The 288,358-nt window shown below is 39.0% G+C and overlaps 10 protein-coding genes and 1 long non-coding RNA gene across 14 annotated transcripts in view; 5 read left to right on the top strand and 6 right to left on the bottom strand.

Moving 5' to 3' along the window:
• Positions 1-21,204: 21,204 nt before the first annotated feature.
• aldh1a2 (aldehyde dehydrogenase 1 family, member A2) lies at positions 21,205-51,298 on the bottom strand. The gene is made up of 13 exons (XM_061743591.1): positions 50,923-51,298; positions 43,563-43,667; positions 42,808-42,948; positions 42,282-42,411; positions 38,571-38,632; positions 37,762-37,890; positions 34,799-34,912; positions 27,938-28,040; positions 27,157-27,341; positions 26,873-27,037; positions 23,695-23,852; positions 22,904-22,978; positions 21,205-22,669 (listed from the first exon to the last, which is right to left on the bottom strand). The coding sequence occupies exons 1-13, from the start codon at positions 51,037-51,039 to the stop codon at positions 22,597-22,599; spliced, it is 1,557 nt and encodes a 518-aa protein (XP_061599575.1). The 5' UTR covers positions 51,040-51,298; the 3' UTR covers positions 21,205-22,596.
• A 2,840-nt stretch (positions 51,299-54,138) lies between these two features.
• aqp9b (aquaporin 9b) lies at positions 54,139-65,731 on the top strand. The gene is made up of 6 exons (XM_061743604.1): positions 54,139-54,380; positions 55,145-55,271; positions 57,271-57,408; positions 57,611-57,729; positions 58,848-59,065; positions 63,057-65,731. The coding sequence occupies exons 1-6, from the start codon at positions 54,279-54,281 to the stop codon at positions 63,217-63,219; spliced, it is 867 nt and encodes a 288-aa protein (XP_061599588.1). The 5' UTR covers positions 54,139-54,278; the 3' UTR covers positions 63,220-65,731.
• Positions 65,732-67,742: 2,011 nt separating this feature from the next.
• lipca (lipase, hepatic a) lies at positions 67,743-76,719 on the top strand. The gene is made up of 9 exons (XM_061743572.1): positions 67,743-67,963; positions 69,815-69,999; positions 70,177-70,356; positions 70,512-70,629; positions 71,588-71,821; positions 73,045-73,287; positions 74,216-74,330; positions 74,808-75,026; positions 76,197-76,719. Exons 1-9 carry the CDS (start codon positions 67,882-67,884, stop codon positions 76,309-76,311), a joined length of 1,491 nt encoding a protein of 496 aa, XP_061599556.1. The 5' UTR covers positions 67,743-67,881; the 3' UTR covers positions 76,312-76,719.
• Positions 76,720-77,296: 577 nt separating this feature from the next.
• On the bottom strand, positions 77,297-101,921 carry adam10a (ADAM metallopeptidase domain 10a). Its single transcript, XM_061743549.1, has 16 exons — positions 101,718-101,921; positions 98,625-98,775; positions 90,640-90,758; positions 89,379-89,537; positions 87,788-87,888; positions 87,328-87,486; positions 85,523-85,615; positions 85,148-85,331; positions 82,336-82,499; positions 82,023-82,206; positions 81,779-81,929; positions 81,459-81,642; positions 81,235-81,346; positions 80,373-80,593; positions 80,098-80,224; positions 77,297-80,016 (listed from the first exon to the last, which is right to left on the bottom strand). Exons 1-16 carry the CDS (start codon positions 101,767-101,769, stop codon positions 79,910-79,912), a joined length of 2,268 nt encoding a protein of 755 aa, XP_061599533.1. The 5' UTR covers positions 101,770-101,921; the 3' UTR covers positions 77,297-79,909.
• A 1,475-nt stretch (positions 101,922-103,396) lies between these two features.
• LOC133462365 (uncharacterized) lies at positions 103,397-112,589 on the bottom strand. Its single transcript, XR_009784250.1, has 3 exons — positions 112,468-112,589; positions 104,256-104,330; positions 103,397-103,965 (listed from the first exon to the last, which is right to left on the bottom strand). It is a non-coding gene; the product is annotated as an uncharacterized LOC133462365 (long non-coding RNA).
• Positions 111,929-136,743, top strand: mindy2 (MINDY lysine 48 deubiquitinase 2). The gene is made up of 9 exons (XM_061743560.1): positions 111,929-112,919; positions 115,919-115,976; positions 118,449-118,513; positions 126,190-126,348; positions 127,629-127,731; positions 129,270-129,412; positions 130,288-130,461; positions 131,366-131,551; positions 132,513-136,743. Exons 1-9 carry the CDS (start codon positions 112,017-112,019, stop codon positions 132,696-132,698), a joined length of 1,977 nt encoding a protein of 658 aa, XP_061599544.1. The 5' UTR covers positions 111,929-112,016; the 3' UTR covers positions 132,699-136,743.
• A 450-nt stretch (positions 136,744-137,193) lies between these two features.
• sltm (SAFB-like, transcription modulator) lies at positions 137,194-157,150 on the bottom strand. Of its 2 annotated transcripts, none has more exons than XM_061743530.1 (20): positions 157,010-157,150; positions 154,476-154,563; positions 154,323-154,378; positions 149,702-149,729; positions 147,867-148,446; positions 147,243-147,286; positions 147,056-147,159; positions 146,734-146,883; positions 146,506-146,618; positions 146,261-146,421; positions 146,063-146,163; positions 145,883-145,939; positions 145,630-145,784; positions 145,338-145,518; positions 144,632-144,756; positions 141,797-141,970; positions 140,474-140,788; positions 140,255-140,390; positions 138,437-138,588; positions 137,194-138,353 (listed from the first exon to the last, which is right to left on the bottom strand). In XM_061743530.1, exons 1-20 carry the CDS (start codon positions 157,142-157,144, stop codon positions 138,245-138,247), a joined length of 2,964 nt encoding a protein of 987 aa, XP_061599514.1. In that variant the 5' UTR covers positions 157,145-157,150; the 3' UTR covers positions 137,194-138,244. The 2 variants fall into 2 exon arrangements, with proteins under 2 accessions (XP_061599514.1, XP_061599522.1); XM_061743538.1 differs by having other exon boundaries at positions 147,056-147,156.
• Positions 157,151-167,972: 10,822 nt separating this feature from the next.
• On the top strand, positions 167,973-204,010 carry rnf111 (ring finger protein 111). Of its 2 annotated transcripts, XM_061743508.1 has the most exons (15): positions 167,973-168,061; positions 171,502-172,455; positions 176,566-176,695; positions 188,915-189,069; positions 192,061-192,255; positions 192,455-192,822; positions 193,760-194,006; positions 194,736-195,093; positions 195,178-195,303; positions 195,487-195,604; positions 196,111-196,191; positions 199,182-199,277; positions 199,558-199,644; positions 200,099-200,202; positions 201,972-204,010. In XM_061743508.1, the coding sequence occupies exons 2-15, from the start codon at positions 171,585-171,587 to the stop codon at positions 202,087-202,089; spliced, it is 3,054 nt and encodes a 1,017-aa protein (XP_061599492.1). In that variant the 5' UTR covers positions 167,973-168,061; positions 171,502-171,584; the 3' UTR covers positions 202,090-204,010. The 2 variants fall into 2 exon arrangements, with proteins under 2 accessions (XP_061599492.1, XP_061599500.1); XM_061743516.1 differs by lacking the exon at positions 199,558-199,644.
• A 2,460-nt stretch (positions 204,011-206,470) lies between these two features.
• Positions 206,471-209,577, bottom strand: LOC133420770 (tubulin beta chain-like). The gene is given in 2 exon segments (XM_061710580.1): positions 206,471-206,847; positions 209,269-209,577. Coding segments are annotated over 2 exon segments (417 nt in total). The 5' UTR covers positions 209,309-209,577.
• Positions 209,578-214,797: 5,220 nt separating this feature from the next.
• On the bottom strand, positions 214,798-268,758 carry myo1ea (myosin IEa). 2 transcript variants are annotated; one of them, XM_061743484.1, is made up of 29 exons: positions 268,471-268,758; positions 248,751-248,894; positions 247,701-247,790; positions 246,869-246,963; positions 241,541-241,628; positions 238,705-238,794; positions 237,728-237,859; positions 237,263-237,397; positions 236,875-237,007; positions 233,140-233,336; positions 232,942-233,022; positions 232,283-232,369; positions 232,115-232,198; positions 230,471-230,638; positions 229,527-229,612; positions 227,956-228,037; positions 227,718-227,824; positions 226,815-226,913; positions 226,490-226,634; positions 222,256-222,370; positions 222,000-222,169; positions 221,756-221,901; positions 220,218-220,364; positions 219,954-220,111; positions 219,225-219,314; positions 218,933-219,140; positions 218,186-218,221; positions 216,426-216,595; positions 214,798-216,344 (listed from the first exon to the last, which is right to left on the bottom strand). In XM_061743484.1, the coding sequence occupies exons 1-29, from the start codon at positions 268,471-268,473 to the stop codon at positions 216,268-216,270; spliced, it is 3,363 nt and encodes a 1,120-aa protein (XP_061599468.1). In that variant the 5' UTR covers positions 268,474-268,758; the 3' UTR covers positions 214,798-216,267. The 2 variants fall into 2 exon arrangements, with proteins under 2 accessions (XP_061599468.1, XP_061599478.1); XM_061743494.1 differs by lacking the exon at positions 218,186-218,221.
• A 3,730-nt stretch (positions 268,759-272,488) lies between these two features.
• mtmr10 (myotubularin related protein 10) overlaps positions 272,489-288,358 on the top strand; it is a 28,903-nt gene continuing 13,033 nt past the window's right edge. The window contains exons 1-6 of the mRNA XM_061743471.1: positions 272,489-272,941; positions 277,893-277,953; positions 283,101-283,237; positions 283,657-283,729; positions 286,741-286,883; positions 288,262-288,355. Coding sequence (XP_061599455.1) covers positions 272,888-272,941; positions 277,893-277,953; positions 283,101-283,237; positions 283,657-283,729; positions 286,741-286,883; positions 288,262-288,355 — 562 coding nt within the window. The 5' untranslated portion in view covers positions 272,489-272,887. The remainder of the gene's footprint in view (positions 272,942-277,892; positions 277,954-283,100; positions 283,238-283,656; positions 283,730-286,740; positions 286,884-288,261; positions 288,356-288,358) is intronic.

Here is a 288,358-nt window from a genome sequence, read left to right as displayed (position 1 = left end):
ACCATAATGAAGCTCTGAGCACCTGCAGTCGCATTACTCGAGTCTCAATTGGGCTTGGGCCCGACTGTTGTACACGTGTCAGTATTCAACTGCATGATGGAGTACAGCACAGAATATATAATAGTAACACCTCTGACTGTGTGGCTTATTTCGAATTGTTGTTTTAGTTTTTTTATTGTTTGAAAAGGCCGTCTCACATTTTTTTAACTTCTGCACTATTCTGCCATGTTGTTTAAATAATTGTCATGTGGAGCTGTCACATCCAGATCTAGCCCTTATTCATGTAAGTGTGCAGCTGTATTGTGTCCAAGGTCACCTTTTCCAACCATACCAGAGAGTGTGAATTGTGCCATGTGTGATCATGGAACGGAGTGCTCACAGGAGCCAAGTGAACCAGATTTTGGGTGTCAGTAGAGACAAGACGTGAACGAGCATCCTTATACTGTACGTGGTACAGCTCCTGCTGATGAAAACCACAGCTGGAACTGGTGGCACTGATGGAGCTGGCAGTATGTTTCATCAAGACATCTTTTAAAAAAAATGATTTTTTTTATCTTCTATTCCTGGAAAATGCATATCTACGGAAATATATTGAGAAGCAACATTATTTCTACCCCCCTGACTCTACCGGCCTAAATGAGATAAAGGTTTACAAAATGTGCATGCTGGGAGGGATGTCTCTTTTTGTTTCTAAACAAATTTAGACTCTTGTTAAAACTTGTTTTAAGTTTAAAACAGCACAAAAGAACTTTGGGTTTCCCCTCTAGCCATGGGGGTTAAGTCACGTGTACAGTACAGTATAACATTTGCTTTTCTTTGGTCATTGTCTCACTTTTCCTTCTGTGATTATTTTTTTGATCAGGTTGCCTCTTCCACGATGTCTACTGTAACTCTATGAGCTAACGTCATCGCTATTGAAGCATAACATAGCGTGGTAAAAAGATATGCAATTGTCCCACTGGGACATTAGCATGAAGTTACTTTGGCTGTGTTTGTCAATAGCAGGAAAAGAAGATCGCTGCAGCTAAACAACACTTTATAATAGTAAATACATATTCCTTCAAAGGAAGTTGAAAGCAAACAAAAAAGAGACATCCAGTAGTTCATGTGATATTTTTTCAAGACAGTATTTGAGCTCAAACTTACCATCAGCAGCAGGTTAAACCTCATCCTTGACTGTGAGGCTGCTCAGTATTAAACTTCTCCTAGAGTTCTTCACTTTTCATTTCAAAATTGAAAATAAGGAAATTGAAAGAGCAACATTAAGTAACCGAAGAGCTTTCATCTCTCACCTTTAACTCCAAACTGTTACACCAACTCCTTCAGGATTGCACAGATGAACATGTCACATGCATAACCTTTTGACTGCTTCATCTAAACCAGAGGTGTGGATACAAGAATGATCTGAAGGTGAGATCCTCTCAACCCACCGGCATCACCACCTGTTGAGTGCACATTGTGTGTTCTTTCTCATTACAGCTCCTTCAAACTCGTCTGCTCCAGAAACCAACACTTCTACAGCTCTGAAAAAGTCACACTTGGTAGTGTTTAGGAATTACGGTCTACCGCATTTATTAAGACCTCCTGAAAAGGATATTCTTTGCACTAGAGTGAGCACAAGAAAAGGAAGTACTGTTTATCTCCATTGTCTTGGCACAAAAATATTACAGATTTTTTTTCTTAAAAGCCTAAACTGTCTTGATGACTGCTTACTAAACTGTGATAGATAGAAGTGACTTTTCCCTTTGTTTGAGTTAACCGTTTTAAGGTCTTTTATTTCTTCCACACTTCAAGAAGAATCACACCACAGCTTCATCTCACAAACACAAGTCTCACCTCCAACTATAGTGAATGAACCCTGCGAATCCTAGACTAAACGTCTTCAAAATCAGCCTCTAACAGCTCCTCATCACATCCGCGTACATGTACGCTCATGACCTGGCCCATGTGAGATGTAAAAACATCAGAAACTTTGCTATGACTGTGAGTCATTTCATAACAGTGACCCAGCTTGCTGTTATTGAATGTGCTCCAAATTTTTCATTTTTAAATTGAAATGGAAATTAAGGACAAAGGATGTTGTCTATTTTCTCCTGAATCCTAAAATGATGCCCCCCGGATGTTCCCCTGTGCCCTCATATCAGTGGGTGGCTATGTGGAAATGAATCTACAGTCAAGTCTGATAAATTTACTGTGTTTTAATGCAGTCGTATGCCAGGGTACGACGTCACCTTAGCTCCCACAATCATATTGTCACTATTTGTCCCAGATTATGACAAAATTCCTAAATGAGACATACTTGAATGAGTTTTTGGTCAAACAGCTCCCTTTTCAATCATGTCCGCTGAAGATGCTTTTACTGGGTGGATTGAGCCACTCTACTTCTCTTTCTATCCATGACTGGTGAACTGTGAGAGTTTTATCTTTCATTATTGTTTTACAAGCTTTTTTGACATCCCTCTTAATTTGTCTTACTCATATTGAAAGTCCATCTGTTATTGTTACCTACTTATGCCACATCAGGATCACAGGGATTTGCGGGAGCCTATCCCAGCTCTTTTCAAGTGAAAGGCAGGGTTACACCTTGGACAGGTTGCTTGTCTATGTTTGAATCAACCTTATTTTAAAGTAAATACAGTTACTATACACATACCTACACTCACCTGCAGGGTTGTAAGTGTGTACATTTCACTTCTCATCCCAAAAGCTTCTTCAGTTCAAACACAACTTCAGTTTTAACCGGTGTGGACTTTAAAATTATAAGGCATTCATTCTTGTGAGTTGTTGAAGTTACATGTGAATCAGCGATCCACCTGACCCTGTCATTGTTTACCTGGCCAGCATGTGAGATGTTTGGCTACATGGTGTGAATGGATGTGAAGCCACCTGTGGAGGAGAGATCAAGGCTGCATTGTAAATGTTGGATTGGTGAAACCTGAAACCACTTCCTGTGTTTGATGTTAGTTTTCCCGTTCAACAGAGTTGGTTTCTTTTACTTCTCTCTCAAACCACCTCTCTTGTCCTTCCAGGATGTATACATTGCTGTCCTCAAGAGTGTCCTTTATCCTTGAGATGCAGGTGGACCGCTGAGTCCTGTAAGGAGCTGGCTCACCTGTGTTCCTGTGATTTGTTGTATAGTTTCCCCCATGTAAAGGCCTAGGCACTCCTCACTGCACCGTTCAGTGTATACTGAACTTGTTGGTTGTTTAGTCTTTAGGGTGAACTCTTTTTGTCTGATGGTAGTGTTCGATTTTAAGTGCGCTGGGTTCTTGTGTTTGGAGAAGATCTTTAGTTTCTCAGACACCCTGACACATTTGGAATGATAACATTTTGCGGGTGTTTTTCTTTTCTTCTGTTTGATAATGTTTGTTACAGATATCCTAACGGACTTGAGGAGGGCCCATTTCCTATCTGCAGGTTTGAGACATGTTTTGAAGTGTTTGTCTTCCTTTTCTCTTCCCTATCCCTTAAGGGGAACATCCTTGGTCCAATGGTGAGTTCTGATGACGGACAGTTTGTGTTACAGTGGGTGGTGTGAGTCAAAATGCAGATAATGGCCTGTGTGTATAAGTTTCCGGTATTTCCTACTGTTGAGACTTCAGTCTTCCTCGATTTGGACTGTACAATCCAAAAAAGGCAGCTTGTTATATTTCACATATTCTGTCGGTGCAACTGTTTGATATGAAAGTAATGAGGTGAAAAAGTACACAGCTCACAATAGACGCAACAAGGTTGGATTATTGATAACTCTCTTCAGAGAATGGGTGATTGCAGCAGTAGCAGCCCTGATGTCCATCTTGTCTCTGGTCCCAGGCGTTACTCCATTAAAGACAGGTGACGACCCAACTGGACGCAGCTCACGTTGTTCCTTGAGCCACAGTTCCCCTTACAGCTGAGCTGAAACCACACCCCACCAGGACATTGCTCCCGCTGCAACAGTTTCCAACTAAGGTATAGTGCGGGGCGGGTGGTCAACCTGCCTCAGAGACTCCAAAGCTATGGCCACCTGGTGCAATTGTTCCACCCATGTTACTGTGGATGACAACGTCGTCCAAGCAGGTGGCCACACATGCAGTGTTTAAACCAGGGAAGTCCAAAGTCGGTCCTCGAGGGCCAGTGTCCTGCAGGTTTGAGATGTTTCTCTGCTTCACCACACTGTGATAAAAGTAGCTGTGTCATCAAAAGAGTTGTCCAGACCTTGATGACAAGCTAATGATGAGCATTAATTAGAATCAGGTGTGTAGAAACCGGGAAACATCTGAAACGAGCAGGACAGCGGCCCTCGAGGACCAACTTTAGACACCCCTGGTGTAGACACAGCAACCGGCTCATGAGATGTTGGAAGGTGGCCGGGGCACCAGACAAGCAGAACAAATGTGTTACCAATTGGTAGAAACCATACAGTGTTGAGAAAGCCATAAGCTACAAGGGAATATGCGCGTAGCCCTTGGTCAAATCCATGGTTGTGAAAAAAGAGAGCTCTATCGAATCGGTCCAGGAGTTTGTCAGCATTTGACTGGTGATCTTAATACATCATATTCATAAATCAAATAAATCTTTCTTGGTTGTTGTTGAAAATCTGTAAAATTAGCTTCTCAATTTGTTGATAGCTCAATATAAACATGAGTTTCCTTATATGAGACAGTTCAGCTCTCCTCTCCTTTCTTAAAATAAATGAATATTAGGGAAACAAAAATAAAAGGAAGTAGAATTATTTTAATTCCCACTTATCAATTTATTTGGGATTAATATCTGCCAATTACTATTATTAATTAACGGTGGCCAGTAGATCAAAGCCGCCTCACTGCATACTACCAGATGTACTTGTTCAGTGTCAGATTGTCAAGGTTGTTTTGTCAGACCAGTTCTGTTTTCCTACTTGCCCTGCTCTTTTTTCAAATCTTTTTTTTTAATTCCCTCCCACGGCAAAGCTTTTGATAAATATTTATTTTAGTTCTTCATCTTCTTTTCTCTTGTCTTTGAGTATGCGCCTGTGTTCTCCAGCACTACCAAACCTGACATTTATAAGGTGTAAAATTCTTTACTGTGAGATCATTTTGTGGCTGCTATTGTGACAACAGAAGGTGTGAAGGGAGGACATGTCTGCTGTTTTATCAATTAATGAAGCTGTTCATTTCAAACAAGCTGGTGCTTTTAATAAGTGTAGATAAAAATGACAGTAATATGCATCAGACTGGAACTGCTTTGTTGGGGAAAATGGGTATTTATTTATTTCATCAATATTATCCCAACATATGGCTTCTCCCCCTGTGACTTTTTCATTACATGTCAAGATTCAACCCATATTATCAACTGTTTTTGCTTAAACCCTTTGGAGAGATTGCCAAGGCAGCTCATAGTCTGCACATTGATTTGGCACTGGATGCCCTTCCTGCCACAACTCATAAAGTAAGACAAACATACACGTTTTTTTGGACTGCGGGAGGAAACCCACGCAAGTACGGGGAGCAGATGCAACCTCCACACAGAAAAACTCCTGCTGGACCCAGGAATCAAACCAGGAACCTTCTTTCTGTAAGGCAACAGTGCTAACCACTAATCCACCATGCTGCCTGCAAGTTCAACCTGTGTCACTTGTAAAAAAAATAGCCTGCATTTTAAAATAAGTATTTGGTTTGACATTAATCATTTACCCAGAGTACCTCAGTTGTAAAAATAGGAGAAAAGATTTCCATTACAACATTGCAGCCCAGATATTCAGACAATCTAAATGCCCTGCAGATCATTTGTTTCCACCACTTTCCATACTTTATTGTAGTGTTGCATAAATCATGGAGGAGGCCTGTTTCAGCCCCCCAATACACTTCCCAAACACAAAAAATGCTCAGGACATTTGATATCCATCATCTGACCTAAAGATCTTTATCTTGTAAATTCCAAATGAGCCTGATGGCTGTGAAGGCTATTTAATATCCATCAACTGACTCATATATCAACTCTCATTAACAATAAAAGACAAGAAAATGCACTGGACCGCTGCAAGGCTGTGGTCACTTTCTGCATTTTGAGACAATTAGTGATTGTAAATCTGTTGTACCATGTTCTATTTATTCTCTGACAGCAATTTTATAGTTTTGTTGTAAAGTTTTAGGGGATTCTTTGTTATTCTTTGGCTCAGAATAACAATAAAGTCATGATTAATAACAATTGCATAAGTGCAACTGGTTGCTGTTTTTGGCATATAGAAACTTTTATTGGAGCATAACTTTTCAGTTGCCTTTGTTTGGCTTAAAAGCTAAATTTGATTACTTATTTCACCGGCACGTATAAGTTTATATTTTTCTGTTATGTTTTTTATATTGTATTTTTGGAGCATTTACTTTTCTATGTCTTGTTAATGGGCCAAGGAGGGGCAGTAATAGTCATATCTGGTTAAAAATCATCAGGGAAAGTAAAATAAATAAAATGTAACACCTCTAGAAAAACCATATAATTTGCTCTTGGTTAGGTACTAACTGGAAATCACCTTACTGCACCACTAAACTTAGCTAAAATAGACTGCGATTTTGTTAATTTGCTTTTTTCATTCCAGGCCTCCCCTCCTCCTCCCGAAGCTCCATTCCCAGAGATGACACTGTCATATTTAAAAACATCTCTCTCTTAGTTGGCATCATTATGCTTCCTCTGTCTCTCTGTTTCTATTTTGTGAAGGACCACACAGAGGGATGACATGTTGGAGCCACATCCAGGCTGGGTGGCCCGGCTGTTGGAAAGATGTGGGTGACAGGATCAGCCTTCAACAGACTATGGGAGTAATGCGTGTAGACAGTGTATAACCAGTCTTTTGGAGACCTGTAGAAAGAGCAACGCTGGCAATTCTGAATAAATGCACTTAAAAAAAGAAGAAGGGAGAGGGGGTGGGGGGGAGTTCTTTGGGAGCCTTGTTTTAACTGCAGTTTCATACACTGGACTCCCATAAACTAAATGTCTTTAAGGATCCTAAGCAATAAAATAAGCTATAATCTAACTCACATTTCCCAACTTTTAGATATAGAAAAAAAAATCCAGATTTCAAAACTAAATAAATCAATAAACTCTAATCAAAACAGTATTTTTAAGGATTTGGATGTCAAATTTAGGCTTAAAAAATCTCTTGAAGATATTGAATTTTAATGAATTGAATTAATTAATTTTTTTTTTATGATGTTTTAATTAGATTTTTTTTCTGATGTCTGTGGCACCTAGATTTAAAGCAATTTTCTGATTTTGCAGTTTGCTCATTAACACTGATAAACTTTCACAAAGCTGGCAGGGTGCTGAGAAGTCCTCGAGCTGAGGCGTTTGCTTTTTGAACTCTTTGTTTAGCAAAAAAAAAAAAAAAAATCACCCCTTTTCTGATAATCGGGTTGTTGCGTTTAGCAAGTACTTAAGAAAACAAATGGCCTGAGTGTGAGTTTGTGTGTATTTGTCAGTAAGGGAGAGAGAAATCCACTGATGCTGGACTTTGTCAAGACTGAGAAGCTGCAGAGAAAATAGAGCGCGAGTGTCATCACGAACAGGCCCCTGGATCCCATCAGCCCCCACAGCTTCTGCATTCTTGTTCTGGATGAAGAATGGTGCAACTGGTGGATGTTTATTTTGTTTCTCTATCTTGTCTTAGCAACCTAGTTTTAATGAGAATGAGCAGTTGCCCCTTTAAGCCCGGTCTCTCTTTATCTGTCGTTAACTGGGCTATGAGAGAAACGCAAACATCACGCAGCCTTTGGTTTTTGTATCGCCGCAGCTGCAGAAATGTGGGAAGCTGGGAATCTCGTGCAATAAAGAAGAAAATAAAATTGGAAAAAAAACAATACTTTATTAAAATCGCTGAGTTCATTACTCGGTCCAAAAGTTTCCGCTTTGCACCTGAAAATTTGTTTTAATGTTATTCTTCACCGCAGAGATAACATGAGTCATGACGATCCCAAGTGTAAACAAATCAATATGAAACTTCTACACCCACAGTCGTCCTATCTGACATACAGTATATTACCAACCCGCAAAACATTTAGAAATTACAATAACATGCCCAGATGAGCTGGATGGAAATACAGGGTGGATAGTTTTACAAATGGAAAAAGAAGTACATTTCATGAATGTGAAGACTTAATAATGGATAACAGCTTTAACATTTCAAACAAAACTTGGAGAGAAGTCTGAACGTTAGTGTTACAATTAATCCTCTAAGCAGGGAGCAGCGAGGTTGGACATGCTAGAGCCTATTAAACATTATAGTGTACGTGGTTTTGCATGTCAAAGTGGAATAAAGCATGTTAACTTGCTCTATAGTGCGAGGAGGAGAAATAAAGAAACCTCCAGACAAATCTCCTGTCAGCGTACAAATAGAGACGCAATCAGCAGTGTGTGTCTGCTTTCCCGGGCACCAGTAGGTGGTCAGGTGGTCTTCTGTGCTCTCCGGTCAAGCGCCTCACCACCCCTCCAGGCTCCCCAGTGCCATTGTGCGACAAAGAAGCCGCATGACTGATGCAACAAAAGAGAAGACGTTAAACTTCCAAGACAAGCTCTATTCCCAGTACGCTGTGCTGTGTGCTAAATGAACTGAGCTGATCTCTTTGAGCGGTGAACCACCAGGCTTTGCCTTTAACCATAGTAGCAGGTAATCTACAGGCACAGAAGGAGAAAAAAACTCAAGAGCAAACTAAGTTTGTATAACAGGCCATGCAGGATCCAAGAAGGCTGTGATAAAAGTTTAAGACCGTATAAAGAAATCCCTAGATTTTCCAAACTATAGTAAATTCAGGAAACTGGAATATAAAACCGACAGACCAACTTTTATGTTAAATAAAGATAATTTACTTGCGGCAAGGACCTAATGTTTCTTAGCTTGACAGGTGTAGCATTTCTAGTGTACCCTTGAGCATGGTACTTCAGCTTACTTATCACTGCTTAATTCAATTGCTCCAATAAAATTATCCAGCTGCATAAACACATTACAGAATGTGTGAAATCTAAAGCAGAGAGAGTCTTTAAAGCTCCCTGGATAACGCTGTCTGATGCAGGGGCCAATAAATCATTTTATTCAGTAACTTAATGATTTAAGGGCTCAGTATTTGTCACATTGTCAGGTGGCAGCATGCTGGGCCAAGGTGTCGCTCTCTTAAGTGTCCATTATTGTTAGAGTCCTCTTGCCCAAATGGTTGAACGGGAGGCCCCATTTGGGGCTGCTTGATGCTGTGAGAGCATGAATCCGTGCTGAAGGCCCAGGCTTTTACACCTGTGTGTGACACAAGGGAGGTTCAGCGGTGAGTGGGTGTGTCAGCCAGCTGTGCTCTCTTGTGGTAGCTGTGGGAATAGAAAAATGGAAAATGGCAAAGATAAGATCATTTTCGCTCTTTTGAAACTTCTTCAAGTTACTATTTTTTCTTTAAAAGGGCTTAACAACCTCTTAAACACATGTTGTTGTCACATTGCTGTCGTGTTTCAGACCCATTTTAATACATTGTGCACAAGATAACATTTGCTACTACAGTTTAGTTAATTTCATTGTTTTAAGTTTTTTTTGTGTTAGAGATTTGTGAATACAGTCATATGAGGAACAGAGTACATCATCTTTCAATTCTGAAGTTTTGACATAACAGAATATATATATATACATATATACATATATATATACATATTCTTTTTTTATATTTTGATGTTAAATGCAAATTAAAATGAACAAAAATGTTACCAAACCTAAACCAAAATGCAAAAGGAGTGTATGAAAAACTAAACCCTTACTGTCGTAATTGTGGGTGAGTATCCACAAAGACTGGGAAACAACATCCAAACACCATCCAAAGTTTGGGTTGCTGATAAAATGTTCTTCTCTGTTCATCTTGAACAAAGGAACTGATTTGCATAGTTCTTATTCTTAATCAGTATAATACAACCTATGCAAGGAATCTGGAGGAATTTAACTGTGTAAATGGTGAGTAAGCTGGACATCTGTGATCTCTCATCCCTCAGACGACACTGTGTCAAGAGCCGTCAGTCATCTGTCACTGATATGACCACACAAGGAGAGGATTACTGTGGCAAACCTTTGTCAAACACTACAATATATCACTCCATATACTGTATAAATGCCACTTAAAACTTTATTGCGTAAAAAATAGACTTTATGTTGACCTTGCGCAGAGATAACAGTGACACGTTGGGGCTCAGAGGCATCTGGAATGGACCACCACAGAGTGGAAAAATGAAAAGTGGTCAAACAAGACAGCTCTGCAGATCTGTCTTTTGGAGAAAATGGGCACCATGTGGTCTGGAATGGACCATCCAGACAGGCCTGACCTGTCCTCAACTGAGAATTAATGGAAACGAAGAGGACTCATACTGCTGAACACCTTAAGACATGTTTGCAGGAAAAATGGGACAAAATAACAACTAAAACTCTTCAATGCCAAAAACACCTTTAGAGTGTTATGAAAATGGTGACAGAAGTGTTTTAAGCATTACTATCTAAGCTTTTTTGGGAGTGTGCAGGCCTGAAATATGTGGAAAAGAAAGAAAAGAAAACTGGAATTTCTCCGATACTTATTGCAAATAAATAAAAGTCTAAGTAAATACTATCACCATTTTTTTTTAAATTCTTTTTGGTTTTTTAAATGTTCAGATTAGGGGTTATACAATATATCCTTATAGATGAAAGTTTGATATTCCTAAAATGTCAATGCCCCTTTCTTAAGTGCACATATGTCTAAGGCACCTAACCAACTAAATGAAAATAGTACCATCTCTATGTTCAGAGACTTCTTGATTTAAACATTACACATTAAAAACTGAGAGATTTGAAATAAATTTGACCTACAAAAAGAGCATATTTGCAATATTTTCAAGACATTAACACCATGTGTTCAGGAGACCCCAGTGTCTTTGGGGTATCTAGAACTTTGGGGAGATCTCCTTATGTACAGAAGTTAAAATCCCTATAAACAGCATTTTAAACTTTTACAGATACAGATACATACAAAACTTTGGCCTGTTTCAAATATAGCAATGTGCTCTTCTCATGGTCAGTCTCCATCTGTATATTTCGTAATCTCTGCTCAGTTGTTTTGTTTGGCTGATCCAGTCATGAAAACATGTTGCATATTTGTTTCTTCTGTGCAGTCGGGAAAAAAGTACTGAGACTTTCCTTCTGTTGTGCAACAATCAAAATCTGTGACTGAATCAATCAAATGCACATTGTGGCCAGTTGCAGAAGAGCAGGGCTTTGAAATTTATGTTTGGTCTGGCCACTCCTGGGGTCTCTACAGATCACTTTTGAGTACTTAACATGAAAATGTCACTTCCTGAGGCAAGGTCACAAGATTAACAGTGTTGCTGTTTTTTTTCTTTTCTTTTTTGGGGTGGGGGGTTTGGGGGGTTGGGGGCGTTGGGTGGGACGATCATTGCTTCTTTCAGTACTATGAGGCATAATTACCTACTAAATAACCATTTCTCAGGGGTGGTGAGCCTGCCATTCAACTCTGGTCTGCACAGTGTCGTCTTCCTCAACGAGGCCAGTGCAGCACATACAGTGGCTTTCCTCCGTCTCCCAGGACGGCTCTGACAACTGCTTCATCAGTGTTGATTGCCAAAGACATTCTTCTCCCAGCGATATATTTACCTGATGTGAAGCAGACCTTGGTACTGCATATTTACTAAGATACGGCAAGAAGAGAAGAAGCTGTGGAGTCCAATTTGGTGAAAAAGCAACGAGACTATTGCGAGAAAAATCATACAATAACTACACTCCAAGTGCACTATAAACTTACAGACACTAAGAAAATGTTGTTGTTGTTTTTTTCTTCAGCTCTTTGTGAGGCCTCCTTTTTGTTTACACAGCACTTAAAGTTGCTGTAGTGTTATTTATACCAAATTTATTTCATCACAGGGAAAAAAAAATCTTTATTTATGACCCCGGCAGTGACACAAGAATAGGTTCAAGCTTCTCTACATCTGTTTGCAATCCCATTGCAATGCTATCATCACCTGTTTCCATGGTCCCAGCCACATCTGGCTTGCATTACAACAGAGGAGGGGGAAAAAAAATCACACAAGGTGCATTTTTTTTCCTTTCCTCTTTGTGTGTGCTTTATTTTAGTATTTGGCTCATAATTCTAAACTAGCCTACAACAACAAATAAGAATCTATGGCATGGAAAAAGAAGAGGGGGAAAAAACATATCAAATTCAGAACCAGAGTCAGTGGGATCTGAACATATTAAATGTGAGTGTTTAAATGCTCTGTAAGGTTTATTGGAACGTAAAGCCAGTTTACAAAGATAACAGAGTTCAGATCTGAAAGTTGGCAAGGAATACATTCAATTTGTTTGCAGTTAAATCTATTGGATTGTAAAGGCACAATACTTTCCAATAAATGTCGCATTTGAAGGTAAAGCTGTACTGTAAATAGAAGACCCAATAAATGTGTCCAGAAAAACAAGAATACATTGAAAAAGCCAAAGGAGAAACTTGCTTGATTTAAATATTCATTTCCATTGTTTTTGTCTGTGTTATTCTATTGGGACGAAATCACTCAGCAGAGAAAACCTCTTGTAATAGGTTTCAAAACATTGCACTGCATTTTGCACATGTTCATCTACAAAGTCATGCACGTGTTTGATGGATCGCGTTGTACTGTTTTCATATTTTTGGTGTAGGAGGGGGTACCACTTGAGATAACACCATAGGGTTGTACACAGTTAGAAGAGAAAAAAATCATACCCAAGGAAATGTATTTCCCTGCCTCATAACAGTGTGGAATTTGTGTATCCGCTCTGTCTCTCCCATAGACACCAGCTGTGCAGCTGGTGCTTGCTGGAAACTGCTCTTAGCCTGTAGCCGTGTGGGATTTTAACTCAATTCTCCCACGTGCATTGAAGGAAGCAGTAATGTCATGCAATCGGGGCTGTGTTATCATTGTGTGGATCCCGGAGAGTGATGTCAGAGGAAAAAGGAAACTAGCTAACTCCCAAACCAAAAGAGCAAAGGTTAGAGGCAGGTTGGCAGTGACCCAGATTGGCTTAAAGATCTTCCTTACTCTCTTTTCATTTTTCTCTCCCTAAAAGCATATTCACTCCATCCAAATGGCTCAAATGGACAGGATGCCGCTTCCTTTGGCATCTCTGGTTATGAGCAGAGATTTATCAGTATAAAGTAATAGCTGTCATTTTGGGGTTAAATGTTACAGCTTTATTAAATGAAACTTCCTCTGAGATGGCTTTGCATTGATGAAACACATTGTTGAAAATGGATGAAGCTGGATCAAATGGTTGGATGGACACAAACCAATTCATGTGCTGCATTAATGTGAGCTTTTAATCATCAGTAATGAAAAATCAACACCACCTAATGTATTGTTTGAGAGCTCATTTCGTGTCCCTCATGATCCTCTTTGAATAACTGAAATAAGGGTCAAATAGCACAACTAAAAAAAAACCTCTGATTGTTAGAAAACTTTACCTATTAGATCTTTCATCGTTTATGTTTGAAGGCATAACTATTTTGTTCTTTTACTGAAGTAGTGCAGCAATTTAACGCTTTTCTTAAATTACTTATTTACAGCTGTATGTCAGAAGATATTTGTGCCACTCCTCCATCGTCTGAGTGTAAATAAGAAAAGGTGTCCTACTTTTAGTTGCTGAGCTCTGGACATTTTGTCTTGCCTTGCATCACACATCAAAATCTACTTTTTCTTCTTCTAGAGGTTTTATGAAATCTACACAGATACTTGTGCAGAATCTTCCTACCTCAGGCCAGAAAAACTTGACCATGAGTGTGTGTGATTGCTGGACCTGTCCCGGCTGTACCTCACCTCGCACCTGATGGCAACCAGGACCGACTCCTGCCTCGCTGTAACCTGGAACAGGGTGAAGCAGGAAATAGAAAACGAATCCATGGATTTGAATAAGTTCCTGTGAGTGCCCTTTTTCACAGTTGTGGACTTTAACTGATAAATGTGTGGCTGTTTGAAGCTTTTGATGTTCTGCTGCTCTGTAAATGAAAACTAAAACAACTTTGATATGCTATTCTGATTAATCTTGTTAATTCAAAATCCCTCTTTAACTCAACATTGGCCATCTAGCTGAAAGAATATGCTTTTTCACATGCTTAGTTTCAGTAGAAATTCACCATTGTTTACAACTGCAACAAAGACTCTCAAGAGTAAAAGCATTACTTAAGATACACTGTTGCCATAGCTACTGTTTCTTCTTCAGAAAGAAAGAAAATGCGGCTCAAATGGTGTCTGTGAGGCATTGGAAAGACAGTTACCAACAACATGAACTGCAACTCGCTTTCCTAAGCTTTGCCACTAGTGGCACATTATCAAACAAATACTTTTGTGGTACATAAGGCAGATCAGTTCCAACATCCAGCCTGTTGCAACATCCAAACACACAGTTGTTGTAAACATTTTGAAATTTTCATAGTTAAGTGTTTGTATGCTTTAGTCTGAGGAGTCATTTGTTGGATGAAAGATTTGTTTCTCTCACTTTGAGAATTTAAAACATAAACACATCTTCCCAGAGTCTCTTCAGGGTTTTAAATATTGCAGCGAATTCTGAACATTTTTTTCACAGTAAGGGAGCTTGCAGCCAAAGTATTTATTTATAAAACATGAAGTTTAAATCAGTCTATTGACTCATGGTTTCTATTGCAGAAAGGCATGAAGGCCAATAAATGCTAATCCAGAATGTTTCTTTTGAAGTGATCACATGAAATAGCATATACAGTGTAGTTTATTTCAAGGTTGTTTATATAAGCAGGTAAACACCTATGTACATGTATATGTACACTCTGATTTTTTTAAATCTTTAATCAAACATGTTATAGACACATACACAGTGAATGGTGAGTAGTGTAGCTCACACCCATACATCCGCCTCTGAAACAGTCAGCTGGACAGATGGAAACTATTTCAACATCATCATTGACTGTGAACATTATGTCCATAACTCTGACATCATACTGGATGCAGGCTCAAGGTTATTTTTAGTATTCCTTTGTGAACAAATTAACACCACTCCCAACTTTTACAAATAGTTCTTGACGATATAAAATACAATACATATTATATACGGTATTTGTCAATGGGAAAGCATGTTTGAAAAACAAGCCAAACTATGCTGTTGGACATCTTTCCCTCGAGGAGCGAAGAAATGAAAACGCCCTTTGGGTCTTTCGGATAGGTGTCATTCTGCAACCATCTGCCCCCAATATATCCCGAAACAGACATGTCAAGCACAAATTGTATTATGACATTAAGAGCCACAATGTCACTATCTCATTAAAGTCCTTATGGTTTAAATGAATCAATTTATTAGTCCAAGAATGAATTTGGCACACCATGGAAAACCCATTGATCACTTGGTCTATTCTGTTCTTGAGGAAGTTATATCTCAAAGGTTAAAACTGAGAAACTGTTGAACCTTTGAGGCTGTTGAACAAATGGGGAGATTAGCATGCAAATGGTTTCCATAGATCATCCTTCTGAGCATAGGGTAATGGCTGGTGAATGATACTTATCAAGCTCCATAAGTGCTCCTTCCAATAAATACATAGTCCAGGTCAATGGTATCGGGATTCAAGTGTTGATGGATATGGGATTACCACTTAACCTTGGAGTAATTCCAAGACATCTCCTGAATCATCCAAGACATTATTTATCCCATAAAGGCTTGACCAGTATTTAAGGATATCACTTCATAATGCAAAATATGTTTTATGGGATGGATTAGACTGAAGGTGTTAGTCACTTATTAATCACCTAGATGTACTCACGACAGGGAAACCACCAACCTTTCATTTTAAAAGGTTGCTGCTCTATCTTTTCTGTGTATCTTTTGTGGTCTTATTACTGTTTTTATTATCATTGTTTTAATAACTTGATGTGGTACAAACTGCACACAGGATTGAGTGCAGTGCAGCAGTGAATCCAATACTTGTGAGAAGCTTCCGAGACACATTTGATTTTTCTCAAGTTAAGCAGGTTTGAATCTAACGTCTTACAAATATCATGTGCTTTGTGTTCAAGGCTGGCTCTTGTTTCCCAACATACACGTGACCTTGACCCTGCCTGCTGCACTTACATTTGAAGACATTCACTCCTCACAGTCCACAGTCAACATAACTGTTCTTCAAGTAAACATTTAAACTCACATGCTTTGCCGTGAAGTTCCCCTGAAATCAAACTCACCGTTTTGATGTGTTATCATTTCTTATACTGTATATCAGTAGCCCTTATTTGACAGTGCATATGATAATGTGAAAGAAAAAGGCTCATCAGACATTAAGTGGGTTCAAATTAAATTAAATACCTTTTTTTTCAACAGTTAAGTCAAGTCAAGTTAACAGGGAAAAAACCTTTTTTGTCAAAGCTTCTTCTTGAATCTTTTCTTTGAAAAAACTCAGCAAATAACATTTTCCATGAAAACAGAAAAAAAGGTGCTGGGAGCAAATGCAGCATTATGAATGACTTGGAATTGCCCAGCTTCATGTTTCATTATAAAGACTGCGGCTGCAGTCCCTGGTGACTGCAACCAGAAACCAGTGGGTTTTCAGCTCTCACGCTGTGACTGGTTTGGTTAAAGTGTCACCGGGTATGTGGGGAGGCGGGTGGTTAGTGGTGGTGACTCAGTGGTTTCAGGGTTACATTGGAAACGTACACACTACAAAATCTTACTGACAACATTAGAGAAACTATAACTGTAATAAGAAGACAACAGACCCAAGCTAAACAGACTACTGCACTATAAATGGACTTCTAAAAGCAGCTAGGAGCTAGTGTGGATCTGCTGAACTGTTTTTTTAATGTGCAAAAATTACAAATATGGTGTTTTTGCCAAATGAAAGAGAAAATACAATTGTGAAGAAATATGAGCAGAACAGTTTTTAATAGTGACATTAAACAGAAATTGATGCAATGTTACAAAATACACAGCCAGTCACAGTTTCCTCACAATACTTATTAACTTACTGAAAAGTGAAGATGTTACAAAAGGTACAGAAGACTGAAAAATATACACTATTTTGGGAAGAAGTTTGTTAGTTTCCTTCTTTGCTTCGGTGATTAACACATGTAGCAATGGATAAAAATACAAAAATACTTTTCTGAAACATGTTTTCATCCAAGGACACTGATCTGCTTAAGAGAGAAACGGGTTTTGTGGAGGTGTGTGTGTGTGTGTGTGTGTGTGTGTGTTCTCATGTGCCATGAACCCTGCAGTTATGAATCAATAGTTGATAAGATCTTATTCCTCAAATCCTGTAAATACAGCTTGAATTCTGCCACTTGGGGAGTTTGGCAGGCGGAGCCAAGTCAAAGCGCTGTGTTTGCAGTTTTATACTTAAAGGCAGGGTAAGCGATTAATGGATGACTTCAGCTATTCGTCTGTTGATATTAGAAAAGAAAAAAAGTGCCAGCTCCACCTTCCCCCTCCCGCCCGTGCTCCCCAAGAAAATACATCCCAACGTGAACTATCCCAAGTAGGCTGCCAATACTCTGTTTCCAGTTTATAGAATAAGTGTCGCGAATGAACACCAATTTTTTTCAGCCTACACAAGAGATGGTGTTACTCACCTTGCCTTTGCGTTGTGTCTGCTGATCAGTAACATTCAACTATGTTCCTTCAGTGTGGTTCAAAAACGTACTTCAACTGTCTTGCCAATCTATTGATTAGTGGTCAGATTGTTTAAATAAAAACTATCAATATGAGTCTTGTATTTATAGTGAATGAAAGTATTTAGGAAAAGTCTTTTGAGGACAATAAATGTCCACACAAAACTGGGAATGTTTGGTTGTATGAAACACTGGACAGACTTCTGTAGAGTCAGTCCACCGATAGAAACTTGACTTATATGACTGAGACCGGAATTTTGATATACTTTTGCACTCAGTAAGTTTATAATCATCCTGAGCAGGGGTTACAACACGCAGTCTTTCAGCGTACACATGTGCCTGTGAGTGATTTATCATGACAGACTTGGAAACCGCGGTGGGTATTTTTTAAATGAAAATAGCTGAGATGTTTTCATAGTAGTTTGTTTGTCTGTTGGCAGGGATACTTTAAAAGCTACAAAACTGATTCTTATTAACAATGGAGAAATGGATCATGGGCAAAGGAAGAACTCATGCTCCACTCTCCTGAACCTCGTCATTTCACCACCAAGACTCCTCATTTTCCTTCCTCAGTCCAGAGGACTCACAAAGCACCTTCCTACCTTCAGCATCTCCCTTACAACATCAGCTGATAGTGAAGTTTTATTTATATATATATATAAACATATATATATATATATATATATATATATATATATATATATATATATATATATATATATATATATATATATATATATATATATATATATGTATATATATATATATATATATATATATATATATATATATATATATATATATATATATATATATATATATATATATATATATATATATATAACCTGAATGGTGAATTATGTTCTACCTCTTCTTTTGATTGTATTTACTCAGTTTCAGTTTCAGCTTTAGACAAAATCAAGTAAATGCTACATATTGATGTACAGTATATTTTATTTTCTTTACAGTTAAAGCAGTCATGTCACCTTCCTGCTCATGCAGTATGAACTTGTCACAGCACCAGTGCGTTACAGGAGTCTGCACTTCCCAGATCTGTCCAGTCTACGAGCCCTGACTCACGCTACGCAGGGACCAGGAGCATGAGCAGAAAAACCTTGCACAGCATTTTAATGGGAAGAGTCAGACCTGTCACAAGCACGCACGCACTCTCTCCCTCTCTCTCTCTCTCTCTCTCTCACAGATGCACATTTTAGCGTTAAAATGCAATCGCTATGCAACGCTGTGTCTGAAGAAAGTGATTTCATTGAAAAATGAAGAATCCCAGACATCATTTACTAGCCAGACGCTGGAAGACATCCCTGTGTGGGAGAAAATATCATAAAAGAACAGAATATATGAAAAACAGTGCTGTCTTGCTGGAATATTAACAGAAGCTATAAACAAGGCTTTTGAAGGATAAGAGCGCATCTGGACAAAGGGTGAATGTCCCAGTCAGTATGTGATTGGTTTCCAAGTCAATGTCCTTGACTTTAGGGTTATTCACGCACACTCTAAGAAAGTAAGGTAGTTTAAATGGTACTTTCTGTGGCACTATCTGACGAAAGTCAGATCTTTTTTGTCATCTTGTATTAGTCATCATGTATTAGCTTACTTACAGAAGTCTAACTGTGATGTTGCTGATGCCACACAAAGTTTGTGTGTAAGAAGTGACAAACACTCAGAAATCAAAACATTGCAGATTCATTTTACTTCCCTCTATCCCAGACTTTGAACATTTTTTGGATCATGCTGATGTAAAATATAATTCTGAGCGACCCACAACACCAATGGGTTCATGAATGTACTTTTAACTTGAGAGCGTGCATCTGTAGTCTGGTGTTCCCCGTTGTGTTAACAAAGTGCTACAATAAGAGGATCAATTTTTCACCTTCACTTTGGAAAGGTTAGGGATTCCAGCTGTGGAGGGAATTGTGGGAAACTGTTCCCTGATCACTTAAATTTGTTGGCCAAAGAAAAAGCTCAAGTGAACTGTCATCACATCCATTCACCAGCAACACGAACACCAACCATGGTCATGTCCTCAGTTCCTTTTTATTAAACATGACACTGAAAGAAATATTTGTGTTCACAAGGAAGTCATATGTAACTTATAGCTATAGAGAGCCTTACTGTTCAGAATGAAAGAACTGCTTTTCACTGTTATCATGCAGGGAAAAGGCTCCTGTTTCAAATCTCATCTGAGATTCTTTTTTTTAGGAGTTTATTCTTTTACATGGGTTTCCTCTAGGGTAATCCAAATTCATCTCCTAGTCTAAAAACATGCATATATATGTGAATTAATTATTGTACATTTGTCTGTCGAAGTGAGTTGTTTATTTCGTTTGTCTCTGTGTGGCTCAGTGATGGACTGGTGACCTGTCCAGGGTGTACCCCACCTCTTGTCCAATGACAGATGGAACAGGCCCTGGGACCTTTGTGACCCTGAACAGGATGAGGAGGGTATAGAAAGTGGATGGATGGCTTTAGAGACGGCTTTTACCGCCCTTCTCCCTTTCTATAGGTCATGACTGTCTCCTGTCTGAAGTATATGGCAACCCACAGACTCCTAAAGAGATCAAAAACCTACATAAAGAAAGCATCTTTGGTTCTGTGTGCGTACAAAGATGTAATATGTATATAATGCATGACTTTGCTTCATATTTTAATTCATTAATGCTTTCGGCGTTAACCCTTGAAACCCTTAAAACATGATGACTTCTGCATTTCTAACTGTGACGGATCAAATGTCTTCTGTGATTAAAAGATATAAAACTTCTAAACCCGAGGTAGTCATGAATCTACCTGTCCAGTAGGTGGCGCTGACAGAATACTAAACAACAAAGAGGAACACTGGAAAAATACCGGAACCCCTTTGTTTCAATGATACATTATGTGATACATTAAGATGTGTTTAAAAATAATTAATTGAGGTTCTTAAAAGAACATACTGTCCAGTGTTATTAAAAAAAAAACCTTTAATCTTTGACTATGTAAATAATTCTCAAAGTATTTGAATAAGATTTGTCAGATTTTTCCATTTCATAAGTTTCACATTTAATGAATAGTTCCTTTAGGACTATACCTTGTGACAGCATACATCATATTGCCTCTATTCATTCACTATTAAAACTTAAAACATGAGAACAACTGAGAATTTTAGTGTCAGACTCTATAAGTGTGTATCTTTCTTGTAAATACTTTTTTTTTAGGCAACTGTAGTGCCTCCACGTTTACGCTAATTTCCTCCGTACTACCTTTTGAAGTCAGTCTAACAAACAGTATTTGAAACACGTGCAAGACCAGATCTTCTTTTTTTAAACATTTATTTCAAAAGATATACAAGTTAGAGTCAGAAATTTTAGTTACTCAATCAAAAAACTGTTGTTTCAAACATTTCTGTTTTCAAAACTAAACTGATCTGTTGGCAGAACAAATAGAGAAATGTTTTGAGAGTTTATGAATTGTATTTTATATTATAATACACACATATATATATATATATATATATATATATATATATATATATATATATATATATATATATATATATATATATATATATATATATATATATATATATATATATATATGTGTATGTGTATGTAGAGCATGTGACCAGTTGAGTACACAAGACTAGGCCTGGTGTTGTGAAAAAAATATACCAGTGTACTTTAGTGTTGATGTAACTTCTTAGAACGAGCCAGTGGTTTATTCATAATTTAATTATTTTTCTTTCCGTCTTCAGCCAAACAGGCCTAAAACAAATGTTTGGAGATGTGGGATTGTAGGAGTGGAAAGGTCACCCCCAAAGCCAGATGGAGGGCTGGAGTGGGACGACCCCCAACTGAGAGAGCGACTGTACAGAAGCAGTCGTCTGTTGCAGCAGGAGAGTGAACGCAGGTTCTGCTGTTGGCAAAACACATATGGTACATTATGTCAGTGGTGACAAGTATTTTGTGGAGAACTTTGAACTAAATCAGATTAAATTTTAACTTGTATGACATGACCAATGTATTTAGCATACAGTTCAACAAATGATGTCTAGATGATGGATATATCTGCTATGTTGACTGGTGCTAGAGCTATACTGGGAAAGGGACGTTTGTAAATCTGTGATAGCAGACAGCTGGGCCGTTGATACTGAACTCTGATAATGAAGTGAACACTCAAACATTATCAAGGGAACAAAAATGTTTTACTGAAAAAAAAAAACTACAGTCATTTTATATTTTTATAGCATATGATTGTATAAACATAAACATTAACATAGATGGACATCAATGAAAATCAGTTACATAAAGTTTAAAATACATCTACTCCTCTTTTAGCAGGTGAGAGTAAAAAGCTTTAAGAGTTTAAATCTTTCACGTTCATGGCGGTCAGAGGTTTACATACAGTGTTAGGTCATATAAGCTAAAATATAAACACAGACAATAAGAAATCAATTTTAATTCTGAATTAACATTTTATCCATTCATGTCTGAGGGCGACAACATCAGTGGTCTTGAATGAAACAATGACACATGAGGTTTTGACAATCATACCGCACAATACAAAGAAGAACTGGCTCCAAAAACATGTTAGGTCGCTAGAAAAGGGCTTATTGCAAGTGCGGCGACTGAGTCTCTGAGCGTCCAGCATCTGGGGAGAAGATCGTGTGATGAATGGTAACGGGTGTTGATATTCGGGGGCAGCCTGACTCATCGTCTCTGAGTGCTTTCGTGTATTTAGTGGAGGAGGTATACAGAGTGGGTGCTTGTTCAGTGGTTGTCAGTTGAGACCTGGAGATAGCTGGACAGGAAAAGGCTGACTGCTGGGCCGAGTTGACGGGGGGTGTGGGGCGGGGGCTGCAGGCAGCGAAGGAGAACAGCCTGTAGTTACCATGAAGATAGCTAGTTTTGATGGTTGCTGTGGTTTGCCGAGGTGGACGGTCTGACAGGAGGCAGGGATGAGGAAGACACTGCCTTCTCTCAGAAAAGCGTAGCTGCCTTAAGAGTTCTTGGCGACCATCTTCATGGTGATGGTCTTAATTTCTGTGTACTCCTTCAGGCCGCTTTCTCCCCTGAAACACAAAATAAGAACAATGCTCATTTTGTTGAAAACTGTCATGTTGACAGGAGCGATTAGATATGCTTTACACACTGCTGGAGATTCTTAGAGCAAAAAATATAGCAATATCCTCTCAGATAATGATTGATGCAACGTTAAGCAACTTTGGAAAGTAAACACAAAACACAAAGTGATATTGCGGTTAATTTGTGTATACTTAATGGGCAGACGGCCAAGTGCTACTCACAATTCACGTCCATTGCCAGACATTTTGTATCCTCCAAATGGACACTGCGTGCTCAGAGCGTTGAAGCAGTTTATCCTGGGAAATACACAACACATTGATCACTCTCATGCCGTTGACTCTTGTGGTTTGCCGTAACTTAAGCCGCATTTAGGAAGATGTAAAAATGTGCTGCCATAATTGCAGCTATTTTTGTAACCCTCTGAACTTGATCATATAATTCTGTTGCTGTTTAGCAAGCACAGCTGAACGCTGTCGGGCTATTTGTAAATTAATTAAATTACAGCTGCATGGGAAAGACTACTAAGATGAACCAGAAACAAAAGCAGTGGACGTCAAAGAGAAGAAACATTACTAACAAAGTGCCCAGCAGTAACTTTATGTTCTGTGTATGCAGTGGATGGAGGTGGGATGATGACTGATGTCATCAAAGATGAAAAACATAGGGGAAAGTAAATGTTTGGTCAGAGACAGACATCTCGGCCCTTACTAAGAATCATTTGTATATAATTAACAGCACATTAAACAAAACATCATACTGATTTCAAGTATCCATTCATCCATTTCATTCCAAAAAAATGTATCACATCAGGTGCTCATTTACGTTTACAGTTTAATGTTTGAGGTTGTGCCCTGCACTGGCTCAATACTTCTGATGTTTCAACATCTCCAATGTCTTGGTTATGGGAACCAATGGGGTATGCATAATAATAGCTAAGTGGCAGTTTTAGGATGACTAAAATGCTTGACACATATGGCTGACTGTAGTGAAGGAAGCAGCAGCCGGATCTCACCAGACGGTGCCGGCCTGCATGGCTGTGGAAATGGTCATGGCTTTGTTGATGTTGTTGGTGAATACAGCAGCAACCAAACCATAGTCTGTGTTGTTGGCTCTTTCTATCACTTCTTCAATTGTTTTGAACTTCATGATCTGCTGGACTGGTCCAAAAATCTGCAAGCACATGAGAAAGAAAAACACTGATGTCTAAAATTAGAGTTTCTGGACATTTTTAACTTTTAAGAGGTAAAAAAAAACAACCTATGCTTGATTGTGAAATGGAGTTTAAATGTAAGGGAATCAAAATGGCATGAATTGAAGCAGTTGAGTGAGAAAGTGTATGATTTTTTGCAATATACAAATCTGTATAACTCAATTACGGATGTGTTACAAACTGAGGCCATGAATCCTCCTCCACACTGGTAGTTCAGTATTTTTTATGCACTTTCTGTACACTTAAAACATTAAAATTACTTTCAGTTGTCTTTAATTCATTTAAATTTTATTTACACAGCTGTCTCAAGGCACTTTCCGGAGACCCAGCACAAAGAGACCCAAAATAGCTATTTATTTTGGCATAGGTTGATTGCCCCAAGTGTTAATAAATTAAAACATATTGTATTCAATTCCAATTCAAAACTGTTTTCAACAAATGAAAAAATATAATCACAATAAGTTTTATAATTAATACTGTATAAATGTAAAGACAGACTCAGATTTTCTTCATGACACCATATCAGTTGACTGAAACAAATACATTTTGAGAAATCCACATATATTCTTTTATTTCTCTTTTGACTTCCACTCTTTTATTTATTCCTTTTTCATAATGTTTTTGCTTTTGACACTCTTATCATCCACTATATATACTTAAATACTTCACTGTAGCGCTTAGTACTTTTTATATTTATTATGCACTGAGTTTTTTGTAATTCTGCAATACAAATTAAATTAACTGAACTAAATAAAAAGTTAAAATTGAATCCACACTGCAATTATACATTTATTGCGCTGATACATCAATGATAATGAGTCACTATCATTATATAGTTTGTGCTTGTGACAGTTTTTACTTTACATAATTACTGCTGTTGCTTCTTTTTTGTTTATTTTTTGTTTTCCCTTGTCTGCATATATATCAGTGGTTTATACCAAGTTTGCAAAAACCTGAAGCAACATACTGTAATTATGCAATTTGATCTTGCAACAGGGTTTTTTTTTTGTTGTTGTGGTTTGTTTTGTGCATGAGTGTGTGTGTCCTTCACCAGGCGTCTAGACAGCCATATTTATTGACCCCCTGAAACAAAAATCAAACCTGATTCTGTCAAAGAGGAATACGATCACCAATAGTGGGATATAAAAGAGCAGGAAAGGAAAGACAAGACAGTGATGGGTGCACCTTGGTGACGGTGTGGTGTGTTGTAGTGTATGTGAGTGAGTGTATAATAGGTTGTGTGAGGATGATATATATCGATTACATGAAAGTAACATATACATACTATCTCTGTATAGAAATATATGTACATGTTTCTTTAAATACTTTCATATATGTAAATATAACAATATGAAATCATATTCACGCAGTCAACTATACAGTAAATGATACATACACAATGTGTATACTGTATACATATTAATTATTGGTTAGAAGTTCTCAATGAAACAAATGTGTAAACACTTATTTGAGCGTACACACGTCATAAGTTTATCATCTATTAAGATATTATATGTTGCGTGCTGTGTACTTTATAATGATTCAAGGTTAACACACTAGTATAAAGTATAGATAACTATGTTTATACATAAATACGAAATATATACACACACATATAGATATACAAATACATACCTGAATAAACATATACATATATGCATATATTTACACATATATATACTGTACATACACACACGCGCGCATATATATATATATATATATATATATATATATATATATATATATATATATATATATATATATATATATATATATATAGCCCTTGACCACCCCGGTGTATGTGTGTGTGTGTATGTGTTTATATGTGTGGAGAACTGGGCCTGGAGGGGGTGTCTGTAGCTGCAGGGCCGCCCATGAGGCCCAGGCCGGGCCCCAGAGTCAAGGGCTGCAACACGGCCGCCCCAGTCCCTGGTCGCCCAACCCAATCCAACGGCACCTCTATCTACGGCGACAGCACCACAAACCAGCAGCCCACCCCACGCAGTTCGGCAGCAGCACCACTCCCCCTGCCCATCCACCGCCAATCAGCCACATGGCAACCCCAGAAAGCCCCCCCCCCTACGGAGGATTGCTCCTGCACCAAATCCATCAGCTTCAGTCTTGCCCAAGCCCTGGAGGGTGCAGGTCCCCTGGAAGTCCCAACAATCAGGGACTGACCAAACCCAGACGGGCACACAGCCACGGAGCAGGTACACAGTACGAACCCAAGGGAAGCCGCCGGGCAGAGCCGTGCAGGACCACAGGGGGTAGGGACACCCAAGAGATACGCCCCAGCACCACCCCCCATGCCATGAGAAATTGGGATGTGAAGCATCCCAATTTAAGGAAGGGGAAAATATAGCACCATGATAACAATAATGATAATAACAGCCCTTACATTCTAAATTGTTTTCCCCAAGCTAAAATTATTCCATTGGAGCTGCTATCCAGTGTTATTGTAGAGAAGTGCACGTGACAGTAAGACATGGGTTGTTGGGAGAGTATCTGTGATGTTAAGCCAGAAAGTTTTGACTGGTGTGCAGTTCCATATAGCATGCAAGTAGGTGTCTGTAAAAGTTTGTGTGCACTGTATACACATTTTAAACATTTTTCCCCAGTTAAGTGCACTCTGTGAATTACTTTGTATAGTACAACTTGTAAGTTTGCATTGGTTGTAGACATTAATATATTTTTACAGGGCCAGAAGTCAGCATTAGAGGTAAACTCTAGATTCTGTTCCCATATCGATGATGAAATGGATATTTTTTACATTATTCATAGAAATTAATTTGTAAATTTTAGATAACATTTTACAGTGAATAGAAATTTGAATTCATTCTGAAATCAATAGAGGAAGATTGAGATTGGGCGTTTTGCTGTTTATCTTTGTCTGAACAAAGGGTTTGATCTAAAAGTATGAATCAGGTATGAACACTTTAACTGTGCTGGAATTACAAATTCCTGCTCTTGGAAGTCATACCTCCTCTCTGGCGATGCGCATGTCATCCCTCACATTAGAGAAAACCGTGGGCTCAATGAAGAACCCTTTCAAGCCTGCAGCTTTGCCTCCACACTCCAGCTTTGCTCCCTGACTGATGCCACTCTGGATGTACTCCAACACACGGTTCTGCTGCTCCCGGCTGATCTGTGGAGTTGGCGGACGGATAAGAAGGAAGACATTAATGAGCAGACAATGATATTAAGATAAAAGTGGTAACACAAAGACAAGCTCTGCTTGAGCACAGGCGGATGTGTTCATCTCACCTGTGGGCCTTGCTCAGTTGTGGGGTCAAAAGGACTGCCGACTATCCTCCTTTTGGCCCGCTCCACGCTCCTCCGCACAAACTCATCGTATATGGGCTCCTCCACGTAGATGCGAGAGCCTGCAGTGCAGCACTGGCCCGCATTAAAAAATACACCCTGGTGCGCCTGCTCCACTGCTAGATCCACTGGGGACAACAAAGGAGAGTTTAGTATTTAGATTTGAGCTAATCATTCATTAGAAACCTGCTTGTCAAATTCTAAGCAAAAATGGTTCATTTGGTATATTTCAAGCAAAGTAATTCAGGACTTAATGCCGACTTAATCCACGTAAGCGCAAAAACATTCATCTGATTAGAAAAAGCTCTGTGTGGTTTTATTGAAGCTTTCCTCTGCAAATCTGATACCCAACACCTGAGAGACAGGATCCTGCTGTTGCACACAAAGGGTTAACGCACCCCTGTGATTTATGGGTCTCGGCTGAAGCACCCGACTGAGTCAGGGTCCATTCTCCTGATTTACAGGCCTCAGTGAGCACCTCTCACTGCTGTTGAAAGCATCTGAAAGCACCCCCCACCCTCAATTTGGTGAGCCACTTAGAGTTTATAAGAAATGCATCCATCCAGAGCTTTTCAAAGCACAAGTAAACTTTTGAGGATTTTAAGGATTTCAGTCTAATCGTGCCTTTAAATCACAGATGAAAGGCCTTACGAATAAGTAACTGCAACAATATAGGGAGGGTGACAGCCAAACAAAGTAACTAAAAAATGACTTGTTAACTTACAATCTGCATCTGCAAATATGATGTTGGGATTTTTTCCTCCCAACTCCAGTGTTATTCTCTTCAGGTTACTCTTCCCCGCCGCCTCCTGGATCAGCTTGCCTACCTAGCAGAGGAAAAAAAAGAAATCAGAGGTTTACTCAGGCCTGATACGGGCCTTCAGCCAAATCATTAAATCAGCTGGAGCCATAAAATATCTTAAAGAGGTTGCTTAGCTCCAAACAAGGAATGCATTGGCAGGCCAGCTGAAACACGAGCTCTGTATACACACTGAATGCATATCCATTACATGTTTTTGGAAACTGTAACAGGAAAACAAAATGTTTCAGCCTGGAACAGCATCTGATATGTAGTGGAAGGCAGGAAGAGGCGACCACAAGGTGTGTGGGTGGTGTCCTGTGACACGACCGACTGTGAGACTTTATGTCTGCTATGAAACAAGTCCTGTGTGCTGATATGGAAAATGACAAGGGATTTGCCTGTGGCTTGTCCTTATCTTCTTATTATCCCTATTTCCCCTTCACTCCTTATCAAGATTGATTATATTATATAACCAAAATGAAGAACAATAAATAATACATTTAAGAGCAGCATTACTGATAAGATTTGGGAAACTTTTCTGTTGCTCAAGAGAATCACATGTGTAATTCAATACGAAGCACTAGGTTTTACTTTTACAGATTTAAATTGAGAAATATTCATTTATTTATCACTCTATGAAGGGAAAATTGACTTTATACTAAATGTTCGGCAACTCAAACATGATTAAAGTACCCAAAAAAGGTTTGAACAACTTGAATACATGTATGGCAAACAAAAGGGATTGAAGAGAATTAAAACTATAGGCCCAGAGTTTGTATAATGGTTAGTTGTGGTGTATGGTAGGCTTAATCAGTGTTTGCAGATAGGCAAAAATTGCAGAACAACTAGCATTGTTCTTTAAGGAAATAGATTGTCATATTTGAATAAATTTGCTACCGTGCAAAGATACCAAACCAGATTTGTGGCTGCAGCCAGCAGTGTAGCGTTAAGTGATTTGAGCTAAAGATAATAAAATCCAACACGCAGAAGCTTTAAAGGTCACTAATTAGCTTTTACATCTCATTTCTTTAATTCACACAAAAGCCAAAACTTAAAATTGATAACTGAGGTTTTTTACTTTTTGATTTTTAATTCATTTATTGTTTGAACGCCACTACAGAATTTACATGCTGAATCTGGAGGTGGTTTTAGATTCTCAGCACTGAACAGTAAAACTACACGGTTCTACTCACCATCACCAGACTGACGCTTCAAGACTGGTTTAAAAAATACGTCAATTAAAACTAAAGTGCTATCTATGCTTTGTCCCTTCATCCATCATTTATACCCGCTTAATCCTGTCCAGGGTCACAGGTACCTGCTGGAGTCTATCACAGCTGTTGTCGGGAAAAGGCAGGCGTAAACCCTGGATAGCTGGGCCGCTTTGTCTATGCTACAAGATTATATATAAAAGAAGCTTTGGAGAAGCCTTCAGGGGAGGTATTTCCAGCATGTGCCATCAGAAAGAAACCTCGGGACAGACCCACTGGAGGGATTAAATATACCTCTGTGATGGTTTGGGTACTCGTCAGTGTCTCCTTGACAGGGTTAGAGGAGATCTCTGTTCATGCTGCTGCCCCATGGATGGATGGATGGATGGATGGATGGATGGATGGATGGATGGATGGATGGATGGATGGATGGATGGATGGATGGATGGATGGATGGATGGATGGATGGATGGATGGATGGACTAAGTAACAGCACTTCTCAGCGGGGCAGCGTATCCCTTTACCCTGAGTTACCCTGAGGTGCGTTTGTTACCTCAGAGTAACAAACATCTGTTTGCTTCCAGTTTTTCTGCCAAAGTCAGCTGAGTGCTCATCTTAGATTTTATACGGCCCTTTTGGTCAAGTTTTTCATCTCACTTTTAACAAGGAGTAAAGATTTAGATTTTCCTTAGATACGGATCTATATACAGTATGCAAAAGAAACTATTTCAACCTCCTCCTGAAAGTTACAAGATCATCATGTTACAGAATAACTGTGCACTGCATTAGCAGATTAAACCAATATTTCCCCGAACCAGTGCATTAACTGGACAGATAAGAAGCCTGTGAAAATCCCTAAATCTCCCTCACAATCCTACGCCCTGAACAAGTATTCATCTTCCTGTTACTCATACCGTCTGTTTTATTTTCAAAGAGAACTGACAAGATAAAGTGGAAAAATACCATCTGAGTGCCCAACCAAAATCCCCCACCTCCAACACGGAAAAGATTAATCTCCTTTCAATATCTTAGAGTCTGAACTGATACAGTGACCAGGAAAGGATTTAGAAAAGCGAATGAAATGCTGTGCTGGCTGGCACTGACGCTGTATTAAAAACAATGCAATGCTTGGCTTGGCTTCATTGTTTCTGAAGTGTTTTATCTCTCTTTGATCGTAAAACACGAAGTGGCTGACTAAGGAGGATGTTCGCATGCCTTTGTTCGGGGGAATAGGAGACACGCTGGGCTGCTAAACTCCTCTTTGTGGAGTCATAGACGCACATGAGTCAGTGAGAGGATGAGTTTTGGATCTAAAATCCACCTGTAACTATTCCTCCAGCTTCCTCTCTGAGAGGAGATGCTGTGCTCACTTGTGTCCCCCACCATTCCTACTACAGAGCAGTGACTCACTGTCTGGGGATCGGCAGTCTCCGTCAGAACTGGCTCATTCGTTCAGTAATTGACTCCAGACAACATGAAACAACAGGAAAACTCGTATAAAAAAGAGAAATGAGGTCACTCACAAAAGAAACATTCAATTAGGATGATAAAACTAAGAGTGTGTGTGTGTGTGTGTGTGTTAGATGGTACCATTACAGTAAGTCTGGTGGCACATGCACACACACACACACACACACACACACACACACACACACACACACACACACACACACACACACACACACACACACACACACACACACACACACACACACACATACACACACACACACACACGCTCTCTCTCGCTCTCTCTCTCTCTTCTCGTGTATTTGTCCTGAGTAACACAGAACAAAAATATCTACGTTCCACTGTCCATTCACAAAGATGTGGTTTTAAAGATACTCATGCCAGGGTTAATGTTCAGTTTAAGCCGTTTAAACAACTTTGAATGCTAATTAGGTCAACATATTTGTCATGTTGTACTCTGCATGGACCAACAGGAGTCACTAACAGTCCTCAATTAAGTTTAGATTTTTTAAATATTTTGTAACGATGTGACTTTATAGAGGCTAGATTAATGATGAGAACACAATAGATAGCTTTTCAAAATGAGCCACTTATGTCAGCGGTGGTGCGACTTCAGTGGCATTTCAGTAACATTAAAAGTGAAACATGGTAGGCAAACTCTAATATATGCAGCACCCAGTATGTGTTTGGGATATTTGTCCAGATATCCAAAACATAATAGTCATAATCTATGGTTAAAAATATCTTGTAGTTAGGGCTCGCCTCATTGATGGCATGTCCATACTCATTTTGTATGTTTTTATTACTTTAGTCTCCCATAGACGATGGCAGATGGCAGATGGCCGCCCTCCCAGAATCTGATCCAGCCGGAGTTTTTTTTTTTAACTCTGCTTACCAGGTTTGTTCCTCTCCACTGTCGCCTCATGCTTGCACCAAAGAGGAGATTAGATCAAATCTATTGGGTTCCAAATCAAGTTTTTATTTTCATCATTATTGATTGGCATCACATGCATTTTGAGTTTTTAAGTCAATTAGAGTTAATTTGACTATGTGTAAATTACGATGAATTGACTATGATGACTATAATTAGAATATCCATCCATCCATCCATTGTCCACCGCATTATCCGAGTAATTAGAATAATTTAACTTAAATACTTTATACTTTATACTTTAAACATAAAGTATTTAAGTTAAATTATAATTAGAATAATTTAACTTAAATACTTTATGTTTAAAGTGACTTGAGATGGGTTTGTAGTGAATGAAATTAAATTGAATAAAACTTTAAGATAGCAGGGTGTCTATAGGCTGTTGTTTTCTGTTTGGTAGGTTTTCACGTCAGATGATGTTAAAATGGCTCAATGTGTGCATTTTAATTTTGTTACTCTCTAACCATCTATTTTTGTCAGACATTCAGACTTTGTCATTTATATGAATTCTAACATTAACCAAAGCTGTTAATTCCAAAGCTTAACCATTTGGTAAAAAAGGAAATAATCACAAGGGTGAAAAAGTTGAAAAGTGGAATAATGGAAAAAATGGTTATGAAGAAGAATACATGACTACCAGTTTGTTGTAAGTAGGACGGATGATTAACTTGTTCTGTCTCCTGCCTGAAGCTCCAGGAATGAGCTCCTTCTACTTAATCATCAAGCATTTGCAGCTATGGAGCGTAGAACAGCAAATAAGATGTTCATGGGAAAATCAGTATCCCACGTGTGGCCCAACAAACATGAGTGGGACATGGAAAATGAACATCATGATTTATGAACATGGATGAAGAAGCACTATTTTAACGTGTTGATTAATGAAAAGCAGGATTGAAATGTAGGAGCTGTTTGAAACTTTATCGTTTTGTGCTGTGGACCAACCTGGTTATTTTCCAGCAAGGCATCAAGTTGCTGAACTCGTTGTCATGTAATTTTTTGCCATTTTTTTTTACAGAATTTAGAATTGAATCAACATTATTCAGATCACATCATCATAGAAATGGAGATTTCAAAAAAGAATCACACATGGCTTTTTTTTTTTAAGTAAAAAATAAGTGTCCAGTTTACTGTTTCTCTGATGAGATGAGTTCCAGTCAAAGGACTTTGCACATAATGTAAAGTTATTTTCCTGAGTGGGATAATACAGCCCTCTCTCCCTATCTGAGTTCAGAAGTCAAGCCATGTAGCAATCTTTTACACAAAGCAAACATTTAAATAATTAAATAGCTTAACTGAGCGTGAGTTTTAATAATCAGCAAACATATATCATTGTACAATACTACATTTGATGTAACTTGGAAATGTGATTTTAAAATGTACTCTGCACATTCTGGGCCAAAAGTAGGGAATAACAAATTGCGGCCTCTAGGTTTGCTTGGTTTCTTTTCCCCCAAAGCAAACCTCATAAAAAGATGGGAACTTCACTGATAAGGAGAAACAGAAACCATGCAAAGGAGTAAACTGTGTTTTTATCGGATGACAAATTACAATAACAGGACTTTTTTTGCATTTATTGTGTAAGCTGCCATCAAAGGATTGCCAAAAATGTGTAAGTTTGGTTTAAGAAACCCTCCCAGTTACAGAAAAAAGAAATCCAACTTTATGTGATCATTTCTCAGATGTTTTTTCTAGACTGAACTTTGAAGGTCCATCAAATGTGGTGAAAGTTTCCAAAAGATAGATAAAACGCATTGGCAGTTATGGCAGCGAGTGCCAGCTCCACAGCATCCCTCCCTTTTTAAAAATGTTTTAAGAGCCATTATGATCTATCAGAGCATCTAGTAGGTGTGTTTTTTTTTGTTTTAATTCTCCATTAATGAAATTTTGAAAGTGGTTTATTGCCAGGGTTTAATAAAAACCTGACCCTGAATGTTTCAAAGAAAAATACTTTCCTTTGGTTTCACTGAGTTTATCGGATGATTTTAAACTCTGCATTTGAATATTATGGATATTTCATCAATAAGCACAAATATAACTTTTAACAATGGAGACGTTAATGTATTACATCCATGCAATATATGTCCAGAGAACTTATCGTTACTGTAAGCATTGCTGCAGCCCTACAGAAAACCTGGCGGATCCCCCATATAGTCAGCCAAAACAGTTTTTGGAAACATCAACGGTAGACCCACAGACAGAGTTACAATGCTGCGCTATCTCACTGGCATAGCTTAAAACGTGCTTCCTTTGCATCCATCAGTAATAAAAATGAAATAAAAGCTTCACGTTGAGGTTTTTAACACCAATCTGTCACTGCACTGCTGACTTTTGGCTTCATTGTTGTGTCTGTTTGGCTCCTGAGAGCAATCTGTTATGTCTATACGTCTATACCTGTGGAGACTTATCAGATCTTGCTCACAGAGCACACACACACACACACACACACCCACACACACATACACGTATACATTATCTCACTAAAACACTGTCAGAGACATTAAGAGAAACCGCACACAAACCTGGCAGATTTACTAAAGGTATTCATACACGCAAACCAAATCATAATATAAATTCAGTTTTGCTGTAAATGGTTGGAGCAGAGCAGGTTTGTGGTGGAAATGACAGATGTTAATAAATGATCTGCATAGATGAGGTTTGCTGTCACTTTGCTGTTCTCTTCAGCCTCAGGAATGCATTCAGACCACATCTAACATGGCGCGTTCTACAGCTTCACATGAACTGCCTCCCTGGTCTGCAGAGTAACAGAGGTTTATCTGGTGTGGATACTTGTGGGAAGTTTAATGAAAAGCTCTGCTGATAACATTAATGAGGTACATTAATGTCACATAGACAGCTGAGGAAAAACAGAGGGCTGGCAGCATCTCCAGAGAGACATGTTTGTATACTCTTGACAGCACAAATATGTGCTTTTGTGTTAGATAAAATCAAAGCCCTTTCATGAGTAGTAATGACAGGGTATGCAGGGTATGCTTATGTAAGATCCCATTTGTTTGTCATTTAGACTTTAGTGCAGGCACAAAACATCCCCTAATTACTCAGCCTGCTCTTATGCTCTGCACATGTTGGTCACTGTGTCACTTGTCCGAAGTGACAAAAAGCGAGCGGTAAGCAGCTGCTGATCCCAACCACTTCAAAAGAGAAAAAAAGTACCTCAGTTGATCCTGTGAAAGCCACTTTGTCGATGCCCATGTGCGAAGCAATTGCAGCTCCTGCTGTTGGCCCATATCCTGGCAAAATATTGATGACTCCCGGTGGAAACCCAGCCTGTCAAAACAATATGAGAGGAAACAAGCGTTAGCAAGGATGATAGCGGAGCCAAGGAAAACCACAGGCAGTGTGGGGGAATCCGGACCTAACCCAACTTCCCTACAAGCAGAGAGCAGAGACAACATCAGAAAGAAGATGGCCACAGACAGGGGAAACATGGAGGAGGTGGACACTTAGACTTGAACAATGTTAGGTGGCTTCACCTGATCAGCATGTGATGCACATGTTTATTTTCATAATATACACAGCTTCACTCGCCAACGCACAGCTAACACATGCTGGCAGATTCAAATTGGCCTTATATTTGAAAATATTTGACTGAAGTGTTTGTTTTACATCATTTAATGACCATCTTTTTGTTCTCTATGTCAGCACTCTTTTTGCGATGTCAGCAGTCATATTTCTTGACAATAATTTATGCCAATGCAAGGACAGTTATAATGGTTTTAAAGCATTCACACACTCCTGGCAGAGACAGAAGAACAGGGTATTATTCACACATCATTTTATTTGGGGAGGCTTATGTTAAATATCAATTTGTATGAGCAAAAGAAGAAATTCATGTAATCCAGGGACTAACTTTTCAGGCAAGTATAATTGCTTTTTTTGACTGTTAAAGTCAGATTGTAATTTAATATTGGTGGGATTCCCACTGCAGGGGATATGCATCGAAGGACTTTCCAGACTTTAGGCACAGAGAGCTTATTTTATTTCATTGGATTAGTAGAATACACATTGTCAATGAGTTAGGAGAATCATCTGTGCTCGGGTAGCTGACGAAGAAGGTCCAAAAAGCTGAAAACAATGTTTTTTCAACGCTAACTTCCCGGTTCTTTTTTTCACCAGAGAGACTGGTCTTATGTACGTAATGCAAAACATAAGTATTCCTTCGCTGTTACAAGCTTTGCTATCTTTGGAAACTTTGAGGTAACATCTGTCTTTGTGAGTGGTGTGCTACTGTATGGAGTAAGTTCTGGGCTGTGTTACATGAGAAGTAAACTTCGTGACCTGCCACCTTCTAATTTTGCTCTCTCTGTGTTCTTAGCTGTGTAGTTGATGGTTGTGATGGATTGTTTCTAAGTTGTGCAGCCATCTGTTCATTTTTGGGTTGTGTTATGGCTGCAATTTCCAGCAACGGCACACTGTGGAGGCAGATTGGTGCCAATTGCAACACCAACTTGAAAGAGGAGGAATTAAAGGTCTCCATCACAGTTTTGCATCAGAATAAGCAATTGAATTGCGATTAGAAGAAGCTAATTCTCGCTTTGGGGAAATTCTGCAATAGTGTTTTCATGGCAAGGATTTTCAGAAATCTCCCTTTTATATAAATCAGTTCTTATGCAAACAGAACAATGTTTAAGTGAAATGAGAACCATTTCATTGATGGTCACTTGGCTGCCTTTGTAATTTACCGTTTTTTTAAAATGATCTACTTCATGTCTATTTCACAATAACCAGGACAACTACATTAAATGGTAGTTCACTCCTCAGGATAAGAAGGAGACCTGAGCTCAGTGCAGGGCCCTCCCGGGGTTGGTAGAGGGAGAGCAACGCCGAGGACTGTCACTTAGGTAGGAGCACTGGGTGATAAAATGGGGAAAAAAATCGGGATAATTTTTTTTTTCTTTTTAATAGTTAACTGCTACCACCCTGAGTGTCATTCTTGTGTTTGAATTCTGGTTTGACCCAAATTTTTTTTAAATAAAATTTTTTTTTTAAAAAGAAACGAACAGGAGCAGGGGAAATCTGCTATCTGCATGGGCTAATCCATTCCTTTGCCAATGTTCTTTTTTTTTATTTTTTTTATTTCTGCTCTGGAGAAATCATAACACAAAGAGACATATGTGGTCAATTCAGAACCAAATGTATTAATGTACGAATAGAAACGCAGAATCTGAGTATCAAAATCCAAAATCTGAGAACCAAAACCCAGAATCTGTAACCAAGATATAAAAACCTACTCAAGAGTGCAACCATCTTCCTAGATTATACTTCTCTCTTCATCAGCTCTTAAAACAATCTCTCTTTTCTCAGATGCAGTTTGAAAAGTAAAAGTATAATCCAGATAGATATTTTTCCTTTTTGGTTACAGATTGAGTATTTTTTTCTCCAATTTTGAATTGTGATACTCAGATCCTGGATTTTTATTCGCAATACATATGGCCTTGAATTGATGCTGTACAGACACCTCTCTCAGCTCAAATTTTTAAATTAATAACTCTTGTTTTGGGCCCAGTTATGCATCATTTCCTGTGTATGTTCTGTTAACAAAATACAGTTTGAAAACTAGTAAGGTGATTGAGTTGCTGTCAAACCAAATGAAAATGAACTCTGAAGCATAGTTTACTGTTTGTTTCTTCATCGAACCCATGACATATATCATGTTTAAAATGCTTTTTGTTGTGCCTTAAGCCAGGGTCTAACACATTACCTTTCTCAAAATATGCTGCCACCATTTGGCCTGGTCTGGTTTGCTTACATAGTGGGCGTCTAAAGGTCAACAATCGAAATTTGCTTGATTTCAAACTGCATTGGGAAAGTAGCAAAACTCTCATGCAATTTAGATAATTTGGCTCATTAATTTTAGGTCTGTTTTGTCCAAAGTCCACTTACGGGTCAAAAACAGGATTACAGGCTGAAAAGATGCACCAGATAGACAAGTGACACTTTGTTAAACATCTGTTTTTCGTCACTTTGCATCTACTCTAACACAGAGCTGTTCAAACGATTGGTGTGCCAAATTCACAGGGAACATTGTGTTCTTTGCAAAATAATCCCTGCAAATGATCTGACTTGTTTAGTGGAGTACCAACTTTTGGGTTCTGAGCAGTGATTCTGACGCCTACCTCTTTGATGAGAGCTCCCATGTAAAGGCAGGTGAGCGGTGTCTGTTCAGCAGGTTTCAGGACGACAGTGTTTCCACATGCGAGGGCTGGGCCCAGCTTCCATGCTGTCATCATCAGAGGGAAGTTCCACTGCAAACGACATACACACACACAGACACACGCACGCACACACACAAGCAGGGATATCAAGCCACTGACACACTGGGTGGCCACAAGTCAAGTTCAATAACTCATCACTCTTTAAGTCGCTTACTCTCATTTTTGCTCTGTCTAAACATAGTCAAGTGAGAAAATGTTCTCGGCACTTGTACAGTGTTTTCTCTTCCCACAGCATTCTGGGAAAGCCGGGAAATTGCAACACATGTGCAATAGACCAGTATCACTGTACGACATGCAGGCCTGTGTTATTTCTGCTTTACACAGGAGCCCATGGGGCTCAACGCACAACCACAGACTTTCTGCACTCTTGCACAATCAACAGTGTCTCTTTCTCCTTGATCTTTTCCTCCTTTCTCATCATTCTCCTTCCCTCAAACCCACTATGTTAAATCCCTGCGCTCACTCTTATCCTTCTCACTTCTCATTCCTCATTACTTAGTCTCACTGGTACAGTCATTTTTTAGGGCTTACCAGCAGGATTTACCCAAATAAACAATGACTGTGAGGGAATTACTGGAAAACGCACAATGTTATCAAATAAACAGGACAGTTTCTCTTTCAAACTTTGCCAATTCACTCAGTTCTTTTTCTTTTCACTGCATTTTAATGTCCATTTTGTGCATGTCACTCGTAAAAAGGCTTATACTCACAGGGATAATTTGTCCACAGACTCCAATGGGCTCATATCGGGTAAATGTCAGATACTCTCCATCTGTGTAGGAACACACAAGGCGAGCAGACACACACACACACACACACACACACGCACAGAAAGAGAAAACTGGGTTACATATATCCAACTTTATGATGAAAAGCTAAATAAATAACTCAACTAAATAAAAAATGTCACCACCTGACACCTTGCTGCTGTTGACTCAACATGTTAATTCGTAAATGAATCCACACGCAACATTCGTGCTTCCTTAACCCTGGTTGGAGAACGCGTTTTTAAGCCTTCAACAGCACGAGCATGTGTGTAACTGTTTTAGGTCACAGAGATGGGTGTTATGCTGGAAAGGTTTGTTCATTCCTCTTGAATTACTTGAGTAAAAGGAGGTCATTACTGAGGGTGTGCCATGCTTGCTCACTCTCCACAAAAACAATTCACATTGAGAAATGTGTGTATGAATTTGTTACAACAGTGGTCAGCTGATGATTGCCTAATGTTGCATTTGGACTGGAATGATCAGAGGAAGATGACAAGCCAAATAATCATTTTCAGTGGGAAACAGTAGACGCATGGAAACTGACACAAAACTGCATTAAAGGTTTCCATATGTCAACTATTTTCCCTAATTCCAAAGTGGACATGGGATCTTTCAAAACTGTTACTGTTTGCAGAATGAATCAATAAAGACACAAGATTTTCAGGAGAAACTCTATCTCTAAGGCTTATGTGTAACTATGATGCCTGCAAATGACTTAGATTTCAATTTGGAACAAGCGGTGTAAACGATACCAAACTGTGTAGCCAAAGGTGCGCTACATAATGACACTCCCTATTCATGTACCACTGTCTGCGATACAAATTTAATACCACAAGCTCAGCTTAACATGCGAGACGAACATCAGGGACTGCTGATGGCAGATGGATTGCACCTCACGCTGACAGGTAAACAAACATTATTTCTTACAACATGCAGACTGCAGGAATAACCTTGTTTATTTCCTCACAAAGTCTACATGTGAAATAAAGCTTAAAGCAAAGGCCTGGGAAAATGCACACCGCGGCTGGTTTGGCAGCAGTGTACAAGAGAAGCTTTGAGAAGGACAATGCAGCGGTATCAGGAGGTTTCCCATGTCCTCTCCCTTATTCTTTTTTTTTCTTCTTGTTGAAGCAGACAGCCAACTTTCCCCTCTTCCACCCCCAAATTTAACAGCATCAAAAGAGCGATACTGGCGGCTGCCACCTAAGAACAATGAATGGATAACAAGTTTTTGGATTGTGTCCCAATTTTTTACCTTTCTTTTTCTGAGTGTAACCATACTATTTCTGCAAATCCCTGAACACACTAAAAACTTCCTCAAGCGGCTCTAATTTTCTATTATTGACAAATGAACAACTAACAATGGGTAATGTAAAAGGAGCTGCTCACAGAGACGGATCCACAAAATAGGCATGCATAGTCACCTGGCATAAATACGTTGTCTCCTGCAGGAGATTTCTGTTTTATCTCGGGCATCTTGGTTCCACTATGTATCTATTTTCTCAAGTTACTCAAGAGTTTCAAACCTAAGCAGAGTCACTTGGTTTGGTTTAAAACATGAAATACATGTTTAGAACTGGGGAGAACAACAAGGTCTGTCATTATAACCTAGAATTCTTTTCAGTCAATCAGCACGTCTGAGAAATGCACTTTACATGTGATTTTTCATTTTAGTTTTCAGACAGTTAAAATTGCTTTATATTTACAAGCAGTTAGATGATATTTGTTTATAAATTAAAAATTAATCATTGTGCCAAAATTAATGTACAAATATGACTATATTTATTTTAAAGTTATACTGCTTATATATTAAGCCGTCGTCAACAGAATGTGTGATTTTCACGCTGAAAAATGACCATCTGTCCTTAGCTGGATTTAACATTTTTAGCTCTTTTTTTGGTACAATTCTGGTATTCTAAATTCTTTAAAATATCATGTTGGAACATGAAACCTGTATATTATATTAACTGTCATGCCTGCATAACCAGGCATCCAGAGATCTCTGAGGTAGGGTTTGCTGACAACCCCAACACGCTGGTGGAATTGTAACTACATTATCAAAATTCATATCAGGAGAAAATCAACGGCTTTATTGTTTGCTGCTCAAAACCACACCAAACCAAAGCAGTGAATGCAGTTTAGATTTAGACTAGGACAATTTACAATTTACAATCATAGATTCAGATAAAGATACACAACCCTGTCTTCATCAGTGCAGCTGAGGTTGAGCAGGTGAGTAGTTTTTGGTTCCTGGGAATCTTAAAGAAAACCTGTCATAGTCATCACTCATACTCGCTGGCACAGAGAGAGCGCTTTAGAAACGACTGTGGGACTACCTTCTAAGGAAACTTAAGAAGGTGAACTTCCCCTGCCAAGTTCTTGTAATATTTCTACAGAGGAGCAATAGCCCAAGCTGTAAATGTCAAAACTGGCATGTTATGTGGAGGAGCTCTGCTGTGAATAAAACTGCCCGCAGCGTCGACACCCTCAACCACCAAACATCAGTGATATCAGTGAGGTGAGCTTTCTGCACAAAACACAAAAAAGACTACAAGGCAAAAACGCTGTTCACCCTGCTGCTGTCTGGCGAGCGATACAGAAGTATCCTCTGTCGTAGCACCTGACTGCAGAGCAGTTTCTTTCCCCAGGCTGTGGGACTAATGAATTCATCCTCCACGCTCCAACACAACGTCTGACCCCGTCGTTTATTCCTCCACAAACATGTTTCTTTTATTTTTTATATCAGTGGCACAAAGTGGAGAGCATGTTTAAAATTTTTCATGGAAGCCCTGGCTAGCTTTTAACAATTAAAAAACACACACACACACACATATATATATATATATATATATATATATATATATATATATATATATATATATATATATATATATATATATATATATATATATATATATACATACATACATACATACATACATACATATATTATATACTATATTAGATTTAGGACTTCACAACATTGCTCAAGACTAATTTTTAAAGTCTTATGAATTAAGTATGAACAGTACTCAGGGGGCGAAAAATAAAAACACAATTTGAGGAAAATTCAATTTGAAAATAGAGGCTGGCAGACATCGCAGAGAACCGTCACCAGCTGTTTTCCTACATTAAGAATATATTTTTTTGTTAAATGTTTTCCAGTACTTGATGCGTGGATATGCAAACAAATCATGATTTTTATAAATATGCACTGATTTGTGCACATATGAAGGATATTTCATGAAAAGCAAATCCGCCAAAATTAAAAAAAAAAAAAAATTGAAGAAAAGTAACTGGTTTTGTATGTTTTTTCTCTGAAGTGTCTCCTTCATAGATGGCAGCGTTGTGTTTCTGCTGTGCCCAACAGGCCGTGAAAATCAGATAATGCGTTCTTGAAATCTGTATGTTTATTGACCGACTGCACAGATTTGCTTTCTCAACCACACAACCAAGTTTCTGTATTTAATATTTTTTCATGTTTTCTGTAGATAGAAATGTTTTTAAGCCTGGACCCATTCCTTATAAGCAGCCTGTTTCAGCTCATCCACGTCTGCGTTCCTCTCCAAAATGAAAAACTCGCCTTATCATCAGTCTGTCTTTAGTCCGGGTCGCTGAGATGCAGCTGTAGTACTCAAAAAAGGGAGCTCTTACCCATTGGGATGGAGGTGCCGTGGATCTTGTCTGCGTATCCAGCGAAGTATCTCAGAGTCTTTATGGTTGCTTGGAGGTCGACAAACAGGGTGGGCAGGAAGGGCTTCCCACTGTTCAGAGACTCAATGGTCTGATGAGAGACGGAGGAGACGTTTGAGAAATATGTGATATAACCTTGTGATCTTCACATAATTCCAAACCGTTCCATCCTTTACACTCACCCACGGGTGAAATGTGACACCAAGATAACATTAAACTACAAATACAGCCCCTCAGTTCTCTTTAAGGCAAAGCAAATATTTGTATTTTCAAACACGGAGGAAACCAAGAGAGCTTTGCAGAGGGCAAAAAAAACGCATAAGATGAGGTGGGAATCCAAAAAGATGAAATCATAATTGAATTATATAAGACAACTAAGAACCATAAAGAATGTTTATAGAATAAATACACTGCATTAACTGGATTATAAGACAAACATTAATCATTGTTCATATTATTTTAAAGTTCACAACATTTATCAACTCACTGCTAGATAAACGCTGTCCCTCTCCACCAGGTCAGCCAGTTTGGACAGCAGTCTTCCTCTGTCAGACGCATCCATTCTTCGCCAAACAGAGCCCAAAGAAAAGGCGAGGCGAGCCGCCTGCACCGCTTTATCAACGTCAGCCTATAAGGTGAAGACACGTTTACAATCATTATTACTAAAATAAACTATATTGCTGTCTACTGAATATGGAGACATGTTTCTCCACACAGCAGTCGGAGGCCTGCGTGTGTACTGTGCTGGGAATGATGGGATGCATTTTAAAGACTATTGACAAAATTAGAAAGACTGATTCAGTTTCAGCTTCTGTTCTAGTTGATAACTTAGATTTCACGTTTGAAGAAAGAACTAAAAGCAAGTTATTAAGTTATTAAAGAATTTTCCATTTTTAGCTAAATATCAAATGATGAAAAATATGAATGTGGATTTTTTGGGGGTGTTTCATCCTACTTTGTATTTATATTTATTTATGATAGTATGGTTAAGAAAGTTTGTGAGGGTTGAAACATGTGTGTATCATTCACAGCATTCAAAGGGCTCTTTTCACTAATTTCATCACTAAAATACATCATAACTGCATTAGTCATCTTAAAATCCAACATGAAATGCACTTTAAGTGGCCTTATGATTTTACATTGTTAATTGCATGGTGTGCACTAAAATAGAGTATTTTAGTAGTATAGGACATTTTGTAAATGTTTCCTCTACCGCTGAGACTTTCTGTGTCAGGTATTTACCTTCTCTGCCTCCTGGACCTCACAGATCTGCTCACCAGTAGCAGGGTTGTGGACGGGGAAGACCTTTCCACTGACGGAGTCCTGCCACTCATTGTTGATGAAAATCTGCAGAACAGAAGTTTTCCACATTTAGTATTAACCAACAATTATTACAAACTACATCTTATTAAACATTGCTATTGATTGCTAAATATTTGTGGCACTTTTTATATTTGTGGCATATTTATATTTGTGGCATCATTACACTATTTCAGCTTCAGTAACGTGTCTGAATGCTGCAAAAAGGCCAACACATCCAGGCTCTTGTGTAAGCGATACGGGAGAATCTCTGGAAATCTGGACAGAGATTCCTGCCTGTCAAGCATTGCTCTCTGGGGAGTGCTCCACCATCCAGACAAAGGGGGCGGGGTAGGAGTGGGTGTATGTGTGCATTGTGTAGGGTGGACGGTGGTGGGGTGGGAGTATAAATCCCTATCAGACACCAGACCCCCGACCCACCCACCCACCCCCAAGCACAAAGACACACGTTTCACAACATCACTGCTCGTTTACGAGATCATAAAACACGTGCTGCGCTTGGTTTCTGTGATGCGTTAAAGCAAGTCTTCCGTTAAACAACAGCCTGGGATTCCAAAACAGGACATACTCAACACCTTTTAAGACCAAAAGAAATATAAATGTTTATCCAGCCACAAAACTGGGAATTATTAAGTAATAAACTTCACGCACTGAGGGAAGATGGAGCAACATGCAAGGTGTGTCTTTCAAGGCAGCATCAAAGACCTCCTTCCTCGCTGACATGTTTAGATTCATTAGGCGGACTGCTCAAGCTCTGTTTTAATGGCTGTCAGTCGCTCTGATAGATAGAGTGCAGGAAGAACATCTGCTGGCACATATACCTCTCTGTATACATATGCTCCTACCATCCTTCCCCTCTGACGCCTTGAGAGCAAACCTGAGAGCTGGATTCAAGTATCCCAGAGGCCTCTGCCTCCCTAAGCCCCTCCAACATATTTCCCACCATAAACTCAGGGTTTTAAGTACTATTTAATTGGCTGTAAACTGTTCTGTTTACTTTCAGGCGGTTATAAACTAACAAGGAGTCTGAAACTTGAAGTCCCAATCACTCTACCTCCCTCCCACAGCTCACTGGCTTACTATGTGGACTCTATGTTGGACTAACACACATGCGCAGATATTTAAGGTGCTCAGTACAACTCTGCAAGTAGATTTCTCCAGAAGTCCTCCCGTTGGTGGTTCTCAAAGAAGCCACAAAGTGATTTCACTTCCATCCAACCCGTGTATTCTCAGGCGCCTATTTACCAGGGGCCATCTTTAATCTGCTGCTCATTATGAGCACTTCATAAAATTGTCAGTAACGATAAGGAGCAGAGGGCCCGCTACAAAAACAAAAAGTCCTGGGGAGCACTGAATTAGTTTTTAAATTTATAGGGGCCACTGAAGCGGGCGCCCTAAATCAGAAGAGACCCCTGACAGCCTCAACGGTCCAAGCAAGAATGCAGACCATGGGTAGCTTTATGCATGGTGTAACCCCTCTCACTAGATGCTGCAAAAGGAGAAGGATGAAGCGGGACAACAGTGGAGCAGGACCCACCTAAATCACGGCCAGAAAAGGACAACTGTCAGCCACCGCTTGGCTCGGCCCTCTCGCTGGGCTCAGGCTGGTGTTAGACTTTTGTCTTGTTCCATTGAGGGACTTGATTAAGATGACAGGGCCGTGTCGTAAATCAACTCTCAAGGTTTCTTAAAATTGCTTTTAGGATCATTTGGACGAGGGGCAAAGAACGCAAGGATGAAAAAACAAGTGCAAGGGTGCACATTTGCGAATGACAAATGGTGTTTTCTTTCCCACTCCCTGTGGGATTGTTACTATCGCTTCACATGATAGTTTCATGTTCATGAAAGTCTGCGCTGCCACTCAGTACCTAGAATTAACCTGGCATCCGGAGACAGCAACGAGCAATCGTCCTGCGTTAGATCAACACGGCTCTGCATTTACCATACTTTCCTTTAAACTGCAGGCAAAAACAAAACCAAAAAATGTTTTGATTTTAAAAATCTTGTGTTGCTCCATTAATTCGAACAAGCATTAAAGCTGAGATAAAGCTGTGATATGTGATGCCTGACACATAACGAGGGAGCCCGATGTGGATGAGAGCTAAGCAGTAAGCATATAGGTCAAGACTTTCTGCATGGGTCACAGGGCAGCTGCAAACATTTAGCAGCTCCCAGCTTTTCTCTGAAAGCTGTCAGTCACATCTTCCCTCGTGAGCTTTACTGTGGGTTTAATGAAAAGATGAGACATGTTGTAAACACCCAGGTTTAAAAGGCTGGTGTCTTTTCTTTGTTCACTGCACATTTTTTAAATTAACTGCAAATTACTTCCTCTGCAGTAATTTCCAAAAAACAGCTTTAAACATGTAACCTGTTTGACTTGATTGATATCTGTGACCATTAGTTTGTATTCAGGGTGTATTTTAATAGGATGTAAGAAAGTCTAAGAAAAACTTTCTCCCTCTTTTTCTTCTCACAACTCAGACGCCAACTGTGGAAGTAATACGTAAGGTCAACACCTTATTATCATTATTATTATAATTTTTAACAGGAGGATGGGGGCAGGATTAAGGGCATGTGTGTTGAGGTTTGTATGAGTGTGTTTATACACAACATGCCAAGATTCCACAGCCAGACGAATTGTACGGGCACCTGCGATTCTTGTCTGCGCAGGAAGTTTCATATCCTCCCCTATCGCAGGACCTCTATTTCCTCACTGTCTCTGGATGGATTTCACAAGTCTTATAATTACTACAGTTACAAGTGAGGAGAGCATGTGAAAGTGGAGACCAGCTGGTGTTTTTTTTCTCCCGCTCCTCTCCACATGTCTGACACCATGGGGCCCTCATGTTTTTCATTCACACACCCATAGACAATGCCACTCTGCACTCCTGCGTTTTGGAGAGGGCGACCTCGCTGTCACTGACTGGCAAACATCTCTGTCCCGTCAGTACGTGTGGGCGACGGGTTAAAGCTGTTCACGCTGACTCCAGACTTGTGCAAGACCCAAACTCATTTTTAAAACTTAGCTCTCTTGGTGTTTTTTTTTTATGTATATATTTCTATAAAGCTTTTTATCCAGTTTTTTATTTTTTTCAATTTTTTAAGTCAGTATTTCCTACAATCAGCATTTTTGAATGCAAAAACTTTACTTCCATTTCAACAAACTTAATACAGACATTATTTACTTCAAAACATTTTAAAAGTTCAAATAAAACCTTAAAGAAAGACAGAAAATAACACCCATATTTTTATAAATACACAAAACTGGCCTCTCCTTACATTACTAATATTTTTTTCTCTCTCCCTCTTTTTTTTGTAACTATCCGTGCGGTTTGGCGGGTTTCCTGTGTACTTTGCCATTCTTTAAATCTCAGGTCAAGGGAGTGTTTAAAGATCATTTTTCCATAGTTTTACTGAGAGGGATCAGAAGACAAAGGGGAGGATGTATAAAGAAATATTTTTTCACAGACATCAATGAGGAAATAATTTCTGTCTCTCGTGACCACAGGAGAAAGACTGTCGCCTTATAGATTCATAATGTCAAGTTATCTTTAGTATGGCACTGAAAGGATTTACACTTTCTTTGTGAGGAAGGCTGCAGACTGAAGGTAGGCCTTAGTCAAGTTTACTGGATAACCTCGCTGTCACTAGTCTTCATAAAACACTGAGTAAGAGAAAGGGGACATGAAGCTGACACGTCTGCTAAGATGATAATTTACACTCGCTGCACAAGTAGGCATTTCACACCAATGGACACATTAATGGCGGTGCACACTTGCCCTGTCACAATCAAAGAGATGTGTGCTGGAGAGTATGTGGCCATGCGTGTGCGAACAAAGATTGTGCAAGCGGAGGCAAAGAAGGGTAAGAGGGGGGTTCTTGCTGTGCTCGTCGTGATAAATCATTTGGTTGCACAGTATCCTCTAACTTTGGCTCTGTTTGATCTTGATCGCAGTAAGATGGTGGTTTTGAAGTGAAAAAATCCAGGACTGCAGGTCAGGCTCTGGCGAGGCAGGGCCACTAACCCACACAGTGTGACGGGGTCATAATTTACACCCCGGTGGACAGCAACTAGCATCGGGGAGCCCCAAGCCTCCATCTGTACTATCTCAATCAGTGACAGATTGATGGAGCCTCTTCTTCCTCCAAACTGAGACAATGTCTCTGCATAGACTGCTTTATAAATACAGCGGTCCTCGGCAGACAGACTCGGCACAGGTTCCTGTGGTGAAAGTGCACTAATGCCACCATGTGCAAAGCAACAAAGAAAATTTATAACTTTTGATGAGATCTATAGCTCGCACAGTTAACAAGACCACTTAGCCTTAAATCTATTACCTGTTACTTCTCGAGATTTGTAGCACTATTTTGTCTCATTATCCTTTAAGAGCTATAATAAAACCAAATTGAAACAGGCTTCGAAGCACTGATTTTTGTTTCCTTCTAATAAGCATTTTTATTAGCTGACCACATGCACTGATTTGTTAAAGTTTAATATAAACATTTGTTTAACATTCAGAGACTATTGTTTCACTGCAAAAAGCAGCAAAATCCCTGCTTTTATTTTTACTCTTGTAATATTCATCCCAATGAGTGCCTGGATTAACAACTCATTACCACTGAAGAGTGTGAAAAACCACAAAGGCCAGAAGTATCACCTGCTGGAGAGAGCAGGAAAACATTCTCCTGAATTATTCATTGCAAACTAACTCTCTTCTTCACTCCTGCCACAAGGGACAAATATAAATAAATAGTTATGATTGTTCTCTTATTTATGGCTTCCCTTGTGCACTGATCAACCTTTAAACTGTTTCTGCCTCGTAAGCCAGCTGTTGGAACGTACCAGAGATAGAAATGTGGGGGTAGGGGATAGAAAGACAACATTCTTCCTTATGGTTTACACTGCAAGCGAAAGTGTGAATGAAAACTGCTTGTTCTCAGTTTGTATAAACGGGGACAGAAATGAAGATATCTCCTACAGTAATGTGTGAGCGGTTTGGTGTGAGTGGTTTGAGACTCTGCAAAAAGGAGAAGGATAAATAACAATAACGTCCCTTCGCCCCTTATTTTATCACACGCTTCCCTTTTATAGACAGACATCTGTCAAGTCGCGATAATGTATCGGCCATATCTTGTTTGCAGGGCTATCTGATGTAATCTTTGGATTACAAAACAAAAAAAAGTGACCGTGACATAAGGATTGAAAACTGTCAAGGTTGTTTAAGTCTCATAAAGATATAAAAAGTTTAATGCTGCTGAAAATTTAGATTTATGTACCTTAATGCAAAAATGATATTTGCAAAAAAAAAAAAAAGCCCATATCAAGGAGTAATGCTGACTGTTTCCCATGTAGTCAGCAGGGTGGAGAACAGGAACAGGGTGTGAGGAGAGCCCTCGCCAGGGGTGCCCATAAATCAGGGCCCTCCTGCCCTCTATGTCCACCAGGACAACAGGGACTGGATGATCCAAATTCCTGGGGGTTAATTCACCAAGTCACTCCCTAAATTTCCTCCTGTACGCTGTCGTTTCCAACCCTTTAACTAACTCTCTGCACCGTGAGGAAATGGAAAGCTTCCAACACGCCAGAGCCTTTGCAACATGCACCATCCCTCTATAGAGTCCACCAGGAGCAGAGTGCCCTTTGCTCTTAAAACGCTGCGGTATGCATTAACACAGAGCAATTACAGCAGTGAATGAACTTCCACCATACTATCATTAATCTGTCCTGTGTGAGATGTGCCCCTTTATCTTACAATCATAAAAAAACTTGTTCTGCAAGCTGGAGGACGATTTCTATGGCAACAGACTGCAACAGGCTACATCCTGACGGTTGAAACCGATGATTTCCAACTGGAAATTGTTACAAGGATCCAAAGGGCAATGATCTTAAACTTATGATGGGAATTTGAATAACGGTCTACTCAAAGGTAAGCATGGGTGTGAAAAATAACTACAAAGACGTTTCAGACGTGTTATCAAACTGAAAATAAAGCACTGCACCAAAAATACTTTTTATGTGTGTATCTTGCTCAATCTTTTCACCCATGTGGCCATATTATGTTAACTTTTATCCTCCTCCATTCTGAAAAACTTCACTATGAATTATAGTTAATTATTATCATTATATTAAACAATTTGATTCATATCATGAGTCAATAACTTTTTTTTATTTTTTTTTTTACTAATTTTTATTTTCCAGCTAATACTTCATCTCCTTTCTCCCATACACACACTTCTTCCACCAGAGCAGTCCAGCTCTGAACACACATCTCTAACAGCATGCGTTTTAATTCTATGATATTTATTCCCTAAACCAACTTTGTGTTATGCAAGAACAACATAAGGCCTAATTCAAATCACAAGCCTTGACTGTTATTTGGACTGGACAGCCCTGAGTGTGTTGCCATCTATAACGCCATTTAAAGTAAAGAGCAGGGAGGATTTGGGTTATATGTGTCGTCGTTCCCCCTCTATAGTTAATAAAGTGATCAAAAACCCCAAAAGCACTTACAGTTATAACAGGAGTGGAATAAAATCCAAAGAAAGTTGTTGTTCCAGTTTTTAAGTTTAGTTTTTTTTTTCAATAGCCTTACAAAACAAATACTTTAAAAATTTGTTTTCCACGTGAAAACGGAAAATAATGCCAGGTGAAATATGGAATAAATGTGAGATAAGATAACAGATAGATCACGTGACTTTTACATTATTACCAGCACTTCATGCGCCGTGTTTATTAAAACAGGGACACACCCTTTAATAACACGTTATTAATCACATACTATTTCTTTTTTTCCCTTACTGTAAGTAAAAACATTTGAAAGTCTTTGGCGCAATAGCTCACATTCACAAATGATTAAAAAAAATCCAGTTCACTTTTCTTAGCAGGTAGTTTTCAAAGAGAATTAAAAACATCTGTAGCCTAATGTTTATGAAATGTCCTACAAGTTGTACCTACTTGGATGGTTTAAAGGATTGGAGGTTAGTTATTTGTGATTATATTATAATCTACACTGAGCACGTGCAAACGCAAAGTTAGATAAACAAACAAGGGGGAATAAAGCAAGACAAAAAAAAAAAAAAAGAAATGCTGAGACTGAAGTGCAGTCGTCTTCGCAGCGGGACTGGAGCAGTTTTATAAGTTTAGGATTATGGAAAGCGAGCACGTCCTGCCGGAGAGATCATCCCAGCGAGCTGAGCCGGAGCTCAAACTCAGTGAAAGTTGTGACAGATTTCCAGCTCAGACCTGTGTGTGTTGGCGGTCGGTGTGTGCAGAGAAACAGACCTTTGAGTGCTTGATCTCCGGGTTGGGCACCGGCGAGGGCATCAGCTGGAGGGATGCCATGAGAGCAGCGGGGTCGCTCTTCAGCTCTCCGGGGATCTCGATCTTACTGGAAGTCATCGCCGTGTCTGCTGCTCGTCTGCCTGCCTGCCTGCCTGCCTGCGCAATGCTGCGATTCTGTGGGTGCTTTTCTGCAGATTTCTGATTGGGGTTTTGGGTTCCCTTCCTGGGTTTATAGCCAGGTGTCGGCCGCGGTTCATTTTCATTGGGCAAAGGAAAGGGCCGTCCTTTTGAAAATTAAATTCATGCATTTACATAAACGACTTCAGCCATGCGTGTCAAAGAGGAGGAACACATCCACTCCACCCACCTCACACAATCGGTAAAAAAACTCAGTTGCTTTCACCTCCCAACAGTTGACGCGTTTACATAGTTTTACATACACAAATATCATCCCTAAACTTCCTGTGGAGAAATGTCACGGCAGTGTGGAGTTGATTATCCCCAGTACCCCGTGGTATATTCACTCGGGGTCCTGTATGAACATGAAATCCTTTTTTTCTCTCCTTTAATTGCGCACTTCGCATAGGGATTTGAAAATCTATCTCTTTGGGAAAACAAACTAGTTCCCCAAATCTTACAATGAAATCTTTAGACTCTATTTGTTTTGCTAAAAAATCAAATATCTAGTTTGTAGATCTTGGACTATCTAACATCTCACATGTTGGGGATAAGTGTTCATGTCCCTTACGTTTAGATTTAAATTAAAGCCAAGGAATGTTTTCACCTATCATACAAATGCATACAAATATAAAGTCACACTATCACTGACTATTTCCTACAAGTGACATAAAGGTGTCACCCTCCCTTTCAGCTCTCCTTTGCCCTGTGAGCTTATTTGCCTAACACAACCTCCCCACGGCCTGAGATGTTATGTAAATGTGGACTACAGGGATTGCTGCTACTTGCTGGGGTGGCACAGATTTGTCCTGCAGGTGATAATTCCTTCCAGCACCTCCTTTAAACCTCCTAATAAACATCCTCGAATTACAAAATGAGAGGGGTCTGTCTCAGAAAAACACCAGGAGTTAAAGAAAATCCGCGCACGTTTTAACACTGCCACACAACACTTTTCACCAAAAAAGTCACTCAATTTGGAGAAAATATAGAAGTTACTTGTATTTTTCGGCTATGCATATAAGCACATTATTTATTAACAATAAGATGACTCCAAAAAAGAATACATAAATAGAATAAAAATAAAATGTGCTTGATCTCCACAAAAAAATATTCTTGTTAAGTAATGGTTAAATATCCGATTTCATAACTTCAGCCTCATTACAAGACAAAGGAGTTTGGAGACAGATGTAGGTCCATAATTTGCAAACCCCCGGAGGATGCTTTTTCTCCATCAGCACATCAGCCTTTTTTCACAGCATGGGCGACACTTTCCAAGTGTCTGTTTCACATCAAAGGGGATGTGCCTGCAACGGTGACATTGATTAATGAATTCAAAACATCCCATGCTCAGCTGTGTCCTCACCTTTTCACAAAGCACAGCAAACGGGAGATTTGACATACCGGGGAGACGGTGTGAAGGGCTGAAACGGCGCTTCAAATGTATTCATGGAGCTCCCTCTGTTGGAGGAAGGAGGCCTCGGACCCTTCACAGCGACGCACACCCAACACATCTTCATATTTACCTGAAGCTGTGCTGAGAGGTTGATGGTGACAGGTGAAGATGGGATATTCCCCATCCTGTACTTTAGAAACATGCATGCAACATGCGTTGGGTTACAGTTTCCAGCAGATGTGTGCAACGTTGTAATGATACAACCCTGCAATGATATAGTTTTTTATTGCTTTATTCATACACACACAGTCTTGCACAAGGAAGAAGATTATTATTACTTTTTACCCTTTTCAAGCCACAAACTGTTTAAAAGCTACTTATCAAAGCCTACAAGTATAATTAGACAGTTTATTGACCTACATGGATTAAAATTAAGATTTGATCCATCTCACGCAGGGGCTGAGAGATGCACCACCTGATCCATCTACTGGATCTATTGAGTTTGGTTTAGGAACCCTTAAAAATCCACGTTATTTTTTTGGAGATGAAACTAAAGAAATAGTTAATGTGCTTTTTTTTAACGCTCAGATGATTCATTGGTTAGGTTTGAGTTTAAAATAAATTGTTATTAATAAAAATAGATTATCAGAAAATCTTATGGCTAGTGATCAAAGAAATAAGGAAGTGGACATATATTATATTGATCATTTAATTTGGACGTAATTTGGTGTTAATTGTCTGATTTACTGTAATTTATTAATGTAGTGATTTTTTTCCCCATTCTACTTTAATTATAACAGAAAAAATATTTATTAAATAAAGCTTATTGTCCAAAATGTTTAATTTGAATTTTAAGCTGTATAGACCTATGCTGGTTTAAGCTATTTAAACGATGTTATTAATTAATTAAAAACTGCAGCCATTGCAAAGCATAGCAGCCACCTGTGTTAAAGAGAGAGGCAAATAGAGACACATCAGTCTGTATAAAAAAAAAAAAAACTTCTGTTTTTAGTTTGTTTTTTTTTTTTTTAGTATTCAAAATAAATCCCTTCCACTGGATCTGGATAGAAAGCTCCCATAAAATTAGTTAAACAAAATGTGTCTCTTTTTGATTGTGTTTCTTTAATGATGACTGGGAGAGGTAGAGCGTTTCCCTTCCTTAAAAGTTATTTGTCTAGTGAACAACAGAAGAAAATCTGCCACATAAAATGACATTTAAACTTTCACCTCTTACAGACATGAGATTGATGTTAGGGGATACATGTTATACCTTAAGTGTTAACTGGCTGAGAAGATTGTTAACCTTTTACTCAGTTATTTTTGATGCGCATTTGTGAGTTTAATTAAAACAAAATCTCCTCTCAAAAAATCTATAGTCGAGAAAAGAAGTTCTAATCTCATCTGAACCTGCAGATGCTTTTAGTTGAATAATTCCCAATTAGAAAAAAATAGGTACATGCGACTTATTCTGTAAAAAAAAAAGACAACTTTGTGTGCAAACTTTGAAATGCACATGAAAACGGGATCCTATTTCCAGCTCGTTTGGATTGCAGTGCAGTAACCTGGATCCCTCAGTGCGGTGGAGAGAAGACCCCCCTTGTGGCTGCGCAGGGAAGCGGCCGCAGAGAGCTTAAGCGCCGTCAGCCTGGCCAGGGCTGCACGGTGAGCGCTCCGAGTGGGAGGCGACAGCCTGCCCGCACACTCACACTCACTCCATCACAGCTCTCAGCTATTTGTTGTGGTCGGAGGAAGACATCAAGGAGCCGCAAGGAAAGAGAAAAAAAAAATGGAAAATGAGAGCAGGAGGAAGATGAAGGAGAAATTTGGCCTGAGGCGGGACATCTTTAAGGAGTTCCTGGCAGAATTTCTGGGGATATTTGTCCTGATAGTGAGTACCTCCCTCTGCACCTGTCATGGAGCTTAAACAGCCGCTTTAAAGCTGTGAACGAGTATGCTAATGATGTGTCAAAGCGAGTCTCTGTGGACTGACTGCTGTCTCTGTTAACTGATAATGAGAAAGTCCCTCTTTCTAACGCTCAACTGGAATTTGCTCCTGACAAACTGTTTGTTTGTTGAAGAGACACATGCAGTATCTTTTTATTCTTGACAATTTGTGCAAAACTGAATGTAATTTGTCTAAAAAAAATTGAAATAATTATAAATATTTGAAGCATTTTCTTGGTTTTGTGAGCTTTTGAAATATATATTATATATATAGAGAGATATAGAGACTGGTTCACTTTGCAGAACAGAATAGTTTCCTTCTCACCCAGTCTGCTAGAAGTGTCCCAGTGTCCTGGCCTCCACCTGTCAGCCCTGAGCGCCACCTGTCACCTCTGCAAGTCGGCTTTAATGCCCATGAAGGCACATCAGAGGAAGGATGCAGCTTCCACAACTATGCTTTTTTTTTTATCATTATTGAAGGATTGTTCTCGCCTCAACACTTCTTTTCCCTCTCTAAATTACTTGTGCCTTTTGCTTAATAAGTGGGGGATTAATTATTGTTTTGAGCTCCAGCTTAGACAAATTGTCTGTGGCAGTCAGAGGCTGTTTTTGAACAAGAGGGTTAGTGTTAATGGTAATTGGAATAATTAAAAACAATGAGCCTTTCTACCTCTACTCTTTGTGTTTTTGTTCTTGTCTGTGTCCCAGCTCTTTGGATGTGGTTCAGTGGCCCAGACGGTGCTGAGTAAAGGGGCTCTCGGGGAGCCACTGACCATCCACATTGGTTTCACACTGGGAGTCATGATGGCCGTCTACATGGCAGGGGGAGTGTCAGGTAAAAGTGGCACATGTGTGCAGCTGGCTTTCACTTGAATTTCCAATCATTTCCTTTTCTTAAAACAACTGATTAGCTCATTAGCAGCAACATTGTTTTCTCTCTGAGTGTCAAAATATCACAGAGTAAATGTATAGTGACTCAAACGGATAAAGGATGCATTCTCACAAGCATATATCATTTTTTTATCTTGGAAAAAAAAGTAAGAATTTGATCATTATAATGACTGCTGATTCATCATTTTTTGCCACTTAACCAATTAGTTCACATTCAGCCATGCCTGAAAACCTGCCGACATCAAATTGTTACAATTAAATGCCGCACTCTTTCTCACCAACTTTCTTGGATTAAAATTCCCATTTAATCAGTAATGAAGGTGTTTGCTGCAGGATGGTTGCATTGTGTGGTGCAGCGCGTTTTTGTGTTGCTGAAAGTTCTCCAAACTCCACATGGGAGGAGACAAAGTATCATCAGACCTAAAAGAGAAGATTAAATGTGGCATTTGGCAGCATAATAACCGATTAAGGGGGAATTAATTATGTTTGAAAGAGGAGGGTCCAACCAACCTGGAAAATGGTATCAACACACCAGCGGTATCAATACTCCTTTACTTTAATCTCTAAAGCATCACAGTGCATGCATACATGCATTTCCAAACTATTTACTCGGTTTTTGACTCATAACACTTCACAAAGAAACAATGTTATGTTTTGTTATGACTGTACAAATGATCAAAGGTAAACCAAGCAAGAAAATAAGGAGATTCATTTCTTAAGTATAAAACCTTTAAAAGTACGTTCTGTATAGATCAATGTCAATTCCGCTGTCATGTGTTTTAGGTTTGAGAAACTCCCATGTTTTGATTGTTTCATTTCAGTAAGAGACAGTTAAACCATTTTAAGGTTGTTAAAGATAGCTGTTTTGATCATTCTGGCCTTTTACTTGAGTCACATACTTAATAAGAGGAGTTTCAAAGCTTCAGAAGAAGCGCAGAAAAGCCTGAGGACAGGAAGGTTAATATATGTAGAGCTTTTGCTGCATGACTGGGCCATTCAGGCCTGGGGTCCACAGCTCAGTGGGAAGCTTCTGTCCAACGACATCTCTGAAGATGATCATAGGTATTGGACTAATGAGCTTTACAGGGGCATGGGTCTCAGGAGATGAGGGGGGTCAGGTGTGACAATCCTGGCTTTCTAGGCTTCCCTGGCAGAGTGGCCCCATGGGACAAGAAAACACAATTGTTTTCACTTTGTAGTCTCAGATTTTAGATGACAGTGTACCGTAAGTGTGACACATCATGGTCACTCTAATGACCTGCGGTCTACGTGTGCCTTAAGCAGATTCAGGCAGATTATGTCAGATGCAATTCAGACGGGCAGGTCTGGCTGGTTGTCGTGGTCAGTGTTTGTGAACAGGATGGGGAGATTAACAATGGGCGCATGGCTGATACCCCCAGTGGTGTTACCACATCGAGGTCAAAGCCAAGATCCCCAAGTGTTAAATAAATGACCCCACACTGCCATCACAGCCCAATAACATTTGACTGGAATGTGCACAACGTGTGTCTTTAGGAAAGACAGATCTGAAGGCACACAAACCCATATACTTATTTGAAAGTGTCACGGAAACTTTGAGTGAATGAAAAATGAGTTATTAGTGTGTACGTGAGAAATGATGTGTGATTAAATAGATGGAGAGGAATGATTGTATTGTATTTGGCAAAGTTGAAGGATGTACTGACAGAAAAATAAATAGATGTAAAGAAATATGAAAGTCTGATTGTAACACAAGACTCCAATCTTAATGGAACCCTTTTAAGCATAAACACCTATTATTTCCACCATAAGTGAAGAGTTGGACTAATTTTTTGTTTTGAGTTATATAGTCAACCTTTGAAAAAAACAGTTATTTTTTTGTTTTAAAAAAAGAAAATCCTGATCTTAACCATTTGCTTATTATGGCACTTCATTTGGCTCATGGTTTTGCTGAATGATTCCAGGAGCCCACGTGAACCCTGCAGTCTCTCTGGCCATGGTGATTCTGGGGAAGCTACCTCTGAAGAAGTTCCCCGTGTATGTGCTGGCCCAGTTCCTGGGGGCTTTTGCTGGGTCCTGTGCTGTTTTTGGGTTATATTACGGTGGGTGTAAACACGAAATAAGTGAACGTATCCAGATGTAGTCCGGTTTCATGAGGCAACCTGGAGTATTTGGATTAAAAGAAAGGAGGAATATTTACTCAATCTTAATTTTGGATGCCTTTATATCTAACTCTGTGAAAATACAAAGAGGAAACAAGACGTTTGCACAGGTTCTATCTAAATTGCATTTCCTTTTCCACAGATGCTTTTATGGACTTCACCAAAGGAGAATTTGAAGTTACTGGTACAAATGCCACAGCCAACATATTTGCATCTTATCCTGCAGAACACCTCTCAGTCTTAAATGGGTTTGTTGATCAGGTGAGGTTTACACCTATTTATGCATTTTTTTAATTTTAATTGTGGATACATAGATGCTGCCCTTACACACACACAGGCAAGCAAGGTTTACAATGAAATACCATTTGAGAGAGAAGCACATTTTAGTTTCAGTACCTTGTAATAATGTATTACTTTTCTACAAAAATGCATGAAAACTAAAACAAATGTGTAGAAATACTGGCAAATAAAGAAAAGCATGTGTGAAATTTAAACTGCATGTGCAGGTTAAAACCTGGTTTCAAAAGACACTGAGCAGTAGGTATATCATTAAAATGGGATATTGTGAAAACCCATAAAAAGCAAAGAGTTAGGTGATCCACCATTCAAGGGAGAGGAAGCCTTTCAATCTTTGAAAATTGACTGTATTTTGAATCTTATGTAAAGTCGTAGCTTTGATGGACTTTTCCAATTTGTTATTAAACTGGTGATACCAGCGAGAAATGATGTAGGATTTTATTCAGCAGGGACATTTGTGCACGTGGAAGCGAAGAGGAGCACAGGAACTCATGCATGTTAGTTTGCATTTAGTGCAGTCATGGGCATGAATGTAAGCCTTAACAGAGCAATAAATTGTTTATGGATTTATGAACAATTCTGCTTCACCATAACCCAACCATCTGAGACGAACATGCTAGTGTGTGTCTTTGTGAAGACAGTGAGAGGACTCAATCATAATAATAGGAGGTATATTAATTATATATACATATAACACACACACACACGTACATATATAATGGGCCATATGGGGTAATACACCAACTCTGCCTTACATAAGGAGAAGCCCTTTAGAGAGCTTAGAGAAAATGCAGAGCTGAGGTCACTGAGCAGATGAGGCGACTCTAAAACAAATAAAACAGCTGTAGCAAACTAGAACAGCAGTTTCTGAGAAATATTTCTGCCTTCCCTGACTCATGTTTCATCTCTCCTCCTTGTTTCTTGTGGTTTTGCTCAATTCATTTGCAATCAGACAAAAAACAGTCAGACCAACAAGACTGAGATCACCCCTCCACCCACAGTTCTCACTTTGCCAAAGGAATAGTTTTGGTAGGAATATACAATGTATGAAGCTAATAACCCGATGATAATATATTTTACAGGTAATAGCAACTGCTGCGCTGATCCTGTGCATCCTGGCCATAACTGACAGGAAGAACATTGGCGCCCCAAAGGGCATGGAGCCCCTTTGCATTGGCCTGATCATCATGGCCATTGGAGTGTCCATGGGTCTGAACTGCGGCTATCCGATAAATCCAGCACGAGACCTCGGCCCTCGGTTCTTCACAGCAGTGGCTGGGTGGGGCATGGAAGTGTTCAGGTAATTGAACTGACTTAGATGGAAAAAAGGCTTTTTACCACCTGTAATATACAGTGTTCCAGTCTCAAAAGTCGAGGACTCAATGTTGGGATGATTAAGACAAAGACTTGTGAGAAAAGGAAAAACAATACGCTCTGATGTCTCTGGCTGAGGGGCAGGGTGCAGTTTAACTAAGTGCCTTTTCCCTTCACAGTCCTATGAAAAGCAGCACTTTCTTCTCCCATCATGTCACAGTCTAAATTAATTTTTCAAACAACTGTGTATTTTGGGACTTAAGTGAATAGCGAGAGCTTCCTATGAAATATTCAGCTCTTCATTACAAAAATGGAGCTATTGTACATCCCTCCGTCTCTCTTCATGTGTCAGAAACCTCTGATCCTGTTTTATCTTAATTTTGTTTGTTTATATTTCACATATCACATGTAATCTTATCTAACAATGTTGTTATCTTTAAAGAATATAAATCATCTTAGAAAATACAATTCCAAGAAGAAATTGTAGTAGAAATAATTCAGCCATACTTGATTAAAAGCAAGCAACCACTAGTAACACTCCGCTCTCTGTCTATCACGTACAGTACTTTTCACCGAGGATGCGTAGTTACGTGCAAAGCCATGTAGCTCCATCGATGCTAATTTGAGGACAGTTCTGTTCTGGTTGCTGGACACTTAGAAGTCCATGACACCTTCAGGCAGATTTACTATCCTTGGCAAATTGCATATGGTTGGAAATTACAAACAGTAATGATGGAAAAAAAAAGCTGTGCGGACGAAATAAAAATGACCAAAAGTAGTCGGTCAGGAGCAGCAAACGAGCAAACCAGCAGCCTGTCGTCTGTGGCTGGTGGTTTGTAAGAAAAGCTAAACCTACATCTGACAACGCAGCATCCAGAACATCCACATAAACCTTGTTAAAAACACACCTGTTAAACCTGTTTAAACCTGTCAAATTGTCAAACTTGCAATGGTGTGACATTGCATTATGGCCGTTCTCGGTACAACAAACATACATATATGCATAAATACTTGAATACTAGAAATGAAAATTTTTAGAGATTACAAATTTATAGGGGAAAAAAACTGTTGATCAACTTTATTCAGGTATACAACATTCAAAACCACCAAGCACCACTGTGGAGACAAAGATGAACAATCACAATTTTGGGCAATATCTAGTCAGCAACCATCCCAAATGTATTCACAATTCAGAAAACAGACAGAATGTGTATGGTTGTTGACGTTTTTTAATTATTGTCATGCAATCTGTAACTTTTTGTTTGTTGAAACAAAGACTGTTTGAGAACCTGGGATAGGATTTGCTATCGTCTTCATTTAGCACCATCATAGTAAACATGTAATTACTGAATGATAATGATGATTTTACCTTCTCATGCATGCAGTAATTCCTCTATCTCTCCTGTCACTCTATATATACAGTATATAACATGTTATTTAGCACCAATCCAAACTCCAGCCACTGATTGAAAAGCAACAATCCATTTCCCTAAATTAAACATTTTAGTTTTTATCCTCCAAATAGGAAGGAGGACATGGTGCATGCTTCACTCGCTGTCACTTTGGACTTTGTTCAGAATACAAACAAACACACCACATATATAAACTAAATACTTTGAAACATTTGACTTTGTGTACACAGCACAGTTCACCTCAGGAAACATTTCCAGTTGATAGAAATAAACTGTATTTTCCCAGCAGACTTGTCCAAGGCTTCAGTTCCCTAAAAAAAAGACTGAAATATTGGTCCATATCATGAAAAATCCAGTGGTCGGTCCTTCCCGCCTTCTTGATTCGGCTTTAATTCCCACAAAAGCAAAGAAGTGTGATCTGTGGAAGCTGGAACACATTCTTGTGGCTGCCCTTGTCGCCCATGCTATTTGTGCCTTTGCCCTCAGTGCCCGTCATCCTTGACCCTGCACTGGACCAATCTTTTTAACCCCTGCCCCTGAAAGCGTCTGTGCATGTCACTGCTTAAATGCATTGAGATCGGCTGTTATGGTTGTCAAACTAAGAACAAAACGCATCTTGGATAATAACAGCATCTTTAGAAAGGCCACATAAGCACAAGCTGGAGTTAAAAGGCTCTTCAAAACGACTGAGGATTTCCAAAAGCAGGATTCTTAGTTTTAAAATAACAATATGAAGTGTCTGGAGGAAACTCAGACTTATGGGAAATACAGTTTCTCTCACAGCTCTCCATGCCTCTACCACAGCATCAATTATTGCCAGATGGTTCATAAAATAAGACTTTAGAAATATAAAGCGATTGCGTTAATGCACATTTAAGCTTTAAGCACTACCAGGTTTCTATAATCAAATACATGCTAAATCTGCAATAATCTTTGACATTAATAATATAAACAAAGCTGCTAGAAATGCAGCATCATTTATAAAAAATATGCTCTCAGCTGAGGATATCTGAAAATTACATTTCTCTTCACCATAAGCTCATGACATCAGCCTGACCTAGTGGAGACTGTTTCCCGGCCTGATCACCTTAGCTGAAGCCATAGATTAACGTCAGTAATCCAGACACTTCCCCTTCTCCAGTCAACTACCTGAATGCCTGCAAAAGAAGGACGATGTTCCAGCACTTGTTTACATTTGCGCATCAACTTTTCACCTGCATTAATGGTACGACTTTAGCCTTCAATGATCTAATAGCCTTCAGCTTGGTAAACAAGTTTGTCTGATAAGAGCCCGAGGGAGGATGCATGAGGACACATGTCTGCAAAATAGAGCTCCTTAGGACTTCGCTGTAATCTGGGATAACTGTATAACTCTTCCCAGGTGGGCTCACACTTCCCCACACCTACAGACCTAAAGGGTGGTGCAACTAATGCATGCATAAAATAAAAGTACTTTCATCGTTTTTTGAAAAGCTGCAACATATCGGACCCGGCACTTTTGTACACATTAGAGCCTAAAAAGTTCATTTGAACAACTCTTAATGTTTCAAGGTTTTATTTGTACTCACTTTCTTGTCAAATGTAAAATTAAAACAAGCGTAACACATTTGCATCATGCTTGTTCTACCGGCAACTACAACAATACAATGAGCATTGAAAGCCTTAAACGAGAGGCTCCGGGGGGCTGGGGCCTGAATTAATTAGCCACAGGCAGAGGCTCTCTGTCTGTGGCATTTGTGTTAAATTTAACACATGTTGGTTTGAGCAGTGAAGACTGTGAAAATGTCCCTTTATATCTCCATTTAAAAGGCTGCAATCTACTGTTATACAGTATTTTGTAACACTACTGCGATTGAAGCAGCCGCTAAATTCCTGCATGACTTGAAAATGTGATCCGTCAAACAACAATATGATGACAATCACAACCAAGTGTTTGTTTTTGGTGCTTAAGTGTAATGTGTATGACTAAACCATACTTGGACCAGTTGACCACTTCTCCATCTAGGTTGTTACAGATGGAGTTGATAGAGATAGAGATAAGATAGAGTTTCGGTGTAATAATGTGCCAGGTTTTACACTTCGCGGAAAAAATATTCCTATTTAAACATATACTCACTTTTACTCTTTGAGTATTCTTCTTTTTTTTAATTAATTGCCAGTGTGGATCACGATTTGTGTGTAAAGAGACGTCACACACAAAAATAAGAAAAACTGACAGCTGTGATATTGTTACAACTGTAACCAAGAGCATCTATATTAAAACCAGCTGTTAAACAAAGGTGTCACTCCTGACGATGTGACACCAGACTCTCTGTCAGGTGAACCTACTTTATGCTTCCTGTTTGTAATTCATGTGATCTGTTACGTGGATCTCGATGCCACTTGACAGAGCTCTTCCACAGACATTTTTGTGGATCGTACTGCTGTCAGGGGTGCCTCGTTGTTGCTGAGGTTATAAATAAAGGTGTTATTTGTAGGATACTGTGTAAATAACAGTACTGTTGATTCACAACACTTAATTGTATTTTGTCAGAATCATTTCCATTCACATGTCCTTTTGTGCAGAGCCGGAGGCTGCTGGTGGTGGATTCCCGTGGCAGGACCCATGGTGGGTGGAGCGTTTGGAGCTGGGATTTACTTTGTCTTTATCGATTTACACCAGCCAGAGCCTCAGAAACAGGAGGAAAACAACATCCAGGAAAAATATGAAATTATTACTATGAGCTAAACTGGTTAAAGGGATCAGAGCACAACAACAAAGCAACAATTTGATGCAAAAAAGGAGTCTGACATATTTTTAAAGTCAGAAATTAGAGGAAAAATGACAGTGTGACTCAATGCATGTGCAGCACTTACTGTGTTTTTGTAAAGCCTTTAAAAACATTTTGTGGAAACTCAGATCTATTTATATTTTTCACTAATTTTATCTGTAAGGGTATTTTTCATGTAATAAAATATATATTATTATGTGAAGATATTTTAAGCCACTATGTTGCAATACCCCTTCTGACCACATGAGACAATGCAGATCTGCTGTGTTGACAAAAGAGCCAGTGACAACACGATGCTAATAAGTGAAGCTGGTCCATCATCACCTTCCTTTGATATGCTGCCCCATGTAGTCAGAAGTAGTAGTGCTATATAGGGTTGGTTTAATGGACTTGGAAAGAAAATCTCTTTTGCCATAAAGAAGTCCATTAACAAAGCTCAGTCTCACAAGGCAGCATGTATCAGGTATATTTTTTTCCCACATACCTCAAAAACATGGTGGTATCACGATACAGAAATAGTGTGGTGGTAACATTTTACTTTGCCAGTTGTTTTGTAAAGGTCGTCATTTACACGAAGTGAAGCTGTAACTATGAATATTTAACTCTGGCTACTGTTTTCTTTATCTTTAACCCTAACTATGTATCCAATGATATCAGACCTACCCTTGTATTCTTTTATGTCTGACCCTCAACAGCTCCTACTGACAGCCAAGTTGGACAGTGAAAACTTGTTGCTCAATATTGACATGGTTGGAACTCAAACTAGTTTAGCAGGCATGGCAATCCATGATGTAACACCACCCTCCTGTGTCTTTTTTAAACATGTTATAATTGTGGAATTTCATATTGTAAAGGGAAACTGCTCTTTATGGACTGTAGACAGAATTACAAGTTTTACATTTTAGACTAAACCTGAGTTTCCTGATCCAATAAGCTTGAATGAAAAGTTTTGCCTCAAAAACAACAGAATTCTTTTGAATATCCTCTTTCCTCTCTCAGATTATCTTCTCTTATTAGATCGTTTGCCAATGTGGCTGTAAACCATACAGTATATGTTATTACAGTCTACCTAACATATGATATATAGGACATAGGAAAATACAGGAAATATTGACTTTATTGTGGAAATACAGTAATTTATATTTTTTATCAATTGCACTTATTTGTTTTTTGTTGGTTTTGTTTCTTTTTTTCACTTCACTCTTTGCATGCTTGTAAAAATCTTTGACTGCTTTATCACGCTTGAAATGCTATAGTTTTATAACACATTTAGACAACCCAGCCTTAAATTATCACACTCTTATGACTTACTTTTTCACTGATGACCATGATTTTCACAATGCATATTCTCATTTTAAAAAGCTGGATTTCTCCCTTTGCAGACATCCTTTGTATTAAAAAATAAAAACATAAATTAACGTAGGACTTAAGTGTCATCTTTCTGGAAAAAAAAATGTATGTCCAGCAAAACCTTTTGAAAATAAATTTGTTGATGTTTTTAACTGTAATTCAGCTCGTACACATGCTTTATGAGAAGGAATTTGCAACTTTGGAATGTAAAATTTAAAATATATATATATATTATTAGGTTAAATATGTGGTAAAACTAATCTCTATGATGTTTTTTTAATGAGTTCAACATCACAAATCAAGCAGCAAGAACAGTAAGAGCACTGTAAAATGTAAACACGGTATGCATAATTCAAAAGACACAGGTGACAGCAGTACGTACATTCACCACGGCTTACATGACTGAAGATGTTCGTCATCTGAAATCTATCTGATATCTTATGTTAGATTTTGTTGTGGTACATTAGTTGTCATTGGACAGCAGCACAACATTTAGTTAAAGCACAAACCACATGTTTAGCAACTCACGAATTGTTTGAGGAGATGTTTGCTTTTGTGGAACAGTGAAAGTTGTGTGTTTACTGTCAGGTCTTAAATTGATCCAGCAGAGAAAGACTGACCAGTTCTAGATTGATAACCTATTGCTTCATGAGGCCATTTCTTTAATCACAATACCTGCAGTATACAAGAGTTTCTTACATTGAATCAGCTCAGTGAAAAGGTTTATATTATGTTACTTTTTTCTGACTTTCTTTCTTTTGTTGAGAGACGTGACATATCTTGAATCTTGCTTCAGACTGTTTTTTTAAATATTGTTTCATGACAGTATTTTCTAAATTCCCTGTTCAATCGACATTTTTTTTTTCTTTTGCACAATTTTTATTTAAGCTTTTTTTAATTTGCTTTATTTTGTTTATTGGTGTTTAGAGAATTTGATGGTTTGACCATTACATTACTGTTCAAAAGGGTTTTAGAGATTATGTGTGGAGCAAACTAGCTTGGCACAATACTTTGTGATCAACTAATGTGCGATGTCAACAAATGATATGTTTTTGAATTTTTAAAATCTTCGTATTTCTTGTTGCCATGCACAAATAAAATTAATTTCCATGAAAGTGATTTTTGTATACATGTATTCTTTTTTATCCAGCAAATCTCATTATTTTGTGTCTGTTCTTGGTTAACTGTGGATCCTCATAAAGAATCAAATGCATTTTTTTTTTTTGGTTTATCTTAAGGATCTTTTTTCATCGCCTGTCTCCTAATATCAGTCTAATCACTGTGGAACAACTAATCTCAATTGTAAGTCAATTGTATGGAGGTAATCCTACAATTAGTGTCTCATGCATCCGCCTAACAAGACTTAAAACAACTCTCAAAAAGATCCCAAAACAAACCTTGTGATCATACGAACAGTAACAGCAGAAATACATTTGAAATCTAAAACAGGGCGAAAGAGTACGCTTATGTAACTTCATGGAGAATGGATGAAGAGCGTTCTGCGGTTCAGCGGTCCCTCTTCCCCAGAGAATCGTCTCTTTAGTTCCTTTTCATGATGTACCACAACATGTTACCATGCTACAGTGCACAAGTCTCTTCTTTACATGTCAGCGTCTCCTCAGGTTTCTCACTTTTATAAGCAGTAACTGTCTATGTGGAACCAGCCTGGATTTCCCCATCATTCCCAAATTAATTTTAAATCTTTTTTTTTTTAATAATTTATTTATTTAGTCTCAGGTGGACTGACAATAATAATTGCTGAAACGGTGCATCCAGATGGGGTTGTAGGCAAACTGGCACATTCGTGGATGTGCACAATACTTGGATAAGTAAATAGTGTCAACATATTTGCAGTTCAAAACTCACCAGCAGATGTGTCATCACATATTATACAAGCTGTGATTTAACTCTTTTGCTGCTGAACTCTTTGCAGCAACTCTCTGAACTCTGCTGAACTGTTATGTTCAGTATCTGAGCTTTGCTGAATGGAGCCAGAAAAAAAGGGAAGGGGGGTGGGGGTGCTCACTGTAGCTTCTATAGCAACTCATTTTATGTGTGTGGCTTAACTTCATAAAACTTCAGCAGCAATAAGCTACCAGAATAACTTCTTTCTTACCTTTACTAGCCAGGAAAACAACAATCAGACTGAGAGAGGCACAATCAGCAACATGTGTTCCCATCTGAAGTGAAGACGCGCATGAAAATCATCACACTCTGCATCAAAATCACTAATTAAGATTAGTTTGAACAACTTGAGCCCAACACAGAGATGACTTAGTATCCATATGGATATGGATAATTTTTCCGTATATATTTCTTTTCCTTTTAGTCATATCAATTATATGAGAGCCGGAATAAAATCCAGACTAGAACCTGTGAGCACTGCGGGTCTCTGTGACCGCTGTGCGACCATTAACCTTGTTTGAGGACTGAGCTTAGTCACTCCTGACCTCAGTCAAAGTGATACTTGAAGTCAGTGCAGGTAAAAGGTGCAACACAAATTATGGATTTTATTAAGAACTTCCTTAAAAAAATAGAGGGAATGTGATTTGTCAATGAAGACTGTAAATGTTGGATTGGTTAACATTAAACAGATAATCACAGAATACAGCCATAGTAACATCACAGATGATACAGATACTTTACACAGAAACCAAACCCGGGCATGACATGAAAGAAACATTAAGAAAACTCAATGCCCTTGGTGTTTTTGGCCCACATTAGGCAACAACATGTCACTTTTTTCATTGCTTAACTGGCTTCAAGTCGGTGATTTTTGGAGTAGACTAGGTACACACAGTGCCCCGTTCAAACATGTGTTGCAACAATGTGGAAAAAATCCAATGTCAAATACTATTGAATTAAGTGTTGTGGCATTTTGTTACATACACAGTGACTTGGAGTGAAAAAGGTCATTCTTCCATAAAGATTAGTGTTTCTTGTACTTCTAGGTGGGATTGGAGAGGGTCTGTAAAAAGTATCCAGGGTGAGCCTTTCACATGGTATTGCAGCCCCTCTCTTCACATACATGTGCTCTTTCACAATGTGTTCGATGTACATGTCCGGCCCCCAGCCAATCAGGTGCTCAGGACTCCTAATGTCTCCTATCAGTCTGTTTAGTGCTGTAAAATGATCCAATTTCAAATCTAAGGACAGCAATGAGGCTTCTTTAAAAGAGCTTCTACACCAAAAGGATCCCTCCTTTTAATCCACCTGTAGTCCCCTGACTACAGTCCCTAAGACCTGAGGACTCATCAGGGTGTGACGGCATGTCTGTGCTCAAAATCTTTTGCTGTTTGCTCTTAATGCATCACCTCAATGAGGGGAAGAAAATTAGAGGAAGCAGAACAGGTCAGTAAAATATGGTATAATATTACAGTATTATACCTCTGGATTTAAACCACTTGGCTGTCATCTGGGTGCAAATTCGAATTACACATTTCCTGTTGGTGCACCTTATTTGATCCATGTAATTGATTTGACTTATATTAAATTATGTGAGTGATATTCCTGTACAAAATAAGCTTTATCTATTAAAATGTGGTATTCCCTTAGATGTTTATTTCAGTTTAACATGTACAATGAAAAAAAGTTTTGTTATTTATAACAATATGCAGGTAGATGAAAGTGTTTTAGTGAAAAGTATACAGGCCAGATATAAGAATGCAATTTTACACCTACTTGAATCAATTTTCTGTGTATTTGAAACAAAGACGTTTACTTGTGAAGCATGTGGTTTACTGTCTGACCAAGCAGTTTTTTGAGAAATTTACGATGAGAAAATGTTTCATCTCATTGCTCCAGTTAGACTGTGAAAGAGTTTTTTGTTTTGTACCATACTGTGATTTATAGTTCAAACTCATTTCCAAATCTTGTTTCAGGTCGCATATTCAAATATTTGCAATTCCTTGCTTTATAGAAAAAACCAACACATTTTCATTCTAAGAAAACATGTATATGGGTCAAAGTAATCCTTTTTATATGTGTTCTAAGATATTTTGGGGGATGAAACTCTATTTTATGGCTCAAAAGTATTTTTTGGCACCACTTGTAAGCTGAACTGAACTTTTAAACCCGTCGGCAAAACTGTGTGCGGAAAGGAAATGCATCTGGGAGTTTGGTGGTTTCAGTTAATTTGTTCTCAGCATAAAATCCACCCCCTGTTTAGTGATAAATTTCCCTAAATAGTTTGTCATTTTAAATTGGTTTTCTCTGTGTTTGATTTGGTTGATTTACACAGAGATGAAGAGAGCAGCTCTTCTCTCACAGAAAGTACTGTTATGTATACTTTTTTTTGCCTTTCAGGCTAAAATGTGCCAGCAAAAATCTACAGTTTGTGTATTACAAATGTTTGAATAAGAGTTGTTTTATGTTCTTTCATTGAGTTACTCTCCAAACTAAAACAGATTAACCTTCGTTAAGGTAAAAGGAGCCACTAAAGACCTTTGCTCCATTTTCACTATGCATATGTTATAATATGTAATAATAATACGGTATGCCAAACAACCTAACAACAGATTTATTTGGCTCAGAATTTACAATATTTGTGAGAACTCTGTGCAGTGGTTTTAGATTTATTTAGGGAAGGGGAGTTTGGATTAAAAAAAAAGAAAAAGAAATGCTGAGAAAAGTCTGGCAGTGACTCCCAGCTGTGATTCATGAGTACTGGTCTGCCAATCAGGAGGTGTCCTTGGACGAGACACTGAACTCCACATTACCGCCACTGTGTTCATCAGTGTGTGATTGTGTATGATAGAAACATATTTGTAAACAAAGAGAGCTGAATGAATGCAAGTGTGGGCTGGGGAATGTGGCGTTGTGAGTGGCTACCATGATTAGCAGAACAATATGTAAATGCAGTGTATTTACTATTTACTCGACTATTTGTAACATGTCTAGTAAAGACGTCGGCATGACGTACAGACACAGGGAAGCACATCTGAGTGTTTGTTAGACAAACTAAAGCCTAAATGAGAAGTGAAAAGGAAGGGGATGTTCTGATTACTCCTTCATGTACAGTACATTTTGATTATTTCATCAATGCATTAAAACATTTACTCTAGTCCACAGAGGACAAATACAACAAATCCCCACAAATTATTTATGATTATTTACCTTAAAGTCAGTGTATCATACCTGCTGTGAAGTGTAAAGGGACCATGGAGAACAAAGAGATAACTCTTCTGGTGTTGGCTCTCCCAGGTGTAATGAGCACAGGAGATATTGGTGTCCAGTGGGTGAAAGAGCCACATGTCAGCAGTTCAGTCTTCAGCCTGTTTTTAGGAGGTGAGGACACCTGCACGCTGGACCTGCTGCAGCTGCACACTCTTACCTCCTGTGGCTTCAACAGCAGTAATCCCCTCATCATCATCACTCACGGGTGGTCGGTAAGGTCAACTCCCGCTTTCTTTACACTCCACTGACTTGAGCCACTGAATACAAAACATGGAACCTGACTACAAGAGAGGAAACATGTTTAAAAGCCAGTAGGATACTGAACGAATTGTTAGATTTATTTTCAAAAGGAGCCGCTAAACATTCTTATTCTTATTTTTCTTCACAAGGTGGATGCTGTGATGGAGACCTGGGTGCTCAGGTTAGCCACAATTCTCAAGGAAAATCTGGTTGATGTAAATGTGGTGATCACCGACTGGCTGCTCCTGGCTCACCAACACTATCCTATAGCAGTGCAGAGCACCCGCACCGTTGGAAAAGACATAGCCCACCTGCTACAGTTACTTCAGGTCAGAGAAAATGTATTTAACAAGAAACATGCACGACATCATGAAATAATCGGTTTCCCTGTTTAAATTTTCATAATGAAGAGTCACCATCAGGCACTGTGCACATACTTAATTTAAAATGTCTAAATCATTTACGTTTAATAAATTCCCAACAGGACGTGTACCAGTACCCAGTTAAAAAAGCTCATCTGATTGGCTACAGCCTCGGTGCTCACATCTCTGGATTTGCTGGAAGTTATTTTAAAGGTTCAAGAAAGATCGGTAGAATCACTGGTGAATATTTCCACAGTCTCTCATTACACACACATACTTCATTCCATGGCCAAAATACAGTGAATATTCGACCCGATCTCTAAAAAAGAAATTGGGAAGCAGAAATGAAAACAATCATAATAATAATAATAATATGCAAATAATTTCAATTCCATATCTAATTGAAAATGGCAAGTTCACTTGTTTGCCCCTGTGTGGCCCTGTGATGTCATGATGAATATCCCACTCTCGTCTGATCACACATGAGATGAGATGGGATCCAGTCCCCATGACCCTGAACCGGATGCAGCTGGTATACAACAAACTGATTTAATTGAAGTACCCACAAAATTTAAAAAAAAAATAAAAAATACTGTGGATGTTGTGTAAAAATAAAGAAGAAAAAAAAACACCTGGTGGAATATCTCACAACTAATTAGGTTAATTGGAAACAGGTCAGGAGCATGCTGAGGCAATTATTCAGGGAGTGGGGTGATGGTGGTGGGGGTCACTCCTTCGCATGAAAGATTTTGAAGGCAATACAACAATTTAACATGTCTGGATGAAAACATCACTGTGGTCCAAACTTCAAATTGTGTCCAGAGCAGAATTAAAATCCAGGATCCGGCCAGCTGGCCCGTCTGTCAAGGCGCCATTATCAAAACCACCATACAGGTTTTGGACCTGCATATTCTGCCATTGATCTTAAAGGCAGTAAACACAACTCCAAGACCTATTTTTGCAGGGAAGGCGTTGCTTATGTCAGCCAAACAATCACATCACAGAAAAAACTCATGTACATTTTTGTTTTATGACATTTTTGAACTATTTCACTTCAATATGGAGTTTTAATGATTTGTATAGCATTCCTTCCTGTTTTCAAATTACATTCATCCTTTTCTCTTTCATTCTTTTTTTTATTTTATTTTTTTTAATCGGATTAATCTGTATTCTAAAATGATTTATCCTGCCGCTCTAGGTCTCGATCCAGCAGGGCCGCTGTTTGAAGGCATGTCTCCCACAGACAGATTATCTCCTGATGATGCAGAGTTTGTGGATGCTATTCACACCTTCACCCATGAGCGTTTGGGCCTCAGTGTGGGCATCAAGCAAGCTGTGGCACATTATGACTTTTACCCCAATGGAGGAGACTTCCAGCCAGGGTGTAACCTGCAACACATCTATGAACACATAAGCGAGTACGGCCTCATCGGTACGACAACAAAACACTGTAACATCTTTCAGTCAAATCTTTAAACACTTAAAATATGACAGCTATGCCAGAAGTCCACCACGTTTTGTTTTTGAATAATACAATCTTCTGGGGTACAAAATCTGCAAGTTTCCTTCTCGATGTTGCAATGCTTATTGTGATATAAGTGCACCAATAAATGAATGAATGAATGGATTAATTATAATTTGGGGTCTAGTTTATGCTCATTGTACAACGAACATAAACCCCCCCACCCCAAGAAAAAGAAATTAATGGAACTTAATTTATGATTTTTGTTTTCTTTACTTTGTAAAATAAAAAAACTGGGGGAAATATATTAAAAAAAAAAAAGATAAGCTGGAAGACAGAACATCAGTAAACTGAAAAACCTTTTCTGGTTGTATGAAAATATTGAAGACTCGATATTTTAACTGCAATATTACAGTATACTGAGATGATACTTTACAAAAATATAATAACAAAACTTGATTCTGAGGTTTGGGTAGATAACATGTTAATGTTTTGCTAAGACAAACACTCCCAATCATAACTTATCTTTGTGTCCTCAGAGTCTGCAATTACATGTCATTCTGATCTTCAGGATATTATTTACACCCCACAAAAAAAGAGCAGCGGGCTCTTCTGGTTAAAGGCTTTCTGTGTAATCTTTCACAACATTTTTTTTTATTAATTGGTCTTGCCACCTCAAAACACTAGTTTGGAAGTAATGTCTTGAATGGCAATTCATCTTTTGCTCGCTGACAGTTTTTCTTTCCGTGCTCATGCAGATGCAGTTAATCCCCTCCCGTCCCACAGAAGTGGTTCAGGGAATTGTGGTGTTGATTACTCTGAATTGAAAACACATCCCATATAATTTGACAGTGATAACCACAATAAAGCATCCATCATCCTTAAGAGTTAATTGGTGACATGTGCCATCCTTTGCTCTGTCCATCCCACTGAGCTGATTTGCCCACAGCCTATAGCTACAAGTCCACGCAGGGATGGGGAGTTTAAAAGAGGTGATGAAATGAGGAAATGTGATGGAAATACAGGCTGATAGAAGTTCAAATGTGGTGACAGTAAATTAAATCTAGTGACAATAACCCAGCACTGTAATTAATGATCTGTTGGTGACAGAGAAACTGAGATCAGAGTACTTAAAAAAAATAATTAATAGTCTGTCTCACATATTAAATGTCCACCACTTTGTCTTCCTACAGGCTTTGAACAAACTGTAAAATGTGCTCATGAGCGGTCCGTCCATCTATTCATCGACTCCCTGCTGAATAAAGACAAGCAGAGCATGGCCTACAGGTGCAGCGACAACAACGCTTTTGAGAGGGGCGTCTGCCTCGACTGTCGGAGGAACCGCTGCAACACTCTGGGCTATGATATCAAGAAGGTCCGCACCGGCAGAGGAAAGAAGTTCTTCCTGAAGACAGGCTCTCGGATGCCTTTCAAACGTATGTAGTTGTCCTGTTAACCACATTGGCAAGAGCATCTATATAGAATAAAAGTCAGTATGATTTAGTAACAGTTCTTGAGATTGTAGGAATCAAGACAGGAAATAATGACCCCTAACAGAACAGTAAATTAAAAAAACCATTTCTTTCTCAGTTAACTTCATTCACTAAATGCTGTTTACATGTTAACGCTGCGTTAAAAACAATAATCATTAATAGTTATCCAGTAGTTTCACGCAGGTCACTGACAAATCCATACTGGTGAATGATGAATTCGGTCACTCTCATACCATAAGGAGAGTTTGCATGTAAGGCTTACATACTTTAATACATTCAAGGTTTAAAACAGAGGACTGACTTTTCACTATTACTCTTCTGAACAGTGAGGTTTAGAAGTAACAGAGTACATTTTCCATCACTGATAGATGGTTCGGATTGAGGCTTAAGTCGGGTTGTCGTATACTGTCCTCATGTTATTAACACCAAACTATTAATCTTTCATTCACAATTGTTACCGTTTCTCTGTTTATAAAGATGAATTCATACTGTTAAGAAATAAACACTTAAGTTCTCAGCTGCATTAGAAAATGACTGATATAAAGTGTATATATATATGATTTGTATGTTTAATTTGGAGAAATTCACATGCACATGCTGGTTTTGGTCAACAGAGCTGAACTGTACACCAGAGATGCAAAGTGACTAATGAAGATATGAATTAACCAGTCAATAACATATCAAGTCATTAAAATCTGTTTCAAAACATTACGGTATATGGGATTCAAAATCTTACATTATTGACATTCAGTTGTGGCCTATTCATGACACTGACACATGTTAAAATAAAGGGGAAACACGCTGTGCTGGAAAGCTTTTTGTTTCTGAAATCATCACGTCTTCTTTGTCGTCTCCGGCTTCTTCTCTACAGTCTTCCATTACCAGTTCAGGATCCAGTTTGTCAATCAGATGGAGAATGTTCAGCCCTCTCTCACCATCTCCCTCACTGGAACAAAAGATGAGAGCAGAGACCTTACCTTCACGATGTGAGTGCTGTACCACCCCCCATCAGGCTCACATCACATCACATCTAATAGCCGCTCTTTGACACATGCAGTATGCAGCTGGGCTATGAACTATGCACAGAAAGAAAGTTATGGAGAGCAGCTGAGACACACACACACACACACACACACACACACACGGAAACAACTGGAGCTGCTGCATGAAAGAAAACTATAAATGGGAATGATGGAATAAATTATTTAAACAAGATGCCATTCCCTGACAAGTGTGTTAGCTGCATGTTGTGTATCAAAGAGCCTCAGGCAAACCGGAGGCAGAATAAAATTCTAATCTGTTGTCCTACTTGAGCTGTTGACCATCTCAGCAGCTTTTTTTTTTTTTAAATAAGAAAAAAACATTTTACAACATTTCAACATTTTATGGTCATTTTAAAGATCATCCAACTCCTACAGTACATAACCCTTTCTTCTCACTTTTTTTCTTGCACCCTCTAACAGCAATGAAAATATTTTAGGTAACAAAACCTTCACTTTCCTGATCACGCTGGACAAAGACTTGGGGGAGCTGATGATGCTCGAATTACACTGGGAGGGGTCGGCTCTGTGGAGGAACATGTGGAACCGGGTGCAGACCATGATTCTTTGGGGCAACCAGGAGAGAAACCCACAGCTGACTCTGGGCAAAATCAGTGTCAAAGCAGGGGAGACACAGGAGAGGTACAACTTCTCACAAAGAACTCCATCACAACATCACGACACTCACGTGTCATGACTCACTTATGATTTTACAAGTAGTATGGTTACAGTCAAAAATTAAAAAGGTAAATCAGAAATTATTTGCAGATTTTTTAAATTGTAATTTGAAATAATTTCTGCAAGTAAATTGGAAATGGACGATGTCAGACCTACAGGGATTTTTTTCCCCTTCTATTCTGGCTTCATTTCAGCTCCTGAACAATTAAAAAGGTCTCTTTTATCATATATTTGTTTTATAATGCTCCAGTTAATTGAGTCTGCTCAGATGTGTAACTTTCCTATGTAGTGTGCGCTAATGCCCCCTCCTGCCATCTGCCATGCTTCTTGATTTCAAAAAGCAGTCAAATATTTGACATTTTTATTTGAATCTCATTGCATTTTTTTATTATTATTTAAATTATCATTGTGTCATATTTCAATAACTTTCCAACACAATCTGAGAATAAGAGTGGAGAACCCTGAGAAACAAATCCTGAGAAGAAATCTGAGAAACCGGTTCTCTGAAGTGCTCAAAAGAAGACTTTCTTTGGCTCGAGTTGCCTTTAATCAACAAATAGGACCTAGGAAAGTAGGATAGTTAGAGAGATGACATGCATGAAAGGGTCAGAGGTCAGGATCTATGATGGGGTACGGACCTTCAGCCTCTATACAGTCATGGAAGCCAATAGCTAGACTTTTCTGTAACAAGGCAGCAGATTAATACACTAAACTTCAGCTGCCTCCATTCTGGACCTGTAAAACATGCATAAATGCAGAGTACTGCCAGGCAGAAAGGCACATATGTACCGGAGTACCTTATAAGAGTATAAGTATTAGACGCACACAAGAGTTGTGAAACTATTTTGAGGAGAGTAGTCCCATCTAAAACTAGATTATACTTTGCCACTCTGTTATATTGCTACTTCAAGTTGGAGTAATATTTTGTAGCGTGCCTCTTCTTGAGACCCTACAAGACCCTCTACAGCTGCACCTCTACAGACTTGTGATGCCATCTAGTGGATTTTTACCAATTACACTAAATTTGAAACATTTTGTGACTCGCTCCTATGATCCACAAACATTCTTTTAAACAACTTTAGATTGACATTATAATTAACTTTTTTTCCCTTCTTCTCTCTCCCTCTCTTATAGGACATCATTTTGTGCCATGAATAATGATGGGCAAGATGTCGAAGTGTCTCAGGATAAAGTGTTTGTGCGCTGCGAAGAGGACATGCCAAAACAGCGCAAAAGAAAGCACAACTAATGGACTTGCTTCGGTCACGCAATCTCTTTAACAGACTCAGAATCACTGATGAAGACCCTGGAATGTGACAACTTTCTCAGGGCAAAGCCATGCAAACTCAGGGGGTCATTTACAAACAGGCACAGATATATTAAACTTGTATAAGTTTAAAAACGATGGTAATCTGTGTTTGGCATGTGATACTCTGCTTTTGTAATTCTTCCCACTGGAGGCTCCACAGCCGTAGTTACTCCTGTGCCATACTAACCAGAAGACAAAAACACCCTCAGAAGATCCTCGACTGTGGTTACACCACAGAGGTTTCCCTTTGTTTAAATGATTATGCATCATTTATGAAACATCAGAAGAAAATATTATTGATTAAAAGCACACCAGAGAAAAAAAAAGTATAAACTGAGTTAATTTCTATTTTATCTTTTGGTTTGATTTTGTATACATGCACAGAGCTTCATAACTGGTATACAGTATTTATAGTCTGATAGACAACTTCACACCAGATTCAGCTTCTAACAGTCAGGTTAGGACTCAGTTCCTCAGTACTAAACAAAAAAATGACAAAAATTCATCCAAATGATAGCCTGATAGAGCAGGCCCACATCTAGAAGGATTTAGGTAACTTCTAAGCAAATGTAAATTTGCCAGAGGTATGTTTACATTTTTAGGCTATCCAAGTGAAGGAATTTACTCAAAATGTGGTACAGAAGCTGCAGCTGAAGAGGTGGTTCTACAGTTGGGGGAAGTTTTTTTCCTAGTTCTTGTGTTTAGAAGCTGACATACTGAACCCCAGTTAAATAAAAGCTAGAAATGTCATACTAGAACTGGCAGTTGAATGTTGTCCATGTGAAACAGGACGACAGTAGCACCACCCACTGGCCAACTGTCCAAGCCAGCGACACCTTTATTCTGTGATAAAAATACATTTTGAATCATCAACCTATAAATGCACTGAAACTTCTGCGACAAATCTTCTATTATTCCAAACAAACAGGTTTAATCAATTCTGGTTTATTAACACATTGCCAGTAGTTCAAGAGAAATTATATCTTTACACAAAATCTTTGCAAATTTTATAAAATTTTCAAAAAGGAAGCAGGAAAGAAAGAACAAAAAAAAATAAAATTAACAAAAAAAAAAACGCAATCGAAGACATTGTATAAAAACAGAAGAACTATTAAAATTAGGCAGTAGTATTGAGTTTTTATCATTTTGGACTCCGTTCAAATCGCTGTCAGTGCATATTTTCTCATCGTGACGAGCAACACATGAAGAAAAACAAATACATTTCCCAGAGTATCTGAGTATTACCCACATCATGTCATGTCAATAAAACAGACAGGGATAACAAGCAAAGCAGCTCGCTCACTCACACCCACGCAAACACACCGCCCAACCACACACTAAGGATTTCAAATAACGAGAATTACCCCGAACCACCAACCAAAGAACGTAAAGAAATAAAATCACCTCCTTTAGCACCAAAGGATACATGAAGTTAGAATAAAGCGACAGAAAATTGCATTTTTGTCAGCTCAGAATCTTCTTGCAGCACATGGATGTGACTTTGGTAAGAAAGAGACAGAATTTTCTGTGCGACCTTTCAGTATAACACATCAAAGGCATTTGTCTGTGAAGAGGCCAACGTGCTCATGGCTGAGCTCTGCATAGCATCTGAGCCCAGGCACCTTGCTGAGGAAATAGCGATGAGATGTAGCTGCGCTCCATTCAGCTCTTGCATGAGTGATGGCATCTTTGCTCTCTAGCTCTGATCCCACAAGTTCATACATGTACATTTAGACACTTTACAAATAACTCAACAGGGAGTATTCTGCGATCTCATTCAGCTGTCAGTGAAACCGACCTGAAGGTCCCCTGACTGAAAGACCACTCAAGCGAAGCCAAATTGGTGCTGGGCTGTAAATTATTAGATAAAAGTAAAATAAAAAATGTGAAAACTGTGGAATTTAACTTAAAAATGAGCATCATTGAGATGTTTACACGATGGCAAATATTGCCATGTATGCCCATAACCATATACATTTCTGTCAACCTCTCATACACGAACGTGCCCTGAGGCACATTATTCCACGACGTTTCAGTGGTCCACACTGATGCAGCGCTGAAATAAAACTACCAGCTTATTCACCGTTTCTAGCATCACTGACACTAGTGTGGTCGATTTCAGTCAAGCTGCTCTGAGCAGGTACATGTTAATGCAATTAAATCAAACCAAGAGGGCATAACAAGTGTAATAACGTTCACTTGGGGAAAACCTCAGTCTGGTAGAAAATAATCTATCCTCGTCTACCAAAGCGCTTCAGTTCCTCCACATTCACAAAATAACATGAACTGCAAAGAAAATTGACAACAGAAAAGCCACAATCACATTTAAAGCAGACAGCTTCTTTATCTGGCTACAGTGGAGGATTGTACCTTTATTGAGTGGTTTAAGTTGGCCTTTTCCGGGAACAACGGCACGTGAAACACTTGTGAAAATCCAGACAGGACGATCAAAATCATCATAGCTCTAACACATTCTTTTCTTTGCTTTTACTATCGTCACAAGGTAAAGGTAAGGTAAAGACCAACACAAATGTGGCAAAAAAAGTGGTTATGTGCCACAAATCGAGTATCACCTATTTAGAAGCGCGCTATAACTAGATGATAACAAGGTCCCACTTCAATATTTATTTAAGTCCCAAGTCATATACCTTTATGTAAACGAAACTGCAAAACCATATGATAATATCCAACTTCTAAATTCTCCCACCTATCTGGTAACACACAAATTCTTGCTAAGGTCATGTAGCCATCGCCTACATCAGACGGCAGGTTACGGTAACCCACTGAACAGACTTCAATCAGGAGGGATTTTACCCTGAAACAGGCCTGCAGTCAATTTTACATGTGTTTGCAATCATTTTATCGATCCTGAGAAATGTAATCAAAATAGTAAATGACCATAGTCATTTAGAGAAAAGAAAACATATATGAAACAAAGAGGGGAAAACAAACATCTGAAAATATCTGTACAATTAAGAACATGTATGCTGAAATGGAAAGCTTCAGTTTTTACTTATATTTAAAATGATCCTATAGCGTTGGTAAGATGCAAGTTCTCCTCCAAAATATTGTCTTAACTCTGCTTTTGACCAGTAACAAAAGTGTGACCTGCAGTCCTGCTCTTGTGCTGATGATGGAGGCAGAAAGAAACAACACAAGAGAAAGAGATGCAAGAAACTGAGGATAGAGGAAGAGGAACTAACAAAGCTGCTTCACTTTCCTCCATTCTGATAAAAAAAAAAAAAAAAAAATTGGGTTAAGACCACAAAACATAGCTCAGTAAAATTCACCTTGTGTACCTCTTAGGAAAAAAAGTATTTGTTTCCTATAAAAGCTATGTGAACCACTGTTAATTTGGCTCTCAGAGGAGAAGTGTCAAGTGACTGTTAGTCCCCCCCCTCAAAAACTTTTGGTTTTGTCCATTAAAATATTCTTTCCAAGTTCTTCTAAGTTTGCAATGTATGGTAAAGATAACTCTTTGGAGTGAAGTGCTCCTGTTGTAGGCACTAAGAACAAAGGCAAAGAGCAGAGCAGCGTCTCAGCGTCTCATCTGTCCCATTTGATAGTTCTCTCTGTGCTGCCGATGATGGCGCTGAGGCTGGGGCTGTTGGTTTGCGTGCTGTTGTCTTCTCCTTTTCAGTGTACCTGTGGAGTATTGACATCTCAGTAATGGCTCATCACAAACAAAGACGACGAGAACAAAAGAGTCCATACAGCTGTCTGTACCTGGCAGTGGTTTTGGTGGAGGGAGCTTGGGATTGCTGCTGGGTGTGTGGACGCTGCAGATTTTGATGAAACCCGCCATCAGCATAATCAGAGCGATACCCATCAACAGCACAGCCCACCAATAAGCCTGGATAGCACAAAATATATGACAAGATATTCAAAAACCACAACAGTTGATTGTATCTATGCATTTTTGTTCATTTCTTTTGCACATTTACTGTATTATTAGCTGCAGTGGAAAATTGTTGCATATACTCTTGTGGGGAGACACTCACCACTATCCACTCTGCAATATTTTCATAGAGCTCTGGATTGAATATGGCTTTCTTCAACCTTGCCAAAGGCCCGTCAGCATCAACCGGGCGACACCTCATGAACACATCACAGTATCCCTTAAAGTCATTGCAAGGCGAGCCAGGCTGAAGAGTTGTCACCTTCTTATTAAAGAAAGCGGCCCATTTTTCTGAACTTGTGCTACTGCAGGTGCTTGGGTCCGCTGTTGGAAAAAAAAAAACAAAGTAATATCTTAAAATATTAATCTCCTCAATTATTTTGAAGAGAACAAAACAAACAAACACCAGAATCTAAAAAGCTGCTCGGGCAAAAGTAATTCAAAGTAATTTGTAAAGGCCTGGAGGGAGCCAGCAAATACAACGATGAAGAGTAATTTTGAATGATTGCAACCCAATGTGTTCGATGGTTTGATTTTTTGTGTTTCATTCACTTCTTTTTCTATATCAGCTTCTGACTAATATACGCTATGTATGATAAGCTCCCACCTGTACTGTCACAACACTGATCTAGAAAACATTTACATCTCAGTCATGAAGAAACAGAAAGAAAATGAATAACCACCCAGACATAGCAATGACGTGTACAACTCCAATCCCAAAAACATTGGAACTGATGAGGCATTCACAATATTCCACAGAGGAACAGCATTCTTAAATTGTTTCATATCCTGCTGGCAGAGTTTTTTGCAAACTGGCCAACATCTACTTTTGAGAGACTGCCTCTCTTTGATGCTGTTTTATAGCCAATCATGTCCCCGACAATTAACCATACACGTTGTTTGTCCAAACTTTTTTGATGTGATGTACCACCAAACTCTAAAGGTGTTGATATTTTACCACTCACATTTCTCCATGCAGCATAAATGGCACAGCTCAGCTGCCTCATCCTTGCCACTTTCGCTGGCACAGGTACATACTCCCAGACCATACTTCTCACAAATGGAACCAGAACAGACCTGTTTAAAAACAAGCAGGCAATGTAAAGGAAAAAATTAAAATAAAAAAAAAAAAGCACAAACTCCACAAACCAAACTTCAGATAGCTAGAGGGTTATACATATTACCATACCCCATTGAGGCAAACTTGTGTTTCTGAGTGGCAAGAAGTTAGGTTTTCCTTTGGTTCTGAAGCTGGGCACAGAGCAGTGAGCCCATTGCATTGTCCTTCAAGAGCACATTCAGACTCTTTCCTGCATCTTTCACTGGAGACCTTGAAAGTACATCCAGCGTTGCAACATGGGCCTTGGCTGGGACTGTGAAAAGAAAAAGGGCAAGCATGCAATTAAAAGCAGAAGAAGAAAGAATCAAAAAGAAGTTAAAAAAAAAGAATTCCAACAACAGATATGGTTTATTCGTGAGGGTCTCTTCACGTATTGCACATAATCTGACCTGCATAATTTGCCGGGTTTCAGTTTGCACTTTTTGCCCTCCTCTTCGTTGGCGTTGTGACAACATTCGTCTTTACACTGATCGATGTAGCCGCAATCACACTCCTCTCCCTCTTCAACAAGTCCATTACCACAGATAGGCTGGCCTGACTCTGTACACACACACACACACCACATTTAAAACTGAATTTCAATAGCTTACACACATAAAGGGGTTATGAATATGCTCATATAAAAGAGTTTACCAACAAAACAGTCGTCTCTCTTCTTCTTCAGAACGGCACTTATGTTGCGCATGCTGCAGATAGAAAACTTGTTGTTGTTGGCTTTGTCTCCTGATGTGGCTCTGGCATACATGATGTAGTTTCCCTTCTCCTTTTCGCTTTGCACCTTAGACTCTCCTGGACTGCATGAGACCCCAGAGTCATGCTGCAAAACAATATGCGATTACAGGTGAGCAGGCAAACCGCTTTTACAGCAGGCTCTGTATAAACACAAGGCATAATTTTGAAAGTAAAAGATTACCAACTGGGGACAATTTTGTTATACAGTACTCACAGGAGAGCCAAAGTTGTGTCCAACTTCATGAGCAAAGGTTATGTGTGACACCTTGGGAGGAACGTGAGAGGCATAGTTCTGCACAGTGATGATACCAGTATTGAGAGACTTCTTCTTCCCATCGGAGTAAAGCTTGTTCTTTTCACAGATGCCCCCTGAGCTTCCTGTGGCAGGGTTATAAAAAGATTCCATGAAAATGAATATCATTTCAACTATGATGAACCATCTTAACATTCCTGTGATGTAACCTGGTTGTGTAAAAGAAAACAGAGATACATACATACATACACATACCGTGTGAAGTTTGTTGCCTTTTAGTACTTAGTACTGAATCATTTAACATACAGATGCAGAAGGGAAAACATACACACACACACATACACAGACAAAAAAAGCTTAATGCATGAAGACAACACCCCCTTTTGGATGAAAACCCATGCTGTGAAACTAATGGTAAAAAAGTAGAATTAAACTGAAAAGTTGCATTGTGCTTTACTTAAAAAATCCGTTCTGCATTTATGTTTACTTCCTCAAAAAGGACAAGGACAGTAAAAGGATATATTTGTTGTTTCGGATTATCGGCAAAGCAGATGATGTATAGGTTTGTTACCATATCGTCATCACAGGTAAGTCAAGAAAGCAATTGATCATGATGTTAAAATCCACCTGGTGGGATCGTTCATCCACTCTGACAGAGAAAAATTTTGTGGATAATAATCCATACCAATAAAGCAAAGTTTTTACTATACATTAAGCCAGAGAGCGTAACTTGGCCATGACAGTAAATAATTGTTTACCTGGCAGACCAGATGATTGGGCCACCAACTTGCTACAAAGCAACACTGTAATCTTATTTAACAACTTTACATAAAAAAAAACACCTCAAAATTTAGAATTTGATGAGTTGTTTTCATCCAAAATGGGGCGGAGACTTTGTGCAAAGTACCTAGATCCATTGATCTCACCAACTGAAAAAAAAATACACACAGCTTCAACCACAATCTCACTCAACAAAACTCATATCTGAAGTGTTGCTACTTTCGCCATGATCAATATCCAATTATGATGCAGCAGCAACATGAAAACATGAGACCAAATATGACTAGCAATAAATGATCTGACTGTTTGTGTAAGTGAGATGAGCATAGCTGCAGATTTTACGACTCATATTTTTCAGTTTGTATACTGCATGTACTGTGTTTGCAGTATACAAACTGCATATGCCGTATCTTCTAAATAATGGGATGGTTCTAAACGTATATATATGTGTATATATTTAAGTTAATAAAAGTTTATTTGTTGATAAATGTTTTTGCTGTTATACAATTAGCTGTGGATGGAAATATACTGAGGAAAATGTTTAAATCGTATTCTAATAATTTACCCATGATATTATGAATTTTTGTAAACAAAATAAACAAAAGACCATTCACGTCAGTGTTCTTTTATAATTTCCCTGATGCTTTGTTGCAGTGGCTGTGCCAGTAATTGTCTCAGGTCTGTGGTTAAAGTACAACTAGTTACAACATCCAGGTGCAGCAGCAGAAACTACACACTCCAACTTTTGTTCAGTGAGTTACATTGACAATAATGGGTTTTAGAGCATAGCAAAAAAGGAACAAAAAAAAAAACAACAAATAAAACCGGCCTTGACAAAAATGATGGGACCCTCAATTTAATATTTTGTTGCACAATCTTTTGAGCAAATTACAAAATCAAGTAATTTTTCTCATTCTCAATGTGATTTCTGACAGAGTATGTTTAACCCAGAGTAGGCAGTCATGTTTTGTCTTTTTAAGATTATTGTAGCAGTTGTTTTTAGCTGTGTCATTATCCTGTTGGAGGACCTGCAACTAAGACCACGCTTTCTGACACAAGGTAGGACATCTTGCTTCAAAGAGCCTAAATAAATAGTCTTGAGATTGTACACTGCCCAGATTCAAGACACCCTTTGCCAGAAACAGCAAAGGAGCGCCAGATCAAAATCAAGTCTCCTCCACATTTCACATTAGGTACATTGTTCTTTTCTTTGAACGTTTTGGTTTTTGCGTCGGTGAACACTGAATGGCTTGCCAGAAAGCTCCAGTTTTGTTTCATCTGTCCAAAGAACATTCTCAGAAAGGTTTTTGTGGCTAGTCAATATACCCAGAACATTTTGACAAATTCTAGCCTTTTTTCTCTTTTTTATTCTTTTATAATTACCTTTTGACAGTGGAGTCCTCCTCGCATGTCCACTTTGGCTCAAATAGTGATGGATGATGGGATCTGACACTGATTTACCTAGACCTTAGAGTTCACCTCGAAGCTTTTTGGAAGTTGTTCTTCCAATTGTAATGATGCACAACATGCAAACTCCTGTGCCACACCTTAAGTCCTGTCTGTAACTTGTACTTTTTATTGCCCTCTACAATTGGATTTAATGAATAACAGAGCATAACAGAAGCTGTTAGAAGGGCTCTGTTACTCTTTTGCGACCATCCTGGACCTGATCCCAATGCATTTCAGAGCCTGTTCAACTTTAGAACCTTTTAAACAACCAATTTGTTTTTTCCAACTTGACACAAAGCCATCACATAGCCACAGCACAAAGAGTACAAAGGGAGTAAAATCTCTTTCAACACCACTTGTACTGCATGTTCTGCAGAGCAATTTCTCTAGAGGACCCGAGTGCACAGGACCATATTGCTGCAAACTGTGGCCCACATTTGTGAACACTATTTGCAACACTAACCACATTAATAAATGCCAGTGCATTGACCAGTGCGTTTATAAATGCTTTTTTGAACTAACAATGCGTGAGTTTGATGCATACCTGAGGGAGCCCCAACCCAAGCCAAGCCAAGCACACCATCATCAAAGTCCCTGTCAGTGAAGACGTAGGCCAGGCAGTAGTCGTCGTGGTTCTGTTCGGAGTTGAGCTCCAAGAATTTCTCCACTCCGATATTGGAGAAACGAAAAGGATTGGTCGTGTCCCTTATATCCTCAGTAGTATTAATCTAGAAGAACAAGAGCCAAGCCATTACAGGGGAAGTGAGGGAGAGAAATTAATTACCTCTCAAAAGCATTATCAGGTAAATTATTTTTTTTCTAAAGGCTTATAAAGTGACTCAGCACCACAATGCATATGTTCAAACATAAAACAGCAACGGAATCTATCATACCATACACTCTGAAACATTCAACTCACCTTGATCCGTTTAACCATGAAGCTGATGTTTCGTATGCCCACAAAGTCTGTGGTCTGATATATGGAGTCAATAGCCTTCACATGACTGGAGATCTGTGAGAAAATATGATATATATGAGTCATCTAAAGAAGTGGATAAAATAGCACATCATGTTGACATGCTTATTTCCAGAGAATCCTTTTCTCTACTAAGAGATCCGTTGATGACCGATTAAAGGGGATTTTAAGGAATTCTACATAGTTAGACCCAAAGTAAACTATGAGACCCACATATTAGCCTCACCCAAAAATATGACTGTTATACAATGCTGAACTTATTGATTTGATTAATCAAGAATATTCATTTCCCCATTCAACACAAATTCTTTGAAAGTGTGATGAACGGCCTTTAACTAGTTACATTTTACTTTCATAAATGGAAGATACGTTTTACAACTGGACAAAGCGGTAACGGGCGCAATGCATTTGGCTTTTTCCAAGGCATTATATTTTACAGAATTTATGATTTATGATTTTCTGAAGAGTTGTTATGAAGCCTCTTTCCTCATTCTGAGTGCCACCATGTTGCCTGGGAAGGCAACAGCAACACGCCCATCACATATTAAAGCTAGTTGTATATTAAATGCTAGTAGTTACCAGAGCCTTCAGCCCATCCCCTACGAAATAGCTGCAGAGCTGCCGGCGGACATTTACAGTAGAACATCCTGTTTCACATGACGATTTGGTGGCATAATCAAAAATTATCACCATGTTTAGAAGACACTGGATTAGCATAAACTGCCAATTACTTCACTTAGCTTGGAGCATAATGATTATTGATGAGGAAGTCATAATAACTAGCCATTGGCTGAGCCAAGTGTCAATTAAAAGGCATATAACAAATAAATGTATTGCTTTATATAAATTCCCCTAATATGGTACATAAAAATTCACTCCCTTAAACAATAGAGACCAAAACAGTTTTTATAACCTGGCTGTAAATATGTTGTTTTTTCTGCTGTAAAGTTGGACATTTTAACATTGGAGTCAGTGGAGATGGACTTGATTTTGCAGCCAGGCTCCAACAGCCAGTCGAGGAACTGCAGTTTTTCTTAAGACTCAACCCAGAGTTTAGATGGTTACCACTTGTCCAACACCTCTTGTTGCTTATTTATGAACTAAAATGTAAACTTGCTTATAACATCACCCTCTAGTGGTTGATTAGTGTCATATTTCAATAATTATTTTTTCACTATTTATCACTTTGAACGTAAACTCCATTGCACACTACCTCAAATAGCCCAAGTCTGCTGCTGACTGTTGTTTATTGATGTCTTTTCTTCACTTACCGGTATGTTAATTTCATTTAAGTTTTTTTACTATATTTTATGACTTATTTTATTATGTCATTGGCCTGGCACCAGGACCAGAGAAACAAATTTAATTCCACCTCTATCTGAAATGACAATAAAAACTCCTTGAACCCTTGAATATTTGGTTTAATGCTTGTATATGGCAGGAAGATTAAGTTTATGAAGTTCCGTGATGATCAGTGATGCACTTTGGCAGATGTTGACTGCTGAAATATGACCGGCCACAAGCAGCAATCTTGATGGCAAGCCAATTGACCCCTTGGGGTACTGTATGTCATCAACAACTCATAAAAACAACTAGACCAAATGTATCATTTTTATTTTTAGCAACTCTTGAAACCTTGACATGTGGCAACTGTAGTGCCCCCTACAGCACATCAGCTATTTCATTCTTCTACAGGCAAACACACTGAGTGGATATTGACAAATTGTGCAATGTATTTGTCTAATTACCTGGGCTATGACAGCCTCTCTGGTCACATAGTATTGAAAAAAGAGATGGTCAGTCTGGATGAAGAGCTGGCAGGTGTTTTTCTCTTTCCCCGCTGCCCTTTTCCTCCTCAGAATGACTGGACCATGGGAGCTCTCCTCTTCCAACACATCGTTCACTTCCTGCACAAAACAGAGATTGCTTGGGGTTAGTCCTGATTGATTGATATAGCAAGCTCTTGGGGGGGTTGCAAGAATGCCAGTGCTGTAATAAAAAGGTTGACAATTGCTTTAGCAATGGTAATGATCAGACATCAAACTGAAAGCATGTACACCAGTGCTTCAGGTATACACTTGGTTTTATTCTCAGTACATGGTGGGTTGGGAATGAAGGATCTTTTAATCCTGTGAGCCTTTTCCATCTGTGCGTCTAATTATGAGCACAGACAAGGGGGAGGGGTTTGGTTGAGATGTTGGCACTTACTTTGCCGGGCTCAGGAACTGAAGATTCCTGGTATTTCCTCATCTTCTCAAACACAGAGTGGTCAGCACAGCCGCCCTCTGAGCCATACTTATGAGGATAATCTGGCAGATAGAGAGGAGATCAGGGAATGACTGACGAGCTTACAGCAAGTGCATCATAGACTCGTGCAGCAAACTGAAGGAGGTTAAAGGTCCCATTTATGCTTTTTCTAACTTTCAAGGATTCACTTAAACTGGAACATACACAGTTTTCAGGCTAACTCAAATTTAAAGAGATGCATGATTGATTAAGCAGTAAGTAAACATTTTTAAAGAGAGCAGGCTCCCTAGTAAAAGGGGCATCTCTGTGCTGACAAAACGCACACAAACGTAACATGAGAATGCTTTTTTTCTATTTGTTTCTATGATAATAATACCCTAGCAAATGCTGCTTAAAACAAAAACACTGAAAAAAATAAATAAATGAAAAAAGGGAGACTGGTAACTGAAACAAGCATGAAAATCATGAGGTAGACTCAAAAACCAATAAAAAAATTTTAAAGAGCGCCCCCTCATCCTTTTGTATAATTTCACAAAACGCACACGTCTGGTTTTCATTTCTTTTCACTGTGCAATGTACAGCTGCAACACAAACATCCAAGTCCATTTTAGAACCGGAACACGTCTGGTCTGGTGCAGCGTCTGCTTTTTATTACAGAACACTAATGTTCAGAAGTGTGAATGCTCACAACTTTATTGTTATTGTAATACTTATCTATATTGCATTTGGTTTGAACGGCCCTTTACTCTGAATAAGATACAGTACAGTCACATAAACAGCATTTTTCTGCAGCCTTAGCAAGGTTCTCTTTGGTATAGTAAATACTGAAATTAATCTCCTTGTATCGTTAAAGTCTTAAGTCACATTTTGTAAACATCTACTGTATATATTGAAATCACACCAATAAATCTTTTCCTGCAAAAAACCCTGAAGCCTGCTGTCCAATACATCAAACTAAGTTTATTAAACAACTTTGTTTACTACTTACACTTCAGCCTTAAATTTCAGCCAATTACACAAATGAATATAATATTTTCTTTTTTTATTCTAGTAAGAAAATTTCAGGCAGAATTTTTAGGAATGGTATAAAAATGTATTTTAACAATTTCCTCTTCTTTAGCCAATGAATATGTAGAAAAAGGTATCATGAAAGAAGCCTATTAGAGCCACTTACATTTATAGTAAATTAATAATTGTTACAAGCTACACTGTACAGATAATTATAATTAAATCAATGAATCTCCCTTTGGGGATTAATAAAGTATTTTTGATTTGAGCTGAACTGAATTTGAATTTACAGAGCCTGTCCAATGCTGGATTTTTTTCCCAAAGGTGGATTGAGGAGGTAAAAATAGTGTTAGATTTATTTCTGAACAAACTATGTGATAACACCACTGCTGAAGTATTTTTATGCATGATGATGCATATATCCATGAGAGGCACATATCTGCTGAGTTATTCACCAATCTATACAGCCTCAGATGTTAAAACATTTCATTTATATCTGTGCAAATTCTTTAACACTGCCTTGTACTAAAACAAGTATACTTACTGATGTCATCCTCATGGTAGATAACAGAGTGGAATTGTCCATTCTTGTCTTGAAGATACCTCTCTGAAGGTTCAACATAGTATGTTCCTTGGTGGGTTTTAATAAAACCCTCAAAGCGTCCATCAATCACAGAGCCATGGGTCAGTGTACCCTTTTCACCTGACAAACAAGAACAGGATGCAGACAATACATTACATACAGCAGTGCTCGTCTGCAAAACAATTTTTTATTTATTTTTTTTATTTTTTCGTTTATTTCGGCATGTTTATATAGACACATTTCATCTCCAGAACATTATACATTGCATACTCAGCACATGACGAAAAGGGTACGGGAGAAGCTGACGCTTATCAAAGTCCCGCCCCGTTCTATGTAAGATTCATGATCACATCAACAACAGAATTCAGTAAGATACATAGTTTACCACATAGCAATTTGTCTAATTTCATCCTTCACAGTCCAGATAGCATGTATGCTAATTAAAAAGAATAGTAGTAATAATAATAATAATAATAATAATAACAAATTTGTTATTTCAAAGCTAGAGATATTTCCCTTAAGTGTCTGAATATATTACAGCAATTTTTAAAATTTCCATTAATTAAACACAGTTTGAGTTATGAGGTATTTTTATGAGCAAAAATAAATCGTAATGATTACAAGCATACAATATGACTAATGATGAATTAAAGCTGAACATGCAAAATGTAAATCAAATTAAGTTGTTTAATTATCTAAACATTTCAGTGAATGACAAACACACACAAACACTCTATATTAGCAGAAACCTTGGCTGAAGTATTGGTATGATATTTATCCTCATAGATTTTTTAAGTGTTCTTAATATCAGGAAAATTAATAAAATACTTTTTAACCGAAAATGTTGTATGACCCCCTTTGCCCACTTTCTTTGACACTGAGGAATAGCCAATCTCGGTTTTTTTCCCCCTCATGTTTATATAAACTCTTCCAAACTCATGTAACAGGAAGCTAAGGAAGGCTACGTGGGTAGATGGAATGAAAGTAAAATTGATTCCTATTTAATCTAGACTGCAATTTACCAAAAGCTGTATTTTCATAAGCCGAATTTTCACTTTCATTATTAAGTTTTACACAAGTCACGGAAGTGGTGTAGCAGAGATTATACAAAGAGAAGTGAAGTAGCAGACTTCCTAAATGCTCAACAACACGATCATAAATGAAGCGCAGGCTTGTCCTTCTACTGTGCCTAAGAAGGGGTGTGACGGAGCTCTAGACTTACCATAAATTTCTCCACTGTAAATATGTGATGTATCAATGGGCACCTCATCCCCTGAAACCTCAATTATGAGATCTGGAGAAAAGAGAGATGTATCCCTCCTCATCCGCAAGTTAAAATATCTAAAAGAGAAGAATACGGCACAATGAGTTGCAGCATTACGCATCAAATTTCAAAAGCTGAAATGACACCGTCATACAAGGGCAATGTAAAACACCATCCTTACAATTCATGCACCAGAAAACTGACACAAAAGAAAGCAAAATCAAGTACTCATGTCATATTGTATATTGTAAGGATTCTTTTTGCTCTGTTGTGCTGGTTGGTTTTAAATGTTGATAAGTTCAGCAAGTTAGAACAACTATGTCAGGGGGAAACACGTGAACATTCCAACAAAGCCACAATACAATTTGTTTCTCAATTCCTCTAGTTGGTATATGAGTGATGTTAAAGGAAAAGAAAAAAAAGACAAGCATCACATGAGACCCACATGAGCCCCTGGCTTACGGAAACCTGCGGCCATTTAGAAAGAAGTTCAAAGGCGTAACGCCAAAGGAATCTTAAGCAACCACATGATTGCGCTCGACTGTATGAAGCCTCCTCAATATTACACAACTATCAGACTCATTTCTACGTCATACTGAGAGAGCCCTTTATGGACTGTTCCTTTGTGGTACAATACAGAAAAAGAAACAAAGTAAAGAACTGCTCTCTTCTTTTGATCCTTTTAAATAGATTTTTCATGTGTTCTTAATTTCCCCAACTTGTAAGAGATTATTGCTGATATCATCTTAAGGCATCATAAGAGATATTTGCTCAGACTTTCATTCCCTAAAATGACGAAGGATGATTCACGAGTGAGTGGTATTATCAGGAAATCCTATCCTCTACTAATTTACTTGTATGCTCAGGACCACAAAAAGATCAACAAGTAAACTATTACTTTTATAAACTTCAAAAAAGAAAAAATAACTTGTGTATAGGAGAAATATGAATATGGTAAAGACTTTAATAAGTACTATGTTTGAGAAACTGGCAGTGTTACCAAATCAACAACATTTCAAGGGTCAGATAGAGTCCAGGATTTCCCTGTCCAGGATGACTCTGACCTGTTCCAGCATTCAGATTTTCCAACATCACTCCACTCCAATTCCCCACCCTTTTTTATTTACACTTAAAGTCTATATTGCTTTTTTTTTGTTTTAAGTTAGCTGTGTAGTGTTTGTTTTTTTTTCTTTTTGCATTTTAAAATATAATTGAAAGGATCAAATGGCCTTAGAAATCATCAGTTTTTAGTCACTTAGCGGAGGGAAGTAAGACCTAAGTACAAACCAAGAAGAACTGGGACAGGAAATGAGTTAGGAAGCAAGATAATGTGCTAGAATATGAAACAAAGACTGCAAGGCCCGTCTAAACAATAAAATCTTCAACTCATCATCATTTCAATTAACCAATGCTGACGGCAACCCAGAAAACTTTCGGTCAACTCATAATGCCACCATGCTACACTGGTCCCAGCCAAAAACAAAGCTCGTCATTCACTTAGATATTTTATCAGCATTATGAGTAAGTTACAGAGCATTCAAAATGCAGCCAAGTCATCACCAGATAAATAACCTGTTTTTTCACCTGTTTCAAGTAAATTTTCACTTTTTTCCAGTGATGTGTCTTGAAATGAGATTTTTTTTACAAAAAATGAAACATTTTAACTAGAAATAAGACAAATATTCTTGTTAAGATTTTGAGTTTTTGCAGTGTGGTGACGTTTCTGTGGCATGTGACGTTCTGAAGCCTAAATGTCCGTTTCCCTCCGTTTACAAGCAAACGTGAAGACGGAGTTGTTGGTTTTTTTTTGCCCAGAGTTTTCATAAATTATCGTTTTTGGTGACTTTGAGCTTCGTTTTCGTGTAAACGAACGGCCAAAACGCATGAAAACGCCACCGTTTTTGCCACGTGTAACCATGCTTAATAAGTAGATCAGTGTAAAATAAGATAAATAAACACATAAAAAGCTGTTTATCTAAAAAGAAAAAAAAAAAGGAACTAAAAAAAAGCAGATGTTTCTTCAAATGGTTGCAACCTTATGTGTACCAAATGTTTCTCTTTAATATTTTACAAAAGAGAGAATACAACCACACAAATTAGGTCTCTTCTTGAGATTAAGACCTGTAACTTATACCAGTACCATACTAGCTAAGTCTTCACTGCTTCTTTTACCGCTTTCTTTTTTTTGCACTTTTCTTTGTAAAGAATCCCTCCACAGAGACCCTGTGCCAACATCTATCCTGTAGTGCTCAACTGTCCTGCTCTGGACTTTCACAGAGGGATTGTGTCTGTCTTTATTTGCATTCACTAGTTAATGAATTCAATGAGGAAATAAGATACAACCTTTATAGCCACTGGCTTCTATCTGTCCATCTTAAGGCTAACTTTTTAAATAGCGATTTCATAAACAAATACATTATGTCTATCATACAATAATGATGTCTCACAATGTAATGAAAACTTGAGATTATTTTGACTCATACAGGTGCCTTTTTGTTGTTTTAGAGACTGCACTTTTTAAAGTATTTGCCTTCACTATAAATCTAAACTTAAATCAACCACAAAACTTACATCACAGAAAATTTAAATAACAAAATGAATTGTTATTGTACTATATAATGAGTAATTATTTGACAGATCCATTACTTATCCCCCTGCCGTCTTTAATGATTCAGTGCATGCTCACTGAATGGACTTGTGTGATATGTTTAAATCTCCTGTGCTCCACTAGGAAAAGCTAAATTACTCGCAAACTGGCCCTATTTTCTTTGCTGCAATGTGCAAAATAGACAGTTTCAGAACAGATGCATCAGCAATTATAATTATGTATAGAATTACTTTTACAGTTTTGTTTTTGTTCAATGAGAATCTAAATTAGATTTTTTTCTAGCTACTTACAAAAGGTATGTAATTTTGTAGCTGTCAAATAAAACAATTTCGTAACTTGAAACAACATTCAGAATTACATAAATTGAGACATCCATGAACCCATGACAACCAACTAGACAATTCTACAATTAATACTGAATTTTGAGCATTGATACTGCACTGGAGAGTACTCAGTACATGTGATTCGGACCACCCTCATACTTCAGTTCAATTTTGATCTAACCTACAGACCTGTAAAGTTTTGCTTTAATAATTAAACAGCTGCAGTGTTATGTTCATAAAATGTATTCACAGACAGATAAACACCAGCATATGTCCTCAAAATGGCCTTTATGGTAGATTATGTTACAGTTTATGCTCTCAGTACCCCACTTAAGCACACGCACACGCACACACACACGTTATCCCACTGAAGCTAGGTAATATAGAATGGAAAATGTGTTAAAACGGAATGAAAACAATTTGTCATATAAGCTTGACCATAGAGGCAGCAGTAATTGTCTCTCTAAGGTAAACAGTGACAGGAAACAGGACAAAAACACAGGAACATAACACCCTTGATAAGGCATTGCAATCTACAACCAACAGGTTTGGTTAGCGGGAAAAACACACACACACACAGCTGCTGAGCTAAATTTATTGCTCCACGCTTTAGCTTAAGAAATTAGTGACACAAAAAGGGATGGATAAAAAGGCACAGAGGAACATAGTAAGAAAGTACAATGAGAACTGAAAAAAACAAGCTTAATTGTGGCAGACATTAAATTTGTATACGTATTGAAGACATCTGAGAGAATGTCTGTTTGTTTGTGAGATAAGACAAGCCACCTCCATAAAAACCTTAAGAAAATGTTAAACCTCACCCCGACTAGTTGAAGCATCTATGTAGTTTAAATAATAAAAATCATAAAAATATTTAACCAGTGTCACCAAAACAATGCAACATCCACATTAACAATCTTATTGTTGGATGTCATGTAAGGAAATTTCACTTAAACAAGTCATGCACCACGTTATTGCCGTCTGAATAGGAATTTACATATGTGCCATCTATTCATAGACAGACCTTTGCATAATATAGTTTAATTTCATATTTAAGAGTTCACATGTACTCTGAGGAAGACAAGAATTACTTAACAGTTTGTTTCCCATAACCAATGTACAGACTCTCCATGCGCATAGCAAAATGAATGAAGAAAAATAAAGCCAAAATATAAAACTATGGTTGCAAAAAGAAAGGCAACATACTAAATGTATTCATCTAATTTGGGGATTAAAGGAGTCTTCTATTAGGCCTACCTATGCTTCCTCCCGTATGATGGAAGAAATTTGGTAATCAGGCCAATTGTACTCTTTTTTTTACCCTGTACTCCTACTATCCATAACAAGATCAGTCCCCAGAGTGGGTGCATCTGCACAGCTTTGTCCCACCTTGGTTAGACTCGGCACTAAGACAGAATTACATTTTTGCCAATTTGCACACTGCTCTCCCAAACACTGCTGAGAAAGCACCCTGGAGGAGGCAATGGCCTCACTCCTGAGGAAGGGAGGCTGAATAATGATATCACAGTCAGGACCACAGGGGAGATTTTTATTTTCCTAAGGAATTGCCCTCCCCCTACAAACAAGCATGATATAATACCTACTTACTTCCAAATAATACTTCCAAATAATATTGTTTGAGGAATCCCCATGTATTTATTCAAACTATTACTATTTATCTATATTGCATTAAAGTAAAATATTCTGCAGCCCAATCTGTCGTTTACAGTCGCATATGTGACAAATGGGATACCAAGTCATTTTTAACAGACTGATTGTAGCAACTATTGCTTCTGTCTTTCCCCACTGATATACAGGTATTGTTTTAGCACACACCAGAAAGCTCTAGAAACTGCCAAAAAGTCTGCTATTATGATCATTTTGTCAAGGGCTGATGATTAGCAACACTTGGTTATGACCTACATAACTTAAATTGTATGGAAGCAGTAAAGGGGGGTTTGGTATTGCCCACATAATGTTTTTTTTTTTTTTTGGAGGGGGGCATAATTTTTGTTAAAAGGTACATTATGTAACCATATCACTCTAGAATAAAGATGTGAATTGATAAGATTTAAATCAATACCGACACCATTGCTGATTCTGCTTATCAGTTAAATTCTTTATTGACTCCCTTATAAATTCCAGACCAAGTTACAATGAGGAAACAAGTACACCTACACAGGTTGTTAGCCTCAACACAACTACTTTTTTTGGCTCTAGCTCTAAAATATAAAAAAAAGAACACTGCCAACAGGAATAATGTAAAATTCTTGCACCAATATCTCCACTTCAACTGCAATGCAGTGTAACAACTGTGAGCCTGTGACTCCTTGCTTGCATGTCAAAAGAAATGTCAACTTATGTCATGTGTGTTCTTGTGGATTTCCCATGTACATTTTCCGCATTGATAAGGTAACTGATAAGTCTAGAGAGGTAAAGGCATTCAAATTCGTCATGAATTTGGAACCGGGTCTTGGTTCTTATCTCTACTCGACACCAAATGGAGGTAGCATATCATAAGAAAGATCTTGTATCAGTCCCTGGCATAAGATACAACAAAGAGCACGGTAACCACTCCCCACTATCCCTACAATACTCTCACCAAACTGACATGCGAGTACAATGCACCCTCGGCCAGGGTAACTTCCTTTTCTTGAATAATAAGAGTAAGAAGGTACTGGGAAAAAGTAGTATTTATTACATAGCTTGCTGATGTATCTCCATGTTATCAGCACATTAGCTGATAACAGTGGCTCTTTCATCAACAAACCAGGTCTGCATCTTTAAAATAGTGCCAAAATTGTCAACCTTTTTTGGACTTATTTACATCACTTTTTGTTTATTTTCAGATATGTTAAACCATAATTCTGTTTTACTTGCATACATACTCTAATCAATACAAAGTAACAAAAAAAATTATTCAGCTGATACTAATCTGAACATTTCAACAGTGTTGAAATATTGAAATAAAATATTTGCTTACAAAACAGGGGTAGCACCTCTCGGAGCCAGACAATGTGGTCTTGACTAGAATAAATTGTGAAACGCATATGTACATGAAAAAACTATCGGAATTCATGAATAGATGGAAACTTATCATGGGGAATGATGAATGCGATGTAATTACACCCTGAGAGAATGTGGCTAGTCTCGTCTTTTCAGAGCCTTAAATTACCACAGTGTTCTCACTATTACCCCCACGGTAATGCTGCGTCATTGTGCCTCTCTACATCTGCAAACCAACTCGACAAAAATCTGTCAGCTTCACCAAATATCTTAAACTAATTATATGTCACAAATTATATGTTCGAAATGTATTTTAAGTTGTAAACAAACTGATGCATTTTTAACAAGCCAACCTATTGTTTGAAAAGTCTGTTGAAAAATGTGATCATTTTCACTGGAATATGACTTCTCTCACAGAGTGATATACGTCTGCTTGGCATCTACTATGAGGTAATGCAGTCTCAATAAAATCACAAGTTTTCTTTATTCACTAAGTGAAGTCAATTATTTTAAATACTTTTTTTGTTAATATTTGCAAAGCAGCTACATAGTGGGGCTCACATACCTTTTACAGACTTAAAGTGAGATCGTCAAATTAAAAGCCAATGATACTTTTGTCGACAAATAATTATCATCATGGTTTTCATTACAATGCCAAATCCATGCTTATAAATAAGGGAAACCAATTTCCCCGACAAAGAAGTTAACTAAATCTACATGTACTATTTTTTTTAACAATAATAGGCTGAGATGAAATCCAATCAGAACTAATTTAGTCATTTGGAAAAGCAGAATGTGTTGGGCAGCAATCCATTTATCTATCCATTATCTACACCTATTTATTCCTATTTGGGGTCACGGGGTGTGCTGGAGCCGACCCCAGCTCTCTATGGGTGAAAGGCGAGGGTACACTGGACAGTCCATCGCAGAGGAAGAGATCCAATCAGAACAAAGTTCCTTGTAAGATAAATAGAACATATGCACCCAATGGGAGACAGAATAATTGGCTGTTAAACACTAACGAAAACTTAAGTGGCACAGTATCAACGTCTGGAAGAGAAGAGTGTAGTAGTAAGGCTGTTGGGATGCTGTAAAAATACAAAGAGGATAGAGGGAAGCAGACGCATGGACATTTTTGATGATTGATATATCAGGAAAACAAGACGCTTTGTCAACCGAGTGAGGTAACTACCACAGATAAAAACAACAAACAAATGGATGTTTGTTAGTGGCCTATTACTGAAATTCATGCAAAGGTAAGCAAGCTAAAGGTAACATTTTATCATGAGCTACTGGTGTTGTTTTTTTTCCTGACCTGCCAACTAAACACCACTGATGTCATGAGTCATTGTCACGTCTTTACTAAACAATGGTGATGTTGATTAGAGAAGTGAGTGACCCACTGAACTGGAAATATAAAATAGGGTACAAAGCCCCAACAGAGGACCTACACAAGCAGCATGAGACAGCAGATCAGAAAGTAGAAAGAACTTGATGTTAAGCTACATGTGATATGAAAAGAACCCTTCACAATCTACTCTGTTACAGCAGTTCTACAATCTATTATTATTCTTTATTAAGATGCTCCTGAAAAAAATGTCAACCTTAATACCATTCTTTAACGAGTTAATAAATGTTAAATGTAATTTAAAACTAAGTTAACATTTGATATCAACGTTAAAACTGGTAAGAGCTTCTTGTGAATCTAATACAGCATTTGTTATCTCAACCATAGCTTTTGCATTTTTTACCATTCCCCAAATAGCAACTCGTCAAACAATGTGCAAAATATTTAATTTGTCGTTGTTAATCTAGTAAAACATTAGATGGAGGTAGTACTGGGCAAATGGTGGACCAAATCATATGGATCATACAAATTCTTTAAGTTTAACATTTGATTTTATGCTGTTTCTCTGCACAAATACCAGCATCAGATAATAATTTATTGAAATAAATAAAGAAAATAAATAAATTAGACTGGGTGTGTGCATTTAAACTTAACTTACCTTCCATGAGCATGAAATTCCAGCTGCACAGACCTGTCATGAGGAGAGAGAGCCCTTTTGGCTCTTTGGTGACTTTTGTGCAGGACTTCTGTGTCATACGATAAACCTTCATAATGACGAATATATTTGTTCAAAGGGATCCCAAACTGACCTGAAAGAGAGTTCAATGACACATTAATCATCATTTGTTGAATATATTTTGCTGCATTTCATTAGCCTTTCCTGATATTTCACTTGGACACTCACAAAACTGAGCAAAACCTTTTCAGAATATTATAACAGTAATCACTATATTTAGAAACATTTTTTCTGAGTGAAGTTGATGGAAATCTATGCGAGTTATCAGTGTGATAATGAGCAAGTATACTCAATACCAGTAAGATGAAACTGAACCCAATACATGCAATGAAGTCTGTAATCAATTTTATGATTTTACCCCGACCTTGTCCAACTATGACCATTCAAAATGTCATAATGGGGAGGCCTCTGGTGCCATGTTAGTAAAACAGGGAGGAATCTCTATAACAGGAACTAGTTATAGTACACAGCCATTCACTTCACATGCATAACAAGCTTATTCAGCTTACTTCCACGGCCCCACGGAGGTAATCCACCCAGCTTTCATACAAACCATGTTCTTTGTTCTTTAAACAAAGACAAAGAAAGTCCTCAGTTTTTAAGCAAAAGTCAGGAGCATATGTCCCTGAGATTCTCTTTTAGTGATGGAAACCAAGTGATCGAAACTGTTGAAGATGATTCAAAAGATAATATACATTGCAAAGGAACACTAAAGGCCTAATAAACAAACAGGCAACCTGTATTTCACTAAAGAAAAGCCAAGTTGATCTTAAAAAAACAGTTAAAAAAAAAAAGTTTAAATCAAACATGAAATTAAATGAATTAGCTTTATTTACAGAAGCTGAGCTCTGTGCTTTTGTAATAAAGGACCCGGAAATGATACAACTGAGACGTTTTGTACACCCCCCACCACCCAATACTGTACAACGTCCATGTGATGGGAGTTACTACTCTCCAAACTAGGAGAGGCCGTAGCAGGCTAGCAGCAACATGTTCATGACTGCACAAAAATGTTTAAACAAGCTCTATATGCCTTCTTCAAAAAGGAAAATAATGACAGAAAACTAAATTAAAGCAATAACAAGCCAGAGAAAAGAAAAGTTGGGCTTTGACAACAGAGAGCGAGGCTGTAATTAATCAGGGAATATGTTGATTTTGTACAAAAACAACCTATTCCCAAGAAGTGTGTTCTCAGGAGAATGTGAAAAACTATGACAACATAAAGCTGAATTGTTACCAGTCAATTACTTTGAATAAGAGCTTGACTGTTATTTCCAAGATATTTCAACATTTTTTCTCTAATTCTAGCAAAAAGAAAATACATTTAAAAAGAAGAAGAAAAAACAAGACTTGGAAGTGAATATCTCCTTCGCAATTACATTACTTTTACATGTAAACAGACATCATAGTTGTAATGGACGCTGAAGGGAACAAAACACATATTTTAAAGTAGTATACATAATTTTCTGAAAGAAATCAATGATAAAGAACAGTCAATAACAGCAGGCTAGTTGAAATAATGAAATGCTGACATTCTGCATTTCTGCACTACCAAAGTGTGAGGTTTTGACTAAAATCATCCCACTCACACCTCCAACTGGTGATGTCTATTCAAAAGCAAACATGTTGAACTGCAATATGTTTCAGTCTCAAGTGCGGTCATTGAAGTCGAACTGCTGACAGAGAAGAAACTGCTGACATGAACCGGGGAAGTGGTAACAGCAGGGGTCACAGCTCATCTGAGCCTTGCATTGCTGGGTGATGGTAGCTTTCATAACACAGGATTGTCTTTCATACTATGCAAAATATATTGCAAGATGAATCTGTGTTACTTTTGTGTATACAGCCCCATGAACCAAGAGGAAGCTGAAAATATATTACTGCACTATTGTTTTTTTGTGTCACACAGAATTCTGGTACACACAAGACTCAAAACTCAAAATCATACGTGTACAAAGAGACTTAAAGATAAGCACTGTGAAGCAAATCTGAATCATACCATGGAATTCTTTAGACATGTTCAATTACACAACATGCAGATTTACAGCAAATGTGTCAACAGGATGATGTCAGCATACTGTACACAACATAAGTGTGAAAACGCTCCTTTGGAAAGCGATCAAAGGGTTAGGAAATGCTTTACAGCCGCTACAAAGGGATTGACAATGTAGCAATAACCCTACCAATAAACAGGTGCCAATATTTATGACAAGGAAGCAAAAAAAAAAAGCTCCATGTGGTTCTCCTGCTCACTCTGGACTGACTTATGACACCAAGTTTCGAATTGAGATTGAGATAGGTATCAGATAGTATATGAATCAAAAGGGATGGATTCATTGTTTAATAACTTATGACTACACAACTTTGCTATGAAGACACTGCTTGACCAAACTTGCATGTACCACAGCTACTCAACAATTAGGAATTCACAAGAATCAAATAACTGTATAATCACGATTATTTTATGTGATTGTTTTATAATCAGGAAACTCTTCCACCTGTTTCCAAATAGTTCGCCTAAGCTATTTCGATTTGTTTTCATTGGCTGATTTACTATAATTAAAAGTACTGAAATGACAGGAAACGTCATTACAAGTCAGTAGTAGAAACAGATACATTTCGAAACTTTGCTCAAACAGTCGAATAGCTGTCAAATAAAGCAGCAGTTGAGCATATAACATAGCAGGCTTATCATTTTAGCTAAACTCGAGAATCAAAAACCACATTGAGACTGTGTTTGTTGTGATAAACTGGTTTGTTTTAGTTTATAGGCGTTAAAGCGGTCAGGCTGCTGCTGCCCCTGTAACTGTCTGAAAACACACACAACATTTAACCAGTATTTCTCATATATGATAAATTAACCCAAAACAATAGATAATCCCGGGTCCAGGTCTGTGAAATAGTTAAATGTTGGCACAAATACACTCCAGTTGCCATTAGCCACCTAGCTACGACTGCATGATCCGATTAGTGCTATCACTTTCTGTCTCTCCGTGTCCGTGGATGAAAACTTACCTGCGATACATAGTAGGAAGCAGGACGTGACAATTACGTTGAAAATTATCATATCGAAATCCCCCTACAACCCCGTTAAAGTAGCTCGGGGAGCCTGCTGCCTGCTGGTGTTGTCGTTTATCTTTCACTCGGAGCTGCAGTCGTCCTTCCTAGTTAAGCCTGAATTATGGTTCCGCGTTACATCGACGCAGAGCCTACGCCGTAGGGTACGCGGCGACGCGCACCGCTCTGCGTTGGTGTAACGCGGAACCATAAATCATCACATCACAAATACACCGGCTCAGCCTGTCTCCTCTCACACACACACACACACACACACACACACACACACACACACACACACACACACACACACACACACACACACACACAAATACACACACACACACACACACACACACACACACACACACACACACACACACACACACACACACACACAGGTTCGCCTCCCTTCCGGTGTGTTTGGCCAAGAGTCTCAGAGAGCACGGACACACCCATCCAAGGCTGAGAGAAGTTTAAAAACAATGTATCTCCTCTCGAAACCATCAAAAATATAAAAATTTCACACAAAGCAAGAAAACCCCAGCGGAGGAAATGTCTGCTGACAGTTTGATAACAAGCACGGTCTATTTTTAATGTTGCATCAGTTTGAAAATTGTTTACTTCCGCAAACCACGACTTTCGGGTTTAAAGAGGTTTGTTGAACGAGAATATTTCTAGTTTTAGTAAGAAGGTTGTATAAAGAGAAACTGGAAACTGATGTTATTATGATTCAAATATGTTTATTGGTTTTCCAATTAAATTTACATTAGAACTTGGTACCCCAAACAAATAAAATAAGTGAAAATAAATGCAAAATAATGAAAATAACACCGCAGCACTACATACAAAAACAAATACAATGTATGCATATGGTATGGCATGTAAATACAATGTAATATATAAAATACATATCCAAAATGAAATGTAACAAAATAATCTATACACATACACACACACACATATATATATATATATATATATATATATATATATATATATATATATATATATATATATATATATATATATATATATATATATATATATATTCGTTCGTTAGTTCGTTTTTTATTTCGAACATGTATAAAAAAAACAAGAAGAAAAGATAAGATTATATGTCTGTATTTACTTTTTATATTATACCCTAATTTGTATAAATATATATCATTTTTACAAAAATAACCTGTTTAATACCAGATGTAAGCTCTATCATAAATATAATATAACTCTGATATAAATATAATATAACTATGATATAAATATAATATAACTATGATATAAATATAATACATATATCTAAGTATATAAACATCCAAAGACAACATGACAAAATAGCAGAACACACACAGCTGGTGATCTTTAAACACAGTCTTCACTTTTATACCTCAAATAAACTATGTCTTTGTATTTCTTCTTAAATTGTTTTATGTTTGTACATTCTTTTAACTCCAAATTCAAATCATTCCACAGTTTAATTCCACAAACTTAAAAAAAAATAAAATATATATATATATACATACATACACACATACACATACAGTATACACACATACATATATATATATATATATATATATATATATATATATATATATATATATATATATATATATATATATATATATATAGTCATATTTGGAAAGTCATATTTCTTGATAGCAGTGAACAAATAAAGCACATAGCTTTGAACTCAAGGACTAAATTGACAGCAATAGCAATCAATCAATCAATCTTTATTCATTATAGTGTCAAATCACAACAGAGGTCATGTCATGACTAGGGGTAGGACGAGACTAACGGGAAGAACCCTTAGTTAAAACCAGACTCGGGGTGGGCGCTACCTCTACTGGTTGGGTGGAGGGGGGAGAGAGAGCGAAAGAGAAAGAGAGACAGAGAGATAAGGACAAATAGGGACAATAATAACAAAATATCCTGACAAATACTCTAAATAGAAACATATTACAGACAACAGCAGTATTAGAGCTGGAGCTCATTTGTATTAGAGGTGACTCACTCATTATGAAACCATAAATAGTAGAGAATTGAGAAAAAAAAAGATGATCTATAGCTATGTGAAAATGACATGCATTACAGGTCTGAATAGATATGCATTGTCATATATGTGTATGTGCACAAGTATGTATGTATTGCCCTACTTCCTTGTCCGCAGCCAGCCAGCTTTACTCCTCACCAAATTCGCGACCTGCAAGAAACAGCAAACAGAACTTGTACTCAGTATCTGTATACTGACAAGTATATGTAGCCAAGTAGCCTTTTTGTGACGTTGTGACACCAAATGTATCTGTCATGAAGGATGACTTAAAAGTCTCAAAAGAGCCCTAAGGCCTACCTGCATAACTGCTCATTGAACTTAAAAGATATGCAGATGTTTGAAATTAAAATCATCAATATGAAAATCTTCAACCAGGAAATAATCAAGATAAAACCTTTTGTTTCAATCTCAGACTAAAACAAGCTGCATAATAAACTCACAAAGTCAAGACGAAGGTCTCAGATATGATGGATGACTCAAGCACCATAGAAGAACTTCTAGCAAGTCAGGAAAACCTGTTTGACAGGAGATGATGGTAGTAGAATAAAGATACACAATTGTCATTTTATCACACATATAGTATGTTTCTTCACATAAACCTTTAAACATACACATACTGCATTCCTCTCTGCTTTCTCTCTGGAGGAGATAAAGCAGGTCCTCAAAAGGGGACAGAGGGAAAACAACTCCTTAGGCTCTCATATACAGTATAGGGTGGTCAACCTTAAAGAGAAATGGAAACATTATTAAGTCTCTCATCATCACAAATCAAGTATGAATTCATATAACATTATAAGACATATTCAACAAATCAAAGACGTCTCAGTAGCCAAAAAGTGGTGAAGTGGAGGCATTAAGAGAGCAAATCCTCGAAAATGGACAGAGGGGGGAAAAACTCCTCAGGCTCTCACATGTCAAGTGGTCAACCTGAGAGGGACATGGATACATTATTAAGTCTTTAAAAATAAAAATAAAGACAATGTTTTTCCTCTGTCCTGCACCTAGAGTTACTTTTTTTTTTGGATGTGCGTTTCTTTTAAAACTTTTTAAAATGATTAATTATTCGGGGTCGGGCGGCTACACTTGTCAAATGTCACATGTCAAAATTTCTCTTCAAAATAAGACAGAAATGGTTGCCAAACTTTATAATATCTGTGTGTATCGCCTTGGGCAGTGTACTTCAGTTGTTCCAAGGCACTTCAAGAATACAACTCAACTCATTCTAGATTCATCCAATTCATACAAAGACAATTAAAAACGGAAGGGGGAAAGGAATAAACCAATAGATTGCTCCTAAACATTTCTCCCAAAAACAATTTCCTGTCTTGAACAAATACCAAGTGACTGTGTAAATAAAAAAAAATCCTTTAACAGGTAGAAATTGTGGTAATGTGCACTATGGACAAATTAATATTCAAGATCTTTCCGAAAGATACTGAGTAGTGTGCTCTGGATCAAAAAACAAAAAGGTCCCTCTGAACTCTCACCAGGAAGAGGTCCAAAGGCTGGAGACTGCAATGTATGGGGATTTGCCAGTGCCATTGGCAAAAGTAGTTCATGCTTCTGTGATGGTAGACTTAATGTAGAAAAACATATAGAGATTAGGTCAACACAACCTGCTTTTAAGACGACAACTTTCCAAGATAGATCCAAGGCTGTGTCTGGCTTTTTAGAGGCCTTTTCCAAGGGTCTTTTGGGGGGCCTCATTTTGTAAAACTCCACTGTGAAGGGGGCATTAAAACAAATATATGTGGGGATTACACCACATATGTGGTGATATTTGTGATTACACAAAGAAAACAGGCTTGAGTTGTGAATTCAGAGTTCAAATTGAAGTTGAGCCAAACAAAATAAACCTACCTAGTTAACATACATTTTGCTGACAATAGCCTGGCTAGCATGGCTTTGAAGAAAACAAATGAGGGGTAAAATTATAAGAGGTAAAGCAACATTTTTGCTGTTATAAAGTCACAAATATGTAAGAAAAAAAGAAAAACTAAAAAATTCCTGCTTTCATAAATCTACAAATTTGAATATTCAAATCTGCAATTCTGATGGCATAAATTTACAAATGTTTGATGAAATTCTGAAAGAAAAATTGATACAAAAACCCTGTCAGATCATAACACAGAAGGTGCATGTTTAAGGTGTAACTTAAATGCTTCACAGTAAAATACTTAAATACGCTTATCAAGTTGGCTTCAAAGGAAAACAGGTCATTTTAATTCATCCAAACACTGCTTATTGAGGCTTGCCTTGCAGCTTGGGAACCACCTAGTGGCTATGGGGGCTCTATGCACCCATATCGTGGAGTCCACAAACACCAGTTCTGGGGACATCCATGCATTTTTCGACAAGACAATGCAAATCCTTACAAAAGGCATAACTGAGGAAGAACATGCTATGGGTACTTGACTGGCTTGAATGCAGCCCTGACCCATCCTTAAAAGGAAATGTGTGAGGATTTTTTAAATGAAAAATATCATAATGTTGTCCCCATACTATTGGAAATGTGTTAATATATATTTGCAGGATAAGACAAAAATAAAATAAAATAAACCAGAATGCTTTATAAGTTAAACGAAAAGGAATGAAAACATAACAAAATGGTGTTAGGATTTTATGAAATTGTTAAAAGTATGAGGGTTTCTTTCTGTAAGATTGTACACTGATGGTTGCTCTCAGCGCAGAACCACCTCCTCTTTTTCTGACCAGACTGATTAGCTGAGGTCTTCTTTAGGTGAGGACGGTGAAGAGGAACAGATGTTTAAGATTGATGGGTCTCCTCCTGTTTTTCTCTGGGTTTTGGTTGTCGTAGATCTTTGCCGGGTCGGCACGTCGGATTTGATATAGACAACAGAAAAAATATGGTTGAAAGTGTGACATGTTTAAGTTTCTTTCACTGCAGTTGGCCTCCCAGATAAGGTTCAACAGATAAGGTTCAACATCTGATCCTATAACGTACAAATCACCTCCCTTTTTCAGTATAAATATGACTGGATTGATGACCACAGTGTGCATTTTTTCCTACCTATGTGGTTTGAGAAAAGTGTACCTCTGGCTTGAAAATATTGTGCATGATATAAGAAAAGCTTGTATTAACATTTGATTCTGTTCACTGGTTTTCTCATGGTGCACCAGACAAACGAACACGAGATCTTTCAGTGGTAAGCTTTGCATTCTCAGTTTTATTTGGATTCTGTTGTAGGCCTGAAATACACGGAATTGAAATGGACAAAACGCACAACATATCTTTGGCTCATACTGCAAAGATAGTGGTATTGAAGAAAAGGTGGCGGGGGGGGGGGGGGGTATAATTCAAAGTTATTGTAATCGTCACTGTTTTTTTTTTATTTCCAATGTACTCTTTTCATATCAACCTTAGTTTCATTTTGTTTTGATTATTTTATCAATTTTCCCCTGATATTCACATGGATGGCTTTTTTATTATCAAAATATGTGTCTGATTAGCAGTGGCTTGTTCGGAGGTCTGACTGCTCCTCTTACATTTCATCTCTGTCAGTACCTACTGTACCTATAGGTGTGGTTAATAAAAGAAAACAGAACTGTCTTTATATTTTCCTGGTGACTGTTATCATCTTGAACAAACAAGCATTCACATTCAGACCTACAGACAATGTAGACTTACCAATCTACCTTAAAATGCATTTGAAATGTAGAGGGAACTGCGACTATATGGTGAAAACCCACACAGACATGGTTATAATATAGAAAACTCCAGACAAAATTTGGCAGAGAACTTTGTTGCTGTGAGGCAACAGAGCACCAAAGCACTGTGCTGCTTTTTAAAAAACTTTGGACTACTTTTATAAACCACAAATGTCATGTTCCTCCACTTTTCTCTTTAGAATGATGTCAGTGTATTCAAACTTTACATGAAACTGCGGTCCCTTTTTAGTATCATCAGCACTGCAATTCATTTGGGCTCACAAGACGCTCATTTACCCGGCAGCTTAGTTTAATGGCACATATCAGTAAACGGGGACGCTTAAATTTTGTTGTTGTTTTTTTTTTCATGATGGACCCAGTCATTTATGCTGCCACGGCTTCAGTCAGTACAAATATAATCACATATATTGACACAAATAAACATGCTGATATCTGTAAGTTTAGCAACTGCCCAGAGAAGGGAACATGGTGTAGGAACATATTAAACTTCCTTTAGACCTGAGGTCTGCTCAAACTGTCAGCTCCTTTAAATCAGGGTTAAAAACATTACTGTTTACTGAAGTAAATACTTACCTGCTGTACTCTCCTGCCCTTACTTTTCAACAACTTGTGCTTTTTATTATTTTACCTCTTTTCTTATCATTTTATTTGTTATTTACTGTTTAATTGTGTGTTGCTGCTTTTATTGTTCTAGTAAAGCACTTTGAATTATCTTGTGTTGAATTGTGCTATACAAATAAACTTGTCTTGCCTAAATGTGTTTTGATTTTACTAGATCGGTTACTATATGTGGCCCTGCGATAGACTGGCGACCTGTCCAGGGTGAACCCCTGCCTCTTGCTTGTAATGACCTGGGATAGGCTCCAGCAGACCCGCGTGACCCTGCAAAGGATAAAGCAGGTATAGATAATGTTACCTGTAACCCCTTCAAATGAAGCATTGGCATGTGGTCTAGTGTTTCCCAACCCTGGTCCTCGAGTCCCACCCCACCCCCCCTCCTGATGACCTCATCGGATTGCCTTTTCGGATTGCCGATAGCCTTCACCTTTCCTGGCGTGGTGATTTTTTTTAGCCCCTTTTTTTGAGTGAAACGATTTTTTAACTATTTGACTCGAACCTGAATTGAATTAGATGCATATTTTTAAATGCCATGAACACATGGGACACAAATTAACTTAAAAATGTATAAATTAATATAAAACAATAGAAAGAAAGCAGAACATCCATTCTGTAATAGTGCACATTTTTAGTGCAATAACAAAAGTGCAAACAGCCATGACTCTAGGCTACAGTTGTAGTAAAACAAAAAAAAAATAACTTATGAACTCAACAGCTCAATGCCATTCACCATTGGCATTTTATTACTATTTTTTGACTCTCACAGTAATACGGGACAAAGTGCGTCCCTTTTCAGCTCCATACGGGAAGCATACTTTAGTTTATAAATACGGGGCGATTGATTCCGTTTTTCAAGGGATGGTTGGCAACCCTACTGTGTCATCAACAGAGTTGTGCGGACCTTGGTGACAAGCTAATGAGGACCATTAATTAGAATCAGGTGTGTTGGTGCAGGAAAACATCTAAAACATGCAAGACAGGGGGGTCCCGAGGATCAGGGTTGAAGACCACTGGTCTAGTTCACCTGGTTATGCGAAGAAACACACCGTTAGTAGTTAATGTTATATATATATATATATATATATATATATATATATACACCAACCAAATTCTGCAGTGTCTGTACAGCCGCCCGGATGAGCCATCCAGTCTGATGTGGCTTCTACGAGCCGTTCAGATTCTGCGCCCGTCGTTACGACGGGAGCGATTTACAGAGGTTGGCCTCCGACGCGTGAAACCACGGCCACAACTAACTCTGCCGGGCGGAGCTTCCGCCAATATTTTTGTAGCGGTGTATCGTGTCATTCAGGCAGCCAATCAGCACAGTGCCTCATTATCATAGCCTCCCCGCCCACTCAGAATCCTAAATAGAAAAGGAGGTTAGAGAATAGGAAGATAAACGGTGCGTCCGAAATGCCATACTAAACAGTATATACTAAAAAGTATACTTAAGTTCGGCACACTTTTGAGTAAATATCAGTAGTATGCATTAATTCGGACGTACTATTAAGAGCGCACACGTCACTTCCTGCCGTAGGGAGGAAGTGACGTGTCACAGCAGCAGTAGCAGCACCGCTCCGCTATTTCCCTTTTATCCTGGCCGAAACAAGATGACATTATATAATATTATTATGTACAAATATTATAATATTAAAGGAGCATGAGGCTCCTTTTAAGAAATTAGACTCTCTAGCGCCACCCTTCACCACGACGGCCGTCGGGGGTACTGCAGCCAACAGCGAAGCCGGCATGGGAGAACGGGGAGAACGTGCATGCAGCGTCATGCGATGTCACATCCGCCGCCCAGCGCGGGAAGTTTGGAGTCCGAATTGCAGCACATTTTGCAGCACACAGCCTGTTCAAGGCAACGGAGAGATACACTAGAGGGCTCATTCTTTTTGGTTTGGAACGCTTCATCTGACATTATTACTAGAAAACTTAAAACGTATACTAATTTTTTTCATAAATCCTGCCTCAATCCTGCCTCATGCTCCTTTAATATTATATAATCATATTGTTATACTTAATATTATACTCTTAACATATACGTATCACTTAGCAACCAAACACCGCAGCATTGCATTGTGGGAAGTTTCTGCTCGGCTAGTGTCCATCACGCACTGATCACGCACTGAAGGCTGATTTATGGTTCCGCGTTACACCAACGCAGAATGGTGCGCGTCGCCGCGTCCCCTACGACGTAGGCTACACCGTAGGCTACGGCGTAGGCTACGGCGTAGGCTACGGCGTACCCTACGGCGTAGCCCTGGCTCCAGAGCATGCACGGCACCGCCACCCGCACCGGCGCTCTCCGCCCTCGCCAGGATGGAGACGCCTCCATCCCCACGGACCCCCATACTGGGGAGGTGGTATTTTTGGCTGCGTTTTCTCGTTTTCTGCGCCATTCTTCAGCAAACGTGACTCGAGTGTGTGAAGTTTTCCAGCAAGATTTTCGACGTGACGAGTGCGCGCATGGGACGGAGGGGGGCGTGGGCGGGACTTAAAATGAAGGTATCTGATTGGTTCTTTCCCCCCTGCCAATCCTCTGGTCCTCTGACCAATCCATGCCACTCGGTGCGCAAAAAACAGGATTAAAGCTGTCAGAGAGGTCAGATTTTTTTCTTTCCTTTTTCTGAACACATTATTCACTGGTTTCTTTTTTTTTTTTTTTTTTTTTTTTTTAAGATTTTTTTGGGCTCTAGTGGCCCTTTATTCAAGCTGCAGATATGAAAGGGGAAGAGAGAGAGAGATCGGGGATGACATGCAGCAAAGGTGCGCAAGCCGGGATTCGAACCTGCGACCGCTGCAGGAGGACTGTAGCCTCAGTATATGAGCCGCTGCTTAACCCACTGCGCCACCGAGCGGCCCTATTCACTGGTTTCTCTCAGGATGGAAGGACCATTTCACCCAGTAAAACAATAAATGTTTTTGAATACGATTACAGACTATACCTTTAACTGGTAGCTTCACCGCACACAAGTAATCAGTAATCACCCTGTGAAGGCCACAGTTGAAATGACCCGTACGTGTAAGCAGTGGCGCCACCAGGGGGTGGCCTGGGGTGGCAACGGCCCCCCCTACAAATCTGCTGACCCCCCCACTGGCCTCAATAAAAAAAAAAAAAACCCTTGCCGGTCACATAAATTCTATCGTCAGTTATGCGTTTCATCCCAAATCATTTGGGCAAAATGCATATCAGTAAGCATTCCTTTAAGTATTTCTGAGCCTAATAATAAAAAAATAAATTATATATATATATATATATATATATATATATATATATATATATATATATATATATATATATATATATATAAAATATATAATTTATTTACAATTTTTTGTATATATATATATATATATATATATATATATATATATATATATATATATATCAAAAAATTATATAATATATATATATATATATATATATATATATATATATATATATATATATATATATATATATATATATATATATATATATATATATATAGATGATGTATATTATATATTAAGAATGCATTTATATGCTTTAGGTTTTTACCAACATGGTATTAACTATCAATATATATGCAGACAAGTTAGAAAGTAAAAAAAAAAAAAGGGTATATTAAAGTCCTGTAATGATATCTTTTAGTTTTGGTGTCCACCCCATGAATTTAAATTTAAGTCTGGCCACCCCTATGAAAACTTCTTGGAGGCGCCCCTGCGTGTAAGAGCTCAGATTTCCCGAGTTCCCCTGAACGCAGCACCGCCCGGCTGTTCCCCCCCACCGCCCCTCGCGAGCAGTCCTCTCTGATGACATCACTCGCAGAGTTGTCATGGCGTCTTTGGGACCGAAGCTACCCTTGCAATTTAGCTAAAATCTGTCGACCGCTTTTATATCAAAAATGGAGAAAAATGCAAACTTGCATCGAGACGCTGACGGGAGCTCCTTGTGCGCCACGATTGCGGGGCAAATGGGCGATGCAGCGCCCGTGGGTGGAGTGAGAGGAACAGCCGACAAATGCAGGAGCAGTGAGGCTGCGCTCACTACTTTGGGCAGCGTTAGTTGTGATGTCAGCACCGCCAATGTGAGCAGTGTAAGCAATGCTGTCTGCAGCTCCGAAGTTATCCAAGTACTCCCCGTCCCGGAGGATGGGAGGAGAGACGGGAGCGGGTCGTGGTCCGGGGAGCGGGTCAGTAACGGGATGGTGCACGGCTCGGTGCAGGGTGGCGCCTCAAAGTTAGTAAACACCAACCCCGCCGGCCCCTGCAAGGACAGCCCCGGGGGGAAAAAACCCGAGCTCTCCACTTGTGGGGAAAGTGAGCCAACTAAAGTTGCCAAACCCGCCCATGTACCTGCAGAGGTGGAGGTGGAGGTGGAGGTGGAGGTGGAGGTCCAGTCCAGAGATCACACCTTATTATCGGCCAGCGGGAGCGACCCCGACCCCAGCCTCAGCATCGAGTCTCTGGAGTCCTTCTCCAACCTCAACTCCTGCCCCAGCTCCGACCCCAACAGCGAGGGCTTGGAGGACCGGGGGCCGGCCGGGGGGCTGCAGGGGGACCGGGGGCCGGCCGGGGGGCTGCAGGGGGACCGGGGGCCGGCCGGGGGGCTGGCCGCGGCCCTGGCCCTGCAGGAGCAGGGAGCCGACGGCACCAAGACCTGCAGCAGCAAGGACCGGGCCGGCCAGTCCTTGTACCACATCAAGTGGATCAAGTGGAGGGAGGAGAACACACCCATCATCACGCAGAACGAGAACGGACCATGTCCGTTACTGGCCATCATGAATGTCCTGCTGCTGGCATGGAAGGTAACATGACCTCAGGGGAACAGCAATGTTTGACACAACAGCAATAAGAATACATGGCAGATGTATGTCTGTTTTAGGAGTAAAACTGTGGAACTTATAAGAGAACGACCTTAAACTAGCAAATTCAATAAAAGCATACAAGATATTATTCAAAGCAAAGGTAATGGACACATATAGAAACACAATAAGCAAACAAAGAAGAATGCACACATGCATGAGATGAAATGACAACTTAAATTGGTTTTGTCGGTTTCCTTACCATCTTTTCACTTTCTGTTTTCAGAGCTATCATTATTATTGCTATTATTATTATTATTATTATTATTATTATTATTACTACTATTATTATTATTATCATCATCATCATCATTATTGTTATTATTATTATTATCATTATTATTGCTATTATTATTATTATTATTATTACTACTTCTATTAGTATTATCATCATCGTCATCATCATTATTATTATTATTATTATTATTACTATTATTATTATTATTTTGTGTAGACCTATGATACTTAATTTGTTCTTTTTGTATATTCTATTCAGTTAAAAGGTGGGCAAGATAAGCTTTATGCTTCAAGCCCAAATCTTTTCGGTCAAATAATCACAATGTTGACCAGGGAAAAACCTGTGTTATCTTGTTTGTTGATTTTTGTTTGTGATTGACCAAAATAGATATTAACTAACTAACTAACTAAAAGGTAAATGCTCCGAGATGGAGATACATACGGACCATGTCCGTTACTGGCCATCATGAATGTCCTGCTGCTGGCATGGAAGGTAACATGACCTCAGGGCAGGGGCGAAAATCCTGTTTCATAGTTGGGGGGGGGGACAATAAACAGTAAAATTTTAGAGAATAAATCCAGGGGGGGACAAGGAATAAAAGTTTTAGTCTTCCTTTAATACAGCATTTTGACATTTTCAACTCTATCTCGCAAACAGGCAGAAGACCTTTCTTAGAGTAATACAAAACAATGGTATTAGGTGGAAGGTGGCAATAATACAGCACATCTGACATAATACACTGCAAAAACCCAAAATCTTAACAAGAATATTTGTCTTATTTCTAGTTAAAATGTCTCATTTTTAGTTAAAAAAAATCTCATTACACTTAAAAGAAGACTCATCACTGGAAAAAAACAACAATTTTCACCTGTTTCAAGTAGATTTTCACTTAAAATAAGTAGAAAAATCTGCCAGTGGAACAATATTGTTTTGCTTATAAGATTAATCTTGGCGCACTGGCAGATTTTTCTACTTATTTCAAGTGAAAATTTACTTGAAACAGGTGAAAATTGTCAAATAACAAGTTATTTTTCTGGTGATGACTCTTGTTTTAAGTGTAATGAGAATTTACTGTTTATTATTATTTTCGATTTCGGTTTCGGCCACAATTTTTCATTTTGGTGCATCACTACTAAATACTACTGCATTGTTCCAAAATTATTAATTCTGTCTCAAATTATTCTAGGGGGGGACAGCTTTACTAATGGGGGGGACTTGTCCCCCCTATCCCCCCCGGGATTTTCGCCCCTGCCTCAGGGGAACAGCAATGTTTGACACAACAGCAATAAGAACAAATACAAAGGGCAGATGTATGTCTGTTTTAGGAGTAAAACTGTGGAACTCATTAGATAACGACCTTAAACTAGCAAATTCAATAAAAGCATACAAGATATTATTCAAAGCAAAGGTAATGGACACATATATAGAAACACAATAAGCAAACAAAGAAGAATGCACACATGCATGAGATAAAATGACAACTTAAATTGGTTTTGTCGGTTTCCTTAGCAGCTTTTCACTTTCTGTTTTCAGAGCTATCATTATTATTATCATTATTATTGCTATTATTATTACTACTATTATTATTATTATCATAATCATCATTATAATTGTTATTATTATTATTATTATTATTATTACTATTATTATTATTATTATTATTTTGTGTAGACTTATGATACTTTATTTGTTCTTTTTGTATATTCTATTCAGTTAAAGCAGCACAATGTAACTTTCAGCTTTTGTTGAGTTTGGCGGCTCCTTTGGACAAAAGCGGTAGTGCTTTACCAGTAGTGTGGAAGGGTTCCTACCATGCACCTCAAAGTTACATAGTGCCAGTGAAGGTGATACAGACCCCTCAGACCATGACAGAGGTGTCATTAAACCTGTTGGAAGTTGATGTACCATCACAATGACTCTGGAAATATTATATTAGGGTGGAAAAGTTACATTGTGCTGTTTTAAAAGGTGGGCAAGATAAGCTTTATGCTTCATGCTCAGACCTTTTCGGTCAAATAATCACAATGTTGACCAGGGAAAAACCTGTGTTATCTTGTTTGTTGATTTTTGTTTGTGATTGACCGAAATAAATATTAACTAACTAACTAACTAAAAGGTAAATGCTCAGAGATGGAGATACAAACCTGATTCTGATTTCATGCAACACTATCGAAATGTTTTGAGACTTCATTTAACAAGATTAATCTATCGGCATCTCACAGAAATGTTTGTATATAAGTCTCAGTTTTAGAATAAGAAAATACTTTATTTCAATAACAGCTCTACACATAATGAACACTGATATAAGTGGTTCTGCAATTAAATGTAGCAGGAGTCCCACTTATACATATTTATACTTATACAGACCTCCCAATATTCAAATCCCATCTCAAAACTCACCTTTACAGAACTGCTTTTAATGTGTGATTAATGTGCCGTGTCATGTAGTGTCCTCATGTACTGTCCTGTGTCATGTAATTGTCCTATGTGTACTGCTTTTATGATTTTTATACTATTGTAAAGTGTCTTTGAGTGTACTGCTTTTATGATTTATACTAATGTAAAGCGTCTTTGAGTACCTAGAAAAGCGCTATATAAATAAAATGTATTATTATTACTATTATTATTATATTTAGACTGTTCTTCTGTTGCTGCTGATTAGGTGACACATTAATGAACCGATTGCTTTGCATATTTCTTGCAGGTTAAAATGCCACCTATGATGGAAATCATAACTGCTGAGCAACTGATGGAGTATCTTGGTGAGTGTTTGCAGCTCTTTCACAATCACAATCAGAATCATGTTTATTTGGTCAAGTCAGTTCAAACAAGACAGGGAATTTGACTCCGGTTATTTTCGCCCACTGTACAGTAAATAAACAAATAACAGCTCTTATTAACATATATACAATTTAAAAAATAAAAAAAAAGGTAAAGGTGCAGCAGTATGAGGTAGTCATGGTTATTGAAAGGTGCATTGTTACAGCATATGATTGTGGTTATTATTATTATTATTATTACCACTGTATTATTATTATTATTGCACAGTGATTGATTACTCTGAGACTCTATGAGTGATGAGCAGCTTGGGGGAAGAAACTGTGTCTGGAGGAGTGGGTTGGCACCACGTCACTGCCTGGGGGAGAAAATGTAATATTTATTCTATGATGCCATGTTACCTCATTGAAACTGGACCTCCTCTGCTTAAGGCACAGTTGGCACAATAATATTCTGTTTCCTTTAGGAGAAGAAATGAACAATATAGCTCACCACAGTATGTTGACCCGCTTGTATATGAACTTGAGGTGTAAAATGAATCCATGCTTGGATTCATAATTGAGTATCAGGCCTCTGATGTTTAGTAAGTTTCTGACATCCTGGATAACATTCTTATATTTCATGTCCTCTCCAGTGAGTGGAATTCCCCATAAGCCAGCCAAGTGCTGCTGCAAAGGAAATGGGAGCCATCTCTTCTCTCTGGTTGTGTCCTGCCCTTTGTAACTAAAATCATCCTTCAGTACCAAAATATATTTGCAGTCGTTCCTCTGAGGTTCAGCTGCTGGCGTTACATTTCTGCTCCGTCAGTTCCCCTCAGTAGCCATAGGAATGTTTAGACTAATAATAACATGGATAATAGGGCTATAGGTTTAATTTTATGGCAGATTTTAAACGTGCTTGTTTGTGTTGTTTGGTTAACATGGCCAGCCAAGGGTGATGAGGCTCAGAAGTGGTATTTAAGTGGCCGCTGGTCATCAGTCAGCAGCTCAGTGGTATGTAATGTATTGCTGGCAAGCCAGATGCATAGAAGGAGACAGATACGGATATTGAGTGGGGACCACTTCACTGATAGTAGATATCGCTGGGCTGGGGGAAATGGTCTTCATTTGTACAGCGCTTTTTTTAGTCTGGAGCTCCAAGTGCTGCACTTTACAATCCACTTTCATCCATTCACACACATTCACACACTGCGTCTTTATCCATACAGTTTATGGACACTTTATCAGTTATTAACTTAATATCATAGATACTAAGGACACTTTAACACGTAGACTGGAGAAGCCAGGTTGGTATTCTTGACTTCTGATTGACAGACATCTGCTCTATATTCTAAGCCACGGCTGCTCCAACACGGCTGTTCCCTGCTGTGTACATGTTGAGGTGAAACCACTTAGCTGGCTAGCACCCGCTAGAAAAAGACCTGACTTGTGGTCAAATCTTTAAGTATAAGCCGTCAAGTCGGAGCATCTTTTGAAATGAAACTCCTGTATTCTTAAGTGTATAACACATGTACAAAGTTAATTAATCTGGTTGGTGCAACGGTTTGAAGCTTGTTTAGTTTGTTAAGCATAAGGGAGCATATGAAAGTTAATCTCAGCAAGGAGAAATCATTTTAAAAGTAATTTTTAGTGTAGGTTTTTAGAACCATGTAGGTTTTAGAATCATTCAGCTCGAGTCTAGTCACTAGAAAGAAGGGCTTTTTCCTGAAGGAGCTCTCTTCCTTCTAGATGCTTTTTTGTACTTGTTTGGATGTTGTTGACAAGGGGTTGATGGTTTTCCTCTGACCAATTCTCAGTGTTGACAGTGTACTGTGATGCTCTTGCCAGTTCATACTAAATTAATAATCCTATGTGGAATCTTGTGAAAAATGCTTGAACAAGACATTGAAAATAAGAAGTCAAATGCAATAGCAAGGGCATGTTTGTATGGCTTTCCTTGCTGTAGCTGGAATTTTCATCAACAGCTAGGCAAGCCTAAGCACTGTCTTTGTCACCCGTGTTTATGGCTTGCCTTTTTATAAAAGTATTTTCAAGATTTGTTTTGTTAAGACTCATCCCATTGTTTGGTCTGCCAGTGATTAGAAAGCAGCATGTTTGTGGTGCTGATCAGGCTGAAGCAGCAGGGGCAGGACATCTGCCAGGCTGGGCCCTCTGCCGGAGCCAGTGTTGCTACAGATTCAAGGTGATGGAGCTCTTCAGTGGCACCATAGTGGACAGTGTGGGGTTGGTGCTTAGCCTGTGTAACTGGCACAACCCCTTTTTTTCCTTTTTTAAATGATAATACCAACAATACAAAAAAACCCAACCAAATGAGAATCAGAAACATTTCAAAGCATGCAGCAGACTCTCAAGAGATTCTTAAGCTGCAGTATAAACGCCATGTGATTTTCTTTTCCAAACAAGGTAGTAAGTTCTTTGTGTCAGATGACTCAACATCTCTGTTTCTGTCCCCTCTAGGTGACTACATTCTGGAAACCAAGCCTAAAGAGATATCAGAGGCTCAGAGGCTAAACTACGAGCAGGTAAGGCCGGCCTAATCATTGCAGTGTAAATTATTAAGCAGGTGTGTGTTTTTGCTTATGTGTGTGCATCGGTAAGCTGCTGACTATTCTTGGTACATGGAGCACAGGGCTTTTGGGATGAATTCACTCTCCCTTCTCTCTCTCTCTCTCTGTGCCACTGTGTGTGAAAAACATAATTACAGAAGTTTAATGCAAGATCTCTTATAGACATATTGCAAATGTCTACATTTTCTTTTCTAATTTGCCCATTTTGTCCAGTATGACCGCCCTGGTCTCTTGCAGAAACATTTAATTTTCAATTTAATTTTATTTCTATTTCTATTTCTATCTCCTCTATTACAACAGAAGTTGTCTCTAGGTACTTTAAGGTGCACAAACGTGTAGAGGGCAACTGCTTACTCGCACTAATGCAAGTTTGTACATTTGCATGGAGGTAGCAGAGGTCAGCGAATGTCCCGTAAAATGGAAATAAGCATTGAGCTGATAGCTAACCGCATGAAACTGCAGCTTAGCTTTCTCCCACTGCTCTATAGGTTACATAAGATGAGTCTTGCAAGGCCCGGGGAACAACAGGGGTCAGGAGTGTCAGATTATGTCGTTTCACATGGCGGCAAATGCTTAGAGACGCATGGCTGGGTTCAACTCCCAGCTATTACTGAGGCTGCATTTGTGTGGCTTACCATGAAAGGCACTTGGAGATGGAATCTCCATCTTCTCGCTTTCTCGCATCTCCACTGCCTGTCTATGGCGTAGGAGGGGCCTTGCTTCTTCTCCTCTTGCAAGGCAGCAGTCTAGCACATCTGTGAATGATTTGAAGCCACACTCAACCCTCATTTAGAGAGGAAGAAAATAATGTGTAGTTTCCTCATAGATCCTCACTGGAATACGCTTTCTAAATTTAAGCTGAGCTCAAATACTACTACTTAAATAAATCAGTGTTTTCCCCAGCCTGCATAGTTGGAGTAAGGGAGTGGTTAGCATTTGGATGGCCTTGTTATTATGGAGGTCTAATTCTAGACGCTGCACAGGGAGCATGTTTATGTATGTGGGTTTCGTCATGTCCGTTTGCCATCTGTGCTTGTGCTGTGGTTGGTTCACACAACACTTGGAGTCTAGGGTGGGCAGGCCTCAAGGAAACTACAATATCCTTATCAAACAAATGTCCATTTCTTGTGAAATTGTTGTAAAATGTGCAATTATTTCTTCCTGTGACTAGATAGAACTGTAGGACTTCATAACAGAAGTTATACTATTTATATCATCGGCTTGAAAAAGAAAAAACAGCATCTGTCATAGGAGAGCATTTGGATTAAAATAGCAGCTGGCTGGCTGCTCTTTAGCCTTTTGTTAGATATTTAACCAGCAGGGACGAGGAACCGAAGGTGTACTTTTGCTCTCCTTTTTTCTCATTGGTTTTAGTTCAAGAAGGTGAATCATCCATGCGGACTGTTCAGCCATTGGAACAAATGGGCTATAGTGCATAAGACACAGCTTGTTTTAATTTTAAATAATTAGCTGTAACAGAGTCCCGCCATTGGTCTCAAAAAGCATTACTTTCTGATCTTGTGTGTGCTCTTATACCGCTCATTTAATGATAAATAAATAAATACAGTTTTCTATACATATCGTTGGTGTCTTCTACTTAAACAAAAACATGATGAGGATGATGGTGATGTCAGAGGGAGACATTTATCCTAAAAGGATCATAATAGTAATATAGTGTAGTATACTGCCGAATGGTTGAGTGTGTGGGGGCAGACTTTGCTATCAGTTGCATAGGTTAGGTTTATGGGAGTAAATAATGTAATCCCTGGTACAAAAAAGACTATCTTCATGAATTATATTGTCAGTTTATGTCGACTATTATAACAAAGGATCATCTTTGGGTTTTTTTTGTTTTTTTTTCTATGACGTAGTTCATCGTCACACTGCCTTTCCTCTTTCACATGTAATTTCTTTGAGTTGCATCAGCACGTTAATCCTTGTTTTGGTGACTTCCTTTTTCCTCTTATTTCCATTGCTTTCAAAACCATCAATTCATGTGAACTTGACTTGAACTGAGGCGTCTTATTCATGGTTTCTGCTCCATTACCTCACCCGTTTATAATTTATGAGGATTTTCTGTTTTCTTTTCTTGTGGTTTTGACCTTTCATTCATAAAATCTTTAAACTGATACCCTTTTGTTTTCTCAAACATCTTTGTTATTACAAAAACATCTAAGAACAAACATCGGTAGAACCACTAGCTTAAAAAAAAACCCTCTTTTCCTCTAATCTGAGCTTTAGATGAAGTAGCAGCTCTCTCGTGTTTCAAATGCTTTAATTTATGTTCAGTCACATCCATATGCATGCACGTGACATACGCATAACAGCTGCACTCCCTGTTATGATAAATGTTGCATTGACATACATCTCAACCATAGAATGCATTTGTCCTTATGAATTAAAATCTTTGTCGGTAGTGATATTTACAGTCGAAGTGCTTATACTTTATACAGTTATTACATAAGTATATGGATTTTGAGCCTTAAATGTATGCTTATTTAATATGGAAATTGCTACACAGCTGACAAAACATGTTTTCTTACCAAATGGGACCACTTTCTTAAAAAAATAAATCATTATAGTAACCAGCTCCCTTATCTTTGCTTTGTCTTACTGTTATCTGTCAAAAACTCATTATCTCTACCCCGGCTTCAGTTTTTGCATACATTTTGGCTGGAAATCAACTAAGAGAAAAACCAGCAGAGGGGCCAAGACACTCAACCTGAACACACTAAGTAAAAAGACAGAGAGGTAACGGCAAAGTGCTGCTCTGATGTTACACAGTGGAAGTGCATCCAACTTGCAGCTGTGAGTGATGTAGTACTTGTCATCTGAGCTCCAAGTGCTCATCTGCTCATGGAGCCCTCAACCCTAAAGTGATGAGATGTGTGTGGTCCATTAAACAGTCCTGCAAATCCTATCATCGCTGCTGCTCATAAGCATCTTAATCCACACACTTAGATGAGCCAGCTGCAGGCTTTTCACCCTAGATCTGCACACCAAGTGTTACAAATGGGGCAGCTCACCGCTCATGGGATGTTGATGATCTCTACTGTTGAACAGAAAATAGTCACACACCATGATATTACTGTTCTATATTGTAGAATTACAGGTTTTCATGGAAGACAAAGATTCACAATTACGTTTTAGATATTATTGTAGTAAATCTTTACTTGAAACATGTTTTTTTTTTTTTAAATAAGTATGCATTTGTAGTACATTAAACTGCGGCTCCATTTGAAATCAATTTGAATCAAGTGGAAATCACTGACGGCTACGCACAGAGCTCAGCTGCAACACCTGCCTTATCTCAGAGTTGGATTGAAGCAGAGGTTGAGAGCCAGCTGGGAAAGGGAGATTGCAGGAATTAGCTGCTTTTATGGGTTCTCAGGTGTGTGGTGCATTTATCTATGTAAACTACTGTAGGCCCTCTCATGTACATGCAGTGCAGTTAGAATCTGGTTTTCTCATTAAATCCTCCGACAATTACAGAATGAAAACTAGTGAAATAACATGTTATTTTCAAGAATTCAGCTACTGTTTCAAAATATACTGTTCTGTATATGTTTTATTGCCCACCTCTGTACCTGAAAATGTAAAAACCAGGGAAACAGTCAGTACAAATAAGAACAGTTTATAAAGTTTTCTTACTGAAAACTTAAAAAAACTGTTCATGCTTATTAGCTTTATTTACAATAGATTTTAGACCTTGTTTTGAACTTTTTTTTTTAAATCACTAGGGGAGCAGTCCCAAAAGTGTTTCTATCATATCAAGTTTCCCATTGTACACACACAATTTACATCAGTGCACTGATCATACGCAGTGTCTTGCTGAAATAAGCAAGACCTTTTTATGGAAGAAACTATTTTGTGTAAATGGCAGTATAAGGTGCTTAGCATAAAGTATAAGGTGTTTAGCATGTGGACATTGTTCTGAATTCATGGAGACTTCACTGATATGTTATGATATACCACCTGTGAGCTCAGGAGGGGCCGTGTTGGTTGGGGTCATTGTGTTATGGGCAGTCCCTGAATGCGTGGGCCTCAGCGTGCTGATCGTTGGCGTTCACAACTGGCTCCCGGGGACTCTAACCTCTCTGGAGGGAAAGAAGACTGAACTTGTGTGTAGGGGTGGGTATTGGGAAGGACCTCACGATACGATACGCATCACGATACTTGAGCCACGATACGATACACATTGCGATATCCCGATTATGCGATATCCCGATTATTATATTCTACATAGTTCACCGAAAAATTTAAAAATGCATTACACATCTTAAAATCCAAGTTGTATATATGTACATCAGATGATAGTGATGGATCTTAAAATCCGAGTTGCACGTTCATCAGATTATAGTGACAATTCATGGGACAAACTGAGTCAAAACAATGTTTTATTATAACTATACAAGCTAAAGTTACAACACATTTGTATATGTTTTTCATATTATTTACATCATATGAAATTAACATTAAATTTAGTATGAGGTTGCTTTAATTATGTGGCAAATGATAATAAACACAAGAAAGATGGGTACTAAAACCAAGGACAGGCACAGTGATTAGTCAGTATAGATATAAATCCATAAATAAATAAACCTCTGTCCATTATTTTTCATTTTTTAAGGACAGGCAATTGTGTTATATAAAAAATAAATTATAAAATGAAATAAAACGTGAAATAAAACCTGAGCTCAGTGCAGGTCCCTCCCAGGGTTGGTGGAGAGTGGCAATGCCCAGGACTGTCACTTAGGTAGGAGCACTGGGTGATAAAATGGGAAAGAAATCGGGGATAAAAAATATTTAAAAAAAAAAAGAAAAAAAAAATCGATATTCAAATTTTGAACTATAGCTATAGTTGGCCTCACTTCAATGCACAGCCCAAGTTCTGGAACCCGTCTGCTTGAGAAGGGTTTGACCTTATTTGAGTTGATCATGGTGGGAGGCATTGAGCTAGATGGCCTTACTTGTTCTACTGGGGGACTTCATTGCTCACGTGGGTAATAATAGTATTAGCAGGAATGGCATGATTGAGTACCGGTATATATGGCACCAGGACACTGTGGGTCGTAGTTTGGTAATTATGTTCATAAATGGAGCATCAGATTTGTGGCCATATCTTCTGGATGCTCAGGGGAAGAGAGGAACTGAGCTGTTGACTGATTACCATTTGGTGGTGAGTTAGATCAGATGGCAGGGCAAGATGCCGCACAGACCCAGTTTCCCCAAACGCATAGTGAGGGTTGCTGGGAATATCTGACAGAAGAACCTGTCAGAAAGTTCTTCAACTCCCATCAAAGCTTCTAGCACAATCCAATGGAGGTGGGAGACATTGAATCTGAGTGAGGCATCTTCTGTGCTTCCATTGTTCAGGGGGCTGCCTGAAGCTGTGGCTGCAATGTTACCAGCGGCAGCTGTAATGACTAGATCAGGTGGTGGACACCCCACGTGAGAGAAGCCATCAAGCAGGAGGAGTTCTACAGGGGTTGGTTAGCATGTCAGATTCTGGAAGCAGCTGAGAGGCACCATTGGGCCAAACACACTAAAGTATCACTGGTTGCTGACTAGGAATGGGCGATAGTTTACCGTTCACGATATACCGTCAAAAAAAATTCCCCACGGTCAGAATTTGTCATCTTATCTAAATCTAAATTCCCGTTGATGTGTTTTTGTGTAAAGCCTGATTTATGGTTCTGCGTTAAATCGACGCAGAGCCTACGGCGTAGGGTACGCGGCGACGCGCGACGTATGGTGCGTGTCGCCACGTACCCTACGCCGTAGGCTCTGCGTTGATTTAATGCAGAACCATAAATCAGGCTTAACAAACATGGCGGAAGGCGGATCTGAGAGCGAGGAGCTCATTGTTAAACGAGGCTCCAGCTCCGTTATCTGGAACTGGTTTGGATTTATAAAGAGTGACGAGGAGCAAACATCATCTATTATATGCATAGTCTGCAAAAAAAACAGTGAGTGCAAAGGATGGCAATACAAGTAATTTATTATGTATTTTACATTATATATTATTATATATAACATATTATTATATATAACAGCTGCTGCTGGGGTCTCCACCAGAGTGGTGTAATAATTGGTGTAGTTTAGTAGCATTTAATATTCTTTTAGAGCAGTGTTTTGGGGGCTCCAAAGACTGAATGTGGGGATAGATTTATAGTTAAAAAGATGGAGTTGAATTGGTATTTTTTTATCGTCATTTTTATCGTTATCGGGATAAATACCAGAAATGATCGTGATACATTTTTTGTCCATACCAACCGTCCCTATTGCTGACGCAAAAACTTTGGGGTCAAAGGAGTTTGGAGAAGTCTTGGATAGTGACTTTCAAGTTTCAGTTTGCAAGAAGATTCTGGCAAACTGTGAGACAGCTGAAATGGGGAAAGCAGTGCTTTATCAACAGCATGTAAAGCGGGGCTAGAGAGGGCTGAGTCTGTTCCCTCTGGGATGGGCTTGCCCATTACTGGAGCTGAGGTTGCCCAGGTAGCTACAAAGCTCCATGGCGGCAGGGCTCTGGGGGTGGATGAGATCCACCCTGAGTTCCTGGATGTTGTAGGGCTATCTTGATTAACACGCCTCTGCAACCTTATCTGGGCTTTGGGGACAGTCCCTCTGGGTTGGAAGACTGGGGTGGTGGTTCCTAGGGGTGGGTATTGGGAAGGACCTCACGATACGATACGCATCACGATACTTGAGCCACGATACGATACACATTGCGATATCCCGATTATGCGATATCCCGATTATTATTCACCGAAAATTTTAAAAAGGCATTACACATCTTAAAATCCGAGTTGTATATATGTACATCAGATGATAGTGATGGATCTTAAAATCCGAGTTGCACGTTCATCAGATTATAGTGACAATTCATGGGACAAACTGAGTCAAAACAATGTTTTATTATAACTATACAAGCTAAAGTTACAACATATTTGTATATGTTTTTCATATTATTTACATCATATGAAATTAACATTAAATTTAGTATGAGGTTGCTTTAATTATGTGGCAAATGATAATAAACACAAGAAAGATGGGTACTAAAACCAAGGACAGGCACAGTGATCAGTCAGTATAGATATAAATCCATAAATAAATAAACCTCTGTCCATTATTTTTCATTTTTTAAGGACAGGCAATTGTGTTATATAAAAAATAAATTATAAAATGAAATAAAACGTGAAATAAAACCTGAGCTCAGTGCAGGGCCCTCCCAGGGTTGGTAGAGAGTGGCAATGCCCAGGACTGTCACTTAGGTAGGAGCACTGGGTGATATAATGGGAAAAAAATCGGGGATAAAAAAAAAAAAAAAAAAAAAAAATCGATATTCAAATTTTGAATATCGATATTGAATCGGCTGGAAAAGTATCGCGATATATTGCCATATCGATATTTTTGCCCACCCCTAGTGGTTCCCTTTTTAAGAGGGAGGACCAGTGGGTTTTATTCCAATTACAGGGGCATCACATTCCTCGGCCTCCCTGGTAAAGTCCTTGCAAGGGTACTGGAGAAGAGTCCGATTGATCACTGAACCTTTAATTCACGGGGACTAGCTCTTTACACAGTTTGTCTCATTGTTCTGTATCTTATATGTGTGCACTTTTTTTTTCTAGAACATGAGTGATGCCATGGCAGTACTGCACAAGCTGCAGACGGGTCTGGACGTAAACGTGAAGTTCACTGGGGTGCGGGTCTTTGAGTACACCCCAGAATGCATTGTGTTTGATCTGCTTGACATCCCTCTTTACCATGGCTGGCTTGTTGACCCGCAGGTGAGATGGATCTTAATTTATTTTTTAAGTCCTTAAAACGTGACTTGTTCTGTTCTCCTCTTCCTATCCACCATCTATACAGAAATAATAATAATAATAATAATAATAATAATAATAATAATAATAATAATAATAATAATAGAAATCAATACAGAAATATTTTCAAGTTAAGTCATTTTTTTCTGTTTGGGGCTACTTTCAAACTGGTATTTCAATTCATTGTTGCTTTTTGTAGCCCCACTTTTTGTATGTGACATATAGATTATTAGGTTGACAGATAACAAAGAGGATGATTATGCAGGATGAAAAATGGCAAAAGAAGGTATATGTACATATTTGTACGAAGGAAAAGTGGACAATTAATGATTAATTTGTTTTTAAAAAAAAGAAGGAAATTAAGTGTCTAAATAGCCTGGAACAGTATGACTGAATGAATAACACAATTGTATCTATAGAATAAATATAACCAACCAAATCTTTAAGTTGAGGTTTTAGAGATTTAATGCATTTTCTCCATCTCTAACAGATACCGTACTTTTTATTGCAAATGCGGTGTGATGAAGCATTAGGTTTTAATCAACCAACTTTCTTTATAGAAGCAATAAGGGAATATAAACATATTTGCTGTTAATGGATGTCAGCCATTCCCTTCTGGAGATATTTACAGATCTACTAGAAAAACTTACATCAGGGCATCAGATATACGTGCTGAAAAATTGATTTAAAAAATATGAGAGCCGTTCAGACTTTGCTCCCTATATTTTTTCTATCCTTTTCTGAGCTTGTCAACGTCCAAACTTGTCCTATCTATACAATCCAAAAGTAACTTATTAAACAATCTGCATTTTTTTTCAAGTTCTACCCTGTATCACATAAAAATCAATGTCTGTAGATGGGGTATGTTCCAGCTCTTCCCATGGTTTGAATTTAGGTCTGAAAAGTATGGAAGCAAGGAGTCTTCCAGTCTTTTTGTTGTTTCTTGAACCGCTCCTGTTTTTAATGTTTGGTGGGGCAGAGCTTAGAGTATACTGGCCATAGGCCTTTGAGCATTCTTCAGGAATCGATCTTGGAAAAATAGATAATTTCCTTCAATCTTCTAAAGCGTCTAAATGTACCAGATATCGAAAGGAATAGTCCATAGTAGCCAAACCTTAGCATTGTTTTTTGTTCCTTATCGGGTCTAGTGTAAATGTGCTGCTGCTTTCAGTACATGATCTCCAACTCCAAAGCTTTTGGTGAATGTTATTTCCCACCGTTTTTATCTTTATCTTTGTTTGCAGATGCAGGACATTGTCAAGGCTGTTGGCAACTGCAGCTACAACCAGCTGGTAGAGAAGATCATATTCTGCAAACAATCAGACCGCAGCGAGCTGGCAGGAGAAGGTGAGAGCTTTCTCATCACTCCTCATGTTGACCTGCCTGACTTCTCACCTATCTCCCATCTCTACTTCACCCCACTGAGGCAAAGTGGTTCACTCTAGTGAAAAATAAAAGAGATTTTGAGACTTTCTTCCCATTACATGACACGTTTACTGACCTACTTAGTACAAAAACCTTCTGAATGGAAGCCCAGGCTTGGTTTGACTAAAACTGGGTCATACATGTGACTAAAAGATCTCTTTCTTCAACTCGCAGTTTTCTTACAGCTGCCTGTAACTTTTTAACCAAATGTTTGCTTCAAAGTCGACGGATCAAGACCTTGGTCAGTGATGTACTGATATGGGACATATATGCCACTTTTGCACTAGTATCGGTTGAGCCCGGCTCCGCTCGGCGCGGTACGGCACGGTTCCACCCGTGTGTTTTCGCATTGCCAGGGGAGAAGCGGGCAGGTTTGGGTGAAGCTGCTGTGACGTACTCGATTGCGCAACCGCTTTGTTCATGTCGCGCTGATGAGAAATCAGCTGGAGCCGGGAGCGGCTGAGAGTAAAACAGCCCGTCTACATCCCTTTTTAAATTTTTTCTCCTCAGCCACCAGGTTTATGAACATCTGCACCTCAGAGTTGGATCACCAAACAGACGTTTTGCGCTTTATAATAAAATCGCTGCGAGCCGCGAGTCGCCTCGCTCTGACTCCCGCTTCCTGATTCAAACGTCTGACGGCCCCGCCCCCCGACCAATCAGAGGCGCGGAGGGTGGTGACGGCCCCGCCCCCCGACCAATCGGTGGCGAGGAGGGTGGTGACGTCAGAAATAGTCCCTTCTCAGCCCGCAAAGAACCTGGCTGAAATGGTTACAGAAAAAAGTATCGACTTGGAGCGGCTTTACCCGTCTCAGCCCTAGTGCGAAAGCGCAAAATGGGGCCATAGCGGGTAGAACCGGGGAGAAGTGAGACTAATGCAAAAGCGCCATTACTCTTTGCTATTGTAGTTCCGCATTTGCAGTCCATGCAAAACTAGAAGAACTGCCTTTTCAGCAGATGAATTTGTGATGAGCCTAAAAAGGCTGATAAAACTTGGGAAGTCAAACATCTCTGATTTTTGTCAATAATCATCATGCTATTTTATTGAATTGTTGGTTTCTTTACCACCGGTTTCTAAAATCCTGCAGGATAGACCTTTTGTTTTTCTTTTTGCCTGTTTGACTGTCTGTTTGACTGTGTATCCAACACATGTCCAATATTTCTCAGCCTACATTTACTACACAAACATTACTATGAGCCGTTCCAGCAGCGTAGAGTTGGTAAAGTTCAAATAATGATTAGAGATGGTACAGAGTTTTGATAAGTGAGTGGAGATTGTTCGATACGTGACTCGTTATATAGGCTGTTGTTTCATGTATGGGTAACTAACCGAGGTCAGTAGTGTATTCTAAGTTCTGCTGAAATGACTAAAACAAAACCATAAGGATTAAAACTTATATAGACGCATCTTGCATTCCTAAACCAACACTGTGTTTCTACCTCCTCTTCTCGTGGCGTAGGCATCGTAGCGGAGCAGTTTCTGAGCAGCACAGCCACCCAGCTGACATACCACGGCTTGTGTGAGCTCACGTCCACTGTTCAGGAGGGAGAGCTCTGTGTCTTTTTCAGGAATAACCACTTCAGCACCATGATCAAATTCAAGGTAAGCACATAAAGTATTGACAACAGATTGACTTTAATGTAGAATTCAGCATATGCGCATGATTCTGGAGTTACAGTTGAGGTTTATGTGTGTAGAGCTTAAAATGGGTCAGTGGTTCATGTAGTCCTCTGTCCTACCAGTCAGTGGCAAGAGAAGAAGCCTTTGTGTTTTACTGTGCTTTGCTGCCACCACTAGTGTGTTATTGTGAATAATAAACAATGCCGTATAAGTGAGGTTGCTTAAGTTGTGTGCGAGAGACAGTTGAATGTCTTAGTATCCATTTATTAATATATAATCGTCATTTAGTTGATTATTATTGTATCTTTTTATTAAATGTTTAATATTATTTACATTAAACTTCGAAAAAACAGGTGCTACCTTCTCTTCTCTCTTTAAATTCCTTGTTCCTGTTCGATTGAAGCCAGTCGTTATTTTCTCGTAGCAGTTATTACACAGACTTGTTATAACATGGTAGTCAAACTTATAAAAACAAAGTTTTTAATTTACAACAGGTACACAATCATAGGTCAGTATTTGTCTAAAAATGCCTGTGTCTTATCTGTAACAACTCCTGCTCACAGCTGGCTAGACACATAACTGCAGCTGGAACAGACCTTTCCTGTTATCTACAAGAGGGGAAGTGAGTCTGCAAACTTTCATTTTGAAGAGAGCACTGTTGTTGCCAATGCAAACAAAGCTGTGTGTGTATATCCAATAACACTCGTCAGGACAGCCATAGTTGTGTTGTAGTCACTTTCCTGAAAAATAATAATAATAATACTACAGACTTTATGTGTGTACAACAGTGGAAGCCACGTATGTAGCCTGAAAATGATGAGACGTGTGTGAGTAACGTGTACGCTGCTGTTTTCTAGGGCCAGCTCTACCTTCTGGTTACAGACCAGGGTTTCCTGACGGAGGAGAAGGTTGTCTGGGAGAGTCTGCACAACGTTGATGGAGACGGAAACTTCTGTGACTCAGACTTCAGGTTGCGACCTCCTTCTGATCCAGAGACGGTGTACCACGGCCAACAGGACCAGATAGACCAGGTCTGAGCACTGGTGCAGACAAGAGTAGCAGAATGGGGAGGAATCTGCCACAAACCTTGATGTTCTTATTTTAGAAGTGGGTTTTTTGTTTCTTGCTTTATTTTACACGTCAGTATACCACAAAAGTCAAGACAGACCATAAACTCTCAGCTCCCTAGTCCTGACTGTGTACTCATTTTATATCAGTTCAGGGAAATAAGAAGAAATAGTAGGGGAGATAAAATAACATATACATTGCATTAGTACCGGTAAACACAAAAAAAAGATAAAGAATAGCAAACACACACAAAAATAAAAACACACCATAATCTTAAATTGAAAACAAAATATTAACTACTTTTTATACATACAGGACTGTCTCAGAAAATTAGAATATTATGATTTTCTGTAATGCAATTACAGAAACAAAAATGTCATACATTCTGGATTAATTACAAATCAACTGAAATATTGCAAGCCTTTTATTATTTAATATTGCTGATCATGGTTTACAGCTTAAGAAAACTCAAATATCCTATCTCAAAAAATTTGAATATTCTGGGAATCTTAATCTTAAACTATAAACCATAATCAGCAATATTAAAATAATAAAAGGCTTGCAATATTTCAGTTGATTTGTAATGAATCCAGAATGTATGACATTTTTGCATTACAGAAAATAACGAACTGTATCACAATATTCTAATTTTCTGAGACAGTCCTGTACATTGTAGCCTGAAAATCCCTCATCTTTGCACTTTAGCACAAACAAATTAAAAATTGTAGAATATAATGCATAATAGAAGGTTTGGTAACTAATGAATTAGACTATAGTTACTTAGTATGGAAATCAACTATGAAAATGTTATAATGACACCCTTTATGTCTCCATGTGTTTGTGTGTGTTCATGTCTGCGGCTGTCAGGACTATCTGATGGCGCTGTCGCTGCAGCAGGAGCAGCAAAGCCAAGACTTGCAGTGGGAGCAGCTGCCTGAAGGCATCAGCGACCTGGAGCTGGCGAAGAAGCTGCAGGAAGAGGAGGACCGGCGTGCCTCCCAGTACTACCAGGAGCAGGAGCAGGAGCAGGCTGCAGCAGCAGTGCAGGGACAGGTGAAGACGGGGAGAGAGAGAGATCAAAACAGTTGCGGGCAGGAGGAGATGTAGGAGTTTGAAGAAATGTGGGGAATTTAATTACGGCTTCGGCAAGTAGATGGACGTCTGCATCAGAGAGCTTGTATTACAAAGGAGAAACCAGTAATGTAATGGGACTGTGGCAAGAATCAAATATGCTGTACTTTGAGTAAGACATTAAAAAAATGAACAAGGGCAGTGGTCAGAAGAGAGGAACAATCCTCAAAGTTGTTTTGATTTAAAAAAAAAAAAAGAAGTATCTCACAGCTAATTAGGTTAATAGACAGCCAATCAGTGTTACGATTGGCTTGAAGAGTAAGAGCGCAGAGACGGGGAGGAATCCACCACTCAGTGGAAGACGATGTGAGCAAGTTGTTAAATAATCAAATACGGCTTCTCCATGTCAAATTACAAATAATTTGGGGATGTCATCATCTGCAGTACAGTATTTCTTTAAATGATTCTGAGAAACCAGAGAAATCTCTGCATTCAGGGATGAGGCTGAAAACTAATGTTCAATGTTGTTCCTGCTGTATTTAAAATAGACACGATGCTGTAACTGAAATGACTGACTGCACGGGCTTATGAGCACTTTATGAGCCACATTAGTAAACAGCCTGTCCTTGCATACACACATCCAGGTCTAGTTCTCAGTATCAACCGAGTTGAAGTACACAGTTCCCCTGTAGTCTGATAACTGATGCACCATTTATGTGTGGCAGAATGTGGTGTGAAATGATTTCACACCACATTCTGCACATCACAACAGAATAGCTCTGATGTGAAGGAGTCTGGGTGCTAAACTGACCGACTTTTCCTAGTCCAAACATTTGATTTAGTCTGTTTCACTGTTTGCTGAGCATTGGAGTTTTTTCATTTACGTTTTACACAATGATCACGTATCTCTAAACTTGTCCTTGTGCTTTTTTGCTTTCTGCAGGGCCAGCAGGAGCCCGGTGAGGGAGGTGAGGTGGACAGAGGAGGCGCAAGACCAAGGGCAGCAGCAGCTGGCGCCGGGACGGCCTCAGCAGCCGGAGCTACACCCAGCCCAGGAAAACAGTCATCAGGCGGGGAAAGAAAAGCCAAGAAAGAGTTGAAAGATAAAGACAAGTGTGTTATTTTGTAACATACAGCGTGTCAGTGTGCGTGTGTTTGTGTGCGTGCGTGCGTGCGTGTGCGTGTGCGTGCGTGTTCTGTGTATTTGCTTATCTGTGTGAAAGGAGACGGCATTAGTTTTTCCTCGGACGACACACAACATGCTGCCCCTACTCGATGGCAAACAAGGGAAGGATTGAGTAGAGACATGACTAACGCAGGATTGGCTGTTCCCACACCACTGGTGCCTGCTATCCTCTATCCTCAGTGAAACCTGGACATCAGAGGAAGGGACACGACATTAACTACCCCTTATCTTTCATAGAGTTAGGCCAAACTTTGTTACAGGTCGCACAGTGCACTATATTTGTGATGTGGGGTTGAATTTATCTGAGGTGAGGTCTTTTATAGGAAAAATAGGGGTCACCTGAAGAAACAAAGTGTCATCCATTCACCATTTAAAAGAGTTTTATTAATTTTTCACTTTTGCAGCTCATAAGCTCTTGTGTTTTTGTTTATATTTATTAAAAAATAATTAGAAAGATCGACATTTTGTGTTTAGCTGCTGATGCCAAGATTTTGTTTTGTTTATTAGTGTAACAGGTAGCTTTTGGGAGGTTGTTTTTTTTTTTTTTGTAAGCTGAAAAGGGATGTTTTTTTTGTCCTTGCCTGTGGGCAGTCAGTGTAACACCTCATAAGTCACATCTGAAACACCATAAGGGTTAAAAGATGCCAGATAGCTGCCAGACACTGTAGCTCCGTGACAACGCTCACCGCAGCGCTCCCCGTTCAGATTTGCCTTAGCAGAGTAACGCAGTTTTGTATTCTGCTCCGTCTGACAGTGAACGCGAGCTCGTTTTCATGTGTATAACGTTCTTTACATAATACAGCGGTGTGTGGCGTCTCATTTACTGAGCATTACAGATTTAACACGTTTCAGTTTGAAAATGGCCAAATATTTTGTGCTTCTTTTTTTTTTTAATGCCACAAATTTTGGACAAGTAATGTCTTTATGTTGTGATTCTTCACAAAATCTCAATTCGGGAATTTTTTTTTGATTTATTATTTTGTTTGAATTTGTTTCGTAGACATAAGAGTTTGTGGATTAGATTTGTGTTTGATGGCACCCACTTTAAAGTTAACTGCAGTTAAGAAGGCACTTCTCACTCTCGTAGCCTCATTTGGCAGCTTCCTCAAGAGATGCTGTGTGTGTGCAAGATATTTTGATCGTAGTTGTTCAGAAAGGTGATGTGGTTAAACCTTAAAGCCAGGGCATTCTGGGATCCTGGAGAGTGTGGGGGTCGTGACCCTAAAACGATGAACCGCTGCTGCTCCACAGCCAGGTTTCTGACAGAGTTCAATAAGGTCATTTAGCATTTGTGGATTTGAAAACACAAACCTGCATCTAATTTCAAACATGTTACGTCATGATTGAGATATGAGCATGAGTTTTAGCACAAGTTACAAGGCTGAGAACCAACTTGTATCATGCTTCCTCCACCTGGCCAGTGTCTGTTTTTTGTTGTGTTTTTTTAACTCTTTTTTTTTTTTGTGGAACTTTGCATAGGATCTCCTTTGAACTTCATAGAGGATTGAATTGATCTAAAAAAAATGATGATATTTCTGGGAAATAAGACCTGAAAGTCAGATTTTTCACATGTTGAACATGGTGAACTGGTCTGGGAGGTAAAGGATGTGCATTCTGAGCTCTGAAATTCATAGTAATAGATAATCATTCAGGCATCAACTTGAAAGATTGTGTTGGTTTTTGTTTTATTTCAGTGCAGCATTGAGCATGCAAACACATGATGTATATATTTAGCTACTGCATTCTTAAAGTTGATCTAGTTAGTGGTTTGTGCCATTATTACCATGGGACTGCCTCCTGAGACACTTTTATATACATTCCAGTTGGATGCCTTGACTCAAGCCGTCTGTTGCAGGCTGTAGAGACAGTCGTCACAGAAGGTTTTTGCAGTGCTTGTAAAATGGTCTCCTCTTTTTATTTTTATTTATGTTTTTTGGTTGTTTTTTTTTTTGGTTTTTGTTCAGTGAGAACAAATTCACTGTCGGGACAGGATGATTACATGGAAGCTACCTACTGTGTGGGAAACCTTTCTTACGGGCTTTGTGTGATGGCAGCAGGGTGAGCTCAGCATTTGTTTGAGCCAAAGAAGGCTGTGTTTTGTGTATATATCTGTAAAGCCTTACAACATTTCAACATTTTTATACAACACAAGGAAACAGGCGTAATAACATATTGAGACAATCCATACAGTTTTCCACATAAGAACTACTCTCAGGCCTTTTTCAGATGGACATATTCTTCTGTGTCTCTTCAGATAATCTGCTTTTTAAAGGCACACCTCCTCGGCCTGCAGTCACTTCCTCAGTCACGGCTTTTAAGTAGATGTATATGTACACACACACATACACACACACACACAAGTTTGAAATTTACAGTAACACTAGGTTATTTAAGACCCTCATGTTTTGTGCTACACACTAACAAAGATAAAATGGGTGCCCCCAATGAAAAATAAAGATCTCTTTGGACAGCAAGAAGAAATGTTCTCAGTCATATGCACTTTTCAGTTTCATAGCAGCTTGTTATCTAAATATACAACTTTAAATTATAATATTAAATCCAGGGGTAAAAGCAAGAAGCTCAGAGAAGGTGATTGATCAACACTGTTTTTTTTTTTTTTTTTTTTAAACCTCATCTATGTTTCAACCCATTAAATGTTGATCAATCATTCCAGTACAAGTTTAACAATGAAAATTCATCCATGGAAGTTTTCTGTTGGTTTGTATCTGTATAAGTGAAAAGAGTTTTTGAGTGAGATGACCCTTGTTGTTATCATTTTTATTATAATTATTATTATTTCAAAAGTATCCCAGTCAATATGACCAGAATCTCATATTTTTGTTGTAATGGTCACTTCACCCCAGGCTCCTATGATGAAATGTTCAGAAGGACGTTGTGTGTTTGGTGTCTCAAAGTGGTTTCTTGTATGCCTTGTAAAAGTGACGGTGGAGTAAATGCTGTATAATTAGTATTTTGACAAGGTGACCGTTAAACATATAGTTGTTGTAATTGGTTTTGCACTGTTACATTGATATGCACTAACAGAAAAGAAACATACCTCATTTTCTACAAAACATAAATTGTGCAAGAGCGCTTTTCCTTTTTTTTTTGGGATGGGGGGCTACCTTTTTTCTTTTCTTTTAAATGACTATTATGGTCAAAATCATTTTCATGTTGGTTTCTGCTGCTCAGAAGTCAGCTAAGAATAGTTTGAAAAAGTGTAAAAGGGCTTTTCAAATGCTTTGACTCCAAATGAAAGGCTTAATTTGTTGAAGGGTACCAAATCAATAGAGCTTGCTGCAATTTATTATACTACTCAGGTTAGTAGTACACCTATAGCTGTCTAAAGGCCCCCAGTACAGAGGGGTGTGTTGCAGTACTCAGCTCGTAGATAGAAGAATTTAAAGACATTTTTTTGTAAAGAGGCAAACATGTTTAGTCAAATCTGATGCCCGATCCCATCAGAAAAAAACGTAGGTGCCCTTCTAATTTATGTTGTCATTTTTCATCACTAAAACTGCATAATATTCCCAAATGGGAGTGAGAATTTCATAAAAAGGGTAAGGTTTATTTAACAGAGGGAACCATTCACTCTTGTTGTAGGAGACATCCAGAGCTGAACCATCCAAAGGGCAATCTTTTCTTTAATGCAATATCAAACCCCCAGATTTGTCTTTTGAAGCATGTGTAAACTATGGAAAGGAACGTTCGGCACAATAAAAATTTTACTATCTACTACCCCAGGAATATAATTTTACATTGTACGACGTGTTTATATTTCAGACAAGCAGGAGGAACATGTTTGTGAATATGGTAGGTTACTTATTTGTGTTGACATCATTGTTTATCTATTTACTTAAATGACCAAATAATGTATGTAGCCTTTCACATTGTAGTCACATATTGTATAAAGTGATTATATAATATAAATATATATAAAGCAAAATGCCTTATAAACAAGGGATATTCAACCTGATTAGAAATGACCTGGATAATAAAATAATAAAATCTATAGTTGGCTTGTTGTCATTGTTGCCTCCAGGAAAGTTTAAGCTTAGTCTTTGCTTTGAAAATATGCAGCACCATTATTCTTTATTTTATACAGTATAGCAGAAAAAGTGAGTCGGATGAAAATTTGAGCATATTGAGTAGGGGATTTTCAAACTAGAGGCTGTGACGTGACAACAGAACTGTTAAAAGCAAACGGAATCTGAAAGTCCGGGAAATGTTTCCACAACAGACGATCTGTTGACGGCGCAAGTGGACGACTGCAAATGTCACAGGGATTTATTTGGGGTCTGAATACGTTATACCCAGCAACTTCATTACAAATCTGGCTTAAACTCTTGAAAACTATACTTACTGTTGGAAGTGACAAAATACATGAACTCTCCAAAACATTCAAAGTGTTAACAAAAGCATCAGCCGTAACCAAATGTATGAGAAATTCACTCAGTTTAATGAAGCATGAACCCACACAGATATGTACATAAAGGAGAATATGGAGCGAGTCTTAGTACATGCACAACAGTCCTGGATGTTTATTGGTCCAAAAGGAAAAAGAAGCTTTACAGGTTTCAAAACTGCATGAAGAAAATAAATAACACTGAAATGACTAAATGGACATTATAAAAGTACCTCCTGACAAAAGTATTGGTTGAAGTCACGGCTGACCAAATACCGACTCTTCTTTTTAGGTTAGGAAACATTAAGGTTTCTGACCAGATGGAGATTCAACATTCTGCATCTTGCAACAGAATTACTTTGTGCTTCTATGGGAAGGTTCAATAATCCAAGACAAAATACCTCAACAATATGCGCCTTGCCAAAAGTAAATCGTAAAAATAATTGACTGAGAACCAGAAGCAGTTATTGAACTTTTTTCTTTAACGGCCATCTGACTTCACTGAAAGTTCGATAGTAACAGTTTAAAGTCAAGATTTCATTTCACACGGACATAAAGATGGTGCCTTGCGAGAGGTTAAGAAGAATCCATTTGCAACTACGCAGGGTCTTTTTACAGATTTACACATCTTTCTCAGCCAAATCTAAATAAAATCAGGCAGCCACCCACAAGCATGACTTAAAAAAAAAAAAGTTCTTCAGCAAAACATTCAAATGAGCTGGTTATCCATATAGCTTTATAGTTCACTAAAATAAGACATTACAGAGGAAAACTGAGTGTAACACTACGCTGTTGAAAATGTACAGACAACACTCGATAAGAAGTCATCACTTGCAAACTTACAAAGACCTAGGACTGTACAATACCTTCCTAAATAGTAAAATTGTGCACAGGTTTGTTTGATGACAACAGCAGAACTGCCAGGAAAACCCTACACTGGGGTAAACACCATGTCTATACATAGTAAAATAGTGTTACTTCATGGCCACAAATGTGCCGCCGAAAACTGATTTTTCTACAAATAAAAATAAAGAGTTCCAAAAAGTCTTCTCAGATTCTTTTAAGTGGCAAAATCTGGTTGCTGTTAGAACGGCCGAGGTGTTCCTTTGAAAGTCTTGAATCCACCAACAGAGCCGCTGGAAAGGGAGTTGTTTGTGATCTGTACAATTCGACTCATTCCTGATGAGGAGTGACTGCAAAGAGATAAGTCACAGTAAGATGGCTGCACCTCAGGTACAGTATTCAACCTCGTCATTAATCTATCCATTTGCTATACCTAGTAGCCATCATGCTGCCCCGAGTGTCTCCCATTCTGCGATTATCAGGGAAGCCACCTCCCTGGGAGCTTGAACCACCATGCCAGTCCTTCCTCAGTCCTTCATCCCTGCTGTGTCGCTGCACCACAACCTGGCGACCGGATGTAAATGGCTGCAGAGAGAAATGGAGTCATCAAGTTACATAAAAGTAAAAAGGTGTGACAAGTTGAAAGCCAACACTGAGATTTCAGGATTGCTTCTATGGGGGAAAAATACCCACCGTCCATCCTGCTCAACTGGTTGACCAACCTTAATGGATTAAAAAGAAAACATGGCACGAAATGTCTGCTCTGTGGTGCATCTCTCCATGTGTGTCTCGGTTTGGCTGTGTGAGATTTATTTTTTATTCCAAGTGAAAAAAAACCACAACAGGTGCCAAGCAGTCAAATGATTAATTTGGCCATTTTTCCAGCTCTTGCTTCCCCCTTTAAGGATCCTTCTCCCACCCTACTCCCTGACCAAAATCAAATCCTGGTTAACCTCAAACTTAATTAACAGTAATAAAACTGAACTTCCTTGTGGGTACCAAAGCTTCCCTCTTCAAAGCTGGTAGTTTTACCTTACATTGACAGCTCCATAGTTTCCCCTCCCCTCAGGTTAAGAGTCTGGGTGTCATCCCTGACAGCTCACTTTCTTTCAAAGCTCACATCAACAACATAACTCGGTCAGCATATTTTAATTTAGGCAACATTAATCGCCTCCATCCCTTTCTCACCCTTTCTCACCCTCTGCTATCCTGGTCCACATCCTCGTCACCTCCCACCTTGATTACTGTAATTCTCTTACGTCTACTCAGTAAATCTCTCCATAAACTCCAACTGGTCCAGAACTCAGCACCCCGCATCGTCACCAGAACCCCCTCTTTTCACCACACGACACCCGTTCTGCAGCAGCTCCATTCAGATTTGCCTTCAAAATTCTCCTCCATACCTCCAAAGTCCTCCACGACCAACCTGGCTCTGCTGGAGGTTGAATATTAAAAACAATATTCTTCAAAGAGAGCTTGAAAATGATTTGTATATTTCTTCTCATGCAGTCTACATTATCATTAAAAGGAATGTGGAGGGATATTGGGGCGTAAAAAGCAAGGACATAGGGCTAAACTGCCAAACTATGATCTCCAATCCCTCGGATATAACTGTATCAAGAACTGTCATTCATCAGAAGCTGCTATGACCACAACAGCAAGGGTTAGTCTTGGAAACTTTTTGTCAAACTCCACATTCAGAAACACTGCAACTTTATCATGTAAAAAAAAAAAGCCTCTTATCAACCTTGTCCAGAGATGGTGTTGAGCATTTTGGGCTCAAGACATCTGTAATGGACACCATAGTGGTACACCATGTGTACTGTAGTGAGTTCAATGAATAATCCAGACCTTTTCTGGAATAAATTGATATTTGGATGCTTCCATTTGTCTTTGGTCTGGAGCATACAACCCTCAAACTGTTAAAACATGGCAGCATTAATTCAGAAAATGACAAATCGTAGATCAACATCTGCTTTCAAAAAGGACATCTCTTCCAGAATCATCCATGAACTTTCTAATAAGACTATACAAACCAAATTCTGCTCGTCTAAGGAAGGAGATGGTACACGCCTCTCTTAACCAGGCCATGAGAGAATGCGTGAAGAATTTTGGATAAAAATGTGACCACAATGGCCACTCTGTTGAAAACCTCAACAGAGGTGTTTGCAGATAAAACGCACACAAAAAAAAACAAAACACACCAGCTGACATTCTTCATCACTTTTTTCCTTTTAACTTGTGAACTGACCTGATCATTCATCACCATGGGTCTCCGTTCATCTCGATCATTAAAGCTGCTCCTTCCTCGGGCTGAGGTGCCTCCTCTCAGAACCGGACCTGGACCATCTCTGCCTGGTCGCTCTGAGCGCATGCGGATGGGTCCTCTGCACAACAAACAAATTATATTGAATATACCTGAACTAACAATTAATAATGCTTCAAAGAAATATAATAATTATTCTTCTACCTTATGTCTCCCTTGTTTGAGTTTATTGCTCCCTCATTCTTCCATCCGTGTCCTCCATCTCTCTGTGCGCGACTGTGTGACATGGTGGGCATTGTACCTCTTGCCCCCAAAGGGCGATCATGAATTGGTGCAGGGCGTCTGTCATCTCTGTCTCTGCGGTCTGTATCCCGCACTTCACCGCGTGGAGGCGGCGCCTCAGCTCTGCGGACTGTGTCAAAGTTCTTGGGGAAGCGATCAAAGCCTGAGCCCTCTGCCGCCCTGTGAGGAGCAAGCCTACTCTTCTTCGCCTCTGGCTCGCCCTCAAACCTGTTGCGTCTTGGAACAAAAAAAAAAAAGACCAAAATTGGATTTTTGAAAACCAAAAAGAGAAAAAAAAAAAAAAAAACCAGCAGAGATCAAGAATCATTGTTCCTTTTCAAAATGTAATTCTTTCAAAAAGTTTAACACCATTTTTGATGTACTACAAATATGCAAGTTTTGTTAAAAAAAAAAAAAAAAAAAAACTCTGACATCCCCTGCTCAAAGTACAGTTGCTTTTATCCAGAGAAACGTACAACAGAGGAACACAATCAAACTACAATAACACAGTAGATCAAAGTAAGTACAGTTAAGTCAGCAGTCAAATAAGTTCCGCTAAGATGAAGTTAAGACCAAGTGCAGTTCAAGAAGTTAAAAAGAGAGCAGTTAATGGCAGAAGGTGTTCTTGGAAGAGGACAGCCTTCAAGAGCTTCTCCAACATAAAGAGGGACGACATCGCTTGCGGCCACTGTTGAGGAACTACATGGGAGACGATTGTCGACTGCAATCGCCTCGTTTGAAGAGAGGGTCAGTGTGTGTTTTTGTGATGAGTGCAGTCCTCGGGAAGGGGTTTATGCGTTTACAATTGAGTAAACGCCAGTAAATTGAGTAAACCTGTAGCCAGGTGCGGACCCTGAGATCAACTTGTAGGCAAGCGACTTGTTTTAGTCAAGCAGACTCCGGTTGCCAGTGTAACCCAATGAACGTGTGACGCAGATGCACCGCAGCATTCTGGACCTTTTGTAGTGATTTTAATCACACAAGAAGGTATAACTTTCAGTCCTGACGGTAATTTTCCATAGGATAATCCCTGGAATAACCTCGCGTGAATCCATCTATGGTGTCCATAAAGCCACATCGACCTGCAGTGATTGTAGGTTTCTTAGCAGTTGATTTTTATAGACTCAAAAAGTGGTTTTTAAAGTCAGTTTAGCGTTACCATATATAGTTGTGAGACCAGCTCTCGGCATACTGTAAAAACACCAAATAAAGGCCCAGGCGTTAATTGGCTTCAATCGCACGTACCTGTCATATGTGTTGGGATGTTGGTCAGCGGCATCTGGAAAACGACCCCTTTCACGAGAATTAAAGTTTGAAAAGCGGTTCTGTTGCCTGTTGAAGTTTGAGCCCTGGTTCATACGGACATCTGACCCCGACTGCATCTTCTTGTTCCCATTCCAGTAAGGATCATCCCTCCGACTGAAAGAAAAGGCATAGACATTCCTCATAAATTCAGAGCAACATTAAGGACTATGAGGATGCACAATTTTTTAAATCGGATAGGTAAATTCTGTTGATTTAGGTGAAAACGAAATCCAATAAATTAGAAAAAATTCAAAATAACTTGCTGTTGTGTAGTGTCTTTTATAACAGTCTGTGTTGCACGGACTTCATGTCATTTGCTGTGCATTACTGGTAGTAACTTAGCTTATCCCTGTGTCTGCCCAACTGGAAATTAGCTCCAATAGCACGATGCCAGAGGCAACACGTCTTTGCCAGTCTGGTTTTCTTGCCTGCAGCGGACGACGACAACGCTGCTGGTCGCAAAGAATTTTCAGGATGGATACTAAGATGTGGGGGAAAAAGACTGCAGGTTTTACCCAACCAGTCCTATATCTCCCCTGAACAGTTGTCATTGTGATGAGGTTGTATTAGTGTTGATATTCCCATTTAGTATCATTTTAAAACTGTAGAAGTTTTTTTTTTAGATAAATGACAACGTAATAGAATTCATTGTACTTTGAGATAATTCTGTGAACCCTTTTTGAGGATGCTTTTTATTTAATATTTGACAAACATTTGACTTACAGTAAACTATACAAACACCTCTCTCATCGTCACACTAAAGGGATGCATCGATGCATTTGTTTGTCATTCATAAAATACTTAAACATGAATTTTGACAAACTTAATATAGTTCTCTCAAACCTGTATCTTCAAAGATAAACTTGAAGGTTTGTAATTTGCAATTTTTTATACTGTTTTTTTATTTAATATACACGGTGACCGACTACAGGCCTTGGGTGCACCCAAATTCACTGTGTGCAATCACAGTACATTTTTAACCTAGACTATTTTATTTGACACATCCAAAGTGTATCTAAAAAAGTGTTTATGAAGTACTGTGGCATCTTACACACAAAATAAATAAAAAAGGATCATTTGAAGAGACAGGACTTCTCTGCCGTTTTCGTCCAGAGGTACTAAAATATTTGTTTGTTGTTTTTTTTAAATCTTTAATATAATCTTCTTGTCATGTTGTGGGTCTCTGGGAAGCCCCTAGAGACAACTTCTGTTGTAATTGAGGCGATATAAAGGAAATTGAATTATAATGTGCAGTTTGTGCACCCAGGAGATTTAAAAAATAAATATATATATGGTGGCCAAGCAGAGGCAGTTAATAATCAGTAATTGGTATTGATTTAAATTTTTCCATATCATGCATCCCCATTTATCTATAAAGTGATAAGATTTAATCTTCTATAATACTATTCAAAAATGTTACAAGTTGTGTGAATTTGCCTGGCTCAAACCCTCAAACCCAATGGGCAACAAAATCTTAAAACATGTCGGATGAATGCGTTCTCTTAATCAGACTCCCAACATTGTTGTTGTCATGTCTAATGAACCCAGCGGTGTATATCACTAATCTGACTGGATCAGACAGACTGGGATCCAGCCTCACCAGGTCCGACAAATGTCCTCCAACAACACAAATATTAATTGATGCGCGCTTGTAAACGGATGGCATGCGCAAAGGCGCCAGGTGAATTTGACATACGATCAAGTGTTCAGAGCAATTTAGCAGATTCAGTTATAAGAACAATATTCAAAATTTCCTCTTCTCTGATCAGAGTATATTAGCATCAAAATACATTTTTTAATATGCGTTTATTTTTAAAAACACCATGAGACAAATGAAGGAGAGAAAAACAATCTAATCTTGTTGGGTTTTTTAATGTCAATTGCTCCACAGTACTCCATGTCTGGAGTTGTGTTGGGATTGTGCATGTGGGAATTCTTGTATATTCAATATCAAACATGGCTGCAAATTCTAACAGACTTTCTTTGCTTATATTTCAAAGATCTTACTTATTACTGATCACAACACTAACTGCAAACATTTGATTCCTGATCAGTCTTAACCAGATGAAGAAAGCCGTTAAATCTTATGCATCCATGTGTGAAACTGAACCTCCTAATTATCAATGTCATGGGTAGCATATAAACTAAACCAATTTATGACTCAATCCTAGCTTTCCTTCATTGGCATTCTGTTAAATTCTGGATAGAATTTAAATGTCTTTTTACACAAACAGCCCCTTAGGGGCCGAGCTCATCCTAACAAAGCACTTCCCTCTCAAAACGACACGTTAGTGGCTACTATGGTTTCTAAAAAATAGATTGAGAGAGACTTTAGCTGTCGGGCTCCTCAAGGAAACAGCTCCCACTTGGCTTTTGTGATGCAGACACAAGCTACATTTAAAATTAATCTTAAAACCTTTAAATAAAAGGTTACAGTTAGAGGCAGCTTTAATGATGGTATACTTTTGCGTTTATGTGTAAATAATATTGCCATTAACACTGATAGAGATTAAAGACAGAGATCTCTGGCCTGATCTCTCTGTGTAAGTTGGTCTCTCTCCTCTATTACTGCAGACCCCCGACCAGTCGAGGCAGATGGCCACCCTCCCTGAATCTGGCTCTGTTTGAGTTTCCTGTCTAGCCTCTTTCAAAATAAAGGCCACTAGAGCCACACATTTTTTTTTTTTTTTTAAGTGCATAAACATGACTGTTGTGAATCAGCGTTTTACAAGTCAAGTGATTTAAACTGAATTTAATGATAAAATATATACGTGCCCGTTTTCCGCCTCCCGGCCTCTCTTGAGGGTGTTTCTCTTTTCTTGCTCAAACCGGAGATGCTCCTGCTGCCTCCGAAGCTCCTCGCGCTCACGTGCCATGCGCTCTGCCTCCTTGCGCCTTTCCTGCAAGAATAAAAATAAACATTTACTCTGAATTTTGCTGTATAATAAGAGGCAAAGAATTAAAAAAAAATAAAAAAGTGGTTTAGTGTATGTTTAAACCGTTTAGAGAAAAATGTATTATCTCTCTTATTTGGCAAAAACAACCCAGCAAATGTTTAGCCGTCTTGTACCCTTTGTCCACTAGGCAGGGTACTGACACCAAACATTCCACATGTGGACAAATGTGTTGCCATCCTTCAATTAAAGAAATAAAAAGCTTAACCTATAATCCCCTGTCATTAGGCTGGACTTCAAACATGCTTGTTTTTAAGCTGTGGCCCTCTATTTCATCTATGCTTTATGACAGACATATTTTCGACCAAAGAGCCTGAAAGAAGCTTTACATCTGTCACACTGCTTTGTGGGTACAGCCTTTTAAATTCAACAAGCTGCTTAAAATATTAGCCGCTGCTATGTTGAAAGCACAATGGGATTTGGGTGTGGGAAGAAAAAGAAAAATCAAGTAGCCATTGAACTGATTTGCTACAGAAATAATCCAGTATTTAGAGTTGGAGACCTGAAGACAAATGAGTTCACACTACCTGCTCTATGCGAATTCTCTCCCTCTCAAGCCTCTCTCGCTCCAAGCGTTCCCTTTCCAGTTTTTGTCTCTCCATCTCCAGTCTCTGGCGCTCCCGGAGTAGGTTCTCCCGTTCTTCACGCTCCCGCAACAAACGGATCCGCTCACGTTCCCGCCGTTCATGTTCTGCCATTTCACGCTTCCTAAAAGTAAAATCACTCCTCGTATCAATTCTCTTTTGAAAACTGACGAACGTATAACCCCTTTCATCTTTAATCTACCGAATGTGTCAAATGTGAATTAATTCAGGTTACCTGCGCAAGTCCACAGCTCTACGGACACGCTCCAGACGAACCATGCGTTCACGCATTCTCTGCTCCTTCTGCTCCTTCATCTTTTCAAAAGGCAAGATATCTCCATCTTCCATTTTGTTGGGAAAAGTTCGCTGTTTCTCTCTAATCATCTCCAACTAAGAGGGGAAAAAAAACAAAGTACACATTTATATTATTAACACTGAAATCTGTTTAAAGTAAAATCAGTATGTCGAAAGAAAAGTTACTCATGTACCTCTTCAGGAGGAATCAACCACTTTGGTCTTCTTTGAAAATTGGGATTGAAAAAGGGCTGAGAAAAAAAAGAAAAGCAAACAGGATCTCTTTATGTCCAGTGATAGCAATTTCACAAAAAACTCACGTTCAATACAATATCTTTCATAAAGCAATTCGAAAAAAAAAAAACCCCACCAACCTTCTCAAAATATCTTCCCCTTCTGAAAGGTCTATTCCTGCCAAAATTGAAATGCCTTTTGGGATAAGGGAAATCCATCATCTTGTTTGGGCTCTTTGACCCTAGAAAAGTACACATAAGCAGAGAGATCAGAAACATCATATTTAATTAATAACTAAATAAGATTCTTTTAGTGTTGAGAACAAAACAAAAACTTACGTCCATGCTTTCGGTCATCTCTTTTTGAGGATTCTTGTTCCGAGCCAGATGAAACGGAATCTGATTTTCCACTTTTGGCCTCAAGGTTCTTGCTTAAATCTTTGTCCTTTTCCAACATTTTATCAGATTTTTTTTCTTCTTTTTTATGAGATAGCTGTGTTCTGATTTTAAAAGAACCAACAAGTTAAATGGGCTTTAAAACAGACAAACAGAGGATTAACGTTTCAATTTTTGCAGTCACCCACTTGTTTGTCAGTTTTGTCCCAGTGGAGGTACGTTTGTCAGTTAATTTGCTGGAACCTGCTTTTTCTTCCATTTCTTTCTTTGATGGCTCCTTTTTGAATGGATCATTTTTGGCCTTTAGAAAACAATGTAAAACAAAAAACAACTTCAATGAACTGTGAACACCTTAAACCAACAGCATAAAACAATGTAACAAAATGTAAATCAATTAATAAATTGATTATGTTTACCCTTTCAACATATATCTGTTGTCCATGGAGCTCTGTGCAGTCAAGATGAGAGATGCATCGCGCCACCTCCGTACTCGAAGACATCGTCACTAATCCATAACATTTTGAACCAGGACTACGAGCATTTGTAACCACCTTGGCGCTTAAAACCTGTTGGAAACATTTGTGACAGAAAGCAAAGTTGCAGTGATATTTTAATTCATAGAGAATATCAAGGCTCCGGTATAACCCTGACCCTGAAAAAGATTAAAAGTGGATACAAGGAAGGATAGATGTATAAATGGATAACCAAAGACTGATTAAAACTGAAACCATTAGTTACCTTCCCATATTTGCCAAACAGGTTCTTCAGATCAGCTGCTTTGGTGTTTGAAGACAGGCCGCTCACCCATACATTACGAGAAGAGCTGTTACTTCCAACAGCTGCTGACAAAAGAAACATTTTTTTTTTAAACTGAGACAAGTGATGTCCAGGATGTCATAGTGATAACATTTGAGGAACATCTTACCCTTTTCATCTTTTGCAGCTTTTCCATCTCTGTCGCTTGAAGAACTGCAAAGCAAATGTTGCAACAATAACACAAAAAATGAGTCGAAGTAAATAAAACCTTGATGCAAAGTGACGGGCATATGTTCAATCGAATAAAACATGTGCACTGTTGAGGAAAAAGAAAAAGAAATCCATTTAGGCAGGCCGCAGATCTGAACCAATGTCTCAAAGGCTTCATTGTTTTTCCAGTGGTGAGATGGGTCAAGCTTTCAGCCAATTTATTCCCTGGACCAATGAAATCTTCAGAGGTTTGTTCAACTTCAGTGAATCATTTGACCAAAGGTTGGGGGGAGATCATCACGGTGTCTAAAGCTGATTTACACTGCCTTGTGTAGAAAAGGGCTTTACAACTGTAGGAAGGGTCAAAGTAACAAAATAAGAGTCGTTTTCTCAGCTCCAGGATATGTCACAATTTAACCAACTTCGGGAAAATAAATGAAAATAGTAAATTGCGGGATTAGGTACATCAGTGAAAATTTCCCTTATGGCAAAAAAATAAAAATCTTGAGGCTACCCACAATGACGTGTTCTTAGTGAGCTGGACTTGGTAGTAGTATCAAAGAACTGACATAGAAAGACAAACCTCTTAGCGCGACCTGATGCCCCAGTTGCAGAGGGGCCTTTCTTCCCAGAATCCTTTTCTTTATCTCCGGTTTCGGCTTTCTTCAAGGCGTCTCTGCCGTCTTTCTTCATGGGATCACCTCTGGAGTCATCTTTCTTACCATCGCTCTGGCCCTCCAGCTCTTCGTCCTTCATGTCATCATCTGGATCCATCTCCGCAGAGGCCTCTGGCTCATCAGTGCCTTTCTCTGCCTCTGAATCTGGAAGTTTCACATGTTTACCTGTTTCCAGGAGGTCGTCGCCATCAACATCTAGGGTGATGGCATCTTCATTTGGGATTGAGACGGATAGGTGATCGTCTTCATGTTCTTTTGAGGAGCTCATGGCCTCGGCATCCATCTCAGCTTCTTCATTCTCTGCGTCTATGTCTGCTTCCTCATCCGCCTCTGCATCGACCTCTGGATCTGGATCCGGCTCTGGCTCTGAATCAGCTTCAGCCGCCACAGCTTCAGACTCTGGTTCAGGCTCAGAGTAAGCAAGGCTGTCCTCGCAGGGTGGAGGCTTAGATTTTTCACGAGTACCATCATCTGTATCAGTTACATCTGAGGGATTTAATAAGGATAAACATGGCAAAAACACAACTTTTAACATCGACAAGTCGTATGTTACTACCTAAAAAGTAGAACATCAAGCACATTTAGTGTTAACTGTCATCGAGGTCGCAGACATCATAGGTAGACACAAAACACAATCTCCACGGGAAATGGGATGATTCGGTGCTCCTCGTTTCTTGTCAATTTGAGAACTTGAGCCATTCTTTACAGTGAAGGTTCTGTTCCAGGTGCTTCATACAATGTGTAGCAGCTCTCCAGATATGACTCCAACAACGTCCGCATTATGATGAGAAGTTCACGAGTTCTCCATTCGTCGTCTCCTCAATGCAAAAATACATCTGCAGCTGATCAGCACAAGGCAAGTCATCTGAATTAAGGAATCTTCCAGCATTTCTTCAAAAAAATTAATGCAAATGTCCTGGTACATCAGCAAAAAATAAATTTTCCCAATCATCAAACCCAACTTGATATAAGTGTGTCCAGTCCACGGTACGAAAAGTATATCACTTTGAGCATAACAATCCATCCTTTACAGATTTGGGCCATGCTGTGAGTGCTCTGTCTCTTCTTTGCACACACCGTGCTGGAGCTGCAGTCAGCTGGGTATTATCTTTTTCTGGAAATGTGTTGCCTTTGGACATATTGCATGGGTGCCGGTGAAAGTGCTGAAGAATGTCAGAGTCCTTGAGCAAAGGCAAATTCCAAGTATATTCAACAGACATATCTTGACAAAAATCTGTATTTAGGACTCCAATCCTGTGTCAAGTGACGTATGAAGATATGCCGTGTACACTTGTCAAAGGTCTGTCCATGTAGTCAATCACGGTGTCAACAGGAGAGTTTGATGATTCCTCAAATCACTGAAGTTGTTGCTTCTTTCAGATGATGGGGTGCATGATATCAGCTTGTGAAATTCACTCTTTATTGGCTTGAAGAATGTAGGTGTTTAAGCACGAAAAGCCATGGAAATCCTCTGATGGAAACAGAACTTTCCCCCCAAACGGTGCTTTTTCCAGAGAAATATGGTACATAAAAACCAAGATGATCCAGGTGCAATGGATCCTTTGTGCAGTTAAAAAATAAATACCGTTGCCTAAACAGTGCAGTAGTTTGCAGAACCATAAACATACAATTACTGTATGTATTCTATCAGAAGCAGGTCATCATACACAAGTTGTTTGAAAGAAGGGGGAAGGGGAAAAAAATCTGTCAGCAATGGTCATTAATGTGACTGCATACATACCCTTTTCTGATTCATACTCTTCATTTTCCTGGAAAAAGAAAATGCAAAGATAAGTTAACCCCATGGGTTCACTGTTTGTTTTTTTTATAGAGTAGACATCAGTTTGTTGGAGTTTTTTTGTTTTGTTTTTTAATTCACAGCCTCTTCATCTTACTTAAGTCTCCCATATATACTAATGGCTACACAAAAGCATCTAACTCGCTCTCACATTTTATCATCATCAGCCAATATACTGATGTTGAGCTGTCCACGGTACTTAATTCCTGTGTGCTCACTGACTCACTTTGGTCCCAAAGATTACATACAAAGCTTACTGGGATACTACTGGTGCCTTAAGAGCACTGTTCCCTTGAGTCGATTTTTAGACCTTTTTCAGACAGTTACTTAAATCTCTTAGGAAGTCTCTCGGCTTCAAGCACATACAACGAAACCCTATGAGTGCATTACTGTAATGACTGGACAGGAGATGCCCAAAAGAGCTATTCAATGTCCTCTAGAAAACAAGTTATTTTTCTCATTATGACAAATAAATGTATTAAGCATGCTGAACTTTGACGAACTGACAGTAGATGGAGCTGTTGAAAAAGTAGATTAATTAGTTTAATTAGAAGTGTAAGCTTAATGGAACTGTGTGCATCTGCTGGAGCAACTGCCGCAGTTTAGACTTTTGGCAGTTAACTTACCCATACATCATTAATATTTAAATTGAAATACATTAAGTCTGAAATGGTAAGACTACAGCAGCAGCAGCAGGTCATTCAGGCATAATGTCAAGTTTATTTGCCACCACGATTATAAAAACACTGTACATGTCTTAAAAGGAGCTTAATTGTTTGGTTTCAGTGTTTCTGACTTTGATTACATTTTTGTTTCCCCTTTTTCTTTAAAAGATATGCAGAGGAAGTAGTTGTTATGGTAATTCAATCAATGTATAATTTTCTATATTTGTACAGGCTACCGTCTGTTTCTGTATCACATATATCATACCCTTCCACTGCTCACTTTTAACAGTACCAATATGGTACAATTTATATCCTGCAGCACTATGATGACCAGAACCTAGGATTAACTCAGTTGGGTTTGTGAATTTTCTTTACATTTGCATGTGTATGAGTGTCAAATAAAACTACTGGATCCCTCAATTTCACTTTGTGATGAAAGAAATATCTACCTACATAATCTATCAAAATGAATTATACTGAGCCATATTATCCTTAGTGTTACACTTCAGAAATTATAAATGTTGAGGGTTAAATCTCCCTCATATTTAAACTGTTTCAGGGCTTGAAATTAACGCTTTCCCAGGACCAGGGAAACTTGTTTCTGGCCAAGTGGGATCACTAATTCACATGCTAGGTTGGGCAAGTCCAAGTTGGAAAAAGCACAATCCAAAGTAGATATTTTGGGTTATTCGACCAAAAACTCAGCACATTCCATGGTTTAATATCTTCTAGAATCACCTCTAGCAGCAATAAGTTTCATACATCGAATCTAATGGCAACCGGGTCTCTGGAAAACACCTAGAGATAACTTCTGTTGTAGTCGACGCTATATAAATAAAATGGAACTGAAAAGAGTGAAATGTAACCATTTAAGATTTTCATGGATGGAATAATTGAACATATACCAGAGTTAATTTAATCCTAGTTTGAGCAGTATTGTGGTTTTATAACTGGACCTGGTCTAAGGCCTCTAAAATGCAGTGTAACAGTTTTTTGGTCTTGTGTTGATTCAGAAACTTCAGTGTTAGCAGAAATTGCTCCTGATCCATTTAAACTCCCAAAAAGGTTCAAAGAAAGGTTAAACACGTCTGATATTACTTGTTTAAGCACCTCTTTTCAAGGTTACATCAATTCCCAATGTTTTACTACCGATCTGTGAACTGAGACGGACGTGTTACGTCTGACTTTATGCGATGGAAAAAACATTTAAAAAAAGAGAAAAGGGTGAATCAGCATCACGCTCTGGAATATTGCGGTTTTAATCAGAGCTGTGATAGGCAGATAAGAGTAGTTAGTCATCAATATCCCACCATGAGAAAATAACCATCAAGGAGGTTCATTTGTCTAATTGTTGAAAATATTGTTTTACTTATTAAAAACCAAAGAACATGAGAAACATTCTTAAAATGCGCATCTCATGAGGGGAATCCGGGGTACGCAGGATGTCTCAACTGTCAATTTATTTGTTATTTTCATTTATCAGTTTTATTCAACTTTCTAGACCCCACTGGCCCCATTTTGTTACCGTCTTTAACGCCTTCATATATATTCTGTGATGCTGTGAAGGAATGTCTGTTTTTCTTCAATAAAAATAAAGTTCCAAAAAAAAAAAGCACATCTCATGATGCAGCAGAAGCTTATGTACGAGGGCTCAGCCCCGGACAAATCACACTCCTGCTGTACAATTTATCAATGTCGCGAACCCAGACTTGGTCACCACGCTGGCAACTCATCTTTATTAAGGATGCGGTTATTGTCCGGGTGCTGGAACACGTTTATAGTTTCACTTTGAAGTGCCAACGTTTGCGCAGCGTGCTCCAAATACATGACGTTCTGCAGCATCTTTTTTTAAAGGCCCAAATAATCCCAGTATGGATGTGCTGTTGCTCTTCAAAACTAAAGTTGATGCAGTGCTCTGCTCACTCTCACATCACGTAACAACCTTGTAATCACTAACAAGGCGCTTACAAAATTGCATTTCATGATATCGTGACATTACCGCAAATGCAATTAATCGTACAGCCTTAGTGAGACGTATAACTTCTTGTTCCCACCGGGTGTGGTGACCGCAGCTTGGCTGTGTCCATATCAGTCACTGTGAATTGCTACCACTCTGTTTAACGAGAGTGACCTAACCAGAAGCACCAGGGCATTTTTCAGGAGCATGCTAGGAGGGACCTTCTCCTCTGCGAGAGATAAGCACCTTCCCACCGAAGATCAAGCTGGCATGAGATAAGATAGAAGAATGGCACGAAAACACAAGTGGACTCCAACTCGTACATAATTCATCTTATCACGTGAAACTCCCATCAACAATTTTAGTATGATGTACTTTTCAGAAAGCTACAAGAGCTCCAATGTAAATTGATTAAGTTTATATTGATAATGTCCTATTAGCACTAAGAGCTGGTGGCTAATATTCCTGCCTACAACTGTTTCATATGAGCCATCGCTGTGTACTCTCTTCTACTGTCATGAACGTCAATGTTTAAACATGCCAAATGAGGCCCGTAAAGCAAGATGAAGTCTTTGGGTTTTATACAAATGTTCCACACTGTGTGACCTTGCAGTGAACCTGCTAAGGTTGTCACTTCTGGGAAGGTTGCTATATTCTTTTATAGTGGTGCAACGGATCATCATTGATTCGTTTGGATCAATGACTTCGGTGTGGCACAAATGTGATCCACTGATCACATTCCCTGAGGAAGGGAGGAGTTTGAACACCCCCCAACATTTATATCCCCTGTATGGGAGCATTTTGGCCACCCTGTCAAATATAATGAAGGAACGAGGTTAGTCTTTAAAACCGTGACGGTGTGTAGGCACTGTGGCATAAGAAAGCAATATGACAGTGGAAACATATCAAGCATTGCATTTGAAGTGACATAAACCCGGTGTTTCACTGACAGGAGTGAAAACGAAGGCTGCTCAACAACGTCACCACAGCATTCATGCAGCCCATTGTTGCACTATCCAACCACGCAACAGCCATCACAAACGCTATCAGTGTGTTTATTGGTGCAGACAGGGGACATAGTGACTGCAAAGAAGTCCACACTTTTTTTATGTTGCACTTTAAGTTGTTTTTCATTAATTATGTTAAAAAGAAAATATTATGCCTTGTGCACTTGATTCTATATATTTGAATTTATTTTGAATTTGAAGTTTTTAAACGAAAAGACAGAACTTATGATTATTATTGTCTTTTTTTTTGCTGATCCGAAAAATGATCCCATCCATGACTCTGATCCAAGAAACAATCCAAACCATGAGTTTTTTGATCCGTTGCACCCCTATTCTTTTATGCCTGTAAATATTCTATTCACTACAGACTGACTGACTGAAATTTGTCTGGAAATGGAATTATCATTCCCAGATTGATGAGCAGCAACAGCTATTTTTCTATGGCGATTGTTTACATCTAATATTGTGTCAATACACCAGTGCTGCACACCATCAAAGCCTTTTCCTGTATAAAAAGGTGATTATACTTCTTTTCACTGATAAGCTAATTAAATACATTTCATTTGCAGAACCTGGTTGCTACTTGCAGTCTTTATTTCTATGAAAGTACCATGGATATAATTAGTTCAATGCTTTTGGATGTAGGTTCAGTTTTTGTTAATAATTACACAGTGTACTTTGTTGCATTATGTTCATGTATGATCATTTTCACCTCATTTTAATACCTGATGAGATCTGGTGATTTTTTTTAAATCATATTTTGAAAAATAATCCTTAATAATGAAAAGGTGTGCTTATTTGCACAAGTCTACATCGAATAAGATGGTCCCTGTGAAAGATTCTTAAATTAGCATCTCATCATATTTTGCAAATGAGGACAAAAACAAACAAAAAGTGACAATTTTTTGGCAAACAGAAATGTATTCCACACTAACCTTGGAAAGGGTGTCTTCTTCTGCTGCGGTGTCCACATCAGATTCGACTTTCTTCCCTGAAAGATGACAATAAAAGGAAAACAAAATTAAAATGACAACATCTGAACTTAAGTCAACATGACTGTTGGATAAAATTATTGGACAAAAAATTACCTTTTGCCTTTCCACTTTTCCTAGTTATTGTGTCACTTGGAAGCTGGGTTTGAAAGTTTTCTGGGTCACCACCTTCATCCTCAATAGCCTTAAAATAATTAACAAAAGTTCATAAAAAGGAAAAAGTGTCACACAGAGATGGACTTTTATAACAATTGCATTTAAAATGTAACTTTTGCCACCTTTTCCATATTAACACAGTTATATATTCCACTTGGGTAAAGTACCTCGAGATGACTTGTGAATTTGAGATAAACAAAGTAAACTGAATATCATTAACATACAACCCTTGGGGAAAAAAAAGAAGAAGAATCTGCACCCTTTAAGGGTGTTAACACCCATTTCATACAGAGTAAAGGTATACCACTACTTAATTTCTCTGGCATTGTAAAAGCAAAAACAAATTTTCAGACTAAGCACACAAAAAAATTAAGGACAAGGAAAAAAGGCATCATTTAGTAAATTTCATTCATGTAATAAATATCTGCACCACTAAAACAAAGAGACTTGGAGACTTGTTTAAGACTCTAGTAGGTGTGAGTTGTGGGGAAAAAAAGATGACCATGCCATCAACATATTAGCAAATAATTCTCAACCACGATCTTGAAATGATTGGATCATTATACAGGACTGTCTCAGAAAATTAGAATATTGTGATAAAAGTCCTTTATTTTCTGTAATGCAAAAATGTCATATATTCTGGATTCATTACAAATCAACTGAAATATTGCAAGCCTTTTATTATTTTAATATTGCTGATCATGGCTTACAGCTTAAGAAAACTCAAATATCCTATCTCAAAAAATTTGAATATTCTGGGAATCTTAATCTTAAACTGTAAACCATAATCGGCAATATTAAAATAATAAAAGGCTTGCAATATTTCAGTTGATTTGTAATGAATCCAGAATGTTTGACTTTTTTTTTTTTTTTTTTTAATTAAATTGCATTACAGAAAATAAAGAACTTTATCACAATATTCTAATTTTCTGAGACAGTCCTGTAAGACTTGTAGCAGACCTATGTGGAAGCCGAATGAGCTAATCTATTCATTTGAACCAGATATGTTGGAGCAGGAAAACATCGGAATAGGTAGGCCGCTACCAACATTTAAAACCATTATTACAAGCAATATCACCTGCAAATGGTAAGAAATGCTCAAAAACCAAAGAGGGAAAAACACTTCAAATGACCTAAAGCAGTACAAAACAGGTGCGCTAACAGCGTTTATTCTCAACCCCAGAATAATAACGCGGTTGAATTGGTTTTATATTGGATATTCAAAGACATCCATTTAACTTGTGATACATACCACTGATTTTGGTCATATTGCTTGTGATGTGTTCATGGTCATCTAGACTATATATATCACAAGAGAGTAATTATTATAAAATCATATTATGGGCTGATTTAATGAGGTTTAATGATGATGTAATGAGGTTTAATGAATTCAACACCAAATGAATTAAACACCCATAAAACTTGTGATACATAACACTGATTGTTTTCAAACCACTTGTGATGTGTTCATGGTCATCCAGACTATATATCACAAGACTGTAATTATTATAAAATCATACTATGGGCTGATTTAATGAGATTTAATGAATTCAACACCCATAAAACATGTGATACATAACACCAATTGTTTTCAAACCACTTGTGATGTGTTCATGGTCATCCAGACTATATATCACAAGACAGTAATTATTTAATTAAAAAAAAAAAATAAACAATTTGTGTTATGTATCACAAGTTTTATGGGTGTTGAATTCATTAAATCAGCCCATAGTATGATTTTATAATAATTACTCTCTTGTGATATATAGTCTAGATGACCATGAACACATCACAAGCAATATGACCAAAATCAGTGGTATGTATCATAAATTAAATGGATGTCTTTGAATGTCGAATATCCAATATCAAACCAATTCAACCGCGGTCAGAAATAATAGCGTCAGTTTACCTCAACTGTAAATATTTCATATACATGTATTGAATAACTGAACATTACCCCACTTAGCTAAAACGGTTTGAATATAATTAATAATAATCCTCGGCTGTTGCAGTCACATGCAATCTGGCCAATTAGTTGGTGCAAAATAAGCACCATTTATTTTTATGTCGGCCGCATTTCTAACATAGCAAACAGGTTCAAAAGGCCCAGTTTCAGTTCATGGCGCGGACATTATATTTGTCTTTAATTTATGTTTAGCCAACTACGACTTAAAACAAACTAACTCTTTCAATCTGTGTGACATTACGGCGTCACTTTATGTTGGTGTTCATTCTGTCTTAACTAAAAATACATATCCCCAAACGTATGGCTGTGTATGCATCAACTGGTATGCAAGTGTGAATTATAGAAACCAAAACAGAGCCATCAGGTTTCATTTTGCGGTTCAACTGTTGTTAAAATCGTTTATAACCGGAACCCCGTCAAAACATTAGATAGCATGAGCGCTAGCGTCGCTGCAACATCTCCACCTCATTAAGGCTTTGTGGGGAAAAAACACGTTTTACAAATTTACCTGTTTAAGTCTTGCAATGAGAACACTTTTTACACCAGCTGTGTCCAAATTCCTCCGTTTGAGCTCGGATTTAAGATCAACTACCCTTAATTCTGAAATCTTCTTACACTCGGCCGAAATGGCACCCGACGCCATTTTACCTCCAGATTACTGAGGACTGCGCGCGCATCGGCTCCTTTGCCCACTTTCTTCTTCGCTGTTTTAATTTTTTGTATTCAAATGATACAACCTGGTTGCAACGACCTCTGCTGTGATGGTGCACCAGTGGAACGGTGAGTGAAAAAAAAAAAAGCATAATATGCTTTTTTTATATTATGTTATGTATATTATGTTTATAATATATATTTAAAAAAATTATATATATGTTATATATCAAATTGATTATATAATAATAATAATAATAATAAGATAAGATAAGATAAGATAAGATAAGATAAGATAAGATAAGATATTCCTTTATTAGTCCCACAGCAGGGAAATTTGCAGTGTACAGCAGCAAAGGGGATAGTGCAAAACAAGAGGCATCAATAGAAATAGAAATAATAATAATACAATAATAATAACAGAGTATGACGCACTATAAACAGTACTGATTTATACAATAATAATAATAATAAAAAATACTGGTATACAAATAAGATAATAGACGGATATTTACATAATTGCACGTTGTAGTGAATGATATTGCACATTATTTTCTAGTATGTATTTTCCAGTATGTACAGTATATACATTTATTGTCAGGTTGTTACGTATGTATGTGGTCTACTGTGAGCAGCTGGTTGTGTAGTCTCACAGCTGCAGGGAGGAAGGACCCTCTGTAGCGCTCCTTCACACATTTAGGGTGTCGGAGCCTGTCGCTGAAGGAGCTCTCCAGCGCTCTGATGGTGTCCTTCATGGGGTGGGAGTCCTTCTCCATCATGGATGACAGCTTAGCCATCATCATCCTCTCTCCTCTCTAATAATAATAATAATAATAATAATAATAATAATAATAATAATAATAATAATAATAATAATTTATAATAATAATAATAATAATAATAATAAATGTTATTTTTAAAGGCGCCTTTCTTAGCACTCAAGGTCGCCGTACACAACCTGTTAAAAAAATAAAACCAGCAGAATACATTTTTTTTTTAACGAGGTAGGCAGTCTTGAACAGATGAGTTTTGAGTTGGGATTTGAAAAGAGTCAAATCAATGTTTCTGAGTTGGGGTGGTAATGAGTTCCAGAGACGAGGAGCAGAGTGGCTGAATACTCTGCTCCCCATGGTGGTGAGACGGGCGGAGGGGACAGACAGTTGTATGGAGGAAGAGGATCTTAGGGCTCGGGAGGGAGTGTGGACGTGGAGGAGATCAGACAGATATGGGGGGGCGAGGTTGTGGATGGCCTTGAATGTAAACAGGAGGACTTTGAATTGAATGCGGAACTGAACCGGGAGCCAATGGAGCTGTTGGAGGACAGGAGTGATGTGATGGATGGAGGGGGTGAGAGTTATGATGAGGGTAGCTGAATTCTGGACCAGTGGAAGTTTGTGGAGGGATTTGTGAGGGAGGCCGAAGAGGAGAGAGTTGCAGTAGTCCAAGCGGGAAGTGACAAGGCCGTAAACAAGGATGGCGGCAGTGTGGGGCGTGGAGGCGATAGATGTTACGTAGATGGAAGTAGGAAGACCGGGTAATGTTATGCTGAGTGCTGTCCAGGATGACACCCAGGCTCTTAGCTTGGGGTGAGGGAGAAACAGTAGAGTTGTCGATGGTGAGAGAAAAGCTGTCGGTTTTGGATAAAGTGGATTTGGTGCCAATGAGGAGAACCTCAGTTTTATTACTGTTTAATTTAAGGACGTTTTGGGTGAACCAGGTTTTTATTTCAGAAATGCAGTCAGTAAGGGAGGTGGGCGGGAAAGAGGACGCGGGTTTGGTGGTGACGTAGAGCTGGGTGTCATCAGCATAACAATGGAAATTGATGTTGAATTTGCGGAAGATATTGCCGAGGCAAGAATTCTACAATTTGTTCTACAACAGTTCTACAACAACGCCATGTGTCCAAACATACGGTGCGTCCGAAATGCCATACTAAACAGTATATACTAAAAAGTATACTTAGATTCGGCACACTTTTGAGTAAATATCAGTAGTATGCATTAATTCGGACGTACTATTAAGAGCGCACACGTCACTTCCTGCCGTTGGGAGGAAGTGACGTGTCACAGTAGCAGTAGCAGCGCACCGCTCCGCTTTTTCCTGTTTATCCTGGCCGAAACAAGATGACATTATATAATATTATTATATACAAATATTATAATATTAATATTATATAATAATATTATTATACTTAATATTATACTTATGAAATATACGTATCACTTAGCAACCAAACACTGCTGCATTGCATTGTGGGAAGTTTCTGCTTAGCTAGTGTCCATCAATCCCCACTAATAAATTTCTCCGGAATGAGTATGGATAGTAACCCCTGCCTCTCGCCTGAAAATAGCTGGGATAGGCTCCAGCAGACCCCCATGACCCTGCAAAGGATAAAGCAGGTATAGATAATGGATGGATGGATGGATGGAGTATGGATAGAGCATACTATTGAGTATGTTCTAATGTTTCGGACCCACTAAAAAATCTTGCATACTCATTTTGCATACTCATTAGGGTGGAAGTATGCAATTTAGGACGCAGCCCTAGACCCCGTCCACACGTAGCCGGATATCTGCGGATATCTGCTAAACCGGAGATATTTTCCTACGTTTTGACCTGTCATCCACACGAAAACGCAAATAAACGAAGGTTTAAAAAAACTCCGGGCAAAGTGAAGATTTTTGAAAACTCCGTTTATGTAGATGCGTGTAGACGGAGACAACCGGAGTTTTGCGTTTTCGAACATCACATTATGCGCCAAAACAACAACAAATCTGCTCTGACGTGCGACTTTTGTTTACTACAGAACTACAGATGATCCAGCATCTGTTCTCTATTTATTAAATAAATGGTCTCTGCTCTTGACCACCACTTACTGCCGACACAGAGGCTACGCCGTAGGGTATGCGGCGACGCGCACCCTACGGCGTAGGGGCCGCGGAGCCCCCGCGGAACCGCCGCGGAGGAGCGGCGGAGCCGCGGAGCCGCAGCTTCCCCGGGAGCCGCAGATGATCTACAGGTTAGAATGCTTATGAATGTGGTCGAAAACGCAGATCTTCGGTTATGTGTGGAAGGGTTTTTTTTAAAAACGATGTAATGTGGATGCAAATTTTTTTATAAACGGAGGGGGGAAATATTCGTTTTTAAAAATACCCGGCTACGTGTGGACGGGGTCCTAGTGTCCTAGAACTTGAATTAGAGTTCTAGAACGAGAAGTAAAACTAAAGTTTTAAAACTTAAGTCTAGAACTAAAACTATAGACTTTAGTTCTAGACCAAGAGTTCTGGAAATAGAACTAAAGTTGTACAACTAGAACTAGAGTTGAACAACAAGAACTAGCGGTGCGTCCGAATTGCCACACTAAACAGTATACTAAAAAGTATACTTAAGTTCGGCACACTTTTTTTTTTTTTTAAATATTTTTTTTTATCCCGGTTTTTTCCCCATTTTATCACCCAGTGCTCCTCCAAACAGTCCTAAATATCAGTAGTTTGCATTAATTCGGACGTACTACTCAGAGCGCATACGTCACTTACTGCCGTTGGGAGGAAGTGACGTGTCACAGCAGCAGTAGCAACGCACCGCTCCGCTCTTTCCCTTTTATCCTGGCCAAAACAAGATGACCATCCATCCATCCATCCATCCATTTTCCGCCGCTTATCCGGAACCGGGTGGCGGGGGCAGCAGTCTCAACAGAGACGCCCAGACTTCCTTCACCCCAGACACTTCCTCCAGCTCCTCCGGGGGGAGTCCGAGGCGTTCCCTGGCCAGCCGAGAGACATAGTCTCTCCAGCGTGTCCTGGGTCTTCCCCCGGGTCTCCTTCCAGAGGGACATGCCTGGAACACCTCCCTAGGGAGGCGTCCAGGAGGCATCCGGTACAGATGCCAAAAGCCACCTCAGCTGACTCCTCTCGATGTGAAGGAGCAGCTGCTCGACTCCGAGCTCCTCCCGGGTGACCGAACTCCTCACCCTATCTGTAAGGGAGCGTCCAGCCACCCTGCGGAGGAAACTCATCTCGGCCGCTTGTATCCGTGATCTTGTCCTTTCGGTCATTACCCAAAATTCTTGACCATAGGTGAGGGTGGGAGTGTAGATTGACCGGTAAATCGAGAGCTTCGCCTTTCGGCTCATTTCCTTCTTCCCCACGACGGTCCGGTACATCGACCGCATAACTGCGGACGCTGCACCGATCCGTTTGTCAATCTCACGCTCCATCGTTCCCTCACTCGTGAACAAGACCCCGAGATACTTGAACTCCTCCACCTGAGGCAGGACTTCTCCACCCACCCGGAGAAGGCACGCAACCCTTTCCTGGTGGAGAACCATGGCCTCGGTCTTGGAGGTGCTGATTCTCATCCCTGCCGCGTTGCACTCGGCCTCAAACCGCCCCAGCACATGCTGAAGGTCCCGGTCCGATGAAGCCAACAGGACAACATCATCTGCAAAAAGCAGAGATGAAATCCTGAGGTTCCCAAACTGGATCACCTCCGGCCCCTGGCTACGCCTAGAAATCCTGTCCATAAAAATTATGAACAGGACCGGTGACAAAGGGCAGCCCTGCCGGAGTCCAACATGCACCGGGAACAAGTCTGACCTACTGCCGGCAATGCAAACCAAACTCCTGCTCCGATCATATAGAGACCGGACAGCCCTTAATAGAGGGCCCCGGACTCCATACTCACTCAGCACCCCCCACAGAATGGCACGAGGGACATGGTCAAATGCCTTCTCCAGATCCACAAAACACATGTAGACTGCTTGGGCAAATTCCCATGAAACCTCAAGCACTCTGCAGAGGGTGTAGAGCTGGTCGAGTGTTCCGCGACCGGGATGAAAACCGCATTGTTCCTCCTGAATCCAAGGTTTAACTATCAGCTGTATTCTCCTCTCCAGTACCCTGGCGTAGACTTTCCCGGGGAGGCTGAGAAGTGTGATGCCCCTATAGTTGGAACACACTCTCCGGTCCCCCTTTTTAAAAAGAGGGACCACCACCCTGGTTTGCCACTCCACTGTCCCTGACCTCCATGCAATGTCGCAGAGGCGTGTCAACCAAGACAGCCCTACGACATCCAGAGACTTGAGGTACTCAGGGTGAATCTCATCCACCCCCGGTGCCCTGCCCCCGAGGAGCTTATGAACCACCTCAGGCCACGTTTACACGTAGCCGGGTATTTACAAAAACGGATATTTTCCCCTCTACGTTTTCAAAAAAATCCTTGTTTACACGGACCCGCATGAAAACGGTGTTAACGTCATGCCAGCCAATCAGAATCCTGGAAAAAACATCAACAAATGACACGTGTAACTTCCAGTTGAGGCTGATTTATGGTTCCGCGTTGCCCCGGCGCAGAGCTTGCGGCGCAGGGCACGCGGCGACGCGCAACGTACGGCGCACGTCGCCGCGTGCCCTGCGCCGCAAGCTCTGCGTCGATCTGGCGCGGGACCATAATTCAGGCTTTACTTCCAAGACGGAATATATAAAAAATACAAGAAAATATTGACGGTGGCCAAACTAATTGTAAACCCAGGTCGCACACATGACGCTGGTGAGTTTCTGGTGCATAATGTGACGTTCTGAAGCTTAAATCTCCGTTTCCTCCGTTTTCCTCCATTTAGACGCAAACGTGAAAACTGAGTTTTTGAAAATCTCCACTTTGGCCGGAGTTTTCAGAAATGATCGTTTTTGGGGGCTTTGAGCTGCGTTTTCGTGTAAACGAATGGCCAAAACGCATGAAAACGCCTCCGTTTTTGCCCCGTGTAAACGGGGCCTAAGTGACCTCGGCTTGGGTGATGGATGAGCACGTCCCAGAGTCCCCACTCTCTGCTTCCTCAATGGAAGGCATGTCAGTCGGATTGAGGAGATCCTCAAAGTATTCCTTCCACCGTCCGAAACAAGATGACATTATATCATATTATTATATACGAATATTAATATTATATAATAATATTATTATACTTAATATTATACTTATGACATATACGTATCCGCGCAGCACATAGCAACCAAACACTGCTGCATTGCATTGTGGAAAGTTTCTGCTTAACTAGCGTCCATCAATTCACACTAATAAATTTGTCTGGAATGAGTATGGATAGAGCATACTATTGAGTATGCACTAAAAAATCTCACATACTGTTTTTGCATACTCATTAGGGTGGAAGTATGCAATTTCGGACGCAGCCTAGATTTCTACAACGACTTATCTAGAACTAGAATTCTAAAACTAAGGCTAGAGTTCTAAAACTTGAACTCTTGTACTAGAACGGCAACTAAAGTTCCAGACTAGGAATAGCGGTGCGTCCGAAATGCCATACTAAACAGTATATACTAAAAAGTATACTTAAATTCGGCACACTTTTGAGTAAATAGCAGTAGTGTGCATTAATTCGGACGTACTATTAAGAGCGCACACGTCACTTCCTGCCGTTGGGAGGAAGTGACGTGTCACAGCAGCAGTAGCAGCGCACCGCTCCGCTTTTTCCCGTTTATCCTGGCCGAAACAAGATGACATTATATAATATTATTATATACAAATATTATAATATTAATATTATGGAATACTAATAATATATATATAATAATACATAATAATAATTATATAATAATATTATTATACTTAATATTATACTTGACATATACGTATCATCTAGCAACCAAACACCACTGCATTGCATTGTGGGAAGTTTCTGCTCGGCTAGTGTCCATCAATCCACACTAATGAATTTCTCCAGAATGAGTATGGATAGAGCATACTATTGAGTACGTTCCAATGTTTCGGACGCACTAAAAAATCTTGCATACTCATTTTGCATACTCATTAGGGTGGAAGTATGCAATTTCGGACGCAGCCTAGGACTAGACTAGTACTTAGGGCCTAGAACTTGACTTTGAATTGAATTGAATATTCTACAAATAAAACAAGAAGTAAAGTTCTACAACTAAAGACAAACAACAGCAAATATAGGCATGATCAGATTATATTGATTAGTTTTTTGGTCTTATAATTGGTCATGGGTTTATTTAGCTTTAATGGCGCCTCTCTAGTGGCAGACTGTTGCAGTTGGTGCAAAATTGAATCTTTCTTTAGGTCTTTTTTTAGATGAATTTCTGACACACACACACACCCATTTAAAATTTGACATGTGACCTGGTTGTTCTGGTACGTTTTAAAACATTCCATCACAATGAAAAGTTAGAATCAGCAGCTTACATTTCAACAGACCAGCTAATGATCAGAAAAAGATCTCAGATGAAGATTTAGGATATACTGTAAAGCAGGAGGAAAATGATTAGGAAAAAAGGGTGAGATTTTCCCCCTTTTTCCCCGTTACTCATCACAGGGAGTGCAAGATCTCCTTGGATGGGGTGTTGATGAACTTGTAGTGTGGTTTTGAAACAGAAGTATCAAGTTTTTCCAGACAAGACTGCAGGAGCATGCTCTGAACTCCAGTATCTCCACGTGGATTTCAAATGTTATAGGTTGAGACCTCAGACAGATCGATAGAAGTGCTTTTATAGAGCTTGCAGTTCTTGTTCTTGGCAACAGATACTGTGAATCGTGGTCATGTGACTGTGAAAGAGCACCTCATTACCCCAGATGTTGAACTGTTGAATGTATGTTTCCATCCGTACTCTTTGCTGAGGAGCTCACCTGTGTTACCTGCATAGCTACCACAAACAAAACACTCAAGAAAGTTTGCAATTAAACTTTACAGATTTCATATTCATTTTATCTTTGTTTGTTTGCTTATTATTCTATAAGTTGTTTACACTGCAATGACAAACAAATTTCTCCTTTGGGGATTAATGAAGTATTATTCAACTGAATTCATTGAAGTTAATGTGCTGACACATGTTCCTCTGTATGCCACATTTTGTGTTAGTGTGTTCAGCATTTTGAGTTCTTCTGTGAACAAATTTTGTGTATAAATAATCAGATGTGGATTTTTTTGGTAATTTACATGGGATATGTTTTTGTAACTCATGGATAGGCTATCAGTTTTTGCTAAATGATATGGAATTTTGCTATTACCACAATGCATTTTAGTGATATTTGTTTTGGTTGATATTACTCTGTGTAAAAAGTTCTGACTCTCACTGTAAAATCAAAGATTTGTAGCTTTTGCAATGAATGTTGAGAGTCCGGTTATGTGTACACATTGAATAAGGGAATGTCATTTTAGTATGTTTTTGAAAGATTTAATTAAAAATGGTAAAAATAAGAAAATATTTTGTTGGGAAAGAAAGAAACAACAACAAATAACTGAGGGTGATTTATTGTGATAGCCTATCAAATTGTTACATGTACTTTGCACTTGTTTAGTAATTTCTGCATTTTAAATCTTTTGTTGCATGTATCTCATTCAAAAAATATTTTAAAGATCTAGCTGAATGTGTGTTTAGACATGTTTTAACCCTAAGGCCTTGCGCAATCTTGTTGCTTTGAAACCCAGTTAAGAAATTAAGTATTATGACATAGAGGACAAAACGTGGGATGGCCACATATGTGGTTGCCAGGTTTTAGGAGGTTAAAGTATTGTCATTTGGTTTTTACTAACGTATACATAACATCAGTGTGTTAAATATTCATTATATTAACCATTTGCTATTAGTTCAATTGTTTATACCTCTTGGCATTTCATATGAGCAGTCTGTTCACACAGAAATTAAGAGATTTGCAGATTTATTGAAATGTTATTGCGTGAGAATTTTTTTTAATTTGTGCAGTTGTTGCCTGAGTCCACTAGAGGACGCACCGGGTATATTAAACCAATCCTTTGGGACAGGCGAGGCGATACATACACGACCAGCAGCCGTGAAGCTTGTGGTATCATAAGAAGCAAGAGAGGAATTGTTGTTTCGTCGTATAGACACGAAACAACAATCAATATTGTTGGATTTTTTTTTAAACAATTTTCACCAACGCCTTCTGCTTTGATTGGGATTAAGTGCAGCTGTCGTAAAATGTCGTGAAGGACCTGAAAGCTGGCGGGGGGTTTGGCGCCCCCTAGCGGCGGCGAGTAAAAGACAGTGGATGTCTCGGAAGGCAGGAATGGGAACTTCGTCGAGGGCAAATAGTGAGACATTTTCTACCTTATTAAATAGAGAAATTACAGAGAGTACGTGGTAGCTTTCAGAGGTTGTTGTTATTCGTTAGCGAGTCAATAGGTCTGAGTATGATCGAGTATTTCCCCATTGAAGTATTTCTCATTGCAATATATAGATTACCAATTCTAATTCTAATAATTATTCTTGGCATTATCATGATATATTGTTTTATAGTGTATTATTATATTATGTTATGAGATCTCATGGGATGTTAAACTATAGTATTATTATATTATTATACATTATAGTATGGTGATATCATTTTGTTATATGTTATAATATTATAAAAATTATTATGTTATATTAGGATATTATCATATACTATTATAGTATGACATATATTTATATTATATCGTGCTATATTTCATTTCATTTCATTTTTTATTTATTCCGATCATGGAAATATTCAAACAGAAAAAACAAAAAACAAACAAGTAAAATAACAACAACACATTATCAACTAAAGCATATTCTATAACCAGAAAAGAGCAGGAAGAAGAAAATCTTATTATACCTGCCCCTCCCTCAAAACAAAATTGAACAATAATAACAGATGGTCTGCACAATTACAATTACTCAGTTAACATCACAAAGAAAGGAAAACAAAAAAAAATCAAAGATAGATTGTCTGTCTCCATACGCATATATTATAAATCTTAACTATTTCATCGATACATTGCTATTTTTTCACTTTAAATTAAAAAAAAAAAACGTAAATATGTTTATACAGCCCTTTAAATCATCATGTAATGAATTCCATAACTTAATTCCAACAACAGAAACACTCATCTGCTTTAAAGTTGTTCGGGCAAGTAGATTTTTAAAATTAAATTTTCTTCGACTATCTTCATTATTTGTTATTTATTTATTCATCACTCTATATGATAATTATTTATTTTTTTATTTATTTTTCAAATTAATATTCTTAATTTATTTATCTACTTTCATGATTTTATTTACACACACAAACATGAACAACAAACATGACATTCACATTTCATGATTCAGCAACACGAAATCATTAATTAAATGTGTCATGAATTAATTAAATGCAGTTTTACATTTCATGATTCACACGCAACACAAAATCATTAATTAAAGCAGCACAATGTAACTTTCAGCTTTTGTTGAGTTTGGCGTCTCCTTTGGACAAAAGCGGTAGTGCTTTACCAGTAATGTGGCAGGGTTCCTACCATGCACCTCAAAGTTACATAGTGCCAGTGAAAGCGATACAGACCCCTCAGACCATGACAGAGGTGTCATTAAACCTGTTGGAAGTTGATGTACCATCACAATCACTCTGGAAATATTATATTAAGGTGGAAAAGTTACATAGTGCTGCTTTAAATGTGTCATTAATTAATTAAATGCTGAAATAATAAATATATATTTTTACTTAAAATGAATTGTATTTTAATTAATTAATGACATATTTCATTCTAATTTTAATTAATTAATGACACATTTAATTAATTAATGATATATTTAATTCCCATTTTAATTAATTAATGATGTATTTATTTATTCAATTTTGGCACAAAAAATCCTCCATACAAACACACACACCTAGATACATATCATAGTAACTCGATGTCGTCTTTCGTTGCTGTTTGTACTGTATGTTAATAAAAATAAAAAAAATAAAAACTTTTTTACCAGAATAAAAAAAATAGGCGGGATGTGGCGCCCCCTAGCGGCGGCGAGAGCAACTGTCAGCGGCCAGCCAAGAGGCAACCTGCTGGGTAAACAACAGTGGATGTCTCGGAAGGCAGGAATGGGAACTTCGTCGAGGGCAAATAGTGAGACATTTCTACCTTATTAAATAGAGAAATCACAGAGAGTACGTAGTAGCTTTCAGAGGTTTGTCGTGGTTCGTTAGCGAGTCAATAGGGCTGAGTGTGGTCGAGTATTTCCCCATTGAAGCGGACCTAGCCGTAGCTTAGCTCGGGCCCGTCGGTGTTGTTCGTCGCTCCGCTCGGGACTGTGTTTGTCAGTTTCACAATCCCGGGCCACTGCCTTCCTCGGCTCGCTGCTTCTCCGCAGGCCTGGCTAGTTTGCGGTTAGGGGGCTAGGATTTTTAGTCATCTGTCCAATTTTTTAATCTGTATTTTTTTCTCGGGATTTTAAGCTCTAAAAGGACTGAGAGACATTTTGAAATGAGGATTTAAGCCTAAATTATGGCTCCGCGTTAAATCGACGCAGAGCTTACGCCGTAGGGTTACGGCGTATGCTGCGTCCCCTACGCCGTAGGCTCTGCGTCGGTGTAACGCGGACCATAAATCAAGCCTTTAGACCAGGTACGTGCTTGTCTTTGTTGTCCTCTTGTCTGGAGTATTTATCAGGCTACATTTCGAGGAGACCACTTTGATTATTTCCTCGTAATGGATTCACATAGCTTATTCATATTTGAGCGTTTCTTCATTAACTTCAGTCACTCCACATAGCTGTGGGACCTGCACGGACGGACAGGCAGACTGGAGCAGCTGGGCTTATTGTAATTGCTAAGCGTTGTAGAAACTATGCTTAGCCCATGTTTCAAGCTGGATATTGTCAGCCCAAATCAAAATGTGTGGAGGTGTGGACCTGCTGGCCCGATCAGAGGGGTTGGTAGTGGTTTTTGCAGAGTATGGTGGGTATCGGAGCAGCTCAGCAGCAGCACAGGCTCAGTCGTACATCTTGAATTGGGAGACTATTTCCATTTTCTGTTAAAGCACGCATTTTTCTGACATTAGCAATCGACGGTTTTTAATATAGTAGTTACAGCCGAATCTCCCGTTTTTAAAGTGATATGATCGTCTTTATTCAGAATCTGTATGAGCTTTGGGATTTGTATTCCTTTAGGGTCCTCCTGTGAGGCCCCTTCTTCATGCATGTCATTGCGCAGCTTTCTCTGTGCTATCTGAAAGACTCTCACTTTACACTGAAATGGACAGTATAAGAGTGAAATTGTATTTCTGTTCTTTTCTTGATATACTGTGTATTGGTTCTGATTTAATTCAATGCAACACAAATCCCAGCATCTCTGGGTTTGTTTTTGTTTTCTCCTCAGAAGTCACATCTTCAGGTCAAGTGACAACCAGTATGCTGTTAAGAAATAGGCTGTGAATAAGGAAGCCAATTGCATTGCCTAGTTTTTTTAAATTTCTCCATCTGTTAGTAAATGAAATGCATTGCAAAATACATGAACACCATGCACAAATTTACATACTAATGCAGACTTAAATCCTGCTGCAAATGCGATTAGGAATGTTGGTGTGTTACATTTTTACAGAGATGATGCTACAGAGAGGGTAAACCCTAGTAGTTTAAAGTCTGTATCTCAAAGAATATTCTCTTAATACACAAGGATTTATTTCTTTAAATCATGCAGGCTCTACTTATATGAAGTTTTGATGCAGATTAATTGCTGTGGGATAGTCATTAACAGACTGTTTACAGTTAAATATTTTTTAATGCAGAATATTCACATTTCTCATTTTTGTGAATTATGTATTCCCAGTGAACAATATGGATTGGACAAGCAAACCGCACTATTTCCTCATGTGTTACATCACTTGTACTCCCAGATGGCAACATAGTCAGTGTTGGTACAGTTTGTTCTTCGTTATTTCGGAATAGTTGTGTAGACTGATTTTTTTTTTTTTTTCCAGCGGCAACCTGAGTAGAAATCAAATGTTTTATGCAATCACTTACACGAAAGTCACGGTGTTGTGGTGATCGGCACTGTTGTCTCACAGGAAGCAGGTTCCTGGTGAAAGTGTGATGCTTTTTTTGTTGCTTCTTTTGTCTCTTTGTGGCCCTGTGATTGTCTGACCTGTCCAGGCCTCCACTTACCTGATGACAGCCTCCTCCACAACCCTGAACATGTTCAATGCATGTTACAGAAACTGGATGGACCAACTGTTTTAATTTAGCTTATCTACAGTTTTAAATCAATTTGATTAAAATTACACCCCCACTTTTATTAACAGCAACTGGCTATCAGATATATTTCTTTTTTAGCAGTTTGGAAACACAACTTCCCAGTACTGTGATCACTGCCAGTGCTAACACCAATATTGGCTGAAAGGATGTGTAGTCAGCCATGTGTCTTCTGAAAGTACAGACAGAGTCACAGATATAAACGATTTAGTGTCTACCAACAAGCATACATTTCAGAAAGAAATCTAGTTCTGTTTTAGGACACCTGACTAAACTGTGAAAAGTCTCACTGCAGTACTCTCTAACAGCCCCTTTGCTCAGGTTACACTTGTCAGTGCACCAAAATAATAACACAATGTGTCACGAAGTCATGACATAAACATGACAATTACTTGGATGTGGATAGCGTCTTTGATACCCCATTCAGATTTGGGGTGATTCATGTGTTGCCTGGAACCAAAAATGAAGCAAAATAATCAGTAGTGACTCATTCATGGTTTTTTGGCTAAACCTGTTGTTTATGTATTTTCTGCTTTCTTTCAGTGGCTTTGAGTCATGCTGTCTTCACTTAAATCAAGAAACAGAAAAACTTTAGTTCGTCTCATGGGTGTAAATATTAAGAAACATTAACTTCTTTGTAGGCACATTTGCTTTTGCTTGTTTGGTAAAATGGAAATGTTATTGATGAACGATTCAGTGCAGATGGAAGAATGAAAAGTACAATTGTCACATTAACTGCATTATAAAAAAATAATTTATAGCATTAAGTTTAGCATCTTTTTTTACATGTTTTTCATTTTTCATCCAGTCAGTTTTTATAGGGAAGGTTAAGCTCTGAAAAGGACCCATTATGGAGCCAGTCCTCCACCAACGTTTATGTTATATTATGCTTTTTTTTGCAATGTCTTCTGTGCCTGGTAAATGGATAAAAGTATGCTTATTTGTTGTGAAGTCAAAAAAAATGCTGCTTATAAAGACATGATCAGATATGGGAGTGCTGAATTTTATGATTTAGTTATATTTGGTGGCACACCGAATAACCTAAGTGGCTGTCTTTAAATAAAAAAAATATTCATTTAAGGTCAGATATTTCAATAATATAGCGGTGACTTGCCTCTGATTTGTGTGTGTCACAATTTTGAGCATAACATTTCAAGAAGTAAATCCAGCAAAGCATGTTTTTAGCTTATTATGAGACTTGCATTTATCACACTGTACTCTTTTGCTTCTTTATTTATTGCTATTTTAACATATCTATACTTATTTTTTGGAGAGTTCTTTTGCATCTGTAACTCTTTGCATTTCTACTCTTTTCTAGGTTTTATGAGATGCAGTGGGGAGAACCCTAGGAATTAAAGTAGGTGTGCTTTGTGTTTGCCCTCTGAGGACAGACCTGCCACAATGAAGAGTGAGGTGCCATCTGAGCCCGCCAGCAGACAGGAACATCTCAAGGAGCCACTGGTGAACCCAGAGTCCATGGAGGGAGCAAAGAACTTCCCCAATAACATGGAGGTGATTGGAAAGGCAGGCAGTGATTTTGAAAAACTGTGCGAGTCCAGGCATCGACCCTTGAGGGACACAAGCACACGCAGAGACTCTGAACGACCCCTTTCTGGGCGCAGAAAAAGAAAAGGCCAACAGGCAGGGCCATCGGACATTTCGCTGAAGGAGGCCCACATCAGTGAGAGTTCACTGCAACCTCAGCGTCCCAGAGTAGAACTTTTACAGCATCCCAGCGAGGATGAGCATAACCATGAGTCCTCCTTTAGTGACTGTGCATCGTCCCCTTCATCGAGCCTGCGGTTTGGGGATTCGGACACTCTTAGTTCAGAAGATGAAGGGGAAGCTGGTGCAACAGGGGGCCAACACAAGGCTCCTGCCTTGGCAACGGGAGGAGCCGCTGGAGTTGGCCTGCGCCCTAGTCTGAGTCGGACTCGGGGGAATCGTTCTCATAAGTGGGTGCGGACCGAGGCTGAGCTGCTGAAGCGGCCATGTCTGAGCAGCCGGCGGCCTCTGCATAGGAAACGTTTTGTGAAAACGGGCCCCGGAGAAGGGCAGCGGACTCAAAAGCAAAAGGAACGACTACTACTACAGAGAAAGAAACGTGAAGTGATTGCACGCAGGAAGTACGCTCTGCTTCATAGCACCAGTAGTTCCAGTGAAGAGCTAACCAGTGACTCGTCCTCCCCTTCCTCTACCGAAGCAGAAGATGAGCTGTATGTAGATGTCAGCAGCACCAGCAGCCAGCCCAACAGTGCTGCTGTAGCCACAGGTAACTAGAAATACACACTGAAAAAAAGATCTTTGTGCTGCATTGAAATCTCTGTTTTTTTAATTTTATGTGTGTTTTCCAAATGTTAACAAAGCTTGTCAGTGTGGCTCTTTTGATTGCTCAAAGGAACTCAATAGTGTATTTGTTAAAGCTGATCATTTCCCTTCACTGTATAATCAGGATTGAATTGACTGCAGTAGAAATGTGATGAAATTCATGAATTTGATTATTTGTTTGCATGAGTTGGCTGTGCTCATGCAATGTCAGCGGACTCATCTCAGTCACTAGATTTTAGTTGTGAGCATCACTATCATGACTAGTCAACAACCTAATATCTCCAAGTGCAAACAGGAATATGGATGTGAAGATCAACCAGTGGTTCGGCTAAAGATGACAAATGTTCTGACAGAATGATTCGAACATTTTTTTACACAAGTTTGTAGCAGAGGCCTCCAAGTTTGACCACTGGAGTGGAGGACCAGGTTAGACATGGTCCCCTCTAGAACCCACAAGGACCGCAGCAGCCAAAGCCAGGCTCTGATGTGAGGTGTTGCCTTCAGTAATCTTGGTACAATGTGGCTGAAGCAAAATTACTAGAAGAAACCGAAAACCAGATTGATGTCAGGTATTCAAGATTTATAGATATAATGTTCATATATTATATAATACGTGTGTCTCTTAAAATATTCTCTTAACAGCCTAATACACTTACCTCCACAAGTATGTTAGGTTAGGCCCTATTAATTAAGGAAAAGCTACCCCACACCTGAGATGGGGGAATGGAAACGTATGCTCCGCTGCACCTTTTGAAAAAATTAAAAAACAAGTTTATGCAGCTTTTATATTCAAACCATAACTATGGTTTCCTTTTAAGCAAAAGGAGGAAAAGCTCTAACCTGGCTCTTTGCTTCCCTCGTGTAGCCATTTAGCCTCAGTAACATTTCTGCTACCATAGCCCAAAGGGAGAATGGAAATCTGGTTGTTGTGCATCTAAGGCAGGAGGCAAGTGGGAGAAAACTTAAACTCCAAGCAGCCTTGACGTGGATACAGAAGGTCTCAGAGGGAAACCAAGGCATTTGTTTACAGCACAGGGAAAGCAAGGAGGCAAGTGATGAAACCTGCCCCTAAAATGTCCAGTCCTATGGAGGATATGTGATGTACCGTAGTCAAGAAATGGCTTACTCTTACCTCGAAAGGGAGGTTAATGTGAGGTATCGACATAGAGACATGTGCGTCATTATCGTTGAGTCAATCAAAATTCTGCAAAATTACAGCATTCTGTCACTTGAAAGTGTGCAGTTTCAACTACATTACAAGGTCATTTCAAACCCACTGATCAAGTAGCAGCCTGGTTGGGCTGTCAAACATGATGGCATGTGGTCTTATAATAATTTTGTTCCAGTCCCTGTTAAGCAGTCATATTAGGAATAGTAGCGCTCAGGGTTGTTTGCCCAGTCAAACAGTATTAGTTACAGTTCTCTTTCAAGTTGTTAGGTGGTGTTGTTTATGTGAGTGCATGAAATGACAGGCTGGTAGACTTGGAGGGTGCTAAGCAGCAGCTCCCACGAGATGAGATGGAAGTCTCCGTGGGGAAATACGGACTCAAGAGCACGTCACTAAGTAATATGCCCTGAAGCTGATAAGTGTACACATACTTTGGTATAAAGCAGAACACGGGAAGTCAAAGTTGCCTTATTTCTAGTTTTGTTTATTTTTAAATCTAATTTTTCCCTCCTTTCTTTGGAATCAGTCCATCATTAAGAAAAAACAATGATCACAGTTGTTGAATGTGGAAAATATTTCCTCACGGACATCAGACTGATGCAGTTCTGTCTGCAAGTCAACTCCTCCAGCGCAGAGGATGACGGTGATATATTACGGGGATATAAGAGAGAAGCAGAATAAGCAGCATGAGTTTTACACAGAAAGCTCATTCATGTGGAAGAAGTTCGACTCGTATACCCAATGCATGAGTCAGCAACTCTCACTTACACTGAGAAATTGCGACAATAATTAGAAACAGGCATCCGAGTGTAGGAGCTGAGACCTATAAGGGGCGGGACGATGCCGTCTGGAGTTCCCACAAAATACGGGAAAGTATTGAATTTAATTTATGAAGGGCCCAAGTTTTGGATGATTATGGAAAAAAGACAAGAGAACATGGAAAACATGCTCTTTTCCAACTATTACTTCTACTCCCTTTTGTTAAAGAAAATGAACAACGGATTTTCTTAACCTAAACTTGTCAAAACTGTAAAATTCTTTCATTTTAAAGGGATGTATGGGGAGAAAAATTAGATTTATACATTATTATAAAAGTAAATATTAGAAGTGGCACGTGTTAGTTTACTTCCTTTTTTTATTAAGATGCTGTTGCTCTTCCTCATACTTTATGTACATGAAATGAAACTTAAATATAATATGTTAGGTTGTAAGGTTGTCAAATCATTTATTTATGTTATAGACATTTAAGTTTTTGTACAATGGGGTCTAAAAAAAACTCCTGATGTCTAAAAACTCTCGAAAGTAGAAAAATGAGTAGGAGCCTCAACCGTCTTCCAGTGAGTACTAAAACTATAGTTTTATACGCAGGTTGCACTAAAATAATGTGTTCTTTTGTCAGGTTATAAAACAAAACATCATAGAGCCTCATCTTGGTGACTTTGTTATTGTTGCTCTCCTTTGAAACAGACATCAGGAGGGTCGAGGAGAAAAGATGCATTTCTCTTAGATTAGTTGGTGAGGAGTTCTTGTGGTTTTTTCTAGCAGTTTTCTGGATCCTTTGAGTAGGATGATGGTGGCATTACTATGCAGGGACCTTCAAGGGGTCTTCCCATTGTTTGTACAAATTTCCACCTTCCCGCTGAAATATCTATAAATTGTATGATTGTAAATACCTACATTTTAGAATGTCGTTACATAGGTGGCAGCTCTGGTCATGTTACATTTACATCTCGAGATTTCCAACTGAACTTTTTCTATTAAAACACTACTTTAAAAAAAAAAAAAAAAAAAAAAAATTTTCTGCATAAGTTTAGATGTCATGCTGCTTAAAGGATTCTTGCTGGCAAACATCTGTTATAAAGACTAACTGTGAAAATGGGAAAGTTATTTACATATGGCAGCAGCTGACTGAGCTTTTTAAGGCCCAAGTAGTGACCCGATCCAGATGGGTTGAAGAGGAGGAGATACTGTGGAAGGGGAGCAAAGCAAGGAAGAGAACGTTTTAAACTTTTTCTTTTTCCGAACTGTCATGGAGAAAGTGAGCTCATTGGGACATTAAAGGGAAGAGCTTGGAGCACTCATGAAGATAAATCGGTACTGCTGGGAAGTAAATACTATGTGTCTGACCAAGACATGTCTGCAGGAACATGTTTTGAGCTCCGTCTATCCAGCTTTCATACGTGGAGACAGACTGCAAGCTAAGCAGCAACACTAAAAGGATGAGAGATTACAGTTCTTGTTCTCGTCAGATGGTGTAATTCTGGACCTGTTAATGTGAAGGAGCATCTCTGCTTCTGGAAACTGACATGTCTCTTTCAGTGGACAGCATGGACAGACACTTGCTGCCTGTGAGTTCATGTTATCCACTGAAAGAGTTCACCTGCAGGTGATGTCATCAGATCAGCTGATATCACAACAGTGCATTCATGGAGATCACCGGAGATTTCCTCCATGCTTTTCTCTGAATTCACTCTTCCAATCTTAATCTCTGGATTTCTTTTTACTGGTCTTGGGTCTTGAGCAGCATCTAGATCTCAGAGTGTCTACGGCATTAAATCCAAGTAGAAATGTTGGTAGATCTGTTGGATAAAAAGCCATTTCCTTAATGATGAGCTCTGAACTGTAAATATTCTCAACATGTTGAAGTTGTTATTGACTGTTCCTTCTAGTTTGTGTTCATAAAAAAAACTCCTCACTTAGTTTTCATGTGACTATGATACATTTCTGGTTAATGTAATAATCTGTGGTCAATCAGAGTTTATTCAGTGTTGTGAAGGGGTTGGGTGCTGTCAGGTGCTTTTGTATTATTCCTTTTTTGTGCATTTGTGAGATTTAGGTTGTACGTACGATGTGTTTAAATTCTTTACTAACTTCCACTGTTTCCAGGTGCTCTTGATGAGGATGTGGTGGTGATAGAGGCGTCTCCGGCTCCAGCACCTGTTCCTCAAAATGAGGAGATCAACGTCACTTCAACAGACAGTGAGGTGGAGATCGTCACAGTCGGTGATGGATTCAGGTAGGGGCATATACCTTTTCATCAAGCAATATATAAATTGTCATTCAATACACCAATGGAGTTTAAGAGGATCCTACATACAGTTTTGAATCAATATGTATGAGCTAATAAAACACATTCTGTTGATGTAACGGTAGAGAGAGGACCTTGTCACCATTCAGATGGCACGAGCCAGCATTCAGACACATAACCTCTTCTTCATTCTCTGCCGGCTGGCTGCCCCTAACACCTTTTAATAATAATAATAATAATAACTTGCATTTATATAGCGCCTTTCAAAGAACCCAAGGTCGCTTAACAGATCATGAAAAAGGAAAACCAAGGAAGAACAAACAAAACAAAACACCATCGGGACAAAACGACAGGGGGGGGGGGGGGCACTAATGGGGAAAAGCCAGGGTGAAAAGGTGGGTTTTGAGATGTGTTTTAAAACTGTCCAGAGAAGGGGAGTCACGGATTTTAGTCCATGGTCCAGGCCAGACATCAGTACCACTCAAGGTGACCAAACTTGCTTATAATCTTTGAAAATATCCATGTCTGTAGATGATATTTTGGTACGATAACCCTTCCTGAGTGGCAGCTGTATCACAGTTATCAGCTCATGAAGTTCAGAAAATTACATTTTAGATGCTGGTGCATATCCTGGTTTAGACTCATGTACAGGATATCTGTCAATGTTTCACAATATTGTCTTTGGTATCATTTTAAGCATTCATTCGATCTAAGATGTGAATCTTTCTGACCAACATAGAGGTCACTGCAGCTCTTTAAACTATAAACAACACATATTTTTACACAATGATATACTATCTTTTATCCCTGTGTCATCTAGGAACAAAAGAGACACAATACAAAAACTGGAATACTCACAGGACCATAAGGATTCAGGAAATGTATCACATCTTAGCTTGAATGAATGCTTAAAAGGTCCCCTTTAAAATGATACCAAACACAATATTGTGAAACATTGACAGATATCCTGAGTCTAAACCAGGATATACACCAGCATCTAAAGTGTAATTTTCTGAAGGGGCTGGGCAACTTCATGAGCTGATAACTATGATACAGCTGCCACTCAGGAAAGTTATCATACCAGAATATCATCTACAGACATGGATCTTTTCAAAAATTATAAGCAAGTTTGGTCACCTTGAGTGGTACTGACAAGTGAAATTTTGGGCTCTGGCCCGTGGACTACTTTCTCCTCATTCCTGATTCCATGTCCAAGCCCTGCAGATTGGCAACTCTTTCTGCAGTTCTTCGGAACCAACAGCGTTGGTGATCTTCTGAGAAATTTCATCTTTGGCACGAACACCCAGCAGTTCCTTGATTTTGTTGTCATTCATGTTTCCTATCATTTCTTCTCCCAAACTTATCAGATTTCTGAATGAGTGAGCTGTCAGTGATGCGTCACATCCAAAATGTGGCTGTTTATGGTACTTCATCATCTGGTGACAACACAGTTATCACTGATTTGTTTCAGACTCCACATGTTTTAAGATTAGTTATGGGGCTTTTCCACTAGTACCTACTCACCTCGACTCGCCTCTGGCGCTTTTCCACTATGGGTCTACCCGTGCCGAGTAGATACTTTTCTGTAACTACTCTGCGGAGGTTCTAAGTGGGATGAGTCGGGCCTAGCTGATGTCGTCACACTACAGGTCTGCTGGTTGGCCAGTCAGACGCCTAAGTCAGGATGTAAACATCGACTGACGCTTCTTGTTCATTCTGTTCGACCAGCAATGGCAATGCAGAAGTCTGTTCCGTGATCCAACTCTGAGGTTCAGACATTCATAAACCTGGTGGCTGAGGAGAGAATTAAAAAGGGATCTATATGGGCGATAAGGAACGAAAAGATCTACCAGGAGCTTTGTCAGTCCATACCTGTTCACGGGTACCAACGGCCTTTTCAGCAGCGCTGAGACAAGCTAAAAAAATTTATTGAAAGCCTCGCCGCTTGTAGCTTCTCTCACTGTCATTTTTTTACTTGATATTGAACACAAGCCAAGACCAAGCAGCACATATAGCATCTCCTCCAGGTTCTACATCTTTGGTGTTGTTTTCTTCTCCTTCGTTTGTGTCACACAATCAAGTACGTCACAGCAGCTTCGCTCCAACCCCGCCTACTTCTGCTCCAGGTACTGGATTGTAATGGAAAAGAAACTAGGCCGAGTTGATAGAGTCCAGTAGGTACTAGTGGAAAAGCACCATTACTCATCCTGGGGAGGCTGCTGAGCTGTAAGCCAATGCCCACCATGTCATTTTGGATGCATTCAGATAGACTATTTACTGGTCTAAATTAGTGGCCCCTAACAAATCACTGAAAGGAGTATTAAACCATTTTCACATTTAGCAGCCCAAGTCCATTTTTTAGCATATGCAGGTTTAATCTTGATTCATTTATTTAACAGTTTAAACTGTGACAAACCACATAAAATGTGATTTATTTCCAAATCATATCCAAGCCACTTATGGGAATGGATTTAAATTGCAAAGATACATCTCAATCTGAACTTCCTGGTCACTTAAGTAGGATTTCAAACACTGCCACCTAGAAGGATCCTAAATGATCCACAGTGGCTCCCAGCTCCTTCAGATGAGTGGCGGAGGCGCTGCAGAGGACAGGACCTCCTGTTTTTAAAATTTAGTTTTGATGGAAAAATCAGAATATTGTGTTTAGCTGACGTTCAGTTAGCCCAAGCTGCCTGCTCTTAACCCTTCACCCTTGAGTCTTTCCAGGACAACTCACAGCCAGTCACAGCTGTCTATATATTATATAATTATAAAGTTTGTCAATAAAAATGAGACACATTCTGTTTAAAATATGAATGATTATGCTCTGTTAGGTATTTTTTCACAGCTTAGAAGCTATGCTCAAATGTCAATACAGTGCTACTATCTATGAAGCCTTTTTCTAGCTGTCCATGACCCAATTTTAGATAAAATTATTTCTTTACATTTTACCTGTTGTGGGGGAGAGGAAAAAAAACATGCATTATGAAGTTTTTCCTGCTTTGTAGACGGCAGCAACCTGGAATGTTGGTGCTTGATTGACTTCCATTCTTTGCATGTTGGCAGCCATATAGATTAGGGAACGTCAGCATTAGAACGCAGATCGGATCTGATCGCTGGGAATATATCATGTAAACCGTCAGAATCCTGATTAGAGCTTAAAAATCAGACTTGGGCTGGTCATGTGAACATGGCCTTGCCTTATGGGGTTTGCAGACCAAATTGGTGTGTAGCCTTTGTTAAAGATTTGCTCTGCCATTTTATAATTTTGCATATACCATCATCTGAATGAAGTTCTGTACCTGGAGGTGTGGCAAGTATGCAAAAGTGCAAAAACAGGGATAAAGAGACTACATGTACCAGTATAGACAGTTTCTGACCAGGATTTTAATAAGACGGTAAGAACAAAGTTAATGTTTTGAGATGCTGCAGCTCCAGGTGACTGGCAGTGGCAACTGAACACCTCAATTTTTATATGTTGAATTTAAATGGATGTGTCTTACGTAACAGCTTTAAATTAGTAACATGTCCTCACAGTGAAATTCTGCGTAAACTGTAAACTGTCACAGCTGCCTCTACCGTAGGAAAATGCTCCACAATGTTCAAACCCAAAGTTAACTTTTTTTTTTAAGGATAATCATGTAATTATTCCTCCTGGTTCAGCTGGGTGCTGCTCTTGACTGTCATAACTATCCATTTTCTTAGACAATAACAAAAAACACACCCACCATAGAAATGGAACTTTTGGGCAAAGTTTTCGTTTCAAACGTGTACAACTTCAGTTGAGGGTTCTGTCTTCTTAAAATGTTGGAAGTTGCTTATGGTAATGCTTTTTTTTCCTCTCTCTTTTTTAGAAATGTATTTAATGGGTCAACAAGGTTACATTAGCTTAGTCTTCTGCTGTCCTAATCATTGATGTGGATTATTGATCATATTGTTACTGTGTGGTAGACTGAAAATCTAAATAGTATTTTAACAAATTATACCCAGAATATAAGCTGTACTAACATATCCTTTATTACAGAACTAGAAAAAGGAGTGAATACACAATAGTTTTATGGATGGGCAGGATGGAGGACTGTGCTTCAGCAGATTTGCTTTGCTCATGGATTCCATAGTTGTGCTTACATTTACCAGAGAACGCTGCCACAGTAGAGCTGCATGTCAGCTTGTTTATATCTGTGAGACCACATTATTCTGAAAAGACCTGCTCAGTGCTCTTGTTTACCCGTTTTGAGAAACTTCATATTTGCCCGTCCAACTTTTGACCCTACTATATTCATAATTTCACTTTCTCATCAGTGTCTTGAGTATAAGAGGAAGATAAGTGATTTTAGAAGAGTTTCTTTGTTACTCGTATGTTGAACTTTGGGTTCCAACAGATTTCGGCCAAATATCACAGGAAGTGAAATGCATTTTTTTTTTTAGTTTTTTTTTGTTTTTTTTTTTAGGTTAAATAATGTTACCAATTCCTATTATACATTCATGCCAACCATGTTTAATTATTACCATAAATGTAATGTTTTAATTTTATGTTTTATTAAATTAATTTATATGTATTTTAAAACCATAAAGCAGCAAGGTATATTTTTAAATATTGTATTTGAAAAGTTTAGTAGTGTAGAAGTAGTGCCCATTATTATCTCCGCTCACAGTAACTAAAATCCCCTGTTCGTATACCTTAAGGCTCATTTGTAAAACTAACTAACTTTTTTTACCCCCAATATATTACCTAGCAGTCGTTAGTACTTGAACCTAACCAAAGGTTTACTTTTTTTTTTTCAATGCCTAAATATAAACAAGCAATGGGTGAAAATAAAAGCAATCGGAGAGTAAAACCAAAGCTTCTGCACAGAAATAAAATGAATAAAGAAAGTTTAAAGATATCAATTCCCCATTGAAAACGACTCGGGTTTTCTGGATGAAAGTCAAGTGTGTTATTGCACCACTTTCTCATTAAGTCGGCCTATGGAAAAGTCTCTCCTTAAAATTTGAAACATTTCAACTGCTATTTATTACTATTTAAACATTTGCACAGATTATGCCATCGATATTGCTTTGGTAACATCTTTAAAAATTATTCAGAATTACACAAGAAATAGAGAAGTGTGTGTGGAAGCTCCGTCTTCCCAGAAAACTGCAGAATATCCCACTTCTGTCTTCCTCCGCTGTCACTCATATCTTCTTCAGCCCATTCTGTATGTGTCCTGATTCTTCCATTGGGACTTCCTGTATTAATACTGCACTAATTCCTCATGTAGGCTATTCTGCTGCTCAAATCATCAAACCTTTGCCTTCGTGTTTGCCTTCATCCGTCTTCCTTTTTGTACCTCACGTTTAACCACATCTTTCTCTTTTCTCCAGTTTATAGCAGTCTGTGACATCTGAAAACACTTCCTGGAAGTTATTAGTCTGAGCTCGGACAGTCATGGGTTGTCTAATCTGCTTGTTTTCCTCACATTCAAAGATGTCCTCTCTCGCTAGAGAGTATGAAATGAGCCAAGGGTGGGAGTGGGGAGCAGGAGCTCCAGTGTTGGAACAGGAGGGCGGAGAATCAAAGACCAGCAGGAAAGCAATGCAATCTTTGTCCTCATTGCCAGTTGACCATCTCGCCAGTGTTAAAAGGTTATGTCAGTGTAAGACAGGACAAGCATGGTCCTTTTGTGTAGCTTTTTGTATTAGTGGCATATGTAATTGTGTGTACTGCAGTATCTTTATGATGTCCTTGAACAATAGATTGGTAGTCTGGACACAATTTTGATGTTTTCTTTCATTACCAGCTTACACGTTGTGAAAATATGAATTTCGGTTAAAACCCATGAACTGCTTCATTAATACCAGAGAAATCTGAAAATTATAATTTTTCTAATCGCCATAGGCTGCCTTTTTAATCACAAAGCTTTGCCTTCCACAGAAAGTTTATTGATAATGTGCCAGTGTAATCATTTTAAATTCCAACTACAAACATTTATTCATATGTCATTGTGACTCAACTAAACGAGAAGTTTCCAGTATTTTAACAAATGCTGTAGATTGTATTTGCTAAGTGGCCTTCCCAGAGTGCGGTGCATTGTAATAAGCAAAGATGATGAAACCAAAACAGATAAATTAAAAAAGATCTTGACCATTCCCTGCCCTGATGACACACACAGCACACGAGTAGATGAGGTAGCATATACAGTATTTGATATGGTAATTTTGTCTCCAGGATTCCAGGTAGATTTATAAAATCCTACATTTTGAAGACAAATGCAGTTTTCCTGACCATGCAAAGATTGATGCCCCACATTGTTTACTGCTCCTCACACATTTCTATTCCTCTCCTCTCCTCTTCTTTAACTCCCAGACTCTCAACCTTAACTGTCGTTAGCGTCAGTCCCGAAGGTTTTCTCCACATTACCACAATACCTTTAGCCTCTCCTCTTATCCCAGGGGTGGGTGGCTCACATGACTTCGGCTTGGCACAACCTCAACCTCGCCAATTCACCCATTCCCATAGTGATCATATTTACAATGTACTGTTTTCCTCTTTGCTGCCACCTCCCACCCTCAGGGGCTCACAGCAGTAAACAGATATTTACAAAATAATCCCAGGTCTGCTTAATTAGCAGCTGGTCCCTAGTGTCAAACCCTGCTCCTTAGGATCATCCCAGAGCAGAGGTGCCAGTCCAATTACTCCCCCTCCACCCTTAACACTACCATTGCTTGCCACCCTCACAACTGTGTGATCTATTGGGAGGTACACAAGTGTGTTTTTGTGTATATTTGCATAATGGCCACAAGCTTGCCTTTGTTCGTTGTGAAGTATGAACGTTAATAAGGTCTATTCTTGATTCAACATGCATTGTGCAGCATTTCGGACAGCAAACTGAAATATGCAAAGTGTACAAGCATATGGGAATCTCCCTTATCTGAAACAGTAGCAAGAGAGGCATTTCCTGTATTACACACATCTAGGGAATGTGATGAAAACCAACTCGTAATTATCGTAGATAACGAGGATTATATCAGTAATTTAACCAATCTGATCAACTCCATTGCTCTTTTGGGGATTTACAACATCTGGATGTCCGTCGTTTTGTCATATAGATCCATATTGACTTAATAATGTTGAGATCTGGGCTCTGTAGTCTAATACAAAGTCATTAAAAACTCTTAACATTAAAAAAAACTGTATAAACGCAACCTCTTTTCTTGTAAATTGCAAGAAAAATAACACGACAGGCTGCCAGTCTAACATAAGACAAAAATAAAGCAAAACATGTTTAATGTTTGTTTACCCTAATCTAATATTTAAAAGCTTTTAAGTTCATCTGACCGTCTGTCTGTTCCATATCTGAACAAACGATGGGGAAAAAGATGATCTCATTAAGGATTTATTTCGTTGTTTGATAAATTCCTGTTTCTGTTAGTTAATCTTTAAGAGTCATAGAAGTAGATTATAATCTCCTTTGGCACATCAAAGCAGTGGGTAACTAGGCTGTACTTTTAGTTTGGATATGCGCTCTCTTTCCCATCCCTGCTGTGTATTTTGTAAGAGCTCTCATTTAGCAGTGAAATCCCCTAGCTACCAAGCTCCATGGCATCCAGCTTTACGGCACTCCCATACAGCCTCTTGTCTCTTGTCCCTTGGGCTCGTTCCTCCTCCCTCTGATCTCAGGGTTTTACAGCACTGCGGAGGGAAATGTAGCTATTCCCTCGCTTCTCACTCTAGTCTCAGAGGCCAAGGAATAGAGCAACAAGAGCCTCTGAGAGAGAAAATTAAAAGAAATATGAGAAAAAAGGGCCAAAGGCAGAGAAGGAGAGGTGAAAAGCATAAAACGGCCAGTCTGAAATAGGAGAACCATGTAGAAACAATGGATATATTTGCATGCATGTGAAGTGGTTGCTGATGCAGACCTTCTTGATGGCATACTGAACTTGTGTGTGTGCGTGTGCGTGTGTCTCTTTTAAAAACAATAGAAAGCGTTTGATCACAGTTAGGTTTAATATTGGCTGAATTCAACCTAAAAAAACCCAACTTATAACTTTATTCATCATGCCACTATTTACTAAATAAAAAATTAAGCTGTAAATGAAAATATAATGCAATTATACTGCTTTCATATCATTTAAAAGGATAAGTTTCAGCCATATGTTGCCAATCATCATCTTGGGGGTTCAGAGCGTTCAGGTGTGTGTGTTAACACAATAGGCCAAGAGGGAAATAAGCAGGTCTTAGAGAAACAATTGCTACTGTACATTAATCTGGAAAGGATTATAAAACTATTTGTACGCAATTTGGAGTCCAATCTTTATGGTTAATATGTTTGCATGACCATAGACAGAAAAAAATGACAACAAAAAAATGCTTTACTTGGGGCGGCAGTAGCTCAGGTGGTAGAGCAGGTCGTCCAAAGATCGGAAGGTTGTCTGTTCAAATCCCGCTCTGTCACAGTTGCTGTCGTAGTGTCCTTGGGCAAGACACCTTACCCACCTTGCCCCGTGTGAATGTATATGAATGTTGGTGGTGGTCGGAGGGGCCGTTTGGCGCAATATGGCAGCCACGCTTCCACCACCGGTGAGAATGTGCATGAATGAATAATGATCTCGGTAAAGCGCTCTGGGTGCCTTGAAGGGCGCTATATAAAACCAAGCCATTATTATTATTATTTACTCTGACTGAGTAGTATTAAAAGGCAGGTAAACATCTCAGTCTAACGGACAACAAACTTCTAGATAATGAGCTGAAAGTTGGATTTGTCCCTGCATATAAACGGCAAGCTGGACTGAGTCGAACAACTAAACCAAAGATTTATCTGTTGTTGGAGGTGTGTAGTGTAATACTTTGTATTAATAAGCTGAATGCGCACATTAGTACCACTACCACCTATTGGAGACTGGCATACTTTGTTTGGTAAATCAATTCCCTTTACATGCATGTATATTAGGTCAGAGAAATGAGTCCAATAACTGGCCTAATTCAGGTATAACTATAACACAGCTAAGCTGTAAACATGGTTTGGCCAAACTGGGCTTGCGAAAATACAACTGCATCAGAAGATTTGTTCTCAAGGGGAAAGCATTCAAGGCAGTTTCCATGCAGACAAAAAATGCAGACAAATTGTAAAAAAATAAAAAAAAGAAAAAAAAAAGTAAATTAATAAATCCAAAAGCTAAATTTCAGACCCTATTTGCCTCACTGAGCATATTTAATGCTGAAGTTCCAACAGGGCAACTAGAAAAGGACTCAACAAGTAGGGTTTGTTTGGAAAGTTACTTGAGTAACTCGATTACAAAAAATGATTGAAAAATGTATTTGTTTAATTAAAAAATAAATGTAGAAAAAATAAATGGGAAACAATTTTATTTATTTTTATTTGATTTTATCTCTCATGAAATTTTCAATTTGAAGTAATTTTATTTATTTTTGTTGGAAAACAAACTTAACAAACTTTACTAGTTTCCATGACATGTAAATAAATGTAAATTTTTCTTCAAAAATAAAACATTTTTTATTAAGTGATCAGTCTTGTTTTCTGTTGTGTATTTTATAATTGGGCTTTAATTAAGCAAAATTATGTTTTATCCGAATAATCTATGGAATATTCGATAGAATAATCGACTACCAAAATATTCGATAGCTGCAGCCCTAATCATGACTGAGGTTCACAAAACTGCATCCGAAAAATCCACAGGACTTTTCGAACAATGTCATATCCACAGATGAAACTAAAATAGAGTTGTGTTGTCTTGACTGGCTTAAACAAAGTGCTAAATGTGGATTTACAAGCTTTTGAATTATGGGGGTACCAAGTATTGTCCAAATGTTTGTTTTATTTATTGTAATTCCCTTAAAAACTCAGCTGAAAGTGTTTATTGGTCTGAGCACTTAATGTTGTGATGTTGAATTTCTATCTACACTTGCCATTTTTCAAGTGTTTAAAATAAGTTACGTTATGTTTTTGAGTCAGCTGCCATACATTCAAGTAGAAACTGCGAGGGCTGGGTATTAAAGCCAATTTCCTAAATTGATTAGATTTTGATTCATTGGGGGTTCTGAATCGATTAATCGCGATTCAATTCAGTTTAGTTTGATTCAGTCTGATTTTAAAAAAATTAAAATGGCTCAACTTTGTTACAAAATACAAATTAACTTCATTTTTTATCTTCACCATAACAGGATTTAAGGGCAAACTTGTAACTTGAACAGTTTAAACTTTAACTGTAAAGAAAGCTGTTTCCAAATCAAATCTCACTAATTGTGAGATTTCTGTGCAGAAAAAGAAGCCATTGACGTGATCTGGGGTTAGGCAACTCCTTTTTGCAGTGACAATATCACTAGCAGTTGAAAATACCCTTTCCGGAGCAATACTGGTCCCTGAGACACAAAAGTATTGCTTCGCAAGGTGAGCCAAGAGTGGATACTCCTCTTCATGTGATCTCCACCAGGTCAGAGGATTTTCATTCAGCTTAGCAGGATTTTCCACCGCTGTATCTTTTGAGTTCATCTTCAGCCCTCGTTGCTAGAGTTTTCTGTCCATTTTCCTTTCCTGTTCCCAAGGAGAGAATCCAAGGTGCTGGATTTCTTTAGCTTCTTGGGCGAAGTCTCTTCCCCCCATTTCCTCAGCTCATCATTACCATCAGTAATTTGCTGTTGAATAAGACAAGAAGAAAAAAACTGAAATAAATAAATAGATTTATAATTATATTATGAACTCTTTCAAATTATGTAATATTCTTTATAATCCAATAAAGAATCCTTTAATTCCCAATGAAAACATTCTCATTAAATTGAACAGTTTTTTGTTCTCTAAATCGTTAGATCAGGTGCAGCAGAGGCAGCTTCATGTCATCTCGCTCTTTATTAGACAGGGATGGTGGGGCCACAATGTGTCCTTCTGTGCATCATATCTTAGACATTACACAAATTACTTTTGTGATCACAGTACAAGGATAAACATGGCATGCATATACAATCTCATGTGTACAAAATAAGTCCATGGATTTTAAATGATTAATTTTACAACTAAACAGTAAAATAAGAAGAAAATCCACATATGGTTGCATTGCCAATGTAGCTTCTATTATTGTTTTTAAGACTTGCATCAAATCTTCAGCAATCGTTACATCCTCCTCTGTCAAAGTGCACGGATCTTTTTCATTCCTTCTCACATCTTATGAAAGGAGAGTGGCAGAGATGGCTGGTTGAGAGCACTCCAGCATGTCCAGTGCACTGTCCAACCTAGTAACAATGTCTACTATCTGTTTTTCATTCAGTACGTAGTTTGCCGTCGTACTCCGGTGAAAGAATGTTGCTATTCACCTCACATCAGATGTGACACGGCTGGGTTTTTTTAGACCTGCTTGTGAGGCTAAGTTCAATGTGTGCGCGAAGCAGCCAACATGCATCAGCTGTATTATTTCCACCACACGAACCAGTCTTGCAGCGTTGTCTGTCATGTCTGCTGGGTTTTTGCTGAGTCTTTGCTGGCCAGCCTCCATGCCTGTATAGCTCCCATCAACATATCAGCAAAGCCTCCGTTTTCCAATACCGAGTACCGATGTAAATCTTTGCAAAAAAAAAAAAGGTTCTGCCCTCTGTTATTTTTATGCCCGTGGAAAATTGGCTGGTAATGTTAGTGATCCCCCAGTTTCTTTTGTTCTGCCCCAGACGGCTTGTTGTCGGACGCTACCATTAGCGTTGCGTGATACCCTGTCAAGTGGTTTCTGAGGTTTGTAGTATTTCTAAAATAACTGACCTCTCCTTGGCAGATTTTGCAAATCACTTTGTTTATATCCAGCTCTTTGTCCTTGGTTGTTTTAAATCCAGGTTGCTGAGCAAAGTTTTACTTGCATCAGCCATTTTTGTCCACCAAGACTATTGGGGTCAACCTCATGGGGAAAAAATTGATCTCATGCCCTGTGAATCGATATTGCAAAATTGAAATGAAATTGAATCAATTTTTTTTGTTTAAACCAGCCCTAGAAACGGCAGTACTTGATATTTTTCTAAATCATATCTAAATCCTTTTTTTTGTAGTTCTCCAATCTTATTGTGTCACTTACTTTTGCTAATGTTTCTCTTGTCAAAGCAGCTGCTGTTGTTGAACTTTGAGTGTCTGGGTCTGTTTGAGCAAAGGCAACAGAGAGCTAGGAGAATGTTTCTGTTGGTCCTTCACCGTCATTTTGTGCAACAGGTGTTTTTAATGTCTTGTGTGTCTGCAGGTCACGCTCGGTGGGGGGTCTGGGAAGGATTTGGACCAATAGTTGCTCCCAGAATCGTCTCCAGGAACCACGTGGACGTCACAGACTCTCCACAGTCATCCAACCACTGCGTCAGAATGCCGGCGAGGTTGTGGACCTCACTGTTGATGAAGATGGTAAATATGGATCAAGAAAGAGCTTTTCAACCATATCGTGGCCTGTTGGTTATCCGTCATCTCTAAGCTGTATGAATAATGCGTTTGACATAAAACAATTAATGTTATCAAAGTGTTTACCGTCAGCTTTGATTTCAGAGGCTCAAAAAAATAATAGGACATTAACCATTTAAGAATTACACGCGTATGAAGCAAAGAGCTTAAACATATTTGTATAATTGACTTAAAAGAAGATACAGGGCTGGTCCATTCTCTCATTACATGAAGACCAAGATAGCAGATAGAAGGCATTTGGCAGCTGTTCGACTGGAGGTACCAATTTGAAGTCCAAGGATATCTCTATGTAAGAGAAGGAGGCCGTCATTAGGCTGCTGGTGGAACGGGTTCATCTGTGTTAATTAATTATGTGAAAGCTGACAGAAAGAGCAAAATGAATTCTGAGGTTGATGGGACAAAACTCTCTGCTCACTTTCAGCCAAACACTTCGAAACTGACAGTGAGGGCAGATGGTTTATTACACTAAACCTACTGTGAAAGCAACTCAAGATCTCAGCGTGGTAGAGCATGCTTTTCAGTTACTGAAGGCAGAAAGGCCCACAAATATGCAGGACCTGAAGGTGGCTGCAGTGAAGGCCTGACAAGGCAGCTGCAAGGAGCAATAAAAAAAAAAAAAAGGACTCCGGACTTCAGGCACTCATTGACTGCAGGTTTAAAAAAAACAACAAAAAATGGAATTTACGTCCTAAATAGTAAGAAACATATTTTTGAGAAAATTAAAGGTGAAAGAGTGGACTTTGATCCTATCGTGATGGTTTTATTTCCAAGATATTGTGGTGGTGTCGTAAAAACTATATATGTTTTAGAAAAAAAAAAGAAGTCACGAACCAAAGGTATATTTACAGCCATGTAAAAATACTTGGCAACAATCAAGCAGTTATTGTATTTTATTTTAATCTTTATTACCCACAGTTGGGAACTATCTCTCACTCAGACACACAATTTGTGCTTAGCATCAGCCTATCCTGCCTTAATGCACACGCACGCTGGATAAATACAGGATCGTGCACAGGTTAACTGGTTATGTGGATTTTTTTGTGATTGTTTTATATATTTAAAAAAGAGCACCAAGCAAAATTTGACTGCTCAAACCACATTGCCACAACCAGATTCTTGAGAAAACAGTGTTTTCAGATGCATCAGAACTATCAGCCTTGAAGATATAACTTTAAAAGTAAAAGGCACATGAATACAAAATTAGAAAAATCAACATTGCAATTAATCTGACTTGTGTTGCATGTGTTTGAAACAGATTTTTTGATTTGTTTGTTTCACCTCACCACAGCAATTTAGGCCAGTTTGGGGTTAAGATAAGGGTTTAAAATGAGTAATAAAGTCAAGAAATAATAAAAATGCTAATAAAAGCTGTTTTGGAATCAAATCTGTAGACATTTTTAATGTGACTTAAACTTAGCATGAGAGTGCTTTATTTCCTGAAGAGGAAGAATGTTTTGTAACTTTTTATGCATGTGTTTTAAGTTCAGTCACGTCTTAGGAGAAAGTGGTAAAATTAATTCGTGGATATATAAAAAGCTGATACAGTGCATGCATTGCAATTTTAATAAGGTTTGCTGCTCAGTTACCTAACCTCTGCAGACAAATAGACACTGGTACAGTGTCGTAAAACTGATGAGAGTGGAGGTAATTGCTGTACCAGCTCTTTGCCCTCACAGGGATACCAAAGTTGCACATGAGCTTGCTTGTCCACCCTTATGTCTTATGAACATAGAGAAGGTTTACATGTGGTCTGTGGTGCTTCAGAAGACTGAATTGTTGTGTGGAATTAGTGCCTCCAAGTCTTAGCTCATGGTCCTCAATTGAAAAAGGTAGATTGACCTTCCTTTTTTTGAATAGCTTGCTGCTGCTAAGGAGGAGTTGAAATATCTCTAGGTTTTTGAGCTAAAAAATTGACAGATTGATGAAACATTGGTTGTCATGTGGATGCTGTAATGGCCTGATACAAGAAAAGGAGAGCTGAGCTAAAAATCAAAGCTTATGCGTCTCAACACTCAAGCGATGAGTTTGAGTCTTGTCAGGATGCTGCATAGACACAGTATAGGGTAGATGTTTTAGACATTTCTCACAACTGGCTTGGGAACACCTCCATGGACAACAGAAGAGCTGAAGGAGATGGCTTGGGAGAGCGAGGTCTGGAGACGGGTGCTTCAGCTGTTGCTTATTTCAACTAAGCCCCCAATAAGCGGCAGAAGTTGGCTGAGTGGGTGGGTAGAGGTACTTGCTGCCTTTTTCCTGTAGCATTGCATACAATGAATTGTTAAATTGGTTATATTTAGGGCCCGAGCACTGACAGTGCAAAGGCCCTATTGTATCTGTAGGAATTCATTTATTCATTTTTTTTCCTTCTTCTGACAAAATGAGGGCCTTTTTGCCCCCTTTAAACGTGCCCCAAAAGTCACCAAATTTTGCACGCAAGCCAGGCCTGGCGAAAAATTTGATGGTTTGCATTAATGGGCGTGGCAAAATGGCTTTGTAGCGCCCCCTTGAAAATGTATACAATTATACAATCGAGTCCGTTGCCCCAGATTGACAGAAAAACAAAATTCGCTACACATGTACAACATGTCAAATCGCACCAAAAAGTCTCTCCAATACCCTAACACCAACAGGAAGTCGGCCATCTTGAATCAAATGACCGATTGTTCGTCATTGTCACACATCATATTTGACTTTTAAATTATTGGTGAAAATTGCACACGCGAGGTCCCGTTCATCGCTGCTTGCAGCTTTAATTTTTGTTTGTGTTTTTAATTATTAGTAACTGATTTCCACAAGGAGCTCAAGCAAGGAAAGCAAAACTGTTTTGGATGTATTCTACTTTGACACATATATTTAGATGAAATTACTCCTATTATTCCATAATTCATTAATGCGATCTTCTTTGTATTTTAACTGTCCTTTTTCTTTGTTCCACAGATCTCTCAGTTGTGCCAACAACCTCCGGCAGTGTTCACCCTCAGTCAGTCAGGTCATCATCTTCATCATCCTCTCATCATGCCTCTACCTCAGAGCTCAATGATGCCCCAGGCCCTTCCACTAGCTGCCCAGGTTCAATCCCTGAAAGTATGCACACACAGAGGCCAAGTGGATCTACTCGCACAGCCACAGATGGTACGACGGCTCATTGAAATGAGCTACTGGATATATTCATTTCCTTATCTCCTTTGCAAAGACAGCTTGTGTCTTTTTAATGTCTCATTATTGTTTTTTTTAAACATTTGAAATTCTATTTTTTTTTTTCTTTTTAAAGATGCAAACCTGGCAAATGATACGTTGTACTTTTTTTGACAAATAATCTTCTTCTCATCAGATGACAACAGGCAAAGTTTGTCAGGTGCTGCAGGAGAAAACGCAGGCACGGCCATGCCCAGACTTCCATCTTGCTGTCAGCAGCACTCCCCATGTGGAGGCCCCTCCCCTGCACACCTGCCCCTCAGCCACTCCCATCCAAGTTGCGTGCAAGCATCGTCCTCTCAGCAGACCGGCGCCTCTCAGCACAGTCACGGCAATGCTCACCACTTTCTCCACCATGTCCATCACCCTGCACCGCAGCCCCCAGGCACTGTGCCTTTTCAAGAGCCGAGCTGCCATGTGGAGCGCCCCAGTGCTCTCCCTCCCCACTGTGCTGGAGTCGGTGGCAGCAGCAGTAGCAGCAATGCAGCTCACTACCATGACCAGGTATGTATGACACCATGCCCTACTCACTATATAGTCCACTGATCCACAGTCGCTACATAAGGATTCCTATGTGGAGAACAGTGCAGTGTGTTCATCAGATGAAGGAACTTGATGAAATTTTGTCACCTCCATCATATTTCTCAAATACAATAATATCTCCATCAAAAATGTACCTGATACTACCTTATTTATTTTAGGAGAGTAATTTCCCAACTCTGAAAATTATATTGAATATATAACCTTTTTATTTTTATTCTGATGATCATTTAAATGATTTTGGTTCCAAGAAAAAGGCAAATTTTATGGGAGAGACGACAGAGATGTACGAATAATTTACACCTGCCATCAGTTTGTAATTTGAACCAATAATGATAATGTTACTTGTTTTCCTTAATTTGAAATTGAATAATTACTTCTAACTGTCAAAGTGCTGTCAGACTACACCTCCTCCTGGAGAAACTTCGTAATCACACAGTCGGATTTTTACATCACAAACGGTGAACTACAGTGTGTAATGCTGTTGTCACATGGCTGTCAGATACATATGTCATAACGCCAGTGTTGTTAACAAGCATTTTTTTTTTCTCTTTGGCCACTTGCCTGTTATTGGTGGCAACATATTAGAGGTTTGCTTTAGTTTTTGTTTATCTTATTTCACTTGGCTGTATAATCTTCTGTAAATTCATCTACGTGAATTTGGTTTCCACGACAACTACATTAAGTGTTTTGTGTAGTGCGGGATTTAGACATTTGTCCTAAAAAGGGGCACCATTAGCAGCCTTGAAGTAGATATTGTCAATGTTGGCCATTTTTATTTGGCACATCTAATCATTAATGTCTCCGAATAGTTTTTACTCAGACACCTGGGGAAACTTGCACTTTTTTCTCCCTCAATATTATAATCTCTTTATAATACCTCTCTGGCTTCCTCCCACAGCAAACTCTGCCAGTGGACCTGAGCAACAGCAGCATTCGAAGCAGTGGAAACAGCGGGGCTAGTTTCCATGGCAGCACTTCAGCCTTTGACCCATGTTGCCCAGGTTCCACCTCACGGCCTCCTGCTTTTGTTTCACACGCCACCCCTGGGCCCAGCCAGTCTGCTGTGGTGGATTCATTTAGCTCCTCCATGGTGGCTCCGCCACAAACACAACCCCAGCCCTGTAGACATTATATGCACCCACCTTGTGAGTAGTTTGCAGCACAAGTCATCAGAATTTCAAGCATCTGCTACTGCCTTTTACACTTATTTTCTAGCCCTGCTAAAAGTGTAAGACTGATGCATTCCTAAAAAATAATTACTAATGGTAGCTAACAGAATTGATGCTTAATATGCCAAGTACTGTATCAGGCAGAGGAAGGTAATCGCTACTCTGAGTATTTCAGTATGGAGAGTGATGGTATAAGGCTCCCTGTTGTATATGGAGATGGTGGTCATTCGTGTCTCTGTTCTTTTCTTTTTTGGCTTTTTATTTCACTGCCGCTCCAAAAGATGGATGATAACACGATAACAAAATAATTTCCTCTGAAACAAAAACATGTTTTAGTAAGTTTAATTTTAATAATAAAAATGTTGCTACAAATGCATCATGTGGGACTTGGTGGGTAAAGATATTTGCCTGCTGGCATGAAGTTTCAAAATAAGGCTGTTTCAGAATCGATGCCTTTCTTCTAATGCCTTAATATCTGTTCTGCAGAGCGAGCCACATTGTTGAGCGGGATTACATATTTGTTGGTTACAAGTTTACAACAAACGCATCTGCTAAATATTATGTCTGAGTCAGTGCCATAAGTATTGACTTAGTATTACATAAAATCCCTTTATGTATTTTTTATTTTAACTATCCTTATTTTCAGTCTTTAAATATGTTTTATATTTTGATTTTTATTTATTCTTTTCCTCTTGATAATTCCAGATGGCGCTCTGACACGTTCACTGCATCATCAGCCCTCCTCAGCTTGCCATCACTCCCATGGGAACCCCCAGCTTGCACCCCAACCTCCCCCACACGGGGAATTTCTCATTCCCCACACCTTTCATACACCTCTGCCATCCCACCCCTCAGGTCACGCTGTGCCCCCTGCCCCTCCCCCTCCTCTTTCTACTCATCACCTCTCTACTTCAAGCGCCCCACTGGCACAACACCTTCCCACGGACCATCAGACTTTGACACACCACATGCCAGCTCTGGGGCCTTCAGTGCAAAGGCTCCATCAGCACGAGATGCTTCAAAGGATGGAGGTCCAGAGGCGGAGGATGATGCAGCACCCCACGTAAGTATTGGCGTCATGGATTTATGTGATTAGAATTATAGGTCTTTCTTTGTGGAACATGCATTTTTTACCTCATCTTTGCAGGCGAGCACATGAGCGTCCACCTCCACACCCTCACAGAATGCATCCCAACTACGGGCATGGACACCACATCCATGTGCCACAAACTATGTCTTCCCACCCTCGCCAGCCTGAGCAGAGAACTGCATGGTCAGTATGAGCATCACTGAGGGCGGCAGATGTTTGTTTTAGTCTCAACAACAGTCACGTGTCATATCAGTTAATCTAGCTTTACATATATTTACTGCTATTCTGCCTTTTCTATATTTTTGATCTAGGGGTTTAGTAAAGAAAGTATTGATATAATAATGACTCTCCACTGTTTGTCAACAGGGAGCTTGGCATTGAGGCTGGAGTACCCGTGGCACCGTACACTTCAGGGCATCTGCACTCCCACCTGCCCCACTACCATACTCCCCCAAGACTGCAGCACTATTCCTTCCCCTTGATGGTAAGAGAAGCCTTCAAGACACACGCACCTATTAGCATACACGACGACAGATCATTTTCATACAAAGTGTAACAGAGATTAAATGTGTGAGCCCCTTATTTTATAAGATTAGTTTTGTGAACCACATGAATAATGCATTAGTAATTAATAGTGGCATTTAAGTGCTCACTCAACAAATCTAGGGTCCTTGAGCCACATCAGGAACATATTTAGTCGGCAGTTTTTGTGGAGTTGTGTTCATTAGTTTTAAAATGTATACATCCGTGACCTTCATCATTGCACGTTTGCCTTGAGTACACTTTCAGAATCCTTTGGAAACTCTTAATTAAATAACTTTCAAAAATAAGATTCAGATTTAGAAAAGGCATCATCTTAACCTGGCCAGAAATGTTCAACAATACTCACTTGCTCCATTTAGGACCTGTATACTGTCTGAAAACTGTATTGCAAGAATTTTCCCAGGGCTAACTGTAATCTGCTGTGCATGCACTGCTTTTCCCTCCCAGCACACTGCCATTTCTGAAGTGACCTACCCACACATTAGGTACATTTCATCTAGAATGACTGGCTTTGGAAGAACCTATGAGGTGAGTACAGCTTCTGCTTGTTCTCACATTTGTTTTTATAAACCTGAGGAAAAGTAAGAAAAATGCATAACAACCAGTTATTGCTTAATTCATCACTGCTCTCGTTGCTCTTGACTTGATAATGGCTGATTTCATCTCCACATGACTCATTGTTATTTTAATCTTGTCACAAGACACATGTTAGTTAATTTGCATTCAAAACACATGCAGGACCTGAGTAAACATTGCTGTCTTAGGAAACGGTAAAGGAAAATCCTTCCCAACACATGTATGAAAGTTATTTCAAACCTCGGTATCTCACCATGAACCTGTTCAGACCTGGGATTATTATGTGTGCTGGATGATCCGGTCTCAAGTGGACAGATATAAAGAGTGTTGCTCATATTTGGCATAAAAATATGTCAATATGGAGTTGAAAGCCAGTTACTTGCTCTACATGAATTGATACATAGAAAATGTTGGTCAGCTGTCACCTGAACAGCAAGTAGGACATCAGGATGTCCACTAATGTTTCTGTTAATCACAAATACTGTATATTCTGCTATCTGAATACTAACACTTGTGTTTGTCTGATACATTTTTTGCTCTTGCTGAATTGTATTTACAAATATTTCAATCAGTTCGGTTACCAAGGAGCGTCAAATAATTGATCCCGCTGTCTCTGTAAAATGCTGCTGTTTCATATTAGAACAGACATAAGACTTGTGAAAAGATGGACAACGGCCAGCAAAATGAATCAGGGACATGTTTCATTATGGAGGTTCAACAAACCGATTTAAAAAAAAAAAAACAAACAACTAACTCTGAGTTAAAAAAAACTCTTGAGTTTTTGGTTTCAGGAAAGGTGTTCAGAGTTGGTAGTTTGAGTATGTTGACTCTGAGTTACAGCGACTATAAAAAGCCACTGCAGTTGAGCTCCCATATCGTGATTCACCAGGACATAGCATAGCAGGCGCGATCCTCATTGCTTAAATAAAATTAAAAAAACTTGAATCAGTTGAAAATAATATTAATAAATAATAATATTATGATTTAATAATATCAACTTTTAAATGATATTAATTAGGCTACTTGATGACTTTGTGGCTACTGGAAAAAGAATAAAACTGGACATGTGTGTGAGTTAAAATGGAAAAAGGGATAGGGGCTTATAAGTCTGTCACGTTTCTCAAATCATTCACTTTCTAATGTGAGAGAATAGAGTATGTTCAGTATCCATGTCTTTATGAATAAAACTGGCGTGCAAGTAAATATCAGCTTATATAATTAATAACCCAGGCTGTTTAGTGGGAAATATGAACATACATTTTTGCTGCTCAGAAGAATAAGAGCCAATCGGCTGACTGTGACAAAAGACAACACAATTTAAAAACCATCACATAATCACGAGTAAGTCTGATTTGACCACTTTAAAATCTACTTGGAGCATTAAAATACTTTTATGAGACAAATGCGACATGTCATTGTTAGAATAGTAAAATGCACATCATATGATTGATTGTCTGATGGAATTTAAGTCGTTTCAACTTCATGAAGGCAAGAAGACAGAAAGTAACTCGGAGTCTGTTGAAGTAACCCTGTTCTTGACTAGGTTTACTCAAGAGTCAGTTACCGCGGTAACAGACTGAGTATGTATTACCACCCTTCCTGAAACCAGCTCAACTAAACTCTCTTGCTCGGGGTTAAGTAACCTCAATTTGTAAAACAGAAATTCAAGTTTCCCTGAGTTCAGGTCCAACATACTCAGTTTCAACGGAACCCGCTTTGTAAAAAGAGACCCCACAACTCTGGTGTTGCTCTCACAGCTGCTCGCTGCTGTTCACTGTTGCAGAAATCAACCTAACATGAGCAGGAGCTTTTATGTTTGGATTCTGTCTTTTTTATTGAATATATTTTTCCAAAAACCAGAAGTGCAAGCAAGAATCTTAGTAAAAACCAAACTGTTGGTGTTAACTAATCCGAAGGGTGTAGGGGGTCCTTTCAAATCCCAGCTCACATTTGTCCCCCAGATATTAAGTGACTGTAGTGACAAGGATCCCAGACCTGGGGCCTCATTTATAAAGCTTGCGTGCGCACAAAACAGGGCTTGAAAGATGCGCACGCCATCTTCTACGCAAAGGTTGGGATTTATAAGAAAAACGTAACGGGAAAATGTGCGTATCTCTACACCAACCCTGACCCTAGCGCACGAACATTTTGAAGATATATTTTATTTTCTGCTTTTGAAAATGAGACAACTGTCTTTAATGTGAGCATTTGCATAGTTTCAGCACCTGAGAGTAACATCTGAGTGGCCCTCCACAGTATCTGTTTTCACAGACAGTAGCCAAAGAAATCCAGATATCTCTGTTCATCTAGCTTTACTCACTGAGTTGGTACAGTGTAGTTAGAGGCATTTATCAAAAGCTGCAGTTGTGGCAGGAACTAACAGAGCTTTGAGGCCTCAACAGCGGGCAGAAGGGTCGTTCAACACTGCCAGCTCCTTAGATGCTTAGTTATGATGGTTATCACAGTTTTGGTGATTCGGTGCTCTCGCTCAAAGTTGAAGGATCAGTTTGACAGTAACTTGTGAGACCAGAAAATTACTATCTAACAATAGTATACTAGAATTTTGCATAGGTTGTAAATTCTTGATTATGCTTGACTGCTGCTTTGATTAATAGTCGTCCACAGCTGTAATGCGATTCATCTTGAAAATTAAGAAATAAAAGTAAAGGAAAATTTGGATTTATATGTTATTTTAATTCTCTGGGTATTCACATCTGGATGCAACAGTTGGCTAAATTAAAATGCAAATTTTATGACAGAGTTTTTAGAAACAAGACTAAGAGACCAATCAATCAATCAATCACAAAATTGGTGGGCATTACTGAATTAAATAGCTGGAATGTTGTTAGTTAAAAGCACATGAACTCCAATAGAACATTTTGCCTGTACAGTTGCATTGTGTTAAATGTCAGTTTGAGTGTTTTCTGCACTGCGTCCACCAGGACTTGCTGCATTTAGAGGAACGGCTGGGGACTGTGAACAGAGGAGCCTCTCAGGGAACCATAGAGAGGTGCACCTACCCACACAAGTACAAGAAGGTAAAGACTGCACACTGTTCCTCCCTGCTTTACTGTTTACTAGATTTCCAACATATGGTGTCTGTAGTTATGCATGGCCTTTACAGCGTATTCTGGGACAGAGTGCGCAGTGGTCTTTTGTACTTTTTTCAAACCTCTGATGTTTGTCCAACATTTAGAAAATACTATAGTGTCTTTTACCAGCGATTGCAGCTATGACGAATATTATTGAGGAAAAGTTTCCTTAGTGGTTTCCAAATGTATCTAAATAAGCAATCTAACACCCTGCCACCCAATACAGAAGGTGTTGGAGAGAGACATTGACCAACAGTTAACCCCTGAAGCTTGGGCATCTATTGGGAAAAATATGAACGCAACACCAGAATCGGTGAGAAATAATGAACAAATCAATTTGGAAACATGTCTCTGCTCACGTGTACATTAGATATGTGTTTTTCTTGGGGGCCAGGGAATTCGGCTAAAACCTTTTTAATTTAAATGTTTTTTTCTTTCTTTTTTTTTTATTTAGCATTAAGAGGTAGAATTTTTATTTATTTTTTTGTTCTGTTTCAGGACAAAATGACCATTCTCTCTGTCCCCAAAGTTTAAGTTTTTTTTGTTGTTTGTTTTTTTTGTTTGAATTGTTAACTCTAAACCTTTAAGTTTTATGGAAATGTTATATTTCATTGCAAAGATTATTAATATTTTGATTGTTAGTGTTTAACTTGAAGAGTTTTCAGTGATTTTTAAAAGGATTATTACGACCCAGTTAAAGTGCTGGAGCTGTTTGCTTGACCAGTGCTGCACATCAAAAGTTGTTTCCAAATGTTTCTCACAAACAGAGAAAGCTGCATGGTAAGCAAGAGGAAGACGAGGGAGCAGATGAAGATACAGAAGAGAAATGCACCATCTGCCTGTCAATACTGGAGGAGGGAGAGGATGTCAGGTAAATGTCTCCCCTCCTGGGTGTTTGCTCTGCTTGTTGCTCCGTTTTGAGTCTGTTCAGTTGTTTTTCGGCGACATGAACATGGACAGCTGGAATAGCATGTATAGTTGTTTTTTCAAAACATTTTTTGACTAAAATTTAAAAAAGGAAAAGGGGTTGGGTGGGAGGTAAAAAAAAAACGTCCTATTTAATAATCAGAAAATCCCAAAGTGCTTTAAGATGATCAGCCTCATGGAGCTGATTTTTGACACGCGAGATTCGTTTCTGCCTCCTGTTGATAAAGTCAAATGCAGCCTGAATTTAAGGGTGTTTTCACACTGGCACTGTTAAGATCAACCCAAAGGAACTCTGGGCTTGAGTGCAGTTGATTTGGATCGGTGTGAACACAGCACCTGCACTCTGGTTTGCACCAAACACCCATTCTGAGACCTTTCTGAAGAGATGGTCTCAGTACGGCTCTCTGGTGCAGTTTGTTGATGCTGTGAAAGCTTCACGACCCGATCTGACTCCACTACTGGATGCTCTCCAGATGTTTGAGCTAGGATTCAGTAAGGGCTGGCAGCACGTTGTAATTTATGAGGAGCACAAAAACATACATTGCAAAAGAAAGTAATGCTGGCAATCATTTCCAGCCACAGTTGCACGTAATTTAGAAATGGTAGAGTATGCCCAGAGTGGTGGAAAACACAATATAGGGGAAAAATATAGGGCTGTCATGGAAACACAAAGTAATACAATTTCATACCTGTGCTGATGCCTGAGGAGTTGAACTTTCCTCAACTTACTATGGGAGCAATGCTTCCAGTGGACCCATGATTCAGTGGGGGAGGGGATGATGGACACCCAGGTGAAGTAGCATGAGGACTTGATCACTCTGCAACCAGTGGGTTTACATCACACATCTATGGGTGGGCACGTAAAAAAAACAACAACCCAGCCTAGAATTATAAACCAGGTCTTAACAATGGTTAGAATGCAGCTGAGACTAACTAGGGCTGCAACTAACGAGTATTCTGATGATGAATAGTATTGAAACGATTAGTTGACTAATTGGATTATGAATCTCAATTATTAAATTGCTCTCAGCTTTCCTTTTTGTGTGAGGTGGTTTAAATGATGTGCTAATTAAGAAGAAAAGACCAGAAAGATGCACCGGCCGCTTCCATATTGTTTACCTGTCATGTGCAACTCTGCACAGATAAAAAGTGAGGATGATGCTTAGCTCTGTTGAAGAACACTTGTAGTGACATAGCAGTTTAACGCTAGTGTGTATATACAGTTCTCAGATGGGAGGAAGCATGATGCTTCACCTTGTTGAAATTTTAAATATAGTTTATTGTTAAATTGGTTGGCGGCTATTTTTATTATCGATTTTTGTTGACAACGTTGACTAATGGTTGCACCTCTAGTTGATAGCCACATGCAGCCCAGGAACAATATATTTCAATTCCACTGTTCTTTCATCTGGTACAGCTGCAGTTGTTTCACAATGAAAGCCATGTTAATGGAGCATCTCTGCTTGTTACAGAGAAGCTTTATGGTTCCGTAGTGACCGACTATATGATAGGATTACCAGCATATTGTATTACATTTATTGGGGTAATGGCAGTGGATTAAATTAAGACTTTGAAGCTTTGTTCTAGCCAGCGCTGAATGAACCCCACTTAGCTTTTTGGGTCACTATTTGAGGAAATACAGAAACATATTCAAGTTGGCTTTCAAAAAAAGGCTCTTAAAATGTTGTTTGTTCATCTCCTCCTTCTCTCCAGACGTCTACCGTGTATGCACCTCTTCCATCAACTGTGTGTGGACCAGTGGCTCCTCACCAATAAGAAGTGCCCCATCTGCAGAGTGGACATTGAGGCGCAGCTGTCTGCTGAAAGTTGATGCTGTTTTTCTAACAACCCTTTTGTTTGTTCAGAATTTATTTTGAGATCATATTAATTTTCTCTTCAGTACTGCAGTCAACCAAAGATGGCATGTATTACCTGCGCAGCTCTACTATGAGGAAAAAGAGAAAAAACAAACAAAAAAAACAAACCATCTAACAAAAAAGCATCAAGCCTAGAGTGCCAGCTCTCACATATTACTACAACAGCTAGAATTCTCCATTAAGGGTTAAAGAGTTTATTGTATTTATAAAGCTTTTATGTAGCTTTTGATTGTTTCCTCAAGTGTCATTTCTGTTTTGTTTCCCTGCATGTTTCCTTGCAATGCATTTCTTTGCACATAAATTCTGGGCTCAACGCAGCTTAACAAAGTTGCAGTTGAGGGTAGCTGCTCTAGTAAAGATGCATTTCTGTAAACCTAATGCCTTGCTTTACTAGACTAGAATGTCAACCTCCAGTTAAAAAAGAAAAAAAAAAACATTGCAGGATTCATTTTAACGATCATTGTATTGATTATTTTATGTTTAGAAGATGTGGATTGTTAGTGAAAGTTCTTTTTTTTTTTTTTTTTTTTTTTTTCTTAAAGTAAACCGAGACATTCCTAACTAGGGAAACATGTTAACAGATCAGCTGCTGTATTAGTGCACACACAGTATTTCTAGAGTGGAAATAAACTATTGTTCACCTCACTCCCAGATTATGCACATGCTTTGCAACAATTACATCTCCTCCTCCTGCACCTTCATTTGAGTACAGCACCGTTATCACCACCAACCATGTATTTTAGAGAGCAAGAAAAAAAAAAGAATGTCACACCCCTCTCTTGACTGTTCTTTCACAACTGAGTGATTGTCAGTAACTGCTGTGAATCTTTTTCTGCATTTTCCTGGGTTTCCTTTCCACAGGCGGCCCTGCCATGCTTAACTAGGTTTCTGTTAGAGGATCTCAGGCCAACACGTGTTTTAAGAGACTTCATATGAGCCTGCAAGCGGGGATCATACTGTTAATTTGATACTGGCAGTAGCATAGCTTTTTAAATCAACCGTGTACGTGTTGAGAAGGAAATGCACAGTTCAAGTTGAGATAAATATTTACGGTTTGTTCTCGTTCTTCAGACCATTTCACCCACTGTTATTTTTGTCTCTCTGTAGTTGAACAGCAGCATCCATTTGGGGTGCTGCAGGAAGAAAAACACTAATACTGTTGACTAACTCACTCGCATTGACTTGCACAAGAGAGAGAGTTGGAGGATAGTAGTGAATATGACGTGCGCTGAGGCCATGTATTTCCACTTTGATGAATATGGAGAAAAAAGAATTAAAAGAGACTTGGATTTGAGTGTTGAAATGCAGTACTTAAAGCAGGTATCCATGCATTCATCGACTTAAAGGCATCAGGATCATATTCTGTGGGATTTATATTAGTTTTGAAAATAATATTAATAAACTTGGATAACTCTTGACTGAGTGCTTTTCTTGGTGCCCTCTGGAAAAAAGACGTTTGATTCTTGATGTTTAAATGCAAATACTTTGATCCTCATGGTTGTAATAAGAGATGTATTCACATTGGAGATTATTTATTTTATATAAGACCAATTTCTTGGCAGAAAAGTGTAAAAATCAATTTCTGTTATTTACTTTTTACATGTATGATTATTTTACAGAACCCATTATTCAGGGGATGATATTGTCAGATTTTTACACTATTTGGGCAATATTCTTAAATCCATGAGATAGCTTTATCCAAAGTTTGTCTTTTCAGTGTTTTCTTGATCATCTCATGAATTGTTACAGGGTTAGATGCCTGGTTAGTCATAATAGTGTGTTCCCGCTTCATGTATTTTAGTATTCCAGTTAAGTCTTCTTTTTTTTTTCCTTTTTAAAAAAAATTTAAATAAATCCCTCACTGCTTTTCATTAATTTCAAGTTTCGTCCTAAACTGTTTGTCACATAACACATTGGAATGCTAAGTACATGAAATGATTAATATTGTGTTGACACATTTGCTGTTCAGATTAATTTAATGGCACCATTAATATTGGCATGGAAGGCCCGTTTCTCTGTATAATCAACCAATCCAGCATAACACTAACGCATGGCATTGATTAGATTAGAAATAGCCTCTGATGAGGTTTAATGTGGAAGTGTAGCGATCTGATATAAAATTAGTATGATAGATATTTTATATTCTGCAGATGCATGGACAATGACGTCACGTTTTCTTTAAAATCGGGAACGTGGCTTTGCAGATACTCTGTAAAGAGATTCACAGGAAATAAAACGGGTGTATGGTTGTGTTTATGACGTAAACGTCGCAATTCATAGAGAAAGAAGTGTCCTAAAATGTCCTTTACAGCTGTGAATGAGAATCCCGCTGATACCAGCCACAGCGCCCCCTGGTGGCCGAGGTGGGTAACAGTTCCAGCGTCGTGTTCACAAGCAGTTACGGACTTCTATGTTTCTTAACATAGAAATAAAGTCTTTTTGTCTTTGTCTATGGGCTTTAAGGTTGCTTCCTCGAGAAAGGAAGCTATGAGGTGCCGTGAGGGACATAATTCTGAATTAGCGTTCATAACATGAACTCTTTTACACACTACACTGAAAACCTCTCACACACTCACTTGTGAAATATCTCATACACACAGGCGAAATGGTCTCATACATACAACTGGAAATGTATCCACTCACATATACAACTGTATATAAATGTGCTCACAGATACTACTGAAACGCTCTTACACAAACTAGTGAAATAGTGCATATATAAAGTTGAAAATTTTTCCCTCATACACACACTGGTGAAATTCAACTACATTCAAAGTGAGATATTTCAAGCCTTTATTTGTTATAATGTTGATGATTATGACTCTCAGTTTATGAAAACCCCAAATAAAAAATCTCAAAAAATTAGAATATTATATGAAATCAATAAACAATTCAATCATCAAAATTATAACAAATAAAGGTTTAACATATCTTGCTTTGCATGTAATGAGACTATGTAATGTATTAGTTTTGCCTTTTAAGTTGAATTATTGAAGCAAATTAACTTTTACACCATATTCTTATTTTCCGACCTTCACCTGTAGGCTATATTTATATTTACCTGCATACAGAACATCTGGGCTGATGTGGACATACACAGGAGCATAGGCTATTTCAGTTGCTAGTATGGTAGGCTGTCTGTACAGTCGTGCAAGTTCAATGCACTTAAAGGACTTTAGACTTTAAATCAAAGCATTTTATTTTTTCATATAAAATAAATACATTTCGTTGCAGTTTAGAAGTTTTGGGGATGTCCCTGTTATTTGGCGCCTGCGCTGCTGAAATCAGGGGATCCCTTATTTCTATTTCTGAAAGGTGGCAACCCTACTCACAAAACATCGAAGCACGATCAGGTGTGATAAATCGGCCTTCACTTCATTTTGATGGTCTCGATTTTTTGGCTGAGAAAAATTTAACACGTGGATATCAGTTTATAACAGATTTGTTGAATTATATTCAAATGGGACTCCTTGTGCCAAAGTTGGATTTGCTGCTTGCCTATTCTTGTGCCCAAATATAACATGCACCATTCCAATAATCATGTTTATCAGAATGCAAGTAACGATGCAATGTGAGTGAAATTTTCAGTCACTTGGATTTCTTTTAAAGGAGCTTGAGGCCGGATTGTGGCAAGATTTATGAAAAAAATCCGTATACATTTTAAGTTTTCTAGTAATAATGTCAGATGAAGCGTTCCAAACCCAAAAGAATGAGCCCTCTAGTGTATCTCTCCGTTGCCTTGAACAGGCTGTGTGCTGCAAAATGTGCTGCAATTCGGTCCTGAATTTCCCGCACTGGGCTGCGGATGTGACGTCACATGACGCTGCATGTGCGTTCTCCCCGTTCTCCCGTGCCGGCTTCGCTGTTTGCTGCAGTACCCCCAACGGCCGTCGTGGTGAAGGGTGGCGCTAGAGAGTCTCATTTCTTAAAAGGAGCCTCAAGCTCCTTTAAGTAATTTGAGTTTTGTTTTTTCATCTGCATGATGACCAACCACAGAACAATCTGACCACATTCACCGTTACAGCTTCAATTTCTAGTTAGCTATTCAGCTCGTGGCAATTACAGAATTAGAACTTACTGTACCGATAGTGAACAAAAACCAAGGCAAATGAGCTGCAGAACTTTTATTGAGATCACAAAAAACCTGAACTCAGAACATTGAAACCTGAAACAGACAGGATGCACATTTTGTTTTTAACATTGAAAAGGGAAAAATTATTGATTCAACAGAAAGTTTAGGCCAAATCCTCCTCAGAACATTGAAAACTGGAACACACATGAGGTTGTGTTTTTTTTAACATTGAAAAGGGAAAAATTAGTGAGTCAACAGAAAGTTTAGGCCAAATTCTCCTCCTCCTCAAACTCTCCCTCTTCGTCAACAGTAGCATCCTGGTACTGCTGGTATTCTGACACAAGGTCATTCATGTTTCTCTCAGCCTCAGTAAACTCCATTTCATCCATACCCTCCCCGGTGTACCAGTGGAGGAAAGCTTTGCGTCTGAACATAGCCGTGAACTGCTCAGAGATGCGCTTGAACAGCTCTTGAATGGCTGTGCTGTTGCCAATGAAGGTGGAAGCCATCTTAAGGCCTCTGGGGGGAATGTCACAGACAGCGGTCTTGACATTGTTGGGGATCCTTTCAACAAAGTAACTGCTGTCCTTGTTCTGCATGTTAAGCATCTACTCATCTACCTCCTTCATAAACATGCGGCGCGGCCGCCGGTGGCAGAGTGATGGCTGGGATTTCTCCCTGCCAACTCCACTGACGCCCTAGGTGTTACTTGGCCCCCAGCTCCTAATCTTTCTCGGCCTCCTCTGCCAGCTCCTTTGCCACTCTGCAATGGCTCCTGTGCACCCCAGGTCTCGCAGCAGACGGGAGGTTGGGGAGCCGATGAAACCCCTGCACCTCTACCGGGCATATCGTGGCTTTCCAGCCAGCCTCCCTGCACTCTGCTGCCAGGTCTGAGTACTTTGCCCTTTTCCTCTCATGCGCAGCTTCCAGACCCCCCTCCCACGGAACAGTGAGCTCCACCAGGAGGACCGCCTTTCTGGCCACGGACCATAGCACCATGTCTGGCCGTAGCGTTTTCTCGACGATCTCTCTGGGGAACTGCAGCTGCCTTCCTAGGTCGACCCTCATGCACCATTCGCTGCCGGACGGAGAGCCTTCCTGCGTTTAGTGGGCGGGGGAGGGGGGTACGCGCCAGCGACGGCGTCAGTGAAGGCGTAGGGTACGCGTCGACACGTACCCTACGCCGTAGGCATGGCGTCGTTTTGATGCAGAACCATAACTCAGCCTTACCTCCCAAAAATTGTAACTACGCGTCGAGGTGACGCAGACCAAACGCAGACGAGAGGGCTGTGATTGGTTAACTTGGTAGCAACGCATTTCCGGTTTCCGGTTTGAAGCAGTCGTGAACTTTCAGCCCTCTTTTCTTCGTGTATGTCTAATTTTTTTGGTTTTGTTTTTTTGCACAATAGTTGTCCTTATCTCTCTGATTCACTGTGACTGGAAAAAGTCGGATAAACCATTCAGGAAAAGATTGCGAATTAGCGGTCGCGGGGGGTACTGCACCGCAGAGAAATGGAGTGACGGAGAAGTCCGAAGGGTTCACGTCACGACGGCGTCACGGTGACGGCGTCGTTTTGACACAGAACCAAAACCCAGGCTTAAAGCAACATAACGACATGACATACTAAACATGGAGGTTATGGTGGTGGATCTAACAGTAAATAATGATTTTGTTCTTTCCTTTAGATCAGGGGTTCCCAACCTTTTTTGTGCCAAGGACCAGCAGAAGTATAAATAAAAAGCTCAGGGACCGGTTGACAATTTATGTCAATTTTAATAAACATTTTAGAAAAAAACAATGCATTTTAAAATGCAGGCTATCATCAGCGACGTTAGCTGATGTTGTGGCCTTTAAAACTTGCTTCTGCAAATCTAAGTCACGTTTTTTCCTTCCACTGGTTTGTCTTTGAGAGAAGGATGTTTTGTATTTAAGTGTCTTTGAAGCTTGGATGGCTTTTTTTGCTTCGTTGGCGAGCGTTTCTCCACATAAAATACAAAGTGTGTTTGGCGCCTCCAAATCGCCCGTTGCAACAAATCCGTATTTTATATACATAATGTCGTACTTGCGATTAAAGCTTTTGCTTTTCTTTTTGGTAGGATTTTCTACTTGTTCATCACTATTTCTTTTACTCGAACAACTAGTAAAGAAACGGCTCATGGAGGTTTGCTGAGGTCCGCTCATCTCTGCAGCAGACTGAACCTAACCTGCATACAGCACCTGTGCATGGCGCTGTTCAGTCCGGTCAGGTACCAGAACTTATTGTCCGCCAAGCCATGACAGGGCTGCCACTCAAAGAAACACATTTCGACAAGTTTTGGATGAAATTATATGACAAAAAAATGCAAAAATTGTTTTCTTAAATTTAGTATGAGGTTGCTTTAATTATGTGGCAAATGATAATAAACACGAGAAAGATGGGTACTTCAATGAAAAATAGATATTTTATTCAACTTTGCTGCTGTCATTCATGCAGGGAGACACCTAAAACATGCTGGATAGGTGGATCCAGGACCGGAGTTGGAGACCCCTGTATTATGCTCTTATTTATTCATGTAATAATATACAGGTGGAGGTCGGAAAATTTGAATATATTGCAAAACTTCATTCGTAGTAAATTCAACTTAAGGTGAAACAAATATTATGTCCCACTACATGCAAAGTGAGATATTTCAAGCCTTTGTTATAATTTTGGTGATTATGGCTCACAGTTTATGAAACCCCAAATAAAAAATCTCAAAAAATTTGAATATATTATGAAATCATTAAACAATTCAATCATCAAAATTATAACAAATAAAGGATTAACACATATTGCTTTGCCTGTAATGAGACTATGTACTGTAATGTACATGTATTACGTGGTCTGATAACCATATCCCGACGAATATTTAATTCTCTGCGCATTAATTCTGCACCTTCATCAATTGTGTCTTCATCAAAAGGCCATGTTCGTGACAATGGACTTCTAAAATACTGACTCTGTTTTTAATGACAGACGGCAGAACTTCGCCAAAACTCGCCTGCTGACTGAATGAATGAGGAAATCAAATGTGCGTGCGGCTCTGAAAGAGGCGGAGACGCAGAGAAACTCGAGGTTCATTGATATAAACCTGGTCCAGGTTAGGTTCAGAGAGTCTGTTACTACGGTAACTGACCGAGAGCTTAAGTTACCTCTCTTTGTGAAACAGGCTAGAGTTACCTCTCTTTCTCTGGTTTGAGTTACCTCCCTTTGTGAAACGGAAAACTCAGAGTTTCCCTCATTTCAGGGTTAACAGACTCAGAGTTTTCACTAAACCTGCTTTGTGAAACGGACCCCTGCTCATCATTGATCAGCATCTGCAGTATTGATCAGTGAGCGCAGTCGTCTGGTGCGGGGAGACGCAAAAAATAAAAAAAAATAAAAAAAAGCTGCGCTGACACGCGGCTCTGGGCAGAGATTGTATGAGGTGAAGTGAAGTGAGATGCCTCACTCCATTGGGAAAAAACCGTCTGGTGACAATTGCCGACAATTTTGATTATCGCTTTTTGTCGACAACGTCGTTGCAGCCCTAATTATGATCGGAACACAAGTCATTCCACGGCCCGGTAGTAACGGCTCTACGGACCGGTACCGGTCCGGGGACCGGGGGTTGGGAATCACGGCTTTAGATCAACCACATGAAACCTCGGCCAACATATTGATCTCTTTCTTCAGAAAAAGTAGCATTAAAATCATATCCGCTGCCAGGTTCCTGGTGGCCCTCTCTGAGAATACTTATAGAAGTGGATTTTAGGTTAAATCTGCATGTTAAGTTGGAAAAACTGCAAAGAGTGAGCCTGATTAGAGGATGGGGGGGGGGGGCGGGGGGGGGGGGTTGGTGCATAAAAGGGAAGTGTAAGTTTTTGAGAATAAAACTGCTAGTCATGTACTTTTTGATTCGTTTACGTGAGTTGGTGTGAGCTCTCAGGCTAGATGCTGTATGGTCTCACAGATGGTGATAAAATTGCTTTCATGTAATGGCTTCGGAAATGCCTTCTTTTTTTTTTGCTTCTGAAAAATGAAGCAAATGAAGAAGCACCTTAAATCTGAATTCTATAATGGCCTACAGGGGGCTGTAGAGGCTGCTCTGTGTTTAAAAGGAACCCTGATTATTAAGACTTTTAGTCCCTAATTAGCCACAATTGTTTTCTTATACTAAAATATTTTGTTAGAAACACATAAAATAATCTAATTGCTTTAAAAATCTACAATGTTTATCACATATTTTGACCTGCGGGAGGCGCCATGTTCTACCTGCGCAATGCATTCTGGGGGCGATGACGTAGAACGGTGGCTCTGGGAAGATAAGCCGCGTTAGTTTAACTGCGACAGGTATCTAAAACATAGATGAGCAGCACTCTCCCGGCCGTGGAGGCTGACGAGGGAGCCCATAAGACGTCTCGGTTCAGGCAAACTGGATCAAAGTTCTCATGTGCTGTGATGCACGGGAGATCTGCAAAAATGATCAAAGTCGTGCGCATCTTACCAGTGCATTAGGCTACGCCGTAGGCTACGCCGTAGGCTACGCCGTAGACGGCGTAGGCTACGCCGTAGATGGCGTAGCCGTGGCTTTAGAGCTTGCAGCGCACCGCCATCCGCTCTCCACTCTCGCCGGGATGGAGACGCCGGTGGGCAGGATGCACGTTTGGGTGGGCATAGCCCACCCCTGCCGCCCCCCTAAAACCGGCCTCGGTGCTGGGTCCACCGTTTGATGACGGACCAGCTAGGCTGAGGGGACTGGCCCGGGACTTTGACGAAACGGGAGGCGCAGACTTCGCGTCAAATAGGCAAGAACATCTTTATTTAATTTAATGACGCCAGATCTGGCTGGGGTTTTTATTGTAGCATCGGCTATCTGCTAGTTGAAACGTGTGGTCTGTTAGTCTGTCTGAGTTTTATGGTGTTTTTATAGTTCATGCTTTATGGTGCTGTACTTTTTTTTTTTTTTTTTTACTTTTTTGTAGGTGCGCCGTCACCTTAATGTTTTTAGCTGCATTTTCATCTGTGTTTCTGTTCCGTCGTCACCTGTTTAGCTGTGTTTTCATCTGTTTCTGGGTGTCAAAACAGTGTACGGGGGCTAGCAGGTGCCACCGTCTGACGTCACTACCCAGAATGCATTGCGGTGTAAACAACAATGGCGACCTACGAGTTAAAGGGGACATATTATGGCATTTAATGTATATTTTACACAGGCCTTGAATGTCTTAAAAACAATCTAAAGCTTGTTTTTTCTACATAAATCAGAAATTCAGTCTCTGGGCCATGTTTTTATTTTTTCCGCTTCTAAAGCCTTTTTCTGTGCTTCATTTTCAGGGCGGGGGGGGCTATGATAATGAGGCTCTGCGCTAATTGGCTGCTTGAATGACGTGTAGCAGGGGAGGAGACAAAGCGTCGCTCCGGGGAGAAGAGCAGCGGCTGCGTAGCAAAGCGTGTCCACGGTTCTGCGTTAAATCGACACGTACCCTACGCCGTAGGCTCTGCGTTGGTGTAACGCGGAACCATAAATCAGCCTTTAGTCACCTCGTCTTCAAACAGGAAGATTGAATTTAATTCTAAACAGGTACAAAAGAATTTTCACAAATGGCAACTTTATTGTTAAAATATATAAATAAAATGTATGCACTATTGCTGGCTCAAGGAAGGACCGCGCGTCTTCTGAATGTGAACAGCTCCAGGTGCTTGAAAGATCTGAAACCACAGAAGAAAAATGTATTACGGTACTAATAGAGCCCCGAGCCCGGAGCCCCCGGGTTCGGAGCTCCGGGTTCGGAGCTCCGGGTTCGGAGCTCCGAACCCGGAGCTCCTCGACGGTCCGGTCCGTGAGCAGCCCCCGCAGCTCCGTATGCGGCGCCGGGGCTCCGGAGCTAAGCTAAATACTTAGACCATGCAAAGATCATGCAAATATAAATAACATTAAAAAAAAGGAACTTATTCTAATCGGCTCAAAAAAAATCACGTGACACTGGGGGATTCTGTAAGGCGGGGGTCAGAGACCTTGCAGAAATTCATGGGATTTTGTCTCCCCTGTGCTGGCAGGGTGAGGGGAGACCACTTCATATATGTTAAAACAAGAAAAAACGTGTTTTTCATATGTCCCCTTTAAATTATATTTTTAAATTTTATAAAAACGAAGACATCAAAAAGGTTTTTTATATCACATTGTTATAATTGATACCAACATTTATCTTTTAATACCTACATGTCTTAATAGCCAGGGTTCCTTTTAAAGTTGCAATTGGTCATTTTATTTTAATCACATTTGATGAAATTATTGCTATTTTATGATCATGTTACATAAACTAGCTAATTTGAGAAACAAAAGTTTCCACCGCTCTCGTTGCAGCTCCTCCAATCACAGCCAGGAGGTCAGCCCACCCTCCAGATGTAAAGAGGCTGTAAGAGGTTTAAGGCTGAAATATGCTTCTGCGTCACAAACACGCAGAGCACACGGCGCAGTCGTGACGCCGTCACGAACCGTTCAGACTTCTCCGTCTCTCCATTTGGTCGCGGTGCAGTACCCCCCGCGGCCACTAGTTAGCGATCTTTTTCTGAATGGTTTATCCGACTTTTTCCGGTCACGGTAAATCAAAGAAATAAGGACAACTATTGTGCAAAAAACAAAAACAAAAAAAATCACACATAAACGAAGAAAAAAGCCCTGGAAGTTCACTACTGCTTCAAACCGGAAACCGGAAATGCTTCGCTTTCAAACGAACCAATCACAGCCCTCTCGGTCTGCGTGTGGTCGGCGTCTCCTCGACGCGTAGTTACAATTTTCGGGAGGTGCACGTCACTGACGGCGCATGTGACGGCGTGTCCTCTGCGTGTACAAAAACCACACGCCGTAGAAACGGCGTCGTTTTGACGCAGAAGTATAATTCAGCCTTTATTCAAATGGCAGGCGGACAAACACTGGAGGGAAAGTTGCCAATTTCTTCTTGAGCCGTTGCCGATTACTCATGTAAGCAAAGTCAGCAGAAGGAGACTGCTGCAGAGAAGCACACCAAAAAGAAAAAGATCTTGGGTGAATACTGGAATAGTGTTTCAACATGGAGTGTGTTGGAGGACTTCAAAGGTTTTCAGCTGGATACTGAATTAGTATTTCTTCCTGACAGGTAATCATCCAATATTTGCTCGTCTCTGGTTTATTTTTCAGTGCGTAGGAGGAGACTAAGGGCCTGATTTACTAAAGGTTTGCGTGCGTAAAAACGTGTGCAAACTTGACATCACCCGCAAACCAATGTGCAAGCTGATCTACTAACAGCGTGCAAAGAGGACTGCACCTCTCAAATGAGCAAAATAGCACACGCTGTTCATTTAGTACTTTTGCCCTGATGAATAATCAATATGGGGCGTACCCGCCAGAAAGCGCTAAATACTGGGAGGGGAAAATGCAAATAGGTTCATTTACCACACGCAATGAGATTTACCAAGCCTGAAAATTATTGCGGGGATTGTGATTGCGTCTGTATTTAATACGTTCGAAAGGAAGGTGCTAATCTGCCCAGCATTACGCACCGATGGCTGCTGTTATTGTGGCAAGGAGGCGACATCGCCAAAATCAAAGAATACGCAGAGAGAGTCTTTATTCTGCTGCATGCTATTTTAAAAATGGTTGCACAAGTTTTATTAAAGGCCACTTTTTCTTTAGTTCTTCGCCTTATATCTTGCCACCTTCTTTTAACCTCATCTGCCGTTCCTTTTGTCTTACCAACTGCATATTCTATAGCAGATTTTCTCCCATATTGCGTTTCTTTTGGTAATGTTTAAATTTATTTGCTGTAGTTCATGAATGTGTTTATTTGCCTCTTCCATATCTCTAACTCCAACTCGTCAAATTTCATTTTGCGCTTGCGACTATATCTGCTTTCCTTCCAGACTCTCCATGGCGCAAACCGTAAGACACGCAACACCTCATTTAAATACTGCGGTTTGCACCTGTTATCAATTGCGCAAGCATTCTTAGTTGATCACCCGCAAAACACACAACAATAGCACGTGCAAACTTTTTCAGTGCACACGCAATTTAGTACGGTACTCTTTATTTAGGATCTTAGTAAATCAGGCCCTAAGTGTCTAGGTGGCACAAAGGTGGCCCAAAGGTGTACACCCTGCACATTGTAAAAGATGGAGACTGCAGACTAAGCTAAGGCTAAGCTTACTTTTATTACACTGAAGCTCGGTTGGCTTGCATTTATTTATTCAAACGTAATTTGAACATTATTTTTACATGTTGGTATGGTTTCCTCTTGTAAAGTAATCCAGTTGCAATAAACATTTGAGGACAACACACTTACCAAGTCTAAGTAAATATTAAAAGTGATGTTATGTAGTGGTACATCAAGGTATAATTTAGTCGTATCAAACTTATTTTCAGTTATTTGACATCTCAGATTTCTGTAGTAACAGAACTTCCTTGTGATCGCGTGTTACAGGGTCACTAGACATTTTTCTAATTTGTTTTTGTTATCTCAGGTTTTCTTAGCTACAACATTGTGTCCATGGTGTAAATATGGTAATAAACATGTAATGTGCTCTCTGATAATACAAAAAACAAACAAACCAGTTCATTATGCAATATTACATGCTTTATTAAAAGATTCAGTATTAGTGTATATTGCACAAGGATGTTTTTCAAGCATCCAAGATCAAATTATATTCAATCATACAGTTCTACGACAGACGTCCCAGCAGGTTTACCTGACTATAGCAAGATGTGGCTGTGTGATTTTAAGTGAAAAAAAACAAACAACCAAGGAATGTGTCAGTACTGCAACAGCAGTACAAGAGATGTGCAGAAACTCAAGAGCAGAATCAAACTATTTTTGGTGCTACGAAGAAAAAAAAAACAACCTTCTTTACCTTAACACCGTTTGCACTTGACAAAACAAAAATCCATTCACCTCAAATTTGTGATAAAAATTGTTTTGTAGCTTCAGTTAAAATGGAAATAAAGCAGCTGCGTAAGTATCAAAAGCTCAGGGAGGAAAAGCATACCAATATCCTTCAGTTATAAAATACAAAAAAAGAAAAAAAATATGCTACACAACATCAAGTGTACTACATATGAACACATATACAGATGCAGATTTTAAAAATGCCTCTTTTTTTTCAATCATTTAATGTAAACAAATTATTCTTCTCAGTAACTAGGCTTATTGCGAGCATGTCCTTCATAAAGTTGACTTCCTGGCTGTGGCATGAGTGATTGAGTGATGGTGTCTGTGTCCAAGGTAGTACCTGTAACAATAAAGTGCTAAAACACCACAGACCGCACGCTCAGGTTACAGTATACATGCATGTCAAAATATACTGGTGTGACAGAAGTACAAAAACATCAGCAAAATACGGAAGGAGGTTTTCCAGGTGATTTGCCATTTTGCCGCAATGCCCTCGACAGTTTTTCTTTTTTTTTTTTTTTTTTAAACAGAACAGACTGACGCTAGTGTATGATGCTTTGGTTTTTAAAATCACTGTTGAAATCACAGAGTGTCTGTTCCTGGAGAGACAGTTTTGCATTAAAATAAATATTCCTGGTAAAAACTGCGCTTCAGTTTTGACACCAAGATGACCACATTTACTTCAACATTCAAACCTTCATTTAAAAGCAACATGTTGAAAGTGGAAAAAAAAGAGAAACAAAACAAAAATAAAATAAATCACAGCCTGGTCCCAGAGAATTAGCAGACTTAATTCCAACGTTTCAAAAATGTTTAAGTTCAAATCCTCGGCAAGATATAATGACAGTAAGGAGAACACAAAGCTATAAATACAATAAATAGTTTTGTTCAGTACTCAAAGGGGCTGTGGAGAAGAACAGACCCTGGGGTCAAACAGTCTTTTTGTCCTTGGAGGAGAGCCTAATTTCAAGCCCGAAGGCCTTATGGTCTGGTGGCGAAACCAAGAGATACATTCGTTTTCGATAAGACAGTAGTGGAGGAAGTGTCTCCCAGTGCTTCTATCTCGGACTGCAGGCTTCATCCCTTCCTCTCAGAGGGTCAGCATGGACGCAGCAGGCTTGTGCTGCAAGCTGGCAGCTCCTAGATCTTGGTGACGTAGTTGTTGGGGAAAAGTCCCTGCTTTCCACGAAGTCGTCCCGTCCACCATCCAGATGCATCTGGTAAACAAACATGACCGTTGTGTGTAACAAGGAAAAAAAAGAAAAAAAAAATACATTGAAGTGTTTTCCTGCACTTACCCTCTCTGATGATGTCGATAATGTCATTGGCGTTGAAGCTGAGCTCATCGGTGTCCTGGGCGTCGTAGGCGTACAGGGCTTTGCACTGGGGCACCTGGGGTTTGGGTTTGGGTGCAGGCTTGGGTCGCCCTCCTCCCGGCGGAGGCCTGCTGGCTGACGGTCTGTGGGCACTGACAAAAAGAGAAACCAGACAAGATCCATGAGCTGCTGATTGAAAGAGTCTGGGCTGCAGCTCAGAGGTGCAATACAGGTTTGCTTTATGTGAAACTATAGAGTCAAAGTACAGAGAAGTTCAAAGGTTTGGGCACCCTTATTACACAACACATTGGCTTTTTAGGAAGAAAAAAAAACAGCATCGATCTTAGACAAGAAATGTAACTGCTCATTAAAGATAAAGTAGAAAACATGAGTGGAAAACATTCAAACTGCCACCAATTTTCTTAGACAACATCAAAACAAGTTCCCCCTGAAGGTCAGACCATGAATTGCTGAAAAACCTTTTACATTTCCTACTTCACACGCCTCGATTATCATGCTAAATCTAAAAATTCCTGCCAGTACATTTAGCAAAAGGTTGAAAAACTATGGCTTGTTTTGGGTGTACAATTTCATTTTTCAAATTTTCAAATCTCAACAAACCACAAGACTTCAAGAACAATCCCATTTCATCAGAAGAGACCAAAGTGGAGAGGTTTTGCCAGAATACACCATGTTTAGAAAAACTACAGTGAAATGTTAATTATGCTTGGCTTGCTTGTAACTGAGGTATTCACTCCCTCAAGGTACAAGGTTGGAAAAAAGGAGTAGCCTTGCCCAAACTGTACATTGTACGCTACTTTATTGGTAGTCATGTGTGAGTCTTTGGGATGCATGCTCCTTTGCATGGTGCTTTCTTTTTCCATAATTTAAGTCAGATTCTACAGAAAAGACAATGATGTCATACTTTTAACTTCCTTCACTGCCTTTGAAAGAACACTGCGTATCTAACTTGGAAGGAAGAAGATGCCCATACTTTTGCTTAGCACTGTACATCACATAATTCAAGTGCATGCATAATCACCATCTTGCCTCGTGAAAACATTAAAACTCTAATTTCTGTATATAGGATGTTTGGAAATGCTTCTGTTTACTGTTAAGACCTTGAAAACATTTTGTTTAATTGTCACTCTTGAGCGGTTTAGTTGTGTAGTTCTCACAACAACCACAAGATGGTGCTCTAGTACATGCTCTTGCTTTGCCTGCACAAAGTAGCTGAAAAGCAGATTTCAGAGCAGAGAGTATTGAACCTGGGTTCAATACTCAATTACTTCTAAACTTCAATATAAATGTAATAAGAAAGACTATGAGTGAAATACTTCGCCCTACTCAACTAAATGAAGTCGAAATAATTCAGACTAGGATGTGGTACTACTATTGTGAACAGTGAGGCTGTAGTTAATATACCGGTATGTGTGATAATGCATCTAGCAGACAAACAAACAATCTCCTTCCAAAGCAATTTTCAACTTAAAAAAAAAATGTACCCAACTGAAAAAGTGCTCAACAGTAAAGATGCTCACAATACTGAGTGAAACTGGAAAGAAAACCTGTGTTTAAATTAAGGAAATTAAGTAGCAGCAGAAAATGAAATATTAGTTGCCCACTGTGGTCTTGAGTTTGCACTTTAAATGAACAAGAGCGGTAGCGTCAGTGTGTCCTGCTGCCAAAAGCTTTTGTAGTCCTTAACCATCACCCAAAACACCGCAAACAATCCAACTCACATTCCTCCATTTGAAGCTGGCCGTCTGTCTTCAGAACTACAAAAGAATAAATCAGCCAAATTATGTCAAATTCCAGAAACACAAGGCACATCAACGCGAGGATGCGGTGTACGTTTATGTCTGCACACGTGGCCCGGAGTCCCAGAAAGAAGCAATATTTGATTATTTCTTTATCTAGTGGGGCTTATTTATAAAAGGCAGACATAATAAAGCAAATCTGCAATCAGAAAACTTGGATAGCAGTTGTTGATCGCATTGTTGGGTCTTTTTAGGATTAACTGCCTTTCTTATACATTCAGTTGAAAAATTAAATCACAACTGATCCCTTAAACTGCATGGTTAAGTAAGTAGAAGAGAGGATTTTGAACACAAAGGAAAATAATATACAATATCTGCCATGTAGTCAAATTTATGTACATTTGAAAAATCAAGTGCCAACAGAAAAAGAAAAGAGTTAGTATGTCATCTCTTACCCATGAATGTTTTATTTTTTTTAATAACGTGACACCAGGAGAGTTTATTTCACAGCTGTGGTGATTCAAAGAGCATCAAGAGGACAGTAACATGTGATGCGCTGCAGTGTGAAGAGCTTAAAAATACCAATATCTCCAGTGAACCTCATTCAAGAGTTGTAAGTGGCGACAATAGTCATTTTTATTCCCTCATAGTGTTTTGTGTGTCTGCCTGTGGCCATCCCTCCCTGCCCCCAGAGAGTTTATGAGTTTCTCCTTTGTGTCGGTATCTCACCCTGCGGCTCCTTGATCGGGGACTCGCAGACAGTCCAGGTTGGGCTCTCGCCGGCTGCCGCCGCCTCGCTCCTTCAGCTGGCTGACGTTGTTCGGCAGGACGGGATGTGTGGGATTGCTGGACGAGGGATGTCTCTGGTTGTGATGCTGCGAGTTCCTCTGATTGGCGACGTGGTTGGTGTTTTTCGGACCGCCGTTCTGGTGAGCAACTACAGAGGAAAGATGTGAACCGGTGTCAGAGATGCTCTACGTGGACAGAGGGCTCAAGGTACTTTGAGATGCGAATGCTGAACCTGGAGGTCCTGGCGCGGCTCTTGTCGGGATGTTTTGGTGGGTTCTTGAAACATTGGAGCGACTCTGACTGAAGCTCTTCCTGGTTGGACCTAAAGGAGAGATTTTCAGGAACATAACATTTAAAATGCAAAAGAATCAATGTTACAATAAATCTGGGCTTCAGCTCCACATAGCTGCCCCTGACAAAAATTACGTTTGATTAGGGCTGTGCGATTAATCGATTTTAAATCGAAATCGGATTTATTAATCAAGACGATGTTAAAAAAAGGAAAATCGGAAAATCGATTTTCCTTTTTTGCAGCTGGCTGCTTTACAGACAGAGCTCGTCTAGTCATCTTTGTTTGGTCAAGAAAATTGTAAATGTTGTCACTTTACTAAACTCAAGGAGGATTTACAGTATCTTTCAATTGCACTTCATTCCCAATAGGGACATTTGTTTGCCATTTTTCTTTAAAAATAAAAATATTCGAAAACAATATTTGAAACAATTTATTCCATTGTCTTTTGTAGTTTTACCAAAAAAATCGAAATCGAGAAAGAAATCGGGATTTTATTTTTGTCCAAAATCGCCCAGCCCTACGTTTGATTTGAACAGTTATATGGGTCAAACGTCCAACACTGTCTGAGATTTAAAACTCTCATCCAAACCCCAGATATACATAATTTCAGCTCGTTTTGGCAAGCAGGTTACTGTTGTGGATTGGTGTCGCTGTCGTATTTGGACTCACGTGTATTCTTGGGAAGTCCTGCTCCGATGCTGACCTGCAGGGATTTGCTTGAAAGCTTCAGAACGGGTATGTCTCCTTGGCCCTGAGCGAACAGCACCTGCCTGGAGCCGCCTCCACTCAGGAAGCCCCAGTTCTCCTTCTTCAACTTCATCTCCAATCTATAAGATTAGATCACGTTTTCTTTCCACTTCAAACCGACATTTTAGCGGCGTTCACTCGTCCAGTTTGTCGCTTGTCGAGACTGTGTCCTGTGCGTTTACTTACGCGTTGCTAAACTTGAGCGGCAGCTTCCTCTGAGTCTTCTCCTCGAACCTTCGGGCCAGTAGGCTGATGAACTCCGTCTTGAAGACGCACTCCAGCAGGCTGTCGTACTCCTGCTCGTGCAGTATCATGAAGTCGTCCTGCATTGTGCTGAAACGGTGGACAAAGCACTTAGTGCTGGTCTCTGATGCAGCTCTTTTAAGATAATGACATCAGCTGCGATCAGAAGCAAATCTTTGGGGATTCACACCACTGTTTTGTTCACGAGCTTTTAATGGAAGCTAAAATGGGGGGGCTCGGCTTTCACATCTGCATCACGAGCATCACAAAACAGCTGGCATCTGTGTAGAGGAGACAGCTTGTACGAGTGACCCACACAGGGATACTTTGTTCCTCCCAGGGAGGAGGGGTTTTGGTCTCTGATGAACTTTTTACAACTCCTGCTTTCCACTCCACTCCACTGCACCACCTGTTCTGTGTTACCCCACCGACTGCTCTGCCTCTAAAGCCCGGTTTCACAGCGTTCCCATCAACTATAAAGTGCCCACATGTCTTTCAGCTCCTTTTTTTTTTTCTATTTTGGAGTTTTCCTTGTAATAAACAAATCCACATTCTTCTATGAGAGTGTGATTGACTGCGTATCACGTCAGCCACGAGCATCCGTCAGGCGCGCATACAAACATACGCGAGTAGTTTTAATACGCCCCACATGTTTTTTTAGTGTCCCTTCTGTGACTTTTACAGGAACAAGAGAGCTTGTGTGACTGGAAACCTGGTCTGTGGCTTTGAAAAGAAAAAAAAAAAAAGATTCATGACTTTCTGCTGCTAAGTATGTACAGATTACACGGTGGGGCTCAACATGGTCGTCTGTGAGATAACTCATCACCTACTGGTTTCTACCAGCAGCCATGGAAACGGGAGATGCAGAACATTAGCTTTGAGAAGAAGCCATGAGCGGGGAAGGTTTAGGTGATGGCAGATTTAAGCTCAACTGGCACGAGAACAAGGAGGAAGACGTGTGAGCAAAACTGATGTGCTCGTCAGTGAATCTGTTCGAGCTCTGGAAAGTTTGTCACCAACTTGGGAGAACCCCAAGATGTTATAACTGAGAAATAACAAACGCTGCGTTCCTTCGATGATGAAAAGGCAGCGAGATGGTAAGAAAGCAGAAGCAGGCGTACTCTAACAGCAGGTAGCACGACTTAATGTCGACTTGTGTTGACAGATTAGTTTTTATGGATTACATTTGTTTGCCGCACGTTGTGTTCATTAATGATTAGAAATTATGAGGACCATGGGAAGAGGAACTTGTGAGCCGACTCGAACTGGAGTCAGCATCTGTTTAAATCATGTGAGGGAGTTCAAAGCAACGAATCTTCGTTCCCCGACAGTGTGGAAGAGACGTAAACAGCTACAGGCTGCGAGTTAAAAAGCATCTGTGTGTGACTAATACCGTTGACATTTTATTTTGATAACTGCTGACCCAGTTTGTTCAAAACCTGAGGTAACAAGGCACTTAGAGGCGGTTTTTATTTTCATACCTGAGAGACACCGCCAGGATCTTTTCCACCTCAATCCGCCTCTTCAGCACTTCGGTCACCTGACCTTTCTCCGGTCCCTGCTTTGCCTTTTCTCTTCCAATCAGGTTCACAGATTTAGGGGTCAGGATCAAATCTCTCTTTGTTCCCTAAACATAGAAGAAAAAACTTAATTACGTACTGTATGTTTCAGGTCTTTTTTTTTTTTTTACAACGAAAAGTTAAAAAAAAGAAAAGGAAAACGAACCTTGAACCTGCGGTTATATTTTACGACTGTGTCAGCAAAATCAATTTTGTCTCTCTTGCCCAAAAACTGCCGGAGCTCTGGCCTGTCATCCATTCCCAGGTAGTCCCCTACGAAGTTTCTGTTCAGGCTGTGTCGCCGCCTCTCCTTCCGGTTCAACAGCAGATCGGAAGCTAAATGAACCCGGAAAAAGGTGGGTGAGAGACGGAGAGGACGGATGCAGACGGATAATAACAAGGCGACTGGCTTCCTCGCTCACCTTCTTCTCTCATCTGAACAAACTTCTTGCGGGCCACGTATTTCCTCCAGGCTTTCTGGATGGTCCTGGCATAGCCATCGAATTTGCGCTCCCTTGTCTCTTCAAGCAGAAACAGCTGGCAGGAGAAAGGAAGAGCATAGCATCCAGTAAACACACATCGGTGCATAAACGCAGACACACCCAAAGTCACACAGAGCGAGGTACATACTGAACATACCGAATATGCAAACACAGATCACGCCAGAGTTTAACACACACAGTCAGTTCTCTGCAGTCGATTTCACTGAGAAACTTCATTATTTTTCAGAGTTGGAATAAACAAAATAAGGAGCAGGTTGTTTTTCTAAAATGTATTATTATTCCATTCAAAGCATTTAATCAATGAAGTAATGCAGGTGGCCACTGTGTTGAGCTGCTGCTTATTTTTAAGAATAATTGTATCTTTTCATCAGGAGAAGAGCCATATGCGACAACTTAAGCGTTCATAAATAAAATGAAAAATGAGCTAAGTCACAGAATTTCCAAAAAACTTCTCATTAGGTTTACTTTTCTAGTTTTTGGAATATCTATTTTTACTGCCTTTGCAACATCAAACTTGAAGAATGGAAGAAAAAATAAAGTATGATGAAACTTGAAGCCAAACAGTTAAATAGTAACAGCACAATTTTTCTTATCGGTAAAATTCAATTGTTGTTAGGTGCCATTTTGACACCATTTACCGGTATACACCTTAAAACTCCACAATGGAACTAAAAAAAACATTTAGTTCAGCTGCATCCCCTACAGGTGTGGAGGTTAAGTTACTTATATGACATCGTCAAAGATTTACGATTGTCATGTCTCCTGGTTGTTCACTTTCTTTTCTGCCATTACATTCACAAGTCTCTTAGTTGCCTCAGCATAATATCCAGCGTAACTGTGTGAGCTAGCTTCATCACCGTTACATGATGTTGTAAAGTGATGCGGTTGTCACAGGGGATGACTGGGACATGAGGTCAAAGTTACTTTGGGGTTTCTTTTGCAGACTGTAGAGATGGAAAACCACAGGAGCTAAACAACACTTCCTAAAAGTAATCAAATATTTCTTGAAATGTAATAAAAATGCTATTTTAATTTTATGTAGGAATCACTTCTGACCACACAGGGACAGCATAACACAAGAAAGTAGCACAGTACCATCAATGCCTGTTTTGTCAACAGAGTTTATCGCTATGCCTCCATGTGGTTAGAAGTGGTATTCCTACATACAGTGTCTTTAAATATAAAAAAACAACAACCTTTTTGTGGTGCTTTGGTGAGGATTAAGTGAGCTGACAAGAATCAGTCTTTGTTCTGTGAATACTGTATATCAATGATGGTCATATGAGACTACATGCAAAATATTTCTAAGGTGGGTCTAAGGTCTCTCTCTGAGCACCACGGAGAGACTAATGCCTTTATAACTAGCAGGATAGATTACTGTAATGCTCTTCTCATGGTCTACCCAAGAATACCATCAATCAGCTGCAACTGGTTCAAAACGCTGCAGCGCGAGTTCTGACTCAGACCAGAAGGAGAGAAACACATTAGTGCTGCTTTTAGCCACGATGCTCCAAAACTGTGGAAAAGCCTGCCGGAGGATCTGAGAGGAGCTGGAAATGTGGACATTTTTAAACGTAGACTAAAAACTCATCTCTTTGGTCTGGCTTTTATGTAAGCATCACATTTTATAGTTTTTCTCTTTAACATTTTTTAGAAGTATTTGTTTTATTTATTTATCTATTTCTTGTAATGTTTTTATTATTATTATATTTTATTGTTGTGGACTGATTATTTTTTAGCCTTAATTCTTGAACTTTTATCATTATTTCATTTTAATTAACTATATTGTATGTCAGTGTGCATTGGTCTCCCAGTTTTTATTTTTATTATGCTTATTTTTCAGTCAAAATGTCAAAGCACTTTGTATTTCATGTACCTGGATGAAAGGTGCTATACAAATAAAATTTGATTGATTGATTGATTGATTGATACATCGAGTTAAACATCCTCCAACACCAACAATACGTGGTGCAGTCCATCCCATTCAACGTACAGGTGACTGTAACTATCAGAATGGCAGCCAACAACTTGTCAGTTTTACTCCCTATGAGACCAAGAGGTTAGTAGGAACGAGAAGTCAGTTTATGTTCCTCTAATAAAAATGTACAACTTATTAGAAAAAAGCTAAGCTGGAGCTTCCCTGGCTGTCTCAGAACCACTGGTCTATGTGGTTCTGTATAATCAATAATCCCATCAGTACAGTATGTGCCAGCAGACCACTAGATGTCTCACCAGAATACATCACTTCCTGCTGGACCACTAAACACGCAATCATAATCTCAGCCCTTTTCCCTGCCAGACTAAACATCCTGTCCAGTGTTGTAAGAGGCCTGCCTGGCATCGACGGGGCAGCCCAACGGAAGACACTGAGAGGGAGGCTGAAATGCAACATGGCAGATCAAAATTCAGCCAAAAAGAAACAGTTTTAGCAGAAAAATGCGCAGAGTTACCGCCTGCAACTGTGAGGCCACGTAATCAGAGGCCTTGGCGATTTTCACAGGAAGAACGATTGAACTTTGCAAATGGCAAACCCGAAGGCAAACAGCAGGTGGTGTTTGCGTTGAAGACTTCTAAGTGACTAATCCCTCAATCAGGAGCTAAAAAGGGCAAAAAGGAAAACACTTCAAATTTCCAACTCTATCTAAAACCCAAACACAAGACACTTCTAACAGTGAAGACCAGCATAACCATCAAATATTAAAAACTGTCTTGATGATGTTTATTAGCTTAAACCTATTCACATATAAATGACCATTCTCCACAGGGTTTAATCTCCTTCAATGCAGAAAGACGTCTGACAGACAGCAGGCCACCCAATAATCCGCTCCTTTGGAAGAGAAACCTCTCATCTGCTCTGGCGTCAAACACACTTCCCTTATTACATCCAGCAGAAAGAAAACATTCATGTCATACAGCTAATTATCTGGTGTCCGTGTCTTATCAGAGACGGGCTTGTTTGGAGAAGCCTGGCAGCTCATTTCAGTGGTCTGCCCTGTGTGATATTTGCGTTTCATTAACACACCTCAATGACTCGGTTTCTCAGTCTGGCAGCGTGGGGTAAAGGGGTGGGAGGGCGTCTGGGCCGTGCACGGCTGCAGTAAATAAGTAAAGGCATTCAGGATCAGCTGTACGGTCTGAATAGAGACTGAGATGTCTGTGTAAGCACCCAAACATGCATGTGCGTACGAGATGTGTACAAATGTTAATAAACGAGAGTGCAGGCTTCACACAAGCGCTGCTTTCATAAGGATCATGAAGAAAGTGGTTATGGTGGAAAAAGAAAAAAGACAAGCCTTTACTACGTCTCCCCTCCAGCCCCACAAACGCTGCAACCACAGCCTGAGCTTGTGTTTTAGTTTCAGTGTTGACTCAGTGCTGACGTGGTACGAGGGGACGGGTCCAAGCGTCACCCCTTACGACAAGGACTCCGGCATGATTAGGGACACTGTTGCCTTTTATGGTGTTCGGAGTAAAAATAGTGAGTTGAGTTTTCCCACTGCTTATAAAAAAACGAAACAAAACAAAACAAGGCAGCTGATTTTTATGACTTTTTTTCTGGTTCTGAGTTTAACATCGATGCCCAAGTGCCAGAATATTTTATTTACCGTATTTTCTGGACTATAAGCCGCTACTTTTTTCATAGGTTTTGAACCATGCGGCTTATACAAAGGTGCGGCTATTCTGTGGATTTTCTTCCACCGCTCGGGGGAGTGCTAACCGGAATTAGAATTAAAACTAAGACAAAATAAATGCAAAGAAGAATACACTTCTTCTTCTTTAGCAGATAGAAGTAGGTAGAAGCAGATTTCAAACAGATAAATAGATAAATAAATAGCGGTTATTTTCTCTTGGTTCTGTCCCGTTTTAATCAGCAAAGTTGCTGCCGTGTTAAAAGACACTGTTAGGAAAGGATCTATTTAGGTACAAACATGTACATCATTTACAGTTCAAAATCCTTCTGTACATGTAGTAAATATCTAATCTAACAACATAAATATCTGCGGCTTGCATATCTTTTTTTTTTTTTTTTTTAAATAGAGCGGATGCGGCTTGTAGTCCAGAAAATATGGTAATTTGCTTTTCATTTTCTTGGACAGATTTCTTCCAAAGATACAGCAGGACAGTGTCATGAGGAAGGGGAGGCGAAACGCACCGACTCAGGGGCTTTGATGAAGATCTTGCTGCGCCCCAGCTGGAACTGGTCCTGGTCCATGTTGACCGATCGCAAGAGATGAAGGACACCTTGTTTCTCGTCTCCTCGCCACACTGGCCAGGACTCTTTGGTCAGAATGGCGTACCTAAGAACCAGAATTTTATTTAAAATTATTAGCACCGAAGCATGACTGAGTTAAATGCAAATGTGTTGGAGTCATTTTATTTTGTAATAACAAGAGCATTTTTTATGAACTTTCTGCATCCTGGTGGCACAAAGTTCTGAATCAGCATAGAAAAAAAATAACACCAGTGTGAAATGATACCTGTTAAGGAACTTCCGGAAGACCCTGCGGTAGGCGTAGCCAGCACGCCTCACTCGGATGTTTTCTTTCAGACCCAGGTACTCCACCTGATGCTTCACTCTAAAGACAAAATAAAACCTGCCTGAGATGATCGTCACTTCAACTTTACTGATGGAAATCCTCTTGTTACATCCTCCATCATCTTATGTGTCCTTTCCCATCACTTCCGTCACATTTTTGTGTTCCCTTTTCTGTTCATCAGTGGCCAGTATTTCATCCATCTCAAAGCGATTGTATGCAAAAGAGTTGCTTTTGCTAACTTTTCCCTCAGACAAAGACCTGAAGCGCTGCTTTTGTGTACTCAGACTTCCTGCGAAAACAGAAGTCCCGGCGCTAATTAATGGACCGCACTGCGCATGACTCACAACAGGAAGCTCTTATGTTCTGAACAATACAGAATCACTTTGGATGTGAACATGAGGTACCCAAATCCTGTGTGTAGAGGAAAGGAAAGAGTGGGAAACTGACAAACAAAGGCCTAAAGAAGGAGGGGGGGGGGGGGTCTTTAAACGTGCCTCAATTGTCTTAAGTGGGCAGAAAGGATCCAGAAGAAAAAAAAAAAGAATAATGAAACAGCGGCAGATATCACCACGGTATTTAGTGAGTAAAATGGAAAACCATGGTTGTACAAAATACCGTTTCTCATGTATTTCCCATCATTGGCTTAGAAAGAAGTATTTTAGATGAGTGTTGTTTGACATTGGATAGGACATCAAACGAGTTTTCACTTTTTTTTTTAAGATGTGTAGATAGAGAGAAGAAGCTTTTGAGTTCACTTCAGTGGGATGTTAATTCACATGATGTGCATACTTTTGGATTAAGTTAACATTATCTATCGTCTGCCACTATCAGTCAGCCACTCACCGGCTCTCCTCCCAGTCTTTGGGCTTCTTGGTCTCATTGGGTTTAATGCAGCGGATGTAGTGCGGAGTACATTTCATCAGTGTGCTCACAAGATCGTTTGCTTGTCTCTGAAAGGAGAAATCAGAGCAAATATGAAACTGAACATTATCTCAAAGGTTGTTTCTTACAGTTATCCGGATAAGGAAAAGATACACATACACATACACAAATGCACACACACAAGAGAATGAGAACACACCTTTATTTTGCTGCCTGCAGTAGTGGGTCGACCCTTCTTCTCAGCATTGAGGTTTTCAGGAAACAGTGCTCTGATGAAGGCACTGTGAGGAGACAAAACGCCAGGAGTCACGGATGCAAGCCGGAACGGAAAACAAAGCACCATCAACCTCAAAACAACAGCAGGTTCCCCCGCCAGCCAACGTCAGAGGTGCAGTTAATGATTAAAGATCCAAGGACCTTTGACTGAGGTCATCAGCTTAAATTCCTGAAACATTTGGAAACATTGAGGTCGGAGGGGGGAGGCTGGGAAAACCAAAATCGCTTGTGTGGGTTGTATTTGTGCAAACAGGTCTGCAGAGCAAATATTGAAAGATACTATGTCTATTAGATTAAATGTGTCCAGGTGAAAGGAAAAATAAAGTTGAACGTTCAAAGATGCTTTTTGCTGTTTTTGCACGGCCACATCCACTTTTTATACAGAAGGGGCTTCAGCCTTTCAACAATTTCTTCTTGTTTCAATTTTTCTTTTTTTCAAGCAGTAAAGTTGTGTATTTCCCATTTAGTAATCAATTCATTTTAGGGCTTCACAATCAAACTTCTGAATATCTGAAAATGCAGGTAAAGGAGTAATTATGCTAATTATGTCCAAGGCTAACTTGTTAATCAATATTGCTTCTGTACGCAGCCGTCGCTCATAAAAATGAGTCACATGAATGCGCCTTAGAAATGACGCAGCCTGATCTGAGCTGTACATTCAACACGTTTCCTTCCACCTCAGTCACCCCTGTAAGTAGTAGTTATTTTATTATTTCATGGTGCCGTTTGATGTTGCCTTTTTTCCCCCCACTCCCATATCATTTCTGATTTTCTACCCCACCAAAGCTTGTTTGTCTTGAAACGTCTGACCTGGAGCTGGACACAGAAGAAAGGATCAGCAGGTTTTGTATACAAACAGAAGTCTGTTAATACTGTCCAGCTGACAAGACCAGTCCCTCCTTTCTTCTCTTTTCAGAAGTGCTGCTTGAAGGAATGAGGGCACTTCCTTTTCTCCTCATGCTTCCCTTGAACAGCGCTTTTTTTCTAAAATCGCTATTCGTGTATATGTTTGTGTCTTCACGTTGTGTTAATTTCTATCTAATCTACACATTTCTCCAGCACGTGCCTCAGTGGGATTTTGGCGTGACCTTTCATGCCTCACCAAACGCGCACACACAAAACCTCTGGGGGTTACGTAGACAATGCAGGCTGTTTGCACAGATGGTCCTTTTGACACAAAAAAGCCTACAGAACAATAACACAAGGGGACCAGACCCCACAACTGCCCCACAAGGACCCTGCTCTTGTAAGGATAGATTGGGGCGACTCTAAAAGCCACATAACGCGACTGAAGCCAGGGGGCAGGACGACAGTTAACCCTGCACGCTTCTGCTGCCTCCCACCAGCCTCCAGATGCATTTGAATGTCTGGAGCTTTTCATTCAGATGTGTTCAATTATAACCATATGCATCACAAAAAGAGGGCTCCCTTTAAATGTGCACCGCAGAGATCCACGCCACATGTCCGCTCAATGTGCAAAAAGGAGTCGCTTACATCTCACTGCTCTGCATCAGCTCAATGAGGTCATTAAACAGGACGTCCCGGTTTCTCTCGCAGAAACCCTCGGCGTCGTAGGACACCTGGAGAAAGGCACAGAGAAGGTTTGGTTATCAAACAGGACAAGGTTGAAGTGTTGAAGACCTCAAGCCGAATGGAAGATGACGTGTGTGAAAACAACAATTGAAACTGATATTCTGACCTGAATCAGTGACTTGGAATTTACGGGAGGAAAAAAATAAAAGGGTTTCAAGCTTTTCACCTTCCAGGATCGGCTTCTCGTAAAACCAGCAGTGGTCTAAAAGTGTATGTTATTTCTGCGATACTGTAGGCTGGGAAAGGAGGAATGTTTTGAGCGCAGTCATGGGAGCTCCTCAACTCTTTATGGCACGGCTCATTAAGTCTGCGGCATGTATGCCAAGCTGAGGCCACCGCACATCTGGAGAACGACATGGGACAACCTCGGGCCCAGACCACCAAAATCCGCAAAAACACTTCAAAACATACATATTTGAACTAACCGAGACTGATGAACACTTTGTTACCAGCGTTTCCAGATAATGAGAGGTGTGACTTTTAACAAAGAAGACATGTAGGAGGTGGAACAGAGAAAGGATTTCATTTAAAAGTGGAAATCCTTAAAGGATAAAGATGATGACAGACTCCAAATTGAAGCACCAGCTGCCTAACTGGTATTTATGGCAAATCATACAAGTGCAGAAACAGTTCCTTAACCAAAACCTTAAAAAATATATATTTTAATAAGCTTCTATTTCTAGAAGTGAACTTCCAGCTTCCTGCTTCAGACTGTAGACATAAAATGTTCTTCTGGATGCTGGTGATTATACCTTCTTATCCAACTGTTTTTGTTTTGTTTTATAAACCAGTGACACCAAAATCTCCCAAAAACATGTATGAGGGCTTCGTGCATTTGAACTGACCTTGCCAGCATAGTGATGGATGATGAAGCCCTGGTTCCAGCTGTTGAAGTGCTCGTGTGTGTTGATTTGGACTCTGAGCTTCTGCAGCATGGTCTGGTCGGCTCCCTCCCCCACCGCGTGCATGGTGGCGCACACGTCATCCAGGATGCTCATGATACCAGGAGGGTTCTAGGACCGCAGGGAAGACATCAGATGACGACTGAGGATTTGTTGTTGATCTTATTCTGCTCGATCTGCGACTGAGTTAAATGCTTTAAAGATTATATGTGTCGGAGTTGAGATTATTAAACAGATTATCCTCGTACAAGGAAATTTGTCACTTAAGAGTAATTTATCAAGCAGAAATCAGAGAACAAAGTCTAAAATCATTGCTACCTAAAGGTTTTCTTAGTTTTCCATGGAGCAAAAAAGAAAGCATGCCTGTCTTACTGACATTTTGCCTTCACATATAGACATTTTTTTCCCCCTAAAACTGTATAAACAACTAAAGTCAATAAGGAGTTTTCTGACACCAACCAAGCAAAAGCCAATTGAGATCTGAAAACTGAGTGAATTGGTGAGGCTATGATTCATATTCAGAGAGCTGAGTCGGTTTCACACAGCCGCTCTTTAACACTACTCTCACAGTCTGCCTAGTGTGTCCCCACCAGCTCCCGTCAGACGCTTTTCTGTGCTGCTCGAGCCACAGTGGTCTCTCAGGCTCAAAGAACAGCGTCACAAGGACAAATGATAACTTGTCTTTGGGTTAAGCAAAGAGCCGTCAGGCACCGATGCAGACCCCCTGCCCCTTTCATATGGAGGCTTATTTTAAAGTCTTTGTTGTGGATTTTCATAGATCAAATTAATAAACATGATGTTAAGATATTAAGCTGAGCCAAGTCCTGGCAATAGAGGAGAAACTTCAGAGGAAGTTTTGCTACTCGGTAATAAAAGAAAAAAAAAGGAAGAATACGTGTGATTTCCAAAACTGAAAAAGGATTCAGCTCAAATTTGATTTGAAAGCTTGTAATTGATTTCAGACTAAAACTGCATGACATGAGGATCAATTCTCACTTTATTGCATCCATTGTGAAATCATAAATAGCTAAAATAGGCATTTTTGTAATTTTGGCAACACATTTTTCAGATCCTGTCCCTTCTTCCTGTCTTTTATTTTTCTGCTGTCTGACTGACCAACAGCAGCACAGTCGTGAAAGCTGATTGGTTGTTTTACTTAGATGCTGGCTTGTGATTGGCTGAGAAGAGGATGCAATTTAGAGTTCAAAATAGTGTGATCTGGGAATAAATTGAGCTACTGTGAACAATGATATAAAAATGGAGGACATTATAAAATATTTTACATGTCAATCACAAGTTTATGAGGCCTAAAATGCTTTATTTGACAACTGCAAACATTATATCTATTATTGTGTAAAATATATATCTCCTACCTTTTATGGATGATTTTGCATTTGAATATATACTTAACTTTTAAAAAGATTCTGCCTGTGACAGCATGATTGTCTGCTGAATGTTTGTATGTTTGTGAGTACTTCATAGATAGTTAGATGCATATTTTCTGTATCAAAGTCAAGAAATAAACATCATGGCCTCCAGCTATGAGGTGTGAACTTTGGTTTGTTCAACACTTTATCAGGTGCTTACTTTGCTCTCGATGAGATCACATACAATCTTGTTGTTGAAGTACTCTATAGCAGTCCACTTGATGCCCTCCTGCACATACTCCTCCTATAAGACGTGAAAAGATTCAGAGTTAGACGACAGATGCAGGAATTGATTCAAAAATGCAGAAGAGAAGCCGAGAGACGTCACCTGCTCAGCCTTTAGAGTCAGCTCGATGAATATCTGCTGAAGCTTCTCATTCACAAAATTGATGCAGAACTGCTCAAATCCATTTTTCTAAAGAAGACGATACAGTGAATAAAGGTTAACTTTATCTTCCGTGGAGAACGGATATCCTCCAAGCTCAATGGGCTTTGTGTGGAGTGGGGGCTGTACACAGAGTGCTTGATATCAAAGGAAGCGCAAGCATACAATGGACCTGCAGCTTGAACCATAAGTGAGGGCAGTCTACATCTTCCGGTCTAACAACTTTTCTTGCATTGTGTGTGCAAAACCTTGAAACTGTCAGACTGCCAAAGCTGGAGGAACAGATCAGGGCACACTTACGGTGGATGTTATTATCAAGAGTCTTGGGAGTAGGAATAAAGAGCGCTTTTGCAAACCAAAAGAATTCACTCCCACCTCCAAGTCCAGGGTCTCTCATTAATTGAACCAAAACAAACAAGTAATCAGATTAGATAAGGAGCCGTCTCAATCAGAAGATGGGACTTAATCTTCCTATTCTATGAATTAGTCTTATTAGTCTTAAATCTGTTTAAATGCTATGTTAATACCAGTTAATCTAATTCATATGTCGCCACAGAGTAAAATTCCAGTGTCAGCATGAGAAGCATCCAAAAAATGCTTACTTGGAAAATTTCAAATCCATAAATGTCCAGCACTCCGATATTAAAGTCCTGATGATTCTTCACCATGGCTTTGTTGATGGACTGAAATCAGAGGATTCATCTGAGTAAGATACATGCATGCTACAAGCTATCACATTATTTCTACCAGTGAAAATCCTCGTTTATTAATTCTGAAACACCATTAAGATGCACTTTTACCTCAACCAGGAAGTCAAACACACGAGCGTGCAGGGCTTTGGAGAGGGCGTCTCGTGTGTAAGAGGCCTGCTCCACGTTCAGGGTCACATCGATGGACTCCACCGTACTTCCCCACTTGCTGTCCATCTTTCTGCTCGTCAGCTTCTCCTTCAGACGGTTCTGGTCGATGCCGAGGAGAAACGCAGGAAACGCTAAAACTAAAGAAAGACAGGAGCCTGTGAGAGAAAGCTTAACAGAAATGAATGTGTGCAACTTCATCAGTTTTTATTAGTGAATCTTTGCCAGACAGAAACCCAGGAGAAGACTTGAAAAACTGTGAAGCTGGATTAAAGACATGTAATTGGCAGAGGTCTGTGTAGAGAACAGCCAGTTACTATATATATATCTTATATCCCAACATTTATGACATTTATGAGTCAATTTGACTGTTCAAGCATGCTCAATGCTCCATTACCGCAAACACTGAGCTCACATCCACAGCTCTACTTCAGACCTGAGATAGTTACGGCTCTTAAAAACAAAGGTGTCTTTAGGGTTTTGCTGTTTGGGTTGAATAAGAACCAAAACATTTTATGGCATCTGTAACGATCATGGAGAATTTGTGATTTAAATTGTTTTATTCACAAAGGGGGAAAAAAATACAGTAACTGTTTAATTTCAGTCATATTCTTGTGTTCATTTTGGCCAGAGTGCCACACTGTTTTGAACCAGCAAATATCGAATACATCGTGTTAATAAAAAGTCCTGCTCTGAAAAAACAGACATGTCTCTGAAAACCAGTATGCAAATAGTCGGCAGACGTTCAAAAGGTTACTTCCTGTAACCTTAGTGTGGCAGTGTAACAGTAAAAATCAGCGGCTCCGGTACATCATTTGCTTTATATCTACTCTTATCAGTCAGTCATAATGTCTCAAAAATCCAAAAGGTTTCTGATCATAATCTTTGAGCGTGTGGATGTGATGTTAAGACACGAAGCTGGGAAGGTATTGTGGCTAAGCAGCAGAAATGAAGCCTCCTCTGCGCACAACTCAAAAAACCTACACCTCATTGGCTATGAGCAGTAAACTACAACAGAATGTAAAAAAGAAGAATAGAAGAATATGTTGTGCACACCACAGACTACTTGCCATGACCTGGCGTTGATATTGTCCCCGGAGAGCCCCTCCCTGCCTTATTACAGTGACTCACTTCCCCTAAAAGGAAATAGCTCTCAGGCCTGCAGACTTGCTGCGTCTGGGAATGCATCAGACCACTATAGTAGCTCCCCTTCTGGGACATTAGGGTGTGACTGACCATACGCCTGCTTCACTCAGGAGGAAAAGTCATCCTTTGTGTTTGACAGGAGGCTTTTGGAGAGATACAGATTGTTTGCGGGAATTCTCGGGAGCAATTCCCGCATAAGTTCAAAGTATGCGGTACAACATTTGCTAGTCAAAGTAGCAGTGAGTAATGAGAGCAATAGAATTCCGAACATAGGCTCATGGAGCGTGCCGCTTTCCCCAATTAGAGATGTGTCACAAACATAGACCTTTTTTGGCAACAGTCCATTTTTGCTCAGCTTTCAATAAAAGCATTTGAATACTGAAAAATGTGCATGTTTTGGTTCTGGTGTGCAAGTTGTTCTTTTTTTTTTAATTCTTCTTTTCAGGCCCATAAGAAATTTGTTTTGCTGAAAACTACATGACCACCACCAAGTTCAGATTTGAACACCAAATCTAAAGTTGCAGCCATCAGATGATTACATTGATTAAGCTTCACAGAAAGACTGGAAAGGCTTTCCTCCATCTAAGTGTTATAACAGTAATTATAATATTGACAATAAGAAACTTGATTTACCAAACATCTGTTTATCGCTTTAATAAACTTGACAGTGTCCTCCCCTTTCGTGCCCTTTTTTTTTTTCTTTCTTTTTGGTTCCAATAATCTCAATCTGCCGCCCGTTTGCCACCGATTTCTTTATTGCCTGTATTTGCTTCACTTCTACCTCACTTAAACATTAAAGCTTGCTTTCTGAGTGGTCACACCAGGAACAACAAGCAAACGCTCCGTAAATCCTGAGAGGAGGGGCTCTTAAAATCTAAACCATTGTTTTGAGTCCTGCTCTAAATTATTTCTAAAAACTAATAAAAATGTTGATGACTCATCATACACAAGAGAAGTGTACCAATATTGCATCCATTAAAATTATTGCATTTCACACAGAACTGATGTGAGATGGTGGGCGGGGCCTGCAAGTGGAGCAAACCAATCAGAATAGGTTAGGCTTTTTCCTGGGCTGCATCCAGAAGTTCTGTTTTAAAACAGTTTTTTAAAAACAAAGCCGAGCTGCATTCAAAGTAGCCTTTTAACCCCTTTCAACCCAATGCAGAAGACGTACTGTCCATACTGAAGCACAGAAAACGCATCCATCCATCCACACCCAGTGGGCATATGCCAAAAAACCCTGGTTGCAGGTTTCTTTTAAAATGACTTTGTTTCTGCACAGCCAGTTGCAGTGTTATTAAATACAGACCTTGGCTGCATGACAGCGGTTCCCAGTCTGCACTACTTGATCTCCACATTGTTGTTCAAACCATCATAAAGGCATGTCTGGCGTGTGATCTTCCAGTGATTGTTACGATACAATACAGGTTTGATGAATCAGGGAACTCTAAATAGCGACCCAAAAGAGCAAATCACAAGGCAAATCGTGCAATTATGTCATTGTTTCCAAATGTTTTTACTTTTGTCCATCCAGATTGCAACAGGTCCAACCGTGGTCATTCTTCAAGGGGTCAATTTTAAGTATTATGGGTGTCAAGTGCAACTGTAACAAAAGCTTTTAAATGAAGATGTATGAATGTAGATTCAGCCTTATGTTTTTAGAGGAAATCTGTTACAACAGACATACAAATAGCATGCTGCAAGTGTTGATGAAGTTTCTTATTTTGGGTTTGAAAGCAGTGAGCAACAGAAGTAGTAAAAGCACACAGGAAGGGAGACTCAAGGGAACAGGAAAAGCAGAGATTATGAAATGCCGCAGTTACGTCGGCCCAGAACAGACCCAGGCTTTGTACACTGGCACTCTCATCTGCATCACAGAGAGAACAGTGTCAGAAAGAGGGAGAAAGGAAAAGAAGAAAGAGGAGAAGAATAAAGTGAAGCAGGAAAAGGCAAAAGGAAGGGGGCAGAAGGAGACGTACTTTTCCAAGTAATTTTAGCCTCTGACGAAAGAAGTGCAGACCTACAATAATAGCATTTTATTTTCTGGTAATCTAGCATGGTCTGGATTACTCCACACAGCTGGCTGCAGCCCTGCATTAACACAATAAAACTTTAGGGAGTGAAAGTGGTAAGAGAGAAATATCCTCCAATACTTGAAAAGGGCACCTGAGGACACGGCGAAGAGGAGAAACAGCCCATGACTCACTGAGGCCCAGAACCTTCACCTTTTATCGTCATTAAAACTGCATCTGTCTTTTTGCTGTGTGACTCATCAAACTTTAACAACTGTCATCCGGCACCAAGTTCCAGACTGAACTATTTCGGCAAAGGCTCGATGCAAAACTACACAGGTAGATATTCATAATGGACACCGACTTATTTTCCTTTAAACAGATTGAGAGTTTCCTGAGATGGTCTACTTAGTATACCAACATAAGGCCAGGAAATACACTGGCAAAGAGCCTTTAAGTGATATTTGCTTTATGTGTTCAGCGTGGCCCATCGTAAAGGCGTTTATGCGATCCTACTCACACTCTTCACTCTCCACGGCAGCATAGTTGCCTGACTCTTTGAAGGTGATGTTTCCCAGGTGCAGGACTCCAGCCACAATCTGAAGCACCATGGAGCTGTCTTCTGCCGCGATGCCAATCACATCCATAGCGTGCTGAGGAAGAAAAAAGGACATGCACATCAAGGCTACAGTTTGGGTTTACTCAATTCTGTAAGCTTGTGTCATCTAATTACTCCTGTTGCAGTCTCAAAGGTAAACAACAACAGGAGATGATGGTCAGAAAAGAAAACAAAAGAGGATGGTCAGGAAGAGACAAGACTGTCAAGGGAAAACTGGGATGGGATTCATTGGCACACAACTCCGCTGAGGGTGTTACTGCCAGTTCATAAGAAAGGAATCTGATCATACCATTGTCTCCTGGAAGTCACTTTTGTCGTTGATGTCATCCACTTTGTAGGAGCCGGACGTATTGAGGTAAGTGTAGTAATCCAAGCTTGTGATTCCAAGGCTGTTCTTCTGCTCTGCACTGGCTCCTTCTATTAACTGTGGAGTCAATATTTATTGTCTGAGTTATAAACGTCTCTTCATGCCAAGTCCTACAGTAAACTGGAAAGTGTTTGGGTACTGCCACATATGATATTTTTGTGAAGTGAATCACAGTTGAGCTGTTCTTCAAAAGGCCTGGCAATAAATGATTAAACATTTTTTTTAGAACATTTTAAGCAAGGTTAGTGTTTAACAGTTCAATCTTTTCCAGGACCCTTGGACCGTGCACAAGAAAAACAGACTGACCGATCTGCTGGAGTCCAAGCGAAAGGTCCAACCTGTCCTAAAATTCCACTTTTACAAAGCAGATGTGCCCCAAAAACTTGCCTGATAGAAAATGTGGAAACTCCTCTCTCCAGGATTCCTCATGACGACACGTGACTTCTCCAGGAGAAAGTTGGAGATTTTCCCTCCATCTGGTTCACCACCAGAACTGAACTGGATCTCAAAATATTTCCCCTGTTGAATCAAAGTATATAGCTTTATTTATTTATGACAAAAAAAAGAGAAAAGAGTGAAGCAGTGGTCCTATTGTTTTAAGTCTTGGCACCTGGCTCATCTAGGGTTGCTAGTGGGGTGTGCACGTGTACATTTATATAAATCCCATCCTGCTTTTAATCGTTTCATTGACTCCAGACACGACTGTAATGTAATATGTTTCAGTCAAGTGGCCCAAAACTGAACACAGACAGTTTTTATTCAATGATGGCTTTTCCAAAGCTGTGATCTGTGACCGTTACTGTCAAAGCAATTATTTTTTCCCCAAAAATATTTAAAACATCTTTACAGAACCTGTAAATCTACAGGTAAATTTAAGTTCAGTTAAGACGTCCTAATAGAGGTTATTTGTTGTGTTTATTTTCAGCAGCAGAGGACATGATGTGTCAGTGGATCTGCACGTCTGTGTGTCCTTAAGTGTTTCTGGTTAACCAGGACACACATGAAGCTTGCTCCCTCATGCATAAAAAACCCCGAAAAAGAGAGAAACCATAAATGTAAATATTTGCTTCAAAAGTCCTTAGTTTGGCTCTAAAGGTGTGCCACAAAAATCACCCCATAGTAACATGCACTTAAGGCCTTTAGCTTCCTGTAAGTGACATTGGTGAGGAGCTTATACGGTACTAGGGTACGAGGAGAAGACGCTTGGAGAACTTTGAATTTACTTTTTAAATTTACAGCCCCAGTTTTCAATCATTTGAACCAGTTTTTTATACGTTTTCCCTGTTAAACAAGGAACAGCTATGAGTTAAGACACTCAAATTCACAAAAAGTGGAAAAAGCCAACCGATAGATGAAAGCCTTACAAATCTGCTGGAGTTGTTGTTCCTCAAAGTCTTGGCGTTTCCAAAGGCCTCTAGCAGTGGGTTGGACTGCAGGATGATGTCTTTGACGTGCTGCGAGGAGATGAGACACATCACTCACAGACTCTACAGCAGGTTGAGGAGCCACAGTATTTCACACCCTCACCAAAGCGCCGATGCATACTGTACGTCTGTGGAACTTTCCACTCAAATACAATCATCAGTGTCTGAATACACACACGCACACGCACACACACACACACACACACACGCGCACGCACGCACGCACGCACGCAGAAAATGCGGCTCTACAGGCACAAAATCTGGAGGAGATTAGCTTTCCTGTGAGCCATGTGTATTGCTGTATTTCAGAGACACATCAGTTTTAACTTTGTACAGCAGACGGAGAGATTCCCGCCTTCCATTATTGTTCACAGAAGCTGACTGGAATGTTTTTAATGGTGCTTTCATGGCCTTTTGTGAAAGAAAGCTTCGATTTATACCTGAAAACATTGAAGATACAATCATCAGATTACTATTTCACCATATTTTACAGCCCCAAGGCATAAAAACATTCAAGTCATTGAGAATATTACCGGATATTAATAAATGTGGTAAGAAAATATGCAAATGAGGATACTCAGGTGATGTACAGGCTGCATGGAAATTTTACCTCCCATGCATATTAACACATGCCTTCAACAGGCTGCAAAAGAGCACGGGTCCTGAAGAATGTTTGTAAAGCTTCACAAAACGATGTCAATGAAAAGTAATGCTGAACATTAAACTTAAGAAAGTAGATAAGAAGTTACAACATATTTCATTTAACTAAATCAGAGCCAGCACGACAGCTGATGAGGCTTAATATGATCTCTGCTGTAGTTTTGGTGGAAGCAGATCTGGATGGATTAAATATAAAAATCCCACTGCAATCATGGTGCAGGCATTTCCTCATCAAACTTCAGATCTTTATCAAGCTTAGGAGCTGGACATCTGCTGGTCTGGGTGGGAGCTGCCAGATGGCTGAAGGGGGGGGTGGGCGAATAAGAGGATGTCAATAGGCTGATAATAGGTTATAGAGGATGAGGATGATAAGACAATGATTAAGGCCGGGGGAGGAATAAGTGCTGGAAAGAAGCAGCAACAAGCACTTGATTTCCTTCAATTGCTATTAAGAATCATGAAAGTTCATGCTGCGAAAATATACTGTACATTTGGTGACTGAAAGTTTTGTATTTCTGAATACATTTCACAATAAAAGCCCTAAATAATACAGCAACGAATGAAACCAATTAGATAAAATACTAGTTACCGGTATTAGTTTTATGAGTAAAATGATCCTACAAAAGACAACTGACTGGCAAAAACTGTGTGAACCTTTAGGATCAGCAGTTTGTTTGAAGATGAAATAAGAGTCAAGTGTTTTGCAACAGGATACAGGTCTGAGTGTTTTAGTTTACAGAACAAGGATTTATCAACCTCTAAGCTTCATAGCACATGTTTATGAGTGTCTATCATGGCATGACCAAAGGAGATTTGTTTTTAGAACTTCGGAAAAAGAGTTACAGATGTTCATCAGACTGGAAAAAGTTGCAAAATCATCTCTGCAGAGGTTGGACTCCAGTAATGTGAACAAATCGAGGAAACTCACAATCAGTCTCACCCCTCCTCGGAGTGGTCAACCAGCAAAGATCACTCAGAAAGCAAGGTGTGTGCTGGTTTATGGGGTCACAAAGCAAAGCATACCTTTTTTTTGGGGGGTGGGGGGGACTTAAGGTTTCCATTACATTTGTTCATGGAAAAGTTCACCAGTACAAAACCTGCAACAACAATAGCAAGCATGGCAGGGGAAGAAAGCAGGAAGCCACAGCTGTACACGTTTACAATCATGCGAGACTGGTCAGAAGGATGACGAGGAAAGATAAGACAGAAAACAGAACCTGTAGTTTAAATGCTACTTTTATCAAAATAAAAACACTGTACTTAAGAAAAAAAGAGTGCTATCCCGTATATTTTCCAAACCAGGAGCCTCTGCATCAAGTTCACCAATCACTCAAGACAGAAAGGACAGCACAAGGCTAAAGTTAATGTCCTGGAGTTAAATAAATAAGAGTAAAAGTTCCAAACATAAACCAACTGAAATGCTTTGGAAAGTTGTATTTGCGTGTCTGCCTGTGATTTTATTGTAACACCTATTATATCATATTTAAGTGTATGTATGCATTATTATGGAATCCTCGGGAGGTTGCTCCACCGGAGTGTCAACATACATGTACAGTGACACTAACGTGTTATCCATCTTATCTGTCTTCATTCTTTATACAGAGGAATGGACTACAACTCCTTCAAGATAATGTACGGGACAGACGGCAAAGGTTCAACTTGGCTGTACCAGACACAACAAAGGTTTTTTCCCCTCCAGGTAATAAATTCACCTTCATAATCCATCTGAAATTCACTAAGTTTCCACTTAGGAATCGAGCCATCACTAAAAACTATGAAAACCCTGGTCACAGATAAGTGTGTGTGTGTGTGTGTGTGTGTGTGTGTGTGTGTGTGTGTGTGTGTGTGTGTGTGTGTGTGTGTGTGTGTGTGTGTATTTATCTCATAGTGTCATGATAATCATCTCATATCCATTACTTTGTTCTCTTCATCCATTTTTTATGCGACAACCTGAGATATATATATATATATATATATATATACATACATATATATACATACATACATGTTTGTCCCAAGTTAGCATTCAATGTATGTGGCAGAGCATCTCAAACGTCTCTTATATATGCGTGCCTTTTGCATACTCTTCTCAGAGAAAGAAGGCAGCTCTTCTCACCTGTACTCTGGGCCCGCCACCTGACACTCTGGAGATGTAGCCCATGATGTATTTGGCTGCCACAGTCTTCCCTGCTCCGCTCTCTCCACTGAAAAACACATAAAATCTTTAAGTAAGCACATGTTATCCCAGACATGCACCCTGAGCCAAATTCAAGAGCACACAGCAGCGCGTGACACTGAAATGCATGTAACAGATGTAACAGCATGTGACATTTGACGACCTGCTCAGACATCAAGCAAAGTGACTCATGGAGGCGTGCATTCTTGTTTTTAAACTTTCAGTGTTGAGAGCCAGCAGTTTGGGAACTCTTTCAGTCTCACATGTAAACAGCACCTAATTTCAAGAGCTGCGACCAACGAGAAAAAAAAGCTTCTCTGCTAAAAAAAATAAATAAATCCCTGAATACCTAACGGGCTATTTAGTCTAACGCTAATACAGCATATCATGTCCCCTGGATTTGGTCTTATATTTGATGATGAGCATCTTGATGGATGGTTCAGTCTACCAGTACATTACATAGTATCTTCTGACTCCTGTTACTCACTCCATGTTACACATGTGAATAGCTGATACATAGCAGCCAACATTTGAAGTGGATCAAAAACACTTTTACAGGCTCAACTTGCCAAAAAAAACCATGCAAAACGTTCAAATTAGACTTTTAAAGCTATATTTCATTTGTACACAGAAACAAATGGAATAAGTTGCTCTTGACTTTCAGGTGAAACCTGCCAAGACACAATTATGTACTTTAAAGCTTTAGCGATTATGGAAAACCCGATTTGTTTACAGGTTTTGTGCTTCAGCACTGAGAGAGATGATCACTATTACACTCAGCAAAGTCTTAGATTTAATGCGAGACTGGTCGCATAAATAATTCATTTCAGGAAATGCAACTCCTGAGATCTTAAATGTATTTTACAACGGCGTCCTGCAGACTGGCTGCTGCAGAGAAACAAGTGAATGAAAAGAGTTTTCCCATTTCAGCACTGTGGATCTAATCCCATCCACCCCTCCACCTGAATATCTGCCAGACGTAGGCTGGACTCGGAGATACCCTTAGGTCTAAGCTGACTTAACGACACACTCATCCTGGCTTTCTTTCCCCTCTTTCCATGTTAATCATCCAATAGTCTGCTTGCAATGTTGTTTGGTGGAACTGCTTTGGTTACCTGATTAGAGCGACGCGTGGGCAGAGATGGTCAGACAGTCTGCTGAACTCAGTCCTGTCCTGGTACTACCTTTGGGTTTGTTCATGAGTGTATTTCTGCTTTAAGCCATCTTAAGTAATACATGAGCCATAAAAAATAAATAAAAATAAATTTTCTATTTTGCAAAGATACCTTGCAGTACAAAATAGCCCAAACTTCTCTGACTGGCCTTCACAGCAGCCACCTGCGGTGGTTTATCAAATTACGTCCATACTCTTGTGAATTTAGGCTTTCAAACAATTTGATACTAGCTTGAACCAAAATTGAATATTTAAATGATGGCTGTCGTCTTTGAATTAAGTCTTTAAATAGTAGAAGATGTACAACTCCCTAAGCATTGATTGAAATCAGAGTTGGCCCAGATTCATTACAACACTGTAAATTCACTATGCCTGTGTTGCTGTGTTAATCTGTGTTTTTGTGTGTTTCTTGCCAACTAATCAAGTCATACTGAATCTCTTAAACAGTGTTGCATGTTCCTTGAACCCAAAATGACATTTATGAAACTTGAAGTAAAGCTCCAAATCAAATGTTAACAGAGCAATGGCCCCTTGCACATCTGGACAGAAGAAGCCTGCAGAACCAGGGACATTGATTCTGCTTTGTTTACGTATCTTTTCCCCTTTTCCATCACGCTACACTGGTATATTTTCCTCCTCGCCTTTCCGTGTGCCAGGATCAAACTTATATTGACATATGTGGTTTGGCAGTGGACGACGGTGAAGTCTGTTTTTTCTGTTCCTTAAAGCAGAGTCAGGTTAGTGAACCCGCGGTGGGAAACACAGCTGCAGACTGTTAAGAGACTGCCAGTGGAAGTCATGGGAGCAACTCTATTACACAGCAGTCTCTATATGGTTATGCCCATCCCCCTGTATGCCTCCCACTCTCTTCTAGATCCTTTAGCGTTTTCCTGAACTTCCATGGTGTCATTTGAAAATCAGTCAACAAGAAAAAACTACAAGAGAATACAAAACTTGAGACCCTTTGTGCTCCCGAGTACATTGTTTCTTTTCCTGAAAGTTATTCTTTGAGGATATTTTAAGTACGAGCGGGAGTCCCCATGTCTGTGTCCCAGTTTTAGCTCCAATAATGACAGGTCTCATTGTCGAGAGGCCCGAAAGCTGAAGGCATTGTTGGCCTCCGCAGAAATGTATTAACTTGAGTTACTTAATGCCATGTACAAGAATGGAGCATAAAGATTTAAACTTTCACAAAGCCATTACAGATGTGCAGATGCAAATATGCAAAGGATTCACCTTCTGTATTGAATTTTAAGTCTTTGGAGGTCAGAGCCTCACAAGGGGTTTAATACATTTCCACAGACCTAGTTGGTGTTTTCAAAAGAGATGCACCACACACTTTTGTCGAGTTCTGATCCGATTCTGATGCATACATATGATACCGATTCTGATATAATAAAAAAAAAGGGTGGGGGGGTTGTAGCTTGTTTTTTTCTTTTTTAATAATTCATAATAAAAGTGCAAAAAACTGTAGAAAACAATAAAACATCTACATTACGCTGGACCTAAAAAAGTAAACAGCAGCCAAGCTTCATCTGAACAGGATAAATCAGGCGGGACTATTGCAAAAGGTTTGAATTTGAACTGGATTTGTGTGATCGGTGTTGTCGTCCTGATATCCACTCAGTGAATTACATCAGTGTCTGCCCCGATAGAGATATCTGATCGGAATGATTGCTTTTTTTCAGTTTTTCTAAAAGGTTTTTTCTTCCTACAGTAGGTGATCCCAGAGGACAAGTGAGTCTGTTTTCAAGACCCATTTAACAATTTAGAGCTTGGAATGACACATGATCAATATTCCAAAGTCATCAGCTTTTGTTGCATACTGCAGTTTCATTATAGTTAGGTTAAACACGTTTATCAGAGAAGCAAAGTCACACAGAATGACAGATTTTTACTTTTGTATTTGAAACTTTATAGTGTGAAGCATAAACAGAATTTTCAAAAGCATCAGTCTTCATTCCTCTGGCTGTCCCGTCCTCCTTGTAGTCTTGTTTTACATACTGTGCATACTAAAGTCCGCTCCCTGACATGCCTCACAATCCAACGGGAATCTGATCATCTGACTACAGTTACAATGCAATATCTGCACTACTGTTGAACTGACAAGAGTCGGTGACAAAAGGATTAAAAATGCTGCAAAGATCGTTTCTGAAGAGAGAGAAAGAGAGAGTAATTTCCATCTTCCTTCCTAACAAAGATCATAGTAAGTGGTTACATTTTTAGCCATAGGATGATACCCAAGCCACTAATTTATACTGTATATGTTCAATAATGAAGGCAGCATGTGCTCTTGTGATTGGGCCATACCTCAGCCTCTTTTTTTAATAATCTTTCTTTACTACTATTAAATGTGTACTCATTTTTCAAAAATTGGCAAATTGATGTGCAAACCCAAGTTTAATTGTAGTTTGAGGATTTAACTTCAAAATGTCTTACAACATGTAATGTCTTGATACAACAGATCAAGCAGACAACTGCAGGAGTTTTAATGCAAATGGGAAATGTCAAAATATGTACTTGCTTTTATGCTGTTGGGTGCCGTACATCACAACCAATACCGTTTTCACAATTATTAATTGCATCTCTACAATCTCTCTGCACATTATCCTTTTATAAATGTCTTATTATAATTACAACTTTTGATGTTGGCACCAAACACAGGACAGGAGAGGCACAGAGATGTGGAAATAAACTCATGAATAATCATGAGAAAATATGATAAGACGATAAGCCAGCCAAACCGAGCTGAGCGGCTGTGTGTGTAAGCCTCGTCTAAAAGGTACACAGCATGTCGGGTAAATGCCAACAAACTGAGAGGTCATGTATGTCTTGCAGGAACTTGGTCCTGTTTGTGAAGCCCTGATCCAAGATGAAAACAAGTTTGAGCAGAACCCAAGCCCATGAGCCCATTTCAATGCAGCAGATTCGCCAAACCGATAAAGTCAGCAATTTCTGTTCATCCGATCTGATTCTGACTCAGATGTCAAAGGAAAGTCATATGCTGCCATTAACAGCAAAGACATGTTAGCTACATACCACAATATATCTTAACTGCTTAAGGCAGTCACACCTGCTCAAGGGTTTCATGCTGGATTTCCCCTCATCATCAGCTTGCACATTTCCTAAGTAAATATGAGAAAGAGCCAACACAGGCCGATGCCGACCACACTGCACGGCCAGCAATTCATGTCAGCTTTTGTTTAGGGAGACCTGGTTCATCATAAAACCACTTCCAAGCTTTTGTTTGCTGATTTAGTCTATCATGAAATCCACCTCAGCACCTTTATGTTGGAAACTGAAAGAGCAACTGCTGGCTGTCCAAACAACAAGCAAAAGTGCTGAAGCAGGGCTCATTCGTCATGAGGTAAGCACTATAGTAACCACGGTGCTCAGATGACTGGACCATAGAATAAAACCTCAAAGTATGACAGCACACATTTCTCTGTGCAGCTTTACAGCCCAAAAACATCCTCAAAAGAAAGTCAAGTGAGGCTTGAAAAGTACCTCAAATGTCCCTGTATCTGGAAAGCAACTGATTGTGAGCCAACGATCATGCAGGTGTTCGTCTCTTTAACCCAGGAAGTTGAACCAGCTCTTTTGTTTCCAGCTCATATCCTGAGTTGACTCGGGCCAGATCAGTTGTATTTTTTTGTTTTCCTATCAGAGTATTAACATGTTTTTTCCTAATTTCAGATCTAATTGACAGTGAAATCAATAAGATGAAAAACACAAAGCAACTCAATGTTGTCTTTTGTTGTTGTTTGTACTGTATGTTAATAAAAGAAAAGAAAAAAAAACACAAAGCATTACATCATTCTCAGATAGCTAGTTGTACTAAAAGAATGTGGAGGAACCCGTTGGGTCAGATCTCTTTTCTTCTTTTCCATTATGATGAACCATGCAACCAATCAGCCCTGAGATCTCACAGGTAACATTGTACAGATTGCCTTCATATCACCCTCTTTCACACCCAAAATAGTTGATGAAAACATTTAAAAACAGGGGGAACTTACTCTTGCATTATTTGGTTGTCACATACCATAAACACAAAGAAGGCAGAGAATGAAATGATTGTAATGGGAAAGTCTTACCTGATGATGACACACTGGTTCTCAGAGTCAATCATCATGTTTCTGTACATGTTATCTGCCAGAGCGTAGATGTGAGGAGGGTTCTCATACTGAGCCTGAGGGTCATTAACAGAATTAAATTAAAACTAACAGACATATTGAGACCTCCAAGAAAAATCAGTGATAGTTACATGCAAGTCTGCTGACATCATCAAGCCAAAGGCATGTTTACCAACACTTTGCATCATCTCTTCTTTCAACTACTCTCAGTTAATGTTTGAGAACTTAACTGCTGCTGTTTTGAAAGAAAACTGTATAAATATAGCATAATAGAATATTTCCAAACAGGGTTGGAGTGCAGAAAAAGCAGTTAGGACAGAGACACAATATTGCTGACATAAGCAAAGCCTTCCCTGGAATAAAGATTTCTGTGTGGCAGCATATGCACTTTGTCAGAAAAGTTATCCACAAATCATCCATGTCAATACATCCATACAAACATGCAAATATGAATGCAGCATACTTGTGTAAAATCTGACGTGGTCAACCATTAAATTTGGCATGAATGACACTATAGGTTCTCACAGTCTGTCAGAGTTTTTAAAAGCTTTTCAGTCTGTTCCTGGCTTAAGGAGACAAACCCACTCTCTGCAGGTCGGCCAAGGGAGGAGGCAGACTTGCACATGCTGCTCTGTGAAACCACTCAATGGTTGAGTCAAGTTTCTGACAGGAACATCTGCTCCAGCCTGCTGGAAAGTTTTCACTACACCAGCTTCTGTTTTTCAGGGATACCACCTTAAAAGCCTCCAGATATTTAAAAAAGACATTAGTAATTTCAAAAAGATTTACTTACTGCACCCTGGTACATCTCAATTTCTTTGTCTCCAAAGTATGGCATCTGCTTGAAGGGGTTGATGGAAATGAGCACAGGACCAATGTATGTCTGATGAGATTATGTGTTAAAGAACACACAAGTAAATCAGTAAAAGGTAGAAACACAACATATTACATACTCTTAGATAAAAGGTAGTAATAAAACAGTCTAATAGAGGAAATACTCTCTTTAGCATCTGTAATATCAGGAGTGTGCAACAGTCTTGAGCCGAAGTAAATGACAGAATAGTCCTTCAATGTAATGTTGAGGTTTCATGCACTGAAGACAAAATGCCACTTAAGGCAAAAAAAGCTGCTATTGTGGGTGGCCCACAGTGACCCATGGCCTTGGCAGGAAGACCTCCCAGTTACGGCTATTTATTGACCCAAATCAAAAGCCTGAGTCAGTGCCGACAAACCCAAAACTGCTCGCATTTACTTAACTTTATACTTCTGAACACTGGCCCAGCAAGGATGACGTTTACACAACGAGTTGCTGCGAAAGCATTAAAGAACTTATTCATTCATCCTCTTGGCATCAAGAACAGTTTACATGTGTAGCCGCAGCTTGCTCTTAAAAAAAAACACCCAAAAAACCTGAAGGTAGCATTTGTGCAATGTACTGTACGAAAATGATAGCTTTCAAAATTTGCACCACAATCCAAAACAGCAGCGCCAAAAGAGATGGTAACACTGTCCAGATTGAAACAAACAGCAGATTTCTGCATTATGCAATCTGCTACAGCTCACACCTGTTATTTCACATTTTATACTCAAGTGAGATGAAACTAAAGCACTTCGGACTTCAGTGAGGGGGCAAGAGTTTGAGGGTACACACACAAAGAGGCTCTTTCCTCTGCTTCTCAAGGCCGAATCTCTGGGGGAATTTGTCACCTTCCAACACTGACCCATTACTCATTGATAATAAGTCACAGTGAATGAGTATTCAGCTATTCTGGGAAAAGCAGGGATGAGACAAACTCAGCTATTTGTCACTGGGCTGCGAACAGCAAATGTGAGCAAAGGATACAAAGATGTAGTCATCCATGTATCTCTTTTTGAGGTTGTCCACAATGGCTTCCTCGTTGATCTTGCTGAGCAGCACCATGTCGTCCACTCCGCTGTGTTTGACATTGTGGCTCTGCCAGTGGTATCGGTAGTGACCCCGGCTCCCCTGAAAAAAAAAAAGTAAAAATTAGAAAACACGCATTGTACAATGGTTAGTTCACTCAGACACAAACAGAGAGATTAACGAATCTTAAATCTGACATCAGTCACACAGAAGCAGAACCAAAAAACATCAACTGCAGCTTTTCAGCACGCTCAAAGGACCTGAGGAGTTGTGCACTGTTAATCGCACTGTTGAGCGAATCGGACAAAATGCTGAAAACCACAGTGAAAGTAGAAGATGAAAGAAAGAAAAAAATCTTTATGTGCACATTTTGTGGAGCCAGTGGCATGGCGAGTCATGTTTACTTTAAAATAGTGCAAGTTCAGATGTCCAAAAGGGCTTTGTGTTATTTGTCCAAGTGTGAAGTTTTATCCACATCCTGACTCTCAGGTTTCTCTCTAGATCCATCTCTTTTTCCTCCTGAGTGTGTCTCTGGGAACTGAGGTCATTCATCATGTGCTATGAGTCAGTGTAGTCTGGCTACCGTGGACGAAGTCACAATGTGCTGTGAGAAGTGAGTCTCTTTCTCCTGGATGGAGAACAGCTCAAAGCCACAGAGAGCATCCAGAGCATTAGTCAACACACACATTAACTCTTGGCTTCCTGAGTGAGGAAGTTTGAACAGAGGAAGAAGCAAAGCTGCGCACAAAAATAATATGCTTTATGAAAAAGGTAATTAGTGCACCGATGTTGCAAATGCTAAATATGATCATATTTGTCAAGTATTCGGAATATATAGTTAGTTATTGCTTAGAAAACCCTAAGATAAGTAAAGCAATGACTCAAACAGCTAAGTCAAAGAAGAATTTCAGCTTTAAACCACATCAGTTTAAGACGGGATGTGATGTGATTTCTCCAGCATCTTTAAACTGTGATGCAAGTCAGGTTCGTTGGGCTTGAATTGTGACTTTAACAGTGTTTGAAGTGCTGTTAATTGTACATATAATGCCTAATGTGACTGAGTACAATAATATACAATTCATTCAAAAACAATCAAAAACGAGAGCAAAACAAAAGAAAAGAAAATCTAAACTGCCTCTAGAAATCACCTGTGATCGGGCGCACACCTTTGCTGATTTCATCAACATACATTTAAACTGCAGTTTTCATCCTGAACCTGTTTATTAATGCGAAAAACAACTCAAAGCCCAGAGAGTAAATAGAACATTAGTCAACATAAACGTTAACTTTTTAAAGCGAGTTGACCATTTACAAGAGTTAAACAACCTATAAATACTTGGCGCTCCATGTTTGTGCAGCAACACCTTCGTTCTCCCGATAATATTAAATTCTGCTACAATCATGCAATAAATAGGGGCCTCTCTTTTAATCATACTTTTTTTTCTTGAAAAAAAAAGCACACTTAAAAAAAAGTAATCGCTTTGAATCCTAGTATTAGGCAAATACAACCTCAGATACCAAACAGCGTATACATTTTTCAGTGTTATTGTTCAACAAAAATAAGAATCAATACTAAGTACCCCCTCACTCCTTCCACTGGATTTAAGATGGTAAAGTGCAGCCAGTTGTTGCTAATCATCAGTCCCTTGATGAATTGATCATCAGCAGGTATGAAGAACTCTATAAAAGCACATGTTTTGGCACTTTACTAGAATGCAGAATTCATACTGTTTTAACACAGAGCCAAGAGGGAATGACATAAGCAATGGTCTTAGAGAAGTAATCATGGCTGCACATTAATCTAGAAAGGATTGTAAAACCATTTCAATGTTCTACGGTGAGAAAGATTATTCATAAGCAGAAAGCATTTACTTGAGTGAACACCCCTGCATTTTTAATCACAAGGCCGGGAAGGCAGTGCTTACTGTAAGTAAATGAATAAATAAAATCAAAGACCTACATCTCAGAACTTACAGGCGTCACTGAGCATGTTGGGAAATGTTAAACTCTGACTGCACATCTGCAGAGAGACTCAACAAATACGGGTTGTTTGTTGTGGTTTCCAGAAGAAACCCTCTTCTGTCTAAAAAAGGACACGCAAGCATAATTGAGGTTTGCAAAACTTTATCTGAACAAACCACAATGTCTTGATAACAGATGAGACCAAAGTGGATATGTTTGGCTTTAATGCCCGGCACCATCTTTAGTGAAAACCAAACACAGCATTTCAGCAGAAACACTTCATTCACCCTGCCTGAGGCTGATAAAGTAACTGTTTCAACTCAAGTTATTCCTGCTATATGTGGATCTACAAGCTAGTGAGTCATGGAAGTATGTAGTATTACCCATTGGATTTTTCCAGCTTCATTTCTGTTAAAGATATAAATATAAATGTTCAGTGAAAAAAAAAAGGTAACTCGTGATTTTTCTGAGTTTATATATCCCTACTAGTAAAACCTTATAAAACTGGCTAAATTGGCTGAGTGATAGCATTTTTGTTATGGAATTATTGTTGTTATTGTTTTTCTCTTGACATACATTTGTCTGTTTCTGTTATTGTAAACCTGTAATTTTGTTTGTTTATGTATTTGAGCACATTGAGTCCATGCTTGTCGTGTGAAATGTGCTTTATAAATAAATTTGCCTTTGCCTTTATATGATCTGACTTTTATTTTGTTTTTAACTAACTAACTAACTAACTAAAAAGAGCGGGTACCTTTAGCTTTGAGGACAAAGAATCTGGGGTCTAAACACTGGAGGGCTACCCGATATCTTAAGGATGAAGGCCAAAACACAGGAATATGCACTCCAAGCTGTTTTTCTTTTCTTTTTATTTCAACTATGTGGCTGGGAAATGCAGGCACAGGATTAGCGAAGACTGTGATTATGTTTTTACTCTTCATGTCAGAATAGCAAGAAGGGCTAGTGGAAACCTCAGGTGATTGTAGGGCACGACAGGTGAGCAGGACACACGAGATTACATGTGCAAGCTGGGTGTCACTTTCTATCTGCTTTTCAGATCTAACTGACCGATTTTTTAAAATCTGACTGATTTAAAAAAAAACAAAAAAAAAACACAACAACAATACAATGTTAAAAGCTAAGTCATGCTTGAAAATAACTTTCTAAAATGTACTTTTTAAAATGTTTTTTACGTAAAGCCATTGACTGCCTTCTCACTTTCATACTCATTTAACACAAAATAAACTTGAGTGTTTAAAGATTGAGCTTTCTTTGTAAATTATTGACTGCTCTCTCAGTTTCCTTCAATATTCTTAGTTAGTTATTCTATAGTTGTATCTTGAAAATGATGATCAGAAACACATAATTTCAGACTTTAACTACAAAAATAAATAAATAAATAAATAAAATGATACCAAAGCTCTGAAAGTGGAGATTGATGCATACATCCTTTCAGGACTGAAATGGTTAATGCCGACAATAAGAAAGGGGGGGAAAAAAGACTGTTCTTACTGTAGAAAGAACAATAAACTAATATTGGGGATCACAAAGTAACAGCACAGTGCAAAATAAAGCAGTGGAAATCATCATGCTTTCAGTAATTAACTCCAAATTACTGTCAGGGAGGAGCGCCAGAAGCATTTAATATCCCCCAGGGTGACTGTAGTCAACAACAAAATTAAAACCACTTTACAGACTCAGTTATAGCAGGGGAGATGGCAGGGAACGTTTACAGCTTCTCACCCTAATTCAGTCGGTATTTTCCTAAAGGAGGGAAGCAACAAGTTGTTTCTCGACTGAGTCCAAAGACCACACTGTGTTACAGCTTCTTAGCTGCGGCCGAGTGTGATACTGATTTATACTTTTCATCAAGTCACTTCTGCTGTTGTAACTAAAAATACAAACATGCCAGAGAGCTCTACAATCTGTGCACGTGCAAAATTACACAAAAGAGAAACTGCACAAGAGGAAAAGATTCCCTTACTAAAGATGAAACCTTTAGCAAGACTGCCTCGATCGGAATCAGAAATAAACTTTTAATGTTCACATAGAATTAAAATAGGGAATATTACGTAATAGGAAATATATATTTATAGGACAGCATCACTGTGCGCTCAGTGGCGCAGTGGGTTAAGCAAGTGGCTCATATACTGAGGCTACTTCGTCCTGCAGGGGTCGCAGGTTCGAATCCCGGCCTGCGCATCTTTGCTGCATGTCATCCCCATTCTCTCTCTCTACCCCCTTCCTGTCTGCAACTTGAATAAAGGGCCACTAGAGCCCAAAAAAAAGCAAACATTATTTTTTAATCGCAGAGATTCAGATACCTGTGGAGCATTGCAAAGATACCAAAACTTGCAATGTTTTTAAGGCTGTAAAAACAAAAAAAAAACACAACACTTTGGGATATATATATATATATATATATATATATATATATATATATATATATATATATACATATATATACATATACAAATATATATTTGTTTGCAATAACTGGCGATGAGTCTTTCACGCCACTGTGGAGGAATTTCAGCCTTCCAGAGGATAAACGGCCTGTTTACAGTCGTGTCGACGGCATCACAATCCGATTTAAGTCCGGACCTTTCCAAATCCTTAATTTTGTTTCTGTAAGCCATTAAGAGGACTTACATCTTGCGGTTAGAGAGCAGAATTCATGGTTCCATCAATTACATTAAGTTGTCCAGGTCCTAAAGCAGTGACGCAGCCCCAGACCATCACCACCATGTTTGACTGTTGGTATGATGGTTTCTCAAATTTTCTGAAATAATTTATTAGTTTTAAACCACTTCTTTCTCGTAAGTCAACTGAATATTTTCCTCAAAAGTCTTTTGGCAAATGTGAGAATGATCTTTGTGTTGCTTTTGGTCAGCAGTAGTTTTCTGGCATGGATGTTATTTTTGTCCCGTCTCTGTCTTGTGGTTGAACCATGAACCCCGACCTCAGCTGAGGCACCTGAGACTTGCAGTGCCTTGGATTTGGATGTGCCTTCTGGTATATTTTGTGACCTCCTGGATGAGTCATTGATACGCTATGACATTGGAATAGTTGGTAGGCCAGCCAGTCCTGGGAAGGTTCACCATCGCTCTATGTTTTCTCCATTTGTGGATAATCATTATTCACAGCCTTAGACTTTAAAACCCTTTCCAGACTGTCAGATGTCAGATTAATCTGTTCTTGAATTTCTTCAGATCAGGGCATGATGTATTGCTTTTTGAGATCTTTTAGCCATCTTCATGTTGTCAGGCAGGTTCTGTTTCCGGGATTTCGCGACAGGTCTGGCAAGTAATCAGGTCTGGGTGTGGCTAGTTAAATTCAACTTATACATCCCCCTCAACAAAAGTGGTTTATCGCAGTTACTTCACGATTTAACAGGGGAGGGGGAATTTACAGCACTGTACTTGTCCAGATGCACGACAATCAGAATCTTCAATAACTGCTTTTTAAGCATTATGTTTATTAGATGTCTGCTAGAGACATTAGGAGGTGAAGAAGCTAACGTTAAGAAAGAATGCTGGTGTAACTCCAAGGTGGAAATGACTGAACATACTATATATAACTTCTGAGTGCTATGTCTGGAATGAAAGCGTGCCGATTCAATAAGGGAGTGGTAATAAGTTGGAGACGTAGGAGGAAAATGTCCAGCAGTCTTGGGACTGTTTGGTTTGTTTTGACTTACCCTTCGCTCAAAGAGGCAAGTGGACTATGGAAATATTCTTGCATATTGCAGTGAACTAAGGGAGTAGCTGCAAAGGGAAGGAGGGACGCATATGTGCTCATAAAGACATCTAGGAGGTGCCTGACACAATAGCACTGTGGTGCTGCTGGCTGCTGAGCAGCAGCAGAGGGGCAAGGGGTTGAGGACCGAGTCCTCACTGGACTTCAGCATGTCAGGTTGGAGTGCCACTTTCCTGATAAATTGTTTTAACTGTATCGTAGTTTAAAAAAAAAAAAGAGAAAGCTGATATAAACAAACAATGTTGTATTTCGTTCAGAACCACTGCATCATTTAAAGTCCAGACTCTCGTTGATAAATGTGCTGCTTTCCTTGCTGCTCAATGATTCATTCTTCCTGAAAAATGATTCAGTTCAAAGTAACTGTCTCATGAATACCTACATGGTTTTAGTCAGTGCGGTTACATGCACATCTAAATCAAGGTATTGGCAACAATCTAGCTAAGGATTAAACTGGAGTTTCAAAGAAATTTGAGTATACATGGGCGAGAAGATAAATCGATTATTGAGTGAGGTGGCGCCACCCGCACTTTCGCATTGGCATTCTTCTGGTACAATTAGTAAACAAGCGGGAAGGAGGACACCCAACATGCGAAAAAATGGACCCTAATGATGCAGCAGCTCAGTAAATCTCGTACATACCAAGCCTGGTTGCAGGTAAGATACACACAAAGTCTCCCTCTTCTTCTTCTGTTACCGTGTTGTTGTGATGCTGTGACTGTTATTATTCCCGCTCCCGCGGCTCGTGACTTCCGGAAGGGGAGATTCCTGGGGCAGTCAGTAGCTCGGCTAAACGTGGGTTGTGTATACATGCCAAAATAACTCGGATTAGGACCGCATTATCTGGCACTAAAAACTCGATCTCAAGAGCTTCAGTTCAGTTCCGACTAGAGCCTGGCTAAGGGCTTTTAAAATGTCGATATCGGTCAGATTAAGACAGTGTTTCTCAATCCTGGTCCTCGTGGGCCCCTGTCCTGCATGTTTTAGATGCTACCCTGCTTCAGCACACCGTCATAAAAGTACCTGTGTCATCAACAGAGCTGTGCAGACCTTGGTGACAAGCTAATGAGGACCTTTAATTAGAATCAGGTGTGTTGGTGCAGGGAAACATCTAAAACATGCAGGACAGGGGCCCACGAGGACCAGGATTGAGAAGCACTGGATTAAGACAACAGTTTGAATTTCTTTTAGTGCATGTAAACGTACTGACTATGTGATAGAACCAATAAAAGTAAAGAAAGGATTTGTTGTACTTTTCTAATAAGTAGTTTCTGAAATATCCTAGACAGACTTCTTAGCGCCCCTGAAATGCTCATTAACCAGTGCTTTCTAGTCATGTTTTAAAGTGACTTTAATCATAATTGGTGTATCAGAGGTGCCTTTTAATAACTTATCAACCATTCAGCCTGTTTAAAAAGGAAGAAAACTTCATGCAAATTTCATGCACTACAAATGCATCTAAGATATTTTATGCTCCTGTGACTACAGTTGTGAATATTATGAAGTAACTGTAACCAACATCCCAGAATGTGGCCAGCACAGGAAATGCAAGCCCAGATTGATCACAAGGATATTGTGGATTGTAAATAAAGAGCCTAGACGACATTCAAAGACATTCAAGCTGAATTCTGTGGTGGAGGAACGTCCCTGTCTGAACGCACCATTTATTGTGCTTCAGACAACAATGTTCTCCATGGATGAAGAACCGTGAGGGCTCCATTACTAAAGGACACATATCTAAACCAGCCTTTAATTTACGTGTTGACAAGTCACAAGGTTTCTAGGGGAATGTCCTTTGGACTGGTGAGACAAAAGCAGAGTTCTTTTAGGAAGTCATAACAACTCTTTGTTCACAGGTGGAAAAAAAGGAAGCTTTTAAAGAAAAGAACAAAATGTATTCCATCTGTCATGAGGGGCCTCGACTCTGTGCAGGGGCTCAAGACTACCGAGGCATCCTGAAGCAAATTATACTGCCTTGTGTCAGGAAGTTCAGCCTCGCATGCAGGCCAAGGGTACTCCAACAGAATAATGACCCATAACACACAGCTAAAAGCACCTAAAAATAGATGATTAAAGAAAGACAGCAGACTATTCTAAAATGCCTTGATCTTATTGCTTTTGAATATCTATGGAAAGATCTAAAAAAAAAAAAAAAAATGGTGTGAGTCCAAACCTGAGTAGTGTGTTCAGGAAGAATGGACAAAATGACCTGCTGGCAGATGGAGAAGCCTCACTGAGCAGAGATTTGCGTGTTACCTTACTAAACTGAAGTGATCATAACATTTTTCCATGCAATTTTCATTTGTTTCCGAGTGCAAAACATTGAGTTGAATCATGACAATAATTTGTTTAGTCTTGGGCTATTTCAGTCATTTTGCTACCAATAAATGTTTCCACATCTGTAAAAGTCAAGAGCAAGATAATTTTTCAAAATAAAAGCATGTTTTGCCACTGAAATTCACAACTTAAAATCATGTTTCAGAGAACTCCTGACCTACTTCTTATAACTTTGACATAAATCAAAACAGTCGGTGGTCACGACGTCCAGCATTTTATCTTCCTATCATTATGATGTTGCAGATGTATTGAATAGCACCTTAAAATCACTTTTGGGTGATGGAAAAGAAGAGATTAAAAGAAAGGCATTACTAGTTTTACACACACACACACACACACACACACACACACACACACACACACACACACACACACACACACACACACACACACACACACACACACACACACACACACACACACACACACACACACACACACACACACACACACACACACACACTATTTCATTTCACAAATTTTTTTTTTACATGCACAAAATAGACAACACAACTCCTTCAGCTCTCTATCAATTACAATCACAGTTACTGCAGGTCTGTGGTACACTCGCACCATGAAAGCAAACACAAGGGACATCTGGCACAATGTGGCATCTATGGTAACCATACCAACATCATCACCATGGAACCAAAAACTTCTGTCAGCAGAGCAACATACAGATGCAAATCATCATATGACATCATTAAAACAGGAAAATAAAAAAGGTCCAAATATATGATACTTTCAAAAGAACTTCATCATGGAACTTATGTGAGGTGTGGTTTAGTTTCTCCGCATTTAAAAAAAAACAAATGCCAAAAAAACAAAAAACAAATGGATGACTGTCTGAAACCAAACCGGAACCAGACCTTTTCCCAGAAGTTAATACAAAGGAATTTCAACACCACTCCTGATCCATAAGCCCAGGCTTTCCCCTCATGCAGATACCAATACCATATATGGAGACTGCTGAGCAGCTCTGGCTTAGCGTACAGGAAATAGCTGGGTTTGATTTGGTATCATAAGCGGCACTTTTCCCCTCCTTTTTCCCTTTTTTCCTTCTCCACACTGGGAGATTACATATAGTCCCCCATGCGTTAAGACTAACGTTCTGCTCAGCCTTATGAGACACATGTGGATAAAAAGGCATCAGAATGACTTTTTTTTCCCCTCCTGTTGAATAAAAAAATAAGTTCCTTATCAGTCTGTCTCAAACATCTTGAGAAACTGCAGAATTTTGATGCAAGAAAATGGCCAATATGTAAAACTCACCGAAACTAAACAAAGCTCAAGGCTCAACACATGATCATGTCTCCTGCTAGTATTTAGAATAGAAAAGCTATTTCTAGTGAAGCAAAACTGTGGGAATAAATCATCAATTGTGTACAAAAAAACACAGTCTTCCCAGTGCCATAAAGCAGACTATTAAACTCTAATAAATGTGAAATGATGTGTGAATACGTGTGTGTGTGTCTCTAAACAGTATTTCCACCTGCTCTCTTTTGCTTACGCTTGCTCTTTGACTGAAATCACTCACTGTGTGTTATCCTGCCAGATGATGATAAAACTGCTGACTGAGACGGCTGGCCTTTCCAAGGTAGGGGGACAAAATAAACAATGATGAGAAACAGAGCAGAAACTTAGGAGTGTGTGTGTGTGTGTGTGTGTGTGTGTGCGGTGAGAGCCTGAACCTCTGAGGGATGAGGTGGTTGTTTAGGACACACTCAGCTTTCGCATATTCAGTGCGGAGTATGGATTTCATACATAGGATGTATGGAAAATTTAAAAACAAAAGCCTTATGTGATTTCTAAATTTACTCTGACTTACATTTCCTTACACGTAGTAGAATGAAGATACTGAATCAACTTCCTTTGTTAAAATACATCAATCTTTGCATTTCAGGCCTGCAAAACAATTAAAAAACAAACTGTGTAATGATGATATGGTACGAAAGCAGCATTCATGAGACTACATCTCTGTGAAGGAGGATGGACAAAGAACCCATACTTCGTCAAAAAAGACTGAAGGGGTTTGTAAATGTCTCCTTCTATAGTGCACAATAGCTACATGATTCAAGAAATGTGGAGAACTCTTAGTGAAAACCTGAGCTCAACACCAGTGATCTCTGATCCCTCAGACAGCACTATAGCACTATACAATCTCACCATAGCAGAATTATAATGTGATGCCCTCATCAACCACTACAACATAGAGTTAGAGTCACAAATACCGCTTGAAACTTTAGAGTGCAAAAAGGGAAACCTTATCTTAACCTCCTCCAGAGGCTGTGTCAACGTTTGTGGGCTCGAAGGCATCTGATACACACCATTACCCAGTGGAAAACATCAGTCTTCTAGATCCTTTTGGAAGAAACATTTGCCATATGGACCAAAGATTTAAAAATACAATCCAAAGAGTGATCATTTATTATGGGGTTGTATCGGTGCCTTGGCCACATGCAGAAAACTACATTGAGATTTTTCATAATTTGCTGCATGCCTGTAATGCAGAAACTGATGTAAATAAATTAAATGAATTTCATTAAAAAATAAATAGGTAAACGTGAATTATGTAGGGTTCATTCTAGTATCTGTAAAGAAATAATAATAATACAAAAATTAAAAAAAAAAGGTATAAATCTAAAAATCAATGTTTTTCAGCTTTTTCTTATTCGTAATTATCTTGAGATCCACTTTAGTAAGTTTTGATCACTTTACTATTGTAAATCTATCTTATTTAAAGTTTAATAATAAAAACAAATCTGTTACAGTATGTTGCTAGTACACCAGATATGGCAGATGTTAGCTTTAGGCAACACAACTTTATTGACAAATGAAGAGACTGGTCCCAGATGGAGATTTGCTGTGACGTAATGTCTGATCACTTGACAGTTTTCTGTTACCATCCAACAATGTAAGCAGCAGTCTGATTTAGTACGCTGATAAACAAATACTCATCTATCCACCTAGTCATTGATTCAACACTTTCACAGGTCCAATTTAGGCAACTATAAATCTCCGCATGCCATTACATGTGTTTTTAAAGCTCACTTCTGATCATATTTTACAGAATAATAAGACACACCATCATTTCATTAAAAATCTGAATGTCCCCAAAATTCACCACCTTAACCTTCTGGAAAGTTTCTGGAAATTTCCCACAGCTATGCAACCCTAACTGGGAGGAGCCGCATATTCAGGCACAAGGGAACAACTTGCTGTGTCAGTGAGGTGTTGCTCAAGGCTCTCTATTTTTAGGACTGATTTGTCCTTAAAGGGAAAGTCCATCTATTTTCATATGACATTTACATGTCACAGGCTGGTTTAAAGGTTTGTTGTGTGAATTTGTGTTTTTGATAAGTGTGGTCACATATGTATGATGATTGTTCTGGGTGAATAGCTTTGTGCATATGTTGCTACCTCCCCATTCAACTCTGTGATAAAGAAAAACTGAAATCAATATGGCCTAGGAATCAGAGCGTGTGTCTAATGTGATCAGCGCAAAAGGGGACAAAAGGACGATGGTGGATGGCCATGGAAGAGTACAGTAGGGTGAAAACAGATATCCAGCACAGACAGGAGAGCACACAGACTACTGCTACATTTCTCACAAGGGGAAGATTTAGCTCAAAATAACTTCATGTTCACTATTTGCATGTTTAACACAAACAAAGAAAAAAAAAGGCCTCCAGTCTGTGTTGATTTACTTGTTACTAATGCTCATCCACAGAAAATCACAGTTAACTGAAGTAACAGTGCCGAAGAGATGCCAAAGGTCCTTTATCAACAAGTTATTAACAAGCTAGCACCAAGTTTCCTCATTTACAATTAACGCAGTAATAATTCACGAGGAAGGAAGGGAAATGAAAAATGAATGAACCAAAAACCACAAATGAAACAGCACTTGTGGTTTCACTTGTGGATGCTCTCTAAGTCTGGAGAAACAGAGGAACAGGATGTATGACAATAACGAACACAGGAGGAGAGTATCCATCCTCTGGACCGACTTCATCCAGGGTCATGGGATGGGGAGGCTGAAGCTTATCCCATTTATTATCAAAAGAAAGGCAAGGTACACCCTAGACTGGTCACCAACACATGACTAGAGCGGTTTTCAAAATAAAAAAAAAAAAAAAAAACAGGAAACAAACTAAACTAAAAGCCGAACCGCAAGCCCAGCTGTACTATTTAAGTGCCTCGTCACTCTGTTGGAAAAACACAGACATCTGACAAAACATATGCGAGTGTCCCAGTAGACGTAACAGGTCACGTGCATTGGCTGGGAAACAAATATAGGGATATATCAGTTGTTGCTGAATGGCTGGCATTCCAGCTTAAAACCATAAATGATCTCTGTGGCTGTTGCCCGAGTTTGTAACCAAGCACAATGGAATATATATATATATATATATATATATATATATATATATATATATATATATATATATATATATTCTTGAATTATGACATCAGTCATTTGTACAACACCATAAGTAGTATTACCAAGCCTGTTTTCTGTGATTAGGTGTCTCGCGTGGTTGTGAATCTCAGCTGCCTGAGGTCACATACAAAAAGAAATAAAGAGAAAGCAAAAAGAAAATAATAATAATTGTGCAAGGCCTTGGGAGCATGGGTGTCGTGATGATGCCGTGTCTGCAGGGCAGGGCTGAACACAGCATCACATAATAATCAACTGTTAACAGATACCATACAACTTTTAACACATCTTAAACTCAACTACAAAATGTCTAAACTTGTCATTGGCAGAACTTTGCTTCATCTAAGTAGTATGATAAAACTACAGAAACTTCAGAACTGCGAATTTTAAAGATCTCAAACTGAATCACTCTCTTAAACAGACGGCGACAGCAATAAGGCTGCCAATAAAATATAATTTCAAAGACAATGTGGTTTAGGGTGGGACTCAGCTGAAATTCTAGACAACAGTCATGTCGCAAAGTGCTGCTAAGTCTTTTCAAAGCAGCTTCAGCAGTATTTGCACGTAAAACAACTCCCTGCAATGGAAACTCATTCATGGCAATGCCTTGTGCCACAACACTGTCTCAAGTTGCAACCATTTAAATCCAAACCAGCATCTTCCCCTGGAAAAGTGAATACATACAAATGCATGTTAAAAACGCAAAGCTAAGACTATTTAAATTATTAACTGAGAAGGGAGAAAGAGATGGTTGCAGTGAGTCATGTACAACAACAAAACTGTAGTAAATCCTGGTGGAGCTTGTTTTGTTTCCTGGAACTCTTAATTACAGTATAGTCAAGGGAAGGGAGAGCTTTTATATTAAAAAGAAAAAGTGCTTGTATGGAGTGCATACCAGTTCAGATTGACAACACGCAACTCAGAATACATTTTGACAAATAAACTAAGCTGAAAAGGACCAAGTCTGGCATTTAGAGAGGAACTCTTTCATGCAAATTTGTTACAGCCACTCACTCTTCATGGTTTTCTTCTGTACCATGGGCTGTTTAGGTTGTTTCTGATGACGTAATACCATCAGTATTTCATCATGGACCGCTGGCAGAAAAAGCCTTGCACCAACTATAAGAAAATCTAGTTACAACTTACTTCATGAAACAGCTGCCAGGATAAGAGACTGTTGAAACAGTCAAGGTCTCCAAGAGAGCTAAATCAAAGCATTTTCTGTCCCTCTGTATTTTTAAACTTCAAATAAACCTGTCTTGCTGAAAAATCTGAGTACATTTATCTTTAAAAAAGAAAACACTAAATTACAGGAATTCTATCACTTTATGCTGAAACAGATAATGTTGCTGCAGGCCGAGAAGCTCCCTGTTACCTGAAACAAGTCTCTCAGTCCAGACAAAGTCCTTCCATCTAAGACAGAGAGACCATATTTTCTCCAACACCATATTTGTTTAAAAAAAAAATTGTAGGATACACATCATCTTTATTTCCAGAAGAGCTTTGGGATTGCCTATTTAGGACATGGCGAATGCCATTAGTGCTCCTTCCTGCTGGTTCATTGGGTGTGGTGTATCCAAGTTTAATCAGGCTGACAATCAAACACACAAAAATGACTGGAGTCATAATGTAAGCGGGCTAAATGAACAACTAGGCTGCTCTGTTTGTGTGCTTTCTGAAAACGAACACCTACATCAGTGTATTTTCCTGAATCCAGATACATTTCCCCAATCAGAAAAAACGACATTGCAGAGAAATAAAGATGCTCTATTCCATCCCTCTGTGTAATTTCATAACCGTTCAGTGACTGTGTACATGAATGACAGTCGTCTCAGTCGTATGTGGAGGGAGGGCCCCGAACGCAGAACTGTTCATGACTTGTTAGTTACATGAACAATATTATTATTATTATTATTATTATTGAGCTTTATTTCGAATATGCAAATTAAAAAGAACAATACTAAAAAGTAAAAAAAAAAAAAAAAGACAAGGCACACCTCGCAGATCCACCAGCATATTCGAAAGGGGGTAGGATTGAAGTATATACTTATCAGGTCCTACCCCTAAATCTTATATTCATTTTTCCAAAATAGCAAGAGAATCAATGAGCTTACTTATAGAACACAAAAAAAACCATAATATAAGTCTATAAATGAACATAAATATACATCCATTTACAAACATATCTACATATAGCTATATATCCATATATATTAACAGAGATATACCCATACATAAATACTGTATGTATAATATATCACTATATATCCATATACATACATATATATATATATATATAACATGTTTCCATAATATTAATCTATATATCTACACATATTAAATAAATCTATATATATATCTACATTTTTATTCGCCAATGTATTTTGAGAAAAAAGTTTCTTTATATCTTTTTTTAAATTGTGATTTGTTTTTACTTTGTTTTAGATCTATGCTCAGGCTGTTCCAACGTTTTAGATACACAGAACAATAAGAAAAGTCCACATGAAAAATAAAACTGTTACTGTACATGGAGCTGTGATTCAATGCAACATTCCCTAAACTGATGATCTTTCTATTATATCATATTCAGCCACCATGTAGACACTGTAAAACTAGCGTTGATGGGTGATCATGATTCTCCAGAGGACACTGGTTTGACTCTGCTGTTATTACAGGATTTCACAGTTGATGCATTTACATGGGTCCTGTTATTTCACTACGAGCTTGAATACTCAACCAAATCAGAATCACTAACTTTTGTGGTGAGTTGAAGCCAGAAAAGATCCTCCCCCACTTTCCCAACTGTTTAAAGGTGAGGGAGAGGGTTTGTGCTAAGACTGATGCTAAATTAGCAGCTAAAAACACAGCGGGTTGGAAACTCAACCACTGTCATAAAAGTGCAATTCTGTCCCAAGATTTGCAGCACCAACACGAAGATCCTTCAAATAAGAATGACTTTCAGACAGGCTAAATTAATATTTATCCATGTTACTGCAGTCTGTGAGCAATACAATGACTCAAACCCACCGTGTACCAGACAATACTCACCAGCTTATTTTGACATTGTTTCCCATTTCCAGTTCTTTCTTTACACAGCAGCTGACAAGCTTATTTAAGTCTTTGATATACTTCTGCTTCCACATTGATCACATCTACAGTTTCATAAATTCATCTCCACATGATTTATAACCAAAATATATGTGCACAACTATTTTTGCATGCATTTATTTATGCCAGAGGTTTTTTTATCCCACTTGACGGAACCCATTTTCCCCCACTGAGCCTGAGGCTAGCTTTTCAGACATCCACATGAAAGGCAAAACAATTCAAATTCACATCCACTGACAGCAGCAGGGCTGTGAGGCTGAACTGAGCAGCGAAGGCTCTACAGTTCAGAGACGCCTAAAACTGTTTCTCCAGCCTTATAACGCCAAAGCCAAATGTAAAAAATGTGAAATTTGTTGAGCCCGACATGGCCACAATGTCATTAAATTTCCCATCTTTGGAAATCATAAGGATTTAGAAACCTTCATAAGGCGCTGTCGAGGAGGGTCTACGAGATGACATTAATTCAAATGAGTGAGATAATGATTAATTCCGCTGATATAAAAAGTTGTTTTTTAAAATTCTTTATGAATGACACAAGCCTCAGTCAGTGTGAGAAATCAGCTTATTGTGAAGCAAGCTGAAAGAAAAAAGAATCATAACCTCATAATTGTAATAAGGGTGACATTTTAATTTCTAGACAAGTTTATGCGAGAGGAAGTAAGGTTTAACAACAGCAATCGGTAAGACAACGTTTCTGAAAATGACAGCATCAAGATAAATGAGCTTGTTGCTGGACAGAGTTTAAGGCCAGACGCTGACTTGAGGTTGAACGCAGGCTTCAGTGTGACAATGGTTAGGCAGATAACCAGAGCAGAGTTTTAGGAGCCAGACGTTGTCCCAAGTCCACGGTGAGGGAAGTCACACATGCAAATTAGCGGCTATGACAGGACGCTGTTTGGTTTATGATCAGAGGAGGAAAATAAGCCAAACAAAAATCGGAGTCAGCCAACGGACTGATCTTTCTGACCCAGACATAAGTATTTATATCAAAGTTCATTTATCCGCAACTTTATTCGCTTATTTATCGTTAAGAGTAGAAGAGAAGTGATCTGCTCTAGTACTGAGTGGAGACTAACTTGATTACAATTCATCCTGAGGTACATAATGAATGTGGCCGTCCCAGTCATAGTACAGTAGTTTATCTCAACAACTTATGTAGGTGCAAATACATCGAAAATTGTTAAAAATTTCACAATTATCACAGCAGTCATGTGAATTCACACCACCTGTGACAAAAACCTTGATGAAAGTTAACTCACCAAGACCTGATGTAACGTTACATTTTTGCCCGCGGATATGATATCTCGAAGGTCGAACAAGTAGCTACTGACATTTCACACCACTGACTGGGCTAAAGATGCGATAAATCTCATAAGTTTTCCGTGACAGAAAATTCAGTTTGGACCCCATAATAACTTTATGGATAACAGCCTTGTCAGTTTTGGCCAAACGGGAACAAGAGCGAATGAGCGCCAAGGAAATGTATCACTCAGCACTCTGCTGAGAGGGCGACCTTTGGAGATCAGCTGAAGTTAAGTGCATTCTCTCCATAGATAATGCACTTAAAATAATACGAGGCTGAATACAGACAGAGCCAAACCGTGCAGCCAGAGGGGAACTGTCAGGCACAGAAGCGGAAGCACACTTTGCAAGAGGAAAAAAATTAAATAACTGCAGGTTGGTTGGCTTCTCAGCACTTCCAGGATTCAGATTTAAATTAAGGTCTTGATGTAATCACTACGTAACTTGGCGACAAAATATGATGAGAACAATGTGTTTTTAATGTCAGTGACAGCTCTCGTCACATCTTGAGTTTCTCTGCAATCAGGTGTAGATGATTAAAAGTACTTGTTGAAATGATGATTGTAGAAATCCAGACCAAAGGCTGTCACCCCATCTTGTCTTATGTTTCTAACAGTTAATTTGTCAGCAGAACTGGACAGCTGTTGGATAAATAACTGGCCAGAACAAAAAGCATGAGCAAAGAATCCAACTGAATACATTATTGAATGAGTGGCATCCATTATATTACTGAACATGACACCACATCTGTATTAAAAAAAGAAAACAATATCAATTACAGTATATAATGACAATATATGATTATTATTTCTGTACCCTGTCTCCATCATAGTGAGGTTCAAGAGGCTGCTGGAGTTTGTTCCAGCTGTTTCTGGACAAAAGTCAGGGTCAAACATCAAATTCAATAACAGCTGACAAAAACAAGTGCAATCCACACTGATACAAAGGAAAAGGCTCTGCATCATGATGGTGGTGGACAACTTGAATTTACAATGTGTTTAAAGCAACTATTCATGAGATTCATGAGCTTCTTTTAACCATGATTTACAGCAAATTACAGGGTGGAATAGGTACACCCTCCTGAGGCCCGTCAACAACAACAGCAAACCGGTGAGAACACGGTTGCAGCTACCAACACGGCTGGAACTGATAAAGACACTGAGAGTACAATGAACTGCAATGACAAGCCGAACAAGTTCCCCAAGTCCACAGGATGAGTTTGTCCTGTTTTCAGGGACGAGGTTTGAATTCCACTGCAAATCTCTGCAGCGGTGATGGGACTGAAAATGGAGTGCAAGCTTGAAGTTAAAGGGGAGGCGGAGGGGTTACTCGGTACGCACCTCCCTTTTGGAGAAACTAATGCAAACCATCTGCTGTCATACTGACTCGCTATTCAACAACTGGCAGAAAAGTAAGTAGAGTGATGCTGGTGTCTGCAGTTCCAGACAGTAATGATGACAATCAGACTCTCTGCTCTTTATTCCTCTGTCTGTATGAGCTGATACTCTCCCTAACCTCTTTGAAACTAGAAAAAATATATACACATCATACTTGAAACATCAAAATTTTCAATTTTTATAATAAGTCTTATTCTTCATCATCTTTAGATTCATAACTAATTTCATTGTCACAAAAGAAATGATTTCTAACTTTAAAGTAATCAAACTTCTAAAAACTCACCATCAGGAAAATTCAGCTTAAACATCAGTGATAATAAACACAGGAAAGCAGGATTAATGCAGTCGTACTACCAAAATCTATTACATTTTGTGCTTTTATGTGGAATGTACAGTTAAAGTCCACAGCTCTGTTGGGGTGTCTGCATATTGGCAACCCGACCTTCAGGTTTAACACAACAGCCAAGTCCTGCATACTTTGGATACACAATTGTGCTCAGGTGAGGTAAGCATCAGGTTTAAAGACGCCTTCAAGCAAGAAAGGTGCTGCCGAGACACAAGATTCAGAATTTGAATGTTGTTCACTGTGATCAGTCTTCATATAAACCCAAAACAACTTTGATTTTATCTGCTTAAGATGATGTACAACAGCTTGAGTTCAATATTGTGTCTCTAGTAAATCAACAAAACCACATTATGAAATAAATATGACAAAGTCTGTGTCCCCAATGTCTCGATTTTATCAAAAGAAAAAAAAGGTGTTAGTTCTTTCACTGAGGACAGAGATTGCACATTTTGTTGCCAAAACACAGGCCGCCTCCTGGACCTAGGTGTGTCTGTGTCTGCTGGAGGGATGGCATTCAGCAACCAGGAAAAACCTGTCTCTGGGTGATGCAGCCACACACAAGCCCGCTGCTGCACATTGTGTACAAGCTCCACCTGACACAAGCTTCCTGACTGACTAACCGGTTTCTAAAACAGGGCTGATGATGCACCTGACTAAAGTTAAAAAAAAAATAAACAAATAAATGTGACATTTCATCTCTCAGTGTCCCTCAGAAGGTGAGATTCAGCAGGTCAGAGTCAGTATTTCCTATTCAGGCAGTTCTTCATGGATGAAGTGGATGACTTTAAGAAAAAGTATCAGGATGTAGTCATAGATGGAGGGTGGGAAAGATGGGAACATGAATCCATGAAATACACATTGAAAAAAGAAATCTGTGAAAGTTAATTTATCTTGATTTATTTAAATGTTAAAAGCATGAGAAAAAAAACGACAAATATACATAAATATTAAGTTCTGGGGCTAAATACAGCTCTGGGGAAAATATTTGGTTTATAATAACTTATTACTCCAAACATAAATAACTAAACTCACCATCCTCCTCTGATAACAACGTCGGCAGTCTTCTCCGGCGTATTCCCACGATCCACTATTTGTGCGAGACTCAGTGAAGTTCGCACCGCTCAAAAAAAACAAAAACAAACAAAAAACAAAAAAAAATAGTATTCTCGTTTAGTTTAAAAGCAGATAATTCCAAGATTATTCCCGATAAAAACCTGGACGGCTCGGATGCGGCTTGTCAGCGGCGTCCTCCGTCCATGGTGCGGTCACAAACGAGTCCTACACTGACACACACAGCCTCGGAGCGGAGACCAAACTACGAGCCTGCGAGGTAATCTAAAGCGAGGAGCAGGCTCTCTGAAACATAACACAGGAAACCGAGCCAGAGGAGCCAATCAACGCGCTCTGGGCACACACTGGAATTAAATATTCATCAGTTTATGCCAGCGAGGCAACTGGGCATGCGCGTGAATTTCTTTGGCATTTCCCGACATCAGAGCCTTGGCATCCCTCATGGTTCATCTGGTGATGTTTGGGGTGATACATCAGGTGTGCAGAGCAAAATCAAAAATGCTCCCTGACTCAATACAGAGGTTTTTTTTTCAATTCAGGAGACTCTGTATAATCTTAGAAATGTCTGCAATTTTACTATACAAAGAGCTAAAAAAGGTATGAAAAGGAGATGTGTCTCCATTACTGGAGTTAAATTCTGGAATGATGCCAACATACATTTAAAAAACATGTCATTCTCTTTTGGTTTTTAAGAAAATGGTTTGTAAAGCTATTTTTGAAGTTATAAGTTTGATTGACTATTCATTCATTCATTCATTCATTCATTCATTCATTCATTCATTCATTCAACATACTCACTACAGGAAAGGGCTTTTTCCATTACTTTGTTATGATTTGCTTCGAGAAACCTTAAGTGTTACTAGAGTTAAATCTATGGTAACTATACATATCTCTGATATATATATATATATATATATATATATATATATATATATATATATATATATATAAACAAACATGATTCTGATTATTTATTGTCCAACTTTTTTTATTGGGTTTTGCAGATGTATACAATTATATTAAAACACTTACAGAGAGTTAAGCATACATTTTTCTTTTAGGAAAAACAACAGAAAAAGACAGTGGTCACTAAAGTATTGCAGCATACCCGAACAATGTATATAAAACTAGAACAACCCCAATAAAATAATTAGATGGATAAATAAAAAAATAAAATAAAACTAGGACAGAAAACATGATTCTGATTCTGATTCTGAATGTGCCATATTTTTTCATTTATTACCTTTCTCATCAAGCAAAGTTTTGAATCACGTGTAACTAAAATGATCAAGTGTAACATAGTAAAAGGAAAAAAAATAGCAAAGCTTGGACATGTGTCTCAAGTAAGAACGTAGTCATTTGTGCTTGAATAAATAAAAACCAACAAAAATAAATAAATAAAACTGTGGAATTAAGCAATAAATTTGTATCATTTGACAGGAAAGATTTCTCTGTCAATTTCCATCCATTATCTATACCAGTTTATTCCAGTTCAGGGTCACGGCAGGACACCCTGGACAGGTTGCCAGTCCGTGGACGGACCACATTAACAGTCACACGTGCACCTACTCACTACTACAGGCACCACTTAACCTGACATGTATGTTTTTTGACTGTGGTGGGAAGCAGGAGTACCTGGAGGAAAGCAAGTACGGGGAGAGCAAACTCAACACAGAAAAACTCCTACCAGCATTCAATTTAAAAGCCATGTGCATGTATTACCCTTTTCCCCTTTTAGGGCTTTTGATAAGTTATTATCATTTGTTTACAGTCACATCTCTTGTGAAGTAATTTAAGTGGGATCTTTTGATCTGAGTTACACAGCTCTTGGTGGAATGGATGCCTATGTTTTCTGTTTTTTTCCTGGTAATTGGCTTTCAGACAAATTAAGAAAAAAAAAACCTCAAAGGCCTTTCAGGAAACTGCTTTGATGTGTTTAGGTAGCACTTGTTTCCACTGGTATGAAGTCTGCAGTTAAAATGAGGCTTGACTTCAAATGATGTTGGATGGTGAGACTGCCTCTCAAAGACTATTAGACTGCCTCCTCCGTGTGCATACATACAGTAGTGTATGTGTGAACTTTCAAGGTAGAAATACCCATTTTAAATGATAAACAGGCAGTTTAATCTGATTGAAAAAGTACAAAAATGCGGTAAATTACAATTGTAGTCCTCTAAAAGTTAGCGCTTCTGCCTTTGCCAAGGTACTTTGTCACCATCTTGTGATGAAAAAAGTATACTGCACCAGTTAAGTTTTTTTTTTTTTTAAGTAAAGAGCTCTAATTTCCAAATACTACTTCCACCTACCTGGAAGTTATTGACCTTGAATCTCTCTCTCTCTCTCTCTCTCTCTCTCTCTCTCTCTCTCTCTCTCTCTCTCTCTCTCTCTCTCTCTCTCTCTCTCTCTCTCTCTCTCTCTCTCTCTCTCTCTCTCTCTCTCTCTCTCTCTCTCTCTCTCTCTCTCTCTCTCTCTCTCTCTCTCTCTCTCTCTCTCTCTCTCTCTCTCTCTCTCTCTCTCAGCAGTTTGGTTTTCAGATGATATACAGATGATATATATATATATATATCAACATCAACAAAATCAACAATAACATGCTGCCAGACTGTATCCAAAATATGTTCAATTTAAGACAAAGCCATTACAACCTCAGAGAGGAGAGCATATACAGAAAATCAACAATCAGAACCAACACTAAACTGAGATGCATTACAGTGGCAGCGGTGGATGTATGGAATAAATTAGATATAGATTTGAAATTATGTAGAACTTTAACTTTATTTAAAAAAACATTGAAAAGAAGGATGATTTCCTTATATTAAATTAATGAGTGGCTTGATGTTGATGTGGGTATTTATTTAATTGGTGATTTGCTTTGATTTTTTAAGGATGAAGGTAACATGTAGACTGCACCTTTGTTTTAAAAATCTTTTTGATTTTTTGAGGAATGTTTGTTATCCCTACAGAGGCAATTTGTTTTACGGGCAGTCTTTTTTCTCTTACTTTTTGCTTTTATTTTATTAATTTAATTAATCTTTTTGAGGGTAGGCAAATAATAAGCTTTGCTTCAGCCTACCCTTTTTTCGGTCTAGATGTTATTTGTTTATTTGTATACTGGAAACTTTTTTGTTATGTTTTCTTTGAACAATTGAACGTTTTCTTGTTGTCAGTTTTATTCTTGATTTTGTATTTATTTTTTTTTGTGTCATGACCGAAAATAAACTAAACTAAACTATATATATATATATATATATATATATATATATATATATATATATATATATATGAATTTGCACATTATGTAAAGATGCTCTAAAGTGTAATAAGTCAAAATGTTGTTAATTACACATTATCCCACCTTTTTAAAAAGGCTTTTATGTAAACTGCATTGTTTTAAGTTATTTTATATTTATTTTTTTCATGTATTCTATGTATTTTATTGCTCTAAACAGTTTTTATTCTGTATAGCACTTTGTGACAAATGTCTGTGAAAAGCGCTATATTAATAAACTTTACTTACTTATGCGAAATCAAGTTAAACCACAAATATAGGAAGAAAAAATAAGGTCACAAGCTCTAAGGTAATCCTCGCGATGCCTCATGGGAGTTGTAGTCCAAGATTAGTGTAGTCTCTGAACCTTAGCAAAATAACCGTTTGATTCCTGAGGTGAAACCATAATCAACATTTACTTCCACTGATAGTAGTAGATACTAACCTAGTTAATAAATTGGTGTAATGGACCGAGTGAACTCGTCCTGTAAAGTTGGTTTTATGATTATTATCCAAAGTGTGTGCAGCCAGCTGAGCGGCGGAGCCCGGAAGCAGGGCGGAACCTCCGCATCAACATGGCCGTTAAAGGCTGATTTATGGTTCCGCGTTACACCAACGCAGAGCCTACGCCGTAGAGTGCGCGTCGATGCGTACGCGCCGTAGGCTACGCCGGAACCCTACGGCGTAGGCTCTGCGTCGATTTAACGCGGCTTAAGTACTCCGCAGCGTTAGGCACTGCGTTTGCTGAATTAGTTGGACTTTGAGGAAGTCGGCGAGGGGTTCCCAGCGCAGTAACAGGTGTAAAGAAAATGCAGACCAGTAAAGGACGCTTTGGTGTTTGTGACAGCTTGGTCTCGGCGCGGGAGCGACGTTTATAAACTTAATTTACTTTACTTTGCGCTAGCTAGCTAGCGGCGCTAACGCGGACGTCTTAACTTTTGTCAACTTTTGTCAACGTCGTTTGTTTCTGGTCGCTGGTCGTAATGGGGAAGTGTACTTGCTCGTTCAAGCTGTGTAGATGAATTTAGTGAAGGCGAGCGAGTGTAATTAGGTGTTAAAGTTGTCTCCTCTCCCCCTCCCTGGGTTAGTAGAGTATCAGCAGGACTCACCATGTTCTCTGTCAAACCCCTCAAACCAACGTTCAAGTGCTATCTGCCCTCACAGGTACGGTCCTCTTGCTCTTTACACACATCATTGAAAAGATAAAAACAAACTAAAGTTTACCTAGTCAATGTCATTACATAAAATAGAGCTATCATTTGTCTATTTTTGTCTATTTGCTGTACAGTGAGCGAAAATAACCAGTCAAATTAATTACCTGTCTTTTTTTTTACCTGACTTGGCATATAATTGCAGCATATAATTGCAGTGTACACATGAATAGTTCTTAACTTGTTGACTGCTTGCTTTGTCTTTTTATGTTTCTAATTGAAAATTGATTGTATTTCTTTTATTTCCTTTCCAATTGTTTTGTTGTTTGTTGTTTTTTTTTTCATTCATTTATTTTATTATTTTTCTTTATTTTTCTTTTTTCTCCCCCCCATTCTTGTTATCTTAATATTTTATTGCTCTCTATTCTTTTCAAAAGCTGCCTATGGTAGGCTGACCATATTTTGATTTTCAAAAAAGAGGACACTCAGCCCGGCCACGAGATAGCCTACTCAAAGATTCGTTATCATTTTAATATATTTAAAGTTTATATGTATGGATATAATATTCAGTTATATTACAAAATAATATCTCTCAAAGACGGAAATTCAGATAGGCTTCTCAGAAGTTACTCAACTTTTTTATTATGTCTAAAAAAAATAACAGTTACAGTCAGTACTCTAATTGTAAAAAAAAAATCAGGGGGGGTGGTGGATTTTATCATATGGGGACAGATCATTTGTGCTGATTACAAATAATATAATATATTACAAATAATAGCAGTGACCAAAACACCTGCAGAAATACTGCAGGAATGACATAGCAGCAGTTAAATGCAGCCTTCTGTAAGCTTTAAATATCCACTGAGCTTACATCAAATACATCAAAACACAACAATAAAAAACAGTTTTCTGAACGTATCAATATGACTCTGTCCTTCACAGGATAAGTAAAATGGATCACTGCAAAAACTCAAAATCTTAACAAGAATATTTGTCTTATTTCTAGTTAAAATGTCTCATTTTAGTAAAAAAATATCTCATTACACTTAAAACAAGACTCGTCACTAGAAAAAACAAAAATTTCACCTGTTTCAAGTAGATTTTCACTTGAAATAAGTAGAAAAATCTACCAGTGGAACAATATTTTTTTTGCTTGTAATAAGAAGATAAATCTTGTCCCACTGGCAGATTTTCCTACTTATTTAACGTGAAAATTTACTTGAAACAGGTGAAAATGGTCAAATAAGTTATTTAAAACCACATTCATTGATGAAATGACATAAGGGATGGAAAGGGGGGATGGCAGTTTTACAGGGGGGATGATTTTGACCGTTTTTATTTCAGGGGGGATGCCATCCCCCCTCATCCCCCCTCAACTCCAGTACTGATAATACATATAATTGCAGTGTACACATGAATAGTTCTTAACTTGTTGACTGCTTGCTTTGTTGTCTTTTTATGTTTCTAATTGAAAATTGATTGTATTTCTTTGATTTCCTTTCCAATTGTTTTGTTATTTTCTTTTCTTTTTTTCCCCATTCTTGTTATCTTAATATTTTATTGCTCTCTATTCTTTTCAAAAGCTGCCTATGGACAAGTGTTGCGAATTAGCACTTGTGCTAAAACACTTAAACAATGCATCTGGTTTGTCCAATGTAATTGCTATGTCCATATCAAATAAACATAAATAATAGTAATAATAAACCTGATTCTGAAGCGTTTATATTTAATACTCCAGACACAGAGACAGTTTCTTTCGCCCAAGCTGTTGCTCTGATGAACTCTCAACACTCATAGAGTCTCAGAGTAATCAATCACTGTATAATAATAATAATAATAATAATAATAATAATAATAATAATAATAATAATAATAATCACAATCATATGCTGTAACAATGCACCTTTCAACAACCATGTCCACCTCATACGACTGCACCTTTATGTTTAATTGTGTATATGTTAATAAGAGCTGTCATTTGTCTATTTACTGTACAGTGAGCGAAAATAACCAGAGTCAAATTCCCTGTCTTTTTGAGCTGACTTGGCTTATAAACCTGATTCTGACTTTCAGCTGCTATTTTTCTGAGGGGAACCATCAAAGTTTTACTAGGCTACATATATGTTTCTGTTTGTTTTTCTACACATAATTGAAAAGCTTTAAAAAAAAAAGTTAACCCAGTCAATGTCATTACATAAAATAGAGCTGTCATTTGTCTATTTACTGTATAGTGAGCGAAAATAACCGAGTCCCTGTCTTTTTTTACCTGACTTGGCCAATAAACCTGATTCTGATTCTGAAGCGTTTAATACTCCAGACTCACAGTTTCTTCCCCCAAGCTGTGGCTCTGATGATCTCTTACCTCTTATCACTCAGAGTCTCAGAGTAATCAACCACTGTGCAATAATAATTATAATAACCACAATCATATGCTGTAACAATGCACCTTTCAATAACCATGTCTACCTCATACTGCTGCACCTTTATGTTTAATTGTATATATGTTAACATTAGAACTGTCATTTGTCTATTTACTGTACAGTGAGCGAAAATAACCGAGTCAAATTCCTAGGGCTGTGCGATTAATCGATTTTAAATCTAAATCGGATTTATTAATCACAATCGATGTTAAAAAAAGGAAAATCGGAAAATCGATTTTCCTTTTTTGCAGCTGGCTGCATTACAGACGGAGCTCGTCTAGTCATCTTTGTTTGGTCAAGAAAATTGTAAATGTTGTCACTTTACCAAACTCAAGGAGGATTTACAGTATCTTTCAATTGCACTTCATTCCCAATAGGGAAATTTGTTTGCTATTTTTCTTTAAAAATAAAGATAAAATATTTGAAACAATTTATTCCATTGTCTTTTGTAGTTTTACCAAAAAAAACGAAATCGAAATCGAAAATCGGGTTTTCAGAGAAAAAAAATCGGGATTTTATTTTTGTCCAAAATTGCCCAGCCCTACAAATTCCCTGTCTTTTTGACCTGACTTGGCCAATAAACCTGATGCTGAAGCGTTTATACTTAATACTCCAGACACAGAGGCAGTTTCTTTCCCCCAAGCTGTTGCTCTGATGAACTCTCAACACTCATAGTCTCAGAGTAATCAATCACTGTGCAATAATAATTATAATAACCACAAATGCTGTAACAATGCACCTTTCAATAACCATGTCCACCTCATACTGCTGCACCTTTCACTGTTTTTAAAATTGTATATATGTTAATAAGAGCTGTCATTTGTCTATTTACTGTACAGTGAGCGGAAATAACCGAGTCAAATTCCCTGTCTTATTCGACCTGACTTGGCCTATAAACCTGATTCTGATTCTGACTTTCAGCTGCTATTTTTCTGAGGGGATTAAAGTTTTACTAGGCTACATATAAATGGGCGTTACAATACAACTTACCGGGTACTACTGAAGTCAAAACCATTTGGTTTCAAAGGTTTTCTCTCTGCTCTAACAGAAAGGTGTTGTGTTATCTAGCTGACATTTCTGATGTGTACTACTTGATAACAGCTTAAGCAAATCCTCTTTGTAAGGTGTGTTTTCATGTAAATAAATGACCAAGTGATATAAATTCCCACAATAATTCATATAGAGAGAAAATTCAAAACTCTGAAACATGACAAATACTGTATATCATATATTAGGTTTTTATTCTTTCATTTCTTATAAATCTTTCTTTAACTCCTCCCAGTAATCTGTCTCAGTGTGTGAAACTGCAGAAACTAGTTCAGGTAAACTCTAAAGAAGCTGCAAAAACTGGTATTTCATTATTGGTAGCCTAATAGCTTGTCTTTTTTTGCATTTGTACATTTTAAGATGTATTTTTATATCTTGTGAAGTTTTATAAAATCACATTTTTGGATCTAATGAAAATATTCTAACCATTGCAAATTAAAAATATTTGGTTGAGCCCTCATGAGTGTAACATTGCAAAAGTAAACGTGCACTTAAAAAAAAAGTTCATGCTGGTGCAGCTATTTTCAAAAGATCATGTCAGATGCATTCATTGTTATGCAAATTTGTAGGTTTTGTACGAACACTGAGCACACTAAAGTGTTTTATCATATTTCGTTTGCTTAGTGTATTTGTGCTTTGTGCTTTGTGTATAGTCAGTGTCAATTTAAATGTCAGTAGATGGTTTGAGTAAACATGTTCCCCTCTATGGCTGCACAATTTGGAGAAATTAAGCTTTAAAATATTTGTTGAATATGATCCCGTCTCTATTATGTCAACCCTCTGGGTGAGTATAGGCTCCTGTATCCCTTGTTTTGTCAACAGGAGTATGTCTTTCTCCATACAGCAAGTGAAAATACTTTTTCATAAAAGCTGGTGGAGAAACCCAAATAATGCCAGCATTTGTCTGGGCAAGGACAAATGTTGGAAGTATTAGTTTCATTTCTATCTTTTTATATATGAAGATATTTATTTATTTTTTTACATTGACATCTGGTGTATTCAGTTGTGGACACTGTCACATGATCACGTGTGCTGATTTTCACTCTTGCACCCCAAATTCTTATGTTGAAGACTTTGACCTCATGGTCATTCATTCTCTTGAATTGCAGATGATTTATCCATTAAGGCACATGCAACTGTCCCAATGTTGACAGACTCACAATATGTAATAGAGTTTGGAGATGCACTGTTTAATTGACTGCTGTGTATACTTTATGTCTAACAATGTATAGGAGCTTCTACCATGACCTTTAGTGTTAATGCAGTATAAACCAAAGCAAATAACCACATAATGTTCAATGTGATAATGTGGTGGCCATGGTTGAATCTCAAGTATGTTTAAAATGTGCAAACTCTGTTAGAAGTACATCCTTATTTCTTATTTATGACTTTTTTTATTTATTTACTTATTTTTGGCAATTCTTTTTAATCTCAGGAGGGAAAAGGGGTTTTATTGGCTGACTTGGACTGATGTAGCATGTGTGTTTTCTTTCCTAGACTGATGTGAAGAAAACTATTGAACCACCAATTAAGAAGTTGGAGCCCACCTTACTTCCAGGTGAGTTTGTGGTGCCAGTTATTTAGAAAATGCAAACACGAGTAAATATGTTAACAAACAAGAACCATCTGTGTGATCAAAGACAGGCTAGACATCTTTAGCGTTATGACATTTCAAAGGACAGTATGTTCATACCCAGAATAAAGACAGTATTTATTTGATTTATGCAGCATCTCATGTATTGCAATCATTCTGTTTTTGATCAGAAACATCAATGAAGAGAGGCCTGTTTTGCATTAACTGAAAAGTAGTGTTTTTAGTCAGTTTCCAGATTTTTGTTTCCAGTTCCCGCATCTTGTCCTCAGGGGTTTTAATAAATTTAGTAAGAGCAAAATGGCCAGATCATCAGACTGTATAGGCAGTGGATTATTACTTAAATGAACTTACTTCCATTTTCGGCGCCTGAAAGCGTTTTATTTATTTATTTTTTGGTATTGAAGTAAATACCAACTTAAAACAATTCTTCAATAACACAATCCTTTCGCTGATCAATGTCTTAAAATGTGTCATTCATTCAGTTCAGATTTGAAGGGTACTATGAGATTACAGACCTGGATTAGAATTATCTAGTTTCTCGATAATCTGCTCAGTTCACATCATAATGTATTCACGCTACGTCAGACTTCATCCCTGAAAACCAGCTGCTATGAACTAAGCACTAAAGTCATGGTTGGGAAGGAAGCAGTATACTGCAATCCATCCATCCATGTGGTCCTTAAGAGTCATTTTTGGAAAAATGATTTACTCAAAGACATAAGTTTTTTTTAAATAGATTTTATTTAAGTCTCAGGCAACATGACATTTCTGATTGACCTGTTCTGTTTGATAGCACCAAACGGTGTTATTGTGCAATAGTCTTTGTCATTTTGATTTGTGAGACAGGTGGACTAACAGGTTTTATAATTTGCTTCCTAATTTTTGGCAGTGCATTCTTATTTAGAGCCTTTCGAGGCCGAGCTTTGAAGTGGCTTGTCTGTAGGACTCCACCCTCCTGCCCTATTTCAGTTTAAAAATGTGTGAGGCAAGTTATTTTTTAGCTGGCGTCTTGTCTGTACTCAAATCCTTTTATGATCACGTGAGGAGGCAAAGGTTATATTCTTCTTTAAGGATAGTGTAAAGGCTGCTTGGTAAGACTACAACTGAAATGAAGACTATTATATGACTTGCATGTGTCACAAAACAATGGCGTTAACTTTCCAAACACTTGCAGAGACTTTTGAATGGTTTATTGGATTTTTAGTTATTGTCTTCATTTTAAGTTTTGCTGCCTGTTTTTACACCACACACACAAAACTAACAAAATGTTATTTTAGTTTTGAACAAAGATTTGTCAGTACTGTAAGAGGACTGTGTTTAGGTTTCAATTAAGCAAATAAATAAAAACATTTAAGTCTTTGATTTTCTCTCAAAGAGAAGAAAAGAAACAAATCTTGCTATAAGACACAAAATAGCATATCTGAGAAGTTAAAAATCTGTTCGGCCAGTTAAACCTGTTTTGATGCAAAGGCATATCAACACTTGCTGAAATTTCACCCTGGATATATGTTTTTAATTTGAATTAAAACCCTGGGAACAGCGTCTTTGTTAAACTATTGATTTTACCCTTTGCTTTCACACAGTCCAAGTGCTCAAACTAGGATTAAATTAACTCTGGGACACGTTCAATTTCTTTTATTATTCTATTCGTTGAAATATTATATTGTTCAACTTCACTGCGTTTTCATTGGTCCCAATATTAAATATTTTGTAAAACAAGAATGCTTACCAATACCCAGGACTGACTTAGGTAGGAGCACTGGGTAAAAAATGGGAAAAAAGAAAAACAAGAATTCTTGTTTAAAAATAACCAATTAACTCTTTCAAATTTGAATAACCTTAATTGTTTTGTTGCCAATTTCATATTAAAACTTTGTCTTTGAGGTAGTATATCTGTTGGCTGGTGGTGTTGCAATAATCTGGTTAAAACATTCTAATAAAAACAAGCATTAGTTATGTTATTATTAGTCTATATATTGTATTTAGTGACTAAATTAAAATATGCAAAACTTGAAACAAAGATGCCTCGTCTATGGGCAGAACATTTTATGCTAAATGTAGTTTTTATTTAAGAAAGGGGGAAAAATACCACATTAAGTTATAATATTGGGGGGCGTCGGGGGATCGCAATTAAATTATGTGCAAAATTGTACAGCCCTAAGTATTACCATAGTTTGTATATAACAATGGATGAAGCATTTGTTCAAGTGACCCATTGCTTTCTGAAGAACCTTTCTTTTTTTGTATTAAGTGCATTTGTCTATACATGGGATACACTAATGTTGCTCAGCAAGCTGACGGGAACTTTGCCACCACATGTCAATCAAAGCTAGTTTTGCCTCCAGCTCCTTCAACCGAACCTTGGCAAAATATCTGCAGAGCTGTCGTCAGAAATTTACAGCAGGATATACCGTTAAATGTGTTTACGCAATGGTGAAAACAAAAATGACCATCACGTTTAGGTGACGCTGGGTTAAAAAAAATGGCTGCTTCCATCGCCAAGCTAAGCATAGCGCCCCCCACCCAGAGTTGTCGTGGGTGTGAAATCAAACGATAGTGACAAAAATGTTTTTTCATTAACCAGGATGTAAATATGTTTCTTTTCTAAAGTTGGACATTTTTACATGGGAGCCAGTGGAGAACTCGATTTTGGAGTCGGCCTCTATCGGTCAGTCGTGCCTCAATCAGGAATTTAAAATGGTTGGTGCTTGGTCGCTGCTTTCAAAAGAAAAACGGAGATGCAGGAAAAGTGTCCCACTGTTCTGTCTTGGGATTGTTCAGAAAATGAGGTGGAATGTTGGCACAGATGTCCTGTCTTGAAAGTGCTGTGTGTGCAGTGTTGTAGTCAAGTCATCAGACTCTGAGTCTAAATCCTGTCCCATGTCCTCAGTGTTTGCAACTGAATTGAGTCCAAGTCATGAAGGAAAAGTCCAATCAAGTCCTGTCCAAAAGACATAACTGTCAGCATTTACATTAATCTAAAATCCATTCTAAACATCCCTTAGTAAACATGTCCCTGTTGTTTTGAATAGCTTTTTTTTTCTTTTTGTTTTAAGTGATTTAGGAGGGAAAATCTAAAAAATAAAATACAATAACTTTTTAAAATTAAACAGTTAAACTGAAAGAACAGGTGTACTATTTGCCTCATTTAAATATCAACAGGGCATAACTACATCTTCAGCGATCCATGGTAGCAGCAGGCGAGCAAACTGTAGGTGTTTTTACATTGGATCATCCCACTATTATCACTGGATGATGAACGCGTGTTTAACACGCTTTAGGTAATATAAATGCAAGGCGTGTTATTTGCCATCCCATACCTGAAGTCGAGTTGAGGGGAGAGAAAGCGAGTCGGGAGGTGCTATCTGCGTAACATAACATAAGCTGTGTGGGCGCGTAAAATAACGTCCCTACATCGCCAAGATCTATACGCCATCAGACGGGTGTCATTTTCCAAATGAGGATGTATTAACATCAGGATGAGTGTTTTTTCGCTAGCTTTTGTTTGTGGACCATCCTCTGTGGTTCCGGACATGCGCTGCTTTATGGCGTCCTTGTCCCCCCAGTTACTCATTTCACAAATATTGGCCCTTCCTGTGACCTCCGCTGCTGCTGTTACTCTTATCACACGGGGTATGTAAATGTAAAAGAAGATAATACATTTTACTTTAAACTCTATTTCAAGCCCTGCCCGGACATTTTCTCCTGGCATCTCCTGATTTATTTCTAAACATGATGCATGTATGCCATGAACTGACACCACTTGGGATTGAACATCATGCACAAAATAAAATTGTACAAAATATAGGTATGGCATATTGGGGGGGGGGGGGAGGGGTTGATCTGCAGACTCAACTTTGACAGTCTGAATGAAGTTAATGCACAAGTCCGAGTGCAAGAGTCAACTGTACCATATTTTACAGTTCATAAGCATACCACATTATAAGGCACAATATCAATGAACGTAAGGCGCACCGGGTTATATGGCGCGTAATAAAACTTATATAAAACGAAACAGTCTGGTAGGGTTGTTCAACTCATTCACAGAAACTTTTTTTTTTTTTTTTTTAATTAAATACAGAAAAATACACTCATTTTAAATCATTCGTCTTCTACAAATCCACAAATAAAAAGTAGAGGAGGTAAGCATAGTACTACATACTGTTCTCTGATTAGTCTATCGCTGTGTGAGGTTGGAACAACGTTGTATTCCAACATTTGATTACAAGTGTATTATGATATAGATTTGAAAATTGGTTTTATGCTCAAAACCGTTGGCTTGACGTCTAATTATAGTAAGGTAACATTGACTAGATGTTGGATGATTGTTACTTGCCAGCACTACATAATTAGTTATCTGACGTTGCAACCCATGTTCAACCAAGGACCGACTTTAATACAACGTCCCTGTCTCAGCTGGGAACGGTCCGACAATCAATCAAATAGAAGGAGAAAAATGTTGTCAAAATGACGATATTACGATCGTCATTTTGACAGATTTTTGAGCGCAGTGTACCACATAAAATTGGTTCGAGGTCCGTAAGCTCAACAACAATTCATACATAAGGCACACTTAATAAGGCGCACTGCCAATTTTTTTTTTTAGGGGGGGGGGGGGGGTTCAAGATTTTAAGTGCAAAAAATACGGTGTTCAAGTCACAAATCTTTAAAATTTGAGTCCAAGTTTTCGACTCAAATATTCCAAGTCTGGCTGTGTGAGAGGGGGCTTCTCTTCACCCTGGGGTGTATTTGGGACCCGTTCATGTTGTACCTCACCAGTCACTCTCAGAATGAAGTGAGTATAGAAAGTGTGAGAGACTGGAGATAATTGAAACTTTTTTTGTTACACATCAGACACCAAAATCTACAGAAAGTAAAACGTATTAATTTTCTAACAGTGAATTGATAAAATGTTTTGGTATGTGAGAACTGAAAGCGCTGCTGTGCTATTTCTCAGTAACAGGATGCCAGAAATTGTTGCAGTGCAATGGAAGTACAAATGTCTTTCTCTTTCCTATGCCATTTTGATCTTGAATTTACTAATTGCTTCCTTGGACTTAATCACTAGGCTGCAAGTGTGGCATATCATTTTCTCATCTGGTTGTCCCCAGGAGAGATCGTAGTGAATGAGGCCAACTTTGTGAGGAAATGCATCAGCACTGAAAGCACCCAGGATGACCCTTGGGGAAAGCTGATATGCACCAACTTTAAGGTCTCCTTCCTACCTCAAGATGCCCCACTCAAACAGGTATTTATGTGGCTTTCTCAGTAGTTTACCTAAAATATTGCTTTAATAAAATTTGTAAAATCTTTCAATTAGTTTTTGAGAAAAAAGAAATAGACTTTGTGTGATAACACCTTTTAACTTCCTTTTACAGTACTTGATGTTAACTATTTCAAACTAAATGCATCATTTTGATTTGTGTATGAAACATCGGAACCTTAAACTCAACGCTTTGTTTGAATGCTTTGTGTGTGTCTGCCAATGAGGAAGGAAAACCCACTTGTTGCTATCGCACAAGAAGTGAGAGAATGGACGTCATTTCCACCTATGTGGCAGATTGCTGGCATGATAATAAAATGGAACTTGTCACTTAGTCTGAGGAACACAATACTGCACCGGGGTTATGGTAATAATTCAGTGTCAACGTCCTTTTTTCTCTTCAGAAAACCCAGTTATCCCATCTGCTTCTTGGAGAGCATGACATCCCTCTCACCTGCCTGGAGCAAGTAGTAACAGGTACATCTGGTACTATTTTATTTTATTTAAAGAAGTGGTTATTTCTCTCTTCTGAAAAGCAAACTCACTGACTTCAATGTGTAAAAGATAAATGAGTCCGGTCCATTATCATTAATCTTTAACATCTTGCGTAACTGGAGTCATTAGTTATTTTTGCAGCTCAGCTATTTTATTACAAGTGAAGATGCCAAAGCAAGGGCATTGTTTAATGGGAGTACTGTCCAACTTTGTTATTTTCATGTACACTGCTTGTTTTGATTTTTACAATCGAAAATGGCCATAACAAGTTTTGTTGGTCGGTGAAGCAGGAGCGTTTGTATTTGAGCTGTGTATGTCTATGTGATATATGAAAAATCATTGCACAACTTTATAAATAAGGTAGCATTGAGAATGAAATAAGATTGTAATGATGCAAATTAGTTTTGGTTTTGTTAGTATAACATCAAAAGATCTGCTCTATAGAGAAACATTTTTTTGATCCTTAGTCAGCTGTAGTGCTTAAACTGTAGCAATATCCTTACCAGGTCTTAAAATGTCAAAGACACTTTACTTATTACACCCTGGCCGTATTATTTAAGAATAAGTCAAGCGGTACATTGCATGATTCAGTTGCTGGAATAACCACCTTTTATCAGCATTACCTTTTTAATTGAACTATTCATGAGGTTCATCAGCCTCAGCATTCAATAATGCACATCTCTCTAGATTTCAATTAGGTTGAAGTCTGAACTTTAAGTAACCCATTGAATCACCTTGATTTTCTCTTTTCATGCTGTAGTTTTGCCGGTGTGGTGGTTGGGTTGTATGTAACCAATTTGGTCCAAGCAAGTCGAACTGATGTCCTCACATTTGTGTCTGTAATACAGAGAAGAGCATGGCAGGCTCAGTGGGCCTGATTTGTAAAATATAAGTGGAGCTAATTTGTGTGTTAAACTGTTCACCATGCAAAGTTTAGGTGTTTCGGCATTGAGTTCTGAACTTTTCTTGGGCACAAAGAAAATCTACTCCAGCCTCTTTTTTTTAACTAATGTGTGTTAAAAGTAATACATCTCCAGGATCCCACAGAGTTTGCTGTTGACTCCTATGAAGGAATGTTGCTGTTCCCATCAGGCATGATTGCTGATAAGGAGGTGCTTTCAATGCTCTTGTCCGACAGTTTACTTTAGGATGTACAGTTTTTTTTTTTATATATATATATAAAGCTTTTGACTCTGATGCTGCTGTCCTATCGTATGACTTCAAATGAATTTGCACACAATCACAGATTTATTGGAGATTTGCGATATCTTGCTTCAAACACTGAAGGACCTAAGGTTCTTCAAGAAGTACAGTACATTTTCGTCTACAGATTGCTCCATAATTATCAAGATATCAAGTCTTTGATTTTCAGTCACTCAAAGCATTGCACAGTATTACTTCAGGGTGTGGGTGTTATGGCCAAGCCTGGAAAGATTGACAGCTGTCTGAATGTTTTTTCATTTGTAAATAATTCCTCTGGCTGTTGAGCCATGGACTCCAAATTGTTGGGAAATGGCTTTATAAGCCTCCCTAGATTGACCAGAGAACTGTTTCTCTATAGTGACTTCATGTCAACAGGTTTTCTGTGTGAACACCTGGCTGCTACTTAACCTTCAATTCCTGTGGCAGCATTATGGCTGTACTCAGTTCGTCTCACACCTCTTTTTTTTTTTTGTTTTGGTTTTGTTAAGACACAATTTATTATGTCATATGTTTTTGGTTTTTTGTGAAGCTTTTTAACATGACTAAACATTGTTTACCAAGGCAGGCAGTCCAATCCAGTCTGTCTGGCCTTGGTTTGAGAAGCAAACTTCCAAAAAACTTGTGAAGAGCTTATGATATCATTATCATTATAACACATCTGTGTTCAAGAGGCATGGCCAAAAATCTGTATTGGATACACATGATTTTTGGGAACTCATTAAAAACAGGCATGATTCTGTAATAAAATCATTGCACAGGCGCAGGAACTTTTCCTAAAATCATTCTCGAAGAACACAGTTCGCTGTGTGTTATGCCCTAGCGGGAAAGGCTTATGGGTGTGTCACTGTGGCATCCACAGTTGCAGATTGAATGTTTTATTATGAAAATAAGCTATTTGTAAACAGGATCCAGAAATGCCAGTCTTCTTTTGTTTAAGGGCTACTGAGATAGAATTGGAAAGCTGTCCTATAGTCAGATACATTTGAAATTCTTTTTAGAGACTGGACTAAACACTTCTGGACTGAAAAAGAGGGGATCTTTCCACATATTATCAGCACCTTGTTAAGATATGTGCAGCCCTGTTGGTATTGGGGTACATTGGTGCTAATGGAATGGTAGTTAGTGTCGGCCCTAAACAGCGGTGTGTTTTACATTTGTGTAAAATTTTGAAAATACTAGTGATCAAGTTTGAGAGCATGTGGATCTGTATAAAATAGTTGGCTAAATGGCTGTGGTACAAATCTTTGTTCATCTTCTGTGATAGTGATGGGACCTTTTTCACAAATATTGATGCATGATTTCCTGTCACATTAAATTACAGTTGTTTCACAGTATTTCCCTCTTGTTTTAAAGATTACAAATATTTTTGCATGCTAAGATTAAATAGCTGAAGGAGTGGGATTGTCTTTGTTCAACTTCAATAAACCCAGATTGATTAGGCTGTCTGTAGGTTGTCTAATTAGTTTTAAGTGTAATAACATTTATTTTATTTTTTTTGTATGTTAATAAAAATTGTGTTCACTTTTCTGGCATCAAGTTTCTACTTTAATGGTGGTATTTTCAATGCACCATTTATTAAGTACTTTTTTGGGGGGGAATATTCAAACAAAGAAGCCTTTATTCGCCAACCCAGAAATGAACTGGTTATTGAAGGGTAATGAAATTTCAATAATTTCACGTATAAGGGTTTTTTGTACATAAAATAATTCCTTTCTGTTGAAATAGAATTTTGTAATTCTTTTTTTTTTATTAATTTATTTTATATTTTTTTTTTTAACTTTGTCTCTCAGTTAATGATACAAAGGGAAAAAGGAAAGTGTTGGGCTCGAACCAGAAGTTGAAGTTCAACCCTACTGAGCTGATTCTGTACTGCAAAGACTTGCGTGTCATAAGGTTCTGCTTTGATGAAGCCGGGCCAGAGAGTGCCAGAAAGGTGAGTGAAACAGAAATACGTACTTGTTTGCTTTGAATTTTGTTTACTGAATTAATTTTTAAGAGATTTCCCTGTATGTTTGGAGTGGATATGGTATGAAACTTGATTGATCCGAAGTTGATACATACTTCATAATCTGCTTTTCTTTTTTCTGCCTTGTTTGGCCAGTTGTTGAGTTCTAAATCTGATCTCACACGTTCACCTCAGCAACATATTTGTGTCATCCAAATCTTGATTTGCAGCTGTGTCACCTTCCTTCTGAATAGATATGACTAACTTCTCAGGAAGCTCGTTTATTAGAAAAACAACAAAGTAGTGCCAAGAACAATGCCCCTTCATGGTAAAGGAAGCAGAATTCGCTCGTGATTGTATGAGCAACTGGCATCACGGCTCAGACTCATCTCCTACACAGAGACTGGACAAACAGAGTTCTTAATGGTCACGTTCACTATTATTCAGTCATTTTTACTTCGGACAATAGTCAGATACTTTTTAATTAAGGATGATGCACTGCAACATTTCATAAAGAAATTGATATTAAATAATTTTTATACTGTGTACTTTAATTCTTCTTTGCCACTGCCATGCACATGAATGTAAATCGTAACATCTCGTCTCTTCTCCTGCCATCTGGGAATAATATGTTTTGTTGGTACATGACCATTTACATTTACTATGCTTCAAATCTGGCACTGTTATGAGCAGGGAAATTTAAGTCACTAATTACAACTTTATTTAATTTGCATCCGATAGTTAAGATGTTAGATACATGAGTTTTATTTTATATGGGGCACTAAAATAAAATGTCTGTCCTCTGTCATTCTTTGTGAGCGTATTCATGGAGACCATGTATTTGCAGCATGAACCTAAAACTGGGCCATAGTTCTTTTTTTCACTTTGACATATGGAATTTGCCAGTCTATAATAGTTTGTTTTGCTGTAGGAAATTACAGAGTTGGGAACAGTCTTTTCCTCTCTCTCACTCACACACACACACACACACACACACACACACACACACACACACACACACGCACACGCACACAGACACACGCACACAGACACACACTTCTTTCTGTGTCCTCTGGTGTTATTCACAGCTTTCCTGCTGAATAGACTGCTTTGTTACACTCCAGTGGAGCCACAGAGAGATTCAGTTTTGTAAGCCCAGAGCAGTAGGCTGTCTGTCAGGCATTTTTTTCCAGGTTAAACTTGTGCTTTTATTGGTATGACAAATGTACACAAGTATATTTTAGCACACTGGAGTGAGCGTGGTTTCCAGAGCCAAGCTGTAATAATGTCAGATCTACAGTGATTTCCATCATTCAGTTGTCTTATTTTATGTCCCTTAGAAGTACTCTTCTTCTTTTTATTTGAGGTTTGCCTTGCTATTGCCCACTATTCCCATCCAGCTGATCTTCAACTGCTGTTTGGTTTTGAGTATCAAGGACGACGATACCATGAATCTAAAGGTA

Source organism: Cololabis saira, chromosome 2 (genome assembly GCF_033807715.1).
Source record: "Cololabis saira isolate AMF1-May2022 chromosome 2, fColSai1.1, whole genome shotgun sequence".
Lineage (NCBI taxonomy): Eukaryota > Metazoa > Chordata > Actinopteri > Beloniformes > Belonidae > Cololabis > Cololabis saira.
Note: the sequence above shows the minus strand (reverse complement) of the source record. Positions and strands in the feature narration are given on the sequence as shown.

Excerpts from the sequence above, each read along its gene's own strand:
- aqp9b (XM_061743604.1), top strand. The coding sequence starts at position 54,279 with ATGGAAAATGAGAGCAGGAGGAAGATGAAGGAGAAATTTGGCCTGAGG. Across the intron at positions 54,381-55,144 it reads TGGGGATATTTGTCCTGATA|CTCTTTGGATGTGGTTCAGT; the intron begins GTGAGTACCTCC and ends TCTGTGTCCCAG. Across the intron at positions 55,272-57,270 it reads CATGGCAGGGGGAGTGTCAG|GAGCCCACGTGAACCCTGCA; the intron begins GTAAAAGTGGCA and ends GAATGATTCCAG.
- sltm (XM_061743530.1), bottom strand. The coding sequence starts at position 157,144 with ATGGCGTCGGGTGCCATTTCGGCCGAGTGTAAGAAGATTTCAGAATTA. Across the intron at positions 147,287-147,866 it reads GCATCAGGTCGCGCTAAGAG|TTCTTCAAGCGACAGAGATG; the intron begins GTTTGTCTTTCT and ends TTTGCTTTGCAG. Across the intron at positions 146,619-146,733 it reads AACAGATATATGTTGAAAGG|GCCAAAAATGATCCATTCAA; the intron begins GTAAACATAATC and ends TGTTTTCTAAAG.
- lipca (XM_061743572.1), top strand. The coding sequence starts at position 67,882 with ATGTCTGTGCTCAAAATCTTTTGCTGTTTGCTCTTAATGCATCACCTC. Across the intron at positions 67,964-69,814 it reads AATTAGAGGAAGCAGAACAG|GTGTAATGAGCACAGGAGAT; the intron begins GTCAGTAAAATA and ends TGGCTCTCCCAG. Across the intron at positions 70,000-70,176 it reads TCATCACTCACGGGTGGTCG|GTGGATGCTGTGATGGAGAC; the intron begins GTAAGGTCAACT and ends TTTCTTCACAAG.
- mindy2 (XM_061743560.1), top strand. The coding sequence starts at position 112,017 with ATGGAGAAAAATGCAAACTTGCATCGAGACGCTGACGGGAGCTCCTTG. Across the intron at positions 115,977-118,448 it reads GCAACTGATGGAGTATCTTG|GTGACTACATTCTGGAAACC; the intron begins GTGAGTGTTTGC and ends TGTCCCCTCTAG. Across the intron at positions 127,732-129,269 it reads CAGCGAGCTGGCAGGAGAAG|GCATCGTAGCGGAGCAGTTT; the intron begins GTGAGAGCTTTC and ends CTCGTGGCGTAG.
- aldh1a2 (XM_061743591.1), bottom strand. The coding sequence starts at position 51,039 with ATGACTTCCAGTAAGATCGAGATCCCCGGAGAGCTGAAGAGCGACCCC. Across the intron at positions 23,853-26,872 it reads TGCGCATCGCCAGAGAGGAG|ATTTTTGGACCAGTCCAGCA; the intron begins GTATGACTTCCA and ends ATGTGCTTGCAG. Across the intron at positions 22,670-22,903 it reads TCTGGCAATGGACGTGAATT|GGGAGAAAGCGGCCTGAAGG; the intron begins GTGAGTAGCACT and ends TTTGTGTTTCAG.
- rnf111 (XM_061743508.1), top strand. The coding sequence starts at position 171,585 with ATGAAGAGTGAGGTGCCATCTGAGCCCGCCAGCAGACAGGAACATCTC. Across the intron at positions 192,256-192,454 it reads TACTCGCACAGCCACAGATG|ATGACAACAGGCAAAGTTTG; the intron begins GTACGACGGCTC and ends TCTTCTCATCAG. Across the intron at positions 195,094-195,177 it reads AGGATGATGCAGCACCCCAC|GCGAGCACATGAGCGTCCAC; the intron begins GTAAGTATTGGC and ends TCATCTTTGCAG.
- adam10a (XM_061743549.1), bottom strand. The coding sequence starts at position 101,769 with ATGATAATTTTCAACGTAATTGTCACGTCCTGCTTCCTACTATGTATC. Across the intron at positions 90,759-98,624 it reads GAATTTCATGCTCATGGAAG|ATATTTTAACTTGCGGATGA; the intron begins GTAAGTTAAGTT and ends CTTCTCTTTTAG. Across the intron at positions 85,616-87,327 it reads GAGAGGCTGTCATAGCCCAG|ATCTCCAGTCATGTGAAGGC; the intron begins GTAATTAGACAA and ends ATTTTCTCACAG.
- myo1ea (XM_061743484.1), bottom strand. Across the intron at positions 237,008-237,262 it reads GTGACTTCCAGGAGACAATG|CACGCTATGGATGTGATTGG; the intron begins GTATGATCAGAT and ends TTTCTTCCTCAG. Across the intron at positions 233,023-233,139 it reads TGTTTGACTTCCTGGTTGAG|TCCATCAACAAAGCCATGGT; the intron begins GTAAAAGTGCAT and ends CTCTGATTTCAG.